Source organism: Triturus cristatus, chromosome 8 (genome assembly GCF_964204655.1).
Source record: "Triturus cristatus chromosome 8, aTriCri1.1, whole genome shotgun sequence".
Lineage (NCBI taxonomy): Eukaryota > Metazoa > Chordata > Amphibia > Caudata > Salamandridae > Triturus > Triturus cristatus.
In genome coordinates this window covers 579,150,696-579,439,053 of record NC_140591.1, presented here as the reverse complement: position 1 = coordinate 579,439,053, position 288,358 = coordinate 579,150,696, and the positions used below count along the sequence as shown (strand labels likewise).

The following is a 288,358-nucleotide window of genomic DNA, read 5'->3' as shown; positions in this document are numbered from 1 at the left end:
GAGGATGATGTGGAGTAGGTCATTCAAGACGTAATTTGTCTTGAAGTTTGTGCATGTCCACAAAATTGAGAGTTTGTTTGGCATTAAAATCTCCTTGCTGACGCCCTTCCTCTCTAGGGGGCATATATATCATAACACTAGGGGCCATATACAATCCAAGTGAGTCATGGAAGACCTAAGATAAACTGAGGAATGGGTCACAAAGCCATTTTGACAGGCACTATGTCATGTCTTTGGTGGTACGTTAAGGCAGTGCTTGTTAAAAACATATTTTACCACTGTATTATGAAAGCAGGATTTTGTAGGTGAAAATATGTGACACAAATCTTTGTGCATATTTGTTGTGTGACATCATTTGTGGTTGTGGTGTGTTCCGTTGCTGTAGTACTTGTGCTTTTGTGCTACATGATTGGAATGTAATTTTGTTGGGTTGTACTCTAGTACTTGTGCTCCGTTTTGTTTTGGTTGGATTTCGTGATGTGTCCTGTTATATTTTAATAGTGCTGTTATGTTGCTTCGTGTATCTAATTGTGTAAGGTTCTATCATCAAAAACTACTGCCATACTTGTGTAGTGTCTTGTGAGAGTTAACAGTGACAGAACCCATTTGGCTCCTGATAAACTCCGTAGAGCTATAACATAACGGATAGAGTGTATTGCTGTGAAGGTTGCTTTAGAATGTTGAGTTCACAGTTACACACAGATGACTAAAGATGTGTGATACCAATCTCCTTGTGTGGTGTAGTCATTTACGAATACTGCAACTGGGAAGATGCTACAAATGGCGACAATATAGGCGATAAGTAAACCGAAGATTAACTGTGCTTTCTCAGACAGGTTGCCGTGGTCTAAGCAAACTGTGAGTGAGTGCTATGTGCACCGTCGTCTCAGTACATAATCAATGTTGAATGTATGTGGAGTCAAAGTGCAGTTCCAGCCACGGTGAAGCAGTTGAAAATGAAAGCAATTACAGAGAATCTATACATCGTTAGTCGAGAACCTGTTGGTCATGAAGATACCATGCTACTACATAACATAGAGCTATACCTAGCATGGAGTGATAACGCTGCTATTACAAGTGTTGCCAGGCAGAGATCAACCCGGTGACAAATATGAAAAAGTTACAGCCAAGTGCAAGATAACGCTGTAATTGTAAGTGCTGCGAGGCAGAGATGGATCATGTGTAAGGAAGTGCACAGAGATGCCAGAAGTAAAGTAACCTAGATGCAATGGTTGCCTGCTTACGAGAAGTAATTAAATAAAGTCTACATAACCCAGAACTGGGCAAAGCAGAGCAAGGAGAAGTACCTGGGGTTGTGCTTACAGAGCTGTCCATACCTGAAGAGGTGAGCCACCAAAGTCACTGAGTGAGGCTCAGAGCAACTCCACAGTTCTTTGGAGAGTGAAAGTCAGTGAGGTCTTTGGAATAGCGGCAGGTTGTTGTTCCAATGGAGACCAAGAAGAAAATCATGTTTGCAGTTACCATCAAGGATGATCCTGAGGCCAGTATGTCACATGGTCTCAGAGAGAATGAGCTAGAAGCAGTGGTCGAAAGACCGCCACGTCCCGCCTCATTAAGTTCTACACTGGTCTACAACGCTGCTGTTTTCTTGAAACCACTATCACTATTCGATACCACCAAAAAGTAAAATATTGGCAACCGGTGGACTACATGGATAGAGACATTTGTAGATATCATTGATGCACTTGAAGATAATGAAGCAAAAAGATGATCAAATACCTCAAAAATCTGGCTGTTGATTTTGTAAAATAAGTCCTAAAGAAAATGCCATAAACATGAAGAAATCACATACGGTAAGAATAAAGAAACCATGAATCTCAAATTCAACCCAATGCCACATGTTTACTACAAAAGATATATTTTTAGTCAAGAATGACAGAAAGTTGGTGAAACCAACAATGAATGTGTAGACTGACTTGACAAACTCATCAAACACTGGAAGTTCAATGAATTCAGAGATGAAGAAGCCATACGTCCCAGGGTCATTGATGGATACTTGTCCGATTCATTCAGATGGTCAAATGTTGAGAGAAACTCTGAATCTAGAATGAGTGTTGATTGCTGCTAGATCTTAATGGCATGCAGATCGACAAGCTACTGATATGGAGTCCGGAGGTGCCCAGAATGAATTAATCATGAGTGTGAAAACAAGTCAAAGGAAAGACTGAAGAACACAAGGTGATGTCTACAAGTAAAAGGAAGTGATGTTTTAGATGTAGATTTTCCTTTCTACATGACAACAAATATCCCACAATTGGAGAGCTATGCAAGGGCTGTGGGAAGGAGAACGATGTCGTGAAGGTGTGCAAAGCAAAGGAAAATATAAGTGCAGCATGGCTTGAAGACAAAAGGTTCCAGAAGGAACATTCAACGCATACTCACAAGGCCCTGCAGAGATGCTAGGTAAGACAAATCAACACTGAATGAAGTCAATTGCCATCTAAATCATTGTCAAACAATTCTTCCATTTCAGTATCAAGTGAAAGTGAAGAAGATGGTTGTGTCATGTCGATATTTACTTCAGAAAAGTGTGAGCATGTTGGACTGGCCACCTGTGAAGAAAAAATGCCAGTCAAAGAAAAGTTTACATACCAAAGCACCAACGTCCTTCAAACACTGTCCGAAAATTACTCTGAAAGTAAATGGGAGTTTGATACCTTTCATCATCGACAGTGGTGTGTTGATAAACATTATGCCTGAGGAGAAATATAATGAATTGCATCCCTTACCACAACTTATGCAGTTGAAAACCAAAGTGCATATATGACCTGCATTGATACCCTGAAACACAAGAAAATGAAGGTACAATCACCGGACCATGTGATTCACAGGACAGCGTAAAGTACCTGTTTACTCAGCATTCCATGAACTACAACATGAATGCTCACCATGAATTAGTAAGTCAGTTCCCTTCGCAGTTTCGTGGTCTGGGAAAATTAAAACTATGAAAGTTAAGTTGCATAATAATGAGGACATCCGTCCTGTTGCTCAGAGACACAGACAAATTATTTTTCATTTACAAGATGCTGTTAAAAAAGATCTTGAAACGTTTCTTAAGCATGATATCATTGAGCATTTTACTGGTCCAATGCCATGGGTTTCTCCCATCTTGGTAGTGCTCAAAAAGGATAGGGAAGAGGCGGTACACATATGCGTTGACATGAGTCAGGCAAACAAGGCAATTGAATGAGAACGATATCCAGGTCCACACATTGCTGATATGATAACACAAGTAAATGGTGCAAACGTTTTCTCTTGCCTTGATTTGAATAAAGGTTATCATCAGTTGGAACTCAAAGAAAACTGCAGGAACATTTCAACCGTTTCTACACATGTTGGTCTGTATCGATGCAAAAAGCTAAGCTGCAGTGTCTCATCAGCTGCAGATCTTTTTCAAAACATCATTCAACGTATCACAGACCCTGTCATGAATGCATTCGATTATAGTGATGGCATATTGGTTTTCAGAACTACCCAAAAAGAACACATTAATTCTCTCACACAAGTATGTCTTTACTGACTGATGTTGGTTTGACTTTGAATGCAGATAAATGTGTGTTCCATAAGAGACAGTGAAAATTCTTTGACTCTATCTTTTCTGATGGAAGCATGACACCTGATGCTGCTAAAGTACAGGCGCTGTCAAATGCTCATTCCCCACAAGATCTTTCAATGGGGCATTCATTTCTTGGCATGGCCAGCTACTGTTCTAGATATATATGATACTTTGCCACAGTAAGTGCTCCATTGAGAAAGTTGTTGAAAAAGAATGCATAATTTCAATGGCCACATGAATGTGAGAACTGTTTTAACAAAAACAAACAAGACATTTAAAATGCTACTGAAATGGCTTATTACAATCTGAAACTTCATACGGAGGTTGTTGTTGATGCTAGCCCAGTTGGGTTAGGTGCTATTGCTGGAGCAGGGTTTCCTGTCAAAATCCGAACATCAGCTTATATTTTTATATGTCATAATTAAAATTATTAATGATTTATTACTAGATATTAATTTTGTCAAGCCTCTGACTAATCAACTTTACTAATGAAAGAATTACACGTGGGAATGCTTTTGTGTTGCTTTATTAATACGTGAACTAAGTTGGTGAGCAAATTAATTAAATATGTGTGACTAAAGTGCTATTTGTTATGTGTTTGCGCTTTGAAATTACATGCTTTAATGCTTCTTTGTGTCGCAGATGGCTAGATAATTACATACACATAAGGGTTTTAGTGGGAATTAACACTGTATAATCATTACGATGTGGTAACGTTGTTTGTGTTTCTTTTAATTAAGATGGTCCATTTTGGCCTACTAAAAGATGGCCGACAATTACAGCCCGTGTTTGAGTAGCTGAAATACGAAGAGAAGCCTCGCTGAATATGGTTGAAATCCTGACCTTGGCCTCTGTCTGTATTAAAAGTTTCCGTGAGGACAGCAGCTCCGGGCTTGACGCCAGTTGTCACCAGTTATCCTTGGGAGAGAATAAAAGCCACAATGAACTTTGATAAACTTGCGGTGGCTTCACTATGACTCCGGAAGAGCAGTCATCGATGTTAAATTTTTTAGTTTGTGCTTCCTTCTTCCGTGTTTTATTTTTGTGATTTTCGAGAGCGGAGGTTTTTCTAAATGTTGCGAGTCAACATCCTTTCCTGCTCGCTCTGCTCCACGGACAACAGACGTTTTAGAGTTTGTTTGTAACTTTTATATGTAAATTTTGGTATAAATATGACTAGACTAGAGAGGGTCCGTAGCGATTGAGCGATTGAGCTATTGAGGCCACTTCTTCCCGAACCTATGCTCGAGAGGATCGACGCTGATTGAGAGGACGGCGACTCGGGAGACTTTACTGAGAGACCTGTCCTGACCTAAATACGACATTTAGCTAGAATAGGTAACTATGAGAATAATGATATTGCTATTGATTGACTTTCATTTGAACTAATTTAGATAAAGTAATTTCTTGTTTGAATTACAGTGTCGGGTGGGTATTTCTTTGTCATTTATTGAGTTCTCAAATCATGACTCAAGACTAATCAATTAGGTTACATTGACCTCAGTTTAGATGCAGATTGATTTAGGAGTTCTCTCGTCTATTCAGTATGGATAGAGTACTAGAATGAATGTTAGTGTGATGGGCCCTAGCGTATGATGAGTGTATGTGTGTATGACTGTGGAATTACTCTGTCCGTGGAAGTAGGGAGAATTTATAAGCTCCGATCTGCAGCAGTTTCCTGGTAGCAGAGGATGGTTATTGTCGTCAGTGGATAAGTAATTTTTCCCTGATAGCAAAACCACTGATTAAATTGACTAAAAGTGAGGTGAGAGACCCATTGGAATTAAATGCAGAACAAATGGCAGCATTTGAGGAATTGAAGAGCAGAATGTGTGAAGCTCCTGCTTTAGGAAAGCCAGACTATGAGAAGGAGTTTGAATTGTACTGTAGTGAGAGAAATGGATGTGCACTTTCAGTGTTAATCCAGAAACATGGACGACTGAGAAGGCCAATTGCGTACTTCTCATCAACACTTGACCCCGTAGCTGTGGGTTTGCCAGGTTGTCTGAAAGCAGTAGCTGCTACATGCAGAAGCTTGGAACAGAGTGAGGGTATAATAATGGGATATCCTGTAAGGGTGTTCGTACCTCATGATGTGGCAATTCTTTTGACAAGAAGCAGAACTCAATATATGTCACATAGTCGGCTGACTAAATATGAGAAAATCATTCTGGGAGCATCAAATGTGACTCTTGAGAGATGCGTGAATGTGAATCCAGCGACACTGTTGCCAGATGCTGAAAATGTGAGTGTGAGAGATGATGTTGATCATGATTGTTTGGATGTGCTTGATTACTGTACAAAACCGAGACCAGACATAAGAGATCTGCCACTATCTGAGAGTGATCATGTGCTGTTTGTGGATGGATCATGTTTGAGAACTGAAGATGGTGTGCTTAGTGCAGCATATGCGGTGTGCAAGGTTTCAGAAGTTATGGAAGCTTCGTCTTTGAAAGGAGTGAGATCTGCTAAAGTGGCTGAATTGGTGGCGTTGACAAAGGCTTGCAAGATTGGGAAGAATTTGAGAGTGACTGTGATGACTGATAGTCAGTATGGATTTGGAGTGGTTCATGATTTTGGCCAACTTTGGCTACAGAGAGGTTTCTTGACGTCGAGTGGAACTCCCATAAAGAATGCTGAAGTGATTGGGAAGTTGCTTGAGGCGATACAGCTGCCTAAAGAATTAGCGGTTGTAAAATGTGCTGCTCATGGACAAGGAGATGATTTTGTTACCCTTGGTAATCGCTTTGCAAATAATATAGCACAGTATTGTGCAAAGAACAATCATTCGATTAACCGGGGAAGAGAAAGGGAAATGTCTTTTTGTTCTGTGATGTTTACTAATATCCTGGAAACATGGGATGAGGTGAAGCAGTTGCAGGATGAAGCAGGAGATGAGGAAATGAGAGATTGGATAAAGGCAGGTTGTGCTCCAAGAGAAAAAGATCATGTTTGGATCTATAGAGATGGAAGACCAGTCATGCCCAACTCCATGCTGTCAACAATGGCAAGAATGTATCATGGCCAGGGACACCTGGGGAGGGACGCTATGATTAGGTCCTTTAAACAAACCTGGTACAATGCAAAGTTCAGGCTGATTGCAGAGAGCATCTGTCAGAGATGTTTGATTTGTCAGCAATTCAATACTGGAAAGAAGACAGTGGTGAGCCTAGGAACAATAGGCAGAGAAGGAGGTCCTTTTACCAGAATGCAAATTGATTTCATTGAAATGCCACAGGTCAATAGATTGAGGTATGTTCTAGTGGTAGTCTGTTTGTTCTCAAGGTGGGTGGAAGCCTATCCGACTAGGAGAAATGATGGAATAACAGTGGCAAAGTTACTGTTGAGAGAGTTGATTCCTAGGTACGGATTCCCAGTGACAATTGAGTCAGACAGAGGGGGACACTTCTACAATGAGCTCATGGGTTTAATTTGTGAAGCATTGAGCATACAGCAGAAGCTACATTGTGCATACAGACCAGAGGCTTCTGGTGCTGTTGAACAGATGAATGGCACAATCAAAAACAGAATTGGTAAGATGTGTTTAGCCACTGGAATGAAATGGCCTGATGTCTTGCCTCTAGTGCTAATGGCTATTAGGTCTACTCCAGACAGAACTACAGGGTTGAGTCCCCATGAAATATTGATGGGACGAGCAATGAGACATGCATTCGTGCCTGTCAAAAAATTGATGACAATAACTGATGACATGATTTTGGATTACTGTAAAGGCCTGGCTGATGCAGTTCATTCTGTGTTTCACCAGGTTGGAGAAGACGCCACCACACTTGAAAAGAAGCAAGCCCATGATCTAAGTCCAGGGGACTGGGTGAGAATAAAAGTGCACAGAAGAAGGAATTGCTTGGTTCCAAGGTGGGGAAGGCCAAGACAAGTCATTCTGACTACGCCGACTGCTGTAAAGTGTGCTGGTGTCAAGAACTGGGTTCATGCAAGTCATACTCTGAGAGTTCCAAATCCAAAGGATGGGACTGGTAAGGAGTATTTTGAAGAGTCAGATTCCAGTGATGATGCAGACGCTGAAACAGTGAGAAGAAAAAAGAATCCTGAAAGGGGGGAAGGAGAGTTGGAAAGAGAGTCAGGTGATTCTTTTTTCTTACCAAGAGAGGCTTCAAGAGAAACATTGAGAGCCTCAGAGGAGAGTTCGGATTCTGTAAGAGTGCCTGAAGTTCCAACAAGCAGTGGTGAAAATAAAGGGGGAAAGAGAAAAGAAAAGAGCAATTCCACAGAGACTACACCTGAATCAGATGAAGAGATTGAAGATCTACCTGAGATTACTTCTGGAGAAGTAGGGTCAGAAAAAGATAGAGAGGGACAGATTGCGGAAGACCCCCGAGGAGGTGTAGGGAACATTCCTGATGAGCTAGGTGAAGGGACAAGTAGACAGCAAGAAGATTGCGTGTCGGAGACCCGAGGAGGGACAGTAGTAGGGAAATCTCAATCAGTGGAGAAGAAGTCTGTGGAAAAAGAGAAAATCGTTCATGAACCAGAGGCAAATGAGACAGAATCAGATGAGAGTGAGAATGGGAAAACAGAGGGTCGAGTTCTGAGAAAGAGAACTTGGATCGGAGAAAGAAACAACAGAGAAGTGAAACAGAAAAGGAGCGTAAAGGGAGATCTTTGGCCTAACAAGATAAAGAGGCTGAGGTACAGACTGACACGAGCGAATTCATCGAAAGCTGAACAGGTGAACGAAGTGTCAAGCCAAAATCAAGCAAAAGAAGAAGAACTAAAAGAACCAAAGGAACCGGAAGAGATCAAGAGAAGCAGAAAGCCCAACCAGAAGTATAGGTCACCGGAATGGACGTACATGGCACTGTCTGAAGAAGAAGAGGCAGAAAGTCAAGGAAATCCAGAGGGGACCTTGCGGGAAGTGGTTGAGGAGGAGAAAACTGTTGGAATCCTGAAAGTTATCTTGACTGACATTGGAGAAGAGTCAGATGCTCAGGATATTGAAGATCTGATACAGTTTGATGTTGCTGAAGAAGAAGTGAAAAGTGATGAAAATCCAAATTGAGTGAACTGAAGGAGTCACTTGGAGAAGAGTGAAAAGAAGAAAATCTAAAATTAGCTGATTGAAATAATCTAGTGTTCTAGAAATTCAGTAGTGGAGTAATAGAGGCTAAGTCAAAAGACACTGCCAAAGTAATAAAATGGCTAACACAGAAAATAATCAAAGTAAATGTACTTTCTTGAAAAGATGGTGTAGAATGTGCTGCTGCTGTACAGGATTATTAATGCTATTATGGAGTGTGCTTGCTTTATTAGTTACTTTTAGAGTTACAATAGACACTTTTGGGATACATACGGAGAATATGACTAACATAGGGAAGAGTTCACAGAAAGTAGTACCGACTAGAATTAGTAGTATATACATACATAAGGATAGATCAATTAATGATTTCTCTAGCAATGTTTTTTCAAAATTGTTGTACGAATACGTAAAGACAATGGAAGTAAGGGATTGCTACCTCTGTATGCAATTGCCCGCATCCGTTTCAGAGGGAGTTACTTATCATCATCTTCCAGCTACGTATGGGATTTCATGTAGTATCTTAAGTAGTGTTTTTTATTTGTTAGGGAAAATAGATTATGAGATGTCTAATAAGGATAACCTTTTTGGGCAATTGCCTATGAATAAGAAACTGAATCCAGCAAAAGAAGCTAACATTTTTGGTGAGATTTTTAGTGAGACAGAAGAATTAACATTAGATTACATTTTCAGAAACAATTTAACTTGTAGTTTGAAAGAAGAAGAAAAGGCTTTCCTAGATATGGTGGAGAAAAGGAGAGTGAACATGTATGAAAAGGCAGGAGATTATAAAATGAGTGAGACAATAAGGGACATTGAGATGGGAAAGGAGTTGAAGAGAGGGGCCAGTCCAACTTTGGCTTTAGATGCACCACAGAAGGGTAAACTATGCATTAGCAGAAGGAAATCCCAATATGATAGTTATTTTGTTGGGACTAGTGAGTGCCATGATACATACTTTATTGCAACAGGATGGGGATTCAAGGGAGGAGAAGATCCGGTTTTCCCGGGAGTGTATTATATTTGTGGGAATAAGGCTTATTACAGGTTGCCTGACCATTGGTATGGCACATGTTATGTTGGCCTGGTCTTTCCAAAGATTTTCCATATAGATAAAATAGAAGATGCAGAACAGATTAATCTACTAACACGCTTTAAGAGAGAAACTTGGTCAGAAATTGTGGGAGATATTTTTGGAGCGTTGATTCCAGCAGTGGGAATTTCATTAAATGCATATGGAATTCGGAAACTGTCGACAGTGGTGGATCGCTTATCGACAAGCACCGCTGGAGGGTTTCTTTTGGTAAATACGGAGATGGTTGCCTTACGCGCCATGTCTATGCAAAATCGACTTGCCCTTGATATTCTATTGGCCAAAGAGGGTGGAGTCTGTGGAATGCTGAAGGTTCAACACTGTTGCACTTACATTCCTGACGAAAGCAGAGATCTAAAAGTCTATATCAAAAACATGACTGATTTACATGAAGAATTAGTACCACTGGAAGCTGAAAGTATCTGGACTAAAATGGCTAATAAGATGATTGCTGTTAAGAACTTTATTGCTAAGATAGGTAGTACCATATTTGGTAAGATATTGTTTCCATTGACATGCGTGATTGTTGCTTTATTGATACTGAGATTAGGGTGTTTGTGTTGTAAAAACAGGGGAGGGAAAAGGAAAATAATAAGAGAAAATATTGAAAAGAAACAAAAGAGGTCAAAGAAAGACCCACAAGAAATAGAATTAGAAGAATTTAGGGAGAGTGTGTATCTGGAATCGAAGAGAGATGATGAAAGAGAGACCGGTGTGTAATGTTGTACAAAAAGACATTTGAATTTCTCCTAAGAAATGGGGACTAAATTTTTTTTTTGGGTTGGTTTTTGTGGTGATAATATATCACCAAAGGGGGGATTGCTGGAGCAGGGTTTTCTGTCAAAATCCGAACATCAGCTTATATTTTTTATATGTCATAATTAAAATTATTAATGATTTATTACTAGATATTAATTTTGTCAAGCCTCTGACTAATCAACTTTACTAATGAAAGAATTACACGTGGGAATGCATTTGTGTTGCTTTATTAATACGTGAACTAAGTTGGTGAGCAAATTAATTAAATATGTGTGACTAAAGTGCTATTTGTTATGTGTTTGCGCTTTGAAATAATATGCTTTAATGCTTCTTTATGTCGCAGATGGCTAGATAAATACATACACATAAGGGTTTTAGTGGGAATTAACACTGTATAATCATTACGATGTGGTAACGTTGTTTGTGTTTCTTTTAATTAAGATGGTCCATTTTGGCCTACTGAAAGATGGCCGACAATTACAGCCCGAGTTTGAGTAGCTGAAATACGAAGAGAGGCCTCACTGAATATGGTTGAAATCCTGACCTTGGTCTCTGTCTGTATTAAAAGTTTCCGTGAGGACAGCAGCTCCGGGCTTGACGCCAGTTGTCACCAGTTGTCCTTGGGAGAGAATAAAATCCACAATGAACTTTGATAAACTTGCGGTGGCTTCACTATGACTCCGGAAGAGCATTCATCGATGTTACATTTTTTAGTTTGTGCTTCCTTCTTCCGTGTTTTATTTTTGTGATTTTCGGGAGCGGAGGTTTTTCTAAATGTTGCGAGTCAACATCCTTTCCTGCTCGCTCTGCTCCACGGACAACGGACGTTTTAGAGTTTGTTTGTAACTTTTATATGTAAATTTTGGTATAAATATGACTAGACTAGAGAGGGTCCGTAGCGATTGAGCGATTGAGCGATTGAGCGATTGAGGCCACTTCTTCCCGAACCTATGCTCGAGAGGATCGACGCTGATTGAGAGGACGGCGACTCGGGAGACTTTACTGAGAGACCTGTCCTGACCTAAATACGACATTTAGCTAGAATAGGTAACTATGAGAATAATGATATTGCTATTGATTGACTTTCATTTGAACTAATTTAGATAAAGTAATTTCTTGTTTGAATTACAGTGTCGGGTGGTTATTTCTTTGTCATTTATTGAGTTCTCAAATCATGACTCAAGACTAATCAATTAGGTTACATTGACCTCAATTTAGATGCAGATTGATTTAGGAGTTCTCTCGTCTATTCAGTATGGATAGAGTACTAGAATGAATGTTAGTGTGATGGGCCCTAGCGTATGATGAGTGTATGTGTGTATGACTGTGGAATTACTCTGTCCGTGGAAGTAGGGAGAATTTATAAGCTCCGATCTGCAGCACTATCCTTGCACAGCACATCAGACATTCAAATGATCAAGGGCATATGCAAGTAGGAGTTTGTCACAACCAGAAAATTGCTCACTCACAACCTGAAAAAGAAAGTTTAGCGTGTATTCATGTACTGAAAGCCTTTTACACTGGTAACTGATCATCAAGCTTTACTAACAATATTTGGCAATTCAAAGGCCAAGATGGCTACTTGCATTGAACGTTGGGGACTATGGCTGCAAGAGTACAATTAGGACACTACATCATCCAGGAAAAGATCGGAACCATGCTGACTGCTTTTCCAGAGTTCCCATTCAAGGTCATGGCACTCCATCCAAGTCAGCTGAAGTTTATATTAATTTTATCGCAAAATCAAACACAGCAGCTCCCATTTTGTTAGCCCAGATTCTCACTGGCATGAGCCATGATAGTGACAAGCTAAAGCTGAATGATATAATTACACATCAGTTGTGGAAACATCACACTCGACCTCTCACCTGTAAGGGCGAGATTCAAAAACACAGAAATGTCAAAGATGAACTGTCCATAACTTAAGCTGGAGTTATATTGCGAGGGTCATTAATCTTGATTCCAGAGAGTCTGAGGCAGAAAATGATGGAAGTGACCACGAAGGACATAGGGGAATCGTTGCCACAAAACAAGCTCTCTGACATCGATTCTGGTTTCCATATCTCGACGAGTGGGTTGAGAAGGAATTAAAGGCCTGCCGTCTATGCAACTGTCTATGAACAAGAATTACTCAACACACCTTACATATGTCAGAACTCCTGAAGCATGCCTGGGAGAGAATAGTCATTGATTTTTTTGGGTCCACTCGATGATGAACATCACCTGATGATACTCACGATTTCCATTAATTGAGGATCTCTCATCCACCACTCAAGACCGAGTCATTGAGAGACTGGATGGCATCTTTTCCACATGGGGTGTTCCAGCAATACTAAAATCCAACAATGGCCTGCCTTTTAATAGTCAGGAGTTCAAAGACTACTTAGAGCATCTGAATATAAAGCATCAAAAGAACACTCGTCTGTGGCCACAGGCCAACAGATTGGTTGAAAGATTTATGAGCACACTAAAGAAAGCTGTGTAGTGTGCTACCCTTGAAAACCTCAATTAACAAACTATGTTAAACTCTTCACCTCACTCGACCATCGGTGAAAGTCCGAAGACATTGATGTTGGAGAGAGCAATGACAACCAAGATACCTCAGTAGACCAATCAGAGAGAAAGAGATGAGAATGCAACTTTTACGAGGGATTTGGTTGAGAAACAAAAGATGAAGACTTATGCTGTCCGAAGACGACATGCGAAAAACATTGTCTTCCAAAGAGGAGAGAGAGTGCTCTCACACCAGATGTGGAAAAGAAAATCTGATGCTCCTTTGATCCGAAACCTTTTCAAGTGGTGTCAACCAAAGCAGAATTGGGGACTGCCGAGCACCCTGGAAAGTCTATTACAAGAGATTCTTCTTACTTTTGGCATTTGATTAATTGTTCACGAGATCTCCATGGTGAAGGAGAGACTGATTCTGAAGAACCAGTGACTGCTGCTGGTTTTTCACCTTCACAGCAGCTCTTGGATCATGATGGTGGCAGGTCTCAACTTCACACAACACGTTCAGATTGAACAATTACAGCCCCAAAGAGATTCATCGAAGAGATTAAAATGTATATGTGTTTATATATTTTGTAAACTTGATAAGCTTTTGTTGAACAGATGGGTAGATGTACTGTCTTGTGATTTAACAATGACGGAACACTTATGGCCACTGAAAAACACTATAGAGCTATGACATAATGGATAGAATGTTATTAATGTGAAGGCTGCTTTAGAATATTGGGTTTGCAGCTACACGCAGACGGATAATGACATGTGATACCAAGGTCCGTGTGTGGTGTAGTCATTTACGGCTACCCTAGCTGGGAAGATGCTACAATTTGCAGTCAAAAGTGACATATGCATTGGAAGTTCCGGTGACAAGCAGCAATTTACCACTTTTTTAAGTGCCAAAATAGTGCTGTGATCTTCAACTGCTTAAGATACCAGTCAGCCCAAAACTATGGCAGAGACTGAGGGCTGGATCACCGTGCTATTTCATGTCTTTGGTGGTAAGTTAAGATAGTGCTTTTTCAAAACATCTAGATTCGGAAAGTAGTAATGTGTGACAAGAACAATTGTGCAAATTTGGTGTATGGTATTTTGTGGTGGTGGTGATTTTGTCTTTTTTGAAATGTGCACTGGTATGTTTTATTTATGTTGTAATGTTGCTTTATGCATCGTATTGTGTTGTGTTCTATTGTTACTTTAGATATGTCAACAAATGCTGCTATATTTCCAGCCAGAAGCATTGCATTGCATTAAAAGTTCCTATGACAAACAACCATTTACTAGTCTCCAAGGTGGTAAAATAGCACCGTAGCAGCTCTTCAGCTACTTAAGATACCAGTCAACTTAACTTAACTTAGGGGCATATTATCAAGCCAGGCGATAAAATTATCGCTGCTTTAGCGGCAGAAAACTGCCGCTAAAACGGCGAGAATGGGCTTGATAATATGCTCTATGGAATTCCAATTGAAGCCTATGTTAGATGTGAAGGACGTCTAACATGGGCTTCAATTGGAATTCCATAGAGCATATTATCAAGCCCATTATCGCCGTTTTAGCTGCAGTTTTCTGCCGCTAAAGCGGCGATAATTTTATCGCCTGGCTTGATAATATGCCCCTTAGCTCTCCTAGTAATCATGTTATGTGATATGGCCTGAGTCTTAACTTATCGCTTACAGTGCTCACTTTATGTGATATGAACCACAGTCTCTGCCACAGAGCACTACCTTAACTTACCACCAAAGACTTGAAATAGCGCCAGTCAAAGTTGTTTTGTGATCCAGCCTCTTAAGTGGTTAGAGGCGATGTGCAGGTGAAACTCCCTTTTCAGACTTGAAAGCTAACGGATCACCCCTAAACTTTGTGGGGTGTAGATGAAGGGGTTTCTCTACAAAGAAAAATTTTACCACCTGAAAACAAAACTGTGCATTTGCACAGCGGGCTGCCTTTTCACAACATACAGTTGTACACTTTGTACATTATGCATTGGGATAATAACAGATTTAAAGTTACTGCTGGCACAGCTTTCTATATGAGTACTATTGTTGAGTTTTATAAACAGGGTAAAATCCTAAGACTTTACCCTTGAGGAATAGTAAGTCTACCAGTGATGATTACGATTACCTCTGGAAATCAGGCCCTCATGGGATAAATTACGTTCTTCAAAGTCCTACAATGCATGTTTTGCAAAAGGTTTCGTTTATGCGTTTTAATAAAAGATTTAGGGGCATATTCACAAGGAACTTTCGCCTTGTGAACAGCACTTTATCGCAGCCAAAGTTGTGTTAAATTTATCGCCCCAATCACAAGCTGGTGTTAACAGCCCACAGCACCAGTTTACCCGCGATAGCAGCCGCAAAAACATCGCCACAGATCACCCCCGCAACTATCGCTAATGAGATGGAGAGTAGGCATTCCCGTGCAAAAAGCCACAACAACACCACTCCACAACATTCACAATGACCAGCCAGAACTGCGATAAGAACACAAAACAGGTGATAAGGTGCGTTAGCAGCAGAAAAATAACACCTGCTCTGACCTGGTGCAAAGGCGGACCACAGCCTGCACCACAAAAGGGAGCCCAGGCAACAGCCACATCGGAAGGGCAACAGATGCCATGGAGCCTCTGGTCATACGGCCCAGACACCCAAGAGGGTCACAACACCCACCGCCACCACCCCAGGACCCCAAAACCCACCCGGAACCACCCCCGGACCACCACAGAGGCTGCACTGACAAAGACAGCGGACCGCCAGGAAACGCACCAGCCTCACAGACCCAACACCTGACAATGTCATTGCCCACTACAGGCACAAAAGGACAACCATCGTACGCATCCTGCCCAACATTGCCCAACAGGCCGACGGCACCAACACAGCGTACAACCAACATCCCACCCCACACAAAGCTGCTGGCTGTGCTGCACCTGTTGGCCCCTGGTACCCCCCAACCAACACCCGCCAAAGTCGGAAGAGTCTCACAGCCAGCCACATCCAAGTCCCTCACACCTGTCCTGGACATCACCTTCAGACTGGTACCCCAGTCCCTATACGTCCAACACAATGCGAAGGATCCGCTGGAGACCAAGCAAGGACCATACGCCATAGCTGGATGCATGCACGTGTTGAGGGAAATCCACAGCACACATGTCCTACCTGTTCCCCCTGGTGACACAGCACACAATTACTGCAACAGACAGCACATGTCTCACATCAATGTGCATGCAACATCCGAAAACCGTGGAACCTCCACCAACGTCGCCTCTAAATACCCAGCCAGTGTCCATGATTCCTTCATCCTCTGACAGTCCATCAGCAACCAGCACTCCCAGGATGGCACCAAGAGAAATGCACAGCCCCGTGGCAAGTTCCAAATGAACACCCCACTCACCTAACTCCTCAACCATACAACTCACAACTCTGGCAATGCACACGTCACAAAATTAAAACCAACATGCAAAACAACATGCCCACCCACCAAACACAACAGAACAACTCACAATGGTAACCTGGGCAAGCCGTGAACATGAGCCATCAACGGCATGGCACCTCAGCCACACAATAGCCGAATGTGGGGAGAGGTGGCAACCAGGCATGTGTGAAGGATGCAGGAGAACCATGATTGGGAAAGTACACAATGCCAAGAGTGGCGGAGATGTGCTGGACAGACCGCAGTATGCAGAATACACCCATATCCATTTCGACATACACCTCTGGCATATGGAGTGTAGTGGACAGTGGACGCAACCATGTCACCCCAGCCAGTGGGGGAGTTCGTGGAAATGTTGCCAGTTATGTCCCCCGTAAGCGTGAGCGGAGTGGGATGGCCCAGCATACCCCAGGCCAGCATAGGGGTGTGAATAAAAAGCACAGAGCCCTGGGCGTGGTCCTCTTCCGAAAAGCCCAACGTCTCTGCCAGGGCAGAGCCTCTCACCAAGCCACGAGGCCGACGCAGTCCTCGTGAGCGGAGTTGCCTGCAATCCTGTGCGCCTGCCGTACCCCGGCACGCTGGACCCCGAACCCATCATGCCCACCACTGCGCAGCCAGGCCACACTGATCACCTTCCAACACCAGCGTGTGTCAAGGAGGGCCCACCACGTGCCTGAACAAACTCCAAGCCCGAGGCCCGTGACCTTGGCAGGCTCCTCAGACCATTACTGCCCTCACGACACAGGCCCGCTTTAATCCTTTCTCGTTGATGTACTCTACTGCCACCTCCTGCCTACACCACAGTCAAGTAGGTCACACATTTGGAACTGAGGCTTGATTACACCATGGCAGTGAACATTATTTAAGGCAGAGTTCATGTCACTTTACTCCCTTTGATCTGGTACCACCAAGTCTGTGCATAGCATTACAACCACACGTGTCTGTGGGCCTACGCGGACTGCTGCCCTCGGCCTACGCTGCTCACGAGTAGAGCACAGAATTGGAACTGAACATTGATTATTCAAAGGCAGCATACATATCATCGCACACAAAGTGAGGCGTAAGAGAATGATGTGTTGCAGTCCAGAGTGAATAGGATCATCGTTACAGAGGTGATCGTAAACTACCGACAACTGCCCTGATGTCACTAACTCTGTGCATCGTGAGCCAACGACAGGTGTGTGTGGTCTCCTGCTGACTACTGCCTTCGGCCCACACTATGGACAAGTAGGTCACACATTTGTAGCTGAATCTAGATCATACATTGTCCGTGTACGCACAAAAAGGAAGATTCTACTTCACTGTACTCCCTTTGGTCAGGTGGCAGCAACCATGTGCATAGCATCCCAACAACACGTGGCTGTGGGCCCTTGCTGACCGCTGCCCCCAGCCTACACTGCAGTCGAATAGGTCACACACAATTGTGAATTCAGCCTTGATTTATTCATGGCTCACTTGATGTCATTGTACAGGCCTCAACGCAGACTGCATCCCCTTTCAGCCCTGGTGCCACTATGTCTATTCCCCGAGACCCATGGACACTTTCTGGTTGGACTTTGGTGGCGACTGAGTCCATGGACTTGGGGTTGTCACCGCCATCATGGCGGTGATACTGACTTTGTGGCAAAAACGAGGCTGTGGCATTCCACCCATCCATTTGCTGCATCCAGACAGCTTCCACCCTCTGCATCATGCCCTGGAGGACACCTTCCACTGTCCCCCGCAACCCTCCGCAACATACACCTCAGACATTGATGAGGAGCCGCACAGGTCGCATTGCCCATCTGACTGCACCGCAAGTCACCGACCCGTGGCTGGGTGCCTGTGCCGGCCGCAGTGCATCCGGAGCCACTAACTCTGTGCTGGTCATGTCCAGGACCCCTTCTTCTGAGATATTGGATGGCCTCTGAGGCGATGGCCTCAGGGTAATCAGCACCATGTGTCTGTGGCCCTGTGCTATCCGCTGCCTCCGGCCTCAACTGCGGTCCACCAGGGCTCACACAACAAATCGAGTCCTGACCGGCCCGGATGTCGCATCACCGCAGGAGGCACACGCCAGCATCCGCCAGGACCACCTCCAACCGCCATCTGCCAGAGTCGAAATGGTGGTCCTGACAGACTTACAGAGTTGCTCACACCTGTCGTGGATGCCATCATCAGACTGATACCCTGCTAGTCACACCAGGTGCCACTGACTCAGAGCACCGCAAGCCATCGTCCGTTACTGATTGAGTTTTGTGCTGTGGAGAGGTTGCGCAGCAATGTCACTTCAAGCAGTGTGGGAGACCTGTGATGTTGATGAGGAAGATGATGCAGGTGTAACACACCCCACTTCATCTGCATCAGGAATATCTCGAAGGGACACAATCCAAGACTTTTTCTTCACATGAGCGCGCTCAGCTGTAGTGCCCCAACCTCAGTGCACTGCAACTCATTGACACTTCTGTTTTCTCATTGTGTGCCCTCTGGACTTTCTCAGGCTACCTCCATGATGCTCCGCAGTTGTCCCTGTGATGCTGGTGTTGTCTGTTTATGTATTCATTGTGTTAACTGTTTTATTTGTCACCAGCACCAACAACTCCCTGAGGGCTGGCTTGCACCCACCTCGCACACATCCAGCACAGGCGTCACTGTACATGTGGCCCTGCCAAAAAAAGGGGCCGGGCACACGTGCCCGTAGCCAGTTCAACATAATATCTGTGTGTGTCCCTGTGGTCTTGTTGTATGCATGAGGGCCCAGTGCCCTACGTAATTACATTGTGCTGTGTACAGCAGATGCAGGCATGTCACCACAGGCATCGGGATTGAGCTTGGACATGTAGCTTTGTCGTCACCCACTCAATTCGTAAGGGGAAAGGCCTGGGCCGTCGTACGCAGGGCCAACGTGGATGTGTGACTGATATGTGCGGGCCCCTCAGCATGGTTGTGTACTGGGAATGTGCATCTGCATGTGTCTCTTTGGCAGTGTGGGTCTCCTTTGTGGGGTGTAGGTGGTCCCTGAAGGGTAATAGACACCAACGTATGTGATCTAGTTAGCCTTCCATGGGTTCAGAGCCCACCCACACCTGTTAGCCCACCTCCTTTTGGCATGCTGACACATGGCTTTGGGGTGCAATGTGTGGGTGAGTGAAGTGTCGTGAGCCAGCTGTGCTTGCGGGTGCTTCCTGCTGTGTGGTCTGTTGCAGGCTCTGTGTTCTCCTCTAAGTAGCTTGGCTGCCTGGGTCCTGGTGGTGGGTTGAGTGGGATGTCCATGGGCTGTTGTAGGGTGTTGGTATTGAAGGTGGTGGTCCTCTCACAGATGCATTGTCTTCTGTGCTCTGCTGGAGGTGTTTTGTGCCCCTCTGCAATGTGAAGGGGAGATGCATGTTGACATTGTGTTGACATGTATGGTGGTGCATTGTTATGGTTTACATACAGACTGTATGACAATGTACATTGTGACTGTTTGGGAGGTGCTGAATACTGCTGCGGGACAGCGTACATTTGGACTACATGACGGATGTGAGGTTGTACGCGTACATTTCCATTTCACAGTTTCCTGCTCTGTCAGATGTAGTAGGCATGTTTTCTGTGCATGTGCGGAGCCAGTTTTGTCCTCTGTTCGGCTTTGCGCATTGTACCACATTGTCGTCAATGTGGGTGTACTGTTCTTGCAATGTGTGTGTGCTGCAGCGTGCCAAGGGGATGAGGGACATGATCCAGGGTAATAGTGGGTGTGCAGTGTGCTACACCTCGTTGTGCATGTGTGCCATTGTGCCTATCTCCCCCGATCCCCCCAGTCCCTGGTCGTTACTCACCCTGTTGATGTTGTGTCCCTACTCCCTACTCCTTGCACCGTCTCCACACTGATGACTGTGGCCTCGGTTTCCTCCAGCTCCTCCTGTGGCGCAGGACTTCCACCTCCTGTCGCCATTGCAGCCTTCCTGGGGGCAGCGGGTTTGTGCCTGGTTTAGGTTGTCACATCATGCCAGCGCCTCTTGGCCTCCTCGATTGGCCTCCTCGGCACTCCAACTGCATTCAAGGTGGTCTACTTGTGGGTCAGTTGCTGGAAGTGTTCTGTTACCTCCGTGATGCTGATCTGGTTTTGCTGCAGACTGCACCCCGTCTTCCTCTCCCTCTTCTCCTTGCCCGTCCCCGTTGTTCCTTGCTGGTGGTCTGTGGGGGTTGTGGGGTTCGTGTTGGCCTCTGCGCTGGATCAGGGTGCATCCATGTTGCTTCGTGCTTTGGCTTGTTTCTGGTGTGTTGTTTCTGTGGTTTTTATGGTGCATTTTCCCGCCAGACGTGTGGGATTTGCAAGCCTGTGGCTGGTTTTCGCTACTTTTTGTACCGTGATTGGCCTCTTCGCATGATTTTTTGCATTTGCATTTCGCATTTTTGCGGCGTGGCGTTGATTTTTGCACGGTCATTTGACGCGTTATCTGGTGGCTGTCGCCACGTTGTGAATACTTGGTTGGTGCGACGTAATTTTCCCGCGATAGGCTGTGATGTTGAGAGTTTCGTTAAGCTACTCTTGCGTTAGTTATTAAACGTTCTTGCGAATATACCTCTTAGTATTCTAACAACCATATGTTTCACTTATGCCTTTTTCCCTTCGTCTTCATCCACAAAGTTTTGGGAAATTCCTGATTTTTGACATCTCAGCGAAGATTACAAAGTTGATCTTTTCACTTTCGCTGAACAAAGTTATTTTCCTTGCACTTAGTGGTTCTGCATGTAAATTGTCACACTTGTGGTTGAAACAGTTTTGTGTTGAAACCAGAGACGCAGGTATTTTCAGCTCGTCTTTTGTCTTCCCTACAATTCTACACTGTGAAACTGAATCTAGACTAGCATGTTTTCACAAGTGGACAGTTGCTCTGAAACCCGATATTCAATTTCTTTCAAAGTTTACCATGAAGAAAAAAGGTTTGAGCAAAGATCATATATTTGCTTAATATGGTTTCCTCTCATTGTTTGAAACTGCCACTTGGATGTATGTGGATTTCTTTTTCTTACAAGTGTGTTTCATTTTCAAACTTTATTTTGGATATATTGTTTACAGGAATTGACATTTGAAAAACAGATTTTAAGAACTTTAATTCTAACAAACAACACAATTAATTATTTTTACCCACCACAGTAGTACTGAGAAGAATGGGCCAAGGGTGTAATATAGGCCCCTGCAGCACAACCATTCAAGGGGCCCCCAAGCAGTCCAAGGCTAATGAATATCTGTGAGAAATTGGAGTCTTGGGCCTTCATCATATTCTGCAGGCAGGCACCATCATTTTAAATATTGCCACAGGAATGGGCACTATATTTACTGCACTGTGCTTACTCCAGAGTACTAACGTCAATAGACTGTCCTACAGAAACCCATCAGTCACTTTTGAGTTTAAATCAGTTTATCACCTCTGGCAGTTCATGAAACAATCAGACCAGCGATTAAACCATGTTTAACTAGGTATGCCCGACCTAGTATATTCAAATTAACCACAAACTGGAAATAACCGTTTGTGAGAAAGAACAGGCCCCGCCCCTGAAAACAACTTAGTACCCTGAAGGGACCCTAATCCAACACCCGTAATCCACCCTCACTTACCTCTTTCATCTCAGCCCGGCGAACCGCTCCGACAGCTCATTCTCTGTAAAAAGAGGATGAAGAGGTTAACCCATACAAAGAAGAGCCTCTGACGGAAAAGGAAGGTGGGCCTACAGACGCTAGCAGCCAATCAAGGAGCAAGGAGGAGAATCAGGAAAAGACGACGGGACTGGAGGAGAAGGAAAGGGGGCAGCACCCGAAAGACGCCGGAAAAGAGAGCGTGGACCCAAATTGCATGAAAGGAGAAAAGGACCAGCCCCATCCTGGGGAGGACGTCGGAGGCACCAAGTGGGGAAATGAAGACAGGAGTTCATCTCCTGCTGCAGAGGAACAGAGGATGGTGCCTGAAGACGATGAGGTAACAGAAACCTGGAGCGAAGAGTGGTGGTCGCATTGGAAGTGTGATTCCCCTGCCGCAACTCAGGAAAGTTGCGGCCGGTACGTGATTGGAAAGGGAAGGGAGGCTTCAGGGGCAGTGTGGGGAAAGGTAAAGAAGGACAGGGAAGAACTGAGACAGGCGCGAATTAAGGGGCCAGGGAAAAACAATATCCCAACCACAGGAACAGTAGAGTTCAGAAAAGGCGTGTGCCTGTCTAGTGATTTGTAATTTTGGACCATTTCCAAAAGGCTTGGTTGCAATTGGTTACTGTCCCTTCTTTATCCCTCCTTATCCTCCTTTTTTTCCTCCCAGCAGCAGCACCTAACTTTGGCTATCCTCCCGCTTTTTATTTTGAGCCGTCGTTTACAGGGACTTTTTTTTTTATTCTTCCTTTGTAGTGTTAGCAGTAAATGTTTTGAAGAGAACGCATTCCGTGGGTAGAAACTCAACAGGGGGCAGAGAGGCCCAATATCTCACATTACAGACTGCAGAAAGCAGCATCCCGATTACAAACAATTCACAAGCTCATTATGTGCTCCAGGATTGTAGGAGTGACTGATCTGGCCCTTAAATGGATCCACTCCTTTTTGGATGACCGGTCATTTCAAGTGTTCCATGAAGACTGCATCTCTGACCCTCTGCCACTCCGATATGGGGTTCCTCAGGGATCATCCCTGTCCCCCACACTTTTTTAATGTGTACATGAGCCCTTTGGAAGGTGTTGTGGAGCCTTTTGGCATCCAGATCATTACATATGCTGACGATACGCAGCTGACTGTCTCCTGCAATCAGCTCTACAAAACTGCCCCGGAGTTGGCCATGTGTGTTGGAGAGATCTCAGCTTGGATGGAGGGCTCATTTTTTAAGCCTAACGGATCTAAAACGGAGCTGATGTTTCTGGGTAAACCTTCTGTACCCAATATAAGTCTATCCTGGCCAAGTTGCTTCGGCTCTCCCCCATCCCCCAAAGATTATATCAAGAGTCTTGATCTTAATCCTGATTTTAGGGAGTAAGTAAGGAAAGTTGCTGGTAGCTGCTTTGGACTGATGAGGTTGACACGGAAAATCATTCTTCTTCTCCCCTTCTCGGCAAGGAATGTGGTGGTCCAGTCTCTTACTCTTTCCAGGCTTGACTACACCAACGCCCTATACTTAGGAGCACCATGCTCCATGGGTAAGAAACTACAAACGGTACAGAACTGTGCGGCACCACAACTCCTGAATATTCCCAGCCGACAGTCAGCAGGGGCTGCCCATTCAGCAGAGAGTACAGTTTAAGGTCCTCTGCATTTCACATAAGGTACTGTTGGGTTCTGGCCCACCCATTATACGCTCCCTAATTTCCTCTTACCATCCTAAGAGAGTCCTGCGCTCAGGCAATAAACAGATGGCAGCTGTACCTAGAATTAAGAAAGCACGTACAGGGGGTCGCCTTTTTCATATAACACAGCAAGGCTATGGAACTCCCTCCCCTTTGACATTCAATGTGAAACCAACCATCTGGTCTTTCGGAAACGCAAAAAAACTTTTCTGTTTCCATAAATTGACACTTAGTTCATGAACATGGCCTCTAGCGCTGGGATGCCTTTGGTAACCATGCGCATTATAAATGTTTTACAAATACAATTGTGTGATAAAGCTGTATGTATTTCCATTCAGGTGGAATCCTGGAGCACGTAATGAGCTTGTGAATTGTTTGTGATCAGGATGCTGCATTCCTCACTCTGTAACATGAGCTCTTGGGTCTCTCAGCAATGCTTCCCACACACAGAGGCATGTTTGTGCGCCACTGTAAACATAAACAAGCATTTGCAATGCAATAGGTCTCGCATTTGCAAGAGTTTAAGCTATTTGCATGTTGGTTTTGAAAACAGATAAATAAAAGGCATTGTCATGTACAATGCCAATAGCTCATAATCTCGCAAATGGGAGACCTATTGCATTACAAATGCTTGTTCTTTGTGAGGATACCATCTCAAGTGACCTATAAGGAGTGAAAAGGCTGTTTGGAGGCTTTGTGGTGACTATATTTGTTTTTACCTTCTGCAAAGCCAGGGTTGATGCACACAAAGAATGACAAGGTTTCTTCCTCACCCCCACTTTCTTATATCTGTTCAATGATTTCTTCTCTCTCTGTAGCATGTATCCATTTGATGTGTTCTTTCCACACAACTACAATGCTTGAAAAAATGAAAGCAGGTGATTTTGGTGATACTACATCTATTGGAGCAGATTGAATAGAAGTGATCTGCACTTCCTGTGTGCCACTCTCTACACAAGCAATCACTGGTTCATCTTTCTCACTTCCAAGGCTTTTGGCAACCTTTCTTTTCCTTTTTCTCACATGACGGGGGTTGGGTGCCCAATCCATGTAATGATCATCTGATGAGGGCTTTGAGAAGATGAAAAAGATCTCTTTTTTTTTCCTCAAAGGGAATAGTGAAGAAAATATGTCCTGTGGAAGAGTATTCAAACCTTTCAGCTCAGAAGCAAGTACAACTACCTGCTCTGCTCCTACCTCCAGAAAATCAGGTGTAGCATCCTTTAATTGTTATTGAGTTTCTTGTGAATATTTGGCTTGCTGCTCAGAAAACTTAATTTTGGATTCTCTGATATTAGCCATGACTGCAGTCACTGCAACACTGAGAGACATCTGCTTCGGTTTTGGAAGAGGAACTATTGTTGATCTTTGGGACCATCCTCTTTACTTCTTTCTTGTATTGTAAGCCAGTAGCATGAGCAGTACCACTTTGTAGAGAGGTCTATAGGCTCTGGTGTCCACTGATTCACAGACTTATTTCTGTCTCAGTACTCTTTTGTCACTGTGCATCTGCAGGCAATACAAAATATGAAAGAAGAGAGTGAGACTTGTCAGTTCTTCTCAATGCAGTACAAGTCGTCAACACCACCACTGCATTGTGATATAAATTGAATAAATTAATAATAAAATAACAAGTGTCTCTCCAGGGCTAATGGCACCCCTATGGGATTCAGGGGACTGAGGCAGTCAAAACTAAGGGTGGGCGTAGTGGGCGTAGTGGGGCTACGTGAAGCAGCGCGTAGTGTGCCCAAATCTATGCACACTCGCGCGCTTCGCGTAGCCCCACTACGTGCCACCCGCCTCCCGCCCGCCCTCCTTTTAAATCATATTGGCAATGTAAAATAAATTAAAGTAAAGAGACTTACCTTAAGCGCGGCGTCTCCGGGGCTCTCTCTTCCTCGTTTCTAACTTCTTCTGACAAATAAGCATGCGCGGACGCCTGCGCATTTCTCGCAAGAAATGCGCATGCGCGGGCATCCGCGCATGCGCATTTGTCAGAAGAAGTTAGAAACGAGGAAGAGGGAGCCCCGGAGACGCCGCGCTTAAGGTAAGTCTCTTTACTTTAATTTATTTTACATTGCCGATATGATTTAAAAGGAGGGCGGGCGGGCGGGTGGCAGGCAGCTACGCTTCGCCCACGTAGTGTACGTAGCGCTGCCTGCTTCGCCTACTTTGGAAAGTGCGAAGCAGGCAGCGCTACGTACACTACGTGGGCGAAGCGTAGTGCTACGCCATGGGTTAGTCAAAACTAACTGGTGTCCTTCAAGGGTGCTCTGGGCCCTTTGGGAGCTGGAAGAGGCAGACCAAAAGTTGATTACTTACATCTATCTGGGACGAATGGGACTCATATGGGGCACGGGGAGGCAGAAACAATCAAATAAATTAATAAAAGAAATACAAGGTGCCCATCCAGGACCAATGAGGCCCCTATGGTAGCCAGGGACATGCAAAATACAATACATTATTTAAAGAAAACAGAGGTACCTCTCTGACCTATGGTACCCATGAAGAAGCTGGGGCTGGCACAAATTGAATAAATTAATACAAAATACCTGGTGTCTCTCCATGGCCAAAGGGGATGCAGGCAAAAATCAATTAAATATACTAAAAATATCAATAGTTTATTACTTGCTACTGCAAATAGTCACAAGCACCACAGAGATACCCGGACAAATAAATGACAAAAACTAATTTGGATTTTAAGGGATCATAGCAAAAGGATTTCAAAAGTGGAATAAAACAATTATTAATCAGAAACACACACTGGTTCCATAAATCGGTGTGCACCACATGGCCAGCAAAGGAGGAGGCATGGCAAACAAAGCTGAAATTGATGCCTAAGAGACATACATATACACACATACATGCAGGAACATACACGCAGACACACAAACACACATAGACATACTTGCTCCACAACAGTGTGGTCACCCACAGGGCCATCAAGGAAGGAGGAATGGAAAACAAATAAATGGTTGCCCTAGCCTGCCTTCATCTCCTTCCTCTTTCTCCAGCAATAAAACATGCAACATTGCAGTGAAAGAATTACACAAACAGATAGACGATATGTGATTGGGACCATCCGTGGTCCAATATACAGCATCATTAGAGAAGAAAAAATCATGTAAAAAATAGTCAACCAAGATAAAAGATATAATTACAGCATAGCACCATTTAAACAGTGATAAAACATTAAAATAAACTTTTAAAATGCGCCAAACGCAAACAGCATTTACAGCACGAGTACCTTTGAAAAATATCTTTAGAAATTATAGAAAACCAATTAATCAACCATCTCACACAAACATGCAAGTTGGTGGGTAAGCACATGAGAAGAAAAGAAAATGCCTGGCTGCATGGGCCTGGACTCATGGAACCACCCAGACCCTAGTCATCGAAAGCACATGCAGCCAAAAAATGATAAAGAACTAAATTTGCCATGAATACAAGGCCATCCAAAAGCCCCTAAAACTATTTAAAAAAACATCTAGCACAGCAGCAGTGAAAATATGAAAAATGCATTTTAAATGACATCCAAGGCTTACAACATAGTAGCCCCCAATGTGAAAACAATTTAGTACAATGACAAGCCTGAACACAATTCATAAAAAAAAAACAAAGGAAAAGGAGGAAATATATCTATATAACCCCAGGTCTCCACCATTTAAAAATGTCCATTATCCCTTACTCCAACATTAGACTGGCTGTTGACCCCCTCACTGAAATGCAGGCTATCCAGCAACAAACATGCAAACAAAATAAAAAAAGAGTGGTGCCTGGCAACACCAAACATTTTGTGAAGTACTGCACTGAACTAATTTGACTTTTCCAACAAACAGATTCCAAGGGTGGATGATGCAGAAGTGATTGCAGACAAGGGAAGTGTGGTGCTCGCCATCCAAAATTCAAACCCAAAATGACCAAGGACTGAACATAGCAAAAGAAGAAGTCTTCAGGACATGAGGAGGAATCTGATGCTGTATGTATAGTAGACTAACTCTCTATGGCACTCCTTTTATAAACCAAAAAAAGCATTTTGTGCTAAAAGAATTAACTGACTGGTCTGCTTAGGTAAAACAAAATAACTTAAAATGAATTTTCAAGTTTATTTTATCGATACCCTCATTAAAGGACTGCTTCTCACATTGGTCAGTTGGCGTTTTTCGAATGCATTGATTGCATTGTTCTGGGGCTCCCATGATAAAACATTTCCCCAAATGGACAGCTTGCTTACATGATGTTGCACAATGGCCTAATCTCAGGCATTACTTGTCATTTATGTAATGTGATAAGCCCAGCATTAAACCACATTACTTTGGCATAAAGAAAATGTTGCTGAAGAATAGTTAACATGGATTTGTGATTATGCAATTGCTGCTAAGGAGTGTGTATTACCAGCAAGTCAAAGTAACAAATCTGATTTCAATAAATTAAGTACCATTAGTTTTGGTAATACTAATCTCTGTATTTGCAGAACTACAAGATAGCTATATTATTATTGTTGTTGTTCTTATTACTATTGTAATTATTATCATCTGAATTTCCAGTAGGCTAGACAGACTCCATAAACTGAGTACCTATCCTAGTTTTGTTTTCTGTGGGCCTGGGCGGAGTTCGTGGAACTCTGTGAAGTGACCAAAAAACTCAGCCGTGCTACGCGGACTTCTGCAAGCAAAACCGGGTGTTTGTCCCGTGCTGGAAAAACAGCACGAACAACACCATGCACAGTGCAAGAGGGTGCTGCTTCTTTCTGTCAGTCGAGTAGATGTTCTACTTAAGCAGCAGCTTTGTCAACTTAAATGGAAGGTTTCTCATCGTAAGCAGTAGCGGCCATCCGCGACCGCCCGCAATGAGAAATCTCACCCGGAGCTGGTCTGGAGTAAGATTTTCTTTGCTTGTGCATGCCAACTTGCAGGGAATTTTTAGATCCACGACAATATTATTTTTAAAACAAGTCTCCAGCACTTGTTTTTTTATTGTGCTCCCTCCGTGGGCAATGTACTGGGGGGATTCATAATATTAATATGGGGGAGCCAGCCTCAATAACAAAGGAGAGGGTGGTCACTCACACCCCTGAGGCATTAATGGCCCTGGGGGGGCAGATCCCCCAGGGCTGGCACCTGGTGCAGGCAGAGAAACCTGTGTAAGCTCTCACTTGGCGGGAGCAATTTCAAAGCTCCCTACAAGCAAGAGCAAACACAAAGTCCACTCTCAGCTGGCAGTAGCTTTAGAAATTTTCCTGCCAGCTGGGTGCAGACTTCTGATCTGTTTCCCTGCCCACAGTGATGCAGGCATGGAAATAGATCTGAATATTTCTCCTGCTCACAGGGAACAGCATGATTAGCTTCTCCCTGTGCCAGTGAGCAATGCTGCTTCCTGCTGGATTTGGAAAGCTGCCTGGGGCTGTGGGGGCCGTGGGGCTCTTCCCATGACCCCCGTCATAGTTAATTCAGATAACTATAACTCGCGCGACCGCCCCTCTATCACAAGGATGATGTCATCAGTGATGTCAAGAGTGATGCAACTGACCATGTCATGAGTGATGTAATATGTGACGTCATGAGCAGAGGATTGCGGGCACGTGAGTTATAGTTATCTGAATTAACTATAACGGGGGAATTTCATTGGTTTTTTACGAGTGAAATATCCACCTAACTATAACATGTGTGAAACCTATGGTTTTTTTAAGTGAATATATATATATATATATTATCTACTGGCGGTCGCCAGTAGATAGTTATAGTTAGGACCGAGTTCCCATAGGAAATCTGAAAATTCTATTTTGAATAACTTTGGCGCCGGTTGACCTATCATCGTGAAATTTTCAAAACTAATGTGGCGCTCCGCTCAGCTCCTACCCTGAAAGTCTCTGGGTGATTCGTCAAGCGGAGGCTGAGAAAAAAGGGGGGTCCCAAAACGTGTTTTCCCCATGCATTTTCCCATAGGACCTTTAGTCGAAGGTACAGCCCGAACGGCTGAACAGAATTACTTGAAATTTGGCAAAGAGGTAGTTCTCAGGTCAGGCATGTGCCTTTTGCTTAAATGGTGTAAATCCGTTCAGTAGTTCCTGAGAAAATCAAAAGTAAAATCACATATATATCTGGGCGGAGCCTAACCACACATCTCATTGTGAGATCTGATTGGCTGTCAGCACTTCATCCAAGAAGTGTTGGCAGCCATCTTGGGACCAATATACATGATAGCACCTCATTAAAAAGCATTGCAGTTAATAGAAGGTTTTAAGACTTTAGTTACATTATAAATCATTTGTTGATGGTACCATACTCATTTTAGGAATTGTGGTGTGTCCTAAGGTGATTTTACCATGTGAAAAAGCCTTCTGCTGTGATATCATGAATCATGTTTGAGAGAAAGCTATTTTCTCATGCTTTTCCCACAGAGGTTTGGAAGGTGATCTATAAGCTAACTGAGAGCATATTTTCTGTAAATTCACATTATCTTTCTCAGTCATGTGGGAATGAAGTCTGACATTCTCAGTAAAACATGTACATCCAACAAGGGCAGAGACTGTCAGTTGATTCCTTTGTGTTCTACTGCAGCTTCCCAGAGTGTTCTAAAGAACAACTAGAGCGCTAACAGTCTTACTTATGATAAACGTATGGCACACCTGAAGCCATCTTGGTTGGAATAAAGTGGTAATTCTTAAAACATTTAATTTAAAAAGGAACAAAAGGAGGGGGTTCATTTTGCCATAGAAAGTATGATTAGTGCTGCAGAAAGAAAAATTAGGGCACATTTTGAGTGACTTCTCAAATCCTCTTCTATTTCATAAAAAAATTCTGACATGCAGACTGAAACATGCACTTTCAATACCAGCAGCAGACTTCCCTGGTGAGCAGTAGCTTTACTACAGTGATCTAATAAGCAACTAGAGTGCCAACATTCTGAATTTATGGCAAATTTGTGACACATCTGAATGTCTTCTTGATGGAATCAAAGTAAAAAACTGAAAGTATTTCCTACTGAGGAGACTGTAGTAAATGAGGAAATTAGGAAACATCATAACAAATAAGTCTCCCAAAATGGCCATCAGAGACAAAAGAGCCCAAATGTAGCCCAAATATCACCCAGATGTGGCCCAAGTATAGCCCAACGACAGAATGTCCCAGAGTGTTCTAACGAACAACTAGAGCACTAACAGTCTTACTTATGACAAAAGTATGGCACACCTGAAGCCATCTTGATTGGAATAAAGTGGTAACACTTAAAACATTTAATTTACAAAGGAACAAAATGAGGGGGTTCATTTTGCCATAGAAATTATGATTAGTTCTGCAGAAAGAAAAATTAGGGCACATTTTGACTTCTCAAATCCTCTTCTATTTCATAAACAAATTCTGACATGCAGACTGAAACATGCACTTTTAATACCAGCAGCAGACTTCCGTGGTGAGCAGTAGCTTTACTACAGTGATCTAATGAGCAACTATAGTGCTAACATTCAGAATTTATGGCAAATGTGTGACATATCTGAATACCTTCTTGATGGAATCAAAGTAATAAACTGAAAGCATTTCCTACTGAGGAGACTGCAGTAAATGAGGAAATGAGGAAACTTCATAACAAATAAATCTCCCAAGATGGCCACCAGACACAAAAGAGCCTAAATGCAGCACAAATATCACCCAGATGTAGCCCACATGTAGCCCAATGACAGAAGTGTACAAAACACTTATTTTTTGTGTATTTGCAGTTTTATATAGTGCAAACTTGTCAGGTATTGGAATGCTTTACATGAGCATTGGTTACATCACACAAGATCAAATTCATTTTGGTTGTAGACATGGGGAGATTAAGTCATTTGACCACAATCACAGAATGTTGAGCTGAAGCAGAAACTCCAACCTGGTTCCCCAGTTACAAAGTCTGCAGCTCTGGAAGTAACACCACATCCTCTCGCCAAGGTGCAACATTTAACCAAGTGGTCAACTGGATAAATAAACATAAATATTACAAATAATTTAAAAGTTCTTTGTCGCTATTTGAAAACTCAGAAAAAATGTCCTCATTTTAGTTTTTTAGAGCACTAACCATAATTTTGATGCAAATAAGACCCTCTCATATATGTAATTTCTAAGGGAAATACTCTAGGTATTACAGTTTTGATTACATCAAGATGACGTCAGGCGTTCCACACTTTTGTAATAAATATAGAATGTTAGCAATCTAGTTGTTCATTGGGATACCGTTGAGAGGCAGAGGCCAGGGTCACGGACTCTGAAAATTGAATGCAGGTAGGAGAGTGCAGAGGCAACAATTTGACCACACTGGGCAGGCAGGAAGGGCAGTGGCAGCACAACAGACTTTGGAGGGCAGTGGAAAGGGAGGCAGGGGCAACAAACCAACAATACAGGACTGGCAAGAGAGGCTGTGGCAATATAATAGACCATTGTGGGCAGAAGGAAGAGGCAGTGGTAGTACAACCATACATGCCAACAGACCCGTTTCAGCCAGGAAACGTCCAATGTTTTTAAGCTCAAGTGGGCTTTATTTGATCTGTCTCCTGTCTACAATCTCCTCTTTTTCAATGTAAATCAAAGGGGAAAATCAATACCCCAGTTCTTTTTCAAAATCTCCCTCTTACCAAGTTCAAAATGTTCGCAAGTATGGTACATTGAATCATGGTAGGCAGGAGGAACTGGGGTAGGGACATGGACTCGGATAACAGAGGACAGGAGGGACATGGAGAGGTGCACCAAACTGACCCTACAGGGCAGGCACCAGGGTTTGCAGCAGCACAATACACCACACAGCGCATGCGGGACGGGAGTGCAGCACAACAATCCATAGAAAGCAGTAGGGAGGGGACAGGACCATGCACATGGACAACAGAGAACAGATGGGAAAGAGGCAATTGTAGCTAGCTGACCATAATGGACAGACAGGAGAGAAAGCTGCAGCATAACAGACCATAAAGGGCAGGAGGGACGGATCAGGGGCATTACAATGGAACAGACAAGCCAGGAGGGAGGGAATAGGGGGTCTGCACATGGAAGCAGAGGGCTGGGGGCAAGGTGGCAGGGCAGGAGCAGCAAGATGACCATGGAGGTCAGGCAGGGTGGGCACTAGAAACAAGACACACCATGGAGAGCAACAATGAGACTATGGTGGCATACACACAGACCATGGAGGGAAGGTGGGAGGGGGTCAGGGGCAGACAGCTGACCACACAGGGAAGGTGGGAGGGGCCATGTCAGCACAGAAGACCATGCATGGCAAGCGGGAGGGTTAGTGGCAGCACAATGGCTATGATGGGCAAGAAGGAGGGTGCAGGGGCATGCACAAAGGACCATGGAGGATAGAAGGGAGGGTCAGGACCTGGGCACAGACAAGAGAGCTCAGGGGAAGTGGCCTCACAACAGACCGCGTGGGGTAGGCAGGAGGAGCAGTTGCAGCACAACAGATCAGGGAGGGCAGAAGGGTGTGGCAGTAAAATGGACCATGGAGGACAGGAGGAAGGGGATAGGGGCATGGCATGTGGACAGGCAGGGTGGAGGTGGCAGGGACAGGTTGCAGTCATCTGACAATGCAAGGCAGGTGGGAGGGGAGTGGCAGATCAACAGAACACTCAGAGTAGATAGGAGTGGCAGGTCCATGGAACATAGTGGGCAAAAAGGATGGAGTAGGGGCATGCACAAAGACATCGGAGGGCAGGGTGAAGGAGAATAGGGGCAGCAAGCTAAGCACAGAGGCTAAGCAGGAGGTCAATGATGGGCCATAGATTTGGGCAATGGAGGGCAGGAGGAGTGGACTGGTACATCATGCTAAATGGAGGGCAGTGGCAGCACATCAGACCATGCATGGCAGGAGGAAGGAGGCTAGTCCATGGATTCAAACAACAGAAGATAGGGAGGAGGTGGATGGGGCAGCAAGCTAACTGTTCAGAGAAGGTGGGTATTAGGAACTTTATTGTTCTTAAAATGTGTGTCTGTGCGAACTACTTAAAATATGAACAAGTATGCAGCATAATCTCACATTTATTCAGGAAGAAGAGGACGTTTGTGACTGTGACTCTGGGCTCACTTGGCAGAAACACCCTCTGACCCTCAACCCCCATCGCAAAGTGTAATGCCCGTGAAAAGGGTAGGTGGACGCAGTGTTATATAGAACATAGTCCTGAGAGCATGATTGAAAATGAAAACTAGATGTAGTATATGGTATAAACTATGCAACAAAAAGTGTGATATAAGATGAACCGGGCGTGAAATATAATATGCAATACATTGTGCGCAATGACAGATTCATTGGAGAGCGCGAGATAGCACAGGCACTAGCGCGTACTATGCGATATGCGCCTTGGAGTGTAATATGCACAGGGCAGTGTTGTGTAACATAACAAGTCTCTAAAGTTGTAATATAAAATATGTGCTGGGGAGTGTAACGTTGCATATGCACTGTGACAAAGATATGGATCCCATATTGTAATATGTATGGCATAGCTCTGTGCGTTATAACATACACATCGAGGAAGTCACGTTAGATGGGGCAATATAACCCGTGCGAAGGAAAGTGTGGCATGACATATTCACGGGGTGGTGTTACAGTGCACATGGGCTAGAGAGTGTCATAGCATACGCACTAGCTGGTGGAATACAACACAGAGGTGTGAGGCAATCGGCAGGCACTGGTGGGGGTAACACAGCATTGAGCTCAGCCAGGAGCACGCTGTGACTCTCAAGTGAGGTTCCTCTCCTTTCCAGAGAGTAAAATAAAAAGTATTACACATCCGGCGGTGGATGTGTTTTTTATTAACCGTGAGGGGGGTTTCTTGCATTGTTTGGTCGAATTTTTGTCGAATCCCCTTTGAATGGCTTGGTGTGCGTGTATATTAAATGTGCCCGTCAATAGCTACCCATGTTTGTATAAATAAACAACAAGGGTGTCTACTTGGAGAGTACCCACCGGCGGGGGCGCCGGGATTAGGCACGGTAGGGCGTTAGACACGTCAGAGCTTCACTAGTGGTGTAAATACATTCCATGTGGATTCATTCTATGCATAGTCGCCTTTTAATGAATATCACGCAAATCGTCATGGTGATAGGTACATACGGTTTGTCCAGCATGTCCTAGGTGTTTCTATAAATATATATATTTTTAAAATAATAAAAAACAAAGGCCGGCCCCGGGGGATGGGGTCCTCGGAGCCATAAGTGGCCTGAGGAGGGGGGAAACAAAGAAGATCTAGAATCATTCCACAATTGGCTCAACACACGCACAAGACCTAAAATTTACTAAAAGTGTAAGTAACATCCAAGTCAACTTTTTAGATGTTTGGGTAAAAAATAACGAAGGAGTTTTGGAAGTGAGTTTATTTACAAAACCCACAGATAGAAATACACTTTTGGCATATAGCTCAGGACATCCTCGGCATTTTAAGGATAATTTGCCATATGGGCAATTCCTTAGAATCCGTCGCAATTGTGCGAACAAAAGCGACTATTTTGACAATGCGGCCACCTTGCGGACCAAACTATGTAACAGAGGGTACCCCAAGAAATTAGTCAGGAATGCTCTTAAACGAGCATGGTTTACACCTCGTGAAACCCTACTAACACCAAGAAGCAAAGAAAAGAATGATCACCTTACCTGTGTGCTTACATATAACCCCAAAGCAAACAAAGTGAGGCAGATCATCCAAAGAAATTGGCGGTTGGTCGAGCACTTGGGGTTGGGCACACCGCTGTTTGCTTTCCAAAAAGGAAAGAATTTGAGAGAGTATTTGGTTAAGGCGTCTAGACCAACAATTCCTAAAAAGGACGTAAGAACCATGATGGGACGGCCACCAGTGCAGGGACACTTTAGATGTCAGAACTGTGTGGTGTGTCCTCAAACAAACAATTCCAAATTTACAACTATTGGTGATAAAAAACATGTCCAATTGGTTTTTTCAAACTGTAATTCAAAGAATGTGATTTATTCAATCGAATGTCCATGTAAAAAAACTTATATTGGCCAAACAACTCAAGCTATAAAATTACGCATTCAGCAACATAAATCACGTATTCGGTGTAAAACTCCTGGTGCCCCATTGGTCCAGCATCTTTTGGAACTCGGTCATGATGAGGATGAATTCAGGTGGACCGTCTTGGCAGTTATGCGTCCTTTGAATAAAGCCATTTTGCAAAATACCTTGAATCGCCAAGAGGCACGGTTGATTGAGAAATATCGTACAGCAATTGACGGTTTAAACGATAAGGATGAAATTTGGGCCTTGATACAGTAAGATCCCCAGAGATGAGGACTTAGCTTTACGTTTAGGGAGAGCAAAGACATTAGACTTGGTCAGAAAATACCCTGCATGTACAGGCACTGTGTATATATGTATATATGTGCATATTAATATGTGTTGTTAGATTGTGAGCCTTTATGTCTACAGGTTCTCCTCCTCTGTTTCTCCACATATCGGGTATAATGTTGGTGGTTTTGTTTGATTGATTTCATCTTGAATATTATTCATTTTCTTTATTTGTATTTTCTTGATTCTGTTTAGTTATTATTCTTATTTTCCCTTTCACATTTTTGTTATTTTAGTTAGATTTTGTTAGGCGTTTAGAGTACCATATAACAAGTATTAGATGTATACACTAAGGGAGAGAGGAGCGTACAAACCAGTTGGCCTGTATAAATACTTCATTCCAATATGGTCGATTTGCAACACCTCTACTTGTGGAGGTGTTTAGTCCCTCGTCACTCTCGACACCAGGAAATAAGGTACCGAGCCTGTGTCTTTGAATTCACTATCGGAGCAGGAGAGGGAGCACCGACATATGCGGAACAGATTTCGAAGAGAAGGGATAGACATAAGGTAAATGAGACGAGTAGACGTTAGTTAGCTTGTTATATCTGGACTTCGCTAGTATCTCTAAACTGATATTGTACCTCCGCGTTTGTGTTTCCTTCATGAATTAGCGCGCAAACCACGGCGGACGTATTTTCTTTAATGAGAACACGAGTAAGGGGCCAAGTGAAAATTCTATAAAGGTATGAAGTATGTAAACCTTGGTGGTACTGTGATCCTTTAACCTACACAGTGGTATATAGTTGAAATAATTATTATTTCTTGATATAGATGGTATAGGGGTGGATCCCCCAACGCCCCACTGCTTACGAGCGCGGTGTCCTCACGCTGAATACGCCGAGCGGAGAGATCTTTTGAAGGTTAGTCGAGATACATACCCTTTAGTAGGGATAGGTTCAAAGAGAGAATAATGATAGATCCCCTGAGAATAGTAGCTTTATTTCAAATGACACTGGAGGGCAGAATCTCCGGAAGTATTATATTTTTCTCTGAGATAAGAAGTGCCTTAAGATGCACACACATTTAGATGTGGAAAGTTTGAGAAATGAAGTTTATTTTGGACTTGCTCTGCACTAGATTCGGTGTTTCTCTCCCGGTGGTGGGACTTTTGGTCTGTTGATTATGTTTGGAGACAAGGACCTGTGTATATACTGACAAGTACAATAATGGTGTTTATGTAATTTATATGTTATTAGAGTATGTTTCTTATTATGTAGATTGCTGCTGTTTTTCTTGTCCTGAAGAGGCCAAAAGAAATTGATTGGCTGAAACGCGACCGCGTCGACAGTTATGTTGTACAGAGGGACCATAAAATAACTGAAATTCGTGTGGATCTAACAGTTTCGCATTGCTTTTGAACTTTTGGAGATATATATTCCCGTATGCAATGTATATGCCCTCTGGGTAGTCCACATTATTGAAAGGTGGTTCCACGATTGGAAATTATTTTTGTTAGACAGTAGCTTAGTTTTGTTATAATTTCAGAGGTGTTGTTTTGTAAATACATGTTTTTTATATATGCTCAGCGATAAAACGATGAAAAGGAATTGTGAATATATACACATATGAAAGGATAATTAAAGGTGTCCTTGATCAAAAAACATTGTTCTATTTTTTCCTCCTTACCACTTTTTCCTTAGATTGTGTTTTCCTTACCCAGGTAATGGGAGGGTAATTGATGGGTATACCCCTAGCTAACAGAACTGAGGAGGGGGGCAACGCAGCCCCCTCCTAAAGAATTTAAATTAAAAAAAGGCCATGACCCGGGGGTTGGGGTCCCCGGGGCCGATTAAGGCCTTGGGAGGGCCAAATTTATTTTTTTCAACCAAAAAATTAGCGTGCAGGCCCTGGGGGATGGGGTCCCCAGGGCCAGTAAATTAGAATAAGAAGGGGGGCCACACAGCCCTCCTTCTTAAAAAAATAAAATAAATAAAAGACCAGCATCGCGCTGCAGGCCACGCCCCCTCCTTGCAGCACTCTGCAAATGCACCCCCTGGCCAGTTGTAAGTTGGGGAATTAATTCCCCTTCAATCCTGAGGGTCCCTGAGGGCCAACTAGCCCAACAGGTATCTCCAGTGTGCGCCAGGGAGCTGCGTTGCAGATAGGTGTTCTGAGGCTACGCCCCTTTTTACACCTCTATGCAACGCAGCTCTGTGGCGCTTACTGGAGGTACCTAGTGGGCTAGTTTGACCCTAGGGTCCCTTAGGATTCAAGGGGACTTAATCTCTCAACTTAGAACGGTCACAGGGCACGTTTACACAGTGGTGAAGGGAGGGGACGGGGCCTGAGGTGACGTGTGCAAACACGCCCTGTGGTGCGTTTTAAGTTGGGGAAATAATTCCCCTTCAATCATGAGGGCCCCTGGGGGCTAACTAGCCCACCAGGTGCTTCCAGTAAGCGCCACTGAGCTGCGTTGCAGAGAGGTGGTCCAGGCCGTGCCACTTTTTACACCTCTCTGCAACGCAGCTCTGTGGCTCATACTGGAGGTACCTAGTGGGCTAGTTGGACCCTAGGGACCCTCAGGATTCAAATGAACTTAATCTCCCAACTAAAAACGGCCACAGGGCGTGTTTACACAGTGGTGAAGGGAGGGGACGTGGCCTGAGTTAACGTGTGCAAACAAGCCCTGTGACGCGTTTTAAGTTGGGTAAATAATTCCCCTTCAATCATGAGGGACCCTGGGGGCCAACTAGCCCACCAGGTGCTTCCAGTAAGCACCACTCTGCTGCGTTGCAGAGAGGTGGTCTAGGCCATGCCCCTTTTTACATCTCTCTGCAACGCAGCTCTGTGGCGCTTACTGGAGGTACCTAGTGGTCTAGTTGGACCCTAGGGACCCTCAGGATTCAAGGGGACTTAATCTCCCAACTTAAAATGGCCACAGGGCGTGTTTACACAGTGGGGAAGTGAGGGGACAGGGCCTGAGGTGACGTGTGCAAACACGCCCTGAGGCGCGTTTCAAGAGGTAGTTTTAATCCCCTGCCCTAATATATACTAGGGGCTTACAGAGGAGGTCATGCTGATCACAGGGGGACCCCAACGCATAGTGTTCCATAGTGTATGTAGGTGTTTTCACTGTATTCTGAGTGTCTTTTAACATAGCACTGGAACTAGGACTGTTTAGTCAGACTCAGTTACCACCAGTATCTGTCTGAAAAAGTTGAGGGTACAGGATGATTTTGCAACAAGGCTTCTTTCTGCTCTTCTGTTTGTTCTTTCTGCACGTTATCCTTCTTCCTGCACTTTTCTTCGTCTTTGAGGACTTCTGTTGCTTCTTTCTGCATTTCTTTTTTTCTTTCTGTGCGTTTTTTCTTCTTTCTTCACATGTCCTATCTCTGTAGGCATAGTTAGAAATTAGCATTTAAAAAACCTTTGAAATTCACTGAAAAAAACATAGGTTTCAGGCACGTTATAGTTGGGAATTAGCATTTAAAAAACCTTAGAAATTCAATGAAAAAACCATAGGTTTCAGGGGCGTTATAGTTAGCTGGACTTTTCACTCGTACAAAACCATTGAAATTCCCCCGTTATAGTTAGTTCAGCTAACTATAACTCGCGCGCCCACAATGCACTGCTGATGACGTCACATATTACATCACTCATGACATGGTCAGTGACATCACTCATGACATCACTGATGACATCTCAAATGACATCACTAATGACATCACTGATGACATCATCCTTGTGATAGAGTGGCAGACATCCTCTTCCCCTAATATAACCTTTGATACACACATTCAAAAATAGAAACTACAATGTTCAAAACAATGGACATAGCAATACCAGTTACAACAACCTATTCAGTAATTCTAAGATCCACATACACATCTACTCATTCACCAACAGTCCTATACAGTCACTCATACATGTACTCACTCATCATATGTACTCATACACCTGTACATCCTGTTACACAACGCCACTCATCCATAGAGTTACTCACACACATAGTCACTCATGCTAATAAAGAATCAAACATCCATTTACTTGCATATACAGTTATACACACACCACCACACTTACTTCTACAGAAACTTACACATACTTTGTCTTTTAAACAGTCTATCACTCACTAACACACCCATGCACACACTCATCCACCCATATAGTCCTGCACACATGCTGTCTTCAACACATACAAACAGTGAGTCACTCATTCATGCACCTATGCACTACGTAATACCCCCCACCGGACCTTACAGACACTCAGACACTCATACTGATACTCAAAAAACAAACTAATAACCTATATAGACACTCATGTTGCTACTCACCAACCCATGCAGCCACTTATACACAAAGTGAGAGACTGATACAGATATTTACACATTTAAACATTACTCACTAAGCCATGTATTCACTAAGATACACTTAATCAGTCAGTTATACAATCAATTTTTCAAAAACAAATCATCCATTTAGACACTTATATACCCATTTATTCTTCCATCGACCTTGAGATATACATATATAAAACATATGTAATTTTCAGAAAAACACACATTCACTGGATGATGTCATCAGTGATGTCATTTGAGATGTCATCAGTGATGTCATGAGTGATGTCACTGACCATGTCATGAGTGATGTAATATGTGACGCCATCAGCAGTGCATTGCGGGCGCGCGAGTTATAGTTAGCTGAACTAACTATAACGGGGGAATTTCAATGGTTTTGTACGAGTGAAAAGTCCAGCTAACTATAATGCCCCTGAAACCTATGGTTTTTTCAGTGAATATATATATATATATATATATATATATATATATATATATATATATATATATATATATGTAGGCTCACAGGTTACCCTCCAGGTTTGGGGAGCACTCTAGAAGCGACAATGCCATGTAGACTCGGCAGTCCTGAAGTTGCAGCCTTAACGCGTTTCGCTTTCTCGCTTTCTCAAAAGGCGGTTCTCTTCTTAACCCGGCTAAGCGCGTCCCATTCAAAATCGAGAAAGGCGACCTGCCGAAACGCGTCTGTTGTGCGCCCAGACATCCCGAAATAAATATACTATTCAAGAAAGCAAGATCCCTTCGGGATACCTTGGTACACAGTTATCACAATATTGTGGATTCCTAATCACCTTTTGGGGTACCCAATGGATTTTATCCTTGTGGTAAATGCAAGGCTTGTAAGAGAAGCAAAAGGGTCTTGTCGTATAGTGTCCCAGGCCTTACAGTACCCAAGAAAATAACGAAGTTTCTCACCTGTACCACTCCATATACGGTATACTGTCTGACATGTCAGTGTGGACTCCGATACATTGGGAGTACCATACATCCCGCCAAGATTCGGATTCTCGAGCATATGCGGGCAATTTCAAATGTAGATGAGTCTTACCCTGTTGCGCGACATTTTAATCGATGTCATAAACGGGATAGAGATCTACTGTCATACTTCTGCCTAGATCATGTACCCATTAACCCAAGGGGGGGGATAGGATTCAAAGACTTAGACGTCTTGAGTCACGTAATATTATTGATCTACAAAGTAAGAATCCGCAAGGTCTAAACAGCAGTGAGGAATTGGCTGTGCATTTGGGGGATTAATGAGTCAGTTATGCATATACATGTTTGTTCTTGTATATACATTATTTAAAGTCTGTATTTGGAGAAATGATTTTGCATTTATTCATCCATTGAATTACCATGAACACTGCACCTATCTGAATGTTGCGTTGTATATAATTATCAAGTGGCCGCTGCTTATCGCCATATGAATTTTGAATAATTTAACATTGCGCTATATTTTTTGCAATTGAAGTTATGCCCATTCAGGGCTCAATTATGGGTTATGACAATTATGAATTGTGATAATGAAAGTATTTCTTTACACATTTCGTTGTTATTAGGATTTTACACATGATATATGTATTTTTTACGGTGATTTGATATTCTTTGAATATTCAAAGATGGCGGGATTCCGGCACATAGATTGTGGGGATCTGCTGGATTAGTCCTTTCACTGTGTTGGTTGCACTTTGTTAGCGCGAAGAATGAATTTAAGGCAATGGCGATACCGGCGTTTCGTGCTAAAACATCGAGAAAGGCGACCTGCCGAAACGCGTCTGTTGTGCGCCCAGAGTTCCTGAAATAAATATACTATTGGAATTCTCCCCCGTGAGTGCTGTCTTCTGTGAAAAGGTACGATTACCGACTGACAGTTTGGAGCTGATATTGAAGGCGGGAGCACCCCCGCCGAGACTAGCACCGTTCATGTGTGCGCTGGACTGGTGCAACGAAGGAGCGAATATATATATATATATATATATATATATATATATATATATTTATTTTTTTCCCCACAAAGTGATCCAAACGATCCTGCGCGCTCAAACACGGGTGCTCTGCGTGGGGGCCGGATCCTGACCCAATTTCAATAATTTTTCACCAAATGACGCGGCACTCAGGAATTCTTGATTGTTGCGTATTCATTTTGAAAAATAGCACTCAGACCAACACGTTTCAGCCTTCCTGGCTTTGTTCACGGTCATTGAGCCCTCTTCAGTTTCTACTATGTTTTCCATATCTGCCCTAATGTGGCATTATGGGAAACGTCATTCATCTAGAAAAAATGCACTATTTTACATATATACAAGGGGATATTTACAGGCAACGTGTTATTATATACATAACAGTAATCGGCATTGTTTTTCAGCACTTTGAGTGTCGCGCAGCATTAATGACTATATATCTGAATAACCTTGAGATTTCTCATGGTATTGTTGGGTATAGTACCCATAGAATATTAAGCTCATTTTTTCCTTTTCTTTTCCTTTAGATATCCTTTATATATCCAGGTACAGTTTTTTTGCATAGTCATTATGTTGTTGTAAACCGGTATAGTACCCCAATATTACAGCCTTTAGTAGTCTACATATACGGTCTGTTGTTTTTAGTGACTCTGTAAGTTTGATTATGACACTCTTAATTATGATCAACACTTTACTTAGTCCAAATGTACATACAGTTCCTCGTCGTTGTTCATCCCTCTTGGAGTCTTTGTTTTCAGTCGGATAATGAACCTTGATTCTATTTGTCGGAGTTTTTTCATTCTATTTCTTTCACGTTCATTTTGTTCTACCATGTGGATTCCAAAATAGCTCATTGCTCTCCAGTCACTTTTTTGACAGGATGCCATGTGTTTAGCTGTTGCATAAGTCATGTCTTTGTTCTTGACTGCTCTAATATGTTCAAGAATCCGTTTTTTTAACATACATACAGTGCTCCCAATGTATTGCATCCCACATTTACACTCAATTATGTAAACAACATGTGTTGATGTACATAGGATTTTCTGTTCAATTTTAAAAACTTTGCCATTGGGTTCATTGAATGAATTTTTGTTCTGTTCTTAACGATTTTGCATGCCTTACACGCATTGCATCTTTTGAATCCTTTTTTTGGCTGCTTAGCCAACTTTCTTGTTCTTTTACTTTGAAGTGACTTGATATCAGAGCATCTCTGAGTGACCTTGTTCTCCTATATGTTACCATTGGTCTTTTTCCTAATGATTTTCCTATGTCTGGGTCCCCAGATATTAGATGCCAATATTTTTTGATCTTAGTCAGAATTTGGCTGCTCTCCTTGCTGTATGTTGTAACGAAACGTGGTATGGCATTTTTTTCCTGTGATTTGTTTTTTGATGTTAGTATTTCAGCTCTTATTTTTTTATCAATTCTTATCTTGCTTTTTTGTAGATTTCTCTCCTTATAACCTCTTGCTCTTCATCTGTTCATTGATTCTTGAATTGTGTCCTCTGCATCGTTTGGCTTTGAACAGTTACGCTACATGCGAGTAAATTCTCCATACGGGATACTTGTTATTAAGCTCGTTGGATGGAAACTTGTCCCGTGAAGAATACTGTTCGTAGCTGTCTTTTTGCGAAAGAGTGTAGAGTGAATCTGGTTCTCTTCGATGTAGATCTTTGTATCCAAGAAATCAATTTCCTTTTTACTTGTGGTACATGTAAAGGACAGGCCGATGTTGTTATTACATAACTTCGAGTAGTATTTATCGAAGCTCTGTGATGGTCCATTCCATATTAGAAATAAATCGTCTATGTATCGGACCCATAATATTATCCTATCCAGATCTTCTTGATTTTCAGAGTTTCAAGCCATCATTTTTTCCCACCATCCCATGGTTATATTTGCATAGTTCGGTGAAAAAGATATGCCGATGGCAGTACCACCCTGTTGTCTGCACATCTGTTTGTTAAAGAGAAACACATTATTAGTCAAACACATTTCAATCATTTGGAGGAGCATTTTTGTATGTTGTAATTCTGTGATGTTTTTTTTGTTTTAAGAAATATCCACATGCTTCTAATCCTACTTCATGTCTGATAGACGTGTAGAGGGATACCACGTTGATAGTAATTAGAAGATATTCTGCGCTCCAGATGATTCCATTAAGGATTCGAAGGAAGTCTCCCGTGTCTTGTATGTACAAACTCATTGATTTGGCAATTGGTGCCAAAAATTTGTCTACATACTGCGAGACATTTTCATATAATGATTCACAGGACGAGACTATTGGTCTCCCAGGTGGGTTGATTAAGGTCATATGAATTTTGGGTAAGAAATGTATTGTTGGGATCATTGGGAAGTCTCTTGAGAGAAACTTGAGTTCTTCTTCACTCAACAGACTTTTGTCATAACATTGTTGTAAATAGGTATTTAGTTCCACTGTCATTTTATTGATTGGATTAGTCTCTATTTTACAGTAGTTGTTAGCATCATTAAGTTGGCGTAGAGCTTCATTGACATAGTCTTTCGTGTCCATAAGAACAATGTTTCCCCCTTTATCGGCGGGTTTAATGGTGAGATTGTTGTTCTCCACTAGATTTCTTATAGCTTCCCTTTCCTTTGTTGTTAAATTTTCTTTTTGTTTGTTATTTCTTGTTTTTGGTATTTTTTCAAGCTCTTCTATGATGGCATCTGAGAATAAATCAAATGTATTTCCTGGTGAAAGAATAGGGTAATATCTTGACTTCCTTTTTAGACCACTGTCTACTCTCTTGTCTGTGTTTACATTAAGATGTTCCATTATTTGTGTTTCTGTCACCTCTCCGCCATTTTGATTGTACATTAAGTCAAACATGTTTTGAAGGTCCAGTATTTCTTCTATTGTCCACTCCGAGTCATTTTGTTCACTTGATGACATTATTTCTCCTGAATTTATTGTTGGCTTATTTGCGTATATTTGAGCTAATTTCAATTTCCGGACATATTTATATAGGTCAATCCTGACCTGGGTGTAATTAAAGTGATTTTCTGGACAAAAATATAATCCTTTATTTAGTAATGATCTTTTATCTTTGGTAAGTACATGATGTGACAGATTCACAATTAAATTCTCTATTTTCGATTTCTTAATGAGTAGTGTCTTTTTTCTTTTTGCTCTTCTTGTTTTTCTTGTCCTTGGCTTTGCACATTGTTCTTTATTCCTCTCCCTCGTCCTCGATTTGGCATCCTTCCGCGACCCCCTCCTCTGGTCAATGTCTTGTCCAGATTCATGAGTCGCATCTCTTCTAAAAAATTCCTAGGAGCCATTTCTCCTGTGACGCTGGATGGTTCACCATCACTTATATCTGACTCACTGGTGCTTGCATGAGTTCCTATTTGCTGTTGAGTTGGAAAGTTATTTTTTAATGTGTCAAAACATCTGGCGAACGTTAGTATCCTGCCTTGTGCATAGTCTTGTTCATATATATATTACCTACTGGCGGTCGCCAGTAGGTCGTTATAGTTAGGACCAAGTTTCCATAGGAGGAACATTTTTTGTTTTGCTTATAACTTTGGCGTCGTTTGAGGAATCTTCATGATATGTTCCAAATTAATTCTTTGTTCATATCAGCTCCTATGTTGAAAGTTTGGGGGTGATTTGTCAAGGGGGGGCCGAGAAAAAAGGGGGGTCCCAAAACATGTTTTCTCCATGTTCATTTCCATAGGAAACCTTAGACAAGGCTAATGCTCGAATGGGTGAACGGAATTACCCCAAATTTGGCAGGGAGAAGGGTCTTGGTCTAGAAAGCATGCTTTTGTTTATTTGGTGTAAATCCGTTCAGTAGTTTTGGAGAAATATCTATATTTGGGAATTCTGCCTTCTGATTGGCTGAGGCGTTACGAGCACGAGCTTGCTGCTTATTGGCTGTGAGCAGTGCGAGCGGTTGCAACTAGGAAGTGTTGGCAGCCATTTTGTGATTCTGTTGAAGTGAGTCAGGGAAAAAAGGGCAAAAAGAGTAGGAAAGAGGAGGGTAGGAGTGCTGTGAGGTCTGTGGGGTGGTTAGGGTGTGCTACACAGGGAGTGTGAAGCGATGTATTCACCCCTACCGGTGTGAAAGTGCTATTTTGCCCAGAGTGAGATGGTGCTGAGGTGAGGTGCCAGTACACTCGGGGATGAAACCGTGAGCTGATTGCTGTAAACTGATGTGCTCTGGGCGCTGTAGGATACTGGCCGCTGTAGCATAGCTGTGCAAGTGGTGTTAGTATGGGTTTAGAGTATAGCGGTGTGAGCTCCGTGGGGTGGTTAGGGTGTGCTATACAGGGAGTGTGAAGTGAAGTATTCACCCCTAGTGGTGTGAAAGTGCTGTTTTGACCAGAGTGAGACGCTGCTGAGGTAAGGTGCCAGTAGACTCGGGGATGAAACCGTGAGCTGATTGCTGTAAACTGATGTGCTCTGGGCTCTGTAGCATACTGGCCGCTGTAGCATAGCTGTGCAAGTGTTGTTAGTATGGGTTTAGACTATAGCCGGAGTAGAAAGCAAACTACTCACCCCTACCGGTCTGAAGACTCGAATGGAGTGCTTTAGCAAGCAGGAATAAAGAAATAATCGTGAAGAATATGATGCAGAATGTTGCAAAGCCACAGAAGACAAATAGTGAAATCAGGTGTGTTTAAGAAAGTGGCTGCGTGGGATAAAGCAATGGAGTCTGCAAGTTATATAAAAAGTGTCTTTATTTAAGTGCCATAAATGGACCCACTGGTGCAAGACCTAAGGCATCCAGCTGAGGCAAACTCCAACCGCTTCTGCTGTATTCAAAGCTAAGCTTCTGCATCAGTCAGTTCCACATTACATGTTAGAGTTCCATGTGACATAAACAATACCTATTAGACATGAATGACTGTAAATTGTAGAATGAAAACAAAGGTAAGATACGATTAGCACACTTTGCTAACCAGTTCCTAAATAATGCTGTGTTTTTTGATCTTGATCGCCAGTTCGTGAGCAGAGGCTAAGGATGAGCTACTTTGTGTGAAAGGGCTTCATGGATAAGAGGCAGGCAGAGAGACATGTGTATCCACTCAGAACAGGGGTACCCCAATTTGGAATATAGGGAGAGCAGTAGGGGAAAAAAGTCAATAACTCAAACAAAAATAAAGCTCTACCTTTTCATATATAGGTGGATCAAATAAATCTCACTGGTATGTCACCCATATTTGGTTGTCAGCAGCCACATCATTTGGAAGAGAGCACACAAACAAATTGAATTTGAGGTTGAAGATAATGTTTTTTATCTTTATTATTTTAGTACAATAGTTCAATTAGTGAATCTACAAATAACTCATGTACTAGGGATAAAGGAAACAACAAATTTTTTTTGGAAGTGATATATACAAAAAATCAGGGTGGGCCCCCATAGGGGAATTGAATGAGTATATATACAATTAAATAGCAATCATTTTATCAAACAATCCATACATTCATACACAGTCAGTCAAAAACATAAAGCATACATTTACTCTTCATTAAAATGTTAGTGAATATACGGAGGAGCAACCTCCTCACAGTATTGAGGTGTCTAAAGTGTTTAGACACCACTAGATCATATAGAGGGATACGCCAGATCGAACAAAAGGACACGCCGACGCGCGTTTCGGTGCAATCACCCACTCATCAGGGTGCCATCTTCTTCAAGGCGTTTTCTCTAATTACAGGGGGCCCAATTTGAAATTCAGCAGAACCTCGTAAAGGGTAAAGCATCTATCGCGAGGAAGGTGATGGATGGATCCACTTAAAATAAGTGTCCTTTCACAATGTGCGGTGGAGTCTATAGTCAGTGAATCTTCAGGACTGATGAAAGTGCCCCAATATCTGTGGGTGGAGACGGTTAACTCCGTAGAAAGCTTGAGAGCTAGTGATTAGTAGCACGGTATTCAAGAAGCCACTGAATGCACGGTGCAATGAATCTTCAGGACTGATGAAAATGCCCCAATGTCTGTGAGTGGGGACGGTTAGCTCCGTTGATAGCTTGAAAGCTTGTAATTGGTAGTACGGTATTCAAGAAGCAACTGACTACATAGTCGTATCACAACGAGTTGAATGGGCAATAAATCCCGGGAGCAGCCGCTCAAGTGGAGATAAGGATAATTGTCGGAGCGGTGAGGTTAAACTTTAGGTTAGATTCCTGATGTCTCAAGCCGACGTGGGGCAGAAGAAACGAGGTTCCGGGTGAGTGGTTACCGTAACAGGTAGACATGTGTACAAAGATTAGATATGGTTTGAAAATGGATGTCGGGTTTAGGCTAATTTAGCAAGTAAATAGTGTATTTGCATAGGCATACATCATCCATCCCTGGTTAGTGTGGAGACGTAAGGGCCAATAATGAAAACAGATTTCAAATGCCTAAGTATACTTAGAAAGTTATTATATGAAAATAGTTCAATTGAAGTGTATTAAAAAATTTAATAGGAAAAAGTCAAAAAAGTTGGAAAAAATCAATCCAAGAATAAAGTGAATTTCTTACAAGTCTTGGAGATTGCAGTCCGGAAGTTCTTCAGCAGCTTGAGATGCGTAATGTTCCAAGAGGCGATTATTGCCATTGTGAGAAAAGCGAAGCGATCCAATTCATATCCTCGAAGGGGCAGTAATGTTCCTCGAATGTTGGAGCGGCAATTTGAATTGGCAGGCAACCTGCGATGTTGTCAAAGGTTGCACATTGCAGGAGATCTTTCGCGGCTGCACAAAAATCCCATTCCGCCAGGATACCTTTTTGCGTTGCATCCACCATTGCTCCACTGCCCGAACAATCAAGTTCATGGTTTTCAAGATACTCCATTACCTGCTGGAGATCGGGAGCGTTTGCTGCGATGTTGGCAAGGCATAGATCCATTCGCCAGTCGATTGGGCAAGCTTTGCAATAAAAAGATGGTTGCACGGAGAATGTATATGTGTACATAAATGTCATGTTGTAGCTGGCACCGATAATAGATAGAGGCAGGCAGACGAAAAGTTGTTCCATTTCTTCACGGTATTGATGCAGCTTCGCGTAGAGGCGTATTCTGTCGGACATGCTTCTTACCACAGGGAGCGTAGCCATTTTTAACAAGCTAAAATAGTAGAAGGATGGCCGCAAGCAGAACGAGAATTAGGGGCACTGTTGCTGTTATTCCAGAGATGATTGAATGAATGAAGTCTGGTATTAGACTTAAAACAGTTTGAAAGTGTGTTGAAGGCCGGAGGAGACAATGTTAAAAAAGTGTGCCTGACCTTAAATGTCAGATGTGTTGAAAATTGTGTAAAAATTCACAAAGTGTATTGGGAGGTTTGTATTTAAAAGGGAGTGTATTTTACTTGAAGTTCATGCTATCATTCTGCAGTCGATAAATTACTTTTGGAGAAGTGAGGGACACTTCTGTTTGAAACAAAAGCACTTTCAGTTTGCTACGTTTAATAAAATCTGTTTTCAAAGTAGGTATTGAAGGCCAAGTTGAACTTTGGGGGTTACTTTGTGTGGGTGGGAATAGAGATTGCCAGAGGAAGTTATCCGGTTTGAAACAGTAAGGACATACGGTATGTCAGCTCACATTGCGTAGCAGTCCATGTTATTAAGAACCAGATAACTGCCGTTAGAAAGCTGTGTGAATGTTGGTCTGATTGTGGGAGTTGGCGTGCTTTTAAGAAAGCACGTAAGATTGGGGGCTGTAAGCTTAGAAGCGTTGTGCAGTTGGATATTCTAGCATAGTAATGAATGATTGCCATTGTGGTCCCACTTTTCACCTGTGAGAAAACTTTGGTATCCTCTTTAGGACAGCGATATGTAAATGGGAGAAACCACTGCTCGTGAATAAACGCGCTACCTTATATAATCGCATACAACATGACAAACAACATGTACACCTAGCATACACAATGACACTATGTACTGTGGGAACGGTGGCTAGCCATGTACACAAACCAAACATGGCATGGCACCTCTGCCACACAATGCAGAATACGGGGAGAGATGGGAGCAAAGTATGTGCGAAGGTGGCAAGTGATTCTCGATTATAAAAGTATATAATGCAAAATGTTGAGGGGATGTGCGTATGCAGAGCACAGACATGTACATGTCAACATACACTGATGGTCTATTGAGTGAAGTCGACAGTGAACGCAACCATGATAGTACAGTCAGTAGGGAAGATTACGAAAACATAGCGCGTACGTGCCCCCTCCCCCCCAAATCTTTAGCGTAGTGGGCTGGCTCGGCATACGCAAGGCTAGCGTAGGGGTATGAATAAAAGGCATGTTTGTCTGGGTGTGGTTCTCTTCCGGAATGGTGAACATGTCTCTCAGGTCTGCGCAGCTTACACCGCCACGAGGCTGCCGCTGTGAGTGAAGGTGGCTGCGGGAATAATGCTCTCAGCCTGCTGCTACCCAGAAACCGTCATGGCCGCTTCGACACACATATGTCCCATAGTTCACCTTTCGACACCATCGTATGTGAAAGAGGGCCCATTACGTGCCGGTGGAAGCTCCTGGGCCGAGGTCTGCGAGCTGGGAAGGCTCCTGAGATCAACGCTGGCTACCGCGACACAGGCAGACAGCGCCCAGCCTGAGGCCCAGCACCGTGGAGTACTCTGTATACTACTAACACAGTAGTCCAACAGGTACCAACAGTGGAATGGTGTCTTGATCCCAGAATGGACGATGTCTGATATTACCTGCTGCTTGGTCTTCACAGAACATCCTCCGTTGAGGTGCATCAGACTCTGTGCTTCTGTAGCTAATTGGGCACATGATCATTAGGCTTGGCTGACTGCAGTCGGTGGAGTACACCGCTGTACAGCAGGTCCGAACAGTGAAACGGGGTCTTGATCCCAGAATGGACGATGTTAGAACTGCATCTGAGAGTGCAGATGAAGGTACTCCCTTCGACCAGGTGTAACCAACTCTAGGTCCCAACAGTGGAACGGTGTCCTGATCCCAGAATGAACGATGTCCGATATTACCTGCTGCTTGTGTGTTTTCGCAGAAGTCCCTCCGTTGACGTACATCAGACTCTGTGCTTCCGTAGCTAAGTGTTGCACATGATCATTGGGCTAGGCTGACTGCAGTCGCTGGAGTACACCACGGTACAGCAGGTCTGAAGAGTGAAACGGGGTCTTGATCCCACAATGTATGATGTTAGAACTGCATCTGAGAGTGGAGATGAAGGTACTCCCTTCAAACAGGTGCAACCAACTCTACGTCCCAACAGTGGAACGGTGTGTTGATCCCAAAATGGACGATGTACGATATTACGTGCTGCTTGGTTTTCAGAGAACTCCCTCCGTTGAGGTGCATCAGACTCTGTGCTTCCGTAGCTAAGTGCTGCACATGATTATTGGGGTTGGGTGACTGCAGTCGGTGGAGTACACCGCGGTACAGCAGGTCCGAACAGTGGAATGGGGTCTTGATCCCACAATGGACGATGTTAGAGCTGTATCTGAGAGTGGAGATGAAGGTACTCCCTGCGACCAGGTGCAAGCAACTCTAGGTCCCAACAGTGGAACGGTGTCTTGATCCCAGAATGGACGATGTCTGATATTACTTGCTGCTTGGTTTTGACAGAACTCCCTCCGTTGAGGTGCATCAGACTCTGTGCTTCCGTAGCTAACTGCTGCACATGATTATTGGGCTTTGCTGACTGTAGTCGGTGGAGTACACCATGGTACAGCAGGTCGGAACAGTGAAACGGGGTCTTGATTCTGTGATTGAGGATGTCAGAAGTTAAAGTTTGTGATGATTTGTGTGTACCCCCTCCGATAAGGTGCAACCAACTGCATGCTTCCGAATCCAACGGCACATGGCTGTGAGGCGTTAATGACCACTGCCTCTGGCCTACAATGCGGTCAGCAGGGCTCACAAATCAGATCGAGTGGTGATTGTTTAATTACAGAATCCAGTAGGCAACTAACTACAACATCTATTGGAATATAGACAATAGCCTTTAGTATACTTGCTTGAAGAAGTTTTTTAAGATGACTTATAGGTCTAGTACAATGACCAAATTCTTCTAGGTAGTGTTAAAGAACACTTAATAACAGTGTACACAGTGTACAGCAGAGATCGCAATTCGAATTGTTTTGATTTATTTTTTGCAGAGTTTTGTGTAATTTATGTTGTTGTATTTTGTGAAGAGGAAGTGAGAAAAAGTATTCATGGAAGACTGTGCTCACTACTGCCTTCAATTTACACTGCAGACAGCAGTGTTCATGATTCAGATTGAATCGCTATTGGAGATGACGTAGTCCTGTAGGCAAAAGACATTGCTCCAGTGCGCTATGTCCGCACCACGCATACGCATCATCACAGCACACGGTTTTTGTTGCTTCGCGTATGGCAAACTGGGCAGCTCAAGTCAACACCACGTGGTTGTGGGCCCTTGCTGACCGCTCTGTAGCCTATACTGCAGACAGCAGTGTTTACAATTCTGATCGAGTCGCTATTGCAGATGATGTAGTGTTGTAGGCAACAGACATTGCTCCGGTACGCTGTGTCCGCCCCACGCATACGCATCATCACAGGGTCCGAACACTTTTTTTTTTACTTCGGTAACGGCAAACAGGACAGCTCAAGTCAACACCACGTGGCTGTGGGCCCTTGCTGACCGCTCTCTGGCCTACACTGCAGACAGCAGTGTTTACAATTCAGATCGAGCCGCTATTGCAAATGATGTAGTGTTGTAGGCAACAGTCATTGCTCCTAGTACGGCCCGCCCGCAGCACGCTTCATCGCTGGCTGTGCACATGCTGAATGCTTTTGATGTGCCTATCTAAGTGCACTAGACCTGATGGACCCTTTATGATACAATCTTTTTGTGTATTATTTCAGATCTACTGCCTGTATCTTAGTATACTACAAGTTATGGTTCTTTTACGATAGAATCTTTTCTGTATTATTTCACATCTAGTGTCCCTACCTTACTGCAGCACAAACTATTGACCCTTTTATTATTGAATCTCTGTGTGTGATCCAATGATTACTTTTGTAGTTGATGCTAGGAGCAACCATTTCCTGAGGGCTGGTTTACACTCACCTCACACGCATCCAGCACAGACGTCACTGGATATGTGACCCTGGTAATAAAAAGGAGTCGAGCGCACTTGCCCGTACCCACTTCCACTATTTATCTGTGTCTGAGTGTTCATTATCTATGCATGATACTGCCCCTGGGCCGTACCACATTACATTGTGCTGTGGACAGCGTATGCAACCATGTTACCTCTGGCAGTGGGGAAAAGTTCTGTTATGTAGCTTTGAGATGCATGGCTATCACAGGTGGAAGGCTACTATACAGAGCATGAATATTGATGAAGATGATGGTTGCATGTTGTGTGTTGTGTCAGATTTGTGTACATAGCAAAATGTTTTCACAAAAGCTCTGTAAGCAGTAGACGAGTCTCTCATCAAATGCTGTAGAGAGAATGGGTAAAAGGGGTGGGGTCCTCCAACTGTTACAATGGGAAATGTTATGAACCAATCAAATGGTTTTCTTTAAGGTCATATGGCAATCGCACACCGAGTGCGTAAGGGGGCCACACCCGACGCGATTATGAGAAAATATTACCATAATATAAATTTATTACAGTTAGAAATATAAAAATGTTTTAAATATTTTAGATTATCGCTTGATCTCATATACACTTTAAATTTATTTAGATATAGTTTTGAGACGGAAAAAAATGAGGGACTGGCGCTCCAGGCGCGACTCCATACGTCTATGACGTAACACAGGGCCTGGCAGCATGCACTCGTTGCATACGTAACGCACAACGGGTGTGACCCCATACATACATGATGTAAGGCACGGCTTGGTACTGCGTACCCGTCGCATACCAAAGTAGCAGCTGGCGCGACCACATACATATATGATGTTACGCGGGATGCGGTGCCACGAACCCGTCGGATACGAAATGCGCATCCTTTACGAGTTTAGCAATATGGCAGATAGGATTTGCATGCTGATGGAGCTTGGTACACTACCGGTACGGGACTTCAGTTTTCTCCCAAAAAAAAAACGATGTACATACTTTTTTTTGAAGATATAAAACATTACATACTTTTCAAATTTAAAAAAAAGGATAATAGAGTTCCAAAATCTTACAAAAACAATAGAAACAATATAGGTTTTATAAATAATAAAATATGAAATTAACATTTAAAAAACCTTTGAAATTCACCGAAAAAAAACCATAGGTTTTACAGACGTTATAGTTAGGAATTAGCATTTAAAAAACCTTTGAAATTCACTGAAAAAACCATAGGTTTCAGGGATGTTATAGTTAGTTGGACATTTGACTCATAAAAAACCAGAGAAATTCGCCCGTTATAGTTAGTTGAGCTAACTATAACTTGCGCGCGCAATGCACTGGTGATGACGTCACCTATTACATCACTCATGACATGGTCAGTGACATCACTGATGACATCACTGATGACATCTCAATTGACGTCATCACCAGTGCATTGCGGGCGCGTGAGTTATAGTTAGCTCATCTAACTAGAACAGGCGAATTTCTCTGGTTTTATATAAGTCAAATGTCCAACTAACTATAATGTCCCTGAAACCTATGGTTTTTTACGTGAATTTCAAAGGTTTTTTAAATGCTAATTCCTAACTATAACGTAGGTAAAACCTATGGTTTTTTCAGTGAATATATATATATATATACATATATATATATATATACGTATATATATATATATATATATATATATATATATATATATATATATATATATATATATATATCTTACCTACTGGCGGTCGCCAGTAGGTAGATATAGTTAGGACCAAGTTTCCATAGGAAGAGCATTTTTTGTTTTGCTTATAACTTTAGTGTCGTTCGATGAATCTTCATGAAATTTTCCAAACTAATTCCTTATTCATATCAGCTCCTATGTTGGAAGTTTGGGGGTGATTCGTCAAGGGGGGGGCCAAGAAAAAATGGGGTCTCAAAACGTGTTTTCTCCATGCAATTTCCATAGGAATATTTAGACAAGGCTACAGGTTGAACGGTTGAACGGAATTACCCCAAATTTGGCAGGGAGAAGGGACTTGGTCTAGAAAGCACACTTTTGTTTATTTGGTATAAATTTGTTCAGTAGTTTTGGAGAGATTTCAAAATTTACAGATATCGATATTTGGGAATTCTGCCATCGAATTGCCGTTACGAGCACGAGCTTGCTGCTTATTGGCTGCGAGCTGTTGCATCTAGGAAGTGTTGGCAGCCATTTTGTGATTCTGTTGAAACGAGTAAAGGGAAAAAAGGGCAAAAAGAGTAGGAACCAGGAGGATAGGAGCACCGTAACCTCTGTGGGGGAGTGCAAAGCGAAGTACTCAATCCTACCGGTCTGAAAGTGCGGTGTTGCTCAGAGTGACATGGTGCTGAGATGAGATACTGCTACACTCGGGTATGAAACAGAGAGTCTAAATCGGGAGCTCATTGCTATAAAGTGATGTGCTCTGGTCTTTGTAGCATACCTGTGCTGTAGTGTAGTTCCTATATCACTGATAGGCTCTGCACATTGAAATAACATACTCTATAGATTTGGCATAGGCCTAAGGTCAGTATGTCTCTCTCGAGTATATTAAACTTAATTACTTGTGTGTGCTAGCTAACTCAGAGGTCACTAGAAACTTCTTGAATATACAAGAAGGGCTTAGTCTCTGACAACTGCATAAACATGACAACTTTGTTTCCCTTTAGAATCGGAACAGTCTCAGAATCGTGGAAACAATAGATAACAGTTTCACTCAGTCAATCGTGCATGCTTTGTTTCTAAAGAGTTGCACAGAAATAGAGAGACGGGCATTTCAATAAAAGGATTTATTGAACAGTCTTATTTCTCATGCAAGAGATATGAATTGCTACAATCGTAAGACAGACTGCGATGTACAATATGTACGAGTTTAGCAGTAAGATAAAATAACACTGCAATAGCATGGTTTGTAGCTATGACATATATTAATCAAAATACATACATAAATAACATAATGCTAAAATGTGATACTCATCTAATGCTTCTAAATTATTCTACCCCAGTATACCTAACCTGAGTGCAGTACGAGGTTTGAAGTAGGTGCTGTTTCTAAAGTATAGCTAGCTATATTTTAGTTTAGCCAAGAGTTGCCAAAAGTTTCTCTAAGTTCTAGTCAGCTCAATACCTGAGAGTGAGAGAGGTTGGAATCTCTTTTCTGGACTTGATAGTCTAACCCCCTGCAAGGGAAGTGTTAGAAATGGGATTTCTGGTTGGCTGAGGCTTGCGCCAAAGCCAGGCAGAAACCACCAATCTAGTCAGGGCTGGGGAGTTACATGCCAAAGATAACCCCTGCTCACCCCCTTGGTAGCTTGGCACGAGCAGTCAGGCTTATCCCGGAGGCAATGTGTAAAGCGTTTGCGCGCGCACCCAGCAACAACACCCAAGGCCCACCACAAAGGAAACTCCACACAAGGTATTATATAAAAATAGCCTTTGTATTATACCAAAACACATTAGATAAAAACACACACTTTACAATGTGCCAACAGGCACGGGCAGAATTTACAATGGATTATATGTACAGGGGACAGGGCCACATGGACCACTGTCAGGAATTAGCACTTTTAGAACTTAGCACTTAGAACATAGGATATAAAATTACTGTAGCGCAAAATAATACATGTAGCACACAACCAGTAACTACTGGTAACAGGTAAGTACCACCTACGCAACCCCAACCACCTTAGGAAAATATTGCGCAGGGAACCAGGACCTCACTAGCACCACCTGTACTAGGAGAAAACAACCACCTAAGTATTACAATACCTGTAGGGGTATAAGCACATTACACATGACGCATAAAAGCACATTCAGAGGTGTAAACACAAGGCACATGACGCATAAAACACATTCAGAGGTGAAAACACAAGGCACATGACGCATAAAAACACACTCAGAGGTGCAGGTTTAGGAACAATAGCGCAAAACTCACATTAGCCACCACTTGTGGCAGTCCCTAGGCCAACTGGCCTTGTTGGGGCTAGGACGCCCTGTCCAGCAGAGTCAGGGGCCTAAACGAAGCAGCTGCCCACGAAGTGCTGGGCAGCTGTAAAACAATGAGGGGGCCAATGCTGGAGCCTTGCAGGCTCTGTCCCACTGACTGTCCCCTGGGCCCCTCTGGGCTCTAAACAAGAAGAAATGCCCCCCTAGAGCCTCCGTGGCTCTGTAGAAACAATGCCCGGCGTGGGAGCCTCGTGGGCTCTGGACCCCATGTGGGGGCAACGTTGGAGCGGCCCGCTGCCTTCTGGGGCCGCTCTTACCATAAAGAAAAATGCCCCTTCACAGTTGGAGCCCTCTCGTGGCTCTTTACCTAGCACAGTGCGGAGGAGAGGCCAGCGGGGACACCCCCCACTTACCGGACTGATGCGCGGCTCCTCCGGTTGGGTCTTCTCTCTCCTTGAAGACCTGCAGGGCTCCCTCCACACACGGGGGCCCTGCGCGGGGAGCCGCCATCCTCACTCTCCCGGTCGTCTTCTTCGGAGCAGACGTGCTCTTCACCCGGGCCCCCTCCTGGGACCCAGGACTTTCTCCCTGGAGCGCGGGGAGGCGGGGTAGGCTCCCGTCCTCCTCCGTACGTCCCGGCGTGGGGTAGGCTCCCGCCCGGGTTTTCGATGATCTCCCCTCAGGGAAGCGCGGGGTAGGCTCCCGCCTTCCTCTTTCCTGTTCCGTTGTCCCAGAGGCCCGGCCCGCCTGACTTCCTGGTCGGGTGCCGGAGGGGCGATTCGGAGCGATTCGCGGGCAAATGCCGGGTGGGCACCGGCGCTTTTAAAAGGCAATAAATCGAGGAGGGCACTCGATAGGGGCGGCCATGTCCCTGGCAGGGTGGGCACCTGCCAGGGGACTTTAGGATCGGCCAAGAATGGGGCAAACGCCGGGTGGGCACCGGCTTTCAGAAATAAAGCACTCCGAGCGCTAAAGGCAAATAAAAGTGCTTCCAGGCGCTTAGGGATACAAATAAAGCGCTCCCAGCGCTTAGGGGAGAATATACAAAGTCCAGCAAGGTTCTCCCCTGCATACAGCAAGGCAGGGGGGGAGCAAGGCTGGACCCAGAGCCAGCTCACTGGGCCTCCAGGCAGGGAGGTAGTCCAAGTGGCAGTCCTCTGGTCCAGCAGCAGCAGCAGCCCCCCTCAGACAGGATCCGGGAAGAGAACAACATCTGTGGGGACACAGCCCCATTTTTATACATCTTTTCCCTTTGTCTCAAGGTGCAGGGAAGGGGCGAACCAGTTACAACTGGTTCCTGAGCACTTTGTTTTGCTCAGCCCCTCTCCCTATTCAGAGAGCAGGCCAGTGTCATCAGTTGCACCACAGGGGGCGGAGCCAGCATTGTGTGGGGAAAGCCCAGCCCTATTCAGGTCCTAGGTGTACTCCTCCCACCCATCTGGCTGCTGATCTCCCCATTCACCACTGGGCGACTCCTCCTGACTGGGGATTCCCTAGCCCGTCACATGACCTCAGTCAGCCAATCACGCGACAGGCAGTCTCTACACATTTATGCCAGCATCCAGAAGTGGCACTTCCATACTAGCTACATGCACGCCGCACACATCATCGCGCAGCATTTCATCACACGAATCTGTACATACCAGACTCGACCCTGCACATCCCACGCATCAGGAACTACCAAGGACACATACATTCCCCATGCATTCCTATGGGAGGCCAGGCCTATCTCACCACATGCACTCAGAGTGCGCACGCATTTTACTCTGGGACACAGGGAAAGTGCGCAGAAACCAAAAATCACTACCACCAGGTCACCAGTAAAAGCAAAAAAACAGTTTAGGGGTGAACCTGCCAGAAGGGCCAAGTCCAACAGGAAGTCAGAGAGCACTGGAGCTGGATTCTCTGCGAGGAGGATGGCAGTGTCAGGTCAGTGCATCAGGCTGGAACTCGATCTCCTTCAGAACTTGCTGTGGCAAACCGCGTAGTCTGGGTTGGATCGAATCCTCCGGGAACCGCAATTTGCCAGAGCAAGTGCTGGTATATTTATACCTTGAAGGTGTCTAGGAATGCCAGTATTGACGTAAAAGTCAAGCAGGGGAACATCATGAATGAACCCCTAAGGAATAGATGTTCATGCATACTTAATGAGTTCTTGGAGAAATCAATATTCAAGTTGAGGGAAATTCCTAAAGGCTTAAGGGTCAGGTTTTCCAAGAATTCTTTGTGACTTGGATGGACGGATGTAGGTGGCCATGCCTGTATTTGGTTTGTAAGGACAATGTCTAAATAAGGGCCGGATTTTTATGTCCAAATAAGGGCAATGTGAATTGTACCTCTATAAGGGCATAAATTGGGAAACCTATATACGGAATCTAAATCTGGACACAACAGTGCAAGTAGTGTTATTAGCCATTTATACCATACAGGGAGTGGGAAGCGAACTATTGACCCCTACCGTGAGTTTCTACTATACCAGAAGTGGCATGCGAAGTACCCATGCCTACCGGTGTGAAGACTCGGGGATCAAACCGAGCTGATTGCTGTAAAGTGATGGGCTCTGGGCGCTGTAGCATATTGGCCGCTGTAGTGTAACTGTGTAAGTTGTGTTAGTATGCATTTATACTATACTGGGAGTGGGAAGCATACTACTCACCCCTACTGGTCTGAAGACTCGGGGATTAAACCGTGAGCCTAAAACGTGAGCCCATTGCTGTAAAGTGATGTACTCTGGGCGCTGTAGCATACCTGTGGAACTAGTGTTAGTTTGTGTTTAGGCAATAAAAGGAGTGGGAAGCGAACTACTCACCCCTGCCGGTCTCAAGACTCGTGGATGTAACCATGAGCTCATTGCTGTAAAGTCATGTGCTCTGTGTAGTATTCCAATGTAAGTCATAGTAGAATGTTAGTATGTAATGCTACTAGAATGTAAGTATGTAATGTTAGAATGTAGGGATGTCATGAGGGGAATCTTGGGGAGTTTGTAGACAGTGCTGGAGAAGATGCTTGCCTTGCTGTCTGCTCCTGTTGGTGGCTGTTTAAGCTGTCTTCTTTTCCTGTAATAAATCTACTTATCGGATCCACTGCTGTCTGCCTCTTCACTACATAAATTTGGCGAGGAGAAGGTAAATAGGCAGCCGTCACCAATATTTCGAGCTTCCTTGCATTCTGCTGAAGACCCGTTTTCTTCGTGAAGCTGTTTCTACTCATCCCAGGGTTATCGGCTCATCGAACTATGTGATCTTACCTCTGGTAGGATTTATATTTTTTGATTTTGGGCTTCCTCTGCCTCTTCACTAGACTCTGGTCACTGTATTACATGTGTGCAAGTAGTGTTAGTATGCGTTTATACTAATTCTGTAGTTATGCAGTAACCAATGCATCATGGCCCTATGGAGCGCCACCTCCCAGGCGCAGTTCATACAATGTCCCGGGGTGTGCATCCGCGGGACATTTATGTTTGCTATTACAGGGCGGGAGCATGGCTTCCACCCTGTGAAAACAATTAAGCGGGGTCTCACCCGTTCATTTAAATGAGCCCCCTGGTGGGTAATGTTCCTTGGCCAATCCTATTATTATATTGCGGGGTCTCTGCAGCACTCGGGACCTTAATATCACATGTAAATTTGGTTCGGGAGGGCACAGAGACGTTTCGCAGCCTAGAGGATCGCCACATCCCCGGGTATTTTTTACTAATTGTTCGGGGGGCTTAGAGGCCAACTCAAGTCCGGGGATTGGCAACCTCTGGGGCATTACTTAAATATGCAGGGTGGGCCTCGCCAGTCCTTGAAGCCTCGGTGGCCCTAGGCAGTGCCTTATTGGTTCTGTAATCACGCGGGCAGTACTCATGGTGTTATAAAGTGATACACTCATAGAACCCTTGCAGTTGTAGAATTACCCAGGCTTCATTTATGTAATAGTCTGTTGGTTTATATTTGGTAGGTGCACCGCAAAATTACAAATGTTTTCCCTCAAAACCTCCTTTCAACCGCCGATTTTCACAATAAACTACAGACAAGTGTTGTCAGAAAAAGAAGACCAATACACTCACTTATTTATTGGTAAAAAAATAACCTTTATTAAAACAACACAAATAAATGGAAACGCAACTTTATTCGAAGAAACATCAGTATAACATGAAATAAGTGGGTGGGACTCCTCCAGAAGCAGCGTATAAAACCTGCAAGACAAAAAAGAAACATAAGTATGTATGCTATGTCCAAGAGAAAAAGAAAGGTAATCAGAATGAAAGGGAGAAAGTGAGAATGGGACAGAGAGCAAGTGGGTGGAAGGGAGAAGGGGAGGGAGAGTCAAAAGAACAGAGGGAGAAGGAGACAGAGCGTCAGCCTACTGCCCCCAGCCCTCACTGTTCACCTTCTGTCACCCGTGTGTCTGGGATGCTGGGGTCCACGAGAAAGAGTGCGGTCCAGCAAGTTCTTAATATGAAACAGAGATATGAATGAGGCCAGAGATTACATTATTATCTACGGCAACATTGCTTGCCTGCACTTGTGCACCCAGGCTGCTGCACCTCAGCCCTGTCCCCAGCACTGTCCTCAATTGCAGCTCCTGCGCACCGAGGCTTCACTGCTCACCTGCCACCACCGGTGTTTCCAACGATGTGCCTGTGCAAGCTCCGACTCCGGGGTGCCTCTCTCAGGGTGGCACAGCAGGTCTCCGGTCTAGGACGGTGTCTTGATACCACGATGGAAGGCGTCAGAATGCCCAGGGCCTCATCACGGGCTGAGCACCTGTGCGAGCATTTTGGTGCAACTAACTCAGTGTCTGAAAAGGGAGAAATAATATAATGCTGGAAACGTCTTGAGGTAAATGAAGGTTTATTTCAAGCTTAATAGAGAACACCAGTTGAGTGCATCCTTCCTTCTTGAAGTACGATCTACCAACTGTTAGTGGTAATCGTGGTTCAAAGAGGAGTTGGAGTGTATGAGAATACACAAGATTAAATAATAATATGTTATGCCAACATTCACATATAAAGGAACAGAGCGCATGCTAGAAGCATAATGTGCGCATGTAATGCAGTGGCGGAAGCCTGTGTGCATGTACACTTAGTAATCAGCTCACTACAGTGCCCCAAAAGCCAATGCCACGTGTCTGTAGTGCTCACTACGCCACTGGAGTCAAGCTATCCTGGCTGATGACGGCTGATAGCCAGAAACCGGTCCTAGGATGCTTGATTCCGGTCCAGGGAAGACATGGCTTGGCAGTTCGGGCTGGACTGTTCCCATGAGGCACAGGGTCAAGACTGATTTGCATATGGCCATGTCTAAACTGGGGTGGTGTAGTGGGCAAAAGAACGATGGATTTAAACCAGATCTCTTGACTGGGGGAGAATGTCTGCATTGTCAGCATTCCGTCCATCAATTGTTTGTTGTAACACGTGTCTGTAGGGCAGCGCTGCCCGCTGCCTCAGGCCTACAGTACGGTCAAGCAGGTCCTTATAATGAGACAGAGATGTGACTGAATGAGGTCAGAGATCACATCATTACGCATGGCAACATCGCTTGTTTGCACCTGCGCACCCAGGCTGATGCACCCCACCCCTCCTGTAGCACCACGCTCAATTGCAGCCCCTGTGCACCCAGTCCCCACTGCTCACCTGCTGTCATTGTTGTGTGTCCAAACACGACGGCCAGCAGGGTTCACAATTCAAATGGAGTTTTGATTGCGAGGACGGTGTACACCTCATGGATCCCTTTTTTTTATTGAGCATTGTGATATGCGAGGTGGATGCGACCATATCACCTGAGGCAATGTGGAAGAACTGGGACATGTGGCGTCATCGTTATCCTATTTATACGTACACAAAGTGAGCTGGGCTTGTGTACGCCAGGCCAGTGTAGGGGTGTGAATAATGATTCCGGGGACCTTGGCGTTGTTCAGTTCCTGCCTGGCCAGGAAGTGTACTTATGTGTGTGTCCCTGTTGCAGTTTTGACGTCGCACTATCCGCAATTTACATTAATGTAGCATGTACCGGGAGGGCGGCAACTATCGGTAATTAGATGCTGTCTGAAAACAGTGAATGGCCAACATCACATGTCGTTGTCAAGCTTGTGGATATGCGGAGACATGCATGTCAATGGTGTGCGGTATTATTGAAAGTGTTGCTAGCGCGAAGCGCACACATGTGAATGTGTTCGGATGGATGGAGGATCAGTAATGAGGGTACGTCATACACAGTGATAACGCTCATTACAGTCAAGCAATGCATTTCAAACATGAATCTGAAAGTCTCACATATGACACACTACTATACTGGTAAAGACTGACAACAGAGCATACTGCAACACAAATATACACATTACTCTTTACTGTTTGTCACGTGATCTAGGACCTGAGGGTCCCTGGGGGCCTCAGGATTGAAGAGGAATTAATTCCCCAACTTAAAATGCGCCACAGGGCGTGTTTGCAGACATGTCATCTCAGGCCCCGACCCCTTCCTTCACCATTGTGCAAACGCGCCCCCTGGCGAGTTGTAAGTTGGGGAATTAATTCCCCTTCAATACTGAGGGTCCCTGAGGGCCAAAAAGCCCACCAGGTACCTTGAGTATGCGCCAGGGAGCTGCGTTGCAGAAAGGTGTTCAGAGGCCACGCCCCTTTTTACACCTCTCTGCAACGCAGCTCTGTGGCGCTTACTGGAGGTACCTAGTTGGCTAGTTTGACCCTCGTGACCCTCAGGATTCAAGGGGACTTAATTTCCCATCTTAAAACTGCCACAGGGCGTGTTTACACAGTGGGGAAGGGAGGGGACGGGGCCTGAGGTGACGTATGCAAACACGCCCTGTGGTGGGTTTTAAGTTGGGGAAATAATTCCCCTTCAATCCTGAGGGCCCATGGGGGCCAACTAGCCCACCAGGTGCTTCCAGTAAGCGCCACTGCACTGCGTTGCAGAGAGGTGGTCCAGGCCGTGCCACTTTTTACACCTCTCTGCAACGGCGCTTACTGGAGGTACCTAGTGGGCTAGTTTGACCACAGGGACTCTTAGGATTCAAGGGGACTTAATCTCCCAACTTAAAACGGCCACAGGGCATGTTACACACATGTCACCTCAGGCCCCCCCTCCCTTCACCGGTGTGCAAACGTGCCCTGTGGTGCATTTTAAGAGGTAGTTTTAATCCCCCTGCCCTATTGTGTACTACGGTCTTACAGAGGAGGCCATGATAATCACAAGGGTACCGCAACGCATAGTGTTCCCTAGTTTTATTTAGGTGTTTTCACTGTATTCTAAGTGTCTTTTAACATAGCACTGGCTCTAGGCCTGGTTACTCAGAGTCAGTTACTACCATTACCCGTCTGAACAAGTTGTGGACACAGGATGATTTTGCAATAAGGCCTCTTTCTGCTCCTCTGTTGGTTCTTTCTGCACATGTCTTGCTTCTTCCTGCACTTTTTTCACCTTTGTGGACTTCTGTTGCTTCTTTCTGCATTTCTTTTGCTTCTTTCTGCGCGTTTTTTCTTCTTTCTTCACATGTCCTACCTCTGTAGGCATAGTTAGAAACTAGCATTTAAGAAACCTTTGAAATTCACTTAAAAAATCATAGGTTTCAGGCACATTATAGTTAGAAATTAGCATTTAAAAAATCTTTGAAATTCACTGAAAAAACCATAGGGAATGTTGTAGTTAGTTGGACATTTCACTTGTACAAAACCAGAGAAATTCCCTCGTTATAGTTAGTTCAGCTAACTATAACTCACGCCCCCGCAATGCACTGCTGATGATGTCACATATTACATCACTCATGACATGGTCAGTGACATCACTGATGACATCACTGATGACATCATAACGTGCCTGAAACCTATGTTTTTTTCAGTAATATATATATATATATATATATATATATATATATATATATATATATATATATATATATATATATATATATTATCTACTGGCGGTCGCCAGTAGATAGTTATAGTTAGGACCGTGTTTCCATAGGAAATCCGCAACATTCTATTTGGAATAACTTTGGCGCCCATTGACCCTCGCGAAATTTTCAAAATAGGTGGGGCGCTCCGCTCCGCTCCTTCCCTGAAAGTCTCGGGGGGATTCGTCAAGCGGGGGCTGAGAAAAAGGGGGGGTCCCAAAACGCGTTTTCCCCATGCATTTTTCCATAGGACCTTTAGTCCAAGCTACAGCCCGAACGGCTGAACAGAATTACTTGAAATTTGGCAGAGAGGTAGTCTTCAGGTCAGGGATGTGCCTTTTGCAGGTCTGGTGTAAATCTGTTCAGTATTTCCTGAGAAAATAGCATTTAAAAGCACATATATATCTATAGGCGCGCTCCGTGCGCGTACGGTAAAACTTACCGTACGCGCACGCTGCCGTGCGCGAGCGCGATTCTGATTGGTTGTTAGATCTTAGTAAACATTCGAATCGGTCGAAACCAGGAAGTGTCAGCCGCCATTTTGTCTCTTGCAGTCTGAGGGGGTGAAAAACAAAGATGGAGAACGTGAAAAGGGGGCATGGTAGACAGTTCCTGACCCCCTAGCCTTTGTCAGGGGGTCCCAGAAGGACCCCCAAGGGCCAAAATTTCCTTTAATTTTTTAGTGAAAAATCGCGGAGTATGCGTAGCATGCGCGTACGGTAGAAACGGAAAAATTCCGCGAACTGCGTAACGTGGGCGCGCGGTGAACGAAGCGCACCGTGCGCATACGGTACGTGCACGGTGAAAAACCTTAAAAAAATAAATAAAAAATACATAACTTAGCATTTAAAAAACCGTACAAATTCACTGAAAAAACCATAGGTTTCACACACCTTATAGTTAGGAATTAGCATTTAAAAACCTTGCAAATTCACTTAAAAAACCATAGGTTTCACACATGTTATAGTTAGCTGGACATTTCACTCGTGAAAAACCATTGAAATTCCCCCGTTATAGTTAGTGCAGGCAACTATAACTCACGCGACCGCAATCCTCTGCTGATGACGTCAGATATTACATCACTGATGACATATGTGTCTTTCTGAAAAAAAAATATTTGTAATATATGTATAGCTAAAAATTAATGGAAGAAGACATGGGTAAATAAGTGTCTAAATACAGTGATGTAATATCTGACGTCATCAGCAGAGGATTGCGGTCGCGTGAGTTATAGTTGCCTGCACTAACTATAACGGGGGAATTTCAATGGTTTTTCACGAGTGAATTGCCCAGCTAACTATAACATGTGTGAAACCTATGGTTTTTTAAGTGAATTTGCAAGGTTTTTTAAATGCGAATTCCTAACTATAACGTGTGTGAAACCTATGGTTTTTTCAGTGAATATATATATATATATTCAGGGCCACATGCATCAACCAGAAAACTGCTCGCAAACGGGCAGATTAGCAGAATCTGCCCCTTTGCGACCTGTATTTTTGCATTTGGGATACATCATCCCAAGTGCAAAAATCACTATTTAAAGAATCTCTAAATAGCGGTTCCTTAAATTGCGATTGCATTTTAGGAATCCCAAATTGAGATTCCTTAAATACAATGCATGAAAGTTTAAAAATTAGCGATTTCGCTAATAGGGGGAGCAAATTACCATGAAGTTGAACTTCATGGTAATTTGCAAAAACTTTGAAAAATGCACTAAAGTGCATTTTTCAAAGTTCCATTTTACACACACACATGCCCTTGGGGCATGTGTGTGTGCAAGATGTATTCATATGCAGATTTCAGGGGTGCAACAGGGTGTCTTTTTGACGCCCTGGCACCCTTGAAATAGCATTAGCAATTTGCTATTCTCTAATTGAGATTAGCAAATTGAGAAAGTCCTCCCATTCATTCCTATGGGCCTCTAGGCCCATAGGAATCAATGGGGAGGTATTCCTTAATTGCGACTCGCAATTTGCGAGTAGCAATTAAGGAATGTTTAGAAATCGCAATTTTGTAAGCGATTTCTACATGCATAGCCTTTTGCTATTCCTTATTAGCGAATCCTTATTTTTCGCTATTAAGGAATCGCAAATGGCATTGTTGATACATGTGCCAGTTAATGTTCAATTAATGCTATAAACTTTCCTTTAAGGCTTCTGTTAATCCTATGACTTACTGCATTACTGATGTGTTGTAAGGGTGAGTGGAATTCATAAGTAAGACCACTCCCTCTTCATTTTCAACTCTGCTTGGCCAGAACCTCTTTCCTGAGTTGTGGCTTAGGAGGGAAATTCAAGTGAGAATCTGGAGCTGTCCAATACTGAGATACAATAAAAAGGTATTGTACATGGTTGCTACTGATTAATCCTTGTGGCTTTAAATCAGGATATTGCTCTGCTTTACAGAGCTACTTTAGTACTTTCACAAAGGAAATTATCAGTCAGTCAAAGCTTTTATTTCGGTAAAATACCATAAAAAGACATAAATACATATATACATTTAAACATGATTAAATAACATTGTGTGGAGTGTAATCCATTAAAACACTAAAATAGTTTCATAAAACATACACAATGAAAAAAACGTGATCTTTTCCACCAAAACAGATTATTAAAAAATTGATCCAGGGCCAAAGATATACACGTTACACCTCAAAGTACTGTGATACTAAAATCAGGAGAGATGAGTGGCGGAAGACATAAATTTGGACCTTGTAGACCACATTGCGAGAAGAAATTTGGCCATTGCAAACACTATCAATGGAGTAGTATCATATTTCAAAATTCTGAACACCTCCTTGTGGTCCCTGAGACCCCTAGACTTGCATAACTGGACGATCCACTTTTTTCTTGCAATAGTATATAAAGGGCAAAAGAGAACAACATGCAGCTCTGTTTCACAGGTAGCAGTACATAGAGGACACGAGCTAGCGGGATCCGCAACGATGGACTATCTATGTGTGAGATCCCTCAGCGGAAGCGAGCCGTGTCTGAACTGGATGTAGAGTTTCTTTGCCAAAGGTGGTTGGATAACGTCCAGAAAAACTTCAAACTGGGGACTACACTTAGTATCCAAAAAGGTGTCAGTAAGCCTACCCAGGGAGGAGTGGAATAAAATTCCCTTCCTATAAGATTTCAATACCTCCCGCAATGAATTCTTCGAGAGTGCACGGCAGGTCTCTTCCGGGGCGGACCAAAGGTTCCCCATCCCAATTAGGTTGCTGAGGTTCTTTATGTAGGCAAGCCAAGGGATCTTATCCGATTTTCCCCTTGCCAAAATATCACCAAGATCATACCTATAGCTTGCCAGCTCGGGCGTTGACCAAAGACGCCTCCAGAACTGAAGAGGACGGTTCAGGGCAATCTCTTCTATGGGAACCAGACCCAAATCCCATCTCAAAGGAGTTAGTGGGGTGCTGGCAGGTAGTTTCAGCAATCTCCTAATAAAGGAGTTCTCAATAGATGAGAGGGAAGCGGGGGTGGAATATCCCCATAATTCAGCGCCATAAAGCGCTCCTCCTCTGGCTTGAGATTTATAGATTTCCATAGGGGGGCCCAAAGGTTTAAAAGAGGTGTTGTTAAACACCTTCAAGATACCCCCCACTGATTGAGCTAATCTCAAGTTTGCCTTCGCCAGATGGGACCCCCAATTCATTTTATCATTAAGGGTCACCCCCAAGTACTCAAAAGTGGTAACCCTATCCAACTCAACATCTTCCAATTTAGGATGGGGGCAATTAAATGAATTAGAACCAAAAACCATAAATTTGGTTTTGGAAAGGTTCAGTTCCAGATCCCTGATTTTACAAAAGGAGCAGAAGGCCTCTAGTGTACGCTGGATGCCCATGTAAGATTGGGATAACAAGAGCGTATCATCAGCGAACATTAGGGCTGGGACCTTACGCCCCGCCAGTACAGGGGAGTCCAGGTTGGTGCGCAGAAGATACTCAATCAACCCATTGATGAAAAGGGAGAAGAGGGTGGGGGCCAGGACGCAGCCCTGCCTCACACCCTTCTCAACCGGAAATGGCCCAGAGATTTCCCCACATCTCCCATATCTCACCCTTGCATAGGTGCCTAAGTGGAGGCGTTTGAATAGGTGGCAAAGGTAGGGGGGAGCACCCATCTCTAGCAAAAGGGCCCAAAGTTTTTCCCTTCGGACCATATCAAAAGCGGACCGAAGGTCCACAAAAATCAAATACAAATTACCAGCACCCATGCTGACTGACTTCCAATAGATCAAAAGTAATCTAAAAAGTTGATCGATAGTAGAAACCTTAGCTCGGAACCCCGCCTGAAGAGAGGTTAGAATTTGTTGATCCTCCATCCAGAACTGCAATCTGGATAGGAAATTAACTATATGACACAGGAAGTGCTTTGCAAACTAAAATTTGGGGGACAGAGTACACCATCAAAAAGTGTCAGATGTCACATCTGGAGTCATATTATGAATACAGCTCACTTTCCCTGTTTGCGCCATGGTGACTACACCCACCTGCAAAGGGGCCACCTTTCTCCACTCCAAAGGGCTACCTTTAGGAGATGCACTTAAAGTGATCCACTTTTTTGTGGTGCACTTTCAGTGACCTCCTAAGGGTATGCTTGCCTCTGTGCTGGCATCCATAATACGGTGCAAGCGCAGAGGCCAAGTGACTCCCTCATTTGCATGAGGCCATGCCCCCATGCAAATGAAGGAATGCTTCTTATGATAGAACCGGTGCAATACGTGTGCCAGCACTATCAGTAATACAGAAGGGTCCACAAAAGCATCTGCATCTCCCTCTGTAATACCATTGTGCCCCTGGGGCACACAGTGCGGGAGCACATGCCCATTGCACCACCGGGGCACAATCTATAATACAGGCCCTGCTGTATTTACATTGTCACTTTCTATAACGCACTTGTAATACGGTGGACAGGACATATGACACATTTTTGATGGCGTTCCCTGTTTGTCAAACTCCAAAGAGGGCCCTATGTTCCTTTTGTGCATTATTTGAGTGTCAGACAAGGAGATTCCATGTTGGCTACTGAATTTGATATTCTATCCTCTAATGTGAATGGCCCCAATGTTAAGTGGGATGTTTGGGCTGGAACTTATTCTGGCAACTGAAAGGTTTTTGAAGGAACCACTGCTTTGCTATAAACCTACATATTATCAGCAGATCTCTGCTAAGATTCTCTACAGGAAGTACTATGTTGGATATGGGCCCCTATTGCTTATTGGAAAGATAGACTTGAAAATGATTAAAATAATGACATTTTCTTTTTTGATTGGGGGCAATTGGTTAGCTTATCATCAGTTCAGGGTCTAATTATGTATTTTTTTGGTAATTTTTTTATGAAACTGTATAACGAAATGTATTATAAAATGTAACTCTTGATGATGATGAATAAAAAAAGAAGTACTATGTTTATTACTAAAGTCCCACCCTACACAGTGCATACAGTAACATTGGATTTTTCCATGTAGACACCTCAGATCCCATGTCATGGTACAATAGTTAGGATGGAGTAAATGTGTTTACTCTTGCTCGAATCACTGGATCCTGAGGAACACTGTATTACTGCTTTTTTGATGCATCGTTTCAAAATAAAGGTCATATAGAGCTATCCATGGATTTTTCTTTAATATTCTCTACTGGTTAGTCTTAGAGAAGCTGTATTCCATGAACCCTTGCAAGAAACGTCTAGAGAGAACAGTCAGTGTAGACACACCAGTGTCAAGAAAGATTTACCAAAGGCAAAAACGGTGCTAAAAATACCTTCAGGGTTTTCAACAAGTTGCATGTCCTGCATACAGGGGCGGCTCCTCCGTAATTGCAGAGGAGCGTCACCCCAGCGCCAGCAAATGATAAATAAAATAATAATGATATAATGTTATTTTATTTATACTGCCTGAGCTGCGCATAAGTGCCTGTGTCGGTTTGGCCTGCAGTCTTAGGTCGACCGAAGTAATGCACACGTATGTGTACCAAACCCTTCTGTGTTACACAGCCAGGTTGGGGAAATTCCACAGGCTCCAATGCACTGTTGAGAGGCAAATGAGGCCGCTCAGACCAATCCTGACACTGCACTCATAGCATGAGAACAGCGTCTGGATTGGCTGGAGAGCCTGTGCCTTGAGGGCCAATCCCATTGCGGTCCGACGAGAGGAGCAGCGAGGCGGCCGGTAGGGTCAGCAGGAGTGAAGCAGCAGGTAAGTCTTTTTAGGTCTCGCCTGAGACAGCGCTTTAGCGCTGCTCTGGCGAGACTTATAGTAAGCGAGTTTTGGAAGTGCAAACGAGTGCTTTCAGGCCTCCAAATACAGTGCATGTGCGCCGGGCGCGCGCACCATTTGGCAGCCTGAAAGCACTCGTTTTCTTTCACTTTCGCAGCGCACGGCCGCTTTGATGTTTAATCGCGATCGCGATCACTTTCACATTCGCGCCCGCACGGACGCTTCCCTTCCTCCCTCCATGAATGCCTCTCCTTTACTCATTGAGTCTTATACCAGTGCTGAAATCCCAGATAATTATAATTTTCATTGAAAACCCCAGGCATTGAAGTAACTAGGCTGACAATTTACCGCTCCTAGTTTTGTGGGTATTAATCCCCTTACATATTATTTTGTTTTGTCCCCCTGTAGCTCTGTTCGCGGTGTACAGTGTAATGACCAGGAAGTCATCTTATCAGCAGAGTGCGAATCGAACTGCAGTCACGTAACAAACTGAACACACAGTGCAAGTAAAACGACACGGGTAGACAGACCCCTGCCCGCCGCACACTATTAAGCAGTCAAAGCCCTCCCTGAGCACCAAGGACGTGAGCAGCAGACGCAGACCACATTGGACTGTCCCACCAGTGCTGAAATCCCAGATAATTATAATTTTCATTGAAAACCCCAGGCATTGAAGTAACTAGGCTGACAATTTACCCCTCCTAGTTTTGTGGGTATTAATCCCCTTACATATTATATTGTTTTGTCCCCCTGTAGCTCTGTTCGCGGTGTACAGTGTAATGACCAGGAAGTCATCTTATCAGCAGAGTGCGAATCGAACTGCAGTCGCGTAACAAACTGAACACACAGTGCAAGTAAAACGACACTCGGTAGACAGACCCCTGCCCGCCGCACACTATTAAGCAGTCAAAGCCCTCCCTGAGCACCAAGGACGTGAGCAGCAGAAGCAGACCACATTGGACTGTCCCACCAGCCGGGTTTAGCAGTCATACAAACATCCGAACATTACCCGTGCCCTCATCCATGCCTTGCAGACTGGCCAGCTGGAGTCTGCCCCGCAGTGATCGCAGTCACCACCCACCAACACTTCCCTTCCCCTCCCCTCAAGAACCCAAGACGATAGCCAGGAACGAGGCGACCAATCACTCTCGGGTCCGTAAATACCAAAAGAAAATTCGCCCATCGTTGCTGGCTCTATATTACGAGGCCGTGCCTGTCTACTGACAGTGTACTGTCTGAGAGCGCCTTGGACGAAACCGCTGAAATATTCAATCAGGGATTCAGCATTGTGTCTACTGCGCAAGGATTGGCTGAGGTGCCGAAAAATGCGCCAACCATATGTCCCCGTGCACATTTCCAGCTTCTCCCACTAGTAGAAAGTGTTCAACCTTAGGATTGGTTGTGAGGTTACCAAAGTATGGAGGTCTGATGTATTTTTATTTTATTTCACGGCATATTTCACACAATTAGAGCCTTTCCTTCTTACGCCCCTGCTGCTTCCTTTCCTCTCACTCGTGTCTCCTCCTGTCTTTCCTCTCTGTGCAGCGTTCACCCCTTCCTCGCCTTTCATTTATTCCTTCCTGTTCCTCCAGTTCCCCCTCCCATTTCTCATCCTTCTGCCATCTTCTTTATCTCCCCTTTCTCTCTTCCCCCTCCATTCCTCCTCTTCCCAATCGTCTGTTCTCCACCTCTTCTCCTTTTCTTTGTCCCCGTGTCTATTTTCCTTTATTACTCCCTCCCCTCTCTTCTCTTGCTCCTTGTCCCGCCTTAGCTCCCCGTTATATCCCCCTCGTTATATCCCCCTCCTTCCTTATCTCTCTCCTTCCTTTTCTCCCCTTCAATATTCATCCTTCCCTCCATTTCCTTCATTCCTCTCGCCTTTCCTCCTTTATTCTCCCCGTGTTCTTCCTTCTTTACTTTTCCTCCACCCCATGTTATCCACATTTCCATGCGGGTGTTTGGGGGGGGGGGGACACACTGTTAGACATATGCCTTTCGATCCTTGGCGCGTCATCCTTGCCTCCCCCCCCCCTCCTCTCTGGTTACCTCTTCCGGTTTCACATCCTAATGTGACTCTTTTGAAAGTCTGGCCCTGATAAGGGAGGCGCCCAAGTCCCCAGTTCCTTCCAGCCCTTGGAAGGGCCGCTTATAGTAACCCCAATAAACACGTGGGTGCTCTAAAGATTTGTGTGTGAGATTTGTCACCTCTGAGGAGGCCCAGGCTTTAAGTGTCGGCCTCTAAGTCAGTCATTTAATAGTAAGCATTAGCAGAGCCAAGGGTTCTGGCTTCAATGTGCTAAAGTATGTAAACATCCTTTCCATACGACTGTGTTGGCACCTTAAAGTCAGACTTATCGGATTTGCCAATGCACGTTTATCAGTGTATGGCGCTCTCCTGCTGGAAAAGAGCTAATCTGAACTCAAATATTACAAAAGTGAGAAATCAAATTAAAAAAAATTCCTTTATACAATGCATGCATGGCAAAGAATTTAATGTGTGTCGATTTAGTGCACTTCTGAGATGTGCAATATTCCAACGTGCATTGAATGCAAGCACTCCATAGGAGGCTGGAAAACACCAAACAACCACTCAGAGAGGAGAGAGACATCCTTGGTCCTCTGGCCGGAGCCATAGTGCACTGTTTGTATGTTTGAAAGAAGTGGCACTAATAGGACTGGCAGACAGCTGTGCTGACAAGCCAAACCAAAAAGCATTTGCAATGCATTAGGTCTCGCAGTTGTTAAGAGTTTGAGCCATTGGCACTGTAAATGGCAATGCCTTTTATTTATGTGTGGGTTTTTAAAACATAAATAAAAGGCATTGTCATTTACAATGCCAATAGCTCAAACTCTTATAATTATTTCTACCCCTTTCCTGCCCGCAGCCACCCTACCACTCTAGGCCACCACTGCTTGCATAGTGTCGAATAAAAAACATCTAAACATCACCTTAACATTTAATGCAAAAAGCTTCCTGTCCACAATCCAGGTGAAAATGTGTAACAGGTCGGCCCAGGGCCCCTGCTTTTCCCTGCTCCCTACACATTGGATCTGATCGAGTGTGCACTTTCTACTTCAATTGTGCCATCCTCTTTGATTGACCCTCGTTCCCTCTTGCATTAGGATAGAGGAGTTGTAGATACTTTTGACAGGTCCTTCCATTACTGCAACTCTTTAAGACTATTTACCTACATTTAATTATTCTAGGTGGAATAAGCATGTCACAGGAACAGTAAGTTGCTTACTCCACTTGTGTTATTTTTATTGTAATTCTTTAGCTGGAACAAAGGCGCTGTAAATGTACCCCTCTTGACATTGTTTATTTTAGTAAAGCTCTTTTGAACCGCATTCTCTGCCTAAAGTTTCTGCTCATACCAGTTAAAGAAAAGCTTTTATTGTTGTCTCATAATGACAAATAAAGTGTCATTATAAGAATTGTTTCTCTTTCAGGCTGAATGTCACAGTCTGATAGAAAACTAACATGGCAGGCACTCCATTCACATACCACTCATATTTCCCCGTCTCTCAATCCACCTTCCCCAAACCCTCACCAATTAACGTCACATCCAATGACTTTAAACAGAATACACTTTGGGCCTTATTATCAAGAACGGGTGTAACATTATCGCCGCTTTAGCGGCAGGAAACTGCCGCTGAAGCAGCAATATGGGGCTTGATAATATGCCCTTGAGAATTCCAATGGAAGCCCAGGTTCTGGTGTAAAGGACCACAAACCTGGGCTCCTATTGGAATTCTCGAGGGCATATTATCAAGCCCCTTATCGCCGCTTTAGCGGCAGTTTCCTGCCGCTAAAGCAGCGATAATGTTATCGCCATTCTTGATAATATGGCCCCTTGTTGTTTGATTTGGTCATCCTTAAGCATTTTATGTTTCAGGTTTTTGCAGTTCTCATTAGACACCCCTAAGAAGTCTTTCTGTGAAGAGAACTCAGATCTGCCAGGAGCAATGATCGGGCTATTGCTCACCCAACTGAAATAACTATTTTATAAAGAGTTATTTAAGTTTTATTGCATAAAACAGATCTAAACGATAGGGGGAAAGCATTGCCAGGAAGAACACAGTTTATATGTTCTTCACGATAAAATCCATTTGTATGGATTGCAGAAAAAAAGATGAAATAGCCCGTTTAAATTGAAAAGACATTTACATTACTGAAGCAAACAACATTCCTTTCTGCTGCACCCAGACTAGCTATCAACTGGCTCTCTAGGAAATAAACATTGACTTACATAGCTCTACTAATGGCTGGTGGGCTGATTTGTCCAACCAGGATTATAATATAGGCTGTCTACCAACCCAAAAGGTTGGCATCCCAATGCAGACCCAAAAGATCTGCACTGGGATGGTTACTACCCCCCTGCTTGGTCTTAATACTTCACTGAAATGTCCCTGACATTTTTGCTTTCAGTCTCTCTTCCCAACTGCATTGCTTAGGGAACTCTTTCATGCATGCACTGGAATTAAACATTGCACATTACAATATAATTATAAGAATGGGATGATGCAGTAACACTGACAGCACAATGAACTCTTTTGTATGTAATGAATCAAATGGCAGCTGATGTGTATTTATGACCAATATTTGTTTGAAACTGAATGTCTGGATTAACTTGTTCATAAATGTTCATATGCAACCCGGAAAGGTTGCCGTGGTATTTCAGCTTTACCCTTAGTATTAATAAACTATTTCAACATTTGTATGATTTGCCAAAAAAAACTGAAGGCAGCCCTTTGTTTTTATAATAATTCTTTAATTGCCGATCGTTATGATGCAACATTTCATCTATGTGTAGGCCATTGTGTGATATGCTGAACTGTGTTTATTTACAGTATTCAATTAAAGGCATTTGCCTTTTGAGAAAAACTAAATGCCACCTTTCATCCCATCATGAGTTTGTTTTGATAATCTTGTTAGGAAATCAAACGCATGGGGTGGCACATTTTATTTTGGAAAGCTTTCGAATGTGGCATTTTGATTCCATTTCATTTCCCCACTGCCTTTCCAAATGAGATGAGTAACTCACCTGTTGATTTCCTCGATTAAGAATGTTCTAATGTTATTGTATCTGCAAAAAGTCGGACTATGAGTGTATTGAATCGAATCAACCAATGTTCATAGGTTTTTTGCAGTTAAATATATTATCAAAATACTTTATTTGGAATTGACCTGCATGAATTAATATGGAAATTACACATACTTTGCACTTAACAAATTGTAAAATTCTGCTGTGTACAGCATTGTACAGCGTTGCTCCTTGTGGAACCAGGTATGGAATCAACAGTTTGTATGGTGTTATCGGAGGTTCTTACAATGCTTATGAACTGAGTTTAGTCCACGTGGGCTGTGCGGGCCTTTCGTTGGCCACACTGAGGGGTCGCTGCAGAACTCCCAACAGGGCCACGGCCAAGCCTCGTGTAACCCCATGGGTAAATAGTCTAATGGGCGGGTATAATATTCTTCGTCTGGCTTCAGGTTTATGGGGGCACATAGAAGGTTCCTGGGGGGCTAGCCTCATTGAACTCCGGATGTCTCGAGTGTTTGGATCCACTTTGGTGGTGTGATGCTCCACAGATGTTCTTGGTGATGATGCACCTGTATGACGGACATGATAATTTTCTTTCGGTTGGGCAAACAGGTGGCGTTCGGTGACCTCGTGGAGTGAGGAGGACTGGAGGAACTTCGTGCCCACTTACGGTTGTCTTCTGGCAGGTGCACTTGCTAGATGTGGTGCCATCGATGCCCAGCAGCTGGTGACAGGTAAGTAGATGGTCGCACTGTGAAGCGTGGAGCCTGGACACAGATTGCGTTTACTAGGGGCTTACTGTTGGTCCTCCCGCAAAACTGTCTCCGGTGACATCTCTGAACCCCGGTGGCTGGCTTGTGCTGATGCACACCTTCTCCAGTGCTGGCACGAGTCCTCTGTCCTGTTGGTCTTCTCCTTCTCCTACTTGCGCACCTGTAGTGGTTGTTTGCCCTGTGGCGTTGTGCCTCTCTCCTTTCCTCCTTCGCGCAGTGGTGTCATGCCATGGTCTTCTCCTTCTTCCAACGAGGTTCGTCACTCGGATGTGGCGTCCTGCCATATGTCTCATGTTTGCACCACATGGACATCTCGCTGGTCGTGTACGGTTCTTGGGATGATCTTTACTTTGCTGCTGAATTTGTGCTTGCGCCTTGAGCTTGCGCCGTTGTGGTGCCTGCACCTGCTTCCATGCAGGCATGCTTGGCAGGGTTGGTCACTTTGCGTGATGTACTTCTTCCTTGCTGTAGGAATGTGGCATCTGGCCACGTGTCGCCTGAGCACAAGTTGCAGTGGCAGCTGACCATGTGGAGTGTGTGACTCTCCTCTTGCCTGTCTTGGGCCGCCGGTGACTCTGTCTTGAGGCAGTGTGAGGGAGGACTGTGCTGTCCTTTGGCCCACTGTGGGGCTTCACTGGTGCTGATGTGGTGGAGATATGGAGGTTCTCCGTGTTGCCTTCCGCTTTGCTTCTTTACTGGGGAGCAATGTCTCTATTCTGGGCACTCTCTTACGGCACCTGGTGTGCCCGTTCTGTAGCTTGCGGTGCAGCACGCGTCTTTCTTGCATCTTCCTGGGGCTTGGCTGCCCTCGGTCTTATTGCCTTCTCTGGACCTTGTTTGGTCACTTCTCTTGGCAGAGGTAGATTTGCACTTCCCAGGGGGTTTTACTTTGGCTGGTGGTCACCGTCTCCCCTTCCAAATGATAGGCAGTCCACAGGGGCAGGGCAGTCTCTACTTTCCTTATAGTTGGTGTGGCTGCGGAGCTCGCACAGCTTTGGGCTTCTTGGTGCTCCTTGTCAGGGTTAGCAGTCTATTCCTTTGGAGCTGTGGCCTGTGTCTGGGGTGTAGAGTGACTGCCTCGTGGTGCTGCATCCACTTCCCGTGGTGCAGGGTGTATGGGTACAGTTCACTTTCTGCAGTACCACACACCATCTCTAGGTGGCACTGCAGGTGGTTTCAGGATGCTGTTACAGTTGATGCTGCCAGCTTGCATATGTTGGAGAGGCGGGGGTGTGGTTGTAGGGCACGCCGTATTCACGGTAATGGCCACTTGGGCCTCAATGTAACAGTGTTCTCTCATGGACCTCCTCAGAGGAGCAGCGGTGCTGCTGGCTTTTGGGTGCTGGGCGCTCCTTCACATACAGCCTGCGGCATTTCACATGGGCCTCCATGTTCTGATTGCTGCTTTCGTTCTCCGGGTGCAGTGCAGGCATGCGACCATTAGGTGGCGTTGCACTCGGGCCTGCTCTCTTAAGGCCACATCAGTCTCTCTGAAGTTGCAGCTCACCCTCCGTCGCAGGGCAGAGCAGGTGAGAGTAAGGCACTGGGGTACTCTTCAGTTACACTGCTCGGTGCTCTGGAGGGTCGCGGTAGCTTGTCCTGTTTGTTGCAGGCCTTGGGGGTGCTGGAGGGGCTGGTGTCGGGCTCTGTGCTGTGCTGGCAAGGTGGCGCTGCTTATTTGCAGGTAGAGGCTGCCACTGATGTGGCGTTGGTGGATGCGGTCTATACTGATGACCGCCAGGTGGCACTGGCATCGATGCTGGAGGCTGCAGCAGCTTTCCCTGAAGCCTGGGCCTCGCGTTGCAGGTACTGTATATGTTGGACCCTCACCTTCAAAGTCTATGCAGTGGCCCTGATGCCGTGTATCCTCTCGCCCACACGGGCATCACTGGAGCAGCTGCAGAGAGTCAAGCGAAGGCTCGGCAGACGCGACCTTCTGCTAATTGCCCGCACCAGGGTAAGTGTTATTCCTTGCTGATGATGGCTGCACTGGCACGCGTTCAGTGTAGGGGCAGCCTGTTTGAGTCTGGTAGACAGACCTCTGGCTTATTGCATGCTGGACTGCTGATGGAAGCCTTTATTTGTCGCGGCTTACTCTCCCTGGCTGTAGTCCGTGCTGGGATGGCAGACGCAGGCATGGGATGGTCACTCGATGCAGGAACGGCGGGGCGACTCATCTATTTCACAAATCTGCTCTGATTGAGGCCTCAGCTGGCGGCCGGGGTACCTCCTGTCCCTTCGCCTGGCTGGTGCTGTATTCTCTCTTGTTTTAGATGCTGGCACTGAGGTTCAGACTCCTTGCCCTGCATGGCTGTTTTTGGTGCAAGAGTGAGGGTCCACTTCTCACGGTGCGGGTCACTTCTCTTGCGCTGGGTCAGTAGTGCATAGGCACCTCAAGCATTGAGGACCCACGGTTTGAGCTGCGGCACTTTATCCTCTCCAGCTGTCTGTCCCAAGGGCCGTTCGGCAGGCGGGGGCTGCAGGGCATGCAGGTGGGGTTTACGGAACATAGCGGGTGGACACCGGCATGTCCACTCTCCGGGAGGCTTTACTCTTACCCTGCGTCAATTACTGTTATGCCGGCAGTAGGTTCGGGGGTGCCTTAAGACCTGGCTACTCTTCTCCCCACCAGGAACATCTGTCAGTGCACATGTGGGGGCGACCTAGTCGTCGCCATTGTGGTGTCTTTGGCCCTAGGCCACATGCTGGGCTGAATAACCACACGGACACCGAAGTATGGTACTGTGACTGGCCCAGGGCACGTGTGCCCGGCCCCTTTTATTTGCAGGGTCACTTGACCGGTGATGCATGTGATGGGTGGGTGTGCAGTGTGGGGTGCAATCAGAGGTGGAACACTAGAACATGTCCAGCAGGACACTACAGTGATTGTGCCCTGGTCTGAGTATACATCTATCTCCTTGGCTGACTAAAACCTCTGTACTCCATATCGTGAGCGCCGTTTATGTAAATGAGTGCACAAGCTGCCATTTTTTCATAGCAAAGGGTAGAACTATGTTGTGAGGTAACAGCTTCTTTGTTTTTCAGCAACCGTATTCAGAACTTTATCCCTTATTGACAAAATTTGAAATATGGCAAATACAACACAGCCTTTGAAGGACAAGACTGGTGAGATGTTAGATGCTGGTAGAAAATAGAAGCTCTTTGCAACTAATAATTGCAGTTCATTGATAATTCTGGAGCATCATCAGTACAGGAGCAGTGTTTTCCTCTATGGAAATAGTGGATAAAGACATTGGCGATCAAAAATGGCAACCCTACGTACATGGCAAATAACCACTTTAGATGATCAGCAACAAACCAAAAGCCAGTATGTTGTCAGATTGGTGCTGAGAAAATGCAACATCTAAAAGACCAGCCATCTAGGCTTTTTCCATCTGCACACTTATGATGTAAAAGGCATCCCTAGCAACTTCAGAAGAGCTCCTATGCTACTGCAATTCAGAAAACATTGAAAACCCCATGTCTTCAAAGAAAAGAACCTGCCTCCTTGTAACCATTCACAATCAAATCGCTAGGTATGTCAATCAATCAGGCGTTTGTTAAGCACTACTACTTACCCGTAAGGGTCTCAAGGTGCTGGGGGGTGGGGTGTCACAGGTTCCAGTCCATCAAGGAGGGGGTCTGTCGAAGAGCCAGCTTTTGAGGTTTCTTGCAAAGATGGGGAGCGATGTTATCTGTCTGAGGTGGAGCAGAAGGTCGTTCCAGGCTCTGGCCGCGTGGAAGGAGAAGGAGCGACCTCCCGATCTGGTCTTTCTGGTGAGGGGGACCACGTCGTGGGAGAGCTGGGGTGATTGTAGGGTCCTTTGGGGTGCGTGGAATTTGAGTCGGCTGTTCAGGTATGCTGGTCCGGTGTCATGGAGGGCCTTGTGAGCGTGGGTTAGTGTCTTGAAGGTGACTCTAGCTTCTATGGGGAGCCAGTGGAGTGTGCGCAGGTGCTGGAAGATGTGACAGTTTCTTGGCAGGTTGAGGACCAGTCTTGCGGGGGCGTTTTGGATGTTCTGTAGCTTGCGGGTGAGGTTTTTGTTTATTCAGGCATAGAGTGCGTTGCCATAGTCGAGCCTGCTGGTGACCAGGGCGTGAGTGACGGTCTATCTGTGTTCGAGGGGGATCCATTTGAAGGTCTTATGTAGGATGCGGAGGGTGTGGAAGCAAAAGGACGAGACGGAGTTGATCTGGCGGTCTATTTTAAACTCTGAGTCCAAGATGATTCCCAGGTTGCATGCATGGTCCGTGGGGGTGGGCATGCTTCTGAGTGCGGGGGCCACCAGGTGTCGTTCCAGGCATCGGGGTTTGGGTCAATGATGAGTACTTCCGTTTTGTTGGCGTTTAGTTGTAGGGAGCTGTTTTTCATCCATTTGGCGACGGCTTCCATGACTTCTCGAAAGTTGTGTCTGGCGGTGTTGGGTTAGTTGGATAGGGAGAGGATGAGTTGGGTGTCGTCTGCATATGACACAATGTTGAGTCCGTAGGTTCTGACGATGGGGGCGAGCGGAGCCATGTAGACGTTGAAGAGCGTAGGGCTGAGGGTATGTCAGTGCTTCATTGCATTCCAGCTAGGGTCACATTACACAGATAGCTCAACATGTATAGATATAAAGGCCAGTGTGGTTATGGGACTCAAGTCTTTGACCATGGTATCAAACATAGATCCCTGGAGTGGATGCATTAGTCATCTGGGCCATAAGACACAATATTTCGGTTAATGGCATAACTGAAGCATCTTTCTACATCTCAATTTGTTCTTGACCAACTCATTTCTGAGAAAAGGGCATTTGTGTGCTATTATTTAAAAGATATTTATTCTAAATTGATATCTTAAAATGGAAATGATAGTTTAACCATGACACACTCTACAAACATTGAATGGATGATAAATGGGGTCTAAATTATGTTTATATAGCTTCCAAAATTCAATATTTATAATGAGAAGAGCAAATATTCCAATGTATACATCTTCGATTTGACTTTTCTTCTGCACCATGGTTTTTATTGAGTTTCTTCTGTTCTTAGGGCCCAGGATATTCATAGGTTATGCTGTGTTCCCAGATCACAATTCTCCAGTTACAGATATCCCAAATTCCTGTAACAAAAGTGACATCCATGGAGTGTACAATATCAGGATTGACCACACATAGAGATATATCTCGATCAATATACAATAATGTTATCTAGTCAGGCCATAATTTTCAGTGATATGAATATCTTGGATCACATTCAACCGAACACTTGCTGCCAGAGCTTAATTGATAACAAGGATGCTGTTTGATTCAAACATTTGGTTGAAGAACCAACTCAAGAAGTTTCACATTGTCTTGACTTCCTTTTCAAAAAGGTTACATGTCTCCATTTTCTTGATATCCTGCAGGCATTATGGTTGTACCATTATTTATTTAGAATCACTGCAGATAAATCACCACTCATGGGACCTAACACCGATCTCAGCTTGTGCTTCCAGCCCCTTTGACGCAATCTAAATAGGTAGTGATTTTTTCTTGCTTCTTCACTATGCATAATAATAGTAAGAATAATGAATGAAATTAAATGGTAGTAAGAAGAAGAAGATGAAAAGGAATAAAGAGAAGAAGATGAAAAGGAAGAAGGAGAAGAAGATGAAATGGAAGGAAGAGAAGAAGAGGAAGAAGGAGAAACAGAAGAAGGAGAAGAAGAGGAAGAAGGAGAAACAGAAGAAGAAGGAGAAATAGAAGAAGAAGGAGAAACAGAAGAAGAAGAAGGAGAAACAGAAAAAGAAGAAGGCGAAACAGAAGAAGGAGAAACAGAAGAAGAAGAAGGAGAAACAGAACAAGAACAAGAACAAAAATAACAAGAAGAAGAAGAAGAAGGAGAAGAAGAAGCAGAAGAAGAAGGAGAAGAGAAAAATGCACAACTGACAGGTTTGGAGCCAGATTGACGAAGAGTTCGCACAATCCATTGCAGCAGCTAAAGTTGCTATGCTACATTATGTGAATGGGAGAGAGCAGAACCCATCCTCGTCGCCAATGTGAAAAGGTAAGTTCTCCAAGAAATCTTCTGGAGCAGTTGTCGTAGTTAAAATAGTAAGTTTATTGAAGAGATCAACTGCTCACACCATTCAAGTGGCGCTAGGCAACATACCAACATTCTAGAATCGGAGCTGCAAACTCCACAACAACATTCACCACACACGTCTACTAAGAATAGTTCTGCTCTCTCCCTGGGCTGCTGCTTTTTTTTGCAACCATGTGCCAACACAATCACCCTTGCGCTATAGTTCAAGGGTGTCTGTGTTGTGGTCAGTAAAGTTTTTAATGCAGTGAGGGTTGTCTTTCAGTACAAAAACTAGGCTTTATAGAATTTTCCTCTTTTTATGTGTGCTGTAGAATGCAGCACATGTACAAAGAGAAAAAAACGAGGAGAAATGAAAACATTTCCCCTTGTTACGCCTGCCTCAGGGAGGCGCAGAACTTTGTAGCAAATCCCTGTCTACAATTCTTTGTAGAGAGGCATTTGTGTTATCACCCATGGGATGGTAGTCACAGGGAGGCACAGGGTTTTGGTGCAAATCCCTGCCTTCAATTCTTTGTAGATAGGCACCTGTGTCAAAGCCACCACCCATGGAATACGCTCCTGATGCAAAGTAATGCAAGACAGTGTATTATGCTGCATTGCATTTCTTTGGGTTACAATCCAAAGCAAATCTCAATTTGCGTTGGGTTGCATATCCCATCAGTAGACTTTGCTTCAGGTCTACATTAAAAAAGTAATACACACCTGATGCATAGTCTTTGAAAATGTGGGGCTTGAGGTTTAAGAAACATCCCTAGCCCAACATCCACACCTATGAATATGTTTTTAATTTATTACAAGAATGAGGCGGCATTTTTGGGTGATGGCATATTTGTTTCTTTTCTTTTATATTTTAATTTCTTGTACCTGCAATAAATAATAAAACAAAAAAATAACAATTGCACCAGCTTGCCAAGGCAAGATCTATTGGCTTTACCGATGTCTGTTTTCACTGGCAGAATAATGGAACTTATTGTTCCTGCAGTGGATGTCTATATCAAGGTGTGCCCCTCGATAGAGGTTCCACTTGAAATAGCATGTGCAACAGGACCATGTTCATCATTATTTCTGGCGGCACATCCAGGGCCGGACTGGCCGTAGCAGGCATCGGGCGTTTCCCCGCTGGGCCGGAAAGGTGGGGGCCAGTTTTAGACCATTGGGGGCCATTTTTGTTACTGGGGGCCGGTTTTACAGCATTGCTGCAATATTGGCCCCCTGTAACAAAAGAGCAGCAGCAGTGTTTCCCACCAGTGTTTACTAGTGGTGGCTGATTTTGCAGCAGTGCTGCCATATCAGACCCCTGTAACGAAAGCGGAGCAGCAGTGACCCCCACCCTTCGCCAGTCTGACGTAATTGCCAGGGCTGGTTTGGTTCCTAGTCCGGCCCTGGTCACATCTTTGCCAAACATTCCTTTTTCAATGGAGTTAAGGGGACCGCAGCACCACCCCTACAAGCCGGATATATAATTGGTTCAGATGATTGTTCGAGGCTCTCCTAATCACAAATACAACCTCTCCTATCATCCCCAAAGCACATTTTCTGGTATGGCAGCTGCTTAATCTTCTAATTCTTTGAGTACTTTTTAACAGGGCTCCCCATTTCAGTTTGGCATCAGCCCTAAGAAGAGGCTTTTTTCCAAACATAAATGATGCCTTGTGAGAAGCACTTTGCAGTTCGCTGGTGCTGCTCCTGGAAGAGCACCAGTTATTAAACCATGGTCTACTTTTAATGAAGAATATAGAGGTTATAGTGATAAGCTTTCCACAATATTGTTTGTAACACCTTCAGCGTTCAGGCTTCAGCGTTTTTAATGCTATGTTAAGAAAATTACCTTCGCGGGAAAATAGTTACTTTTTCTTGTTTTATCACCAAACACGTGGAAAAGGAAATGCCCTCAGCTGGACACTGCAATAAGAATACAGATTAGTTGATTTATTAATTACACGAACACCTTTGCCAATATCAGCATTTCAGTTTAATTATTCAACAAACTGTGAGTAGACCTTTTTTAAAGGTGGATGCCTAATGTGCTGTAACATAATTATGCACACTATATTTTCCTCAAAAGTGTAGTAATCTAGTTTAAATGCTTATTGTGTGATTCTATTATAACAATAGTCAGGTCATGGGCATTTGTACAAGGCATCCGTTGGCTTACATTAAATATTTTCAATTATTTAATCAATTCCCTAAATAGTACATTTAAAATTCTGTATATACAGATTTCCAAAAATATACCTAAAAATCTATAATTTCACCACTAAAGACGAGAAGGAGTATTTACATAATAAGATACCATACACGCTTTTTTCTCTACTCAACGTTTTTTATATAGTATTGTTAAATAAACACACATCTCAGCATTTTAATCAAACATTGTGCTCAAACATGAAGGTTCTAAACGTATGGTTCTCTTGTATCTGTTTTCATTTGCATGAGACATGTTCGTAGATTGAACATTTTATTTAAATATTTGTATTGTATTGTATTGTAATTGCATTTATATGGCACTTACTACCCCTGACGAGGCGCCAAAGCACTTTTTTGGCACGTAGCAAGCTTCTCCGAACCCTTAAAGGATCAGTGGTGAACTAGTCAAGTGAAATACGAAAGAAATTTGAGTGGTGGATATGTTAGTCAGTTTTCGGATTGAGAGGGATAGCGGAGGGATAGAAGAGGGAAATAGGTTTGCATTTATAAAGCACTTGCTTCCCCCGATGAGGTGTTGAAGCTCTTTTTCGGCGAGTAGCACGCTACTCAGGAAACCATAAAGGATTAGTGGTGAATTAGTAGAGTGAAATATGAAAGTAATTTGAGTGGTGGATATGTTAGTCAGTTATTTGGATTTAGAAGGAAGAGGGAAGGGTCTACATTTTTTTTTCTGAGTTTATTAGATGTAGGAGGGGGTTTGGGATGAGTAAAGGGGAGGTGGAGGGGAGTTAGTATATGGAAATATGACATTAATTTGAGTGGTGGACATGTTATTCTGTGTTTTGTATTGAAAAGGAAGAGTGGAGGGATAGAAGAGGGAGGGAGGGAGGGATAGAAGAGGAAAGGTTTTAGAATCTTTTTTTTTAGTTCTTAGCAGTAAGAGGGGGTTTGGGATGAGTAAAAGGAAGGTGGAGGGTGAAGAGTCAGAGTTAAGGGTTTAGAAAGGCTTGTTTGGGAGATCTGAATAGTAAAAGAGGTATGAGATGATGCAAGGAGGGGTAGAGCAGAGAAGAGTCTAGAAGGGCTTATTTTTGGGATCTTAGTAGTGGTATGGGGTTTGGGGTGAATGGGGTTTGGGGTGAATTAAAGTATACTTTAATTAGAAGAATAATAATAAATATATAGATACATAAGTACATGGAAGGTATATATATATATATATATAATATATAATAGATGCATAAGAAAGGTAGTATATGTAGATTTAAGAGGCATTTAATAAACTCCGGCTTTCAAGTGTTGCTGTACTTTAAATTGATTAATTTCTACTTTTATTTTTTATTAATTCAGTAGTAAAGCAATTGTGGATAAATAGTTATGATAAAAGATTTACTTAATTATGTAGTCACTTATATACATATTAAAAGACAGAGTAATGTCTCTATCAGTAATATGTACATTTGTTAAGCAGAACTAACAAATATCTATATTTAAAAAAAAATGTTATACATATTTATAGAAAGCAATACACATATATACGTATATATCTATACATATACACATCTATATTCCAAATAAATGCTTATAAACAGAGTGATATGCTGTATATTTCTGTTTGCGTATGGTGGTCATGTGGTGAAGAGCCAATTCTTGAGGAGTTTTCTGAAGATAAGGTGATTATCTATGGATCTTATGTTGGGGGTAAAGAGTTCCATATTTTGGCTGCTTGAACATGGAATAATGTGCCACCCATGTTTTTTTTGTGTGCGTTGGTATTTTGAGGCGAGGTGCCACTCTAGAGCGGAGGTTCCTTTGTTGAATGTGTTTGGTGATTTTATTTCTGATGAAGAGAAGTCCTGTTCCATGTATCGCTTTGTGGGTGATACAAAGCAGCTTGAACATGGATCTTCTGGCAACCGGTAACCAATGCAGAGATTTCATGGCAGGGGAGATGTGGTCATGTAGGTTTATATGTAAGAGTAGTCTGGCAGCCGAGTTCTGAATCCATTGTACTCTTTTCATAGTTGTTAAAGGTGACCTGTGGTTGAGGCTATTGGCGTAATCGAGTTTGGACAGAACAAGAGAGATGGTAGCCTGGACCTTGTGCTGAAATCCCAGATGGGGGAAGATTTGTTGCAGAGTTTTTATAGTAACAAAGTTTGATCTTGCTAGTTTGTCCACTTGGACGTTCATTGATAGCCTGGAGTCCATAGTCATTCTGAGGTTTCTTACTTCCTTCGATACTTTAGACAGTGTTCCCAGATCATCAGGTCATCATTTTTCCAATCGCCACTCGTGAGTATTTCTGTTTTCGAAGCATTCAATTTGAGATTGCTCCACGTCATCCATTGATCCACGGCTCTGTTACAACAGAAAATTGGCGACTTTCCAATGTCTTTTGGATATTCCAGTTGAAGCAGTATTTGCGTATCATTTGCATAGTTATAGCACATGAGGTGAAACTGATTGATTAGTGCCGGTAATGCCTTTAAGTAGATGTTGAAAGCATGGGCAAGATGATGGAGCCTTGAGGGACCCCTGCTTTTGTAAAGTATGATTTGGACAAGAAAGGGGGGGTATGGATGACATTAGTTCTGTGTCGCAGTTAGGATGTGATCAAGTCTAGAGCAGTTCCCTGCATGCTGGCTTCGTAGAGTCTTTGTATCATAGTGTCATGATCGGCCATGTGAAAGGCAGGGGGCATGGCTTAGAGCCCACAGTGGATGGCAGCGCACGGGCAAAGCTCCTCAGCGCGGTGCGAACAGACTGCGTTTAGCCATCAGTACCAGAGATTTGACGAGGCATTTTCGGCGGCGGATGCCATCCTAACGAGGAAGGAGTCCTCCAATGTCTCTTACGTGGCTCTGAAACCTGTATTTTTGCACTTTAAGCTCCAGTTCGGAACGAAGATAGTTGGGGCCCCTGTTTTGAATATGTTGTCCGAGACCATGCAACCACAGAATTCTGCATCACAGACTTGGGTAGGCTGGCTTATTTATATATCGCACTAATTATGGAGCACTTACTGTGTTTTCTGGCACTTTGAGAGCTTCAACTGTGGTGACCTCGTATTAATATAGAACGCTTGGAAGAAATTACTCTTTCCACCTCAGGGAGTTCTCTTCAGTAGCTGCCATTTTGTTTTCTGGACAATCTCGGAAATTTTGCAGTTTATGACAGGAAATAGGGGTGCTCCTGTTTCAAGTACATTGACTTTTTTTCCTATTGGAAAGTCACCTCAATATCATATTTGCTTAACATATGACAGATTATTCATGCAGAACTAGTGTATAAGGTAAAATATACAGAGCTCTTTAATACAAGATAGTTTTTATTTTTGAAGTCGTTATATGCTCCTACTTTCTCGAGGCCTTTTTGAGTACTCCTCATCCTATGGGAAGATTGAAAAAGTTTGGGCCACCTGCATCGCGCTCTGCACTATCTTTTATCAAAAATTCTAAGATTTTTACTGAGTTCGCTAAAATGGAAGACTCCTTGGTATCCCTGTCTAAATGTTCTTCTCCTCCAAGCTCTATCCCTCAGGCAACAGGGAAAGCAACCACAAAATGCTTGAAGAAAGACCCTCCATCCCCACCAAAACCTTCCTCTCCTGTATCCTTGGATTTATTGTTGGAGGAGATACGCGCTCTTTGCCCTTTTATAGAGGATACAAGCAACAAATTGCAGTTTTTCGCAGACAATTGGTCTAAAATGATGAACGTCTCAATATAGTAGAACAAATTGTTAAAGTCAGCGTTCTGCATAGACAGGTTTCTTCACTTCAAAAACAAGTCGAGGACCACGAAAACCGAAACAGAAGAAATAATCTTAACATTTATGGCTTACGTGAAGGTATGGAGGGTTCTGAACCCCTCGTTTTCTTCAAATCCTTTCTTCCTAATCTGCTACATCTACTGGAAGATACTGTGCTCAACATCCAACGTGCCCCCAGATTAGGACGACAACCGGCTGGAACATCAAACTCACAAAGACCAAGAGGAGTTGCCCTGTACTTCCTTGAATATACTGATTTGTTAAAAGTTCTCACTGCTGCCAAGTCAATTCAATGCATTGTGTGGTCAGGATCTACCTTATTTTTCTCTCAAGACTACACCAAACTACTGCAAATAGACGTAAGGAATTCCTTAATATGAGACCGGATTACGCACGTTGGGGGCCCGATATGAACGTTTTCACCCTTGCCTCTTCAAAGTTACTTACAAGAACAGAACCACAACATACGAAGATCCAGTCAAGCTGCAGAGCTTTATTAACTCATGTAAAACAGAATCCATGCATTTCTCTGGAGCTTCGACTTTCCAGACTATTTAACGCAATTGCGTTCCTATTGTAACATATCTTTTCTGTATTACCATGCTAATTCTTTGATAAACAGTTTAATAGTTTTGAATTGTTGTTATGATATCCGTTTCCAGCACTTCATTACAATTCCATAATATTGTTAGTTTTTCTTCTCCCATGTAGATTTGTCGTAGTTTGTGCCCACCCTGTCTCCTCGTCACACATGTTGCAGTCCCTTCCCACTGTTGTTTGGTTAAACCTGGGTGTGTCATCCGTTCCCTGTGGCTTCACCTTCCCTCACCCTTTTTATGGTTGTTTTAGGTATATCTCTCTATTCCTATTCTCATATCTTTCCTCTACTTTCCTTTTTTCATATCTTTTTCATTTTCTCTGCTTTCTGTCTCTCTCCTTTTCATATTTCATCTCTTTCTTTTCTATAGGCCTTCTGTTCCACAATGGTCTCTTCATTCACTTTTTTCATTTCTCACGTACTGTATGGTTAATTCATTGTATTGTTGGACTATTTCATGGTTTGTTGTGTATTAATTTATGGTTTGCCCAAAGTGGTGTCTCCTGTTCTCTTTTCTGTTATCTTCATGTCTCTCAAAATAGTTTCTTGGAACGTCAGAGGTTTGAACTCTCCCAACAAAATACAGTGGGTTTTAACGCACTTGGCCAAATTAGAGGCTGATGTAGCTCTTATACAAGAGTCTCATCTTACAGCAAAAGAATCTTTAAAGTTGAGGAGTGGTTGGGTGGGAGAGGTTTCTTTTTCACCAGGAGATGGTAAGCGCAATGGAGTAGCGACACTTTGTCATAAATCGCTCTGTGTTAAATTACTTTCTCAAAGTTCTGATGATGAAGGAAGATGGCTTCATACTAAATTGATGATTTGGAAATCTCCGATTTCTTTATTCAACATTTATGCTCCTACCATTAGGGATCCCTCTGTTTGGCCATCCCTTGCTTATCATGTCTCACAATGCATTGATGATAACTTTATCCTCGCTGGTGATTGTAACCAAATTATCGATCCACTTTATCGATCGCAACTCAATGGTTTCTTTTGTTCCCCATAAAAAACACAACATTTTCACTCAAACGATTCAGCAATACAAGCTTATCGATGCCTGGAGACTCTGCAACCCTACCACAAGTGAGTAAACTTACTACTCTCCTATTCACCATACTCAATCATGAATAGACTATTTTATTATATCCCATAACATCTCCCCGTCCTTAAGAGATGCAGATTTTGGATCTATTCTAATATCTGATCATGCTCCAATCTCTATTCAATTACACATTTTGCAAAAACCTAATATCCCCAGGAAATGGTGTTTCAATAATGCTCTGCTCCTAGATTCAAAGTTTACTATCTCCTTTGTTTCCTTCTTTAACGTATATTTTTTGTTTAACCAAACAAATACCTTACCTTTTTCTGTTATTTGGGATGCTTTCAAGGCAGCTGCTAGGGACTTCATTGTTGGCTTTGTTTCTAAAAAACGCAAAACTTTGCGTAAAATAACCAAAGACCTCTTAATTGAAATAAAGCGATTGGAGCATTCATAATACACTTCCATATCAAAAGATTGTTTAACTGAACTTATAAATGCCAAGTTTCAATTTAACCAAGAATCGACAAACAATGCATCAACCTATTTATTAAAATTTACTGCAAAGTTTTACAGTGGTCAAAACAAAGTGGGGAAAACATTATCTAACTATTTGAAAGTGAAAAATAATAAGCTCAACATAGAGTAAATGTTTGATGAACAACAATCGTTGTAGTTTAAACATGTTGACATTTTGAACAAATTTCTTACCTTTTACAAAACACTATATACATCAGATAATTCTCCTTGAGAAATCCACATTTCTCAGTTTCTTTCTGATATTCAACAGTCCCCTGATACTCAAATTGATCTCACCACCTTAGAATCTGATCTAACACAAAAAGAACTCTTGGCTGCCCTATAGACACTCAAAAAAGATGAGGCTCCATGACCAGACGGCTTTCATGTTGAATTTGTTTTGCATTTTGGGCAGTTGCTCTTACCCAAATTGCATGACCTCTTAAACTCTTTTTTAAACTCTGTCAGATCCTCAAGTTCTTTGCAGATGCCCTAATTTGCCTTATCCCTAAAGAGGGGAAAGGCCTACGATGCTGTAAAAATTACACACCTATTTTGTTAGTAAATATAGATTATTCATTTTTTCTAAAGCCTTGGCCATACGTTTAGATTCCCATCTATCACAATTGTTAGGTGCAGAACAATCTAGCTTTGTTAAAGGATGTCTCATCACAGACAACACTTGGTTATTTTTTGACATATTATCCAAATCCTCTCATTTACCTTATTCGTTGGCAGCAAGAGCCTTAGGTGTGGAAAAAGCATTTGATCGAGTTGAGTGGCCCTATCATTTTCAAACACTCAAATGGTTTGGTTGTTTGCCCTAAAATGATCTCGCTAATTTCCATTCTTTACTCACAACCATGGGCAGCCGTATGTGCAAATGGCAACATCTCCTCATACTTCAATTTAAGTAGAGGTGTCCGTCAAGGCTACCCACTATCTCCCTTCCTCTTTAAATTAGCCTTAGAACATTTTTAATTGACAATACGTTAAAACCAGGATATACATGGATTTGATTACAGGAAGCAACAAATCAAATTAGCAGCATACACCTATGACATACTATTATTTATTTCACAAACCTTATCCTCTATTCCTGCCTTTCTACAAGAAGTAGAATCCTTCGCTTCTGTGTCTGGATATAAACTAAACAAAGATAAATGTGAAATAATGCCTTTAACTAAGTATACTTTCAAAGAGGATTTTGTTGGTTCCAATTTTGCCTTGAATCCTAGTCACATAAAATATCTAGGTTTATACTTCACAACCTCCATCCCAACAACAATCTCTTTGTCTATAAACAAATGTATACAAAGAGTTTCCACATTGACTTCTAAATGGCACCCCTTATACTTATCTTGGTGGGGAAGTCTGGACACTATTAAGATGATGTTAACCCTCGTAATACTCTGTGCCATTTCTAACATCCCAGTGCCCATCTCTTTAAAATAGTACAAGAAGATAAACTCAGTGCTATCTTCATTTGTTTGGAATAATAAATATATCAAAGTTATCAAAACCAAAATCAGAGGGTGGCGTCAATTTTCCTGACATTCTGACCTATCAGAAATAGTTTTTACTCCGCCAATCTTCAAGATGGCTTTCTGAATCTCTGTTAGAATGTCCCTTATGGGTGAAACTCAAACATTCTTTTCTCTACCCTTTCTCATTTCAAGAGTATTTATCCTTTACTTGTAGACCTCAATCTTTATCGACCCATATTATTAAATACACTTGTAAAAGTTTGGAGTCTCACGCCCTGACACGCCAGACAAATTTAGATTCATTTCTTAAATCCACAATTGGCATAACAAGATGGTATTGACACGAGGCAAACCTTTTTACTGCAAGTCTTGGATCCATCAACTTTTTATACATGATGAAGTTATGCCTTTTTTGCAAGCTAGTGAACTCTTTGAACTTCCCAATTCCTTCCAGTCTAAATGCAAACTTCTACAGCAAACCCTCCAGATCTCATACGCTCAACTTTTATCCCTCAATACTAATATTTCCCCTCCTGTGAAGGGATTTCATGATCTTCTTCGCATCTATCCTAAGGCCTCTGTTATATATACATATTTGCACACATTGCATCATGTTAGAGAAAAAACTAAAGTAGAACTCTCCTGGGAGCAGGATTTAGAGGTGTGTTGGTCCATATCCTTATGGAACAAAATATGGACTAAAATTAGGAAATTCTCTAGAGCAGCAAACAACACACAAACACTTTTTTTTTATCTATAACACACTCCTGTTGAGCCCGGTAATCTTAAGTAAAAGACACACTGGTCTCACCAATACTTGCTGGACATGCAACTACCCAATTGCTGATTTATTTGACCTACTTTTCACTTGCCCGCTTGTTCACAAATTTTGGAAGAGCATCTGGTCTCAGATTAATTTAATTTTTGGTTCTAGAATCCCTTTATCTAACACACATACTTTTTTAGAGAGTTTAGCTCCAATAGGGGTCAACTCTAATAGCAATACAAAGATTATAGATCTTTTACTGGCAGTTGCTTTTCAGCAAATAACCAAAAACAGGAAGGATTTCTCCAAGTTATTTTATCAAGCTTGGTGGTATGCCTTCTGGGCGCATTTGTGTTGTTTGAATTGTCAGTAATGTGTAAAATTGTTAGGTATTGTGTACAGTGTTAATGTCTGATGAATTTATGAGTTCTTGAATGTATGTATTTTGTTCTTTTGATGTTTATTGATTGTTTTATGTGGATACATGTGCCATAATTAAGTGATTTTTCTCCCTTTGGCTATTGGGGCTCCTTAGTCTAGGATGAACTTTTAGAAAATTGTGTATGGATGAAATGAAATAAATGTGATTTGTAATATATTTATATAAAACAAAATTCAAATCAAAATTACAAAGGTCTATCTGTGTTTGATAATAAAAATATATATATGGACAGAAATGTTGTTAATTCTCTCTGTGGGATATCACTGTAGGATGTGATTATTGCATTAGGGGTTTAGTGTTGTATAATAGGTGCCTTTTGTATAATCACAGACTAGATACAGCCTTTGTATACCCTATTCATATGGCCTCGAAGCACCTGCATTTGTGGGCACCTGTTACGTCGTTCATAGATGCAAGCGCCAAGCGCTCGTTTTCCCTAACCCCTGCTCAACAAGACATTTCCCAACCTCCCTGACAGTCCACATCTTAATTACACATTACCTTGTTCATATTGATATCATTAATAAGTTTTTGTGTGTGTTTTTTTATGATATGTATCACTTTGCGGTATACACCATTGTAACCCTTCTTTTGTGCTTTTTGACTTATCTTTTCATCTTATTTTATTCTTCAAACCATGTTAATTAATTTAATATTTACTCCATAGAACTTTGTTATATACTTTGACCTAATATTCTACAATTATCCATTGTTTTGACTATATTATGTCCCTTTATCCTAACATTTTCCTTTTTAATAAACTTACTTTTTAACTTAAACCATGTCAAAGGCAGCTGAGAGGTCCAAGAGAAGCAGCGCAGCAACCCCTTTGCGGTCAACTGCATTCTTCAGGTCATCCCAAAACGCAAATTAAATTCTGGTGACCCTCACTGAGGGGAGAAATCACTCCCACGGCTGCAGGATCACTTGGTGACCTTTGAGGATGAGGATTTGTACTACCATCAGCTAATTTTACACGAATTTTCAGCAAATCACATTTAGGTGTAAACTATTTCTACCTCCATTTATGTTTTAAAGACTTTACATAAACCCTCTTGAAGAATGAAAATATATTTTCCTTTTAAACCTGATATTGGCACTAAAATTAAATTATCTAGGTATACTCTACATACTTTAAAGTTCAAACAATGATTGTATAAAGGCTATTTGCCTTAACCTTCATGTTTAAAGTGAATAGTTCAATCTGTTCATCGAATAGCAAACCATGTTCTAAAGATCCTAACAATACTTTATATTTCCATAGAGAATTACAATATAAACATGGACTTTTTGTATAGTTTTCAAGTTTTACTACTGCTACCATGTAGGCCAATTGCATGTGCCCCATTTCAAATAAAAATGTTATAATACATTTGTAAATTTGAGAAAACAGTTCAACATTCTAACTGTTGAAATATGTTTTATTAAAACCAGTAACAGTTTAATTCAGACCCTGTATCCAAACACTGCCAAAACCAAACCATTTGCAATTACAGGTGGTTTGGGTGGGACAGAGATTGTGCACAGGTTGTGGCTTTCAGTCAGTTATAGTGTCCAGCCACATCCCACACATGTAAAAAAAAAGGATTCCAATCAAAAGTGTGCACAGCGGGCTGTGTGAGCATGGCCTGGTCCAGCCCTAATTTCATCTAATCCAGCTATGCAAAGCCTTTGAACTCGCACAGGGTGCATATGGTCAGGAAACCCACCCAGCTCCATCACATGCATATCAGCTATACCCAATATTAGACCATATGTGGGCAACTTGGGTGCAGAACAAAGCCTTTGGTCACAACCCCATCAAACAGTCAAACCAGCAGGGATTGAGGGTGAGGGTGAGGGTGAGGGTATGTGACCAGATGTGGGTGAAAACTGTATGTAAGTCCAGGTCCTGGACCCAGCCACTGTTTCATCAAACCTGTTATGCATGGCCCTAGACCTGGCACATTGCTTTAAGGTAACCAAATTTGACCTACATTCAGGCCAAAGGCCCTTTCTCTATTTCAGTGACACCAGCTGAGTTATACATCAGGCCATGCACTTTGGGCTCTGAGTACAGGGCCTTAACATTTTTTGCAGTGGTGTCAGAGCAGGACCTGTACTAAGTTGCTCATCTCACCTAATCAGCTGTACATGGCCTTAGACCAAGTGTGGTTGGCTGTCTGTGTAGGACCTGGCCTTTGGACAGACAGGAACTAATGAGTTAATAGTGCAGAGCAAAGAAAGGGAATGAAAGTATGTACTTTTGAGGACTGATAGGCAAAGAGGGAAAATTGAAATAGAATAGATGCTGCTTAGAGGGCAATACACAAGTGAATAGGGATAGCTTATACCCCAAGAGAAAGAGAAATGGAGAGTAATAAAACCGGCTGGTAGCTCTGATTAATTAGGTGAGAGGGGCAGAGAAGAAAAGTAATTAGAACAAGAACATTTTAGTGAAAAATGGCAGATGTGTAAATCCAGCATCCAAGATGCAGGGAAATGGATAGTCGAGTTATCAAGCAAGAAACTACAGTATTGATATGAGTTTTAACTGAGCTCCCACAAGGGCCAAACCGCTGGGCTTCTAGGAGATAAAGACAAAATCTATCAGGGATCGCTGGCTCACCTTGTTAAGTTGGTTCAAGCAGAAAGACTTCTGGCATGAAGCATATAATCAAACTTACATAATAAACAATACTGTTAAAAAATTAAAAATACACATCCTAGACAAATATAAATTGGATGCAGGAATCAAATGTTAGAGCAAAACAAAACTAAAATGTTCTTATAATTAATTGGAAACAAAAAACTCAAATTTGGTCTACAGGATGTAGTGTATTGGGGTTTAGGCAGCTTTTGTAGATTACTTTAGGTCTTAGCTAGGCAAAAGCTGGCTGTTTGTCTTGGTCAAAAGATTTACCTCCAGATATGGAAACTTTTTCAGAGGTCTTCAGGTGTTAAATGCAGCAACCAAGGTGGTCTCCACGTAGTTATTTCCCTTTGTTGAACAGTCCAACTCTAGATGTACATTTTCTTCAGAAAGCATGAAAAATGCTAAAAACCTGTCAATGTAATATCTTCATTGGTTAGGTTTCACACCTTCTCCTAGTCCTCTAAAAATATTTCCCAACTTTCAAAAAATTCCAGCAGCACTATTTTCTTGATGAGCAAATCTTCAGGTCACGTTCCTCCGCCCTCTCCAGAGGATTGGCTGCAATACCCCCCGCCCCGCCACAGAAAGGAAGCTCCACAGGAGCAAGAAGGAAAAATGGCCAGTTGTAAATAGTCTATCAGTTTTCATACAAGAAAACAGTACTATTGTAGTGGGAAAGAGGTCAAGGATGGATCAGCTAATTTCATTCAGAGCTGTTTACTAGCAACAATAGTAAAATTTGATTCAGTACTCTTTATAATTTTGCTGGGTCACCCAGTGGAAAAATTGGGGAAAAAACAATATTCTTTGGGGGTTCGTCTTCTTTCCGAATAGTAGTACAGTTAGTGAGTGTTGGTCGATGATTTCTCTTTTAAGAGAAAGTACTGAGGGTGTTCAGGAAAAGCAGACCATTTAAGCAACTGAATGAGCGCATTAGTGGATGAATGAATGAAGCCACTCAAACCAAGGTGACTCAGAGAAGTGTTATTAGCTAGACCAGTGAAGGAAGGGACATGCATTCCATACAACCCAGTCTCTCTGGTTTCAGAGTCTCGTCCCCTCATGCCTCCTGTCCCTTTTCTTTCCTGCATCCCCATGAGAACAACACTTAACTGAAACCTTGATCCAGGCTCAGGGTTGTGGAAATGGAAGACAATGCAATCAGTCCTGCTTAGCAACTAGGTGTGCCAGGGAGGTTTGTTAACATCATCCCTGTGTTTTGCTGAATTTCGAAAGGCTCTTCACCCTTGCTGGAAAAAGTTCACTCTATATTTTAAGGAGCAAATCTTTTTCCTTCATTCGTTCATGTGGTACCTTCACCTTTTTACAAATGGGAAAGTTTATTGACTTTCAAATGGAAACTGGATATTTTTTGCACCTTTACAGATGCTCTATGCATTTTCTACTGGTCTTTAATCTCACCACTAGACCAATCCTTTGTCAACATTTCTTCTTACCTAATAATGCTATCTATAAGGGGAGTTAACTCCAGGTTATCAATAAAAGCATTCTGAAACGCAATAGAGTCCCATGTCAGGCCAGCTGCGCCATTAGTCTCATATCTGTCTATGCATAGTATACCTACTCTGTTTCACAAGTGTGGTATCAGATGTCAATATTTCATCCAATACTTCAGCCTAACTGCTACTTCACAAGGTAAAGCTAGGTAAGTAGGTTTTGAGGCAAGAATTATAATTACGTACCTATCTTGGGGTTATGGGTGTAGGCCATGCACTATTATTCTACGTCATTATCAACATTGGTATAATGTCCTATAACTATCTCCACACACGCTTTCGATCTAACAACTTGGTGAACAACCAGCAAAGACCCAGTGATACTGACCAAGTGCTGCAAAATTGACAGCTGTTAATCCACATGACCAGGCCACTGCCTACTCACCCACCAATAAATGCTTTTGTCAATTTCCTGAGGTAGGTAGATTTCACATCGAAGCCTTGGGCTTGGAATAAGCCAACTGCTTTCTCCTGACCCTGTCCAGACATAGTCTGTCCCCGTTCAGTTCATCCACACTCAGAAAACACGTTTCATTGGTAAAAAAAACAATCAATGACAAACAGTCAGGCACAGTGTCTAAAACACCTCCTTCTCCATCTTCATGTATCCCTCACAGATGATCTATAGTTGAGGGATGCATCCGGTGAGATCAGTAGTGTATGTGTATGGTAAGTCACTCTTTAGCTCCCAATGGGGACGTTGTAACATAATGTCTCAGCCTAAGGACAATAATTGTTCTTAGAAAAACACCACCCTCTCAGGTTTAATACTGAAGCAGCAGTCACATGAGCTAAACCAGTTTATCTTTCATCGTGAACTAAAGTTGACCAATTTTCTAGCTGCCTTCCTTCCTTCTGTGTCTGCCAAATGCTTTTGAATTCTCTTTCAAATTATCTGCCACCCATCTACATGAATATGTCATCATCTTAGAAAGTTTTTACTTACATATAGGAAGATTTCAATCAGATCGCTTTCGGCAAGAGGCATAAGGGAATGCAGTGGGATGACTTGAGGTTGGATATGAAGGGATAGAGTTGGTGGTTAGTTCTGTGAGCAGGAGAGAATGGTGCTGTAGTAGGTAGTTTCTTATTTTGTTAATAAAGAAGTTGTTGATTATGATTGGTTTCTGAAAACTGAAAAAAAGGTTATGATGGGGATGTGAGTGGGTTTGCCTAAAGATTGAAATACTCATACATTTTGGCCTGCTGAATGGAGAATGTTCAGGCAGAGCATTTGGTTTTGAGGACTAGGATATCTTCAGCTGGTGTTTACGTGCATCAGATCCTTTCTTCACTTTAGATTGGATGGTATGTTTTAGCTATTCTGTATAAGGATGTTTAGGAATGTGAATAGCAGTGTTGGCTGGCTTGTAGAGGTGGTGGTGGGGCAAAAATAAATGTACTTTCCTTCGCAGCACGATGTGCTTCACCCTTGGGTGTCTTCCAGGAAGCTCACAGCATGAGAGCAGTACCAGGATTGGACAGAGCAGGCTCCAAGGAGAACTGGAGGTCTGCGCTTTCTCTAACCCAGCTGTCTAAGACAGTTAGGTTAGAGAACTATAAAATGTGCATGTCTGGCTGGCCAGCCCAAGACGGCCGGCCAAAGAGACATGCGGATTTTAAAGTGCACAGCTCCCAGGTTGCTGAAACTTAAAATGGTAATAAAAAAACTTGATCACCATTTTATTTTTCAGCTCTGGGGCTTGTGGGGTGACGTTTCTCTGCTCAAATGGAGAAGCCGCCCCTAGTGAGTAGGAAGAGTTAAGCAAAGTGACCTTTCCAGTAAGAAATTAAATGGAGTTGTGGTGCTCAGTATATGCAGCAAGATAGCGTTTTTCTTTTTTTACACTCAGGCCTAGATTTATAAGATTTTGATTCAGGGTTGCATCACTTCTTTAGTGCAACCCACACACAAAATCTATTTTGGTATTTACAAAGCCACATAAGGCTCCATATTTTATAGCTTTGCATGACTTTGTGAAGACAAGAAATTAAGGCACCACATCACATTCCTTGTGTTTCCTTGCATCAAGGAAGCATTAAATGGATGAAGCATGGGTGTTACTCTGCATTCCCCATGTATTTTGACCCCAAACCATATTTACTATAGTCAGTAAACATGGGTTTGATACGAAATGGTGCACCCCCCTGAGGCTGGAATAATTAAGTGAAACCCACTATGCAGGCATCCTTGGATGCTGGTATTGGCATTGACAATAACCAAGTTCAGTTACTGTGGAGGCTGTGGTAAAGGGGTTATTGACTTTATTCTCCAGTCTACTTGTGTATAGATCAGTTTCTTCCTAGGCCTACCAATCACACAATCCTTAAAAGTTCAATTTGAACGAAATGAACATATTTATTTTGATTTTGTTTAATTTATGGAGTTTTATATAGCGCTGACCTGACCCGGGGGTATTGGAGCGCTTTACAACAGTGTTTCACAATAGTTACATAGTAGAGTAGTCTTAAAAAAATAAAATTCGGCAGTCCAAGAGTGCTGAGACTTCTTGAGGTAGTGGTTGAGTCCTGAAGTAGCCTCGTTGAATGCTTTATTGAGGTAGTCCGAGGTCTTGAGGCAGCTTAATTATTTGTACACTTGTCTTGAAGCGGGTTGAGGTGGATCTGAGCGATGTAGAGTCAGAGAGCATCGGCTTCAGGGATAGCGTGCGGGCGGCAGCTATCCATTTAGGAGGGAGCGGTTGAGGGGGAGTGCTTTTAGGTGTGTTTTTTAACTTTGTAAAGGACGGGATAGTTCTGATATCTGCTGGGATGGAGTTCCAGATTTTTGGAGCGTTTCCAGCAAATGACCTCGCGGCAGTTTTGTGTTTGCATGTTCTCAAGGGGATGAAAATGAGGGGGTTCGAGCTCCTGAGGTTTGTTGTCTGCCCGGCCCTCTTGAGTTTGGCGGCCAGATAGTCCAGTTTTCCAGTGTGAAGGGCTTTATGCGTGAGGCAGGCCGTTCTGAAGTTAGCTCGCTGTTTGACTGGGAGTCATTTTAGTTCTCTTAGTGCTGGTGAAATGTAGTTGTATTTTCTGATTCCGCTGACCATTCTGGCTGCTGCGTTGAGGGTTGTTTTGAGGGGAGCCAGGTGGGATATTGTGGTGCCGGTTAAGGTTGCGTTGTCATAGTCGAGTCTGGATAGCACCAGTGATTGGGTGGCTTGTTTGAGGTCTTTAGTAGGGATGAATGGTTTAATATTGTAGAGAAGCTTTAGGTTGAGGAACGCAGTATTTGCAGAGTTTTTGATTTGGTTGGTCATGTCCAGTTTAGGGTCTAGGGTGATTCCTAGGGATTTTACAGAGTTAGCCAGGGTGAGATTGCCTTTTAGAGCATCCATAGCTTTAAGCCATTCATCGATTTGTGGGTTCTCTTCTTTGTTGAAGATGAGGAGGATCTCCGTTTTGTCCTGGTTAGGTTTAAGGTGATTTAGGGACAGCCAATGTTGAATTTCTTTTAGGGTGTTGTTGGGGGAGTAAGTTTCCAGATAGATCTGGGTGTCATCGGCGTATAGGTGGAAGGGGATATTTGCCTTTTTAAGTATGGTGGTGAGGGGTTCCATGTATATGTGGTGAGAGCACTGAGCCTTGGGGCACACCTCTGTCACCTCACTACGTTTTGGGCCCTTGCCTGTCGCGGGAACTTGGGCCTCCCACATAAGTGAGGCACCATTTTTACTGGGAGACCCAGGGGAACGCTGGGAGGTGGGAAATTTGAGTGAGCCCGGTGATGCCACAACTTTCCCACACAAAAATGTGTAAAAAAGTGATTTTTTCAGCTAAAATTGAGGTTTGCAGGGGATTCTGGGTAAGGAAACGTTGGGGGATCCACGCAAGCCATACCTCCCTGGAAGCCCCCGGGTGTCTAGTTTTCAGAAATGTATGGGTTTGGTAGGTTTCCCTAGATGGCCGCCGAGCACCGGGCCAAAAACCCAGGTGACCCCCCTTGCAAAACCTGGTGGTTTTGAGATAGGCAATTTTTGATGTCACCTCACTACGTTCAGCTAAAATTGAGGTTTGCAGGGGATTCTGGGTAAGGAAACTTTGGGGGATCCACGCAAGCTATACCTCCCTGGAAGCCCCCGGGTGTCTAGTTATCAGAAATATATGGGTTTGGTAGGTTTCCCTAGACGGCCGCCGAGCACCGGGCCAAAAACCCAAGTGACCCCCCTTGCAAAACCAGGTGGTTTGAGATAGGCAATTTTGATGTTACCTCACTACGTTTTGCGCCGTTTCCTGTCGTGGGCACTAGGCCGACCCACACAAGTGAGGTACCATTTTTCTCGTAACACTTTGGGGAACGCGGGGTGGGTGGAAATTGGTGGATCCACGCAGATTCCGGAACTTTCCACCACAGAAATGTGGGGAAAATTTGTTTTTTTGACAACTTTTTAGGTTTGCAAGGGATTCTGGGTAACAGACCCTGGTGGGAGGCAGTCAAGTCACCCCATCCTGGATTCCCCTGGGTGTCTAGTTTTAAAAAATGTATAGGTTTGCTACGTTTCCCAAGGTGCCCGCAGAGCTAGGGTTCAAAAACTACAGCTAGTCATTTTGCCAAAAAAGGGTCATTTTTCACTGCGAAAATGAGGTGTGACCATGATGCGTTTTGCGACGTTTCCTGTCGCGGGCACTAGGCCGAACCACACAAGTGAGGTACCGTTTTTCTCATAAGACTTTGGGGAATGTGGGGTGGGTGGAAATTTGTGGATCCACGCAGATTCCGGAACTTTCCACCACAGAAATGTGGGGAAAATGTGGGTTTTTTTACAATTTTTTAGGTTTGCAAGGGGTTCTGGGTAACAGACCCTGGTGGGAGGCAGTCAAGTCACCCCATCCTGGATTCCCCTGGGTGTCTAGTTTAAAAAAATGTATAGGTTTGCTATGTTTCCCAAGGTGCCCACAGAGCTAGGGTTCAAAAACTACAGCTAGTCATTTTGACAAAAAAGGGTCATTTTTCACTGCGAAACTGAGGTGTGACCACGATGCGTTTTGCGACGTTTCCTGTCGCGGGCACTAGGCCGACCCACACAAGTGAGGTACCGTTTTTGTCAAAAGACTTTGGGGAACGCGGGGTGCATGAAAATTTGTGAATCCACGCAGATTCCGGAACTTTCCACCACAGAAATGTGGGGAAAATTGGCTTTTTTGACAATTGTTTAGGTTTGCAAGGGATTCTGGGACACAGACCCTGGTGGGGGGCAGTCAAGTCACCCCATCCTGGATTCCCCTGGGTGTCTGGTTTTCAAAAATGTATAGGTTTGCTAGGTTTCCCAAGGTGCCCGCAGAGCTAGGGTTCAAAAACTACAGCTAGTCATTTTGCCAAAAAAGGGTCATTTTTCACTGCGAAAATGAGGTGTGACCATGATGCGTTTTGCGACGTTTCCTGTCGCGGGCACTAGGCCGAACCACACAAGTGAGGTACCGTTTTTCTCGTAAGACTTTGGGGAACGTGGGGTGGGTGGAAATTTGTGGATCCACGCAGATTCCGGAACTTTCCACCACAGAAATGTGGGGAAAATGTGGGTTTTTTTACAATTTTTTAGGTTTGCAAGGGATTCTGGGTAACAGACCCTGGTGGGAGGCAGTCAAGTCAACCACTTCTGGATTCCCCTGGGTGTCTAGTTTAAAAAAATGTATAGGTTTGCTAGGTTTCCCAAGGTGCCCACAGAGCGAGGGTTCAAAAACTACAGCTAGTCATTTTGACAAAAAAGGGTCATTTTTCACTGCGAAACTGAGGTGTGACCACGATGCGTTTTGCGACGTTTCCTGTTGCGGGCACTAGGCCGACCCACACAAGTGAGGTACCGTTTTTCTCGAAAGAATTTGGGGAACGCAGGGTGCATGAAAATTTGTGAATCCACGCAGATTCCGGAACTTTCCACCACAGAAATGTGGGGAAAATGGGCTTTTTTGACAATTGTTTAGGTTTGCAAGGGATTCTGGGTAACAGACCCTGGTGGGAGGCAGTCAAGTCACCCCATCCTGGATTCCCCTGGGTGTCTAGTTTTCAAACATGTATAGGTTTGCTAGGTTTCCCAAGGTGCCTGCAGAGCTAGGGTTAAAAAACTACAGCTAGTCATTTTGCCAAAAAAGGGTCATTTTTCACTGCGAAATTGAGGTGTGACCACGATGCGTTTTGCGACGTTTCCTGCCGCGGGCACTAGGCCGAACCACACAAGTGAGATACCGTTTTTCTCATAAGACTTTGGGGAACGTGGGGTGGGTGGAAATTTGTGGATCCACACAGATTCCGGAACTTTCCACCACAGAAATGTGAGGAAAATGTGTTTTTTTTGACAATTTTTTTGGTTTGCAAGGGATTCTAGGTAACAGACCCTGGTGGGAGGCATTCAAGTCACCCCATCCTGGATTCCCCTGCGTGTCTATTTTTCAAAAATGTATAGGTTTGCTAGGTTTCCCAAGGTGCCCGCAGAGCTAGGGTTAAAAAACTACAGCTAGTCATTTTGCCAAAAAAGGTTCATTTTTCACTGCGAAATTGAGGTGTGACCACGATGCGTTTTGCGACGTTTCCTGTTGCGGGCACTAGGCCGAACCACACAAGTGAGGTACCGTTTTTTTTGTAAGACTTTGGGGAACGCAGGGTGGGGGGAAATTTGTGGATCCACGCAGATTCCGGAACTTTCCACCACAGAAATGTGGGGAAAATGTGTTTTTTTTGACAATTTTGTAGGTTTGCAAGGGATTCTGGGTAACAGACCCTGGTGGGAGGCAGTCAAGTCACCCCATCCTGGATTCCCCTGGGTGTCTAGTTTTCAAAAATGTATAGGTTTGCTAGGTTTCACAAGGTGCCCGCAGAGCTAGGGTTCAAAAACTACAGCTAGTCGTTTTGCCAAAAAAGGGTAATTTTTCACTGCGAAATTGAGGTGTGACCACGATGCGTTTTGCGCCATTTCCTGTCGCGGGCACTAGGCCGACCCACACAAGTGAGTTACCGTTTTTCTCGTAAGACTTAGGGGAACGCGGGGTGGGTGGGAATTGTGGATCCACGCAGATTCCGGAACTTTCCACGACAGAAATGTGGGGAAAATGTGTTTTTTTTGACAATTTTTTAGGTTTGCAAGGGATTCTGTGTAACAGACCCTGGTGGAAGGCAGTCAAGTCAACCCATCCTGGATTCCCCTGGGTGTCTAGTTTTCAAAAATGTATAGGTTTGCTAGGTTTCCCAAGGTGCCCGCAGAGCTAGGGTTAAAAAACTAGAGCTAGGCACTTTGCCAAAAAAGGGTAAATTTTCACTGCGATATTGAGTTGTGACCATGTTGCGTTTTGCGCCGTTTCCTGTCGCGGGCACTATGCCCACCCACACAAGTAAGGTACCATTTTTATCGGGAGACTTAGGGTAATTCAGATTTGTAAAAGAACTGTTATTATCTATTGACTTTTGATGCATTTCTGCCTTCCAAATGAAAGACATTGTGTAAAAAATAAGTCATTCTGAAAAATGACTGATAATTCTCATGCTAGTATGAGTATTCCCAATTTCAGAAATGTGCAAATATCTACTGTTTCTAAACTCTATATTTTGTTCCCATTTCAGAAATACATAGGTGTCTTTCATACCGATTTTTCCATGTAAACATTTTTACTGAATAATGAATATATACCCGGTACATAATAAAAAACCATTGCAAGTTGCTGCTCAGTTTTTGGCTCTGGGCTCGTCGGGTTCTTGGTGAACCTACAAGTCCTATATATCCCCACAACCAGTAATGTCCAGCGGATGCAACGGTATATTGCTTTCAAAGAGCTGTCATAATTAGAAGAAGTTACAGGGGAAAACGTTGACACAAAAGGTTATTTTTTTCAACTAATTTTCAATTTATCCTATATTTAACTGTTTGTTTCTATAAAAAAACCTTGATGGATCTACACAAATGACCCCTTGCTGAATTCAGAATTTTGTCTTCTTCTCGAAAATGTATAGCTTTCCAGGATCCATTATTGCTTTTGTACCCATTTCTGCCATTAACTGGAAGGAGGTTGAAAGCACAATAAATAGCAAAAATAGGCTATGTCCCAGAAAAATGCCAAAACTGTGTAAAAACTTTTGGGTTTCTGACAAAATTCTGGTATCCCAGAAAAGCTGGAAAAATGGTGATTTCAACCCCACAAACCCTTTTTTGATAACATTTGCAGGGAAAAATCCAGATACTTTCATTTGCAGCCCGTTTTTCCAATTTTTCCAAAAAAACCCACAATTTTGCTGTATTTTGGCTCATTTCTGTGACCCCTCCAGGGGAATCCACAAACCCTGAGTACCTTTAGAATCCCCATGATGTTGGAAGAAAAGGACGCAAATTTGGCGTGGATACCTAATGTGGTCAAAAATTTACAGGGGCCTAAGCGCGCACTACCCCAAATAGCCAAAAAAAGGCTTGGCACAGGAGGGGGAGAAGGCCTGGCAGCGAAGGGGTTAATGGCTTGTGGTTCAAAGCTCTCATTTCTCCACTGGGCAGTAGGAGCCTTTAAGGTATACTTTGGCAGACTTCCAGCCGTCGGTCGGAGTCTCTTTAGAAGGCCAATCTAGTGATTTACGAGATCTGGCAGGGAAAGGTGTCCGTTCGGCAGTGGTTGGCCTTCTAAAGAGACTCCAACCGACAGGTGGAAGTCTGCCAAAGGATACCATTAAGGCTCCTACCGCCCAGTGGAAAACTGAGAGCTTTGAACCACAAGCCACTACCTGAATGAGAAGCCCTTCACTATTGTAGACATACTCAAGAATCTACATTTTGTCTGCCTACCCCCTCTCCTGTCCTGAAGAAGACCCATCTTGACGCACTTCACAATATTGCGCAACTCTCAGGGTCAAAACGTCGACGCACCACATATGTCTGCACAACGCTCATGATCACAGTTTAAATTATTCATGGATCTTGCAGCTCATGTGCAACAATTATAAGGACAAACAGAAATGATTTCCCCCTTCCCATTTTGCACGTTTAATTGTCTTGTATATAGTATACTGTCTATGTCACCAATCACCACATGTCACGTTTTTCACCACAGTCACCTATTTCTTCTGCAATTGAATTTGTAAATTGTGACAGCCGTGAATAGTTGACATTTTATCCTGAATACAGCATTGATTTGCAATTCATTAAAAGGCATTCCCGAACTTTATTTTGTTTCAAGAGACACATCTCCATGGGAATCGGTGTAAGGCACTGGGCAGATTCAGCTACACTCTGTTGGCACATTCAGGCTACTCGTCCGGCTCCAGGGGAGTTGGAATATTGTATAAAGCAACCTTCCCTTTTATCCATCGAAAGTCATGGACCGATTTGTGGCAATAAGTGGCCAGTGGTAGGGACGGACGCTGAACCTCTGCTCCGTATATGCCCCACTGGGTCTCCAAACCCTTACACTCAACACATTGGACCCATTGCTACTAGAATTTCCAGAAGGCCAACTGATAGTTGGGGTAGACATGAATGACATTGTCACAGTAGAGATAGACGTCCAAAGGGGAACAACGACGGGACGGAGGTTGGGTCCATTTACCGACTTCCTCCTGACAATGAATTTAAGTGATATGTGGTGACACAAACAACCCTTCACTAGACAATACACACACATGTCGGTGGCCCATGAGAGCCTCTCCAGGATATATTATCTCATCACACAGGCCCAGGGTTTGGGAGACTTTCACAAAGCCACGCACATAGCTCGTGGGGTGTCAGATCATTCGCCAGTGGAGGTCATCCTTGAAGGCCCACAAAAATATCACATCTTGCCCCCGATATTTGACCCCTGGTGCCTCAAAGATGCAATATTCAAATCTGCCATTAGGAAAGGGGCCGAACATTTCTTTATAGACACCATAGGGTCGGTGGACTCCAAGATAACACTTTGGGAAGCATTAAAAGTAGTGATAAGGGGCCAGGCTCAGGCCCAAATAGGGTCATTGAAATAAGAAAAGAGGCTGCAGTACCTTGCCCTGGAGACCACCATTCTGCTCTAGAGACCCGGGTGGTGGAGGGAGGAGTGATGGCAAAATTTAGGATTGTGACAGAAGGAGCTGTGTGATTTGCTAAAGAACAGTGCCAGAACGCAGGCGCTAGCCACCTAATACAGACTAAATGAAGTGGGGGGAAAAGCCAGCAAACTATTGGTGTGGTTAAACAAGAAGCAGAAGAAAGACAAATGGGGCCCAGGCATAGTGAACAGCATAGGCCGCAGACAAGACATGGGCAAAGACATTGCAGACGCGTTCACCACGTATTATGAGTTACTGTATACCTTCACATCCGGTAAGACAGATATGGACTGTACAAAGTTTCTAAGGGACATAAAATGGCTGCATTTGTCCACAGAGGATAGAGATATGTTAGAGAGGGACCTGACGTGGAAGAAATTAAAACCGCAAAACGCACTGCAATCAGGGAATGTGGTGGGATCAAATGGTCTGCCAGTAGAGCTATTCAAATGCATGCTCAACAAAACAGCAGAACACCTTCTCAATATGTACACTGAGGCCAGGGAGGAGAGTGCTCTCCCCAGGACCAGAGGACGGTTATGATCCTGGTAATCCCCAAGGAAGGTAAATCTCTGCTGGAGTGTGGGTCTTTCAGACAGATATCCTTTCAATAGTGTGGAGTGGAACTATCCTTTTCGCCGTTCTGTTCCACCCGGGCTTTGGGCCGAATTTTATCTGATGGATAAGACTTCTCTACCTCCAAACACTGGCAAGGGTGTGGGTTAAAGCTACAGTGTTCCAGGAGTTCTAGCTCCAGAAAGGGGCTAGGCAGGGATGCCCTCTGTCCCCGATGTTATTTGCCCTGGTCCTAGAGCCACTGGTGCGGCAGGACCCCCTGATATGGGGCATTCTGACAGGAGAGGAATGGGACGAAGGCATATCCCTATATGCAGACAATATTATGTTGTACGTTACAAGACCAAGGCAGTCCATTGATAGAATATTGCAGATATTCTGTATCTACAGGGACTACTCCGGATACCGCATTAATTGGGATAAATCTCTGCTGTTACCGCTGGTGGGTGTTGTTCCCAAACTCATGTTGTGATGCAGGTCTTCTAATATCTAGGGATATATGTGGCTAGGAACCCCCAGGAGTTCTATCAATGGAATGCAGAAGTGCAGCTGGTCAGATTCCATGGGGATGTCAAACGCTGGTGGACACTGCACTCCCGGTAATCGGTCATGCAGCCCTATTTAGGATGATCAAGCTGACACGTATGCTCTATAATCTACAAAACACACCCTATGAAATCCCCAAGTCCTTTTTTCAGAGAGTGGAAACCAAGCTATGGTCGCTGCTCTGGAATGGGGGTGCTCCACGCATAGCCATACACAAGTTACAAAGGGGGGTCTCCGAGGGGGGTCTAGCAGTACCTGATATTAGAGCTTATTACTGGGCCTCCCAACTAGTCAATGTGAATGACTGCGTATTCAGTGATAGAACAGAACCAGCATACAGAGTGGACAGGGTGGCTATGGGATCTGGGGGGTACCTCCTATTATTGTATGAGAAGGGATCAGTTCAGAGCCTGCTGACACACACACAGGCAGTGGCGAGAGTGCGGCGGGCAGTGAAAAAATTCCTGGGTTGGGAAGGCAAATTAACAAAAATGACCCCACTCTGGGACAGCGATCAGCTGCGAAGGGTGGATCAGCTGTCTAGCTTCAGTAAATGGAAATTGCTGGGTCTGGACAGACTCTGAGATGTGTGGAGAGGGCATGTATACATTACGTTTGACAACCTGCAACACAAATATGAAATGGGACAAGGGGAGTGGCTGAAATACCTACAACTGGGCCACGCCCTGAAGAGCCATATATGTGACGGGGAAGACCTGGAGGAGGCGTCTCCACTAGAGGATTGGCTGCTGACTGACCCCTTGACTAAAAAAGCAATATCGTTAATATATAAGAATATAATTAACAACTTCACTGACCCCCTGGGAGCGTTAGAGACAAAATGGGAAAGTGATTTAGGGAAACTAGAGTACGAAGAATTGACAGAGGTCATACAGGGCCTGAGGGAGGTGTGATACGTTCCAGATTCCAACTTATCCAACTTAAGGTCCTTCACTGGGTATATTATGCTAAGACAGTGCTACACTGGCTGGGATGAGCCGAGATGGGCTGTGCCAGAGAGGTTGTGGGCAGGAGGGGATGTTCTACCATCTGCTATGGTACTGCCCGGTGATAAAATCATATTGGCTCAAAATAGGTAGAATCATGGCCACGGTGGTAGGAGCTGGGGTCCCGGTCGAACCCAAGTGGTTCCTGTTGCTGATCTCAGGTGAGGAGGTCTGGCCTAGACACATAAGACTCTGGCTGACATTGGCAGCAGTAATAGCAAAACTCAACATGGCAAAAAGTTGGGGAGCGGCCGCCCCACAACAATGTCGGACGGGAAAACAGACTTAGAGTGGTGTTGGCAGTCAGAACACACAATATATCTAATTAGAGGTTGCCCAAGGAAATGGGAGAAGATTTGGGGGTTCTGGCAGGCCTACCGGGGTCTGTAGGGGGAGGGCGGTTCAAGCATGAATGTGGCTCCATCACGCTATGCTCTCATTTTTCATCTGTAACACTCCAAGAGAATGTGATGGTACAATTTGACAATCAGTACTGAATTGTGTACTTGACATGTTGTATTCCGAGCACTTTGCAATAAAAAGAGTTGTATAAAAAAATTAAATGCTGAAAATTAATGCATTAGTAAAATCAGGTGAAGAACCACAATGATCGCCTTATGACAAAATACCCACACCCCACTCAGCACAAATATAAAGATATTCAAATTGTGATACAAATGTCCACCGGTGTAGAACTGGAAATTAGGATCAACGTGTCTGTCACCAGTGAAATTCAAACATAGGTTCCACTGTGAACAGCAAGGTAGGATGTGTAAAAATGAAGAGACGCGCCGGTCCGCAAATAATAGCTAAATACTACAGGCAATTGAATGAAAAGTCATGCCTGCCACTGAAATAAAACAATCTTGTGCAGACACAAGGAAATGAGAAGCAAGGCATGCCTGTTGCCACAAATTAACCTTGGCTATAGAACAGGCAAGTGAATGACCAGGCGTGCCTGTTGCCGCAATTTTAAAACTATCAGCTGTGCTGAAGGCACGCCAATAATGCTTGAACTTTGTGCAGACTACAGGCAAATGGAAAACAAGGTGTGCCTGCCTTCGTGGTTATAACAGGCAATTGAAGGACCAGGTGTACCCACTGCTGCAATATTAAATTTAACAGCTGTATACAGGCTGAAGTAGGCGTGCCTGTCAATGAACATATTCTGACAAGCTCTTTGCCCAAAGTATGGCTCTGACCGTCCAGACGTCATGTGTTGGGTGCACAGTGATGCCGCTCCAAGACCTTTGCTGCCCACACAACAGAGAAGTAGCTGCAGAGAAGGTGAACAATGGGGCTCCCTCAAACACCACCTACACTGGTAGGAGCCAACAGTAAGTAGAATGGCCATGCCAGCAGCACTTCTGTGGCTCTGACAGCCCTTAATGCTGCCTGTGGAGTCAGCTCACGCTTTGGCCTGGTCCCCCCAACTGCCACACAGACAGGCAAAACCCAACAATAGATCTGGGCCCACAGATATGCTGCACTTGCCTGAAAATAGTCCCGCTCTGCTCCGCACCACGGCGGTGGTAAATAAGTGCCTAACTGTGCACTTGCCTGAGAGTGAATACAAATCGACAAATGGTCGTACAGGTGCTATTCAGGGCTCAAACTGGCTTAAGCCACTCATCGCCAAAAGAGTGTTGCATAGAACAGTACGAACCAGGAAGGCTATCCAGAACTCTGTGGTTTAATTTGAGACACAACAGCAGACGATCACCCTGGCAGCTCATCTCTGGCAGAATAATTATCTGCCCCAGAATGCACCATCAGGATTGTCTTAGCAACATTCTAATACAAGGTTCCATTACAAATGGAACTACAGTAAGCCCACAACAACCTGTCTCAAAGTTAAGCCTGACTGCTCATCAGCCAAGCTACCAATGGCTGAGCAAGAAATAATTTATTGAGACTCGACTGGACTATATTTATGATTGTGGTGTTATTACTGGATGTAGGAACATTCCTGCACTTACCAGTAAACCACCTTCCAACAAGTAGTCACCTCCATAGATAGAAATTATTTGTGTTCTTCTGACCTCATGCTATTTTATGCTCCCATTTCCCTTCCCCGCATGGTTTTCTAAAATTTACAAGAGGTATTACCCAGTGCTGCCGCTGCAATCATAGCCGAGCATATCAAGATAACACATTTGGGCATAGTTGATGTTAAGTTTGAAACTAGGGTTCTCCTAGTGCCACTCACTTCCAGCAGCCTTTTGTGAGTATTGAGTAAGTCTATGGATGGGATTTTCCCTTTCCAGATGTCTGTAAGGAGTTTCCCTTTCTTTAAATGTGGCTAACTTAGCAGGCATACTAAATGTATTACATCCTCAACACGGAGCCTTTGGCACCAATGGTTTCATACTAGTGATTATATGTGAACTTTAGAGTTTAACTTATTAAGGGCCAGATGTACAACTGTTTTTTGCGGTCGCAAAAGGAAAATCGGGCCGTTTGCGACTGCAAAAAATTGTCCTGAAATGTGCAAAGGCTATTTTGCGAGTAGGTGATTAGGGGCGTCCCTTCCTAATAGCGACTCACAATGGAATGTACCATTGTTTTGCAACTGCATTTGCGGCCACAAAACACTCGCAGTTTACCACCTACCTACTTCAAGTAGGTGTTAAGCCACTCGCATACGGGAAGGGGTCCACAGGGGACCCCTTCCCCTTTGTGAATGGATGAGAAAATATTTTTCAACAGCAGGCAGTTGTCCCAGGGACCACGACCTGCCCTTAAAAAACAAGCATGTAAAATGCAATAGGTCTCGCCTTTGATTAAGTTAAAGCCATTTGCTTTGCTAATGGTATTGTATAGCAAAGCAAATGGCTTTATCCTAATGAAAGGCGAGACCTATTGCATTTTGATTAATGCTTGTTGTTCCTCCGGTGGCAATGGCGGAAAGGTTACTCTGCGCCTCATCCCGGTGTCCTCTGAGAACGGCTTCTCGCAGAGCTCGGCTCAGTAAGTGTTCAGTCCCTCCGGCGCCCACGCTGCTCTTCAGCTCTTCAGCAGTCAGGAGCACAACTGATGCTGAACGAGCTAGCAGCCGCCTTTCATGTCAGCAAATATCAGTAGATGCAAGGACAGGGAGGGGGAGGGAAGGGTCTTCTGGGTTAAGAGGTCTGGGGATCGTGAGGGAGGACAGTCAGTGAGAGCAGGATGCTTTAGCCTTCAAGTCTGTAAGGCGCCACAGCCAAACGTCTGAACATGAATAGCGCTACGAAGTGTCCCCCATGACAAGTCAGCGCCTTACAACATAAATAAGGAAAATACTAGTGGTCATGAGAAGTGCAGCTGTGCCCCCTTTCCGCTGCCCCTCCCTACCCGACACAACAAGCGCTGAAACTTAAAAAAAAAATATATATATATATAGTGCTCGCGGTCCTGAAAATGAAAGCGGACCGCACATGTAACTTACCAAAAATAACAAATATAGTGCTCGCGGTCCCGAAAATGAAAGCGGACCATGCATATAACTTACCAAAAATAATCTAATATAGTGCTTAGTTTAAAAAAATAACAAATGTATTGCTTGCGGTCCCGAAAATAAAAGCGGACCGCGCATGTAACTTCCAAAAAATAACAGATATAGGGCCTCATGTAGGTAGCTAAATACCGGTAACGGCCGAAATTCGGTAAATATCCTGTTACCGACCGGTATTTAGTTATTTGAGATGTAGGAGGCATAATTCAGGATTCGGTAAATTACCGAATCGGTAAATACCGAATCCTGAATGTAGGGAGCACTCTAAAGAGTGCAAATTAGTATTAAGAATTCGTTATTTACCACCAAATACAGGTTGGTGATAAATAACGAATACCTTGCAAAAAGCAATATTTTGCAGATGTAAGAGTGCCATGTGACAGACATACATGCCCTTAGGGCATGTATGTGCGCCACATGTGCACACATGCAAGAATCAGGGGTGCAACAGGGTGTCAATGTGACACCCTGCCACCCTTGTATATGCTCCCCCCATTGCCGAATCGGTATTTACCGAATCGGTAATGGTGACTGGCTTCCCATTGATTCCTATGGGCCTCCAGGCCCATAGAAATCAATGGGAAGGTATGCCCCATTACCGAATCGGTAAATACCGATTCATAATTACCGAATTTTTCCGATTCGGTAAAATTTACCGAATTATTACCTACATCACATTTACCGATTCATAAATACCGAATCGGTAAAATTCGGTATTTATGAATCGGTAAATGTGATGCTACCTACATATGGCCCATAGTGCTTACCGAGTAATTGATGGAGGCCGTGTCCCTCCGCAAGTAAAAGATCCAATCCCGGTGGGCGTGGCCTAAAGCGGACAAGGTGGCAACCAGGAAGGACTAAAAACCCTCTAGTGCAATAACCGAAGTATGATTAGCATAATTAATGACGAGAAATGACACACGCCAATGAAACTTGCAAGCGGAGCGGACACACGACTTCTGGAACCGTATTGATTCCAAGAAGCCCTCGCATGCGAGGGCAACGCATGCGCGCTGCTAATGCCAGGCAGGACCTAAGTAATGAGAAATGTTTCATTTTTCTTCTTTAAATGCATCCCATTTTCTTGTAAGGAAAACGGGGAGCAAAAAAAAAGAAAAACAGTCACAGACATGGTGGTCTGCTGACCCCAGCAGGCCACCATCTCTGGGAGTACTAGCCATTCCTAGTGGGGTCGCAAATTGCACCTGCCTCATGAGTATTAATAAAGCATGCAATTTGCGACCCCATTTGGAATCACAAACAGTGTCTGAGACATTGTTGTATATTCAAATTTGTGAGTCTCAAATTGCGAGTCACAAAACGACACAATTTGTGAGTCGCAAATTGTTAGTGTTTTACATATGGCCCTAAATCCTCTATGTGCGCTTATTAAACAGAAAAATTAGGCCAAACTATGTGAAGACTGCGTGAGGTGTTGGTAAATGTCAGTGCTGCCATGAAAGTTGCACTGCAAACACAACCTCACTGACCTACAAGAACCAGAGTGGTAGCACTCTGGATGCCAAATTTCATTGGCACCATGAATGCCACAACACCTTATGCATGGCTTTTGCCTTTTTAACAATCATCTGAGAGGCTTGTCTTAAAACACAAATCCTGCCATCATCCATCCATTGGTAAGTGCCAGGAAGTCATACTTAGCATTTGATGGAAGCTTCCTGTTCCCTGTTTGCATTTTCAAAAGCCTTCATTGCCATCAAGGCACAGTCAAGAAAGAGGAGGGTAGAACAACAGCAGGAACCAGAACTCAGACGACGCTCGAATTTGTGGCATGTCTTCCGTTCCAACAACAAGTGAGGTGCACCTTTTCATGGTTCCTCATTTGAGTGAATGACGTGTAAAGAGTAAGGGCCATATGTAGGTGGGCTAATACCGGTCGGTAACGGCTGAAAATCGGTAAATTTTCCGTTACCGACCGGTATTTAGCCCTTTGAGATGTAGGAGGCTGGATTGAAGGATTCGGTAATTTACCGATTCGGTATTTTAAGAAATCGGTAAAATACTGAATCGGTAAATTACCGAATCCTTAAATCCTATGTAGGGAGCACTCAAGTGAGTGCATTTTTGGTTTAAGGATTCGTTATTTACCACCAACTACAAGTTGATGGTAAATACCGAATACCTTTTCAAAAGCAATTTTGCGCTTTTTTAAAAGTGCCATGTGGCAGACATACATGCCCTTAGGGCATGTATGTGCGCCACATGTGCACACATGCGCGATTCAATGGTGCAACAGGGTGTCAATGTGACACCCTGCCACCCTTGAATATTCTCCCCCTATTATCGATTCGGTATTTACCGAATCGGTAATAGTGAATGGCTTCCCATTCATTCCTATGGGCCTCCAGGCCCATAGGAATGAATGGGAAGGTATGCCTTATTACCGATTCGGTAATAACGAATATTACCGAATCCGTAAAATTTACCGATTTTTTACCTACATTCTATTTACCGATTCTTAAATACCGAATCGGTAAAATTCAGTATTTAGGAATCGGTAAATAGAAATTACCTACATATGGCCCTTAGTGAATAATATAAAACACTGACAGTTCTTGGATGAAAAATGGCATTAAAAACCTCCCAGGAGTAGAAACGTAGAATCTGCAACAGACAAAGGGTTCAAGGAATGGGAAGAAAGGGATTAGATCAGGAAGAGTAACAGGGTGGGGGCCGGTTTTAGGCCCCTGGGGGCCGTTTTTGTTACAAGGCCGATTTTGCCGCATAGCTGCAAAAGCGACTCTGTAACAAAATCGGCCAAAAACCGGCCCTGGCAAAGAGGTCGGTGGCACCCCCAAACCCCCAGCGGGCCGGACGAGCACTTTGCCAGGGCCGGTTTTCGTTCCCAGTCCGGCCCTGCTAAGAACGTGGAACTGTCAAAGAACTCCATCTGTGTTGCGACACAGTATGTGTCACAAAATGGCTCAGTTAAAATGATCCATGCGTGAACAGTTGTGCCATGTTGGAATGGTCTATTGCAAAGAACACCTTGAGATCATCCACCTTGAATTGGGACAGGAAGTGACCTAACCCGACCTGATGAAGTGATTCCCATAAAAGGATTCAAGAAACTTCCTGCTCCATTTTGCTAAAAGGAGCTGCTGCACCCGAAGAGCTTGGCCACAGACTGAGGTAATGTGGACACCAGACTAAAAGATAAGCAGCACACAGCAGGAATGAAAAATTTGCGCGGTGGTCTCACTGCTTGCCATGGCACAACACTACTTCATATTTACAAATTCTGCAATGGTTTGTTAAAAGCAGATGTCATCATAATCGTGTTAGCAATGAGAGAATATTTTATATATCAACATTTAGAAACCGAAGACTAACATGGATGTTCTGATCTAGTTCCAATGCACCTTTTTAACTTTTCAAATATCATCTATTGTTACTGATTTTTCGGGCTCCAGAAGAACACAGTGCTTAGAAACGATTGATAATGGCGACTTGGTTTTTCAGCGAAGAATCTAGCGCCTGTCATACTGAGGAAGTCTTGCATGAGCCTTCCACAACCTCTGCACGTGGATAATGATTTTCAGTACTTAACTGGAAAGTGATTACTCTCTGAACTTGTTAATTTTCTGATTGATGCATTTGATTGACATATTACTGTTTCTTACACCACAAGGTCCACATTATCAACATTAAATTAACTTTGAGTTGGTTTATTGAACAGGTCAATGCACTCATTAGCTCAGTGCCTGCTTACAAAATCTACAATTCCCTAAACACAAACCATCCCCTAGATATAGATAGACATTGTGAGCTTCTGTGCAGATATCTGCCCAGCACACAGTCAATGAACAATAAACAATGGAATCCCCATCTGTCATGGTTCTTGCTCATCCACTGCAGAGAGGCGCTGTCTTTGACATTACCCACCTTGTGGTGGTCCTCCAGTGTCCTGTGAAACCCTGTGGTACAAGTGGCTTATGTGAACACCAGATAGTCAGACCCAGATAAAACAGCTTGACTGTCTAGATGTTCACACCAGCCTTCCTTTGGACCAAGATCGGCCAATGAAGGGGTCCTATTGTCTGCTAAACACAACCCTGTATGTGGGAGAACCAGATGATCCCTGCATATTAATGTGGGTCTTAGTCACCTGCAGGGTGCACTAAACATCTGTTCCCTAGAATCTGGCACTCATTCGAAGTGCCGCTCATTTGTGTGCTTGCCCATGTGCATGCTTTTGTAAGAGGGAGCATGTCTAAATACAAAGGAGAATCCTTCTTTCTGTGGAGATATCCAATAATGTGTGAATGTGCACTCCCTGTGGGCATACATATGACTTTAGCGAACGGGCCAGGAGCTGTGCAATGATTTCCGGCTCTAGAGGCTATATACGATTTTGCCTGATTGAATATTCCCCATACACTAACAATTGATTGGAAGAGGCACTGTAACACCCTCTTTAATCCCAAACTGCACCCACCTCAGGACATAAAAGACCATCTGCCACGAAAGCAGGCGCCGCCATACATGCCTGCTCAATGAACGTATGTTTCTCTGTCCTTGAGCACAAGATGCATTCATTTTACTTTGGACCTTCTAAGGTCATATACTAGCTTGGACAGCACACAAAGTGACCGATGGGGAGGGGGGAATAATCTTAGCCACCAATACCTACTCTGGGCTGCATTCCAGTCCATTGTATTGAGCTCATCTGTGCCAAACAGGGAGACATATGAAAACCAGTCTAGGCCCCACTGCCCAAGAGACAGTGTACACCTAACCTCCCGGCCCGCTCCTCACTGAACAAGAGCACGTGCAACACCAGACCAGTTTCCGCCTTGTTGGGGCTCATAAGTGAGTCACATCTTGAGGCTTGTGGCAGGATGAGTGCTGGACCTACTTTAAGGTGCACCTCTCCCATACAAGAAGGCTCCTTTATCAAGCACAAACATCAATGATGGAATGCTTGAATTATTCTCAGTCACATATAAATAAACTGGATTGCATTACAATCCACTCTATTTCATTTTATCTGTGCAGTTACACACACGGACCATTCATATGCAAGTAAGTCTTGGTCCAATTTCAAAAATAACGTCTAAACATGACTGTCAGGCCAGACTCACTCTCATAAAACATCATGAAACAAAATGTTATCCGTTTTGTGATTCATTCAGATTTTTTAATTGCGAGTACTACAAGCAATGTACGAGTTCACCTTTTTGCAGACCTTGAAAATAAATATTGAAAATTAAAGCATAGCTTGCGCATTAAAACCTGACCAACATGTGACCACATAACCCTCAGGTTATGAATCAAATGGCTAAAAAACTGTTAAAAGTGTTATCCATGAAAAATACCATTCTGATCTCGATTTCCAAAAGATAAAACGTCACGTTTGTGGTCGATGGCGATAAATAGAAAATATTATTCCACTGACAAATTAAACAAATTGTTCTCAGCAGTGACTGGATTGTGCAGAGTCATGCGTACAGTTTCTCAACAGTGTGTATTTCTGTCTCCGGCTGTCTATGAGTCATAATTAACACATTACACATAGGAGCGAAGAGACACCACATGAATTATAAATAATTCTAGTCCGGGATAATCTGTAAAAATATGCTACGCCAAGCATAATCAACGAATTCACAAATATATACAAATTAGCGATACGTTTTTAGTTGCAAATGTGTAGAGCTGAAGGAGTTAATTGTAATATTATGCTTCAAAGCCTCTAGAGTCGCAAATTATTATCTATATAATATTAATGAAAATCACAATCCAAATTTCCTGTGGGAGGAATGTTATGGTCTGGCAGCCGACTCTGCTAAGCAGTTTTGAGATATTCAAACTGAATTGTACATAAAATTTAACTATATATGTAATTACAGTAAATAATGTTTTATCAATTTATAGTTATTAAAGATTCCCTCAAGATTTGAAGGTTCAGTCAGTGAGCACATCTTCTCATCATGCCACAGCGATTATACTATAGTCATAAAGTGTACGCAGTAGGTAAAACCTAAAGTAATTTTAATAATATTGTACTCTTATGGGAGCCACTCTGACAACTGTATTTGAAAATACATTAGCAACTGCTGAATTTTAGTACTATTATGAATGTATCTGTGCACATATTGGAAATGCTTATATTACAGAGGCGCAATAATGCCCCTGGAGTTAAAGTTGATTCATCATTTTGTACGAAACCTCGTTTTTGCGCTGCGAATAACTTTGACTCCTTTCTCAACATTTTTCGCCAAGCTTGCTGAAAAGGTCATTTAGAAGTCAAGACTGGAAATTGCCAAATTTGGGTGTGTCCCCTAAATACCGTAACAACAGTATCAAAGGGACAGAATAAAGAAACAAGAAAATATCAACAGCTAAGTAAATCTATATTTTTTATACCTAACTCCACATATATGCATCTAGGCATTGCATATATCTTCAAAAGGATGTCATTTTGTAGTTAGGGATAGTAATTGTATACTTCCCTTAGTGCATTTAACTTTTCTGTGCTCAATATTAGTATGCCCCAGTGTTGCTGGTGTCGATAGTCAGTAGTAGAATTTGGAGAAGATTAATGAAACAGATCAAAGTTACAGAGGGGTCCCAAAACATGCCATTTTGCAAATAACATGGGTGTTCCATAGTAAAGTGTCTCCATCCATAATACTGTAAGTGATAATCGAAAGGCCGTTGACCTTTAAAGGCATGGCGTCTTATAAGTTATTTTTTGCCTGTTCTTGATTTGTTGAATTTTTGTTTACCTATTTAGGAGATACAAGAAATATTGTGACTGCCCAGTGCATAGGTTTGTGCTCGCCCTAAATATTACAGATAACAATTTGGCGGAAAACATCCTCAACTACGACTTTCCAGAGTCATGCAAGCTGAACAACAACTTGCACGAACAACGACTTAGCCTTACCAACACATGTGCATGGTTAAGGCTAAGTCGGTCTAGTGTTTGTGCAGGGCGGAGTTCAGAGGAGCATCGGACAGGAACAGGTAAGAGGGGTTCGGGGGTGGAGGAGAGGTATATGTTAGGTTTTTGGGGGTGAGAGGGGTTTGGGGGGTTTGTGTTAGTTTTTAGGGGGTAAGAGGGGTTTGATTTAGTTTTTAGGGAGTGTGAGGGGTTTGTGATAGTTTTTAAGGGGTGGGAGTGGGTTTGTGTTAGTTTTTAGGGGGGGGAGAGGTTTGGGTTAGTTTTTAGGGGCTGGGGGTTTGTGTTAGTTTTTAGGGGTGGGGGTTTGTGTTAGTTTTTAGTGGGTGGGAGGGGTTAATGGTAGAGACTAAGAGGTTGGGGGGGTTTGTGTACATTTTTAGGGGGTGGGATGTGGAGGGTACGGGGTAGTTTTTAGGGAGTGAGAGGGGTTCGGTTTAGTTTTAGAGGGGCGTTTACCATGCATTCCTTTACCAGGAAAATTTGTGGTAAAAGGAATGCGTGGTAAAAAAAAATCATGGTTGAGACGCGGTCATACTAGAGACCGCGTTGTTTAGGGAGTCGTTGTTGAGGAATTCGTTGTTCCAACATACAACCCAATTTGGCAACACAGGAAAATACAAAAAAAAGCACACACACACCTTTAGGCGTATGCAGATTGGGCACTCATAAACCCCACACTCCGAAGTTGGGAAAAAAAAGCCATCATCCCCCAATGTCCAGAAACAGTGGGAGAAAAAGAAAACACTATTAGCACAGTGGCACAGCCTTTGGAGAATAACGCATAGGTGGAGGGCTATTGACCCTGCCAACTTGCTCAGGTCAATCTCCAGGTATTATGACAGGCCGGGGAGGGATCAAAAAGGAACAAAGGCATTTTTTTCCATTCCTCCTTAACCTGGTGAGGACCAGGGGATTACAAATAAACCCCCAATCTGAGAAGGGTGGAGTATAACAAAAAAGACAAGCAGCTAGAGAGGAGTCATTGGCCTTGACACACCTTTTAAAAGAAATCCACCCTTCTTGCCCAAAGGGAGGTCGTTACTGTTCAGACATTCCCAAGTCAAGAAGGTTAATTGTTACCCAGCTCCCCCTCAGCATGGCTGAAGAACAGGGTAAATGAAAATAGGACACTAGGGCAGTTATACTGTGTGCTTTGTCCCTCTCTTATATAGCGCAAGTGTGTGGTGGGATTTGTCTGTTTCCTGCTGTCTAGCTCAAGCTGGGAAGGTAGGGTGCTTGGTAGCCCCACCCCTAACACATTGACCAAGTGTGAAGAAATTGCTAGAAAACCTTTCCCGTGCAGCAAACTGGGTGACTTCCTAAAGCTTCTGCGCCTCTGCATTGCCCAAGTGAAAGGGATATTGTGTTTACTTCCCATCTTGCATAAGAGAAGGGGTGTACCTTTGCTCTTTAACCCCTGCCTTGTCTAAGTAGGACAGTAGTCCAAATTGAAAGGGCTAAGGTAGGCTGTCAATAAATGAAAATCAAACACACAAAGGACAAAAAAATGGGTATCTAAAGACCCATCCAACGTCACCCTCAAAAACACAGAACACACATAAAGGACGTGCTCAACTCAAGAGTAGTGTTAAGCAACTAGAGGTCTCTTGGAATATAATTCTTAAAGGACGAAAACCCTCACCCACCCTTATGTGGTATGCTTCATCATCGGTTACACCACTGTGACCTGGATGGTGTTGGTGAGAGTGCACTGCAAAAGTAAGAGAACCATGAAAAACAGTGATTTAAAAATGCCTTTCTTTTTCTCACCAACACCATCCAGCTCACATTTGTGTAACCTCTGCAATAGTAGGCTAAGTGGGTCCTCTTAAGTTTTATGAGAGAGTTGTAGAACACTCCACAACCACATTTGTCAGTGGTGACAGGAGGGAAAATGTGTGTGGGTAAAAAATATTAACATTTTCCGCAGATGTACAAGAATGTTGGGGGTTTAGAAAATGGTGGTGGGAAGGGGTTTTTAATATCCCCCTAAGCTGGCCAATTGTATCAGGTGATTTTGCAATTTAAAGCCTCTGCTTTGAGGGCGATGGGGGTACTACATTCTAGCGGCCAGAGCCAGCCAACAACTGCCCTGTGGCACTGTGCACATATACAAACAAAGGCAGCAGAACAGCTAACAACTGTAATAGCCATGCTTCACTGTCAGACAAATTATGGGAAGGAAGGCTTGACAGCTGACATCTGTCATGCTGCAATTTTTTGCAACTGAAGAGAGAACAATGGTCAGCTGATCTGTGGCCCTTCAATAGCCTTCCTCCACATTGGACAAGACTGTGGGCTTCTATTCAGCTGCCCTTTTCACTTGGAGATGACGTAGGACTAAACTACACCCCTACTCTTAGAAAAACAGGGGATTTTGGATCGTACCCAAAAATAGGTACCCGTAGTAGGGGTCTAACAGGCACTCCTTTCTTTCATGCCCACATGGTGGGACTTTAAAGCAAGGTGGGAGTAAACACTTAAGCAATGCAGAAGAGAAGGAGGCTAACAAGCACACCCTGCCTTTGAGCAAAGAAGGGGTTGTTCTGGCAATTCCCCCAAATGACACTTTCAACTCTTGAGCAGAGTGGGGGTTAAAAAACAATTCTCATCATTTGGGCACTGAACAGGAGGATACTGGCAAGGCAGGGATGTGGGACCAAGGCTGCAGGGCAGTTCAATTGTCTTTTTGACATGTGTGTATTTGTGACCAGGGAAGTATGATAGGTTTGAATTTTCACAGCTCTTCTTCACCAACCATCAACCAGTGGGACTTGAGACTCTGATCTACTCCAGTCAGTTATTTCAATCATGTGATGCCTCACAGACTAGAGAACCCTATGGAGCCACCCAATTAACGAGGGAATGTGTGAACCTCAGAGGTCTACAGAACTCCCTCTCCTCCATCCTGATCAATGCCAGATCTTTAAAGAAGAATATAATTCACATACATGACATACTGTCAGCTCAAAATCTGATATTTTCAACATAGAAACTCAGTTGTGACAAGATACTGCACTGCTCCTACATGAAACCATTCCCAAGATTTGCCAAAACTCTAATCCAAAGACAATTGATCAAACAAGTGGTGAGGAATTGTGATGGCTTACAAAATACCTTTACTAACTACCAGCATAAAAGAAAACACAACATTTCAGTCTGTGTACCCACTTGTACATTGTTCACATAACCCAACTTTCTCTGCCTTCGTTATGATTGTCTACCAACCACTACTACACAACAATGCTTTTCCAGATGCGCGCCTCGATTCTATTTCGTACATCATAATTGGTGATGCAAATTTATGCATCTTGGATCACCTCAAGATATAGTTAGAAAAGCAAGAACAGCACCACATCTCATTGTTCATTTCTAATCTTGAAGATCTTGAATCCATCGAGTCGCTATAGCAGCTCATTCTGCTGGTCATACTCTTTGATCCAAACAAAAAGTGATTGATCTCTATGACAGGAAACACACATGCCATCTGTAGTGATTATCAGTACTTCCAATTTCAAACTAGTCATCTCACTCCTCAATACTGGCCTTGAACACAACTACAGTTACCAGCTCATGCTAAAATCTCACAATAGACTCATTTGGGTACAACTGTCTGACAACTGGCTGCTGCAACTACGATGGCTGTCACTCAGTACCACAATGCTCTCAGAGATTTTGAGAGAGTCTAATAAAACTGACACATCATGGGAAGGTTGGCATGCACATCTGGATGTAAAATTATAAAACAATAACTATAATCCTCGAAAAGCAGTGGAGATGAACACAGCATCAATCTGAAAATTTCAACTACATATATAATACAATATACATAAAGCAACCATCAAGAAAACTCATCATTCATTTTATACACATTGTGCCAAAGACATAGATCTTCAAAATAATCTACAAACTCCATAATCCTGACTGCAACTCAAACTACCATAGTAAGTGGTTTGTAATCAACTGGATGTTCACTTTACTGAACAACCTAAATACTTGGAAATGTGCTTTCATTTACAAACAATATATGTCACCACTTACAAGCAGAATCGTCTGCCCCATTAGACATACTTTCTAGAAAAGAAACAGTTTAGCTAATCAAGTCTATATCTGGTGCTAGATCAGCAACTAATAGATCCCTAACAAATTCAAATTATCCTCCTAGCATCATTTGCTGTCAAACCGACCTGAGCAATCATTAACTCATCCCTTTGAATCAGATAGGTTCCCAACATCCAAACACTTTCTATAATAATGTCAGCACTTAAGATGCAACTACTTCATCAGTCTGATTCCCTTAATGAAAACTGCCTCCACTCTTACATACTAACATCTTTCTGTCTCATAAGTGGAATTAAATATGCATTAAGCTCAATTTGGCATGACCTCAAGATTGCAGTAGGATCTAACAGCATTACAGCACTTCACCTTCTATATATCATCAGCTTTTGACACCATTTTCCACCACCTACTTTCAGAATTACCTGCCACCACTAAGCCTATGACACTCAGATCATCTTACACCTGGAGCAACTATCAGAAATGGGCATGTCAGGAATCAGCCATTTCTTATAGGTTATTGGCAGTTGAATGCTACAGAGTCACCGGAATGTCAATGCCTTGAAAATGGAGATCCTAACTTCTGAATATGACCCCTCCATACTATGACTTCAGGTAGTCGGACAACCCCCACAGAAGTAGGCAACCTAGGTGTGAATATGGACTTCAGCCTCTCATTACAACATCGAATTAAACAAGTGACCATCGGTTCATTCTTCCATGGAGAATGGTAAATAGGATTTACCTTCACCTTGACCTCTCTCACAAGGGGGCTCATTACAATGGCGGAACGATCACCGCCGTTGGGCCGGCGGTGGCGATCGTTCTGCCATCGCAATGAGATTTACCCACCGTCATATTAGGATGGCAGTGGGTATCACGGCGGACACAAGGCCGTTCTGCCGCTGGCAATCGTAACGATTGCCTGGCGGGCGGAAAAGGGCCACTTTTATGGTGACGGTGCCTGTCAGGCACCATTCGCCATATTAGGATGTGGGACAATTAAGCCCTTTCCATGGCGGCAATGCCGCCATGAAAATGCTGGTGGGGATTGGTTTTGGGGGTCCGTTGCGGGCCCCCCTTGTGTCTGGGGGAGGTGGGTGCACATGGGGGGTACCTATAGTACACCCCTACATTTCACTGCACCAAGTGGCAGGCACCGTGTGGTGCCTGCCATGTGGTGCAGTGAAATGCCAGACATGCGATTTTAATTTGTCAGCAGCATCCACCGCAATGTTAAATAGCAGATTGCGACCCCCATGGTGGCGGTCGCATCCTAATTCGCGGTGCGGGACCGCCGCATGTCTGGGGGCTGGTCCCAAAACCGCGGGGATAGTGGGCGGACTGAGGTCCGCCCGCCATCCTAATGAGCCCCAAGCTTCTGGCCTTGAGAGCTTTGGTCTTGTCATGCCTTGTTTTGAGCTCTCATAAATTGTAATCAGAAAATTACAATAGATCCTGAATACCTCAGCTAGACTAGTACTAACTGTAAGCTGATGCACCCACATCGCTCCTGCCCTTAACAGCCCGCAAATGACTCCATAGAACCAGAAGAATCTCATTCAAAGCTCTGCCTCTTTCTAAGGGCAATCACAGAACAGGATTCATCTTTTTGCATGCAAAACTGAGGCATTTCTTCCAAGGGGGGAGCTTAGATCCAGAATATCTCCGCTCTTTATCACCCATTTGAAAACAAACTTAATTTGGCAGACAATCATTCTCTGTACAGTTATACAAGCTATGATAAAAATAAGGATAATCCCTACAATGACTACAATTTAGGAAGGCAATGGTGGACTTCAATTGTTTTGAAAATCATAGTACTAACTGGACACAACCTACAAGAAATAATAGTCTCCATATGCAACTTAGAACCATATTGCTAACATTCTTTCATTACATTATTCACTGTGATGCGACATGCTTGCTACAACATGAGTGGTGCACGCTTCCAATCCTCAGACACAACACCAAAGCATGTCTTCTGTATTGAACACCTCAACCCACACCCTAGTAACCATGCATAGACACTTACAAGGTACCCTGAAAGCACTTTAGACTTTGCAAGAGGTAGGAATGTGCTTAGTATATGGCAACACAAAATAATACAGTCAAGAAAGTGAGGGTGAAGGACAGCCAGGTGAAGTCACTTATATCCCACTGCCCTGGTCACAATGTACTAACTCTTTCACCCTTGCCTTTCTGATGGTAAGAATGGTGACTGCTCACAGCTGTTCAACTGCATTGTACACCGTAGTTCTGTTGTATTGTTCACAAAGCAACACCACTGTCCTTTGAAAAGAAGGCTAACAACCACCACCACTATTATGCAATGTGGGGTTGGTACTTAAGCAGTCAACCTCTCAACATGTAACCTCCTGCACTAGAGCAATGCAAAGAGTGGGGGAATTATCCACACTATCCCAGTCCTTGGGTAACAAAAGGTTAGGGAGGTACTCAAATAATGGAATTCAGGCAAGGTGGGGGAGAAGGCCCCTAATCCTCCTGATCTTCCATTGACCGTGGATAAGGCATGAGGAAGCTTAAAAAGACAAGAACCCTTGCGCAAGCAGACAGGGAATTACATATTACCCCGAAACATGGAACTAGGAGTGGGGGTTTACAAACACTAGCTCTGACTTTGAGCAAGGTGAGGATAGGGGAAGAATCAACCCCTGCCTTTAGGACAAAAGGGCGCTACAAGGAATAAATATACCCGTTTGTTTGCAGAGAGAGACTGTACACTTCTCTAGCTGTTCAGCAATGTGATGTAGGAAAATAATCAACACCCTGCACTGGGACAGGTGGGAGATAAAACCACTAAATCCCCAACCAACAATCGAGTCTTTGGAAAGGTGGGGTAAGGCTGGGCTTAAGAGCACAAGGCAGGAAAATAAGTAGCCCCACACTTTTGTGCAAGGTGTGGATATATTACTGCACATTTCCCCCACCATACACAAAGAAAAAATAGGGAAATAATCAACACCAGGGCCTTTGGTCATGGGGAACTAAAAGATTAATCTGGCAGTGCATATGTAATTTTGAACAAGGCACAATGCCAGCTGGCAACTCTCCTATGCTTTGGTCACCTGCGAAAACATGACGTGGAAGGAGGGCTTGAACAATTAACAGCTTCCCTGATACCACTTTCACAACCATCATTTTCCAACCTCCCACTGGTGCTGTTGACCCAGGTTTCTTTCTGGATCCCCTCTTGGTGTCCACAAGAATTGGGTACTCTCCCCACACCTGTTAGGAAAGCTTGGAATTTGGGAGTCATAATTGATGACAAGCTCGCCTATTTAGATCACATCAGCTCTGTCATTTCTTCCTCCTTCTACTTGTTAAGGATCATAAAAAGATCTGTCCTTATATCTCGCCTGCCCTACAGGAAACTCTAGTCACTTCTCTTATGCGTTTAAATAGACTATTACAATGGTCTGTATATTAATACTCATCAACACCTAATAAATAAATTGCAAACCCTACAAAATGCTGCAGTGCAATTGCTGTTGAGGATACCTACATTTCACTCTGTTTCAAGAGCCATTAGGAAACTGCACTGGTTACCAGTTAGACAAGAAATCACCTTTAAACCCCACTGCATCTCTTATAAAGTGCTGCATTATTTTGGCCCAGACTTTGATGAAAATAATTTTCATTGATACACCCCACGTAGGACACTATGCTCCAAGATGGCCAAATGTGCAGTGGTCCTCAGGAGTAAACAAGTATCATGGGGAGACAGACGCTTTTTGGTCAGTGCGGCCAAAGCTTGGAATTCTCTATCCCTTTACATCAGAGCCATGCCAAATCTTCTAGCCTTCAGGAAAGCCTTGAAAACCTGGTTGTTTTACACATAATTGAAGTTCTCTTCCCACTGTTTAGCAAAGCTAGCGTTAAGACACCTTTGGGTATTCGAGTGCTCTAGAAGTTTCTGTAACATTATGTTTTAAATGTGCATCTATTTTGCTGATCTTGCGAAACTATAGGGAAACACAAAAAAATATTCTGTTACATTTGTAGGATAGATCATGTATAATTTGTTACTTTGTGGATTTGGTATCACTCTGTTATCCATTCTATATTTTGATATGAGGGTACACTGTTATGCAACCACAAAGGCAGCAGTAATTCAGATACTTCACAACACAGAAGATGAGGGGTCGGAGGAAATGGCCCACTTCGACCTCCTGATACACAACTCTACACACACTTAGAAATGGGCCTATACAAAGTATGTCGCTATTTGTAGAGGAAAGTTGACAAGACACATATGTTGTAAAAACTGCCCTCACCCACAGAAATCTGTGGGATGCATCATAATAGGGCTGCTAACACACCTCCCCGCAAGACAACGACAGAGGTGGAACAAAAGGGAGGGGAAGACAAAACAAACATAAAGAAAAACTATGCAGGATCAAACGAATAAGTGCAGAGAATGTGATGTTAAAACTGACATCGGGATCTCCTAATGACCCTGTATTAGTGGACTCCCTCATCAGATTAAAAAGGTTTTAAACAACCAGTGGATGGTGGTAAGTTGGGCTATTACGAACCCACTACCCCTCCACTCTGCAAACTGTTGACATGTTTCAGCCGGCTACTGCATTGTCCCCGGCTTTCATCAGGACTAAAAGAGTAGATCACTAGAACACTCTCCCTACCTCCTAACTTGTGGGGTAGAGCCTGTGTGAATGCTCAGGTCATTTGGGTTGCATAACTTATTCTAAGAGAATTTCCAGCAAGCAATGAGAAAGTTGAACAAATAAACATACAAACATCTACTATTTTAGCCCTGATGAAAGCTGAGGACAATGCATACATATGTGTCTCGTCAACTTTCCTCTACAAATAGCAACATACTTAGTATAGCCCATTTCTATGTGTGTGTAGAGTTGTGTATCAGAAAGTCAAAGTAGAGCATTTCCTCCTACCCCTCATCTTCTGTGTTGTGAAGTGTTTGGCGTGGCCGCTGAGCCGCATGGGTATTTTTTTTTTTTAAATAGTTGGGATCTCGGTATATCTAAAAAATAGCAGACTGTCCTGGAACTAAGCATTGCTACAGGATGGTTTCAAGATCCGCCAAGAACTGGCAAGTTTCTTTCGTAACATTAGGCTGAGAGTCTTTTTCGGAGGGAGACCAGAGACAGAAACATTTGAACAGGCGGTTATCCAAAAAGTGAGACCTTGGCTAGAAAAGGCTAGAAAAGAAAAAGAATCTCAGCAGACAGGAGAAGGAAACTTTGGAACAATTGAGGAACAACCCAGACATCATGATAAAACCAGCAGACAAGAGCTATAGTTATCCAGACAAAAGGAACCTATGAAGCAGAGTGCCTGAGATTTATCTTGGATGCAAGGAATTACAGTGCTCTTAGACGAGACCCGACCCCAGACATCAAGAAGGAAATAGCTTCTGTGGTTGAGGAAGGGTTTAACAATGACTGGATAACAGAAAAGGAAGGGAAATTCCTGTGCCAAGAAGACCCTGTTATTCCGTATTTTTATACTCTTCCAAAAGACTGCCACCAGGGAGGCCAATCGTATCTGGGATTGGTTCAATACTCGAACCACTGTCCCAGTTCTGAGACTTCTTTTTAAAACCTCTGGTTCAGAACAGGTTGGCCTACCTGAAAGACACCACTGATGTCCTCAACTCACTGAAGAACCTCACATTTGATCCCAATTAAGAGTTCTTGGTGGGATTAGACATTGAGTCTCTTTACACAAGCATACCCCAGAGGGAAACTCTATGGGTGGTAGAAGAAATCCTATTTGACCAAGAATAGCCATTCTGTACCCTGAGGCCATTTATCGTACACCTTGCGGAAATTATACTCACTAAGAACATTTTTGAATTCCAAGGCACCCAGTACCTCCAGACCCATGGGCATCCTTGGGTAGTACTTTTGCTCCAAGCTTGGCGGGACTCTACGTGGCTGCTTTTGAAGACCAATTCATCTTCGCCCCCACGAGCACCTCGAGTGGGAATATCAAAGTATGGAAGCGTTTTATCGATGATGTGCTCCTGATTTGGGAGGGAGACACCCAGTGTATTACTGATTAGACTGGCTCAACAACCAAAATCCCCTCCTGCAGTTCACATTAACAATAACGACGGAGTGTCTGCCCTTCTGGATCAGGAAATTTTCTCAGGGGAGGGTAAACTACAAACACGGGTGTTCAACAAACCAACAGACAGGAACAGCCTCCTGCTATTTGACAGTTTTCACCCTAAGTCATTGAGGGGCAACCTTCCGGTGGGCCAATTCTTACACCTCTGCAGAAATTGCTCCAACATACTGGACTTTAAGGAGGAAGCTTACTGCCTAGCGGGGAAACTATGGAACAGGAAATACCCGCAAAGAACAATCAAACGGACACAGAAGAGGGCACTCAACTGTAATCATGAGGCCCTGTTGGAGAAAGTGGAAAAACCGCCCACGAACAAGGCTATCTGTGTTACAACCTTTAACACCGCCTCCAACAGCATGAAACGGATTATATTGCTAAACTGGAGGATCCTGAAATCCAATGGCTTACACCTGGAGAAACCACTCTTTTCCTTCAAATGAAGCCAGAATGTAAGGGACCTGCTTGTACACACCAGAACGGACCTATGGGAACAATAGGAGAACCTGTGGTAACTTCACCCAGCGACCGGACATACAAGGTGTGAAGCATGTGATGTTTGTCATTTAGCCGCTAACAAGAAAAGCATTGACATTGGGCTCACTTACCCATGGGAACAACGCAGGCATACCAATTGTAATACCAACAATGTAATTTATATGATTAGTTGCCCGTGAGGCCTTGTCTACATTGGGATGCCAACACGCAAAGTCAAAATAAGAATTATGGAACACAGATCCACAATCAGGTGCCAGAAAACAACAACATGCCTGACCACACACTACAAGGAGAAAAAACACTTGATCAATGATTTGTTCTGGACAGTGTTGGATAAACCTAATATCCCTCCTACTGCCCATAACACTGAAAATGCCCTGTTCCTATGGGAACAGAAATGGATCTATAGAGTACGTAGCCACATCACTAGTTTCAACGATAATGTACCGTGGAATGCACTTAACAACCTATGTTCAACCGCGGGGGTGATAACGCGTTGATAAAAAATGCACCGGTAGGGATGTGACTTGATCCCTGACACCCAGATGGACTCCTGGATCCTAAACTACACTGGACCTTCTCTCCCACTCGCACTATGCAGTTTTGTGGAATGCCTGGTGACATCCCTATCACCATTACAACCCTGATCCTCCTTGGATGCTGTTTCCACATACACATAATGAGAGTACTCCTGTGGAGTCCTGCCTTTTTAGACAACATTGGTCTGTAAGTAGTGAGGGAGGTAGGCTGACTTGCCAGGCACCACCTAGTCAGCCCTGAGGACACCTAGCCAGGGTGTTTGTGCATTCTTACATACTGAAAAACGATACCGCACACGCCCACACTATAAACACACCTTAAGATTGTGGCACGGGTCGGCAGTCTAGTTGTTTTCACGTTGCCGGCACTCCTTTACCCAGGCGCACCACTTGTGGGATTACATGGAGGGATGGAAAGCTGTTGATAACCGGGCTGCGGGGCACTGCTCTCAGTACCTATGCGGAGCTGAGAGGGACGAGATGTCAGTGACGAGCTCACCTTGACGTAGTAAGTAGAGGGCACCAGGGGGAAAACCAGGAAAGGTCCTGGCGAGTGTGTCGATGGCCCGCTCAAGCTCCGAACATGAATAAGGGGCCATTTTTAACACTAAGACCCACCAGGGCAACATGCGATCACGATAAGCAGTTGCTCTAGCAAATTGAATCCGATGAAGTTGAGCACAGAGCCTGGGGCAAAATCTAGCACTCCTGAGCAGGCCTGCATACTGCTAATTTGTTACCTAATCAACAATTTTTATAATTATAATTTTCTTCAATACAGAGTGTGACAACAGGGAGCCGTCCTGCCTCCCCCGCCAGCTCGAACACTATTATCTATGAAACTCGGTAAGGTACACCAGTGCGTGCCTATGATGGTCACTAAGTAATGATGACCCTATGTGTTGTTATTTATAAAGGAGCAACATTATAACGTTTATACAGGACAATTGGTCCGTCATACCGGTGAAGGGGTACATTTTACTATAGCATAAACCAGGTCGCACAACAAGTTAAGAGGGATTAGACCATTTTTTGTCGCTTTATAAATGTTTTTATTATTTGTTTCACGAAGGGCACTGTAGTTTGTATGTTTATTTGTGCAACTTTCTCATTGCTTTCAGGAAATTCTCTTGGAGTAAGTTACGCAACTCAAATGACCTGAGCATTCACACAGGCTGTTACTTTGCTCTACCCCACAAGGTAGGAGGTAGGAGGTAGGGAGAGTGTTCTAGGGATCTACTCTTTTAGTCCTGATGAAAGCCGGGGACAATGCAGTAGCCGGCTGAAACATGTTGACAGTTTGCAGAGTGGAGGGGTAGTGGGTTCATCATAGCCCAACATACCACCATCCGCTGGTTGTTTAAAACCTTTTAATCTGACGAAGGAGTCCACTAATACAGGGCATCCACTAATAAAGGGTAATTAGGAGATCCCGATGTCAGTTTTAAAATCACATTCTCTGCACTTATTTGTTTGATTCTGCATAGTTTTTCTTTATGTTTATTTTGTCTCCCCCTCCCTATTGCTCCACCTCTGTCGTTGGCTTGCCCAGAGGTGTGTTAGCAGCCCCATGATGTAGCATGCCAAAGATTTCTGTGGGTGAGGGCAATTTTTACAACATATGTGTCTTGTCAACTTTCCTCTACAAGTAGCGACATACTTTGTATAGCCCCATTTCTATGTGCGTGTAAAATAATTTGATTTGATTTGATTTGTAATTTGTAAAGTGCATCTCTTGCCCGAGGGTGTCTTGGTGCTATAGAAACGATTGTAACTGCAGAGCTGATATGAGTTATGGCCTTTGCCCAGATGACTCCTGTCCTGGGAGAAGAGCCATATATTCAGGGCCTTTCTGAAAACGAGTAGGGAGGGGGCGGTTTTTAGTGTCAGTGGCAGGCCGTTCCAGAGGACAGCTGTCTTCCTGAAAAAGCTCTTCCCTCCCCAGGTAGTCCTCTTAAAAGGAGGGATTGTCAGGTTCATAGCAGAGCCTAAGCGAAGAGTCCTCCCTGGGATGTACCATTTGAGCTTCTCCTTAAAACGGACTGGCCACAGTCCATGCAATGATTTGTATGCCAGGTCTGACACACTGTCTGACTGGTAGCCAGTGGAGTTTCTGGATGGCTCCCCTGGCTCAGGTTGCAGAAATGTTCAATCTTTTTAACAAGCCTCAAGGAGCAGAATGAGGCAGATGTAGTTTTATTCACTTGGTCTTTCAGCTTCATCTCTTTGTCTAGAAGGAACCCAAGATATTTTACTTTGTTAATTTGTTTGGGAAGGAGGCCCAGCTCAGAGGGCCACCACTCCGGCATCCAGAAGGAAGGACTATTGGCAAAAATAATGACCTCCGTTTTGGTGGAATTTAATTTAAGACAGTTGTTATCCATCCATCTGCTTACATTGCTCATGCAGGTTCTAAAAACAGAGCCCGAGTTATTGTCAGGTTTTGCTAATGACACCACGACTTGAGTGTCGTCTGCCAATAGTCTGAGTGAAAAATGGTAAACTGAATTTGTAGTTCTAGTTCTTGTTCGGGCATGAACAAATCCTTAATTCCAACTATAGGCGCTCTAAAATCAGGTAACATAAAACTCCAAAACTTCTAAAATGTGACTGAATTATATCATACCCCACTGAAGCCATTTTAATTCGGCTCTGAAAAGACTTCAAACAACATTCTATGCTCAGAGGAAGGAGAAGAGATCATGCATATGTTTAGTATGTGTTAAGTTGTTTATGAGCTTTGTCTTGAGACTTTTCTAGAGCAATGGCCTGATTGTGAATTGTGTGATAATGGTTTCTGAAATGCATGCTGAATCCAGAAGATAATACTCTGGTGGAATATTCTCCACCACAGGAGTTGTTGGATGATATGGCTCTGGTGTATTTTTCTTTGACTTTAACAGTCCCACCAGAAATTGAGGGATCCTCTATTCAAACCATTTTTAAATATGGCCCCAAGCTTGATTTGTCAAGTTACTACGTTCTCACTAACATTATTTATTTTTATACAGTTCAGCTCAAAACATTTCCAAATTCCTTATTGCCATTTCGTGTAATTGTGTGTATATGACTTGATTAGGGATTGCCAGATTTGTTTGAAAGGAAGGCACCATTCCATAATCACTAGTGTATTCCTAAGCTTCTCAAAAAATATTCTTTCCAAATATATATTGTAGGGATAGACTTATTTCAGCAGTGAAACACAGCCATAAAAGCATATTACAAAGATAAAATACATTATTAAAAAACTCATCGCATGATTACATTAATAAAACAGATCTCATAATGACAAGTAGGATAAATATAGTCAATAAAAACCACAATCAAAAGCCTCCATCAAACAAATTAAGAAAAATAAAACCTGCCATGGAGCAATGTGCCCCACTGTCATAGAATAAACAGATCAAGCTGGCAGGATCAGGCTATTAAAACAAAATCTGTTTTCTGCTGGTAATAGCACACTTTAAGAAGGAACAAATAGAAACACAAAGTGTAGGAAAATCCAAGCCTTACAAATAGAGCAAAGCCTCAGCACATCTTCTCATATCACAAGCTTGAATTATGGGTCTTAAAAACCTCTTAGAGAGTATCCGATAATATTTACAAAAGTAAGTAAAGTGAAGCAAACTATGGGGTGAAGAGTTATCACAGGGACAGATTTAAATCTTATTGAGGTCTAAGTGGCCCAAAGGAAAACTAAGATGCCACCTTATAATTACAAGTCTAAATCTAGTTAGAACAACTCTGTCCCAGGATAGATATAGCTCCATATAGGGGGTGGACTGTAGAGGCTCTTACTCTCTAACTGAAGTTTTGGCTGATTCCTTCACCCCTCTAAGCCTCATTTTTCTGGCGAAAAAAAGCTTTTTTTACCCAGGTTGTATGAGCCTTAGTCATGACATAGGAGGAAGAGAAGAGTATTGGTTTCCCTGTCCTGGATAGTCAATTCCTACTTACCATAGTGTAACCAGGGTATAGCCAGGCCACTGTTGCAGGCTAGACAGTTGGAAATCACCTTCTATTAAAATCTGCTTGCGAATTTGTCCATATATTACACCATAACACCAGGGGGGTGAGTTTATCACGGTCCTCAACATACTCAATCTCCAACTCCTGATGGACAATGTATGAGGCGCTAGCTGGGTCTACACTTAAAATACATTGCAAGACCCTATTTTCTTCTGTATGGAGAGCAAGAGTGTTAGAGAAACCCCAAATACCAGCCAAATAGGTATTGAGGCATGAGGCTAAGTTATAGCCTGCAGTATTGGAAAACCTTTAAGAGGTTTTGTATCCAGATTAGGAGCAACAGGATGACCCTGCAGGAACACACTCTTTGTCTTTAAGGATTTGGGGCCAAAAAACATAGTAAAAGTTTTGGAATGATTTGTAGCTCACCCCAAAGAATCCATGAAGTTAATGAACATCTAAAAAAGGGTATTGAGGCTCTTATGTGTTCGCCCAAACAAAACAGTGTCATCCGCATAAAGTAACTCTGGGGCTTTTTTCTTACCCACACAGGGTACATCAGTGTTACAGGTAGATAACACAGCCTCGAGGCCGTTGATGTACAGTAGGAATAAAATAGGGGCCAATACGCACTGTTGGAGAACACCCTTCACCAGCGTAAAACTGCTGGTGCATTGCGTAGCAGGGCCATCACTTACAGATGCGGAGAGATCAAACTGCAGGAGCCGCAAAAATTGAATGAGCCCTGGATCCATCCCCATACCCTCCAGCAAGGTCCACAGTTGAGATCTTACCACACTGTTGAAGGTGCTTGACAGATCTATAAAGGCTAGGTGAAGGGAGCCGAGCTTTGCAATGGTATATTTGCTAATCAGCAAATGCAAATCTAGGCTTTGTATGGATAGTTTTTCCTATGGCTATGTATTATTGATTTCTCTTCACACTGCTGCTTGATAGTATGTCTGAAAACTTTGTTAACAGAGTTTCTTATTGCATTAATCAAATTCACGTATTCTACAGACAAGCAACACAGTTTTGCTCATATTTTCCATTTTTGTTTTCAGTAGTTTATAATTTGATTACATTTAACTTGCATGCTGATCACATCGAAAAAGACTTTAAAAAGAGACCCTCCGGTTGAACAATTTGTCGGCTTGCTACATCGCTACACAATCAAATTTAGTGGAATTTTTACAAAAATAAATTAAATGATTTAAAAAATTGTAAGAGAGGGGGGCGTGGCTAACTGCCGACGGGAATGGCCGCTCGGTAGTTTTTCTCCGTAGCGCCACTCCCGCAACATCCGAGTAAATATCGCCCAGGCCGGCCTGATCACTGCCCTGAAGCTGGGAGTCTGCTGTCCGGCGACCCGTGGAGCCCCGGTGTAATTTTGGGGCCAATCGGCATCGGCGATCTGACTGTGCCCTGTGGACCCGAAGAGCGCAGACCCCCTGGCCGGCAGAAGTGCTAAGAAACGCGGCCGACGCGTAACGCGAGGCCGGGGACGCAGCCTGGTCCGGCGTGGGGGGTGGCGAGCGAAAGTGAGCTTGTGCTGAGACTGCGCCGAGGCACGGCCTGCCTGGACGGTGGTGTGCCCCCTACAGGAAGAACACGCAAGGCTCGTGCGAGCGGGGGAGAGCCCTGGGCCATAACGAGCTGAGCTGGTGGGCGACTGATGACGGGACGTCGGCTGCAGAAGGAGTGGAGGTGAGCGGCGGCCTAGGGGGGAGCCTGGCAGCCTAAAGAAGTAACTATTGTGCCCCAGTGCAGCGGAGGTGATAATCAAGTCAAGAGGCTACCCAGCTGGAGGTGATTGGATGCTGGCAGTGGAGGGGACTTGACTGAGCTGGCGAATTGGCGGCTGGGGTGGCGATAGCAGGCTGTAACCATGGGCGGAGCGCTGGCAGCGAAGGGCCACGGAGAGGCCTCCAGTGGAGAGGGGTATTGAGGATCCGAGCCTCTGTGGCCCACCGAGACACTGATTCAAAGCAGAGGAGGGGGTGACACTTCAGATACTGATTCCCTGACGGCAGGCGGAGGCCCAGCGGAGGAGGCCGAGGGCTGCGTTCTGCCACGGCGATTGGATCCACGGCCTGAAGATTTGTGGGCTAGTGAACAGTGGTGAAAGGGTACGGATTGATTGGTCGGAGTTGTCAGATAGACTGGGGCCGGCGTGGGATTGGACCTGCCAAGGCACCTGGTACACTGAGGCGGTGGGGCGGCGCTCAACTGCCAACTGGGAAGGACGCAGCCGCGGAGAAGGCTAAACCCGAGGGCCGGCTGCTGGCGTCTGCCAGATCTCGCCCCAAGCAAGGCACCCCCTGTGAAAACCGACAGGCTGAGTGGGGGCTCTCGCTGCAGGCGGCGGGGATTAGCGGGGGTGCCCAGTCTACCGGAGGGGGAGTCGGAGAATGGGAAAAGATGGCGACTGGTAGGACAAACCGGACGGCGACCCAGTCGAAATTGGATAAATTTGCATGGCAGAAGCACCAGACCGAGGACAAAACGGTGGCCAAGGCACCGGATGACGCCAAGGAGCCCTCGAATAGGGAGCTGCTGGAGGCAATCATGGTGGTAAGGACCTCCCTGGAGGGGAGCATTGACACAGTAGCCACGGAGGTGACACTGATCCGCGAGAACATGAAGAAGCTGACGGAGAGAATGGGGATGGTCGAGAGTACAACTAAAGACCTAGTCGCGGATACAACCAGGCTTCAACAGCAGGTCAAGGTGCTCAGCTCCTCCCACGAGGCAATGGCCCTGCAGCTGGATGACTACGAAGGGCGTATGCGCAGGAATAACGTCCGCATCTTTGGGGTACCGGAGAGAGCGGAAGGGCAGGCGGCGGACCTGTTTGTCGAGGACTTGATCCTTAAACAGATACAACCAAGGGGCCTTTCCAACTGTTTCACAATAGAGAGGGCTCACCGAGTGCCTGGAGGCCGTCTGAAGCCGGGGGCACCCCCAAGACCACTGCTGGCGAGGGTGTTCAATTTCCGTGATCGTGATGTGATACTGCAGACGGCGCGTGCGGCCCCGCCACTCACCATTGAGAACAATCGAATCATGTTTTTCCCGGACTTTACACTGAGGGTGCAGAGGCAGCGTAGTGGCTTCCTGGACGTGAAGCGGGCACTACGAGAGCAGGAAATAAAATATGCTATGATGTTCCCTGCTAAGCTGCGGGTGGAAGCAAACGGAAAATCCTGGTTCTTTACCTGGCCGGAGGAGGCCTGGGAATGGCTGGAGGGATGGAGTAAGGTGGAAAAGAAGACTCACAAGATGCCCTCGGGGGCGGACAGCGATGGGGACTGGCGCCAGCATAGGCGTTCGCGAGAACACTCTGGCACGGATTTGCAGGAGCCGACGGGAGGGCGCTAGCCAGGCGCCGGGTGAGACATTCTGGTTTTGCTGCTTACCCGGGGGACCGTGGGACTCTGGGGAATATGCCACTGTAATAACGCAGCACTAAGATCACGGGACCTGGATTCATGGGGCGGGGGAGGAGCTGGACTGGTGCTGGCACTCCAGGGCCTAAAGTGTCATAGCCGTTTCGGAGCTGCTCCTTTGCTCACATTATGATGAACGATATGCCACTGAGGGAAGTGGTCATCTGGGGGGCCTGAGTGGCTCGGGGCTGGACTGGGTCAGAGACGGGTATACCAGTGATTGCTATGGGGGTCCTATGAAGGGAGGGTACCGGACCCATAACGATGGAACAAGAGGCCGGGGCGGGGATCGGGCGGAGGGGGTCGAGACACGTTGGGTAGGTGCATGACAGGATAGGGAGTGGGGTTACTTGCATCCCCGAGAACTGTTAATGGGGGGGCGACGGGCACTCTGCAAGTTCGGGGTGGCAGGCAGTTTTGGATCCGCAATGCAGGGAAGCAGGGAGGGGGGGTTGTTCTTAAGGCTAAAGTTTCAGATGAGTTCAATTGGGAGGGAGGGCGGTGTGGGGAGTTGCATGTTGGCAATATTTTGTATTAGTGCAGACCGACGCGGACTGTTGGGGCGTAATGTTCAGGTGACAGCAGACAAGATTTGGTGCCTCAAAGCTACCATGGAGTATCCTGAGAGTAAGCAACTCTCTCCACTGGGGGGGCCTGGGTGTCAATGGCCCCTGCCGCTAGCCGACCAGTTACGACAAGAACCCCATGACAACGAGGAAAGGGCTTAGGCTAGTCGCATGGAATGTCAACGAGTTAGGAGACAAGATTAAGCGGGGAGTGGTGTCGCAGTACGTTCATCGCCAGGGTCTAGATGTGGTGCTCCTGCAGGAGACCCATCTGCAGGGAAACTCATGTAGGGTCCTGGATCGAAAAGGGTACCGAATGTTAGCGCACTCTGGCTTCACGTCTGGATCTAGGGGGGTTGGGATACTCCTGCGGAAGAATTGTCCATATGTGCTCCATAAGACCTGGACAGACCAGTTAGGGCGATACGTTGCTTGCACAGGTATTTGGGAGGGGATGGTACTTAACGTGGTCTCAGTCTACGCACCTCCTGGCCTTCAACCGGGGACGCTGTCAGACGTGGCCACTTTGCTTTTAAGTCTTCCTATGGGCACACTAGTGATGGGGGGTGATTTTAATTGGACGATGGACGGACTGGTGGATAGATCCCCCCTAGACCGGACTCAGCACAATGGTCCCCTCTGCGTGACTTTGTGGAGGCCCTGGGATTGGTGGATGTCTGGCGTTGGGCGCATATCAGTGACACACACTTTACGTTTCAGTCTGGGGTTCACGGGAGTCAATCAAGAATAGATTACTTGTTTACACATGCACAACATATCCATGAGTTTTCAGACTCCCGTTGCCTGGCACAGGGGATTTCAGACCATTCCCCCGTATTTGCAACCCTGGGTATGAGGCGTCCACCGCAACCGGGCCTAATAAGGATTCCACCCTGGGCATTAAAGGTCTCTCACATTAGGGACACTTTGAGGACGGACATGAAACACTATTTTGCAGAAAACACTGATTCGGTAACATTACGATAACACTATGGGGGGTATTTGGGGCGGTCATCAAGGGTAGAGCACTGTCAGTGATTGCTGGATACAGGGCGGAACGCCGTAGAAGAGAACTGGAATTGGAAACCGATATTCTGCGACTCGAAGAGGTGAACTCCCGTGATCCGAAAGCGGACACTCAACACTCACTCAATATAAAACGACATGACTATAAACAGTTGCTGCTGGAGGAGGCAGGTGGGAGAATACTGGCCAGCCGACATCGCATTTATGAACAAGGGGAACGCACTGGAAAGTTATTAGCATGGTTGGAACGGAGAGAGCAGGCAGCACGATGGGTGCGCGCAATCAAGGGGACGGAGTGTACCCTGATTACTGACCCGCGGGAGATCGCCGAGACGTTGGCTCAGCACTACAAAACAATCTATGAGGCCCCAACCGCCTCTTATGTGGCGTGGCCGGCAAATCTTTTAGCAACTATTGAGGTGGGGGGGCTATCCGAGCAAGATGGCTTAGCACTTAAGGCGGAGTTGAACGCTGAGGAAGTACATAAGGCCATACAAGACGTTCGATCTGGAAAAGCGGCGGGCCCCAACGGTGTCCCGATCGAGTTGCTTAAGCCAATGGCCTCCACACTAGCACCTCACCTTCTTAACCTGCACAACGAAAGCCGCGAGCGCGCCCTTCGGCCAGACGACATACGTGAGGCGGCAATAGTAGTAATGCATAAGCCTGGCAAGCCAGCGGACGAGTGTCAGTCATATAGACCTATCTCTCTTATCGCAATCGAGGCAAAGATATTGGCCAAGTTATTGGCGAATCGACTGCTCCCCTACTTACCAGAATTGATCCACCCGGACCAGTCTGGGTTCATGCCGGGACGTAATACAGCACGTAATTTGAGTAGGGTTAACGGAGTCATAGGCCGAGTGCAGACCCTGGAGGAGGAGGCGGTGCTGCTGGCACTTGACGCACAAATGGCGTTTGACACGGTGGCATGGGAGTACATGTTTGCAGTCTTAGACCGAATGGGCTTTGGCCCTAAATTCCAGGGATGGGTCCGGTTGCTATATTCGCAGCTCAGAGCCCATGTCGTGGTAAATAACTATCGCTCTACCACTGTCCCCCTCAGCCGAGGCATGAGACAGGGCTGCCTGCTGTCGCCCCTGCTATTCGCCCTGGTCCTCGAGCCATTGGCGGTGTGGATAAGGGGGGACCCAGAGATTAGAGGCTTGAGATGGACGGAAGACCAAAAGGACCGGATATCGTTATATGCTGACGATATCTTGCTATATCTAGCCTCTCCAGCCCACTCATTGCGGCGCGTCCTCCATATATTCCATATTTTTGGGGCGCACTCTGGGTATCAAATTAACTGGACTAAATCCCAGATGTACTCCCTGTGGGGAAACCCCCCACGAAGCCCCCGAGGCTACGATATCCCGGTGGAATCCCAAGGTTTTCTTTACTTGGGGATATTTATCACTACTAATACCACCCTGTTTGCCGAGAAGAATCTCCAGGGGGTATTAAGGCAGTTTCAAACAGATGTAGTACATTGGAAATCTCTTCCACTAACATTGTTGGGCCGGGCGTGCTTATACAAAATGCTGGCCCTGCCGCGCTTTCTTTATGCGTTACAGAATACGCCCAATCCGATCCCAAACTCCTATTTTTCTCAGATTGAGATGGTATTGAGAGATTTGCTGTGGGACAATAAACCGCCCCGCATAGCGATGACAAAGTTAACAATGGGGTGGTATGATGGGGGCATTGGATTGCCGGACCTGCGCCTTTATTATCAGGCCACACAACTGGTGGCCATTAACAGCTGGGTGTTTGGGAGGCACGACGATCCGAGCTTCCGTACAGATCACTGGTTGATGGGGACAGGTGGCTATAGCAGAGCTCTTTACACCAATCATAAGAAACTGAGACTTACTGGCCCGACGGCGCGCATGGTGGAGGTGTGGCATGGAGTACAGAAGCGGATGGGTTGGAGGGGCCGCTTGACGAGGGCCACCCCCCTGTGGGAGCCAGATATTCTGGGGAGAATGAGTACATCGGCGGGATTTGACAAGTGGGAACTGATAGGAATTTCCAGAGTAAGCGACCTATGGGCAAAAAGGCAAAATGGTAACATTCCAGGAGCTTCAGGCCAGATACCACTTGGCTTCTTCAGAGGGGTTTCAATACCTGCAAATAAGCCATGCCATAGAATCGGCCCGCACTAAAGATGCGCCCATTCTGGACTCTTCCCCCTTGGAGGACAGGCTCCTGTTAGACCCTATGAACCGAAAGGACATATCACTCACATGACGTAAATTAATCAACAATCGGGTCGACCCGACGTCGAAACTTAGGAGGGCCTGGGAAGGGGACCTAGGGGACTTGGCCGAGGAGGACTGGCGGGAGGCATTATCATCACCCAGGGAAGTGGCTATCCCAATGCATCTTCGCCGGGTGTAGTTAAAAATCCTACACCGTGTATACTTTGATGCTACTCTATTGCATAAACTTAATAGGTGACCCGACTCACTCTGCCTTCGACAATGCTCTCAGACCGGAACATTCCTGCATATTTTGTGGGAATGTCCCCACATACAGAGTTATTGGACTAATGTCACCAGGCAAATGGTTAGGACATGTGGCAAAGCTATACACCCGACACCCGCGATGTGCCTTCTCAATGTCTGGGTAGCGACGGACCTTACACAAATTGAGCAAGAGTGGGTCACATTGGGGTGGTTTCTGGCTAAGAGGAATATTGCCCAACGGTGGGGAATTGACAGCATACCGTATCTAAGGGAGTGGGCTAAAGACATGGATCATGCCATGCTCGCTGAGAAATCGGTATTCAAAGGGAGGAGATGCCCACGTAAATGGGACCACAAGTGGGGAAAATGGAATAAATATAGAGGGGATATATGTGTCTCACCGACGATAGAGCTGCGAAGGGAGAGACAGGGGGCACAGGTGGGATGAGTGCAGAAGCATTCACAAAGGGCAAGAAGCGACCAGAATGTCGAGTGATACGGCGACTCCTGGTTCGAAGACATGCAGGGGTTTATTGGTGGGGGAGGCTGGTGGCAGGTAAATTTAAGTATCCAGGACTAATGTGTGCTAGAGGTGCATTGAGGGAGTGTGGAAATGGTAGGAACTAACGTATCTATATTGATTATGTAATTGTTTCTGCTGCTGTCTTTGTTTTCAATAAAAAATGTTTCAAATAAAAATGTAAGAGAGAATTCAATGTGTGCTTAAACATGGAGTGAGTGTGAATCATGTCAAAAGGAAATTCTTGGTAACTGCTTTTGAGTGTTTAAAGCTACACGGCGGCTATTTCCTTAAGGCTGTACATGATACTTGGCTGCCATATTTACATGTCCATATGACTATATGTAACATTTATTTAGTAGTGTAGCTCTGTCTGTGATGTGCAGAACAATAAATGTATGGCCGATTTTGTAACCTTCTTTCTGAAAGCCCTCCCAGATTTTATGTGAGGATGATCCTTCTTCTACATACTCCTGGATTTGCCATTGCAGGACGTTGCAAAAAAATCTGGCATTATTATGTTACTCTGCTTTCATATGACTCCTATTCACCAATTGCATAACTCTTTGCCCTTTTCCATGTAGATGTATGTGTCTGCATTTGTATGTTTATCCACAGAGAGGCATCCTTGGGGTGTCTGTGGACACAGGATCCCTAATATCATAAGAGAGATGTTGGGCAGGATGCTGGGTTTGAACTGAGGTTCCATTTAAAGAGTTGGTACACTGTAACATGCTTGTCAAACCAATGTGAATGTGAGGTGTAATGTGTTGTCCCTGATGGGTTGGGGTGTGGGTTCATAAGGACCATCTGCTTTGGAACAGATAGGACAGTACTTTTCAGTGTGTTAGTGGAGTGTTTCTATAAGAGAGGGTGGGGGTATATTTGACAAAAAGCAATCTTGATAGGGTATATGTTGATTTGTGCATGTGTGTTGGTGATGTGATTAATCCTACATCAAAGTTGTTGATTTTTTTTGTCCAGGTCGATCCAAAAAGGTAAATCTCGCCCTAGGTGGCATTTGTGCCAGACAGAGCTGTTCTGTTCATCTACCTCACACAGTGTTCTATTAACACTCAGATCTAACAGCTAAGCAGAGGGGTTTATGATAGCTGATCAGCTGCTTTATACTGTATTCCTTCTTGTGACAGTGCTGCATGAAGTGATATTTTAAAGTCCCTTCTCAGAGCCTGTTATATGAAATAGCTACATCCAGTGGGCTCTGGTGAACTGATCAACAAGAGTCTAAAATGTTTACTGCCCTGCTTATTTCAATAGTTCATTTATATATGTAAGATGAGGCAGGCATTGAAGAATACATGTTTTAAAAAGCAATAGAATCATACACAAGAAATGGTTTAAAGATATGATGGTTACATAAAGAAAGCTTATTAGTACATGTTTGATGGATGGTCGAAGGCATACTCCGAGACAGTATATGACAAATATTTAAGATGTTTATTTGCATACCATAACATAACATAAGGTATTTCCTATAGGGTTCCAGATCTTGAGCTGTATTACATAAAGTGCCACGGGGGTGCAACGAGCTTTTGCTCCCGCTTTGTGTGCCCTCGGGACACTTTGGTACTACAGAAGGGGCCGCAGACGCTTGTGAGGCCACTTCTATAATACCGATAGCGAGGGGCATTCCTTCATTTGTGTGGGGGTGTGCCCCATGCAAATGAGGGAATCCCGTTGCCTCTTTGTTCGCGCCATATTACAGAAGCGGGCGCAGAGGCAAAGAAGCCCTCTGGAGGCGCACTGACAGTGCACGAAAATTAAAAGGTGGTACACTGTCAATGAGCCCCCTGACGGGGAAAGGGGGTCCAATGGACTCCCCAGACATCCCCTTGCAGGTGGGTGCAGTCAATGACTGTACCCGCCTGCAAGGGGATCCCTAACCCCCTTCAAAAGTGCAGGCGGGTTGCCACCTGCACTGTGAAAACACAGAGAAGCTGCAAAGCAACCGCTCTATTTTTCACAGCAATGCGCTGCCTCAAGTGCAGCACGAGTTCGCGGCTGCCCTAGTGCCAGGGCATTCATGATAATAGGGCTCATTTTCAATTGAATCAAATAGGTTGTCATGTGCAGATTGTTCTAGATGAAAGAAGAGATCCTTAATACAAAAGGGAGTGGTGGCCCTTTCTTGGGTTTGGAGGGAGTCTAAAGAATTGATGGAAAAAGAAAGAAGTTAGGAGATGGAAGTTAGCTAATTAAATGGAGCATGCATGTGACGTGACGAGTAGCAGTTTGAGAGCGATAATGGTGGGCTACCATAAATTGTACTAAATACTTTTGTGAGTTACATGAACCACATCCTTTGTTTGGCAGAAAAAAATCATCCATGATGTCCAAGGAACAGAATGCAAATTGGTGGAGTGAATAAAAGGGGATGCAAGAGTCAACCCTGGACATCACTAATGAGATAGAAGAGAAATAAAAAACATACGGAAATAGACATTCTTGCACAACTTCTCTGATGTCTAGATATGAGAATTGCTATCATGGATTAGTAGTTAACCACGGTCAGTGACGTGAAACGGTGAAGGAGAATTAATAGATTTGGAAGAATCGCAGTACATCTCCACTTCAATAAAAATCATCGTAAACCAAGTTGATGCAAAAGTATTTCCTGATTCACTGTTGTTTTTGCAACTGGCACATGTTTTGCTCTTGCGTATCAGCTGATGAGGTGTGTCAATGCAAGAGTCAATGTTGCAATCAAGAATCGTCCTGTGTCAATTCTAGACAGAAGAATAATCATCGTGGTATTGGTTACTCTGTGCGAAATGCTTAAACTTTTAAAGAAAAAGTAATTTTATATGTTTTTAAACAGATAAATATATAATGGTGATAAAAGTTTTAAGTCGTATGACTTGAAATTTGACAGATCATCTGACGTGATCGTATGACTTAAAACGTGATGGATCAACACACACTATTTGACCAATTTAGCAAATATAACTTTTCCCATAATCAGAAGTCAACATCGACCCACTCATTAAAGGGAACACGTTCTCCTTCATGGCACTCTAAACCAACTTTCAAGAAGGTGTCCACAATCAACTAGATTCTAGTCAGTGTAACAATAGCATCCAGTTGGAAGACTATGGAGTCAATGACAGAAGCGAAAGAGACCACAGGCTTCTGCATGCCACCTTGCAATTAGTAAAACACACAAGATGATGGACGGAATGTTGCACAATGGCAAAACACTCACCCCCAGTCACAGATCTGGGTTTAATCCATCGTTATTTTGCTCACCACACCACCCCAGTTCAGACATGGCCATATGCAAATCAGTCTTGACCCTGTGTCTCATGGGAACAGTCCAGCCCGAACTGCCAAGCCATGTCTTCCCTCGACCGGAATCAAGCATCCTAGGACCGGTTTCTGGCTATCAGCCATCATCAGCCAGGATAGCTTGACTCCAGTGGCGTAGCGAGCACGGGACCCACGTCTGGGCATACCCTTCCCACATAGGGTGAACAGCAAAACACACAAGATGATGGACGGAATGTTGCAGAATGGCAAAACACTCACCCCCAGTCACAGATCTGGGTTTAATGCATCGTTATTTTGCTCACCACACCACCCCAGTTCAGACATGGCCATATGCAAATCAGTCTTGACCCTGTGCCTCATGGGAACAGTCCAGCCCGAACTGCCAAGCCATGTCTTCCCTGGACCGGAATCAAGCATCCTAGGACCGGTTTCTGGCTATCAGCCGTCATCAGCCAGGATAGCTTGACTCCAGTGGCGTAGTGAGCACGGGACCCACGTCTGGGCATACCCTTCCCACATAGGGTGAACAGCAAAACACACAAGATGATGGACGGAATGTTTCACAATGGCAAACCACTCACCCCCAGTCACAGATCTGGGTTTAATCCATCGTTATTTTGCTCACCACACCGCCCCAGTTCAGACATGGCCATATGCAAATCAGTCTTGACCCTGTGCCTCATGGGAACAGTCCAGCCCGAACTGCCAAGCCATGTCTTCCCTGGACCGGAATCAAGCATCCTAGGACCGGTTTCTGGCTATCAGCCGTCATCAGCCAGGATAGCTTGACTCCAGTGGCGTAGTGAGCACGGGACCCACGTCTGGGCATACCCTTCCCACATAGGGTGAACAGCAAAACACACAAGATGATGGACGGAATGTTGCACAATGGCAAAACACTCACCCCCAGTCGCAGATCTGGGTTTAATCCATCGTTATTTTGCTCACCACACCACCCCAGTTCAGACATGGCCATATGCAAATCAGTCTTGACCCTGTGCCTCATGGGAACAGTCCAGCCCGAACTGCCAAGCCATGTCTTCCCTGGACCGGAATCAAGCATCCTAGGACCGGTTTCTGGCTATCAGCCGTCATCAGCCAGGATAGCTTGACTCCAGTGGCATAGTGAGCACGGGACCCACGTCTGGGCATAACCTTCCTACATAGGGTGAACAGCAAAACACACAAGATGATGGACGGAATGTTGCACAATGGCAAAACACTCACCCCCAGTCACAGATCTGGGTTTAATCCATCGTTATTTTGCTCACCACACCACCCCAGTTCAGACATGGCCATATGCAAATCAGTCTTGACCCTGTGCCTCATGGGAACAGTCCAGCCCGAACTGCCAAGCCATGTCTTCCCTGGACCGGAATCAAGCATCCTAGGACCGGTTTCTGGCTATCAGCCGTCATCAGCCAGGATAGCTTGACTCCAGTGGCGTAGTGAGCACGGGACCCACGTCTGGGCATACCCTTCCCACATAGGGTGAACAGCAAAACACACAAGATGATGGACGGAATGTTGCACAATGGCAAAACACTCACCCCCAGTCACAGATCTGGGTTTAATCCACAGGGTCAAGACTGATTTGCATATGGATGGGTTCAAACTGGAATGGCATGGTGAGCAAAAAACCGATGGATTTAGGCCCAGATCTCTGTACTGGGATAAATGTATGACATTGTTCTGCATTCTGTCCATCAATTGTTGTTTTTACCTTGCAATTAGTAGTTCATAGACCAACCCCACTCCAGGTGATAGGTGGACCCACGGGAGAAGAGCAGCATAAGGTTCTCTAAAGAATTAAATGGTCAGCCAGGCTTGGAGACTACTTGTGTGAGTGGGTGGAAAAGAGTAACAACCTCAGTAGTAAGCCACTGGGAAGCCCTTATTGCAGACCTACAACAGAATTTGGAGAAGCCTCAACGCAAGACCCGAGAATTAGTTTAGAAACGATATCTCAAGCGCTCTGCCATCTGAAGGATTTAATTTACTACAAATGCATCCTACGCAGGGCACTGGAAGCCAAGAAAGGAGGTGGCAAATCTCTTGATGGGCGCACCATTGCGGCCATAAGGCAGCATATGAAAAGAAAGTATGGGAGAGCAAAAGGAAGTACTTTGAAAGGGAATGGCTTAAAGTGTTTTCTTAGCTGACGGAAAAGAACCATTCCAGGCGGTGGAGGTACATCAACCAGCTTGATAACCAAGGAGTGACAAAGGAGAATGGGGGTCCCCGAAAACTACTTGATAAGGTATGTCAAATATCTGTATTCGAAAGATTCATCAGATGAGGGGTCCACCATATTAAGTTGCCCGGAAGCAGTCTGCGCCCTTTCCCAAGGTATTTTAAGCACAGACAGCAAAGTAATTAAGAACATCAATAAAATGAGGAGCGATGGAGCACCAGGGCCAAACAGGATCCCCGCCCTAGTATTGAAATCTGCAAAGGCATTCTGGCCTCCAAACTTGACCCCACTTTTCAATTACGTTTTCATGACAGCAATGACGCCGCACTCCTGGAGAGGATCCATTCTATAGCCTATCCGCAAAAAAGGCAACTGATCTAAACCAGCAAACTACAGGCTTGTTGCCTTGCTCGATTTAGAAGCTAAAGCTTATGCCCAAATCCTCTTGAAGGAGCTGAAGTTATGACTAAAAGAAAAAGGAATCCTTCCATTTTTTCGGTCTAGATTGATATATCTTTCTAAACAAGCAGTCAAGAAAAAGCAACCACCCTTGTTCTGCTGTTTCATAGATTACAGCACCGTATTTAATAGGGTGGACCGCAGCAGACTATGGGAAAAATTCACCACCGGGGGGATCCCGTCTAAGATCCTGAAGACAATTACATCTTTAATCAAAGAACGTGTTCAGGTCAAAACAAGCACTACCACAGTGACATCAAGAGTCGCCAAAAATAATGGGCTCAAACAGGGCTGCATTTGGCCCCCCTACATTTCAATCTTTATTCGGTAGATCTGGGGTCCGCCCTACAAGGTGCTAGCTTGGTCACTCCAAGGTTGGGTAGGGAGACACTCCCCATCTTACAATATGCAGATGACGCAGCGATAATGGGCCATACTAGGGTGGGCCTCTAGAGAGCCCGCAATGCTCTCCACTGCTACAACTAAGATAACCATCTGCTGGTCAACCAGAGCAAAACCAAGACAGTTGTGTTTGGGAAATATCTACACAAAAGACAAGCCCACTGCCAATTGGGAGAACATTAAATAGGGACAACAACCAACAACTACCTTGGGGTCTGGTTTTCGAAGAGAGTAAAACTGGCCACCCACCTAAAACACTTCAGTGCAAAGGCAGACCATGTCATCCACATATTGAAGTGATTGAGCCAATGCCTGATAAGCCCAACTGCTGAGCCAGTGCTGACAGTCTGAAAGCAAAATTGATACCGGTCATCAACTATGGGCACCTTGCTTTCCTAGGCACCCAGAATAGATTCATAATAGCGCCACAGGCCAAAGAATATAAATCAATGCTGTTAGTTCCGGGGCATGTAAGAAAAGCAAGGCTAAGGCTGGAGCTGGGACACGGCAGGCCAGTTTGGCATTACAGGGGAACCTAATCAAGCTCTTAATTAGGGTGTTGAGAGCCCCAGAAGATACACTCAAACACCAAGTGAGAATCATTTTGGAGGAGGAGGCCTCCCCCTGGCACTCCTCGCTGGGGCAAGCAATTGGCAACTTAAATATTGATGCAGAAACCCTTCACTTCCCGTCATCCCATTATCTGCCTGGAAAAATGTGGTGAAGAGGCAGGTATTGGTGATTTCATCCGAAAAGGTCTCGGCAACCCTTCACCTCAGACTCATTACCGAGGCACTGGATATGTCATATACCTTGGGGAATGCTTAAACCTTTTCTATGAGATGCACTGTCAGCTCAGGCCCACAGGAAAATACTCTACATGAGACTCACCATGCTAAGAATTACATATTTCAATCCAGCTTGGGCATGTAAGGGAGAAGCAGTCTTGTGCAGGCTTTGCTCATACCACAAGTAATCCTGGTTGCACCAGCTGTGTTGCTGGCCCACACTGGCCGAAGATCGCTGTTTTTTGCTCTGCCCCATTTTTTGGGCTAAGGTTGTGAGGACTTGCAGGGAGGCCTCGGACTTGTGCTTTACTAAAACAAAGTCTTGTGATCTAGCTTGAGTGGCGAAGTATACACATTTAATTAGATTAGTACTCAAAGAGTCACCACAGATTAATTAAGTCCCCCGACAGACTAAGAAACAGCGCATTTTGACTTGCATGTTACACTGTAACCTTCAGGCTAATAAGGAGCTGTCAGGAACTAACCCAAGTCCATTGATAGGCTAACATATGCATGTTTAACTTGCACAACGCTCTTTAACCTCTCTAAGGTGGAAGTAGTGCACTTTTCCATTACGTGCAGGAGAGTGCACAGTAAGGGCCACCCACCAGCAGTATAAGTATACCAGATTTTGACACCTCAAGTCTACTGGCTCGCACTAGTTGAGCAGCTATGGTTTAACACCAGGTCTGACGGGATTGTACATTGCACTTTAAAATGTAACTTTACTATTTATCGAACCAAGTGGTTGTGAAGTAGGTTTTATCATGAGTAGGAGAAATGCATAGATACCCATATCCAGCAACCAATCTAATTACTGGATCATTACATTTTAATCTAAATATGGATTTTATGATAGGACATCTTTTATGTAGGGCCACACATCACATTCTGATGCTCCTTTTCACCTGCAAGTGTATTTTATTATGACTTGGGAGCATATGTGAACCGCGGGACCCAGAAGTTCTGGGATCTGAAGGAATGGCGGGGGCAAACATCAACGCATATTTTACTGTAATGATTTTAATTAATCGAAGGTTTAATAAACTTTGCTTACTTGCAAACCGCTATTAGGAAGGGACGTTCTTAACATGCCCCTTCCTAATACTGTTTTGCCAACCCATTTTGCGATTCAGTAATAGGTTACCGAATTGTAAAATAAGGTTTGGTATATAAAAAAGGCGTGTTTCTCGTCACACACAACCCTGTGCGAGCTGGAAAAAGTTTTGTACATCTGGCCCCATGTTCAGCAGGCCTACATGGGTCCCTGTAGCCGGCCTGTACTCCATTGTGGTCAGCTTGAGCTTGTGACTTTGTCCCTGTCCTGGCGTGACCAGATATCCACAGTTGGTGCTTTGTGGCACTATTTTCACTAAAATCTTTTAAACTGAATGTCTCTGGGTCTAATAATTAGATTTGAGTTTTTTAGTCTTCTTACCAGGTTTGGGATCCTATTTGTGTGGTGTTTTCACTTTATTACTGTCTGAAATGTTGCCCAAATACATTGGACATTGCCTCTAAGTTAAGCCTGGCTTTTCTGTGCCAAGCTACCAGAGGGTTGAGCGCAGGTTAATTTGGGGTGGCTTGTGCCTCACCCTGACAAAGGTTGTGTTTGCTGCTTGACAGGGCTCACAACTGAGTCAACCAAGAACCCAATTTCTCACACCATCACTTTGCACAGATGGCCTCTAACATTGTTCTCAGTATATGCCTACTTCACCATTCTGTCTCTCTGTGGCTCTGACCCTGATCTCAAAACCTTGGCCCTGTTCTAGCCTGATAAGAGTTGCAAACGTAGTGGTGTCGCTTTAACTTTGAACTCAAAGAAATTGATTCTGTGGGCTTAGATCGCTGCCTACGTTTTGTTCGCTGACACTGTGGACACTGCCCACACCACCTTCCTTTATATATAGGAAGTCTGTTAATGATTTTTTCTTTGTATGTTTGACTAGAATGGAGTCTTTTGATGATCAACTATGTCCGATAAACTGGCGTTGCCACAGATAAACGAAAAGCAAAGCGCGTCATATAGCTAACCTATAAAACAAATTGAAGCAATAACTCATTCTGCAAGCACTCCAATGAAAAACTTATTAAATAAAATCATTCTTTTATTTCACATTTTTATGAATAAACCAAACGGTATATTTTTGTGAAAGGGGAATGAAACCAAAATATGAACATAACATGGGCATTTTCTTTAGATAGTTTATTTTGTTTTAATTTGCATGCGTAACTCTCACAAACGCTTCATTTTCTAACAGCAATTGCTTTTCAGCCCAGACAGTCTGGAAAAGTATGTATTTACAACTGAGGCAAAGAACTATCAAAACACGCCCTCGAGCATGTTTTCAAATTAATCAGCCAAACTATGTGGAAATTAATTCTTTGCTTTCCCACAGCAACACTGACTCTATTCTTTTATGTCATTGCGAAATCCAATTTTTCAATTATAGGTTTAGTAAACTGCTGAGCTTTAAACTATAAAAGGCAATTGTCAGTGTTTCCCAATATGTGACTAAAGTGGAAAGCAGAGCATGTCTTATCAAAAAACAAACAAAAGAGTTTCTATGATGAGAATTGTTCTCCTTGAATAAATAATCGGAAGAAACGTCATTAATTTCCTATCATCACATAGTCTCAGCTCTGTTTAAAAGGACCTGTTGTACCACATGTACTGTCAATTATTCGTCTGAAATAATACCCTAGGTTGTCGTTGTTATAGTATCCAGCAGCTGTCTAAGAACTGCAGTACTCTGGCTGAGAGATGTGCGCCTTTGAATAGACAAAGAGCGTAGGCTCCAGAGCAGACAAGTGAATCAAATGTTTAAAAATAATCACCGAATGTAAGTTTTATATATTTTAATAACATATATCCTTTGTCCACTGGTGTGAAAGTCTCATCATGATTATATCTATATGTCATCATGATTTTGAGTGAGTCTGTGCGCATATGTGTGTGCGCGTGTTTCTGTGTATGTGTGCGTGTGTGTGTATGTTTGTGTGCCAGAGCACACGCTCAGTGTGTCTTGAGTTAAAGTTACCCAGACCTTCCGCCTTGTGAAATGTCATTGTATGAGGGGACGGGCTTTTGCAGGGGTTGTGTGGAGAATAGCCTGAGGAACTTTAACTCACCACTTCCCACACCCCAAAAAACCCAAAGCTTCTGAGGCTGCCACTACTGTTCTGGTGAGGGTTCACATCCCGTAATGCACATGGAAAGCACCGAGCCTCCAAGCAATCAGCTGTCTGCAGGTGTTTCCAGTGTATTGCTTGCATACCTGTAATATCAGATTTTGACCTTTTGACGTGTAGAGGGAGCCGATTTCTTGTGACACACTGTGGCACAGAGTGAGTTAGAAGGTCTGGTTACTGCATGTGTACCAGTGTCTATCTACCTGTGCACTGTGAAATTAAGAGTGTTGCTATGAGTGCATTGTGATTTGAGCATTCATGATGCACATGCATCAGTGTTACCCGGCCACTACTTGCATTTAAGTATTTCTTCACCTGCCTTTGCTCCTCCTGTACCCAGTGTCATTGCCTCTGTCTCAGTGAGCAAGCTGATTCATTGATGGAATTCCCTTTTAGAGCAAGTGTTGGGTTAAGAGTGAGAAGGGAGATACCAAGTTGTCTAGTGAGGGGGGGTCCGTCCAGTCTCTAACATCTCCAAAACACGAATTACAAAGGCAGGTACCCTTAGCTAATGTGGATCCGTGCTTAGACATCAGGCTGAGGATGCTGTCAGTATCCAGGTTAAAAAGGGGATAGGGGTCAAGTCTAATGACACAATTTGACCCTGTAGCCAAAGGTTGGACTTAAAGCAATGCTGAAAATCCATTTAGTGGGTAAGCAAGATCCACTAGCAGAGAAAGCTACAGCTAGTCATGTGAGCCTAGTTAATTTCACCATGCTAGCTGGAGATACAATTTGAGGTGAAGCTGGTAATTCTGTAAATAGGAAACAAGCATAAGGAACCTAGGCCCACATGCATCAACCTACTTTGCGACCAGAAACATAGCGAATCGGTAAAAAATGCTGTTTCTGATCGCAAAATAGCCAGTTCTGATGCATGAAGCAAATCGGCACAAAATAGTATTTATCGCAATAGTAGCGCTTCATAAAATACAGAGTCGGTAATACCGATTCTGTATTTTAGGAAGCGCAATTAGGAAATCGCAAAATGGGATGCATCTAGTTTTCGCAAATACAGAACGAGCCAAAAATCGCTATTTGCATTCCTTAAACTAGAAGAAATCAAAGTTAGACCCTATACTGCAGCGACACAGGACACCTGCCATACCCACCCATGTGCAGGTCCTGTGTTCCCTGCATCTCCTAGCTTCAGGGATCTTCCAGGGAGTAATTACAGCAGCTGGAGGGGTCTCCCAAAGTGCCATATCGCCCTTTTATAACAGTTTCCTAAATGCCATGTTGCAGAGGATACACCACCACATCAGGTTCCCCACGACACCACAGGAATTGATGCAAACCACATTAGATTTTTATCAGGTAGCACAGTTCCCACATGTGATTGGTTGTATTGATGGGACGCATGTACCCATATGTCCCCCTGCAGTGAATGAGTATATCAGCGACGGCCCGTGTAGGGCGTTTTACCGGGGCTGTGACGTGGCGCAGAGGAGGGGCAGGGTGGGGGGTTGCAAAATGCGGCATACGGCCGATTACAGGTAAGTTACGCAAAACATTAATAAAACGAATTTTGTTGCGCGCGCTGCATTGCCAAATGCGATGCAGCGCGCGCAACGAAATTCGTTTTATTAATATTTTGCATAACTTACCTGTAATCGGCCGTATGCCGCATTTTGCAACCCCCCACCTTGCCCCTCCTCTGTGCCACGTCACCGCCCCGGTAAACCGCCCTACACGGGCCGTCGCTGGAGTATATCTACCGCAGCCGGAAATCTTACCATTCACTCAACATACAGGTAACATGCAACTCCAAAACACTAATCACTGACATAGTGGCAAGTTACCCTGGCAGTGCACATGACGCCTACATCTTCCGGCACAGTGGTATACACAGACATCAACTTGCGGTGGAATTAGGAGAAGGTTATCTTCTGGGTAAATCTATGTAATACTGTATTTCAAAACTGTTCGCCATGGTGACACATAGCAGTGACTAATGTATGTTCATCTCTCACATCCTGTAAGTGATAGCGCATACCCTGTGAGGTCTTACATACTCACCCCATACCTGAATCCTGCCACACAAAGGGAGCGATGTTACAATTGTCTGCACATTGCGACGCGCAATGTGATAGAAAGGACATTTGGGGTACTGAAATCACGATTCCGCATCCTACACAAGACCGGTGGGGCATCACAGTATAGTCCGGAGAAATGCTGTAAGATTGTGGCAACGTGTGCTATGTTGCACAACATAGCTACTAATAGAGGCATACCCTTGGTGGACTCTGACAGCGAGCCAGAACAGGACATACAGCCGACACAACCACCCCATTCAGCAGGCGGACCAAATGCAGCAGAGGGCAGACAAAGAAGAGCAGAAATCACGCAACATTACTCCTAAGGTGAGTAAGCACATGACAACACAGTATTTGCTTAACGGTTTATTGTGACAGTTGTGTGGTTGTGTTAATGCACACATACCATGTACAGACAATTACTTTCCATTGCCTTGGGACTGCAACTACAATGTGAATAAGTTACGCATATCTGGTTACCTCACCAGATTGTTTGAATGTCCAAAAGTCTAACTCTTCCTTTGACGCCCTCCTGTGGCCCTTGTAGTAGGCACAGCTACATCTGACATGGTGCCTTCTGTGCCTGCCTGAGTCCTGCTACTGTGCCTCCTGCTTTGTACCACAGGCTCCAGTAGGGTGCTAAGGCTGGAGGCCTCCTCACTGTACCCCTCTCCATGCACGAGGTTCCCACTGGCTGCTGCTGTCTGTAGCCCTTCCACGGCAGTGGTGACCTGGAATAGGCCCCTGGCCACATCCCCACAGCAGTGGGTCATCTCAACCTGCATGCCGACTGCACGCCTTTAAAGCTGAGCTGTTGTAGTGCTCAGCCTGTTGATGGCCCTGGTGTATCCGCGCATGCGCCCCATAGAATGGTGTTGCCTCCTGGCATTAGAGACATGCTGAGCCTGGATGACCCTGCACATCTGTTCAATGGCTGTTGCTACACGGTCAAGGTTCTCACCGTGTGACCTTAGCCCCTCAACGACTGCAGTTGTCTGCTCCTTCATGCAGTCGCGTATACCACCCATTGTGTGACCATTGTTCCCAGTTGCTCCTGCATAATACGCATGCTCTTTTGTTGCAGGCGCTGGTCCCTCAGCATCTTGGACTACAACGCACTGCAGGCAGCTTCACCGCCGTCCCCAGCAGACCTCAGAAATGCACTTGGCCTTCGCCTGCGGAACGAACTGTGATGTTGCTGGATTGTTCCCTCTGGTGGTGGGGGTGGTGGTGTATGGGCAGTGCCCTGTGGGTGCGCTCCTGTTTGGGTGTCCTCCTCACTATCCAAATCGGGCAGTGGTTGGACTCATCTCCTGCGATGAGTGGGAACAGGTAGGGGCGAGGATGCTGGCATTTCTTGCTCTTCATCTCGCTGTTCTGTATGTCCCTCAGAATCATGGACGTCTGCCACGTCACTCTCCTGTGCTGCACCTGTGAGGGAAACAGTGCAAGATCATTTTTTTAGAAAAATTAAATATAACTTTTTTTGCACGTTTGTGTCATTGCGCTTACAGAGGTCTAATAAATTGACTTCTGTGATGTAGAAAATCTACTGTTGTCACTGCCTTGCTGTTCTCTAATGCAGTTGAGCTGTGCTACTCCCTCCATGCTTTGCCATTACATTTGTATGCATACAATTCCCACAATGCATTAGGGGGTTGCAAGTAAGAGGTGGACAGGACTCATGTCTGCTACACTACACAGGGTATGCATTTGTGGCAGTTTGGGTTAAATTTCTATGGGAATATGTTTGGTTGTGCTCTTACCTTGGGAGGTCCCCGCATGTCCTGAGGTGTCAATCTGCGTGATCCCGACAACTGCCTCTGGCTGCAGAGTAGATTCCACCAAGTCGTCCAGTCGGGTGTTTGCAGACTGAGTGGATGTTCCCCCTCCTGTTTGTCTTGCAGCGGCCAGCCTTTGATCCACTCTCTCTTTTGCCCGGCTGTGAAGGTCATACCATCTCTTCTGTAGGTTGTTGATGTCACGGTGTGTTACCTCACAGAATTGACCCTGGCTTGTATCCCAAGCCAGGTCTTCCTCTTCACTGACTCAGCAACATGCAGGGATACTTTCCCAAACAGCTGGTCATGTTTTTGGACAACCTCCTCAGTGAGTATTTCCAGTTCCCTCTCACTGAATGTAATCTTCCTCTTCCTGCCTTCTGCTTTTTGCTGTTTATTTCCTGTGTCCATGGGGTTTGTTTGTCTCAACTTCTGCAGAAAAAAGTGTTTTACAGGCTGAGCACCAACAGTCTTCCTCCTCCTCAGTCTCTCCTTGTGCACAGGTGTTTGGAATCTGAGAATCACTTCCTGCTTGTGATGTCATCTTCATGAGACGATTAACGCTTTCGCAATTACCGATTCTGTAATTGCGAATTCGCAAATACAGATTCGGTAAATAAGTAATCTGTAAATATTTTACCGATTTTTAAGGAATCGCAAATATTTACCGATTTGTTTGGTGCAATCTGTTTAACGAATCAGTAATAGCGATTCCTTATTTCTCTCTATTTTTGAATCGCTAAATCTTTATTTGATGCATGTGGGCCCTACAGTCCTAAGTGCAGTATAAGGATATGCTTCAAGTCAATGACAGAAAATTAAATAAATATAGTTGGCCTTGTTATCTTCCTTTATGCTCCAACCATCTCTAGCCCCAAATTCCCTAACCTTATGACTGCTCTCATATAGTTCTGCTTTTGCTGATTTCAATTGTATTCCTGTTTTGAAATAACCATTCACCTTTCTCATGGCTAAATCATTATTACCTACAACTGTATAGATTGTTTAGATAGAGAAAGCACATGCCAACCAGTGTTTCAAATTAATTATTTTAACTCGTAACTTGACATTTTGCTCAATTTGTGAAGGACACTGATGGCCCTCTCTTGTGGGACTAGATTTTGCTATATCACCTATAAACTAAATATACAAATGAGCATGCATGAGGCCAGTAGTCTGGCTTTAATGTATTAATCACTAGGTCAAGTCTTAACTTGACAATGTAGATACTTGATGACCCATTTGAGGCAGCAGCACAAAGGCGAATTCCTATGACTGATGCTAGATGTTCTGGTTGAGGCAAAATGATACGTGTGTATTTGCAAGGAACATAAACATAAAATATGGTTCTACTGGAGGAGGATAAAAAAATACAGCCTGTGGCTATTGATGATGAGAGAAATTCAGGTTGTCTATAGAGGTGGGTGTTGCATGTGTTGCAGTGGTAGCGCAGTAGAAATCTTATCCTCAACCTTACACTCTTTACTACTCTAACCGTACTGGGCCCTTCACGATTAGACAATCTGCAGCGCTTCCATTCACCACAGAGGTAATGATCATTTGATAAATCTTTCTATGCCGATAGGAGGGGTGGAAATTAGGGTGACTAAACTCCAAGTTAGCTGTGCATGAGGACCATTAATTGACAGCCAACTCACAAATTCAAAATCAGATTTAGGTCCACCACTCTCAAAAACATGCTGCAGAAATAAAGAATGGCAACTGGAATACCCAACCTCCTGAAGAAGATAAGCTGGACTAGAATAATGTAGACCAAAAGTTTTGCAACTGCCACACTGAACAAGAGTCTAAGTACTTGATGTTCTGTCAAAGCTTGCTGATTCTCCCTACAATGCACAGTAGCACAGTTTAAAAGGAAAACTAACAAGACTCAAATAGACTCAGATCGTGATTTAGTTTAATTTGGTTATTGTAGCAAAAGGCAATCTTTTAAGAATTTCAGTTAAAAATATCACAGCTTTGATTAAAAGGCCAAATATTAAGGTAAGACTTTTCCGATGGTTACCATAGAATCAGTTTGCAGAGTTTACAACATCCGACTACCATTAAGGGAAGAAGAATAGTCTGTTCACCTAACAGCCCAAATCCTATGAGGAAAGGCGAAAGGCTCAGATTAAAAGTCCATTAAGGGCGAGTCCATTAGCACAGAGCAAAAGAAATTGAAAATAAAATAGTACGGCAAAGAAGGTATCAGCCCATATGCAATCGACTTTACCATCAGCAAGACAGTCCAAATGCAAAAGATAGTTCAAAAATCGATCAGCATAGTTTCCTCCCGCTGAGGAAGAAAAGTATAGTGTCTCATTAAGAAGCAAAAATCAATAGCGTCTGTGTTGCTCTTCCTATGGGGTTTCTTTTATTTAAAAAAATTAAGATAGTCCCAGTGAGGTGGCATCACCCCACCATTTAAAGACTTTCACATGTCCGTATTCACATAATGTCACTTAGGACACTTGAAACAGTGAAATGGTTTCCCATGCTGATCATGAGAAACTAGAGATTGAGGGCCCGATTCACAGAACTAACTTAAGACTAAATCTTACTTATGGTATTCACAGAATGCACTTACTACTTTTGGTATTCACAGAATGCACTTACTACTTTTGGTATTCACAGAATGGATTTACGACAACTAACTTTACGTCTGCACTCAGGCCGGAATTCCCGCACCAGGAGCAGGAATTCCACTACTGAGCCGAAATCTCCACTCCCGGGCCGGAATCTCCCAGCTTCCGGGCCGGAATTCCAGATTTTGTGCCGGAATACCTCCATTTTGGCCTGATGAACGTTACAAGTGCCTACCATCCCCCATCACGCTCCAGCTGAAGTCGATTAACACTAACTGCAAGTCCAGCACCACAAAACATATAAAAGCAGCACACATTGAAGGAACAGGTTTGGCCACAGAGAGTTCATGTTTGCAATCGCTGTACAACGCCAGAGGAAAATGGAACAAATGAGGAGGAAGCAGAACTTTACAACTAAGGAGATCACCATGCTTGTGGAGTACATAGTGAGGAACCACAAACGCCTCTATGGTCTTCCACCTTACTGTACCAGTGGCACACAGAAGGCCGCTCTATGGCAGGAATTAGCCACTGCTGTCACAGCATTGGGGGAGGAGAGGAGCACAGTCCAGGACATCAAGAAGAAGTGGCAGGATGAAAAGAAGAGGGTGAAGGACAAGTACTCCAGGATCGAATTGAACAGGATCCTCCCTGCCCCACACTCTGGACCCTGCCTCCGTCTCACCCCACTAGAGGAGGATATCCTCACCACAATCCACCCCCACATGGTCATGGTCTGCCTGTGAGTGATGTCCGCAACGTGGTACCAGGTAAATGGGATGACAAGAAAAAGTGTATGAAAAGATTGTCTGTGTTGCCCTGCCATTGTGAGTAAGGAAGTTGTCCAAAGTGTATATAAAAATATAGTCAGTCAGAGACTCATGTTTTAACCTCTGTATGTTGCACCACAATCCCAGAATCCTTTCTATTAGAAATGGCAAATCCCTCTCCCACTATTGAAAACATGGGCACATTACTGCTGCCATTTATACCTAACCCTGCTAAGTAGCAATTGACAAAGTGCCCTTTCCACTCATCCAGATGTGGCTGAGTCAGTCAAAAACGTAAGGGGTTGCGACGCATATGAAAATCAACTGACAAATAAATTGGGAAAATACAAGGGGGCAAATTTAAAAGGACTGGCGCATCCCTGCATATTAGCAGGGATGCGCCAGTACCGATGCGACACACAATTCTACCCTTGCGCCACCACGGATTCGTTGCATTTACAATGCGGCGCACCGTGGTGCAGGGATAGACAGATGTGTGTTGCATCTGATGGCATAAGGGCGTCGCTTTGCTGGAGTCGTGACGCAACTCCAACAATGTTCATGGACCACCCATACCTGACGTGCTGCGCCACTCCTTACATCTGCTTCAAGCAGGCGTAAGGTTTCGTCACATTGGCCTCTGAAAAGTGACTCAGTGAAATCTTGTAGATTTCACTGCGTCACTTTTACGAGGCATTTCCCAAAGGAACGCCCACCCTGCTTACATTAAACCTGACGCAGGTTTAATGTTGCGCAGGGCTTTACAACGTGACTCATCTCCCTAGATACATCACGTTGTAAATAAATCGCAACGTGGCGCATGGTTTTGCCGTCGCTGTGTCACAGAAGTGACGCAACGGCGGTGTAAATGTTTTGCAAGGGGCTTGTAAATCTGCCACAAATTGTCCCAGAAGTAACTCACTCTGTGCCAGCCAAAATCACAAAGCAGAAGGTGAGGGAATCCTCAGATCAAAATATGTCATTCACATATTCCACTGTTCATTTCCCACCCTGTCACGCCATAACATCCCCAACGCCCCACTGCTCCTACCTGCCCCGTCTGCGGCAGTACTTCACAACACTGTTAGCATGCAGAAGATATGGGAAAATGCCTGACAAGTTCCACATGTACATTTCCCAATTTGTTACTTTTTCTCTTCTCACCTGACACATTCAGCCAGAGCACAGACAACCGCAGTAGCAGAGGTCCCTGCATCTTCTGGGAGGGAACAACATCATCCAGAGCAAGGCATACCACCCTCACAAACTGGTAAGTCAAACTGGTCAGGAGATAGTCAAAATGCATACAGTGTCAGGAGACAACAGAGGGACATATAGTGCCCGAATATGAAAGGTAACCAGAGATGAAAATCTAGCTTAACAACTATTGGAGTTGTCAATGGTCATTCACCTTTAGCAAATGACATATGTGAATAGCGAAAGACAAAATATATGTCTTGGCTCATCATACCTTTGTAATTGGGGTACATAACATGTATTCCACCAACAGTCCCAGACCTGGGAACTCAATCCTGGAATCGAGTGCCACAACAAGTCAAAAGGGTGTCCCACTATATTGTAATAGTTTCTGTACACCTAATCAAGAAATCCAATGTTAACAAATATGACGATGAACAAGAAGGGGGATACCATTGTCAGTAGTATTGACAATGCATCCACTGTCCAACCTAGAGTGTTTTCACTATACATGAAATCGTCCAGTCCACCCAGCTGGTCATGTACTTCTTACATTGGATGGCTTGTTTGTTGGCCATCAACAAAACACGATAGTGTACCTTACTTCAGGATTCATAGTCATGTCATTTGATATACGTCGCTTCTAGGTAGTGGGCCCATTATAAGTTATATAAGGGATCACTCATGATATTAAGTGCTACACACTTCTGCAATTGTGGTGCCCGCACCTTCTTGTGCTTATCCGTTGGGCCTGAAATTGAGTGCATCACATGTGGCAACAGAAATATAAAAGTTGCAAACACACTTATCATTGTAGGTACAATGAGGTCCCCCAGAATCAAAGACACACACTGACTTCTGCTACAAGGTTGGCTGTGACATCTGGTCAGGGACCACACACTGGGCCGGTGCTGGGCCATGGTAAGTAAACCCAAGAAGAATGTACCTGAATGCTCATTAAATGTGCCTTTAATCTCCACCATATGTTGTATGTGTTGTACAGCACTGGTGTCCTGCATCACAATATGCTCACATATGGCATTTAACCACATACCAGATCAAACCTTGGTGGTTAATGAAAGGATGACACAAAATGTATGCCAAATGAGAGCAGAATGGACATAAAATAGTACAATGTGTCATATGAAGTGTCCAAAACACAACTGGCTTGCAATTCAATGATATGAAAACTCCCTAGCAAAATATCTATGGTAAAATCATATTAAAATTGGTATGGATGAGTCCCACACTGATGCCAGTTGTGTACCTTTGAGATGGGTGTATGGGCTGCTAAGGTGAATCTTCATGCAGTTACATTTTCAAATCACTTGGCTGAAAAGCAACACGCTAATCTAGTGCAAGCGGAAAGCATCAAAGCTCCTCAACTTAGCCGCAATGTTGGATCATAACCAAATGTTGCATTCTGCTTGCCTCCTCTTCTTCTGTATTCACATATATAGGTGAGTCGTTGACGTATGAGGTTAGGATGCCTTCTGTTCAAGACACCATCCATTGTCAGCTAAGTACTACCATGATGTTGGAAATAGGGTACGCAAACAGAGGAAACTCAAAGGATTGGCAAAATAAATCTGTGTTCTCTCATTCAGAAATGAGCTTTGTGACTTCATGGGTAGGGAATCACAAATGCCCAACATTATGTAACTGACTATTGCACATCTCACACATAAACTCCTTTTGACTTGTCAACAGGCAACATTAAACTCATGAAACCTGTTAGTCTTAATGGTGAAGGTGAAATCAGTGTAATGCGGAGGAGTCCTGGTCATTTATCCCCTTCCTTGAAATATCAGTAACCTTCTCATACAAGTTTGTCTATTGATGTGTCATCTTATTGATGTCAGTGCTTCGTGGAGGTAACAGCTGGCAACTGCTGCATGTGAGCAGGGGCCCACATGTAAAGTCCATGAGGTAAAAATGCGCACATTGTCCTGGATTATCCGGTCAATGGTTATTGAGAATGACATGTTAGCTCATAGCTACCATCTGTTGTAAAGAAATACGGACATGTATGTCTCATCACAGCTGCTGACAGGATGACACCAGTGCAGCGTACACCATTCCGGGAAATGCATGACATCCTGGCTGCAGCAGTGAAACCCTCTCGCACCTGTCCATCAGGTAATTGTGGCATCAAGTGTGTCACTAGCTTAGTTTACTAAGCCATGACAGAGATCAAGATCCCCTTCTGTATGGAATCAGCAGTTGTTGTTTACAAAGTGACATACATATTATGAGTGTCACATATGCCTGTTTGTCAATTAGTAATGCAGATCATTGAGAATGTTGTCACTTCCCTCTACAGCTGCTGGATCGGGGACAGCTATGTCAACGACATCTATGAGGAGCCATGTTCAGCAGTTGACATCAGGGGAGATCGCGAAGGGACAGGAAGTTGTGGCTGGAGCTGGTGAGTTTGCTTTATAATGTACATCTCCGTTTAACACCTCAGTGCTATGGTATGAGCTGTCATTTGTGGTGGTGCCCTAACCAGGTCACATGATCCTCATCTGTTGATGCTAAGTATAGTTAATCCAACCCTTGTGTTGCACCACATGCAATACCAGGTCAATTACTAATACGGTTGCAACCTCTGTGTTCCAGGGGATGATGAGGATGACAGACCTACAACCAGTGTTGGCCGACGGGCAATCAGAGGGGAAAATCCACTGATCCTCCAGGCAGTTATGTCGGCAGCAAGTAATGCGTAAGAGGAGGAGGAAGCTCCTGAGGACGAAGACTTGGAAGATGATGGTACCTATATGTCCATCCACTCCGGGGATGACAATTCGGATGCCATGGACAGCAATCTTACCACATTGCCAAAATCATTCAGGGCATCACATCCTCCACCCAGCAACGTTCGTCAGCCTCCTCCAAAATAAACCATTGCCTGTCCCCAGCATAGAGCTAACCAGCCACAGCTCTCACGCATCCCAACACAGACATCACTCCCTCACAGCCCTCACATCCGGGACCGACATGGTGGTTCCCCTACATGCTCTTCCCTATACAGTGTATCCCCGGCATCCTCTCCACCATTTGGGGAAGTACCAAACCTGTTGTGGTGCAGGTATCCCCTGGTCACCATTCTCCTGCCCACAGGCTTCCACCTGCCACCACCCCCCTGCTGTACGACCTGCTGGTCCCATCCATGGCTGACACCTGCAGAGAGGGTCTGCACCTGGCTATGATGGCCAGTGGGAGCAGGACTTCATCCAACAGCAGACAGATATGAGGCAGGACATTCATGCCACAGGGGCTTCCCTGTGAGACATGTCTGAGTCCCCGCTGGACATGGTCCATTTCCCTGAGGTGGTGGACAGACTGAGCCATGTTTTGGATAAGATGGATAGAACTTGGCAGGACATGTCCAGGAATATGAGAGACATGATATCCATCCAAAGGGAAGAGAGTGCAAGACACCATGCCTTGCCCATGAAGTTGATGGAGGGCATGCTGAAAGTGATCCAAAGTCTCCCTTCACGGTAGTGCAGGGAGGGGAGCCATCATATCTGCCTGCAGGACAGCACATCCACACACCTGTACCACAAACTGCACAAGACCACAGCAAAGGTACACATCCACACCAGTGCCCTGAAGAGGCACTCCTACCACCTGCACAACCACCACCAACCCCTGTACAGGCACTCCCACCACCTTCACAACCACCACCAACCCCTGCACAGGCACTCCCACCACCTGCACAACCACCACCACCCCCTGAATGGGCACTCCCACCACCTGCACAACCACCACCAACCCCTGTATAGGCACTCCCACCACCTGCACAACCACTACCAACCCCTGTACAGGCACTCCCACCACCTGCACAACCAGCCCTCGTCCAGGCACAAACACCAACTGTACATACACCATCTGCCCCTGCACATGTAGATCACCCTGTGCAGGCACATGGACAACACCCACCTACACGTAGGCAACAAGCCAGACCTGATCCCTCACAGCGATCATCACCTCTCAAATTGCGATGTCGCAAGCACGACGCCATTAACAACATCCCAAAAACAAATTAACCACTGTGAATATGTGTAAAGAAAAAGTAAAGATCTTCCAAAGTAAGTGTATCATGTCCTGTATAACGATGTAGGTGGCCTAGAGATGTGAGGAGGTATGTGTGTGTGTGACATAGTTACAAGTGTAACCCATCATTGCAACAAGCCAAAATGTGCATAGCAGATGACTCACCCAATTTGTGTCCATTTTCTGTACTAGACATTCACAATGAAGTCAAACAAGTTAAAGTAAGTAGGATTCTTCAAGGATATTTATGGATAATTAGAAGAGCAACCATCCGTTTGGAAGGGAGAAAGGAAAACAAATGAAGATCTTAATGCAGATGGAGAAGGGACCTTAGATTGGGGTGGGCAACAAAAATATAACACGTCAGGGAGCGTCAGGGAAACCAGTCTATTTACAAGGGGAAAAGAAAATATTTGTCCACAAAGGTGATTCAGTCAAAAAGTCAAGTGTCCTTCTGGTCATCCTCTTCTACCACAATGTCCAGATTCTCCGAGTCTGAAGCAGGTACACGGCTGGCCGGTGAAGGAACAGGCACCACATGGGTTCGGGACACACGAGGAGTACAGGGGGAAACAGTGTGGGCCAATGGATGGGGGAAACATTGACGGTGGTATGGGAAGGAAGTTGGAAAACAGACGATATGGCTGTGGCCATGGAATTGACACTGGTAGTGAGGGTGGCCAGAGCTCGGACAATCTCCTCTCGCATCATGCATATCTCTAGACACAACTGCAGCGTGATGCGGGCGGACATGTCTGACTGACCCTCAAATATCCACTTAAAGTCCTCTGGGACAACCACAGGAGGAACAACACAGGGAGGGGCCTGGGTGGGCCAGGAGGAATGTGGTGCCTCAGGTCCAGAGCCAACGTTGTGGTCAAGCTGGCAGCTACGATGAGGGGGACTGGTTGCAGGGGATGCATCTGGAGTCCCCAATGGAATGGGGGCTGCTAGAGGTAGGGAGGGGCTGATAGGAGGCCCAGGGTGGGTATTGGCCAGCCACAGGGACACCGCAACAGAACTCACAGGTGAGTAGTCTGTGGGGGAGTAGCTCTCCACCACCCCCTGGCCAGAGGTATCGGGTTCTCCCCCCCACTTCAATGTCCACAGCCTCCACCCAGGCCATAGCACCAGAGTTGTGCTCCTGGTCAGTCCAGGTGGGCGCAATCCCCTTGCCACCAGATGTTGAGGGTCCCTCCTCATCCTCTTCGTCCTCACTGGTAGAAAGAGGTCATAGCCGCTGGCGCACTGGTGTCCTCCCTCTCCGAACCTGGTCCTGCTGTTCTGCCATTTGGCCAGCTGTGACACTGAAATGTGAACAAAATCATGATGTAGTGGTTGTTTTATTCAGGACGAGACACATACGTAGATGAGCCAAGGTCAGACTTTGTTTTCCTCTGATCACACTATACAGTTGTCAGAGTTTATGAGCTTACATGACGTGTATGTTCACTGTCATCTCTTGAATTGAATCTGATATGGACATCTCAAGTGATTATTTGTGGCTTACACAACTGTATTGGCCAACCCTCAACTTTGGCCTTCTGGTGATCTGTGTGTCCTGTCACTACTACATGTGCAGGTTCCAAAACCAAAGAACAAAGGGCAACCCCTAGTCACGCAATACGGGTAGAGAGGCAGGGGAAATTGAAGCCAAGCAAGAAACAACAGAATATACTCTTCCCCTATAATTGACAAACGTACAGTGTATCATATATCTAAATACAGAAAGAATGACACTCAAGTAGGATAAAGATAATGTGGCATACAAACACATAAAGTCACCCTAGAGAAGAATGCAAAAATGGAGAGACACGAAACAGTCAATATAACAAATATATTTTTTCCTTTTTTTAAATATAAATTTATTTCATTTGTTAATGTCACTTTTTTATAATACATAGATAAAATGTGTTGGATTCTTCCACCAAAATAATCACAGTAAATAAATCATGTAATACATTGGTACAAAAATGAAAATATTCAACAGCACACAATATATACTAGAAATTTGTACAGGGAGGGATATGACACAAAATGAAAGAAATAACAGGTTCCCAACCAGGGGAGAGAGAAGAAGGAATGTTTTTGATCAAACATACATACACTCAAATACAAACAGCTCACATTCGTACAACATTACATAATTCATTCAACAAAAGACCAAAGACACTCATGGGCCCAATCCAAAAGGATGGAATGGATGATCCCAGGGTACTTTGATGGTTGATCGAGATAAATGTAGAAACACTTATCTAAAGTATACAGATATAATCAATGCGAGTAAGAAAGGCCCAATAAACAACGCCGATGCGCGTTTCGGTGAGACAACTCCTAATCAGTAGTACCACCTTCTTCAGGGCGTAACAGACAGACCCCCACAGGCTGGGACCTGTTGAAATAAGATAAAATAAAATAAAATAAACTGAAGAAATGAATCAGGTGTATGCATGAAAAAAAAGAAAGAAAGAACGAACTTCTCCTCACGAACACAATGCACAATGCATGCCACATAGCAACAAACAAGGAATAAATGAACTCCAACTTGAGTGCCAAAACCTTAAAATGAATAACTACACTTTTCTTTTTAGTACTATTTGATTCAAACGTAGATAAACAAATACACAGGCACTAAGAACAACCATAGAGAGAATTAAGAACAGGAAGAGGAAAAAATGAAAAGAGAGAGAAAATGAATCAAACAACACATAACTATACTTTATACAGAGAATATACAAACAAACAAACAAACAAAAAGACAACAAAGCGCAGGAAGGTACACAGATAAAGGCTTACCTGCGTTAAGATCACGAGAAAAAAGAAGAAAAATTCCTTGCGGAAATATTCTAGATCAAATTCCTCCAGTTCCAAGCCAAAGAAAAACAAAAAACAAATTTGATACCTAAGACAAAATAGAGAAATAAAAGAAATGAGCGCCAGCTACTCAATATCCACAAAGGTGGGTCAGGAGATGCTACTCGTTTTTTTATTGTTTTTTGAAAAAACCTTTATTATTTGCAGTTGCTTCATCGTACAATGTACAGTCACCGTCCACGCGGCGAATCAGTTAAACAAAGCGTACGTTTCCTGATGGTGGGACACAGCCATTCAGCCGATGCATATTGTCAGCAACAGAGGACGGCGCTGTGGTCCAGCCCACTCCGCGGCTATGCCGGTGGCTATCTAGGCCCTGCTCTGGAGTCTTACAGGACATCGCTAGTACCCCAAAATGTAAAGGCCTCCGGGCAGCCTAGCGTCAGCGTCGTGCTCATAGTGTAGGCTGAAGGGCAACAAGGATGCTGTGGTATAGCTCACTGCAACATATATGACAACGTGTAGGCCCGGCGAGTCTGGTGTGCAGCTTCGTAGCCCAGGGTTATGAGTGTACTACGTGGTGCGTACCCGTCCCTCCAGCGCCGCGCCTCCCAAGCCGCCAAGTACCGGCCTACACCCGGCATGGCACATAGTGCGCCCAAAGCAAGAGTTTGCCGCGCTTCCCGGTCGTGTCCGTCCCAGCCGGGGAGTGCGTGCCTGCAATACTTTGTCATCTGTAAGCGGGGGTGCACCAGGGAGGGCAGCTCCCCGGGGGTGCCGCGCAATGCATCCATCGTTTGTTATCTGCGGTGAAATAAGGATTCGATCTGAGAACTTAACCTATATATAAACTATTCCCCATGTACGTGTGGCAATAGGGGGGCGTCAAGGTTAGGGTCATAAACTCAGGTAGGGTCAAGAGGAAGGGGAGAGGAGGGGAGGGAGGAGGAGATCATTCTGCGATAGAGCAGGGGGGCCATCATCCGCCAAGCGGAGCACAGTGGGACCGCGCAGTGTGCACGGGGAGCCGCAGGCCGGGGGGGGGGGGGAAGTGGGCCGTCGAGAGGGCAATAGTCCCAGTGCTGCCGCCATCCCACTAGTAGGGGAGTGATAAGCTCCAGAGATTCATGTTATCCCTTGGTCCTGGCAGGCCCTCTGAAACGCTGCGAGGAGGTTATCCCAAAGCTGGGCGATGGGGAACTTCCGGAGCCCTGCAGTCTCCTCACGAAGAAGCACTGTGCTCTCCGCCTGCACCCAATTGGTAAAGGAGGCCCTCCAATGTCGGATGTGTGGGGGGGCGGTCGCCTTCCAGTGCTTGGTGAGCAAGCGTTTGGCCGTTATAAGTCCCATGTCCCAAAAGCGCGCCTGTGCTTTGTTGTCTTTTGTGCACCTATAGAGCCCTAGTAGGCATGCTTCCCTTGTGCGCAGGAGTTGTCCGTCAGCGCCGCGCACGAGTAGTGTTAGTACGTCGTCCCAGTACGGCTGCACAGCAGGGCAGTGCCAGAGCATGTGTAAGAGGTCCGCTCCCGGCAGCAAGCATCGCTGGCAGGTCGCATCTGTCCGCGCAAAGTACCTCTTAATTTTGTCAGGCGTGAGGTATGCGCGCTGCAGTATGTAGTATTGTATAATTTTAAATCGGGGATTGCGCGGGACGTTGGTCGGGCCGGCCAGTATCAGCGCCCATTCCTTATCTGTCCAGTCCCTTACCCTATCTGCCGCCCAGCGTTCCCTTAGTGTTAATGTGGATGGTTGCGAGTGTGCCTGTAGTGCCTGTGCCAGCCAGTGCACAATGTGTGCGCCATTCCCCATTACATGTAGGTATTGTATGAAGGTATGCATCGGAGGCTCCGCTGCCATATCGCCCCAGGAAGCAGTGAGCGTGTGTAAAAGGGAGGCGTGTAGGAGGAACTGTCCCGCCGGTAGGGTCGTGTCTTCAGCCAGGTTGGCGAACGTGAGCAGTTCGCCCTCTGCATATAGATCACTCAGCGTGTCCACCCCCGCTTGTTCCCAGCTAGCCAAGTGGGCCTCCGCGAGCGGCCCCGTCGGGCCAGGCATGCCCAAGAGCGGTAAGCTCTGGGCGTATGGCGTAGTTGCGCGTGTGAGACGTAGGCACCTCAGGAAACATCTGCGCGCCACTGCCAAGTAGATCTGGGAAGGGCAGGTTGTGCGGGTTATCGGGTGGAACAGCGTATTGATTTGCGTGCGTGACCAGGCAGCCGCGTGCGAGGCAGTGTCCTCAAGTTGCTTGCCGCTCAGCCATCCCGCCACCCACTGCATTTGTGCCGCGAGATAGTACAATTCCAGATTAGGGACTGCCAACCCCCCGGAATCCGTGGGCATGTATAACTTAACCAGCGCCACTCGCGGTCTCCCCTTGTTCCAGATGAGGCTACGCAGCATCACCTCTAATTCACGGAATAGCTTGGCGGGAACATACAGAGGCATATTCGCGAAATAGTAGAGTAGGCGAGGCAGCACAATCATTTTGGTCAGTGCCACACGGCTGGGCACGTTAAGGGGCAAAGTGTTCCAGAAGCCAATTTGTGCTCGGACAGAAGCAATCGCTCGACAGAGGTTACCCTCCAGAATATCAGCCGGGGTTCTGTAGATCCGAATCCCTAGATAGCGGAAGGTGGTGGGGTGCCATTGCAGTCTGTCTCCTCCCAGCCGGATGTCGCATTCAGGCGTGTCCGGGCTAAAGGGATATGCCCCCGACTTGGCCCAATTGACTCTCAGACCCGACATTCTCTCAAAGGTGCGAAATATGTCAGTGAGGGAGGCGGGGATGGCAGTTATGTCCCTGACGTATAGTAGCAAATCATCCGCATACAGCGACACCGCATGTATACCATCCGCCAACGGGATTCCCCACTCCATCCCGTGCGTCCTGAGAATCGCAGCCAGCGGCTCCATGGCCAGCGAGAACAGCAATGGTGACAGTGGGCAGCCCTGGCGGGTGCCCCTGCGGACTCGGATGGCAGCTGAGAGGAGGCGGCCCGTACGGACTCGGACTGTCGGTTTGGCATAGAGCAGGTCTATCATGGTCCGATATCCCCCCCCCAGTTGATACTTCTCTGTAACCGCCCGCAGGTACGGCCATTCAACTGAATCGAAAGCTTTCTCCAGATCCAGTATCAGGCATCCCGCTCTCGGCCACTGTTGCGTAGCGTATTCCTGTACTCGGAAGAGGCGGCGTATGTTGTGGGAAGTGTGGCGTGTGGGGACAAATCCGTTTTGGTCTCGGTGCACCAGGGTGGGCACATGGGGGGCCAGTCTCCTAGCCAATGAGAAGCCAGGATTTTATAATCCGTATTCAGTAGCGCCAGTGGGCGGTAAGAGCCCACCCGCGTGCTATCCTTGCCCGGTTTTAGAATAGAGACTAGCATGGCTTCATGTAACGTAGGGGGCAGAGCGGCATCTTCCGCTGCCGCGTTGTACATTCTCAGCAGTTCCGGGACGAGAATGTCCGAGCCGGCCTTGTACAGCTCCGCCGGTAGCCCATCCGGGCCCGGCGTTTTGCCATTGGACAAATTGCAGATGGCTTCCCGGAGCTCGTCTGGCTCCAGTGGGGCGCCCAGCTCGTCCTGTTGCGCAATAGTTAGTTGCGGCAGTGGCAGAGGGGAGAGGTAGTCGGCTATATCAGGATGGGGGACTGTTAAGCGGGAGCAATACAACTCGTCATAGTGGGCAGTGAAGGCATCGTGGACACCAAGTTGTGTGTATATCAGCTCCCCCCCCCCGCCCGCACGGCCGTCACCGGGGTCGAGCGGGTTTCTTGAGAGATCAGCCACGCTAAGAGTTTGCCAGGTCTGTCGCCAAGGTGGTGCGTCCTTGCCGAGTGCGCGGCATAATTGACGTTTCGGAGGCGCTCCAAGAGGCGTGCATGTTCCGCGCGGGCCTCGTGTAGCGGGTCCTCGTCACCGTCCATAGCCCCCTCCTCCCGCGTCAGTAGGTCTGCCTCTAGCCTAGTTAGGTCCCTCTCCAATTGGTGCCTCACGTGTCCCTGTGCATGTAAGCAGTGCCCCCGGAGCACTACATTGAAGGCGTCCCACTCCACCTGTGGAGTAGATGCCGTGCCAACATTTTCCTCAAAGTATTGCGCGGCGCGTGTAAGCAAGTTATCTACTCTATCTAAAGCCGCGTCCAGCAACAGCGCAGGTTGCAGGCGCCATGTGGGTACAGGAGGGTGCGGGCGTGCCCAGGCTATGGACATGAAGTGTGGGTTGTGGTCTGAGTGCGTGCGGCCCATGTATTGTGCGTCCGTCACGTGGGGTAGAAGGGCAGCAGATGCCATGAATCGGTCCAGTCGGACATGTAAGTCGTGAGCGCCAGAGTAGTAGGAATAGGTCCGTGTCCCCGGGTTGCGCAATCGCCAGACATCGTGTAGATCCCATTGTGTGGCCCATTCTAGTAGTGCTTTCATGGCTCCCCGTGTAGGGGCGTTAGCGGGGGTGGGAAGGAGCGATCCAGTGCTGTATTTAGAGTGCAATTATAGTCGCCCCCTATTATCCATGAGGTTGCATGCCAAGGTGCCATGGTCGCTGAGAGCCGCGCCAGGAAGCTTCCCTGTTCGACATTGGTGGAATAGAGGGATACTAGCGTGAGAAGCTGGCCATCTAGCCTGCCCTGCGCAGCCGTATATCTGCCCTCCCGATCTACTACTACTTCCGTGGTTTCCCAAGGAGTCCCAGGGCGGATCCATATCAGTGTTCCGCGAGTGTAGGAGGAATACTCCGTTGCATACAGCTGCCCTCGCCACCTACGGCGCAGCGCCCGCACCTCGGCTCCGTTCAAATGAGTTTCCTGGAGTAGCGCTATGCTGATTTTATGTCGCTTTAGGTATGAGTATATATGATAATGTCTGGCCGGTGTGTGCATTCCCCGGACGTTCCAGGTGCATAACTGTACACTAGCCATAGCAGTCGCGTGTATGCGCGCCTCCTCCCTCCCCCCAAGGCGCGGCCCCCAGCTCAAGGGTCCCCCAGCTCCAGCAGCCCGCTCCCACCGTGCATTCGTGATAAGTGTCGCGTGTGCAGTGCCATGATCTCCAACAAGGTAGAGGGGTAAGGAAAAAGGGGAATACATAAAGCCTTACCATGGCAACAAGTTCCAAAATACCAAAAGGTCAGCCGCACAACAGGTCGCCGTCCAAACACTCAAGTGAGCTTGCAAACTATACAGTCTAAGGGGGTGCTTGTGGTTTATAGTCTAACAGTAATCAAAAAACAGTGTAGTCGTGGAGGGTCCCACCTTCTCTCCCGGGTGTAGTATGCAAGCTTCCGCTGGCCGGCGGACGTCTAGTGTCTATTGTTCAATGCCGTGGCAGTCGTGCGCCCATATGTCAGCCAAGTGCGGGTAAAAGTACCAAGGGGGGGGCGGGTCCCCCTTCAGGAGATGCTACTCATGAAGCAATAGCTGAATTTATCCTAACAACTCTGCTGGCAAAGGCGATGTAGATAAATATATCAGAAAAAATTACCTAGATTCCACGGGGGCTAAACATTGCGGGAATACATCGACCAGCTAGATATAAACAGGAAACCGATTAGGTTCTGTCCCTATTTCTCCCATTTCTATTTTCGGTTCAAACAACGAGGAATGAATCCAAAAGCAGCTCTCGTAGAACCTGAAACCAGAAAGCACCTGAAGTGGAAATGTTGGAGTAGGTAGAAAGCACTGCAAGCCCCTAAATAAAAAACGTAATGTTATTCAAAAACGGGAAGCGAGACTCACAAAATATAAAATATAATGTGAAACTCAAGCAGTCCATAAAGGATGGCTGCAAATTCACTACCAAACGACATGCTAATACACTGCGGAGATTCCAATTCAAAGGCCTATGGTAATAATGGGAGTAGAGGTAAACGCCTGATAGAGAAAAATCAGCTCACCTGGGTCCAGATAACCTTCCCGCGAGTGCACTCCAAAAGGCAAACAATATCAGGATCAAAGAGGCGTTTTCAAAGTAGCAAGACCATAGAGGTCAAATCACTAAAGAAATATAAAGAAGAAAGGGGAAAAACTAAAATAAGATGACACCCAGAACGCCAAACTGATACATAGAAAAACAAATATTACAAGCATAAGGTAGATGCAGAGGGCCGTACTCGAGCCTCCCGAAATGACCTTGATGATTAGGTCCGGCGTCAAGACTCGATCAGCCAAGGTCCAAATAACACGAATCTCACGAGGATGGTCGCAGGGGAAACCATGTCGGAGAGCAAAATTTAAATCCTCCAGACAAGACCCTCCCAGGTCGTTAGCAAATCAACACGGGGGGCGAGGCAGATTAGACCAATCAAAAAGGCCAAAATATATAAACCAATAGAAAAGCCTGTACATGGACCAAACAGGGAAAAGGGAGAAATCTATTGGTGTAACAAGACCAAGCGTGTACAAATGGATCCAAAAGATGACGTTGAAACATATAACTAATGAAAGGTCGAAAAATATAACTAACGAGGAACAGCTAAACGAAGGACCAAAATAGCGGTCCTAAAAGTATGACAAAGCCAAGGCAGAAAAGAGTAAAAGAAGCTCCAAAAGGCCAATAGCAGATACAATGTACTATTAAAAAAAGAAAAAGAAAAAAAAAAAAAGAAAAAACATTCACAAAAACTACTAAGTCAGAGAAAAACGATACCAGTAAAGAGCAGAAATAGAAAAGATGAAAAAAAGGGAAAAAAACAAATTAAATAAAAAGTCATCAGCTGATGAGTTCAAGGACAGTGTATGAAACAAAGCAACAGAGCAAGCAAAAAGGTCCTATAGGATAGCATTTTCCCATGGAAGGGATTCATTAAGGCCTCTGTTCTTCGTGTCAAGGACAAAGATCCAAAAAACTTCGCGTTTTTTATGCAGGTTATCCAGATTCATGCCTTTTTGAGACTGTATTTTTTCCAAAATAGTCCACCGTAGATCTTCCTCTTTGTGGTCCTTTTCCGCCCAGTGGCCCACCAAAGGAGCAGCATGCTTGAGCCGTCTGATATTAGATTTATGCTCACCAATGCGAACTCTAACCTCTCTCGAGGTTTCGCCGACATAGGTCAGTGAACAGGGACATTGGATCGCATAGACACAGTTGGGTGTCCTGCAGTTGGTCATCTCTTTGAGGACAGCAGTGAAACCATTTACACAAAAAGAAATGTCAACTATGGCATTAGCACAAGCATGGCATGTGCCACACTTGTGATTGCCCCTCACCGGGGAGGCTCCTTCGATCGACTTTTGTAGCCATGTTTTCTGGTCAGAAACCTTAGCTTTAACCAGAAGATTCCTAAGGTTCTTATTCCTGCGGAAAGCAAAAAGTGGTTTGGGCAGAGCCAATGATTGTTCGCCCAGGTTCAAAAGATGCCACTCAGAATTAACGATCTGTCTGATCTTGTTGTTGAAAGGAGAATGTTTAGTGACACAGACAAGTTTGTCCATAGATTCCTGGCATTTACTTTGAAACATGGAGTCTCGGTTGTAGAAACGTGCCCTTTTCATGGCGTTCCTGACCAGCCTCGGAGGGTATCCTCTATCGATGAATTTCTGTTTCATAGTTTCTGCATTGCGGAGGTAATCCTTGATGGAGGTACAGTTTCTGCGTAAACGCAGAAACTGACTGAAAGGAATCCCATCCTTCTGGCTCCTAGGGTGGAAGCTTTCGAAATGAAGATGGGTGTTTCTGGCAGTCGGTTTTGTGTAGAGGGACACCATAAGCTTAGATTCATGGTGTTCCACCCAAACATCAAGGAATTCAAGCTTAGTAGTACTGAAATGGGCAGTGAACCTGATGTTACAGTCAGCCGCATTAAGCCATTCAATATACTCCTTTAAGGAGTCCTGGTCGCCAGCCCAAATGAAAAAGACATCATCAATGTATCGCGACCAATGTCGCACATTCTCAAAAAATGGTGCGACCTCATTGAAGATGTTAGATTTCTCATAGTCGCCCATATATAGGCAGGCAATGCTCGGTGCGCAGGCTGCCCCAAGCTAACACCTTGCACTTGTTGATACAACTGCCCATCAAACTCAAAGAAGTTCTCTTCCAAAACAATCTCCAAGCTTTTGATCATAAAGGTCTTATTTGATAATGATAGATCAGACTCGATGATGTTGCTAACTACTCTGCCTGCCTCTGTCTGGGGAATATTAGAATACAAAGATTCAACATCTACACCGACATGGTGGTTCCCCTACACGCTCTTCCCTATACAGTGTATCCCCGGCATCCTCTCCACCATTTGGGGAAGTACCAACCCTGTTGTGGTGCAGGTATCCCCTGGTCACCATTCTCCTGCCCACAGGCTTCCACCTGCCACCACCCCCCTGCTGTAGGACCTGCTGGTCCCATCCATGGCTGACACCTGCAGAGAGGGTCTGCACCTGGCTATGATGGCCAGTGGGAGCAGGACTTCGTCCAACAGCATACAGATATGAGGCAGGACATTCATGCCACAGGAGCTTCCCTGTGAGACATGTCTGAGTCCCCGCTGGACATGGTCCATTTCCCTGAGGTGGTGGACAGACTGAGCCATGTTTTGGATAAGATGGATAGAACATGGCAGGACATGTCCAGGAATATGAGAGACATGATATCCATCCAAAGGGAAGAGAGTGCAAGACACCATGCCTTGCCCATGAAGTTGATGGAGGGCATGCTGAAAGTGATCCAAAGTCTCCCTTCACGGTAGTGCAGGGAGGGGAGCCATCATATCTGCCTGCAGGACAGCACATCCACACACCTGTACCACAAACTGCACAGGACCACAGCAAAGGTACACATCCACACCGGTGCCCTGAAGAGGCACTCCTACCACCTGCACAACCACCACCAACCCCTGTACAGGCACTCCCACCACCTGCACAACCACCACCAACCCCTGCACAGGCACTCCCACCACCTGCACAACCACCACCAACCCCTGTATAGGCACTCCCACCACCTGCACAACCACTACCAACCCCTGTACAGGCACTCCCACCACCTGCACAACCAGCCCTTGTCCAGGCACAAACACCAACTGTACATACACCATCTGCCCCAGCACATGTAGATCACCCTGTGCAGGCACATGGACAACACCCACCTACACGTAGGCAACAAGCCAGACCTGATCCCTCACAGCGATCATCACCTCTCAAATTGCGATGTCGCAAGCACGACGCCATTAACAACATCCCAAAAACAAATTGACCACTGTGAATATGTGTAAAGAAAAAGTAAAGACCTTCCAAAGTAAATGTATCATGTCCTCTATAACGATGTAGGTGGCCTAGAGATGTGAGGAGGTATGTGTGTGTGTGACATAGTTACAAGTGTAACCCATCATTGCAACAAGCCAAAATGTGCATAGCAGATGACTCACCAAATTTGTGTCCATTTTCTGTACCAGACATTCACAATGAAGTCAAACAAGTTTAAGTAAGTAGGATTCTTCAAGGATATTTATGGATAATTAGAAGAACAACCATCCGTTTGGAAGGGAGAAAGGAAAACAAATGAAGATCTTAATGCAGATGGAGAAGGGACCTTAGATTGGGGTGGGCAACAAAAATATAACACGTCAGGGAGCGTCAGGGAAACCAGTCTATTTACAAGGGGAAAAGAAAATATTTGTCCACAAAGGTGATTCAGTCAAAAAGTCAAGTGTCCTTCTGGTCATCCTCTTCTACCACAATGTCCAGATTCTCCGAGTCTGAAGCAGGTACACGGCTGGCCGGTGAAGGAACAGGCACCACATGGGTTCGGGACACACGAGGAGTACAGGGGGAAACAGTGTGGGCCAATGGATGGGGGAAACATTGACGGTGGTATGGGAAGGAAGTTGGAAAACAGACGATATGGCTGTGGCCATTGAATTGACACTGGTAGTGAGGGTGGCCAGAGCTCGGACAATCTCCTCTCGCATCATGCATATCTCTAGACACAACTGCAGCGTGATGCGGGCGGACATGTCTGACTGACCCTCAAATATCCACCTAAAGTCCTCTGGGACAACCACAGGAGGAACAACACAGGGAGGGGCCTGGGTGGGCCAGGAGGAATGTGGTGCCTCAGGTCCAGAGCCAACGTTGTGGTCAAGCTGGCAGCTACGATGAGGGGGACTGGTTGCAGGGGATGCAGCTGGAGTCCCCAATGGAATGGGGGCTGCTAGACGTAGGGAGGGGCTGATAGTAGGCCCAGGTTGGGTATTGGCCAGCCACAGGGACACCTCAACAGAACTCACAGGTGAGTAGTCTGTGGGGGAGTAGCTCTCCACCACCCCCTGGCAAGAGGTATCGGGTTCTCCCCCCACTTCAATGTCCACAGCCTCCACCCGGGCCATAGCACCAGAGTTGTGCTCCTGGTCAGTCCAGGTGGGCGCAATCCCCTTGCCACCAGATGTTGAGGGTCCCTCCTCATCCTCTTCGTCCTCACTGGTAGAAAGAGGTCATAGCCGCTGGCGCACTGATGTCCTCCCTCTCCGAACCTGGTCCTGCTGTTCTGCCATTTGGCCAGCTGTGACACTGAAATGTGAACAAAATCATGATGTAGTGGTTGTTTTATTCAGGACGAGACACATACGTAGATGAGCCAAGGTCAGACTTTGTTTTCCTCTGATCACACTATACAGTTGTCAGAGTTTATGAGCTTACATGACGTGTATGTTCACTGTCATCTCTTGAATTGAATCTGATATGGACATCTCAAGTGATTATTTGTGGCTTACACAACTGTATTGGCCAACCCTCAACTTTGGCATTCTGGTGATCTGTGTGTCCTGTCACTACTACATGTGCAGGTTCCAAAACCAGTCCACCAAAGGACATCAGAGAGAGTCCAGATTTAATTGAAATTGGCAAGTGAAATGGAGTCGCAGCTCTTTTACGTCTGGACAAATGTCATCTGCTGTGTAGCATTGTAAAGGACAAGACAAATGCCGGATGTGGGTCACACATCCACATAGGGTCTGGGCTATTTGTTTTGCTACATTGTGAGTCTAGCCTTTTGATGTCCCCTCACAAAAGCTGACAATCCAATGCCACATATTGGCTTTGGTGACTGATAAGGTATTGCAGTACACCGGTGACCAGTAGTGGGTCGTTGTGACAGCTACCTGTACATGTGAAATGGCATACAAGCCACTGAGGGTAAGACGTGTGTCAGTGGACGCACTTGGCAAATTTAGAAACACTGGCGTTTTCAGACCGTAACCTCCGAAATTGACCCGGAACACATTATTTCATACAGTAAATGATATACAGGAAGTGGGAGACAGGAAATACATCACAGGAAATTGTTGGCAGCCATTTTGTATTCATCCTGATCCATCCACAATCACTAATCAAATCCACTGCCATCCTGCTGTTCTGTTGTGGAAAAACCTGAAAATACAGTGCAGGTGAGAACTATAAACATGTAACAAAAGGGGGAACAGACCATTTAATGACATTTTTGCACGGACGGGGGGCTGACACAACATTAAACCAAAGTTTTGTTTTCTCCTACTTTGCATTATGGTACATGTAGTCCATATTGAGTGCTCATTACAAAAGTTGTGTGCTGTGTTAGGGAAAATTGGGGTGAAGCAGTGCTGTATATCACAGACACATGGTGCCTGATTCACCGATGACATAATCACTCATGTTGTGGGCCCATCATTTGTGGGGGAGTCAAATCTGTTGAGGGCACAGGGCTGAGAATGCAATGGCTATGCCCTTTTGTGATTAAGTGACCCATCCTCATAAGGTCCAGGTAGGTCTCTCAGAACATGTATCGTTTTTAATCTGCGTGTGAGTGTCACAGAGAAGTCCACTTTTAGGGACATCCACTACACTGATCGCTGACATGGGCATATGACCTGAGGCACACTCAACCTTTTGACTAATGTCAACAGCTGTGATTTACATACAGTTAGTGTGGCTTGTAAAGTAGTCTGAGGATGGAATTTATTAACACAGTCGTGTATATCCAAGATTCATCATTGATACCAGACTGCAAACCACATTTTGTCCATTATACTACTGGCTGCTCATGTGAAAAATGTGGCAACGAGCTGATCATGGACTTGCATACCCTGACCTTGGTTATGTGCAATGGCCCGGTTTCCCAGATTCAGAGCAAGCCGAGGTTCCAGAGGTATGTGTAAGCCATGCGTTAAAGCAATGTTGTGCAAAACACAACAGGCTAATATGATCTTGCACACGACTTCAGGGGAGTACAGCAGCACACCCCCTGTACGGTCAAGACATCTGAATCGAGACTTCAATAGACCAAAAGTGCGCTCTATGATAGCTCTAGTCCGTATGTGTGCCCTATTGTACCTATGCTGAGGTATAGTATTTGCATGCCTGTAAGGGGTGAGGAGTTGTGGGGAGAGTGCATACCCAGAGTCGCCTGAGGAGGGAAGAAAGGGCAGTTGGTTGCATTTCCATCTTTGATTTGCAGAGGACATGATCTATACTTTAGTATATGCAGTGTCTGCTGAGACCATGTATGTCACTTTAAGATTCTTATTGTACAATGGTTAATGTTAGGTGGCATACAGACATTTCAATAACACATATCCCTCATTTTTAGTGCCTGGTACTTACTCAGTAGCCACATGTTGCCAAATTCTCATGCAGCCATCTCCCGGGCAAGAGGTGACATGCAGAATACGAAGCTGTAATGGGTACAGCCTGAGAATCTCCCACTGGCATCACAGACAGCTTGCACATTGATGGAATACCATAGGTGTCTGTTGGAGAAGATGTGTGCAATGCGGCGGGGTTAGCTTAAGGGCCACATGGGTACAATCAATTGCACCCAGCACATGTGGGAAGTGAGCAATGAGATAGAAATCTTGTGCTGTCCTTTGTCTCCTGGCCAGTGTATGGGGCATTTGCATGTGGTTGTGGGCTCTAGCAGTGATGCATCTCAGTACCTGATGCAGGCACCGCGACTGGCTTGAGACCCGTTGAATGACCCAGTGGCAAAGAAATGGAAAGCAGAAAGGATCTTGAGATTTGCTGGTATGGCATGGGAGCAGCAGGTCACAGAGTCAAGTTCCTGCTCCCACTCACATACCATTTCCAAGATGACTTATGGAGGGAAACGGTACCTGGCCTGACATCTTGGCTGGACATTCCAAATAGGTTGACCCTCTGTCTGAGGATCCTTTCTGCTCTCCTCCTCCTCCTCAAGTAGTTTTGCCGCATGGCAAGGGGCAGAGCAACAAACACATTCAGCAACATGTTGAAAGGGTTTGTGTGTGTCTGCTCTGCATTCATACATGCTGCAGGGCTGGGATTGGCTGCTGTGTGTCAGCTGATGCATGGTGGGGGATGGTAGGCACTTGGACAGGTTTTTAACCTTGAGGAAAATGATCAACGGCCACAGTGCGTGTAGTAGGGTTCGGAATTGGAGATTCCGGCCTGAGATCGGAGATTCCGGCCCGGGGGTGGAGATTCCGGCTCGGGAGCGGAAATTCAGCTTCGAGTGCGGAAATTCCGGCCCGAGTGCGGACGTAAAGTTAGTAGTTGTAAATCCATTCTGTGAAAACCAAAAGTAGTAAGTGTATTCTGTGAATACCAAAAGTAGTTAGTGCCTTCTGTGAATACCAAAAGTAGTAAGTACGTTCTGTGAATACCAAAAGGGTAGTAAGTTTAGGATTTTGTCTTAAGTTAGTTCTGTGAATCGGGCCCTGAGTGTCCACATAGGCCTAGTATCAGTAAAAAAAGTTACAAAGTAATTATTTAAAGTAACAGCTGCAATCCTGTTCCCACATGAATAATTCACTGAGAACACTGAAGAAACATTCAGGAATGCCAGGATGTACACATGTACAGGACAGATAAAGCAACAATTCACTAGCTGTGAGGAAGCCCATTGCATTAGGCCAGGGGAAAGGTCAACATTAGAAAAGTCATTTAAAAAGCCTTTAATTTGGCACTACACATTAATATGAAACTTTAAATCAAGAGCAAATGTAATGAAATAAAATCAATTCAAATAAGGAATATGCAGAACATTCACCAAGTATTATTACATGGAAATAGGTAGCATTAGAAACACCCTACTAACACAATTTCACAAAGTTGATATAAATATATAATTCTCTGAATTCATACTACAAAATCATTTTTAGCCTTTCAAAAACCATGTGTTCTCTAGTATCAATATGTAAAGTTTCAGGTTAGTAGGTAGTTTCTACACAAATTTGCACCGATTTTTCTAAATGATGCACTCTAGCAATAGACATTGAAAGCACTAGGCCACTGTATTAATAGCATATTCTCATCAATAAACGTTAATACACAAGAGTCATTAGAAATTCATTAATACTACTCCTTTATATGTATCAGTAATATTTTGTATGTATGTTTTCTTCATTTCACATTTTATTGCACGCTTTTATGGTTTTCTACTGCTCTTGTCTGTATTTTATGTGTCACTGTCTCTAACATGTGAAAAGTATATTTCAGCTTTTCATGTCTTTAGTTTGCAAATGTGCTGTGTAATATGATTTCTAAAATCGCGCTACATCATATGCAAGTCTTTTACTGAACATTTGCAGACCCACAACTCTCTGTATAGTATCTGCATTCTCAAGCAATTATTTTTCAGTCTTGTGGGAAAAATACATTCTGTCATGGTATTAAGTACTGGGAAAGATTTGGAGGTTTTCGTGGCATTTTTGTGGAAATGCATGTTGCATGAAGACTCCCTTACTACAAAAGTAATCTTAATTTTCATATTGATATCCATCTATATATTATATGAAAGGAAAAATAGGTCTGTTTCAGAATGCTCACTTTCAAAGGGAGAGCACACATGTAAAATATGTTTTTTGTGGAACAAGATTTCTTTTGTGTGGACAAAGTGATCACATAGTTGAACTTCTGTGTGGCACAGGGAATAGATGTTTGCAGAGATCATGAAAGCTTAAATAGAGCCAGGTTTGTCAAGAGGGCATACAGTGCAGACAAGCCCTTGGCAAAATATCTACAGACCCATAACTCTCCGTGCTATATCTGTGTAAAGAAACATGCTTTTTGCAGGTTACCCATTCCACACACACACACACTTTTTGCTCCCATATGAATTACTGGCAGCTGGTTTTGCAACTTTGAGAATGCACTGGGGCCTGCTACCCAGACTTCAGGGCCAGTGTTCTGATCGATTATAAAAGAAATGTTGAATTGGATGTCCCCAGCTGGCAAGCTATGACTTATTTGTAAGACCCTAGTATATGGTACCTAAGGAACCAAGGGAATGTAAGGCAGAGTGTCCCTCCAGGGCTGCAGCACTGGCAGTGTTTAAACAGCTAGTTCAACTTTGCCATTTAAACTAATGGCAAAGCCACAACTTCCCTTAATAATATATGTAAGTCTCCCCGAAGGAAGGCCTATAGAGCCCTATTGCAGGGAACTGTATATTATTGAGCAAGACATATAGATGTATATATGTCTTAGCAGCAAAGCCCTTCAAGTTGTCGTTTTTCTGAGGGAAAGTTAGTAGTTCAATTGACTCACCCTTCCAGTAGGCAAGCCTATTCGACCCCTATCCCCCCTGGACCGATAAATCAAAAAGCGTATATTAGCTAAATGGTACTGATTTGGGATCCCTTGAAGCAGATTATTGACTTTCATACCCTACTCCTTCTAGGGTTAATCTGCATAAAACACCTGACCTATTGCCTTTTGCTACTTTTAATCGTCTCTATTAGGGCCTCACGGTAGAGGGGGCACAGGGGGGGTTGTGGAGGGGGGAAGAGGGTGGGTGGGAGGGCACGGGTGGGGAGCAGTGGGTAAAAAATAAAAAAAATGAACCTCTTCTCACATTAAGTACAAGCTCTGGGAGCCTTCGGTCGGGGGATTGGGTACAATGCAATGGCCTTAAACCGCAACACGGGGGGTAGAAGGATCATCTTCACCTCCTGGAATGTCAATGGATTAAGGTGCCCTCACAGACAAAGGCTGATTTTAAAGCACCTTGAACTTTCTTCAGCCCAGGTCTGCATCTTACAAGAGACCCACCTGAGTCAAACGGAAAGTTCCCTTCTTTTTTCCAGGGTCCCCTTGATAGACTGCTTTTGTATTTCTCAGCAGTCATCCCACAACAGAGGGGTGGCAATTTTGGTGAAAAAAGGCATACATTGTTCTATAAAAAACTGCTTGACAGATACAACTGGGAGGTGGGTAGCGGCAAACCTGATGGTTGATAATACCAACTTAACCTGTGTATCGTATTATGGCCCAAATACAGATGACCCAACATATATTGGTAAACTTCAGTCAATTTTAACATTGGCAACACCCCCGTTTGTTATCGGAGGTGACTTTAATCTTCTTCTTGACCCGATTAGGGATAGATCTAACCTGAGCTATTATATTGGCACTCCAAAATCTCGTCGAGCACTTATTAATATGCTACAGGATTTAGACTTGGCAGATGTTTGGAGGGCTAAGAAAGGAGATTTACAGGAATTCACGTTTTATAGCAAAAAGTACGGTCACTCCTCCCGGATTGACTATGTATTGACAGATACACCATCCCTTAATGACATCGAGGATATATTAGTCAAGCCTAGCCATCTTTCAGATCAGGCGCCAATTCAGTTTGTCTACAGAGCTAAGGGGTCGGCACCACAGTCAATGTGGACATTAAATAGAGCTAAGTTGTCTGACCCCGAGATTATTGAGGCCGTTAAGCTTCCCTCCACTGACTTTTCTGAGTTAAATAGGGGATCTACGTCAATGGATTTTATATGGGACGCCTACAAGGCCAACCTGAGAGGCAGTCTGCATAGCCTCATCTGTTTTAAAAATAGATCTGAAGTTAGTGCTCTAAAATCTATTGAGGAGAAAATAAGTCAGTGGGAGAGGGAAAGGAACAGATTACCTCTTGGGGACTTAGAACATCTACCGCAAGTTTTAAAAGATCTAGAAGACGTAGGACGGGAGTACAGAGGTAAGCTAGAAGCCAAGTGCAGAGCACAGTGGCACGCAAGGAACATGCAGAATTTTGAGTACGGGGAGGAAGCAGGGGCTCTTCTTGCTTGGAAATCCAGAATAGATAGAGCAAAAAATAATATCAATAGATTGATAATAAACACCACGGGGGTGATTTCAAGTAAATTTGAAGATCTGCAATCTTGCCTACTTTCCCTTTTTTCAGATCTATACAAAGAATACCTGGAGCCCTCCCCCTGCTCAGTTCAAGCCTGGTTAAGTACTAAGTCTCTTCCCTCTATTACAGAGGCATGCAGAAACAGATTAGAGGCCCCGATTACCATGGAAGAGATAAGTACGCAAATTAACAAATGTAAGAACAAAAAGGCTGCCGGTTTGGACTCACTTCCAAATGAAGTATATAAACTTCTGGCGGAAGAACTGACTCCCGCCCTGGCTTCTTTGTTTAACTCTGTGTATAGTCCCGCTGGTAAGGTCCCGGAGTCCTGGAAAGAGGCAACGATAGTCTTGATTCCTAAACCTGGTAAAGACCCTCTAAGAGCTGATTCATATAGACCAATCTCCCTGCTGAATGACGACTATAAGATCTTCATGGGCATATTGGCAGGGAGATTGGCAAAGGTGGTCCCCAAGTTGATTCATCCAGACCAAAAGGGTTTTGTGGAAGGCAGGCAGATCCAAGAGCAAACTCAGTTAATGATAGGCAATATCGATCTGGCCATTACAAGATCTGATCCTCTGGCTATAATAGCCTTGGATGCGGCCAAAGCTTTCGACAGGGTCTGCTGGGTCTATTTATGGGAGGTACTGGCAGTACTAGGGTTTGGCCCAATATTTATTCAAACCCTGAGAAATTGCTATCAAGGCGCATCTGCCCGTATCCTTTTGAATGGGATACTCACCTCAAGTTTCAACATCCAGAGAGGGACCCGGCAGGGATGCCCGATTTCCCCACTCTTGTTCAATATGTATATTGAACCATTAGCTCAAGCCATCAGACTAGATAATGACATCTACCCCTTTAAATCTCAACTTTATAGCTGCAAATTAGCTCTATATGCTGATGACTTGACAGTATACACAAGTAATCCTGGAGTGGCTCTTTCACGTCTAGAGTTAATTACGGAGGAATTTGGGGCTCTGTCGGGCTACTTGGTAAACAAATCCAAGAGGTGATGGGCTGGAATGTTGATCAATGGGGAGGAGCCGACTCTTTAGAACTAAGATACTTGGGTATCTATATAGTTAAAGATCTGGCAAGCGTCCCCCTCGTAAATTTATCCAGGGTAACCAAGGAAATTGATCGCCTTTTTTCTAGGTGGAGGAACCTCCCTCTGACCATATACGGGAAAGTTAATCTGGTGAAGATGATCATTCTCCCTAAGCTCTCATATGTCTTTTCTGCAATCCCTCTCTCCTTTCCACAAAATTTAATAAGTAAAATCCAGAGTAGGATTTGGGAGTTTCATCTGGGGCGAGAAGGGTACCAGATTATCTTGGAAAAAGTTGAGGCGTAGACTTTCCAAAGGGGGTTTGGCACTTCCGGATATAAGCCGGTATGCAGTGGCTTTCCAGTTTAAAGCTATCCGTATGCTACTGATGAGACCTGAAGAATCGGCGTGGGGGAGACTGCTGGGTGAAATGGCAAGAGCGGAAGGAGGGGGAGGAAGTGAAGAGGCCTTTTTATATAAATTTGGCGCCCCAAAGTACTTCAAAAAAAGTTCGCCTAAAGGTTCTAAGGGCTGCCCTAGTTATTTGGCATAAAGTTAGAACTACATGGGGGATAGGGTATTATTCACACTATGCGCCCATTGGGATTCCCCCGGGACACCTCAGTATTTAAAGGACGGACTGGCTTTAACCATTAGGAGGGCTAGAATTATAATCTGGTCGGAATTGGTAGACTCAGAGGGGATTCTCCCCTGGGAGGTTTTGAGGTCCAGGATTGGCACCGGTTTCTCCAGGTTTAAATTCCTACAGCTGGCTTCATGGTTTGAGGCAGAGAAAGAGCAAGTCGGAGGAAATTGGGAGATAGAAAGGCTGTGTCACTCCGCCCTGATTATAAAAAAAGAGATATCGGTGTGGTACAACCTAGCCCTAGAAGCTGTAGACCCTAAGACCCCCCTTTCGACTAAAATATGGGAGCAGTCACACTTTGAGCCGACAATAGAAGCATCGTTTGAGCCATCATTGAAGCTGCTGTATAAATATATTAAATCTGCGGCTTTAAAAAAGAATGACTTCTTTGTCATCAATAGGCTCTATTATACCCCAGCAAAAATCGCGAAATTTGCCCCAGCGCCAACCCCAAAATGCCAAAGGTGTAAGCTTCCTCTAGCTAATGACTTCCACATATTTTTCGAGTGCCCAGAAATAAAGACCTTCTGGAAGGAAATCGGAGTCATCCTCAAAGATGTGTTTAAATCTAACATTGAGGTTAATATGTCACTGATCTTCTTTGGAGATGATGGCTCATTTTGCGTAAAGGCGTCACAACAGCAAAGAGGCCTATTGTTATACTTGGTTCTGCTTGCACGTAGAGAAATATGTAAGAGATGGAAGGACCCTCAACCACCTAATAGAGAAGACTGGCTTAAGGTCACCTTTGCTATGGCTCATCTGGAATATGGTGGAGTAGAGGAAAAATCTACCAGTCTGTGGCATCCTCTTATGAGTAGGGGACACAACCTACGATTAAATACTCTGGCCCAATGATTACACCAGATACCCATACTAAACAAGGGTCTGGTCGACCAAGGGAAACATATGTGGTAAGCCGGGTGCGTCCTTCCCCACAGATCGCTTAAGCGGCTTCATAAGATCCACAGGTGTTTACTGGTGAGATGAGGACAAAAAAAAAAGAAACAAAAAAAAAGTAGTTCAACTTACCGGCTTAACTTCTTAATGGGACTACCTAACTGGGTACTGTAAGATATCAAATTATTTGTGGCATTAAGTCTGACTTAATGGCCAAGTCATAAGTTATGTCACTATTAAAGTTCAGAAACTTTAGGAAAGTTGCCACTCTGTGCCCTAGCTTGTCCACACAGGTTCTGGCACACAGACAGTTTCTGCCCATCTGGGAAGACTTGTGAATGACTCCCAGGCTTACTATCTAAGGTAGTTGCTGCAGAGTGCAATGTGACCTCTTATCCCAGGATGGCCACTCTGGAAGTTAGCCAAAAAGGCAAGCTTCAAAGGGAAATCTGCCTTTGAAGAGCCGATGGAGATAACACTCCCAAGTAGGCTACCTTTTGTTCATGCAGACAAGTTGGAGACAAGGACAGAGAGGGAAAGCACATACCCAAACCAGTTTTCCCATGGGTGTGTAACACTTCTTAGGTAGCCAAACCTCTGGGGTGGGCTACCAAGCTCTTCACTGTCGAAAGAAGGTCCGGACATCTGAAGAATAGTAAGAATATTACACTCTAGGATTACCAAGTGCCACACATCACTGGATCTTTGTCACCCAAGAGGAGGGGACTTGCTAGCTCAATGGCTAGTGACTGTGTTGTCTACTCAGGGCACTTTCCCAGGATAAAATAGGCACGCCTGGCGCCATGGACCTTAGTATATGAGGAAAATGCATTATTTAATGGTACTAAGCATTAGGAAACATATTCAACATTTGGTGCCTTGTTTTGCTAGAAGAGTATGATGCACAAAACCTCCTCTAATACAGAAAAAGTATAATCTTTCATAGTTCAAATCCATTGCATATTATTATGACTCATGAAATAAGAACATGCTTATGGTCCAGAATACTGGTGTGTGCGGTGGAGAAGGGCCCACAAATCTAAAAGATGACTGACATCTTGAGTTATATAGAACATGACAACCCTCCTAGAATAGACTTTTCTTTACCATCAATGGAAAGCCCCATTGTAAGATGACAGCTTTTTATTTCTGTAACTCATGTGAGTAATTAGGGTTTTACCTACTAAATACCCACAAGGTTTTTTGATTTTGAATTTCATGATTTTTGGATTGTATGTCTAAGTTTTCATTGGGGAGTAAAGCCTTAGTAAACAAAATTAAGATTAATGTATCACTCAGCTAAAGCTGGCATTGTCAATGTTGAATCAACAATCCATTCCTTAATATACGCTCTTCTCAAAGAGTAGGCTTAGAATGTGTTTCTTTAAGTCTCGCTTACAGAGTCTTAGCCTTCGGTTAGAAAACAAACCAATGGTATCCAATATAGACTTAGAGTGTTATTTGTGTCTTCCCTTGCTCATGGTTCAATATCTGAATTGTCTATCTCAGTTCCCTGCTCCTGATTCGATGGCTTTCCTCCCTATTCTTGGATTACTTCAGTCTCACCTTGTTTTAACTGGATGTGTTGTGTTCTTATAGTGTTTAAATCAGAACCTTACATTGCAGTGCATAAGGGACTACTTTCTGTCTCAGATGTCATCAAAGCCAGATTCAAGAATACTTATTGTTGGTCAATGGATGTGATGTAAGACTGGGTAAAAATATGTATTTATTTTCTCTTTACTAAGCCACTTGCTCTCTTTATAAATTATTAGTCCCCAATTTCCTCTTGCCTCTCAAGCCACCTGGCTCTTGCATTGCTGCTCCCCCCAAGTGTTTCAGCGGGCATCCATCTTCAAATAGTTTTCAAACCATTCCAAGATGGCTGTCTGTGTGCGTATGCATGTGCATCTATGGCAGATTTTTTGTAATTCTTTTGTTTTAAGAAAAAATGTAAAAATGACTGTTGTGCATGGAATGCATCTATGGCAGTCGTCTTAAAATGTTTTTTCTTTTGTCTTAACAAAACAGTCAAAGCTCATCAACATTATTGCATGTGAAGGTACAATGAACACCTTTCAATGTTTTTTTAAAATAAAATAAAATTCTAAATTTGCTTCTGTGTATGCAAGCACACGCATATTTAGCAGCCATTGTCAGATGTGTGTGCGTGCATGGTGGCCATCTGGGGAACACAACATTTGCAAATTCACTAGGTGTCACAGGCAAGACAAACTGACTTTGGCAATACTTGCTTTATTATAAATTCTCAAACCTGTTCCACTGCTGAAGAAGCACACTTGATGCATGATTTGTATCAAGGTAAACATATATAGCAGTGGGCTAATGCATTATTTCTTTATGTACAATGAAATGTCAATATTAAATCACAGTTGATTCAAGTATGATTACCAGGAATGGAAGTGTCTTTAATTAACAATACAGGTCAAAATGACTCTTCAAATCTTTTGCTATTTAAATGAAACATAGAATTATCAATTCAGAGATGATTAAACAGCCAACTGCAGAGGAGTAGGTCTCAGCATCTGCAAAGGCACATCTAATTTCCTTTGTTTTGATGCACCTGGGTACCCGTAAAGCCATTCAACCACATGCATCTATGATTCTTGGACTTCTTAACCTCCTGATTTCTCAACTTCAGTGACACCCTCATTTGCCCTCTGTAATCCACTTTTAAATGTGACTGTGGCTTTGCTAACGGGACACTGCCACTGGTCCTGTCACAAGAAGATGTACTGACCTGTTATAGCCTGGCTTTCAAAGTTTGATGTATCTGCATAGGCTGAGAACCAAACCTTATACAATGTGTGTCTTTCCCTCTCTTTGTCTTTCGCAAACACATATACCCCTCAAACATATTCACAGACATGAATGTATGTAAACATACATATACACACATTCACACAATACTGTTTTCACAATACACTGCTTAGACAATCAACCATTAATAACATTAAAATGCCTCTGTTTATTTTTTCTATGTAATAGGCCTCTCCATATACCAAGACAAAATTCATACTGGCTAACATTGGAGACCATATATGTAACCACCTTCTTATAGCTTCTTCTTGGAATGCCTGCAATTGTGGGAGCTACTGATTACTGTATGGCTGCAAACATTTTAGCTTTTCAAAGCCGTTGGTGGGCTCAGGTGATGGGTACAGATGGTGATACTAGGGCAGCTTTGGTAGCATCTTACTAATAAAATGTGATTATGGTTAGGTGGCTTCAGGTGTGGATTCCACTGAGACTACTCAAAATCCTGTGAACACCCCTCCCTTCCCATGTATCTTTCTGTTTTATCAACAACACAATGCTTTTAAAAAGTTGCTTAAATTGTCAGAAGCTCTCCGAATTGCTGACCATTGAACCAATATACTGTTATGACTTTACCACAAACTGATATCAAATAACCCTGCCCCACCACAAATGTCCCCCCTCCACACAGACAGTCTAGCAATCAACCACATTCTTGCTATGCTCCCTCAAATCACAGCTTTCCGGTGCTGCAGTAGCTGACCAATAGGAATAGCTCACCTACTCCAAATGATGTAAGCTCCCTGTCAGCAGCTCACTCTACTACAATTCAAACTCACACAATACACTAGAGACCAACTTACTAGCAGTCACCCAAGAGAACTGCTGCCTCCAAACACCAACTCAATCTCTAAATCCACCCTGTTGAAGCACCAAAATTGCAAATCAGATTGTAGCTCCCTAATTTTCTCACTGCAGCGTTGAGAATCAGATTACCTGTACAAATGCCCACAAATTCCTTCTTGTCCATTGTCCATCAAGCTTCCTTGTCTTCACTGCCTCAGACCTCACAAGTGCTTCATTCACATTTCTTGTCTTGTTCTTGAATCAAAGGAAGTCTCTGCCTCCAGTTTTCTTAAGGATGTAGAAATATTTAATCTCAAACCTTTAAATAAAAGCCTCACATACTGGTCAGAACACCTTCTAAATATCATTTTTGATTCACCTTCTATAAATTGTTGTACGAATCAAACAATCTCCTTATCATGTCAAAAACTCAGAAAGTTAAACCCAAGAAGACCTCTGCTATAATGCCATAGTGCCGAAGACAGCCCTAGTGCTCCTGTCTTCTTCCACTTTCATTTAATATCAGACATGGGCATGGATACTGGCAATGATGTAATTAGAGTTTTATCAAACTTCAACCAGAGTAGGACAAATGTACAGCATACAATTGCATTGGTTAGGATAATAAAAAAATCTATGAATAGCCATGTTCGAAATAATCCAGAGTTCACACTGAATCTTTTTACTCCTAACGTGGAAACTCAGAAGGCTGAAAGATGTTTAAGACTGAAACTGAGATGTTGAAGACAGGAAAACAACCACCTGTTTGCTCCCCAATTTTAAACATCAGATACATATAGAAAAACAAAACTATTATGTGTCACACATACTACATGTCCCTAATAAGAAGAAAGATGCTTAGAATGTGTGAAGATTTTCCTGCTCCTACAGCCTTAAATATATCCAACTGTAACTCAGACTAATTATAGGACTATTTGTCTAAATTGTTTATGCCAAACAAAGAGATCATCAGATTTCACATTCATTTAAAAGTAAAACAAGAAGACAATGTATTAGGAATAACTCTCTATCACATCCCTCTAATAGGCTCAAGAGTTGAATTAGATACACACCAATGAGAATATTTATATTAAGCCAACTACTAGCCTGACAGGTTGTCAGGATCCCCTTTGCCCGCTTTAATATTCCTCAAAGGCAGTATCCTCGTTGGAGAAAATCGAATCCAGGTTGGAGAGCTGTTTTGCGTGTTATTCTGCATGAACTGAAGCATTCGGTAAAAAATGACGGATTCCCGACCGCCCTCACTTCCTAGTTGAGGTTGCGGTCTAGTTGTTTTGATGAAGAGTTTTTGAAGCGTTTATTGCGCATGCGCGAGAATCGCGCTGCGCACTTCAACCAAAGAGAAATCCTGTCAGGAGCGTTTCCTTACGCTCCGTAATTTTAACTGAGGAGAATCTTGTTTCCCGTCTGTGGGCCTCAACTTTTGTATTAAGGGAAGTCTATAAGGCTATTGCTTGTTTTCATTCCTTGAATATTTATTAATCCAGGTACGAATTTCTTCAGCAGGAGGGAATTCGTCAGCGCTTCAGTGTCGGAGCATTGGTTGCCGAGAGTCACAGAGTATGGTGAAAAAGAGAAGTCCGTAAGCATTTTAAGGCTTTCGAGGAAGCTGCTTCTGTGAAGAGAAGCGCTTTAAACTCAAGTAAGCGTATTTTGAGCAGTGCTTTTGAAGTGAAAGAACTGCAGTATTCTTCCACATTTTGTGTGAGAAAAGTTTGTTATTTCTCCTTTTGGATTTTGGCAGTCTGGAGATTTCCTAGAATCTCTATATGAGGTAAAAAGGAGATTAATTTGCAGACACTGAGAGACTTCTAGTCTCGGCACAGGAGTGTCAAGTAGTGTTATTTCTTGAAGAGACATTTTGCGCAATTCAGTTAAAATAAAACAAGAACAGTTCACAAAGACCAGAAAGAGTAACACCATAAGGAAGAATATAAGAGAACGACTTAAAAGACTATATACATAAAAACTGACTAAGAACCAAGCTATTGTAAATAAGAAAAGGTTAAAAAACTGCGCACAGGTCTTTCCAAGGGTTCTTCCGATTAATTAGATGAAACAATAGATATAGGCAAAACATTTAGGAAAGGAGCAATTCCTTAATAAGATGCAGGTAATGATTATATTGAAAAGAGATTACAGAATTAGCGCTGAAGTGTAAATAGGAGATGTGAATGTTTTACTTCTCTTGCAGGTATCTTCTCTTCTGCCCTCGTGAAGCATAGGAGAGCAATCTTAAGAGAAGAACCAGTGTCTGGAAGCAGTCTCTCTTGTTTTGTCTTTCACTTCCCCTTTCCCCCAAGCTGAAGTTAGAGGCAGCAGCTCAGTCTCTGTCTCTGGCATCGGTTGGAAGGATATGGGGCATAGTCATCTGCTTCCGAGGGGATCGCCTTCAAAAGTAAAGAGTGTCTGACAGATTGAAGTGCCCACCTCTTCATTGAGGATTGCAGATCCCCTCCCGGGCAGAATAACGGAAGGTTTTGATTTAACGTCTTTGACAACAATTTTGAGCAATATGCAGGAACAATTAAATACTGCATTAATAGAGAACGAATCTTTGAGGGAGGAAGTTAGAGGGTCTAGTAAAGAGTCCATCCAAACAAGACACAAATTAGATGAGTTGGTAGCATCAGGGTCAGTTTTCAAAGCACCTCAACCATTGTCTAGTAATTCATCTGCAGCGGATATTTCCACTCAAGTTATTCATGCTATTTTGCCAATTATTCCTTTGGCGCCTCCAGAAAGGTTTGGTGGAGATCCTCAATGAGCACAAATATTTTTAACACAGTGTTCCTTACACTTTTTGTGTCGTCCTGTGATTTTTGCTGAGGATCAATCGAAGGTGGCATTAATTCTGTCGTATCTGAATGGTGATGCAGCAGCCTGGTCAATGTCTCTGGTCACCAAAAATGATCCAGTTTTGTACAATTTTGAGAACTTCAAGATTGAATTTTTAAGAATATTTGATAGACGATCTGCTTCTCGGGCGACTGACAATGAGTTACTTGAACTCAAACAAGGAACTAGAGATCTAGTAGGAGATTTAGCCCAATTTAACAAATTAATTGTGGAAACAAATTGGCTGGAGGAAAAAAGAGCTGCCATTTTTTATCGAGGATGAAAGGACGAGCTTAAAAATGCCTTGGCTCAAATTCCTCGTAGACCCACAGAAGTTTCAGAGCTAATTGATTTGGTGCTACAAATAGATCACAGATTAAGTGAACGTCGTAATGAGAGGAGAAAAGATTTTCGGCCTCCGCCTCCTCGTTTTGACCGGGTAAAATCTGAAGGTCATAAAACCACAGAGAGTGTTTCTACAGAAGAACCAATGCAAATTGGTTCAGTCCGAGGCCCATTGACAAAAGAGGAAAAAGAGCGTAGAAGAAACGCTCAGCTATGTTTGTATTGTGGATCAGCTGGGCATTTTGTGAGAGAATGCCCCAAGAAGCCTAAATTCTCTCAGCAGGGAAAAGGTCTGCTTCACCCGTAGAAGGAGTTACACAGGTGGAAGCAATTGTCAAGACAACTCCAGAGATCCAACAGATAGTAAACACCTTGCAATCTGCTGCACCTCATTTAGTGGTCTCCTTCACAGTAAGATTTCGTAGTATTGAAATAAGGAAGGTCTCCGTGATGATAGATTCTGGGGCCACCGGAAACTTCTTTGATATCAAGTATGCACAGCTGATTGGAATAAAATTTGTTGAAAAGCAGTTCTTGGAGGCAGTGCGAGCTGTGGACGGAACTAATCTGTCTTCTGGGCCTATCATCCATGAGACTGAGTGGCTACAGTTAACGGGATTAAATGGTCACACTGAACAAATAACATTCAATCTAATTGATGCCCCCCAGTTCCAGTTAATTTTGGGTCTCCCTTGGTTAACTGAACATAACCCACGTATAGATTGGAGTAGGAGAACAGTAGTCATGGATTCCCCTTTTGTGTTGAGAATTGTTTTAAGGAAAGAACTGAATCAACTCAAGGTTCTCCGGTTCGAAATTTGGTACTCCATCATCCTGTTCAGATTTGTGCAGGGGAAACCAAGGAAATTCCGTTGGAATATCAGGATTTATCTTCAGTATTTGACAAAAAAGAAGCTGAAAAACTCCCACCTCATCGCCCTTACGACTGTAAAATAGAAATAGAGCCGGGAGCGGTTCTTCCTTGTAGTAGAATATATGCTCTCACAGAAAAGGAGAATCGAGTTTTTAAAGGCCTATCTAGATCAGTATCTAGCTAATGGATTCATCCGTCCTTCCCAGTCTCCAGTTTCATCCCCCCTATTTTTCATTCCTAAGAAGGATGGTGATCTGCGTGCTTGCATAGACTATCGAGCACTAAATCAAGTAACAGTCAAGAATCGTTATCCACTTCCTTTGATCTCTGTGCTGTTAGATCAAGTCAAAGAAGCCAAAGTGTATACTAAGTTGGATTTGCGTGGAGCTTATCATTTGATCAGAGTGGCTCCTGGAGATGAGTTTAAGACAGCATTTCGAACTTGTTATGGTTTATTTGAGTACCAAGTAATGCCGTATGGGTTGTGCAATGCTCCAGCTGCCTTCCAGCATTTTGTGAATGACGTTCTAGGAGAGTTTTTGGATAGAGTGGCGGTTGTCTACATAGACGACATTTTGATTTTTTCAAAAGACATAAGTGAGCATGTGCTGCATGTAAGAGCTATTCTCATGAAGTTGCTTGAGAATCATCTTTACGTTAAGTTGGAAAAATGTGCATTTCATGATGAAAGAGTTGAATTTCTGGGATTTGTGCTTTCTCCCGAAGGAGTCAGCATGGATACTACTAAGGTGAAGGCTGTGCAAGATTGGCCGCCTCCCACAAATGTGAAAGAGATTCAAAGTTTTCTTGAGTTTTCAAACTTCTATAGGAGATTCATTCCAGATTTCTCTCACAAGGTGACCCCCATTACTTGTCTTTTAAAGAAGGGAGTGAAGTTCCTTTGGAGCTCTGAGGCTGAAGAGGCTTTTCGATTTTTGAAGGAATCTTTTACTCGGGCTCCGGTCCTTTTGCACCCAAGAACTGAAGATCCATTCTATGTCGAAGCAGATGCCTCAGATGTTGCAGTTGGAGGAATTTTATCACAACGTCATCCGAACACTGGTCAGTTGCATCCGGTGGCTTATTATTCCAGGAAATTGACCCCGCCAGAGTGTAATTATCCAATTGCAGATAAAGAGTTGTTAGCTGTCAAAAGTGCATTTTTGGAATGGCGACATTATTTGTTGGGGGCCAAACACAAAGTCACAGTGTTTACAGACCATCGAAATTTGCAGTTCCTCAAGTCTGCTCGCACATTAACAGCCAGACAATTGCGTTGGTCGTTGTTTTTTGCCGATTTAAATTTTGTAATCACTTTTCGCCCTGGAGCAAGTAACGCTAGAGCAGATGCACTCTCCAGAATCAATTCAAACTCCCAAGAAAGAGTTCAAGAGTTCCAACCTATCATACCAGAGGATAAGATATCTGTAGCGAGTTATTCAGACCTTTCAGCTGCGATTCAAGAGGCAATGACTAGTCAAGAGATGATTCAATAGGCTCAAGAAGAGAAGGGCAGAGAAATCAAGAAAGGTATACCTTATTTAGGCAATCGTCTATTTCTTCCCACAAAGACACTTCAAGAAAAAGCTTTGCAGATTTGCCATGATGATTTGCTTGCAGGTCACAAAGGAATTCGTAAAATCACAGAATTAGTGGAAAGAAATCTTTGGTGGCCGGGAATGAGACCTCAGATAAGACAGTTCGTCTCCACTTGTGATCGATGCATTAGGGGAAAATCAGTCCGAATGGCCCCACAAGGGTTATTAATGCCAATGCCCGCTCCACCGTATCCTTGGCATACAGTTTCCATGGATCTGATTGTTGATCTCCCCCCAAGTCAAGGATGTAATACCATTCTAGTAATGGAAGATGTTTTTTCCAAGACGGCACATTTTGTTCCACGCAAAAGAATTCCAAAAGCACCTCAATTGGCTCAGCTGTTTTCCCAGCACATTGTAAGGTTACATGGAATTCCAAAAGTTTTGATTTCAGACCGTGGCTCCCAATTTATTTCACACTTTTGGAGAGCCTTCACAAAAAAGTTAGGAATAGGTTCTCGGTATTCCACTAGTTTTCATCCAGAGACAGATGGCCAGGCAGAGGGTTAACCAAGAATTGGAGCAGTATCTTCGACTTTATCTACTAGATCAAAAGGCAGAGTGGTCAGAGTTAGTGTGGGCAGCAGAGTTCGCTTATAATCAGCCGCGGCCCGTGGAGGGAGTTCCGTGGGGCAGTAAGGCTGGGTGGGGGAGGGGCAGGGTGGGGTTTTCTAAAAACCCGAATATGGATAATTGCAGGTAAGTAAACAATTAAATAAATAAAACAAATTTCGTAGCGCGTGCTGCATTGCATTTTGCGATGCAGCGTGCGCTACGAAATTTGAAAATTCCTCCTATCATCAATCCAGACTATCATACCTTTCTAAAACCCCACTTGGACTATAGAAATTCTGTATACTTGAAACTGCCTGATAAATTATTTCAGCATAACCCGTTTGTCCAGAATGTGGCAGCCATACTTGTAACTAGATCATGACATTGAAATCATAGTACCCCTATTATGAAGACCCGCCATAGGATTCATATCAGGAAAATAATCATTTTCAACTTTCCCAATCCATTTAGTCACAGTTTACAAATTGAGAGCAATAACCTGACGCATGTGATGGATGTCAGTCTGCTACACCTTTAAATTCATAAATCCTCCAAACAAAATGTCTAAGGAATTGTTTAGGACATCTTATTATGGATCTCCAACACATTTTATACACAACCAATTCCAAACTGAACCTTCATTTCTACTCTACATAATTAATTCAATGTGCAGATATATTTTCTGACAACATTGAGGTATCAAGCAAAGCAAGAACCGATGAGGATAGAAGCTCACATTTACATTCAACAACATTAAGGGCTTCTAAAATTGCTTTAGCTTTTTTGACAATGAAACTGTTATTTATTAAATATTGAGGACCTAAAGGAATTTGACTGTGATTGCCAAAACTGCGGCCGGTCCAGGACTAGGGGGAAGGAAGATGGCGGGCTAACGCCGCCACGTCTCGCAGCTCAGTAAAGCTCCCGGCTGGCTATCCTGACACTGGCACGGCGATGTGAGGGACAAGACGAACAGTAAACAGAAGGTTTATTCACACGAACTACCACCGAGGTTGCTGTCTCCTGTACGCTGATCTGGATTCCATCATAGATGCTGCATAGACGCTGCAGATGCTCGGACCTGGCTGCAGTCTCTAGCGGCACTGGCGGACATCGAGGAGGGTCTGCTGGCGAGTCTGCTGGTTGACTAGCTCCCGCTACTCTGCGGATCGGGGGTCTACTGATCGCGCCTTCCTGAATGAGAGACACTGCTAAGAGGGATATGGCGCCACCGAAAAACGTAGCAAAATGGGCCCGTGCTAACCGGATAACGGGGTTACAAGCCCTCCTACATGGAGAGGACAACTTGAAGAGTGGAGCTAAAGCTGCTCCAAAAAGAACCAGTAGACCTGCATTGCGACTCCTAGAAGCGGGTAAGGCGGTTGAGCTGATTTCGGAGGGAGATCTCCGCGTTCAAACAGCGGATGCTATTGTATTTGCATCGCTACTTTGTAACGCGACTTCTAAAGAAATTTTGGAGACTGATCCTGAGTGCAAGCTTTCGCCTGAGGTTTCTGTGGAGAGTGTAGAAGAGGAGCCTGAAGTTGGGAGCGAGTTGCTTGCAGGGCTGGATCAGGGGGCGAGCACGGACTTGGGAGACCTGCGGGACTTGGAAGACTCTTTGGTTATCCAGGAGGAGGACATTACAGCAACAGAAATGCCTGCTTTGAGGAGCAGCGGCACTGAGGGGGACGGACAGCTGATCAATGGGGAGATTAGTGGAGAAAGCCCCTGTAGTATTTCCCAAAGCTGTGGTGCGTTTAGTCCTGGGTCCAAGGGTACCCAAATGAGTCAAGACAACGCCTCTGGTCAATCTGAGGTGAGTGCCAAATTAAAAACAAAGAATAAATACTTAAATACACCTGGTGCGGCGGGGGAGGTTGCAACTTCAAAGAGGATTCATGAGGTCTCACAAAAATCCCCTAATACTTTAGCGGAGAACCAAATAAGAATAATAGGGGGAAAAACCTTCAAATTACTAAACCCCGTAAGAAATCTATTGATCCGCAAGGAGGTAGCTGGCATAATAACTTTGGAGCTCGCCAAGGAGGAGGTTTAGAGAACAGTCCACTCAGGAAATGGGTTCAGGCAAAGGGAGAGGCCAAGGCACTGATTTCTCCCCTGTCTGGCTCTGGTTCTGGCTTGGTAAGGGGTCAAGATACGGGAAGTACAGCCAGTAATGAAAATAATGAGGTTAGTGGGGAGCAAGAGATATCCCCGACCTATCCCCTCATTAATTCTCCAGGGAACTCTGTTCAGAGCAGTCTAGACAGCTTGTCCGGACCCAGTGAGGAACTAGTTGATAAAACACAGACAGCTTCACTGCGGGATGAGTGCGAGATGGAGAGAGAACAGCTTACAGCAAAGGAACCCTCACTGGCAGTAATATTGCAGGCCTTGCAAGAACAACAGCGTGAAGCTCAGGACCACCATGCGCAGGTTAGGACGGACTATCTTAGCATCAAGATATCACTGTATGAAGTGACTGGCACGGTGGCTAGCATCACAAAGGATGTGACTGAGCTACAAAGTAGGGTAGCAGAGACAGAGGAGTCAGTCACTTCTATGGCGCAAACTATCCAGTCACATGATCAACAGCTCCAGGTTTGTCAAGCTAAAATTAAGGACTTGTGAAACAGGCAAAGGTGGAATAACCTAAGACTATTTGGGGTACCAGAGGGTAAGGAGGATGCAGATCCCCGAGCATTTGTGGTCCGACTACTTCAAAAGGCTGTTCCGGATCTATCGGACTGGGATTGTGATTGCCAAATTCAAAGAGCACACAGGCTCCCCATAACTAATCAGAGGTCCGATGCCTGGTACCCTCGCCCCATCTTGATTTTTTGGGGGAATTTTTTGCTGAGACAAGCCTTGCCATTTAAGGCTCGCCCTAATTCACCATAACAGTAGATTCTTTATCAATATTTTTCAGGTCTGATCTTAGCCGAGCTACTATGGAAAAAAGATGGAAAATGAGACAACTCATTGACCCACTTAAAGCGACAGGGGCTCAAGTGTTTCTGCAGGAACCTGCCAGATTGAAAATTATTAAAGATGGAAAGCCACTGTTTTTTGTTTTGTATTTGGAGGCTAAACTGGCACTTCCTAAATGGCAGATGGCTTGAACATTTGGTATGAACATTCGACGGGACTGCTTGACTTATGCTGAATCCCACAAATGTGCATTTTTGTAAAACAATGTTGACACTTTGCCTTTGTGCCTCGGTTAAAGTGCCTGGGGAAGAATAGATTAGAGTTATATAGAGACTGGTCCTGGATGGCCGGGGGGGGGGTAGTAAGGGTTTAAGTCCGCTCATATCCCTTTTTTTCTTTTTTTATGGTTGCGAGGGGCCAGCTGGGGCTGGGCTTTGCGTGGCGCTGAGACATAAGCTGCCACATTCAGCGGCAGCTGTTGGGGGTGGGTGATTCCTTCTTTAGGAATCAGAGAGGGGATGGGTAGGTTGGGTTTGAGAGGGGGAAAGGGTATTCTTGGGAGGGAGCAGAATATAAAAAAGGAAAAAGTCAAAAAGAAGGTTTGCAGTTTTATTTTAGGTGATGGGAATTCAGAGACTATTATTACTTTTGTTTTGAGGTTTGGTAATTTAATTAAACGGGTATGGCATTGATTAGGTGTTTATCTTGGAATGTGTCTGGGCTGAATAGGGGGCCTAAAAGACAACTAGTACGAGAGTAGCTCAGGGCATAAAAACTTAATTTAGTACTTTTAACAGAAACACATTTAGCATATAAAGACCGGGGTTTTCTCGACCAGCTGGGATTTCATAATATAATATGTACCTCTCAAAATGTATCAATCAGAGGGATTGCCATCTTAGTGTCTAAAACATTAGACTGCCAAGTCCACAAAGTGCTAGCAGATTAAAGAGGGAGATGGGCCATTGCTCAAATTGAGATTAATACTGTGAGATATGTTTTTTGTGTTTTATATGGTCCCAATGTTGATGATCCGCCAATATTTAATGATATCTGTTTGGAATTTGTGGGATGGCAGGGAGTGTTGTTTCTGATGGGAGATTTTAATTGTGTTATTAATTATGGTGCAGATTCTACTAGTCGACCACTTGCCCTAAGAATGACAAAGGTGAGAGCTTCTATTTTAGAATTAAGGTGATTACACTCATTGCAGGATGCATGGCGTTTTTTGTATCCAACTACGCCGGGATATACGTACTATTCTGCACCACATCGACAACACTCTAGGATTGACATGGCCTGGGTCTCAGATGCTATCTTGATGGGGGCAGACATGGAGATCTGTTCCAGGATCACATCTGACCATAACCCCATCATTTTTTCTTTCCGGGCTAACTCCACTACTAAAGCTGCTCGCTTATTTACCTTTCCACGGTATTTGGTAACAGATTCTGAGGGGTTTTTTTTTTTTTTTTTTTTAATTTGGAATATCTTACAGCTAATATAGGGTCTGCCCCACTCTGGGTTGTATGGGATGCTATGAAAGCATGTATTAGGGGAGTCACTCAGCAGTTCGTCCACCAACAGAATAGCGAACGGGAGAGACAAACTAAGGATGCTTAGCAAAAGCTTATCAGCTGTGAGCTTCAGCATGCCGAGGCCGTTCGCGTACAAAGGCTAGATCAAGATTCCCTGTCTGTTTGTCTTCTGGAGCAGAGGGCAGTGATAAATAGGGCTTTAAAAGAAAAAGTAGTGGCTTGTTTACCAAGCAGAAGACATTAAAATATGAATATGGAGACAGGATAGGGAAAGTCTCCTGGCCCCAGTGCTTCGGGATGTAATCTCTCAGGTTGGGATCACAGGACGAGTTCCGGATTCATGTAATATGGCTAATATAATCTTTTTTAAAAACATAAACCTCCAGAGGAACGGGCTTTGTATCGCCCAATCTCTTTAATAAATGCAGACGCTAAGATATTGGCCACCTGGTTAGCTCCAATGATGGCCAGCCTGGTTTCTCCCCAGCAGCATGGGTTTATTCATGGGAGAGATACTACTGCCCATGTTAACACGGCCATATCAGCTTTTGACACTGCGGAGAAGTTAAAAACTGAACTGGGCATGGACTTATTAGATGCAGAAAAGGCGTTCGACTGGGTGGCCTGGGAATATCTCTGGGCAACACTTATTGCATTTGGGGTTAAGGAAAAGTTTCGGAAACTGGTCAAGGCTATGTATCACAATCCTATGGCTAGGCTACAATATTCAAATGTTCAAACCATCTCTTTTTCCATCCGGTGTGGTACAAGGCAGGGCTGTCTCCTCTCCCCTCTTTTATTTGCTCTTTATATAGAGCCGTTTATTCGGGTACTGCTGGCTAATAATTTGATTTGCCCGCTGAATATTGGATAGCGCCCCTCAACCTTACGGCATATGCCGATGATATAGCCATTTTTCCAGAAAAGCCAAGGGAGGCTATAGAAAATATTAATGGAGAGGCAAAGCGATTTGGATGCTTTTCCGGCTATAAGTTGAATAGCAACAAAACTCAAGTCCTTCTTAATTTCCAGGCGGAAGTCTCGATTAAAGGGGCCTGCCCGAGGGTTACCTATCTCGGGGTACAAATTTCGTCTAAAATTTAGCTCATACATTCACTAAATTATGTTTCTTTATTAACCACAGTTACAAAACAACTGAAGCTGTGGCACAAGCTTCCATTAAGCATCTTAGACAGATGTAATGTTATTAAAATGAAGATACTTCCCAAGTTTCTTTATCTTTTTAGGTCCATCCAACTATGAATCCCTAATGTGTTTTTTAAGAAGCTAGATGGGGTTTTGAGCAGCTTCATATGGGGCTATAAGAAGTCAAGACGCGCTATTGGATTGATGAAGCACCCTTATAATCAGGGTGGCTTAGACATCTCTGATTTTAAACTATATTTTTGGGCCGCTTTTGTGGGCCGCCTATGCAGTCTCTTGAACCCCGAGCAAACGGACTTCTGGCATAGGTTGGTTCTTGTGGGGGAGAGCCAGATGTTTTTATATCGAATTATTGACCCTAACTATTTTAAACGTGTACGGTTCAAGACTATTAGATACTGTGTACATATTTGGAAGGGCATTAAAATTGGACTTTCTTTATCTCTCATACACAGAAGACTTCCTCTTTGGGTAACTCAATACTGCCCGGAATATTTCAGGATGGTACGGCTTGCCAGTGGGTTAGGTATGGGGTGCATTCTCTAGGACAACTATATGATTGTAATGGTTTTAAGACATTCGAGAATCTCCAGCTGATGTTTGATATCCCTCAATGCTTGTTTTTTAAATATTTACAGGTGAGGGATTATTTTGTTAGAAACTTAGCAGTTTGGAGTATCTCTGGGTAAGATATGTGGGAGTGTATGTACGTTCAGACCCGGCAGGCCACCATCAGCAAGGCATATCAAATTCTTTGCCAGAGCAGGGCAGAAGGTTGTGAGAAATTGGCTTCCAAGTGGAGTGAGATTCTTGGGGAAAATATTGCTATTGAGAATATGAAGATAGCTTTGGATACTATTTCCCGCTCCGTACATTCTGTGAATTTACGGTTGCAGCAATTTTGGACGCTCTGCTTACTCTATTATACCCCAGAAAGGATTGCCAAATGGTCTCAAAGTGGGGCTGGATGGGGAGGGATTCATGGAGGGACATGTCAGAACTGCCCTAAATGTGGGCTATATGTGGCTGGCATTGTCCATATGTTTGTTATGTGTCCTGCCTTAAAATTGTTCTGGGATAAGATATTAGTAGCAATTAAATGTAGACTTGGCGGGGACCTTACGCTTTCGATAACCGAAAAGATGTTAGGTTACAAGGCAGATTGTGATCGGAATAGGCCTATATCGACAATTATGCTGGTTGCTGCCCGGTTGGTAATAGCTAGAACCTGGATCTCTCCTAATCCCCCTACCGAGATGGAATGGTGGCTAATTCTTAAAGAAACTGGGGAAAGGGAAAAAGCGCTGGCTAAAGTAAGGTGCATTCAGGCTCTGCGAAAGTATGGGTCCATATGGAGCTGTTTAGAAGAGACATAAAACACATGGTAAAAGTTTGTTGATTGCCCTATGGATATATGCATGTCAAATATTTCAGGAGAGCTCCCATCGCTTTGTTTTTCTTTTGCTCTGTTTTTGTTTTTTACTATATCTTTTTCTTTTTGTTGATTGTATGACTGTACTTCTTTTTGACAATAAAAATATTTAAAAAAAAAAAAAAAGATTGTCAAAACTGCAGTAAAACAATCTTTCCCAGGTTGTAGCATCATCCCTAGGCATGTCAGATGTTTTGTGGGTCAGCAAACCCATGCCACCTGACACCATCTGCTAGTATCAGAAATATGACATTCTTCCTCATCAATAACTAGATCAAGCTTGCTTTAAATTTTTTAAATAAATGTTGTAACACGAGGCCCTGAAAAATGTAAGCGCCTGTGGAATAATAATATTTCTGATCCCCCATTCAAATGAGCATAAGAAACAATCAACAGCAACTACACAGGCCTATGACAAACATATGACCCTGCCAAAATGATGCACCCAATGACAGGGTACACAAAGTTATTTTTCCCAAATCAATGGAAATAGTCAAAAAATCCCGAAAAATGTCTTCCAATGGTGTAATAACTGAACAAATCATCAATAATCTTAGCAAAACTCTGTGGTGCGATATCTCTATTTATCATGTCAAACCTCTAACCCCTAATTAATTAAGGAGAGTCTGTAGGCAGGAAAGGGAGAATCCTGAAATATAACAATGTCAAGCCCATTATGAAAACCTAAAGAACAAGGGGGCAGATTTAGGAGCCCCTTGCGCCTCATTTATGCCGCCGTTGCGTCACTTTTGTGACGCAGCGGCGACGCAAATCCTGCGCCAAGCTGCGGGGTAGTTACAACGTGACGCATCTGGCAGATGCGTGACGTTGTAAAGCCCTGCGCCACATGTAGGCGTTCTGGAGCAGGGGGAGCGTTCCGGCGCAGGAACGCCTCCTAAAAGTGGCTGAGTGAAATCTACAAGATTTCACTCAGTCACTTTTAAGGCCATGCTGCGTCAAAACCCTGCGCCTGATTGAAGCAGGCGTAAGGATTGATGCAGCATGTAAGGGATAGGGCACCCCCGAGCCTTGCTGGAGCTGCGTCACGCTTGCGACGCAACTCCAGCAATGCGCCGCCTTTCCGACAGGAGATGCGTCACGCATCTGCCCATCCGAGTGCCACGGTGCGCCGCATTGTAAATGAGGCGCATAAATGGTGGCGCACGGGTTGGCAGATGCGTCGCAACTCTTCTGGCGCATCTCTGCTGATGAGCAGAGATGCGCCAGACGTCATAAATCTGCCCCAAGGTTTTCCAGGTCTCTGTATTTGTAGGTTTATTCAAATGGCATGTGCCTTTAACAAATTAAATAGGCACAGCACACCTGGCAATTAAGCAAATTTATAATAATAAATCATCTTAAATGCAAAAAGGACCTTGGATATGCCCTCTCTAAGCACAATCAGAAAAGTCCAATAAGAAAGTCTGGAATTAAAATGTACGGCTCTTTCCCAAAAAGCTCAACTTTTATAATGTTTTGCACAAAGCACATTCCTTCCCAGGAAGCAAGAGATAAGTTACATTTGCACAGAAGGATAGAGACCTTGGTTCTGCAAAGCAGATGATTTGTGATCATTTCATGAGAAAAAAAAAACCACCTGAATGTTTGCAGATAGTGTACAAAAAATAAAGCATACACTTTTCTGAAATCTGCCAAGTATTCTTGGTAATAAGCCTAGTTATGCCAACTAAGCCAAATCTATATTGAGCAATATGTTCTAATAAAATATTTTACTTCTAACATCAGATGATTAACAAGCATACTTCCATACCGGAGCCACTTTGCCAGTTATTAACCTCAGGCACAGCAATGCAACATCCATTATACATTAAAAAGAGTACTGACTGCAACATCTATGCCCTCCTGGATACTGTCACACAACCAAACAAAAGCACAACAGGCTTCCCCCATAGTGCCCTGATAACATTTCTGACAGCAAACCACCTAGAAGCATTGTGTTTTCCAAAAATGCTCAGGACAGAACTTTGTTAATGAGATTTAGTAAAATTCAAATTCCTTGAAATGCTGATATAACTCACCCTTGTGTTCCACTAAAATTCCACCCTCTGTCATTACCTCTGATCCTCTGAGAAGCATGACCAGATAGGACCTACACACAACTACGTCTCAAATTCACAGGGTATTTCACATCTTGTTCCTTAAAATCAGTCCTCAATCATATCACCAAACACAGCCAGTGGTTGGTTCCAGCACATGTAACATTTTCCAACACAGTAATGCCACAGAGCATTTGTAAAAGAAAATATTGTCAGGTTATCCTGGAAACACTGAGCTCTCTATAAAAGCATTATTAAAATAAAACAAAGGATTAAGCTTAAATGTAAATGGCCAACATGTCAGAACATGCAACAAAGAACAACATTGAACTTCATTGCAATTGTAAATAGAAAATCAAATGGGAATGATAGTGCAACAGGACACAAGGACTCCAACCAAATTGTGTTTCAACCACAACTAGCTAGAAGACTGAAATAAAAAGCCTTCTAGTGCCTTTGCACTATTCCCAGAGCTTGCAAGCATTATCTGTCCAACAACATTGCTGTCTCTCACAATGAGGATATACACCCTACACTACAGCGTGTTTGCTGTCCTCAAGGTGGAATTATACATTACATGTAAATTCTCTGTATTCAATATCTTGTGCGTGAACATGTTTGGCTGCAAGCATACATTTCAGGCTGAAAATTCTTGAAATTATGCCTGTTAGGTAGTCACAAAAGGATACATTGCAGCTACGAATCAGTAACCAAAATTAAAATGTGCATTGCACCAAGGTGCTGGCTTTTAACAAAGCATAATTGTGCCCTCCATACAGAGGAAATAGAGATGCCTAAAAAAGTCACATGACTGTCCCAGTGTGATATCAAGAAAACATACTGGCACAACTTTCCAGGTGTAGTACTGGAAAGGCTTGTTAAATAGGAAGAACTATACATTTACATCCATGAGTATGAGTACATTTAAGGGTACAGATCTAGGATTATCATTGCAAATCACCCTACTATAATTGTAAATCTATCTTTCTATGTATGTCTTCTCTATTTGCTCCATACATTGATCTATGGATAAGAACTAAATCAATATATGTTATCTGTCACAGCACATCTGTTGAAAGGGTTCCAAATCTTTACACAAATGGTAGATCTCCAGGGATAACTTATTCTGCAAAAAAATATATTTCCCTCTTCCTTGTATCTGCCATGCAAGGAAAGTGCCTGATGTCACCCTGTTGCCAGGTTACCCTATTAATTTGAATACCTCAGCTATACCACAATGGATGTTTCACATGTTCTGTCCTCTACCCCTCCTTTACACAGGTCTCTAACATGCATAATGAGTAATGACCTGGTTCACAATATATACAACTTCATATTAAAATATAATTAACCTAGACTTGAAGAAGTAGGTAATACTGACTGCTATATGAAAACAACTGTGTCAAAAGCAAAAGAAATACAAATAGCATATCACACATAACTTGTTGAGTGGTGCAACATGGGTCTGCTAACCCAGGAAGAATTTTCATTTCTAAAAAACGACAATCCCAGGCTGCCTGTGTTCAATCTTATACTCAAAGTACACAAAGATTTACAGAAACCCCCAGGACACCCTATCATCACGGACTAGAAAACACCCCAAAATATGTGTTCTACTTCTTGCATGACTATGTTAAGGGAATACCCTTGTATATACAGGACACAGGGTTCTCTTGAAGTATGTTTTTGATATCCACTGGAAGGACTGCTAGGTCCTGATTTATACAAATGTATCTTTGTTATCCACCAGTATTCAGCATGCTGATGGATTGTGGACAATGCAGTACTTCTTGAATGCTAGACCCCTTACACTGTTCCAAACACACAGATATGTTATTAAATATAGCCAAGTATTGCCTGGAGAACAAGTGTTTCCTATTTCAGAATGAGGTATACAGGAGGGCTGGTGGGAGGAGCAAGTGCTGTAAGTGGAACACCAAGACTCAGGGAACGAGAACAAAGTTCTATGGACTCATTTCATAGATTATCTTTTTGTGATCTAGAGGGGGATTCAACACAGTGCTAGATAATCTGTCACTAAGATCAATCATAATAATCTCAACCTAGAGTTTACTAGCCTTATAAGTAAAACAGAATTGGTATTTCTGGACCTTAAGGTGTATAGAAAAAAATCACTGCTTAGAAACTAAAATCTATCGCAACCCCACACCAGGTAATACGGTCCTGCATGCCAGCAATTTCCACCCCACAAATTTAAAGATGAGTATACCCTATGGGAGGCACTACAGGCACACCAGAACTACAGCGAAGACCACAAATGTGATGTTCCTACTGATGAGTTGGCAGTCAGATTCAGGGAGAGAGGATATTCCAGAGATGTTGTGAATATGTTTATATATAAAATCAAGCACATGAAAAGGGAAACAGTTATGTTAAAAAAACATGTGTTAGACCTGGTACCATTAGCATGAGTCTCCCTTCCATTTTTTCAGATTGCCTCCTCTGTGTTTGATATGTTTTGCTGGTTTAGATGCTTTGGGCATTGTGCCACTGCTATTCAGTGAAAACAGCAACAATATCTCAACTGGTGTAATTTAAAGAAGACAGTTAGGAATGCATGTGCAAAACATTACAAGAAAGAAGGGGAGACTCTCAGTAGGTTTTCTTTGAAAAATATGCACATAGGCATCATATATTTAACAAACAGTAGTGACAAGGGTAAGGCAAAAAAAGGGAAATGGAAATTAAAGGGGGACAAATTACAGTTGTAACAGCACTGCAAGCAAAACAAATTTGCGTGAACAACCCAAATTGTACTTGGTGCTCAAGTGTGTTCGTGACACAACGGTGTGGCGACGCAAGTGACAATGTGAAGTCAGCTAGGAACGGCGCAAGGTGAAGTGAAGTGAAAAAATGTACAGTGAAATCAAAGGTTCTGGTCAAAAGTACGCAATTTTTGATAATTAATAGACTGTTATTCAGAGAACCATATGAAGAACGCGCCATCAATTGCGCAGATAGGTCAACGGTGTTTCGATCCAGTTTACTTTGGATCATCATCAGTACCGGGTTGGCATTATAGAGGCGGTGCTGGGAATGCAGGAAGGCTGTGTGAGGGTATGTATCGGCGTATCCGAGGGACAGAATTCGCGAATCCCTGGGAAGGAGGGGAAGCCTGTCTAGTTCTGTGTATCGGCGTTTCCAATGGACGAATTATTTATCCATCTGAGTCAATTGGCAATGATTCGAAAACAGGAGCCGCGTCCAGGAGAGCATCGGAAGGGAAACCTGAGTGAACGGATAGGGGTCTAGTTAATAGAGTAACAGTCTTTGGCGAGAGGTGTCTGAATCTGCCGGTCTCCGCCGCGGTCGAGTGCTATTCAATGCCATAGTGCAAGTGCTCCCTATGTTGAATTGATGTATTGATTAGTGACTCCATGATTGGGTTATTTGATTTACTTGTCAGACCCTAGTACAGTGCACCATGTGTTCCCAGGGCTTGTAAATCAAATGATGCTGGTGGGCTTGCAGCACTGGTTGTGCCACCCACAGAAGCAGCTTGTAAAGTGTGTCTCAGGCCTGCCATTGCAGAGCCTGTGTGCAGTCTCTGACTGCCATGTTGACTGGCCAAGTGCACCCACTTACCATTCCCTAAACCTTCCCTTTTCTTCATATCAGACACCCCTATGGTAGGCCCAAGGGCAGGGTGCATTGTAAGTATAAGGTAGGACATGTCCTGGTGTGTGTGGCATGTCCTAATAGTGAATTACAGCCATTTTCGTTTTTCACTATTGCAAGGCTACCTGTTCCCCATAGGTCAGAATGGGCAGTTTGATTATTACATCTTATAATCCTAACTCAGGGAACTAGGTAGATATTCGAGTTTCGTATGCCTGAACTCAGAATGATAAAATACATCTTTTAGTGAAGTAGGTTTTAACATTCTGTGTTTGAAAATACCACTTTTAGAAAGTAGGTATTTTCTTGCTTAACTGTCCAAGCTTGCCTCTGCTAGGTTGTGCATTGTGTGTCTGGTTCTGTGAGTGACAGGGGCTGGGGGATTCCAGGAGACAGGGTGAGTCAGCACAGGGCTGAATAGAGAGATCTGCATGTAGATGGGTGGGAGGGGCTGCACCTGGGACCTGAATAGGGCTGTGCCTTCCCTCCACAATGCTGGCTCCACCTCCTGTGGTGCGTCTGATGTCCATGGCCTACCCTGTGAAAGAAAAGAAGGAGTCTTGTCAACAAAGTGCTCCAGGACGGACCAGAACTGGTTTGGACTAGGCAAAGGTCTCTCTGCCTTCAGAGAACAAAGAGAAAAGTAGTATAAATATGGGGACCCAGGCCCCAAGACTTTAGATCACTTCTGGAACAACAAGACAAACCTCTGCCAAGGAGAAGAACCAAAGGAAGCTGTAGGAGTTGTACTGCCCCCCTGCCAGTGTGCTGTGGTGCTGGGTTGGCCTACAATGGTGTCTTCAGTGCCAAGGAGAGGAGAAGGAACTTTCAAAGGACTTTCATCATCTTGCAGAATATTATTCCAAGGTCTTGAACTTGTGCTTGCCTCCTGCTGAAGTCTCAGGGAGAAAAGACTTCACCCCCAGCTCCCCTCTGAATTTCCTTGCTGGGAATTCTATTTGCAGAGGCCTGCGTGTCTCTGGGAGCTGGAAGCACGACGCAGCGAGAAGAATAGTGTCACTGCCGCAGCTGTAGTCGTCGCATCGCCGGAGAAGCGTGCCGCCGCCGCATCTCCCCAGAAGCATGTCTTCATCACAGTTGTCTACTGTCGCATCCCGGGGAAGTGTGTCGCCACCGTGAGGGTCGCCGGCGTATCACCGGAGAAACATGTCTCAGGGCCTGTCGTGGCTCCAAGTACAGAGTCACCGCAAGGCTGCCAGGGCGTGCACGCATCATCTCAACATCGTCGAATCAAGGGCGCCATCTGATCGCATAGAGGCACCATCTTGCCGCATCGCAACCGGGCTACAGCACGAGAATCTACGCATCACCTCCTCTCCGGTAAGGATCAAGACGCATCCCCTACTCTGCGCAAGCATTGAGACGCGACGCATCATCTCCCCCGAAGCAAGGAACCGATGCATCTCCAACATTGCGAGCCCTTGGTTTATTTTGCGTTACGCATCCAGGTACTTTTGTGAGAACTGTGTCGCTTTTACCATCAACTTGAACTAAGTTAATTCTACCATCTTTAAGTCAATTTTGAGTAGAGTATTGTGGATTTTTGTCGTTTGTGGTCTTGTGTTAAGTCTATATAAAGAATACTTATTTTTATAAAACCTGTGTGGTGTCCATCTGTAGTGTTTTCACTGTATTACTGTATGTGTTCACAAATGCTTAACACACTGCCCCTGAGATAAGCCTGTCTGCTTGTGCCAAGCTACCAAGGGGGGTGCACAGTGGTTATCCAGTAGTGTAATCCCCTTTCCCTGACTTAGAAGCAAGGGTCCCTATTTGGTCAAATGTGCCTACATCTGCCAACTAGAGACCCCCAGTTCTAACAACATGATTTAACAACATACACCACCCATGAGTATAGATTCAATAAACAGTTTAGTACTGAAAATGATTCCATCAGGAGAGTACAAAATAAGCATACGCATCTGGGGAGAAATTATCCTGCCATATATCTGACACTTCTTATTAAGCTAAGCTGCACACTTAAACAAGAATGCTCGATGAGGGATGAATTGGGAGGTAGCACCTTACCAGAGCCCATTAAGAGTAACTGGCTGAATAGTAGCTGAGGGTTCTGGAAGTGTAGCAAGTGCAGTACCTATGATTATGGGATAAACAAAACACACTACAAGAATCTACACATGAAAAACTTACTATGCTGTCTACACCCTGGAGTGCCCTTGTGGGATGCGCTACATGAGCAACATGAAACATCAGGTACCCAAGTGTATACTACAGCACCTCAGGGCCATAAATCACCAAGATAAAACTTACTTGGCGGTCAAGAATTTTGCGGAGGCACATGGCAAGAGGGTCAGAGATCTGCAGTACTTTGTCATTGTGCATTATGACACAGACCCCAGTCAGTACTGTTTATCAGTCATAATGAACTTAAATGTATTTTGTTAGTCAGTAGATTAGAGGAACCCATAATGGTGACACCATTAGAGGGTAAGGTAGATGTGTCTTTTAGTTCTGCAACTGGTACTCAGATATGCAAGATTCAGACGGTTGGATTGAGACCACTAGGGCAACACTTTATTTGCAGCTTAGCGAATATGAAAACAACAGTACATTTAGTTTATGTGTGTACCTTTATTGAAGAGGATTCCCAGCAGCAATTAGTTTGAATTAGTCTAATTTTATGGGCACTTTGCCCACTTGTGCTCAATTTTGTGCGGTTTACAATGCAAAACCTTTTCGCCATAGAATGTATAGATTATCATCAGTACTGTATTAGTGTGAACACCAATACATGATCCCTAACTCTTAGAATTACACTGGAGACACTGTATGTATATATATATATTATTTTTTGTAATTTATTTTTTACTGATAAAACCAGCGTTCACAGGGTAAATATATAAACTAGAAGGTGAAGGATCAGAAAACACAGCAGCCAGCCAGGGCACAAACCTGGATCCCAAAGGATACAATGAGTCACAAAGAAATAAAATATCCAAGAAAGAAGTGACTCAAACAGATAAATTCACAAAAGAACAAAAATATATTTCTAATAAGTTTCAGCGTCTGCCTTCCTCAGATAGTACAAGAGGGTTTGCTCAGTGGCAGCACAAATGATACAGCTGAATTTTCAAAAAGCATCATGAGTGAAGATTTCATTTGGAATGTGAAATCAATGCAGTCCTGAGAGCTCTTGAGATATGCAGTAATCAGTCATGTCAGTGATGTTAAGTCCATCTGGATGCAGTGATTTTAAACGGTACATCCAGACGTTTTCTGTGGAGTTCAGTAGTTCTTCATGTAAGACATGTTCCACAGGGAAAACCTCCAAATCTGATAATAAATTATCCACAAGGTGAAAATGATTGGCTACAGGCTGATCATGTTTCTTATCAATTATTTTCGATTGTGGTTTCTGTATCGTGTGTGGAGGTCATTCACTGTTTGGCCTACATATTGTTTTTTACAGCTTTGGCATAGGCACTGAATCACATAATGTATGTTGAGCAACATGTAAGATGCTGTCTTATTCCATAGGTTCCTCTCGTAACAGAATTAGTTACTGATAATGTTAGTAAAAGGTATTCACACGTGATGCACCTTTTAGAGTCACAACAAGGAACCTGAGCATTTGTTTCAACTTGCTTGAGTTCATCTCTCACAATAAGAGATTAAGAGATCGTAAATGTGGAGCTCTGCGGTAAGCAATGACTGGTGGCTTTGGAAAACCTTTTGCAATTTTTCACAAGTGGACAGTAAGGGAAATGTTTTTTGCATTATATTTATGTAGTTGTGAGCTGATGGATGATAGTAAACCACAAATGGAGTTCTGTCACTTTTGTTACTGCTGATGGTATTTATTCCAAATAAGTTCTTCCCTGGGTAACTGCAAAGATTTGTCAATTTGTTGCTGTATGATATGTAAAGGATAGCCTCGCCTTTTAATTAATGTAGCAAGCTCCTGTAGATGGTCTTTACAGGTGCCCTCATTGCTGCAGATGCATCTTATTCTGAGTGCTTGGCTGTGGGTGATGCTGAGCTTAGTGTGGTGAGGGTGACATGAAGTCCAGTTTAGATTTAGATGAACATCTGTAGGCTTGTGGTGCAGATCAGTTGTAATTTTCTGTTCATGAATGGTGAGAAACACATCCAGAAAAGGGAGATGATGCTTCTGTTTAGTATTGCTGCTGGTACATTTTGATGGTAGGATGGATATTGTTGATATAAGCTGCATATTGTTCCAATGTTCTACTTCCTGCATTCCATATTATAAATATGTCATCAATGTATCATATCCATACCAGTGGTTTGGTGCTAGAAGTAGCAAGTATACAGTTTTCCCATGTAGATATTTGAATAGGATGGAGCCATCCGAGTGCCCATGGAAGTCCCTTGTATCTGCAGATAGTGTTTACCATTGAAGGTAAAATTGTTGACTCTCAAAGTCGGTAGGCACATTTGTTGATGGCTTTTTCACAGTTCTTTTCTTAAGAGCTTCCGATAATGCCATAAGCACATCCGCATTTGGTATATTGGTATATAACGATGTCATATCAAATGTAGCCAGAAGAGTATTATCATGAAATATGTAGGTTTGGTTTAATTTTTCAATAATCTGAAGGAAGTGACTGGTATATTTACCAAATGATGGAAGTTCCTGTACCCTGGAGGTTCCTAGAGGTGCAGGTCGACAAATAAAGATAGTCTCTCATTAGCTGTGTCATTGCCAGAGATTATGGGACAGTTAGGATTGTTCATTTTGGGAATTTTGAGAAGCAAATAAAATCTCCCAGGTCTTGGTTTGGGATGAACAAGTATATCTGCTGTTGTTTCATCGATGAGGTTTAAGCTCCTGTACCTTACAACTAGGTTTTAAATTTCTTTGTTCAAGTCTTCTGTAAAGGCTGCCACAATATTTTCTTTCAATGTTGAGGCATATGTTATTTTCAGGTCTGCAGATCCTACTCATGAGAAGCAAATCTAAAATGATCAGCAGGAGAGAAGGGCCCCTCGGCCAAAAGGTTTTGCTTACTTTTTCAATTTTCAGATTCAAACATAACTGCAGATCCTCAATGGTTCAGCTATCATTATTTTTTTCTTAAATGTAACCCCTTTGTAGCCAAACCAAGCTGCTCTTTAATCACTAATTTCTTAAAAACTACTGAACAGATGCATACCAAACTAACTAAAGAACAATCCTTGTTTAAAGTTCCTACTTTGTGGCAAGTTTGGTGTAACTGTGTTGTTTTTCTGTATCTGAGAGCAAAACGTGGAAGTAATTAATATGAGAAAACACACTTTTGGCAATCCCATTTTTCTTTGCCTATGCTCTACAGATCGGCCTAAAACATTCCACTAAGGGTTGGAAAGTTTCTTTTAGATTAGCCAAATTGTGCAAAATTTATTAAGAACACAAAAAATGCCTTTCCTATGAAAATTCTGACCATAACTATGCTACATATGTATGTCAACATATATATGTAGGGGATACACAAAGGGTAACATGGTGATTGTTTTACCAGTTGCAGATGCTGCTGCAGTTGCCACATAATTCTGGAATCTGAGCACCACTGTGATCTCCACAGGTAGGTTAAGACAGCATTTTAGTTAATTGTCCTAGAAACTGCAATAATTCAGCTTCCAGTGCAGCTACTTTCTAGATGGTGAAATTCTTAGAAATGGAAATATTAAGTACTGAAAATGGACTTGAAGTAGATTGCCCATGGTTGTGCCATGTATTCAGTATGGTAGCACAGATGTACGTTTCAGAGGACATAACCTCTCATTGCAGCTTAAGAGCTGCATACAGATGAAAGATTAAGATTTTGACCAAACCAGCTGTGTCTTCATTGACACTGAAATATGTTTTTCCCATATTTCTAAATTGATCTGCAGCAAGTGCAAGAACAGGAAGGCTTTTCTCATGGTATACTTTTTTTGCTGACGTTCCACATTAAAACCAAGAAAAGCACAACCATTTGGATCAGGGACTCTAATAACCCCCTGTTTGTCAACCTCCATCATCACGGCACTTGCAGTTTGCAAACTCCTCTTTGTAGCACATAATCATAGATCTGTATTGCTCCAACTGGAGCAGCATATACAAGGCAGAACTCCAATTGATTGAGATCTCCTGTATCGGTACTTTTAAAGGGATTCTACTAGTAAGTTGAATTATCCTCAACCTCTTCTGGGATTTGAAGAAATTACTGCAATTAGTAAATCTTGTGACAGCTGACCAGTAGGTTTTGAAATACTTCTTTTTGAGCGGGTGCTTAACAATTAGATTGATGCAATAAGCTGACTGTAGCATCCTCCCTCTGATAAGGCTCTGACAGTATTACTGTAACTGCCAATTGTAACCAAACTGATGCTTAGACCTCTGGATTGAAGCCATTTGTAGACTTTGCTATTTAATTGTTCCAGAAATGTGGCAGCTGTTACCTTTCTCCATGGCGAACATTTCAACTATTGCATGCCAATGAGTGTCTCAAAGAGATCAGTGATGGTGGCACCAGCAGCATGCTTTTTCTTTATCCCATTGAAGAAGACTCAGGGTTCACTTACACCCTTGTATTCTGTAGCTTGACAACTTGTCCACATGTCTGTAGTGAGATGGATGCACTGCACAGCACTTACATTCATTTAACCACCACCAGTTCCACCATTTGGTGGTGCTGCTGTGGCATAGTGAGAGCCCAAAAATATGTCCTGCTTGGAACCTTCCGTTTTGGACAAAGGACTGCCACAAATTCCAGAAACCATTCTCTTCCACCCAAAAAAGAATGGCAAAACCTATCCACTAACATTTCGTCCACTTTCACTTTGTATATATGGACCTGATTATGAGCTCACTGATCTGAAGTATTATTGTTGAACATAGCCTTGATAGTTGTTATATTTTATTTTTTGTGATAATCCCATCTCAAGTGATCTCTGTGGAGGTGGGTTGCTTGGACACTTTGAGGTGATAATTTTACCTTCCCAAGCCTTGTGCCAAGTTGTGGTTTCTTCTAGTAATGAGTACAAATTACAAGTGACAGGGCTTCTTCTTATGACAATGATATCTTCTTCATCATTAGTCCCTCCTTGTATCTCTTCAACTTCTTCTATCAAGAGTGATCTTTGCCACAGATGTCATCAGTGATTTCATCAATGATGTCCTTTAGCATGTCATGAGTGGTGTAATACGTGAGGGCCACATGGGGAGGGGGCATAACCTATAGTTAGCTTACTGAACTACAAGTGACCCACTGTGCCCTCACGGCCGGTCACTCCTTACCTCTGCTCTGCTCCGCTGACGACGACGCCTGCTACCTGCCACTGCCTGCTGCCTGCCGCCGCCCGCTGCCTGCTGCCGCTGCCGCTGCCTCTCTCCCTCAGGTGGGGGTCAACTCCTGCTCCCCGCCGGACGCGTAGCTTCTTTTGGCGCCTTTTCCCGCCACCGCTGCCCCTGGTGAGTCGCTTCTCCCGCCGCTGACCCCAGACCCGCCTTCCCTCGCCTCCCATTGGTCGCCCAGCCTCCCGCCTCCCAGCCAACCCAGCCAACCCTCCCACACGGCTACCTACTTATGATGCCCCCTCAGCGACCGCGCAGCGGACGCGCGCAGCGGGAGCGCCGACTGAGCGCCGAAGGTGCGCCAAAGGTAAGCCCGTCTGCGCCCGTCCGCGCCTGGACCGCGCCCAGCGCCAGAGCCCCTGGCCCCCGCGCCCGCCAACCCCCCCGCAGGACCTACGATGCCGCCACACTCATCGCACTCAAAACCGCCCGAGCACCCGGGTGCTACCGAGCGTCCCCGCGACGCACCCATGGACCCTTCGCCTGCCGATCCTGCAACTTCTCCTGCCTCCAAACAAGCACCACGCCCACCAAGACGGACAACAGCAACCACCTCAAGTGCATCCTGCTCAACACCCGCTCCGTCCACAGACACGCCGTGGAACTCTGGAACCTCCTCGACCCAGCATCTCCAGACATCGCCTTCCTCACAGAAACCTGGATGAACGACTCTTCAGCCCCCGACATCGCCATAGCCATCCCGGACGGCTACAAGATCATCAGGAAGGATCGCGTCAACCAGACCGGAGGGGGCATCGCCATCGTACACAAGAGCACCATTCGCATCTCGACTGACTCCATCGACGTATTCAACGCCGCCGAATACCTGCACTTCCAGATCCACACCGACCCCAAGACTACCCTCAGAGGCACCCTCGTCTACAGACCCCCGGGACCACGCGCACAATTCTGCAAGGACATCGCAGACTTCATCAGCCCTCACGCCCTCCCCTCCGCCGACTACATCCTCCTCGGGGACCTCAACTTCCACCTGGAGAACAACAATGACTGCAACACCACCGCCCTGCTGGATAACCTCGCCAACCTCGGACTTCAGCAACTGGTCAACACCCCCACCCACTACGCCGGCCACACGCTCGACCCACTCTTCTCGTCCAGCAAGCACGTCACCTTCAGCCACTCCACCGGACTTCACTGGACTGACCACAGCTGCGTCCACTTCAGCTTCAGAAAGAACACGGTCCACCATCACCCGAAGCAGGCTCCCCACAGAAACTGGAGCAAGATCACCGCCGACCAGCTCGCCACCTCCCTCAGCCAGAGCCCACCTGTCAGGACTACGGACCCTAACACAGCTGCCCTCGACCTCACGCAGTGGCTGACCTCCTGTGCCGACGACCTCGCCCCACTGAAGAACCCCCCCACCAGGCCCAGAAGCAAGAAGGCCCCCTGGTTCACCGACAAACTTAAGGACTCCAAGAAGGCCTGCCGCACCCTCGAGAAGGCCTGGCTCCTCAACAAGACCGCCGACAACAAAACAGCACTCAAACTCGCCACTCGCAGACATCACCAGCTCATCCGCACCACCAAGAAGACATCTCTGAGGGAACGACTGGACAAGAACGCCCATGACAGCAAGGAGCTCTTCAACATCGTCAAGGAGTTCTCCAACCCCAGCACCGGCAACAACGACATCACTCCCTCACAGGACCTCTGCGACTCCCTCGCCTCGTACTTCCACCGCAAGATCGCCGACATCCACAACAGCTTCGACATTTCACCCCCGCACCCATCGGTCGAACCTTCGCACCCCGCCGCCACCCTCCAGACATGGACCGAGGTGACCCCCGAAGACACGTCTTGCATGATGAACACCATCCACTCCGGATCTCCGACCGACCCGTGCCCCCATCATGTCTTCAACAAGGCAGCCTCTACCATCGCACCCCACCTCCGAGACATCATCAACACCTCCTTCAACACAGCAACCTTCCCGGAGAGCTGGAAGCACGCCGAACTCAGCGCTCTGCTGAGGAAACCAACAGCGGACCCGACCGACCTCAAGAACTTCCGCCCCATCTCGCTCCTTCCTTTCCCTGCCAAAGTCATCGAGAAGGTCGTCAACAAGCAACTGGCAGCCTTCCTCGAGGCGAACGGATCCCTCGACCCATCACAGTCCGGATTCAGAGCCAACCACAGCACCGAGACCACCCTCATCGCAGCCACCGACGACATCCGAGCCCTGCTCGACAACGGCGAAACAGCGGCACTCATCCTCCTAGACCTCTCCGCAGCATTTGACACTGTCTGCCACCGCACACTAGTCCAACGCCTCAACGACACCGGCATCCAAGGGAAGGCTCTGGAATGGATCACCTCATACCTCTCCGGCAGAACACAGAGAGTACGCCTCCCTCCGTTCCGCTCCGAGGCCACCGAAGTCATCTGCGGCGTCCCGCAAGGATCGTCGCTCAGCCCCACTCTCTTCAACATCTACATGAAACCCCTCGCTGCCATCGCACGCCAACACAACCTCAACATCATTTCCTACGCCGACGACACCCAGCTGATTCTCTCCCTCTCCAGAGACCCCGACACCGCCAAAGCCAGCCTGCACGAAGGGATGACAGACGTCGCTGAATGGATGAACATCAGCCGCCTGAAACTGAACACAGACAAGACAGAAGTCCTCATCCTGGGACCATCACCCTCCGCATGGGACGACTCCTGGTGGCCTCCGGCACTAGGCACCGCACCCGAACCGACGGACCACGCACGCAACTTGGGCGTCATACTGGACTCCTCCCTATCGATGACCAGACAAGTCAACGCCGTCTCCTCAGCTTGCTTCCACAACCTCCGCATGCTCCGAAAGATCTTCCGATGGATCCCGACCGAGACCAGGAAGACGGTCACCCAGGCTCTCGTCACCAGCAGACTAGACTACGGAAACACCCTCTACGCCGGTACTACAGCCAAGCTTCAGAAAAGACTTCAGCGTATCCAGAACGCCTCCGCCCGACTCATCCTGGACGTCCCCCGACGCAGCCACATCTCGTGCCACCTGAGAGACCTGCACTGGCTCCCTGTCAACAAGAGGATCACGTTCAGACTCCTCACCCACGCACACAAGTCCCTCCACGACCTAGGCCCAGGGTACCTCAACAGCCGCCTCACCTTCTACACGCCCACCCGCCAGCTACGTTCCGCTAACCTCGCCCTCGCCGTCGTCCCTCGCATCCAGAGAGCCACCGCCGGAGGAAGGTCTTTCTCCTACCTGGCAGCTAAGACTTGGAACTCCCTACCCGTCCACCTGCGGAGGACCCAGGACCACCAGGCCTTCAGGAAGCAGCTCAAGACCTGGCTGTTCGAACAGTAGCAGCCCCCTTTCCCCAAGCGCCTTGAGACCCTTACGGGTGAGTAGTGCGCGATATAAGTTCCATGATTGATTGATTGAACTGATGAATTTAAGTATATTTTCAGTTTTGAAACATTATTTTCTGCATGAGTTTGTTACCTAACTATAATGTCACTTAGACCTTTTTTAAGTAAAACCTTGAGTTTTTCTAATGTGAGCTAATGATTTTCAAGGCCTACTAACCTTTGTTTTTTTGTGAAGAAATACAGCGTAAACAACAGGTGGTCCTGGACAAGCTGAATACAGAGGTTCTTGATTTCTCAACTTGGAGCTCTGAGCAACTGCCTCTTCTGAAATGCAGGCTTGCAGGGTGGGTCAGATGACATATAGCTACACAACCGAGGGTCTCGGGCTGGAGGACCTGCAGTTGACACATACTGGCATCCTGAAAAGCCTTGTGCCAACTCACAACACCATGACACCAACTCAAGGTGCTGGACTGTGACGCAACAGAATTTGCATCACTTAGCACTAAACACAGATAATAAGTGGGGGTCACACGAAATGTAAGATTCTCGTTTGCAAACATTGAGCAAAGTAGCAGAGAGATAACATGGCTTGGATAGATACACACACAGTTGACCCAGTATATCCTCAGCGGGAATAGCGAGGGCGCTATGCTACTACTACACAGAACTGTACACCTCAGTCCTGCTCTCTACCGGGAACATACAGCCTTACCTAGATACAGCCACGCCATTGTGCCTCACTACACAACAGATGCACTAGACAAGGAAATCACTGTAGCAGAGGTAATAACCAGTATCTCCCACCTCTGCATAAGGAAATTCCCTGGCCCAGATGGGTATACAACAGCTTTCTACAAGCTCTTTTCCTTACAGCTCACCCCTCTACTGACTAAGCTCTATGACACATTTTAACACACAAGATCACTCACTCCACAGTCATACATAATCTGGGGTAGAACCCTGCCATCCGTGCCTCCTATCCCCCAATCTCCTTACTTAATATAGATGCAAAGATCTTTACAGCACCTTAGCCAGGAGTTTGGGCACTTACATGTAGTACCTGGTAGACACTGACCAAACAGGATTTGTCCCCGAAAGAGGATGCCCTGATAACACAAAACACATGCTCCACATTATCAACAATGCTACACACACCAAAGTCCCAACTGTCCTTATCTATAGATGCAGAGAAGGTCCATCCTAAAGGAAGTTCCCTATAAGACTGGACTAGGCCAAGATTCCAGAAATGGGTGTTGAGTGGCTACACACACCCACAGGCTATGGTATGGATAAATGGTGCAACATCAGGCCTCATCCAGATACAGAGGGCATGTTCAGAGCTGCTCCTGACCCTGCTACTCTTTGCCCTCTACATGGAGCCCCTCGCAGAGACCATTCGCCAAAATGCTCAGATTGGTGGGGTGACTTTTGGCAAAACAGAGCCCAAAAAAACTCTCTCTGCAGCTGATGTCCTTCTGACACTTACTAACCCAAGGACTACACTCCCTACCCTGTTGCATAAGCTGGAGGCTTTCGGCCTAGTGCCAGAGTTTAAACATGCACAAATCACAGATACTGGGCATCAATGTGCCCAAGGAGTGGAGGGACACCCTGCAAGATCCCCGGCCCTTCTCCTGGGCACAACGGTACATACAACTTTGTCCCACAATAGAACATACGGTCGAACAGAACTACTCGGAACTCCTCCACATGGCTTGAAGGGATCTCAAGAACTGGCCGATGAGGCAGCTTCTCATACATGGAATGCATAGCAGACATTAAGATGACCATCCAGCCAAAAATACTGTACATGGTACAGGCACTTCCTCTGCAGTCACTCCAGGGCACACGGCCTGTTCTAAAGAAGCTGAAAGAGAGTTTTCTCTGAAGGGGAAAGAAAACATAGACTCCTAGGCAATACCAAAATGCTGCGCCAGAGGACAGATAGCTGGGGATACCCTGGCTTAAGCATTGTTTAATAGCTACCCAACTTAGATACACTGTAGAATGCCATCACACAGCCTCTGAGAAACACTGGTGCTTCATGGACCAGTCCATAGCCAGAATGAATGTATGGAAAATTCCAAGGCTACCCAAGAAACACAGCCAGCCAAACTTTAGTACATGCAGTACATGCAGACCATCAGTCAAACTCCAGTTCACACACAAAAGCTTTCCCAGGTATCTAGTGGTGTTATGCCTCCGTTGGGGACAGATGAGCATAAAAATATCACTGATATGGCTAAAATGTGTGCCTAAAAAATTGGGAGCGACCCTTGACTATAAGGCTGCTCCCTAACATGAGCATTAGAAAATCCCTGATGCCTAGTGGGCTTTCTGCCCCCACCCGGGTGGGCAGATTGGGTGCAATAACCACCATCTGCCCCCTGGGGGGCAGAAAGACTGTGCCCGTTTTTGGAGGGATGCCCATTCTGGGCAGCCCCACTCCTACATAATGCAAAAATTGTCCCTGGTGTCCAGTGGGCTTTCTGCTTCTTCAGGGTAGCAGATCTGGGGCTGTTGCCCATATATGCCCCCGCAGGGGGTAAAAGACTGTGCCCATTTGTTTGGGGGTGGGGGCATTGCCATGCCCCTTCAGGGCAACCTCCATCCATACACAAAGAAATAAAAAAGTTCCTGGTGCCTAGTGGGCTTTCTGCCCCCCGATCAGGGGCTATTGCCACAATATGCCTCCGGGGGCCAGAAAGACTGTGCCCATATTTTGGGGGTCTGGGGGCTTTGGCATGCCCATTATGTGCAGCCCCACCCCTTTTCATATAAAGAAAAATCCCTGGTGTCTAGTGGGCCTTCTGCCCCCCATGGGAGGCAGATTAGGGGTAATAACCCCAATCTGCCCCTGGGGGGAAGAAAGACTGTCCATTTTGTGTTGGGTGTTGGGGGCATTGGCATGCCCTTTGTGGGAAGCCCCCACCCCTCTTTTATAAAAAAAAAACAATAATCTCTGGTGCCTAGTGGGTTTTCTGCCTCCCTGGGTGGCAGATCTAAGGTAATAACATCTATCTGCTCCTGGGGGGAAGAAAGACAGTCCCTTTTGTTTTTGAGGGGTTGGGGGCACTGGCATTCTCATATTGGTCAGACCCACCCCTATGTATTTTTTCAAAATAATGTATGGTTCCTAGTGTGCTCTCTCCCTCCCTAAGGGGGAGAGATCAGGGGTTATTGCCAAACGAGTTAATTTGTTGGAGCATCAAATAATTACAAATATTAAGACATAAAATGTATATAATTTAAATAGCCATCTACTGATCTCAAATAAGGTTTAATCTGGCATTATTAAGCCCACCTAGAAAAACATCTCAAAAACACCTCAAGAGTAGGGGTGGGAGATATATTCTGCTCTGCTGATGGGATTAGCAGATATCTGGCCACTCTGCATTACGCTTGTAACACAGAGTCCCAGACAAATTCTGCCAACTGTCATGTGGTGGAGTTTTTCCTCACAGGTGGCTCCAAAGTGGTAAGATGGCAAGCCTGATCAAGAATTGGCATTCCCTAGCATGATTTTCGGTCACTAGGAGGGCACCCCGTAAGATATCTCACAGGTGGTCATGACGGTTAGTATTCAGACGGCTGCCACTCGAGTAGAAAATCTACTCGAGCAGCAGCAAAATCAATTCTAGAACCTGTGCCCACTTGTGCTGATTATTCAGTGTAGAATAAGCCCCTGCCGCTAAATCACAGTGCGAGCAGTGCGACGTGCCCATTTGCACCTACTGAGGAAATCTGTAGATTCTCACGGAGATTTTTGTAACTCTGCGGAATTACGTGAGTGAAACTCCGCAAGTTTAACCCAGGCCTACTCAAGACTGACCCGCACTCTCCCTCTTAACAACTCCAATGGAATACAAATCCCCAGGCAACAGCCATTAATGCAAGAATGATTATAAAGGCTATGCATGACTCTCCCCAACCCATATCTCAGCCTATGCGTATGACTATTAGCTCCCTAGTTCTACCCTCCAACACAGGTGCAACTCAAATCTTTCTATCTAGTCATGTAAAAGAAATCCCCGCTAATGAGACCCTCTCCCCCATTCAACAACCTCTCGCTCCTACAACCTCCCAGATATAAACCTTTCAGTAATGATCAACCTGTAGGCATTGTCAGATAGTCACGCATGTGTTGGTTGGCAACAAATATCTGTGTGGATGGAAATCCTGTAAATGGGAGAGACCCTAAGCAACAATGAATCTCACCAAGAAGATGTACTAAGGTTGATGGGGATACAGACCTCTGTCTTGGATTAGATTTAAAAAGTCATCCAAGACAAGAGAAAGTTGAACCAGGAACATCTTCCTTTGTCGATAGAGGAGGATGCAAAGTGAGTTGTTTTGGCCATGCAGAAAGTACAGGCTATCTCACATAGATGCCTATGTCAATCTGCAGGGCCATTCATATAGCTCAGTAAACTGAGGCACAAAAGGAGCCTTGAAGGCTTTCACCTCCCACGAACCCTGCAAATAACGCAGCTGCACATCTCCACAAAGATGTCTTCTATTCCTCAAATACATTCTCAAACTCCAGTGGACCCAGAAATAATAAGCCAGACACTTGGATGACCACACCATGGGATTGGACCTCAACCTCCAAAGCCATGAATCCTTTACCCAGCCCCTCACTGGCTTACCCTTGCACAAAACACCACAACTTTTATACCCACCCATCACAAACCTCAAGATGTATTACAGCATTTTTGTGAGCCTTTCTAAATGAACATAAATGTAATTATCCATCCACTGGTGTATTTCATTACCTAGTCATAGAAGATGTTTGTGTGAGAATAATGTTACTCTGTTACACTGCATAGTCTGTTTTCATTGATGCATTTCCTTAATACAATAGAGTTGCATACACCAAGAGTAGAAATAGACCCAAGACAGTTTTGAAAATACTTTTGTTCATAAACAATTATCATTGAAAATAATTATTTTGAATTAGCAATTAAGAAGAGTAACACCCTTTGGTAAGGGAGAAAAATATAGACTCTGAGTCTAGGTAGGAAATTCATATAGGATGAGGCTGTGCAATGGAAAAATACAAGTTAGGAACATCGGGGAACACATTTTTTTAAACAGTTTAATTGTGGACCTACCAACAAATGTTTAAAAAGTCCACAAAATGTGTCCAAATCATAGTGTTAAAGTCCCAAACATTAGTTAACATGCAAATGAAAAGTTAAAAGTCTAACCAAAATCTAAAGTCAGTAGCCTCCAGTAGACCAGATATCACCTGAGTTACTGAACACACTGGGTTAGGTCTAGACATAGCAGGGACAGATGTAACACAAGTCACAGCAACAGAGAGTGGGTAGGGATCACTTACCAGTCACAAAGATATTCCTGAGGTCCAGGAGGTAAGGAGCCTGGAAAGTTCATGTTACTGTTCAGTTTGCAGCGCTCAGGTTGCCCTCAACTCAGCAAGAATCTCTTTGACATCCTAAGAGAGCACCTGCTGACCAGCAAATACAGCTTCCTGGAAAGCAGTGACATTAACAGACTTTGATGTTGGAGAGGTGACACATGAGTGCTCCGCTATGCCTGGGGTAAATTTAAGCCCAGGCATCATTTTTGTTATGCTGGTATAATCATATGTATTTTGCATTACAGATGTGTCACTTAATGACTAAGATTACACTATTAGGTTTTCCCTATTTGTAGGAACCTCTGCACTAGAAGATATGAGCAGGCATATAAAACTCTCCAAACAGACCTGGCACCCCATTTGGTTTTTGCTGACTCCAGATTTCTACTCTCTGCATGGTTGAGAAGGAAAAGACAGACCAATGTAGCAATTTTAAAGGACATTGATCCCTGAGTTCTTATCAAAATGTGGCAAATGTTAAACAATTAACTTGGCAGAAGAGTAGGCACCTTCTTTCTTTCTTTTAGAAATGTTTGCATGTATCTTTTTATCTTTGTTATTAACCTTGTTATTTATTGTTTCATGTATCTCTGTCATGGTAATTTACTGAAATACAGAGTATGAAACGGCTATTAGGTTTGACCTGAGAGGCCAGTCCCTCTCCATACCATACTGTACTCACCTGTCAGCCTGGCAAGCAGTCTGAACAGAGAGCCAGGTCCTCCTCACACTATATTGCACATGCCTGTCACCCTGGGAAACAATCTCACTTGTTAGGCCAGTACCTCACCACACTCTACTGCTCACACCTGTCACCATGGGAAGCAGTCTGACCAGAGATGGAAGTCCTTCTCTACCCTCTAGTACACTTGTCTGTTACCCTAGGGAGATTTGGAAAGACCAGTCCCGCTCCATAACCTACTGAACACAGCTGTTGCTCTGGAAAGTGGTCTGCCCAGACAAACCAGTGACTCTTTATATACTAAGGCAAATACGTGTTGGCCTGGAAAGCAGTCAGACCAAAGAGGCCAGTCCTTTGACATCCCGTACTGCCTGCTCATTACAGTGAGAAGCAGTCTGGCTGGAGAGAGCAGTCCCTTGCCACACCATACTCTATGCATCTGTTGTACTGGGAAGTGGTGTGAACAACTATGCATACTCATTACCCTTGGAAGTGGTGTGAGTGCAGAGGCCAGCTACTCACCACACTCTACTATGCAAAGCTGTTGCTCTGGAAAACAGTGCACATGGAGAAACCACTGTATTGCCACATCCTGTGCAGAGAGGCCAGTCCCTCCACACAGCCTATTGTGCATACCGTTTACCATGGGAAGCTGTCTGTACCCATAGACCAGTCTATCCCTACACTCTACAATGTATGACTGTTGCTCTTGGAGGAGCTCTGTATTGAGAGGCTAGCCCTTGCCACACTCTACTATACACATAATAGGGATATTGGGAAGTTTTATTTTTTCCCTGCAATTGTGGAATTGGGCTTGGAGGACTTATGTGGGTACTAGATAAATACCCATAAATGTGGTTACTTACCTGCTCACGCATGCACAGAAGTAACATTTACTTTTGTTTTTAAATTTAAATTTAAAATTGGTATGATTGGGAGGTATGGTGGCTCTGAGAAGAGCTGTTTTCTTAATAGTGTGTTGAGCATACTTAGATGTATAACTGGATGCCTTCCTTGATGTCATTAAAGCAGATCCTATTCCGTTTTGCGGTGAAATGCACTCCATCTGGACGGTACAGACCTGGCATGTCAAAATGGATGTTATTATGGTATATAGAGCCCATCTCATGCTCACTAAGAAATGCCACAATTACTTTTTGAAATCTACCCATGATTTCTCTGTCTTTGAACAAAACTGGTTTGACACTGCCATTTCTGCTTTGGACATATGCAATTTACAAAGGCAGTGTGATGGAAGAGAGACATCAACTGCTTTAAGATCTCTTTTATTTGCATTTTGGCTCCAGTCCATCTGACTGTACCCAAGTCTTTGTCACCACAGTGCACAATCATGAGGTCTGGGAGCTCACCATTCAAAATACTTTTCACCATAGGTAACAGTTGTCACCATTTCATACCGCTGTGGCCAATGCAAGTAATGTCCACTTCAGAAAATCCTAGATTCCTGTCAATTCCACAATTCTTGGCACACTTTTTAGCACAGAAGATGAAGCTGCAATCCTGATCTGAACCATAATACAATATGCTAGTGCCAGTCACAAGAGGAGTCATCAGCATAATGAGTCATGTTCTGGAAGGACATGCAGTTAGTATTGAAAAACAATTGTGTGAAATGTATAGCTCTAATTGGTTTCTATTAGTGAGGCTGAATAGTAGGTTAAGTTGTGAGTAAATGATGATTGTATTGTAAGTTCTTATTGAATAATTTGGTGGTTTATGCTATTGATTTGTAGTCTGTAGGAGAACAGGAGCATTGGCAATGGAAGTTATTGTACACTAGCTTTTAGTTTGTGAACTCCTGACCTGTTTCTCTCTTTGGAAGTTGCTGTAATTTGGTTGCATAGGCAACTCTTCCACAGGACTAGGAGAGGGGGATGTTTATGTCCATTTTTTTACTGACGTTTTCTATGATGCTGAATATGTGGACTGCTGATGCCCCATATGCAAAGGGTAAGCCCAGACATGGGTTAACATGCTAACTGTGCCACTGGATTCAAGCTATTCCTGGCTGATGAACCCTTATTAGGGTGAACTCATTCCTAGCTTGCTTGTCTTCCAGTGCATGGAGGACCTGGCTTGGTAGTTTGGGCTGGACTCTTTCTAATGGAGCAGGGTCAAGAATGATTTGCATATGGTTGGGTGCAAACTAAGATGGCATAGTGGGTGAAAAACAATGGATTGGGAAGAGGACCGAGCATTTGCCAATGGCTGAGATCGATACACACATTCCATTCATCACCTTGTTGCTGCTAATGAATTTGAGCATTAACGTTTTTAAATTGGGGAACATAACTAATATTCTGTGTGGGGTGAAGTACACATTTAAATTCTACACAATTAGAATATACCATTTTACCGGTAGAAAATGACTTTTGTTATTGGTATTTGTATTTTTATTTTCTTAAACATCCTTTCTGAAGAAAAGTGTTTTGCATCCCTGAGAACTTCTGCAGAACACACACAGGAGTTCATAGCAAGCAACTCATAATGAAGCTTGCTATTTGGGTTCCTGGTAACGGAGCTACATAAAAGTATGTAACCTAACGAGGGGTGATGTAACTTTAAAAAGAGGATTCTTTGGTGTCTGTACATTCTCCCGACAGATAAAAGGGAGTATGGGTATTGTTGTGCCAATCTGGTTTCATAATAGTGTTGGGATACTACTCAGGTCACCCATTACAGGACATATGTAGTCAATGTATCATAGGTCCGAGGAATTTGCTGTTTCTAGATGGCTACACAGAGATGAAAGTAAGGTTAACCAATGGCTGACATTCCCAAAATATTTCTTTTTGAAAAGATGCAATGAGATTGCCTACTAGGGTTGATGCTTAACATGATTATATCTGTTGCATAACCATTGCTAGCTGACATTGTCTCTGGTGCAGTGCGTGTGAATGAGATGAAGTCTGTTCATCCTTTTTTTCGTTTAAATATACTTTATGGAAAAGAAAAATGTACAATGATACATACTATTAAAAGAATGATAAGAATATTATACAATAAAAGAAGGAGATAATATGGTATGCATATTATTCACTAAAGCATAAGCAAGAAAAGTAAGAGTTGAAGTAAGGAAGAAAGAAGAAGTAAGCAAAAAGAGGAAACTTTTCTCTGAATTAAATTAGATAAGCAATGAAGATAAGAAAAATATGAAATAATACATGTCAACTTGAGTAACAGTTACATAAGTTATAAGCATTGAACAATATTACAATATGAAATAACATACAATAAGTAACATAATTCAACAATGCATATTCAAGGAGGTTAAGCAACTTATTCAGCAACAATATCAGTTAACTTGCTTAGAGAACTAGACATGTTAAGGGATGTCATTAAGGGCAACCATAAGTGCTCTCTCTTAAATGCTAGTGAAAGAGGATAAACACATGCTCTGTCCAACCTGTGATGAAAACATACAGCATACCTCCATGCTTTGTAATTAACATTTTAATTATTTTTCTAATGTGTAGTAATTTGATGGAAGGCTACAGTGAGCAGGAGGTCTAATAGCTTGGGTGTGTAAGGGCAACTTTCCCACTCAGGAGCCCATGGAAGTGCCTGAGATTTGCAGGTACAGCTGTGTCTCGAATTGGAAGAAGTTCTCCTTCATGGCCATTTTAGCACACTTCATTATGAATGGGATCGGTGTGATTGTATCATGTGGTTGTTTAGTTAGTAGTAACTCCACTACCTCCAGAGTTTGGTCCTGAAGTATACAAGTATACGACTCCACACCGAATGAGACCAGATAGTTTGTTTGGGGGTCGAAAACCATACCGTCCAGCAGACAAAGCACATTAGTTGTTTCTTTGAGATACGTTGGCATTTGGCTCACCAGTGGACGGAGAAAGAAATCGATGAATTGTGACAGTGGCTCAAGGGCCGACCCTATCCCGGAGCTGATTGGTCTCCCGGGTGGGGGCCTCTGTGGCTTATGTATTTTCGGTAATACATAGAAGTAGGAACTCGGCCTCTTGTTGCGTTATCCAGCTGTTGTCAAATGCTTCTTTGGTTAAGATAGAGATGGTTTCCGTAATCCTCTCTGTGGGGTCATGCTCCAAACGTCGGTAGGCAACTTAAGTTGTCTGAGACATTCAGTCCTGTAGGTGTCTGTATCTAGTATTACAGTTGCTCCACCCTTGTCGGCAGCTTTGATGGTGATAGTTTTATCTGTGGTCAGGGAGCGTAGAGCTATCAGCTCTTTTTTCGGGATGTTGTTAAAGGTCCTTGGTGGCGTAGAGAGTCCTGTGGACAGGTCTTTGAGGATGGCCTTCTCGAACGGTCGCGAAGGCCGAACTTAATGACAACAATGCCTACCGACGTTTGGAGCATGACCCCACGGAGAGGATTACGGAAACCATCTCTATCTTAACCAAAGAAGCATTTGACAATGGCTGGATAACGCAACGAGAGGCCATTCTTGTCGCATTTACGCTCTATCTCAAAATCCCTCCCTTGGGATCTCTTGTATATTTATACCACATACCTCTTGTTGACAGGTTTTGGTGCACGTACCACATGGCTAATATGCCGGGACAGATGTAGTGAATTTCGCAACCAACAGTGGTGAGTCACACGTCACTTTTTGATAACACATTGATCTAGTATGTATTTGTGTCAATACTCGGGAGGTTTTTAACTGTATGTCTGACTCATGCTATAGTTACACAGTATATGCATTTTGGTGATAATATGCCTTTTATCTCCAATATAGGTTGTATGCAGTACTTACTGAACAGTTGAATACACTGGTTCAGTGTTATACTCTTAATCTATTCACGTGTTTTTAATTTTTTTCACGTTAAACTTGCACCCAATTATTGCAGTAGCTCAACAACTGACCCTGAAGAAGCCTGTGACACTAACATAGGTCTTTCTGGCTGAAACATGTTGGTCTAGTGATCTACACATTTGTCTTTAATGTCGGCACTTGTGTTATCAGCCATTCTCTGTTTTTAATCCTGACACCGGGTAGTCGAATAAAGTCATAGCATAGCTAACACTGTAGCCAGTTTTAAACCTTTCACTTTACAGCATTGCACTTTTAAACACACGCCAGTCTCACATAGGGTTTATGACACCCTGCCTGACTCGATAAAAACATCCCTGAGCTCCTCCTTCGAAGAGAAGGGGTTGTAGCCAACGCAAAGACCATATCTTTCGCGTGAGGAGGCACTCCTATAATGAAGCATGACACCTCTGGTGTGTGAGGGGAACCGTCCTGAAAAGGGACACCCCCCACTCTGTATGGCAAAGCACATTCAGACAGCTATAAAACCTCCTTTTATCTTGGACCCGTGGCTCATTTTGTGTGACAGTGGAATAACATATGCATCAAATCAAGATGCAGCTATTGACATGACTAGCAGTTATCAGGAGTTATAACTTTCCACTACAATAGTGACATAGGGGTCAGTAATAAAAAAGTCTATCATAAATAAAATATAATGTTTGTATCATATTAGCTGATCTAGATGCTTTTTGTAATTTCCGCAAAATGATATCCCAAAAATGGACAGACCAATTAACGTGTATGTCCTGTTAACTTTGAAGTTCAGGAGCAGAGTTGACTCTAACATCAGAGAAACCCATTTATCTTTTATATACACAAGAAGCTTTAGAATGATTGTGTAGCAAAGAAAGTACATTTGTTTCATGTATACAGGAAGTATTATCTTTGTGTAATGTGAGATTGGAATTAAGGAGTAATTGTGCTAATAATGTATAATTACGCTCAAAGTAATTAGGCAATTCATGGGATGTCTGTGCTAAATGGAATAATATAATTGTTAAATAGTAGTTGCTGAATCCACTTGAGTCCTTCCAAAATATAGTTCTGTTATTTATTTTAAGATTTGTATTATGCCATAAGGACAAGGCTAAAAAATTTGATTTGGGTAAGGGTTCAGGAAAATGGATGGGTCGTAAAAGTGGGTATGAATGTGCCAGAGATGGAATGTTTAGAAGGGATAATTTAGTCGATATAGATAGAAATTCCTTAAAAGAAAAAGGTAAAGTAAAAGACTTTTCAATATTAAACCATAATGGTTTAGGAAAAGAAGAATCACATGTAAACCAATGAGCTGATTGTTTAAGGCAAAAAGCATCATGGAATTTTTGAAAATTGGGAAAATGAATACCACCATTATGTTTGGATTATTTCAGACGGCATAAAGATTATCTAGCTGATTCGTTGTTCCATAAAAATTTGATAGAATATACTTTTTTGAAAAATAAATAAGGAATTAGAGTTGGGATCAAAGAAATACTATACATCCGTCAAGGAGAAAGCATAATTTTAATAGAGCTTAATATTCCCCACCAACACAAAAATAAAGGATTCCAGGAGGAGCATTGATTTCCTAGCTCTTGCAAGCTGTCTTCAAAATGTATCCTAATAGTATCTTTAATAGAACTTGTAAACCATATTTTAGTTAGTTTCCTTGCAAAAATGAGGTCTAAAATCATCTTTGATGTAGAACTTAAAGAGTAGTAATATCTCAGATTTGTAAGAATATGATCTGAATCTTGATACATTTGTGTAATTCTTAAATTGTTTTTGAAATCCCAGAATAGATGTAGATGGATTGGAGAGATAAAGAAGAATATCATCCACATATACTGATAATTTCAATTGTTCTTTATTATATGAGAAGCCAGCAATTTCATTTTCTGTCTAATCTTAGTTAAAAAGGGTTCCAAAGTGAGGATAAATAATAATGGTGATACAGGACAACCTTGTTGTACACCTATTTTCAGCAACACATTTTCTGATAAAACAACATTGGCTAAAGTAGCTCCTTTAGAGGAATAATATCAAAATGTTAAAAGATTTAAGATTTCTGGCTCAATGCCAAACCCTTTTAGAGTTTCAAACATAAAACGCAAGTCCACTCAGCATCTATTGTAAAAGGCACAAGAGCTTGATTTAATTTGGGTCCCCTACTTAATACATCAAATAAACATTATCAGAGGAGAATCAACCATAAATAAAACTAACTTGCTCTAGGCCAATATATTTACGTAGAAAATATCTATGAGCAAAGACTTTATAGTCAAAATTAACCAATGATATGGGTCGTAAGTTACTGCATAGTTATTGATCACAGTTCACTTTAGTAATGAGACAAATTATTGCCTTCTGAAAGGTTCTAGGCATACCATGGATACTAGGAAAACACTGCAAAAGTTTAAGAAGCCAGCGTAATAAGTGACTTAAGAAACTGGCATAAAATTCAGAAGTGAAACCATCAGGATCCAGTGTTTTGCAAAGTTTTAATTTAGAGACTCCAATGGCAAACTCTTTGAGAGATATATCTGTTTCTAAATGGGAAATGTCAACATCCTCAGTGTTGGGCTGAGGAGTAGAATTTAAGAATACATTAATGATAGAGAGGATCTGTTCAGGTGTATAAAGAGATGTATAGAAGATAACAAATTCATTTAAAATATCTTCATCTTTGGATAGTGTTTGATTAATAAAGGTATAAGGAAAATCTATGTTTTAATTTTGAGGTAATTTACTATGAGTTTGCTGGTTTTATTTTGACCACCATAATACCTAGCATGTTGAAGAAGTAAGGAAAATTAAGCATGATCTGAAGAAATTTAATTTTAAGCAAATTTTACTTTGATGAGACCAATAAGTGTGGTCTGGGAATGTCACTTGTAATACTTAGATGCCAATGTTTTAATTTCTTTAATGTGACCGTAGCTTTTTAATGAGAGAGTTTTTTTTTACTTATTCCATAATGAAACCTGGTCTGGTCAGAAATAAAAATACAAACAGTCTCAGCCTGTAGGAGATCTTTAGGTAATGATTTACCCGCAAGGATATAATCAATTCATGATTGAGTATGGTGAGATGGAAAGTAAAATGTATATTCTTGTGTAGTGTGATTAGCAGAGCTCCATGTGTCACTAAGAGATTTTTGAGAAAAGGTAAAAAAGAAGGACTTATGCATTCAATTAGCCATTAATTTATCTTTAGATTGTCTATCTACAATGGGTTCACACACTCGATTCACATCACCACCCAAAATAAAGTATTCTCCATTAAAGTTCAATCACTACTTGGTGATTGCAGGCCAAAAGTAATTATTAACCAATGTGGGTCCATATACATTAAAAATTGTAGGTGGGATTTAATCAATCAGTAATTCAACAGCAATCCATCTGCCTTTAGTATCATTAGATTGTGAGACAAGTGTAAGGTCAAGTGCTTATTAAGAAGAATGACTGCTCTACTCTTTTTCTTCTGTGCAGGAGAAAACATTTCTGACCAACCCAAGATCGCTTAAGTTGTATTGCTTCTGTTTCAGTTAAGTGTGTTTCTTGTAAAAGAGCAATTTCAGCATGGAGAGTAGCAAGATGGGAGAGAACTTTTTGGGCCTTATTTAGATCTTGGCAGGACTACCATTGCCACTACATGGCGGAGTATCCAAGTACTCTGTTGACCTGGCGGAATCCCACCCGCCCAATTTAGATTTATGTAGGCTAAGTCTCCGCCCGCGATGGCAAAGTGTTTACCGTCACGTACGCAGCTCACCACTGCCGATGCCGCTTACTTCTCTTCTATCAAATAGTACTCCCTCGCCATCAGGGTGGCGGGGTTGCACCAAGCCTATTTACATTTCAAGCTCTGCTGGTGATCTGTGCTGGTGATGTTCTAGCAGCGGTATGCCAAAGGAGTGATTCTGTTGTGGGACGCGGTCAGCATTGGAGTATTCCTGTGGCTTTTGAACAAATGCTAGCATCACACACCTGATATGAGTTGGCTAACTGTTTTCATCTGCATACCACACTAAAACCACACTTAATTTCAGACCATGATCCTTTGCCATTCCAGCACACAGAACTTTGTACCTGAGCACTTTTTCACTGAAATCAGGTTTTTTTCTTTAGTAGCTCTCTGTTTCTTGTTCATTTACTCCTTTTTCTTTCTTATCTTGTGGGTTAATTGATTCAATTAAGTTTATTATCTAAGCATAGCAGAGAAGAGAAATCACTGTTCTATTGTAGTGGAGCCACAACTGTTTGGAGCCCAAGTCCAAAATGCAATCATATCTCAGAAAAGAAAAATGTGGGCCGGAAAAGTTGACCGAGTGAATGCTGTAGCAAACAACCAGTGCACACAGGAAGAAATTAGGAAGAGGTGGAACGACCTTCGGGGGAGAATGTGTTCCCTGGCCACCAAGCGGCACCTGGAGGCCTAGAGGTCGGGTGGTGGTTCTCCCAAGCCCCCATTACAACTCTTTCCCTTGGAGGAGAAGGTCCTGAGATCCTATAACCTAAAGGCTTGACCGGAATCCCTGGTGGAGTGGAAACTGGTAAGTAATACTGTGCTGTGCATCACTAAACGTAAATGTCCTGTTTGCTTTGAAGTTAGCCGTTGCTAATTTGTTTTGCAATTTATTTTACAAACAAAACCTAAATATATCAGTAACATCTTGTTTGGCTTGTTTGTCTGAAAGTATTGCTTAATATGTAAGAGAACAGATTTCAATCTCCATTACTTTTCACATGATGTTATGTTGCTTTTAAGTGTTTGTACACCAGAAAACTAAAATGTGTTTCATATAGTAAATGTGTGTTCTCTTTTTACTGCAGAGTTTCACTAAGAATTTTCAAGTGACAATTTTGCAAGTGTTGTGAATGTATCATTGAAATAACTACAACTAACATGATGTCTTGTTTCTGTTTTGTGAAAATCATATTGCAATGTAATTATGCACATTCTCCCTGTTCAATAATTTCTTCACATATGGTAAAGTGTCATTTATTTATCAATCTCTATTTAATGCTCTCTTTTGAAAAGTGTATGTGTTGAAGGTTTGTATGCTGTCCTATTCTTGTCATGTGTAATTGAATTCATGTAATTAGTGCACAAATTCAAGTTTGTTGAGCTAAACCTTTTAAGGTAGGTACATTTGTATGCTGAATATAAGTGTTATATGTGAGAACTTTACTCTGTACTGTTAATATGATGACTAATGCTAAGCATCCTAGCAAGTTGTTAAATTGTCTGATTTTAGCCTGCTATGCCTTGGAATGGTTAATGTCACATTTCTCCTCTCTAATGTGTTGTGTTGTCTTGAATAGTTGCCACATTGTATGTATAGTTAGCAAATGTTTTTTTACATTACAGGACAGCTTCTAACCGTTTGAAAGTTATGTTGTATGAAATATAAACTGTTAGTGTAAATAATTACAATGCCATTGAAAGGTATTATCATGATATTGATTTCCTCTTCCCTTTTAGATTTCTTCATTTTTTGCTTTAAACTCACTCTATGTGTAATCCACACTTTTACAATGTATCCATTTTATGACATTCCTAATAGTTCTAACAGCCAGAGCACATGGTCAAACATCTGGCACTGAGAAAACCTCCACTCCAACCCAGAATCAAGCCTCAAGAGATGAATCCACCCCTGAAAGTGCAAATGAAGAGGAGTAGCCGGTGCAACTAGTCTGCCTGTGCAGACTGATCCAGGTAGTCTCACTCATCCCACAGCTATACCTCCCACCCCAGCTGTTACAACACCTCAGCTCATGGTTATCTCCACTTCCTGTGTTGAAACTAACACCATGCCAATCTTGTGCCCCCAATCCTGGTTGCTGTCGAGACACCACCACCTACAGTCCAGACAGGAACCAGTGGGATGGAGCGCACTGGGTCAAGGTCACAGAGTAGTGGGGATAGGTGTCATGTGAGGGAACCTGTGGGCCAGCAACGTGAGGCCACTGTGTTAATTGTCACCCAGGCCACCATCAATCAAGTCTTGGGATCCATCCATCAGTCTCAACCGCAATACTTCTCGGGTCTATGAAAAATATTTATTATTGAAAATGTGTCTCACGATAGACCTCCTCTAGGGAGCAATCCCTTTAAGGATGAATGCCCTCACCCACCATAGGTGGCATGCTTCATCATATGGGCTTCTCCTCCCAGTGAGAAATCCTAGTCTCACTGAGGGCTACAACCACTTCACTGTGAGGTAGGAGCTCGGGGATGTTTTCATGAATGTCCTAAGATGTTAAGGATGCTAAAATCCCATATGTGGATTCTAGGTGTTGTGAGGGTGCAGCGCTGGAAAGGATTATGGTGATAATTGTGAATCTAAAACTACCTAGTGTGAACAAAAAATGATGTATTGGCTTGTCCAAACTGGCAGGGTTAAAAAGCAGTGCAAAGCTGTATATATTAAACTGCTACGTTGGTAAGGTCAGTCGACATGTTTCAGCCTTATTGGTCTGCAAAAAGTGTCCAGGCTTTCATCAGGACCATGAAAAATAAACAATGCCGCTGCATATGTGACAAAAAATAATAATAACCAATACAAGTACAGTGATATCAAACCAGCAATCCAAATGATTATGTTCGATGCTACTGGAACTTATCTGTAAAAGTGAGACACAAAAACACAATGCAAAAAGTCAAGTTGCATTGCAATCTGAATTTGTCAATGTTCAGACGACATGAATTAGACACATAAACAAAGTTTGAACGGTGGTAGGGAAAAGTTTCCGCGCTGAGAGGTGAAAAAGTCACATTCACAATATCTCCATCAAATGCCACTGCTTCAGGTTACCTTACAACGACCACCTCACGTTATAAATGTGGGAGACCCACCATAACAAAGTACAATAATAGGTAATCCGAGCACAGGCAAGAAAGTCCTAACAAAAGTGAAGTCCAGATGCCAGTCTTGATCAGATTCTTCTCAGTTTATTTCATGCTTTGTTTGTCCAATAATATGTTCATGTTTCAAGCAAGTCTTCGAACCACACTGGATGCCAACACATGTTTCGTCCAACTGACAGTAAGTCATGGACTTCCTCAGGCCTAAAGACAAGATGAAATGCTAACATTAAGTGCCATTCTAGTCTCAAACTTTACTATTATGTAAGTAGTGATAGGGTATCCTGTGCACCACACAAAAGAAATATATAGAAAATAAAGAGAACGAAAATAGTGAGAGTAGAGCAACCTTATGCATTGTTACTAAGAGGTAACACACACAGTGAGCACGCTCCACCAGGTGTAAAGGCAGATAGAATAGCCAGAAGTGTAGATCAATCAAACATGTACATTAGTATTTTGGAAGAGCCAGTTATACCAAAGAGAAGATATTTAAAAGAAAAATACACACCGATCTCGTGAGAAACGATCGAAGCTCAAACTTCACACTATACCCCAAATGAAGGTACAGGGTGATAAATAATGAATCCACCGGTATACCCATGCGCCTGAATAGAATAATGTCTTAGATGGCTGACACTTACCAATGTAACACAATCTTATTCCAAATTCAAAGAATGCAGAAATATAATTCCAACTCCTGCATGAAAAAACAACATCAAGTTCAGTCTAAGGTCCTAAAGTGTCCTATTTAGCACAATAAAAAGCCAAGTGGTAAAATAATCATCAATCTCGATCTTCATCACCATATTTGAGAGATCAATCAAAGTAATAAGAGTGTTCTGGAGTATATATATACCCATCATAACTTGTTCTATTACTTTATAAGGCAGAAGCTATAGCACATATTGCATAATATCCAATAACGAAAAAATTCTCTTTATTTTCTATATATTTCTTTTGTGTAGTGCACAGGATACCCTATCACTACTTACATAATAGTAAAGTTTGAGACTAGAATGGCACTTAATGTTAGCATTTCATCTTGTCTTTAGCCCTGAGGAAGTCCATGACTTACTGTCAGTTGGACGAAACACGTGTTGGCATCCAGTGTGGTTCGAAGAATTGCTTGAAATATGAACATATTATTGGACAAACAAAGCTTGAAATAAACTGAGAAGAATCTGATTAAGACTGGCATCTGGACTTCAATTTTGTTAGGACTTTCTTGCCTGTGCTCGGATTACCTATTATTGTACTGAGTTAGACACATGTCTCAGAAGTACTCTCATAGTACCCGTTTCTGTATTACTTACCCAAAACGATGGATAAGTGGGCCTGCCTCTACCTGATAACAACTCATGGAAAGGGGCCCGCTCTACAAACAAAGGGGGGAGGGAGAGGGGGGAGAATCATGTGTCACTCATTCATTATATGTGGCGTGAACACATGTCTAGATGAAAAACAACAACAGTAGGTGTAGGTGATGCACCCTTCGGTGAAGGAGACCAGAATTCCTCTAATACATTTCTTTAAGGAAATTGTGATGAAAGTACCACGTGTACTGAATACAACTCGCCAACAAATGCTCATTAGATAGAAATCACTCTTAAACAAGGTTGTGAATCTGCACGTTTTAGTGTATAAAACAAACATTTCTAAAACAAATGGTACACTACAATTAATATGAATGTGCCTTATAGTTAATGATGCCCAAATTCTCTTTACTACAGCGTATATCAAAAACAGTCTGTGTACATTTAATAGAGCAAGCTAGCGATAAATTTGTATAAATATTTTGACCTCAGCTACTTCGCTGAACAGTGCCCTAGCTGTAATGGCACCCTACCGCTCTAACATGTAGTATAGATTGCTATAGAGATATATCACTTGAAATAGATGTGAGCCCCGTGTTGATGTAAAACAAACCAATTGCCATAAGATTGTCGTAAGTTTAAATGTTGCAAAACAAGTTGCAAAAAAACTTTCATCACCACTTAATAGCTTTCAATGACATATTTTAACAGAGTCTAGATACTCCTCGACTCTTTGCTGCTGTTTATTTTACGAAAGAAAGCTTACCGCAATAATGCAAGCTGTTACAATAGATAGAACTCTGTCTTTGTAGTGCTGTTAAAGTTAGGGATGGTCACGACAGATAGTAACCCCTGCCAAAATGCCCTGCTTACCTCTCCGTCTGTACCCCGCTGTGGTACATGAGCTGCAACCGGAGGCACTGGCGGGAGGTTTGGGGCGCTTTTAAATACAAGAGTGCACGCCCAGTCCATTTCACTCAAAAGACCCCAAGGTGTCTATAGTGTTTGCCCTTTCCTCGAGCACGCATGTGCAAGAAGTAGTGGCTACCCAATGCGCATATGCAAGCAGAATAACTGCTGTCTGGTCAGAGTCAAATAGTGTGCATGCGCGGTGGAAAGGATTTCAATCTTCGTGCATGTGCAATTGTGATATTTGTCTGAATGCACTCACAGTGTCACATATTTGAATCTATAACTGTGAATAAAGTGCAAACACTCTTTATATTAGATATGCCAACAAGTGTCTATTTTGGTAAAAGATATATCTCATGTAATGGTGTAAAAGGCATAAATACCATAGTCGCTTCCACTCCTATGATTTTTATAACGCAGTATCCATACATGACAGCCTGTATTCATTTCTGTGGTATGGAAACAAAAACCGCACCATACACATGTTAGTGACATTTGACGTCAGAGGGTTATGCTATCTTCATAAGGAGACATATATGGTGTATTATGTGTCACTTGCCTTAATTCATAGTCACAGGGATAGCCACGGAATCTCCTCATTTAATCCTGTGGGATCTGTCTTCAATCTATGGACCCAGCTTTGTTCCCTGCAGAACAGAAATCTAGATATATCCATAATATGAGGTGGAATGAACGGATGTTCAAGGACCGTCCAGCATAAATCATTCGCTTGGTGGTTCATATCCAAGAAGTGATTGGTCATTTTTGTAGACCTCTTCTTACACCGTATCGTGCTTTTGTGTTCCAATATTCTTGTTTTTATCTTACGTGCGGTCATCCCCACGTAGCGCATTCCGCACGGACAGGTGATCAGGTAAATAACCTTTTCACTGTTACAGTGGGTGTGTTTAAGCAGGGACCAAGGCTTGTCAGTGCCTATGTCCACTTCTGTTGTATGCGATGTTTGTGGGCAGGCTGCACAACCCCCACACAGGAGATGTCCTTTAACGGAGGAAGCCCCCACAAAGGTTCCTGGTCCGAGGGTTTAGATTTATTCAGGGGCCTCGTATGTACCACTTTGTCTTTTATGTTTGTGCTCCTTTTGGAGGCAAATAAGGGAGGAGGTTTAGGTACTCTCCCAATGTTCAAGCTCTTCCAATGTTTTAGTATGCTCCTTTTGATTTGATTCGAATGGCTGCAAAACGTGTTAACGCAGGTAAGTATGGATTCCAAATGTTTAGGTGGGGCCACTTCAATCAGTGACCCCCTGTTATTGTTGGCAGCTCTTTTACGTGAGCTGCGAATAGTTTTTTTCGGATATTTCTTCTCTTTCAGGTGGGTACACAGGATGTTAGCATGTTCATTGCATTTCTCCATGGTAGAACAATTTCTTCTTATTCTTAGAAATTGCCCGAAGGGCAGGTTCTCACGAAGGGCTTTCAGATGATAGCTATCAAATGATAGCAATGAATTCTGTGCCATATGTTTTTTATAAAGTTCAGTACTGAGTCTGTCGTCTTCTGGGTAAATCCGAATGTACAAAAAGGGCAAGTTAATGTTCAAAAATTCAAATGTGAATTTCAGAAAGTTGTTTCTAGTGTTAAGCCACTAATGGAACGATGTGATGGTATCCGGGGTGCCACGCCAGCTCACAACACATCGTCTATGTAGCGTTTCCAAATTCTTATGTATTTTTCAAATGGATTTCTATCTTGTACGACGATGGTTTGTTCGAAGTGGTGTACATAAAGATTAGCAAGACTAGGGGCAAAAATACTGCCCATCGAAGTTCCCGATGTTTGCAGATAGAAGTCATCTTTGGATTTAAAGAAGTTTTCCTTCATTGCTAGGCGCACACATGACATAATGAAATGAACCGGAGTGATGCTGTCCAAGGTGTTTGCATTCAATATTGACTCAACTGTGGCCAATGTTACGTCCTGGGGTATCGAAGTGTATAGGGACTCAACATCAAAGGAGACCAGATAGTCCTGCTCCGGATCAAAAGTAATCTGGTCTAAGATCCATAAAAGATCTTTAGTGTCCTGTATAAAAGTCGGGATTTTCAGCACGAATGGGTGTAGAAAAAAGTCAACGAAAGTTGAAAGAGGCTCAAGTAAAGACCCAATTCCCGAAATGATGGGTCTACCAGGAGGTGGCAATATTCCCTTATGTACTTTAGGAAGTACATAGAAGTATGATGTTATGGGATGGGATGTAACCCGAAAGGCTGCTTCATGGTCAGTTATCCAGCCTTCCTCTTTTGCTTCATCCGCCATTGTTTTAATCTCAGTAGAGCTGTTTCGTAGCGTCTTTAAACTCCTCCCTTGGACCCTCTCTTCCTTTTTTGTGCTTCATCTATCCATCAGTCCCAAGACATTTCGGGCCAGGTCCTTACAGAGCACTGGGAGATGAAGCACTTGCAGAGAGCACTCACTGTTCAGATGGAAAATCACAATTCCAATAGGAGGTCCCTGATTGGGATGATGTCTGACATTTGAACTATATTTGCAGGGCTTTTCCAGCACCATTGTCCCCTTTCTGTGGTCCAACAACATCTGAGCCAACTACATCTGTCTCTGAAAGGAAAGCACTGCCACAAGAATAAACACCTGCAACCAACTCAGTCCCTGCAACCGTGGATTCACCATCCCCCACAGGAACACACATTCACCTGGACCACAAGGAGCGGATGGCAAGACCACCACCACTAAGAGATGGAGAACCTAAATTCCTCCAGTATATGACTACCATTCACTCTGTGGACAATTTTCTGAACACATATGCTCTTCTGATGTCAATTGTATTTTGGGCATTGGACGTTAAAGAATTTTGTCTCTTCGATAATGGTTTTATTCACCATGACTGACTTTTCCTTCTTGTGTTTGCTTTTTGGTTTTCATCCTGTTTTAGTTTTTTGGGATTTGTTTAATAAAAAGCAAGACTAACAAATTCAAAGACTGATTTTGTAGTCTTTTTCTGTATTTATACTGTTTCTTCCTTCCATCATACACTTTAAAATGTAAACAATCAAATGATGGTTTTTTTAACCCCTTCAGCGTGGCGCGCACTACCGCGCTGTGCTGAAGGTTCTATTGCGCGGGCGGGGCCATGATGGAGCATTTCCATCATACGCACAGCGCAACCGATGCGCATGACGGAACCGCTCCGTCATGCGCATTGAAGGGGTTAATGAATGAATTGCAAGTAGGTAATGTTTCTTATAACTTTCCAGCATGACCACAAAATACAAACACCAAGAACTCATCAACCAGTGTTTCATTATATTTTATTAAGATTGATCTATCAAATGTTTCTAAAACATAACAAACCATACACACAAAAACACCCAGTGCCATTTTTACATTTCCAGTTCCATACCGTGCCACCATGGAAGAAGGGGATATGATCAAAACAATCAGATTCAATATGCAATTGGAGCCAGATAGTCTGCCTCACAATAGGAATTGCACAAAACAACACCAATAGTCATAAATCCTGCCAGTGCTCAATTTGGTGGCCACAGGATCGTTCCAATACACTGTTGCAGTATCTGGGGTGATGTCACAACCTACTTTAAGTGGTGTGCTACAAGAAAATATTTCTACAATGATGAGTAGCATCAAAAGCTTCATACACTAATTACAAAATATGTATTTTACCATTGTGAAGGGAGATGAGTATGCTTTGGGTCAACTAACATGTGGTTAGAGCAAATAAAGCAGCACATATTGGCTTGGCACCAACATTCAACAGAAAACAAGTCTAATGCAATTTTACAAACTTCCATTCCAACACTGTGCAAGTTGTTGCAGTACAAGATATGTATACCCAAAGTCTGTGTGTGTCTTCTACAGGATCAGCCCATGTTCACTTTGTACTTTGCAATAGCAGGATATAACTTGAAATGTCACAACTTTGAAATGTCCAAATGACGATGACATGGTGAAGGGCGCTAAAACAGAGAAAAACAAAAAGGTTTATTAAATTAGAATACAAAATGGACACATTACAAATGAATATATTTGAGGACACATTTTCTAAGAACAATCAAAATGAAGTATGCAAATTAACACAGTAGTCAATGTGTCAAGACTCTGATTGACAAACATCTCTGCCCTAGTTGTCACTATACTTGACCTTTTTTAAAAATGTCCAGCGCAGACTTTTAACCTCATCACATTAAAAGTTAGGTTAACATTTCATAAAATAAAATGTCATGATATACTTACTCTCATGTGAAGAAGTTGTCCATGAGGTCTTGAAGTACAATAATTCCTTCCTCTTTACCACTATCACCTTCATTTAGTTCAATATCCTCATCCAGTGGCTCTTCATGGTCTTCTTCATCTGCAATGTATGTGATGTTCCTTCGCAGGGTAATGTTGTTTAACATGCAGCATACCATGGTGATGTGCACACCTTATCAAGCGAGTAGAGGAGGGTTCCACAAGTCTTGTTGAAACATCAAAATCTGGCCTTTAGGATCCCAAAAGCCCGCTCCACTGGCCTCTATGTTCTTTTAGTGGGCCTCATTGTAGCGGACTTTCCCTGGCATTGTTGGATTCCTCAGTGGAGCTAACAACTAAGGTTGGTTAGGATAAGCAAAGTCTCCTATATGGGATGAAAAATAAATTAGCAAAGAAGTGTAACACAATTTTAGATCTTTACACTTTACAATAACCAAATAATATGAAGGTAGAAAGTACTTATCAACAAGCCCTCTCAAGTCCAAGTTGTGGTATTTGCAGGGGTATGCTGCTATTCTGTAGTACAAAGGAACCATGGGTTGATCCAGGAAAATGCAAACACAACCTACAAATCTGGTAAGCAGACAACCAGCTAATTGATTAAATGGAAGTTCTTTCAATAGTGGTACACTCATTCTCTTGCTTGTGGTGGCAACTCAGGCACTGTGTGTGCCAACAGTTGCTCCAACCACATGTGGTAGGTAGCCTGAAGCATAAAAAATCCCTCTTCACATTGGAAAAATCCTGGTTTGTAGGAAACTGAATGAATCTATTGATGTGTCTCATCATCGAAGAAAGAACTTCTTGTACCATTCAACTTAAAGCTGTTTGTGACATTCTACCAGATATTGCCATAGTGTATTGGAATGATCCTGTGGCCACAAAATGGAGTACTGCCATTATTTTGAATATTGGTGGGATTGATGTGGGATTCAATTTGTGAGGCAGAAGATCTGGCTGCAGTTGATGACATAAATCAAGAATTGTTTGCCTATTCAATCTGAATTTTTTGATAATATTCCTTTCTTCAATGGTGGCAATGTCTGGAGATGGTCGGAACACTTGAGGCTGTCATCTTCTCACTCTTACTGGGTTCAAATGTCTGCATTGAAAAATACAAAATTGTTGTAAATGTTTGCTAACATAGTTTCAAATTAAACCACACTTTATATCTTGTTTTCAATACACATACATTTTTAATACATAATTATACACAATCTTTTTATGTTCAGTGTACATTGTTTTTTAATTCATATTTATTATTTGTGTAAATTATGAATTTTTAAAATGTGTAAATTATGCATAGGTAATGTATTATTTACATCTTATTATTTTTTTAAACGATTATGTAAAAATACCGTCAACTGCGGTTTAAACACCACTACGAGATTCTTGCTTCTAACCACATTAAGGCACTACATTACACTTATTTGTGCAAACAAATGAAAATCCATAGCATTTTTGACATGTAAACAAAGTAGCCACTAGTGATGCACCTAACAGTCACAAACACAATATTCCACAATCTAAAATGCTGGCCGCCTGACCTCGCTATCAGGACATTTGGAATTAGTTGACCGCATCAGAAGTTGACCGCCTAGTGGGTGTGAAACTCCACAACGGACCCAGCCATAGGTTAACGTGTATGAAAGCAACATACGACAGCCAATGGATTTGTCTGTCACCATCAACGATCGCATATGTTGTGTACATGTACTTGGTGTTTCAAAACAAGTTCAGTTGCCTCCAAACCGTGCAACCAACAAGACCTCCTCAACATTTGCTGCTGTTTCTGCCTTCTGGGAGCCACAAAGCCAGGAAGAGCAGGTGACAGGGCCTGAGCCTTCTCACCAGAGAAGCTGGAGTTGCTGGCAACTGTGGTTCTGTCCCTGTATAGCCAGCTCTATGGATCACCAGAGGAACAGGTACATGTTTAAAATGTATTTGTAAATCTGGCTGACTGTAACTAAGTGAAGTGTCATTTATTTTTGACATGACATAAAACAATGATGGTGTGGATTTTTAGGCACATTGTGATTATAGAAAATAACGACAATAGTATGCATTGTGTTTTGGAGCCCTATATTTTCTTTGGTGTATATTTTGTGATATATCTTTATGTTTGTATGATTTTCACATCATGTAAAAATAGAAAACGCAATATGTTCTATTTACTACCGTACATAGGAATAATTCTTTACATACCAAATGAAAATGATGTTTGCTACGTGTATTATCCCACATATCACTCAGCCTAGATCAGGTGTCTCCAACCAGTCATTTGGGAGCTACCATCAGCTTCAAAATACCTTCAGAATAGCTCACAGCTTGAGTTATTTTTCAAATGAACACAAGGTCATATTTTCATTTCAAAGTTAAGGGAAGGTTGTGTTCATGTGGCATCATGACGGCGTGGTTCCGTCATGCTGTGGCCGCTCCGCCCACGCGGCACTGATTCCCCGCCTGTGCAGGCGAAATAACGAGTGGGAGGAGTCGTGATGGAACCACGCTGTTATGAGCACAGCTCGCCCGTGACTCATGACGGCGTGGTTCCGTCACGAGCATGGCGGCGCCGCACTCACCCTGCACCCCCCCCAGTGCCGCGGCGGAATTCACGCCGCGACGAAGGAGTTAATAGATGGTGCTTTGAATCGAGAAGTTGTCACACACACACAGAGATATCTCCTGCTGCCATGCCCCCATTAATGCAAAAGCAAATATAAAGTGCAAAGTCTAAACAAATTCAGCCAGTGACAATATGAAGGGGAAACACACCACCTCAAGTAAGGCTCTAAACCAGTAGTTGAAACTGTGGCAAAGTTTTCAATTGATTGTTTGGCCTGAGCAACGGACAAACGTTTATTCATACAATGCTCTACTAACAGTTCTTTAATGAGTAGTTTGTGATTGAGGCCAATTGTTTGGGGGAATTTACAAAGGTTGATGAGGCCCAATCTGTCAAAGGTGGCCTTTAAATACCTTAGTCATTGTATTTGATCTACCCCATCTAGTGACTTGCAGTCTGAGATACAAGCTGTAATCAGCCAATATAACAAGGGGAACCCCTGCAGAGTGGATGTAGGTAGAGATTCAGGGGAAAATGCAGAATAAATATGAAAAAGAGTGTCTCTACTTATAAATTTCAAAACGTACAATGTATCGTCTTATTAGTATGTCAACACTTGGACTAAGACAACAAACAGAAAAGATCAGAAAAGTACATTCAGCACATTGTCAAAGACACATTTATAAATGTTTTATTTTTAGCTCTAGTCAATTTCAAAAGGATAAATTCAATACATTGGCTTATCTGCAATAAATACAAAAGGCATCAAATAACAATTTACATACATAAAAGGTCCCAGACACACTCAAGCATACACAGGCTCACAAACTCATACCGGTATCATTCCCCATCGTAAACACTAAACTCACACATCAACATATGAAGAGGTATAAATGACCCAAAGAATATTCAATGGATAAACAATATTCAATATATAAACAAAATCATATAAATATTCAAAGCTGTATTGGATAAAAACGTGTTCAAATTTGAGGAGTTAGAACTTGGGTGGGCCTCATGCAGGTAGAGACACTCTTTTTCATTTTTCATACAAGCTGTAATCAGACCAGCCTCCGGTGATGACCATATTTTAACCCACAAGTCACAAAGAAAACATTTTTCTTTCATTTATTTGTATCCATACAGGTCAACACCCAACAGGAAAAAATGGTGGAAGGCCAAGAAGGTGCAGACCCTGGGGGTCTAGAAGCAGTACAGCATTCACTTTAGTAAGAGGTGGGGGGACCTATAACGTTGGACCAAGGAGTAATCTGAAGTCCAGCTCAGCAATTCCTCCCAATGTGGAAAGTGTGTGCGCAGCAACCTGACCCCCCTAATGGCCTGTATGCTTGCGGGTACCTAGCCGGACGTTGATAGGCAATTGGGAGCCCAACAGCATCATTAAGGGCGTAAGTTCTAGTGTGAGTTCTACATATTAAACAACAAATTTACATGAGTTTTTTAATGTTATAACGAACAGTTGTACCAAAATGGCCACTAGTCTTTATTGTGTCAGGTGTGATGCTCCTTCACTATTGTGAATGATGCAAGGTTAACCCTGTTACAGGTGACATAGCATAAAATGCACTTATGATACAGTGAATGTTCCAAACATCACATTGGTCAGTTGTTTTAATACACAATCAAGAGTGAGCAAGTGAGTGAAAATGTGCACAATAGGGAAAGTACTGGATTCCAAGGGGGGGGGTAACATTTACTATTCCCACTGCAGTCAGTGCAACAGTAGGAAAAGTGATGGAATACAGAGGGGTAAAATGTACTATTCCCACTCCAGTAAGTGCAACATTAGCAACAGAATAATTAACTTTAATAAAATACAATTATTTCAAAAACATACTAAATAACACAAATTGTAAATATGTAAATATAAAAAATCTGAACGTTTTTAAAATAAAATTAAATATTTATCACAATGTTTAATACAATCAATCAGGGTTTTTTAAAGCTCGCTACTCAGCCGTGAGGTTCCTCCTGTATATGTGCAGGGTCGGAGAGTGTCTGATGTTCACTAGGAGCTGGTTCCAGATCTTGGCTGTGATATAGGAGAAGGCTCTTCAGCCTGCTCGGCTTCTGCGGATGCGGGGGATCTCCGCCAAGGCGAGGTCGACGGATCGGAGGTTTCTCTTGGGTACGTGGAAGGAGACTCTCTCATTGAGGTATTTGGGACCGATGTTGTGGAGGGATTTGTAGGTGTGGGTGAGCAGTTTGAAGGTGACTCTCTTCTCGAAAGGGGAACCAGTGGAGGTCTCGTAGGTGTTGGGTCATGTATTCGTGTCTTGGTGTCCCGAGGAACAGCCTGGCTGCGGTGTTCTGGATGGTTTGCAGCTTGTGTAGAAGAGTTCTGTTGATTCCAGCGTAGAGGATGTTACCGTAGTCCAGCCTGCTGGTGATGAACACGTGGGTGACAGTCCTCTTGCATTCCTGGGGAGTCCATTTTAAGGTCTTGCGGAGGGTGCAAAGGCAGTTGAAACTGGTGGAGGTGACAGAGTTTATTTGGTGGGTCATGGTGAAGGATGAGTCGAGGATGATGCTGAGGCTCCGTAAGTGGTCGGCAGGGGTGGGTGGGATACCGAGGGCGGAAGGCCAGCAGGTGTTGTCCCAGGTGGAGGTGGAGGGTAAAAGGATGAGGACTTCCGTCTTCTCCGAGTTAAGCTTCAGGCAGCTATCCTTCATTCAGGCTGCGATGTACTTAATTTCTTCCTGGAAGCAGAGTCTGTTGTCTTCGGGGTTCTTTGCGAGGGAGAGGATGAGCTGGGTGTCGTCGGCGTAGGATACTATGCTGAGCCCATGCTGTCTGACGATGGTGGTGAGGGGGGCCATGTAGATGTTGAAAAGTGAGGGCTGAGCGATGATTCTTGGGGTACTCTGCAGTTGATCTCGGTGGGTTTGGAGAGGAAGGAGGTCAGTCTTATCCTCTGGGTTCTGCCGGAGAGAAAGGATTGGATCCAGTTGAGGGCGGTTCCTTGTATCCCAGAGTCATGAAGTCTGGCTGCAAGAGTGCGATGTGAGACGGTGTCGAAGGCTGCGGAGAAGTCTAGTAGGATGAGGGCCGCAGTGTGTCCCTGGTCGAATAGCATGCAGATGTGTGGTTGCTGTGGAATCCCGACTGGGAGGCATCTGGGATGGCGTTCTCTTCGATGAAGGTGGTCAGCTGGATGTTCACGAGTCTCTCGGTGACTTTGGCCATGAAGGGGAGGAGAGAGATGGGTCGGTAGTTTTTCAGGTCGGTCGGGTCGGCGGTGGGTTTCTTGAGGATGGGCTTCACCTCTGCCCACTTCCAGTCGTCTGGGAAGGTGCCAGATTATAGGGAAGCGTTGATGGTCTGCCCTAGTTCGGGTGCGATGGAAGCGGTTGCCCTGTGGTAGATGTGCGGTGGGTAGGGGTCCATGGGGGCTCCCAAGTGGACTTTCTTCATGGTCGCTGTGATGTGTTCGATGGAGCCGATGTTCCAGGTCATGACGGCTGGCTTGTCAACAACGGTGGGGGGGTGTGGTCCAGCAGCTGTTCGCTGAAGTTGTCGCAGAGGGTCTTGATCTTCAGATGGAAGTAGGAGCTGAGCTTGTTGCAGAGTTCCTGGGAAGATGTGATGTCCGTGGCTTCGCTGGGGGTTTGGCAAAATGCTGTATGACTTTGAACAGTTCTTTGGCGTTGGTTGCGTTGGTGTGGATTTGGTTCCGGGTGAAGGTCTGTTTGGTGTCTCTTATGCACTGGTGGTATTCCTTCCGCGGATTTCTGGTTTTGCCATGCTTTCTCGAGGCGTCTGCAGGAGCGCCTGGCTTCTTGTAGTTCTGTGGTGAATCATGCGGCCTTCAGGGGGCGCAGTTTGGCAGAGTGGAGGGTGCAAGCTTGTCGGCACAGCAAGAGATCCAGCAGTAAAGTTCTTTGGCTGCAGAGTTGACGTCGGTCGTGGCACAGGGGGGGTCCAGGAGGAGGGTGGTGTTGAGGTGTTCCTCTGTGATCTTGCTCCAGTTACTTCGTGGCGGGCACGGGCGGGATTGGGTGGTGTGGAGGTGTTGAAGGTGAAGTGTACGCAGTGGTGGTCAGTCGAGGGGGGTTGGGTGGTGTGGCTGAAGTGGATGTTTGTCCCTCCTGCGAAGATGGGGTCGAGGGTCTGTCCTGCTCTGTGAGTGGGATTGTTGAAGAGCTGCTTCAGTCCAAGGTTGGTGAGGTTTTTGAGGAGGGTGGTGGAATCAAGGTTATTGCGGTTGTCGAAGGGGAAGTTCAGGACCCCGAGTAGGATGTAGTCCGTGGAGGCGTGGGGTGCGACGAGCTCAGCGATGGTAAATGCAGACTGAGTGCGAAGTCCTGGGGTTTGTAGGCGAGGGTGCCGCGTAGCGAGGTCCTGGGGCTGGTCTGGATCTGGAAGTGGAGGTGTTCCGTGTTGGAGTGGGGGTAGCTCGTGCTGGAGGTGGAGAGTCGGAGATGGTCTTGTGTGTGATGGCGAGTCCTCCTCCAGGGCAGTGGGGGCAGTCTTTTCTCTGGATCTTGTAGCCGTCGTGGATGGTGATGGCGATGGCGAGGCCAGAGGCGGCGTTGGTCCAGTTTTCCGTGAAGAAGGCTACGTCGGGCAAGAGGGTGTCGATCAGGTGCCAGAACTCTATGGCGTGTCTGTGTAGGGAGCATACATTGAGGAGGATGCATGTCAGGGCTTTGGTGGTGCGTTCATCAGGGGGGTCTTTGGTGGTCAAGGGGGTGTTGTCAATGGTGAAGTTCGGTGAGGATCCTTGGCAGTTGGTGAGTCTTCCGGGGATGAGTGCATGGAGGGTGGTGGAGTCATATTGGCGGGGTCCTGGAGATCCAGGACCCCGCCGCTGGCCGTGGTCGAGTCGCGGACGGGCACAGATGGGTTTGCCTTAGGTGAACCTTTGGCTGCGTAGCGGCCGCCATAAAATAGGGGAGGGGGAGGGACGGAGGTGGGAAGGAGCATCAGCAGGGGGGAGGGGCTCCAGGGGCAGCAGTGGCGGGCGAGGGAGACTATCGAGGGCACAAGGGGAACCCTGGGTACACACAAGGTGGAGGGGGCAGAAAAGAGAAAAGCAGCAGCAGTGAAAACGGAGCAACAACACAGTAAAACAAGAAATTACAGCGGGAGCAGAATTACCAGTGGCAGAGAGGCACTGTCATGTCTCGGGCAGGAGCCAAGTCGCAGCAGCCTTGAACCCCTCGATGGAGGAGGCAGGGGCTGAAAGGCAGTGACGATGGCACAGAGCTGCGGGGGAAGTGTGTGCTGGTGACCAATACGTATCATAAATTACTACAATGTTAATTACATTTAAAAAGCACAACACAATTAACACATACAATAATAGATAGTATAATTATAAAACATTATTTAATTATTTTTAAGCCTATTACATAAGTATCTTTCTACCCTATATTTTGACAAAGTACGCAACACACATATAAAATAAATTCTTTAAATTATATTATTTACACGTTACATAATAAAATATTTATTACAATCTTAATAATAATTAATGATTACTAAAATCACTTAATCTGCCCGTGCCTAACAAAAATGAATGTGTGTCCTCATGCACCGAAACTGGTACTATGTAAAGAGCTCTGATACCCGATACCGGGTCAAGTTCACATTATATAAAACTCCATAAAAAAAAAGAATTATATATAGATATATATATTCACTGAAAAAAACATAGGTTTCAGGCACGTTATAGTTAGGAATTAGCATTTAAAACACCTTAGAAATTCACTGAAAAAAACAGAGGTTTCAGGGGCGTTATAGTTAGCTGGACTTTTCACTCGTACAAAACCATTGAAATTCCCCTGTTATAGTTAGTTCAGCTAACTATAACTCGCGCGCCCGCAAAGCACTGCTGATGACGTCACATATTACATCACTCATGACAAGGTCAGTGACATCACTCATGACATCACTGATGACATCTCAAATGACATCACTGATGACATCATCCAGTGAATGTGTGTTTTTCTGAAAATTACATATATTTTATATATGTATATCTCAAGGCCGATGAAAGAATAAATGGGTATATAAGTGTCTAAATGGATGATTTGTTTTTGAAAAATTGATTGTATAACTGACTGATTAAGTGTATCTTAGTGAACACATGGCTTAGTGAGTAATGTTTAAATATGTAAATATCTGTATCAGTCTCTCACATTGTGTATAAGTGGCTGCATGGGTTGGTGAGTAGCTACATGAGTGTCTATATAGGTTATTAGTTGGTTTTTTGAGTATCAGTATGAGTGTCTGAGTGTCTGTATGGTTCGGTGGGGGGTATTACGTAGTGCATAGGTGCATGAATGAGTGACTCACTGTTTGTATGTGTTGAAGACAGCATGTGTGCAGGACTGTATGGGTGGATGAGTTTGTGCATGGGTGTGTTAGTGAGTGAATGACTGTCTCAATAGTGTCTTTATGAGAAACTACATATGTTTTAAACTAGTATATGTGACTATTGGTGTATATAAGTGAGTATATGTGAGAGTGAGAGATTGGAAGAGTTCCTGTATGAATAAGTATATGTTTCTATAAGTGATAATTTAAAAGACTAAGTATGTGCAAGTTTCTGTAGAAGTAAGTTTGGTGGTGTGTGTATAACTGTATATGCAAGTAAATGGATGTTTGATTCTTTATTAGCATGAGTGACTATGTGTGTGAGTAACTCTATGGATGAGTGGCGTTGTGTAACAGGATGTATAGGTGTATGAGTACATATGATGAGTGAGTACATGTATGAGTGACTGTATAGGACTGTTGGTGAATGAGTGGATGTGTCTGTGGATCTTAGAATTACTGAATAGGTTGTTGTAACTGGTATTGGTATGTCCATTGTTTTGAAATTTTTAGTTTCTATTTTTGAATGTGTGTATCAAAGGTTATATTAGGGGGAGAGGAGGTCTGCCACTCTATCACAAGGATGATGTCATCAGTGATGTCATTTGAGATGTCATCAGTGATGTCATGAGTGATGTCACTGACCATGTCATGAGTGATGTAATATGTGATGTTATCTGCAGTGCATTGCAGGCGCGCGAGTTATAGTTAGCTGAACTAACTATAACGGGGGAATTTCAGTGATTTTGTACGAGAGAAAAGTCCAGCTAACTATAACGTGCCTGAAACCTATGGTTTTTACAGTGAAAAAATTGGAAAAAAAAATGTATTTGCGTAATTAATTAAAATTGTTACAAAGTTTGCAATAAAAACAAAAATAAAATTACAGGTGAATAAGAACCTTCTCTTTTTTTTTTTTTTTTTTATTTTTATAAAACTGACGATGAAAATGATTACTCTTTGCTTTTGCAAAAGGTACTTCTACTGTCCAAAGGTTAAGAAGTCCTCAGTGGCCCCCCGTCTGTTAGGCCCTCATGTTCAATTAATATTAGGCATTTTTTTACTTCTTCCAGGAATTTGACTCCACGGCAAGCCAAGATTATGGAGGAGCCACTGAGCCAACATGTGACTGCCTGTCTGCAGGATCGAATGTTTAACACATTCAGGATAGGTTTCAATAAAAATCGTCTCTGGTTTAACAGGGCCGGGCATGTACAGAAGAGATGGACCAAAGTTTCTGTATGATACCCGCAGAGGCGGCATTGTTTCATCTGGTGCAGCTGTTTCCAAGGTGGTAGTAGGTCTTTTGAGACATGCATCCCCATCCGATAAGTCATAAATACTTTTTTAAGATGACCATTGAAGTGGGATGCTAAATAAGGCAATGGTTTTCAAGATGTAAAAGAGTTCATGATAGTCCACCCGTGCCGACGTTTTACCAGTGTCTCTTTGTGCTCCATAAATGATTTCCTTTTTGCCGCCACGTTGGCTAGTTTACTTAACGTAGCCTTGTCTGACCCTGATTTCCAGACTGATTCCAACTCCAGCTTTTCCACACAGTATTTCAGATATTGTCCCCAAATAGATGTCTTTTCAGATTCCCCTCGTTTTTTTATTTCCTCCCAGCTTAGCCAATCCAATGTTTCTATGTGTGCAGTTCGAAGTATTACAAAGTTTCATGAAGCTGCTCATACTCCGGTACTTCTGATTTTGTAGACCAAATTCAAGCCTGACTTGTGCGGCTGAGGCAGATTTAGGCAGATTGAAGACCGCTTTATAAATTTTGGTCTGTAGGTTGTTTAAAAAATCGGCCTCCTTCCCACACCATGTGACCAAGCCATACGATAAGGTCGGCATTATCTGTGCTACCATGACTTTTAATTGGTGACTATAATTTGGACAGTCCATTTTACCTTTTAGGGAGCGGTGGGCAAAAATAAGGGATTGTGCCTTTGTTTTTATTGCTGTTTTATGATCATTGTATTTTCCTCCTTTTGTTATTGTTACTCCCAAGTACTTATAATTCTCTTGTTCTTTCACTGTAATTCCTTGTGCCGTCCATTTGTATTTTAATTTGTTCGGGTCAACCAGCCGGACCACTTTTGTTTTTTCTTTATTCAGTTCCAAGCTTTCCCTTTCTAAGTACGATGTTAATTTGTTGATGTTTCTTTGTAAACCGATTGGGGTTTTACTCAGGAAGACTATGTCATCAGCGTATTGTAAATAATGAATTGGGTTGTTTACCAAGTGGGGAGGATGACTGTCTACTGATTCAATCGCAATTGTGAGGTCTGCAAGAAAGAGATTAAAAAGAGTGGGGGCTGGAAGACAGCCTTGTTTTAGACCCTGGTGTGTTTGAATACTCCCTGTTGTACTACCTCCGTTTCCCAGTTTCACCTTTGTCCACGTATTTTGGTATAAGGCTTTGATGGCTATTAAGAGCTGGTGTGGCAGCCCCCAGCTCTCCAACTTGCTCCATAGGCGCTCTCTGTTTACTCGGTCGAAAGCGGACTTAATATCGATAAAACAAGCATACAGTCTAGTACCTTTTCCTATGGCTTGATCTATTTGAATTGCCAGACAGGTTAGGTTCGTTGTTGTTCCCATTCCTTGCCTAAATCCTGTTTGAAATTTTGGAATGATCTTTGTTTCTAAGATCCAAGCTTGTAGTTTTGCTAAGATGCAAGAGGCATACAGTTTAGCCTCTACGTCTATTAGGGATATCAGTCTATAGTTCGAGGGGTTTCGATGGTCACCGCGCTTAAAAATGGGATGGATGATGCTCCCTTTCCAGGACACGGGTAGCTCTACAAGTTTGTATATTTGATTAAACAAAGGTGTTAAAATCTCTGACCACAGGTCCGGGTCATGCTTAAAGATTGCGTTTGGCAGCCCGTTGGGTCCTGCTGCCCCCTCTGTCTTTAATTTTAAGATTATCGTTCTTAGTTCTTTTTTGCTGGTTAAATCATCTAATTCTGTTAACCCGTTCTCCAGGTTTTCCTGCACGAATTCCCCGTTTTTGGTTTTATTCTCTCCTTTTAATTCCTCCATGTAGTCCTTCTCTGCCCCAAAGTTGTTGTCGTGACCTGTCTCCGTTTTGCTATATAGAGTTTGCACGTGTCTGATCCAGATGTCTGCTCCGACCCCGGCTTCCTGTTGAAGTTTAAACCCTTGATTAAGGACATTTATGATACCCCAAAAATCCCGGCTATTCGGATTTTTTCCCGAAATTAACAACTTATGCCAAATGGATTCTTTGTATGTATATTTTGGGGCTGCCAGTGCCTTCCTGTAATTACTCCTTGCTCTCCTCAGTTTAGATATATTTGCCGCAGTTCCCGATGTTTTTTGAATTGCCAGGGCCCGGATCTCCTTAGCCACTTTTCTTTTTTTTGCTCTGAGATCCATATTGAACCACGGCTCCTTTTTGTTATAAAAGATTCTGTGGTTCCCTGAACTTGCTGGGAACTTACGTTGCAAGACCTGAATCGTTTGTTCCCAATTGGATACTCGGTCCTCCTCCTTTTGGGTTCCAAAGTTAGCCATCTGTTCTTTGACTGAGGCCGTGATTTTACCCAGACCCTCACCGCGCCATTTTAATTTTTTCAGATTACACTTTGATGCGTGTTGCAATAGAGAGGTCATTGTTGGCGCCAAACTTGGTGCAGAATTCATACTTATAATTTGAGGAAGATGGTCACTTTCAGCTCGATGTTCTATACCAAACGCTTCGATGCTTGGGATTAACTCATCACTTACTATGGTATAATCAATTATTGAGTGAACACTGCCACATAAATATGTGGCGGCTGCCGGCCTGTCCCCCTTAAGATTCCCGTTTAGCATTTAGTATTGATAGGCCGTGGTCATTAAGGCTAGATACTAATTGTTTCCCTACCTTGTTTGATTTTATCATCACCTTTGCCTTGTTTTGGTTGATAAGGACATTATTGAAATCACCGGAGATTACAAGTGGGTATTGTGCATAAGTCCTTTGCAAGAACTTAATAAGTGATAACAAGGTCACGTGTTTTTCTTTTTGTGACTGTCTGTCGGGATGGATATAGACATTAAGAATTATCAATTTCCAAGGTTCCGTGCCCAGTGACTGGTTTTCGAATATTCTGATCACTTGGACCCACTTTAAGCCCACGTCAATCTCCTCAGATGCCCAATTGAACTTAAGGGTTACATATGTCGAGAGTCCACCGCGAGGGTGACCGTACGTGGAGAGTCTAATTCTGGCTCCCTCAGCCTTGCTGCGGTGTTTATTTACATAAAGGGGGTAGGCTCCTCTGACCCCAAAAGTTGTTGCCGCACCCACGGCACCGTAGGCCAAGGCTGCTCTGAGCCCTGGAGCAAGCCGCTGCTACGGCAACGCTGCAGAATCTTCGCGGAACCGGCTGCGGCCGTTCCCTGCTCCCACAGCAGATCGAAAAAACTTAAAACGCGCGTATGACAGGACGTGAGAGAAACTTTCAAGAGCGGGGGCGATAGCAGGAGAGGGGGCCGGTCACAAGCCGGTCACAAAACAGACCCGGCCAGTATCTCCGCCACGGCCTCCAGGATCCACTCTCCTCAGCTCCTCAGCTCCTCCGCTCCTCAGCTCGATACGCTCTGTGCTCAATGAAGGATCCTCCGCTCGATACCAAAGGTTTTTTTAATGCTAATTTCTAACTATGCCTACAGAGATAGGAGATGTGAAGAAAGAAGAAAAAACGCACAGAAAGAAAAAAAAGAAATGCAGAAAGAAGCAACAGAAGTCATCAAAGACGAAGAAAAGTGCAGGAAGAAGGATAACGTGCAGAAAGAACAAACAGAAGAGTAGAAAGAAGCATTGTTGCAAAATCATCCTGTACCCTCAACTTTTTCAGACTGATACTGGTGGTAACTGAGTCTGACTAACCAGTCCTAGAGCCAGTGCTATGTTAAAAGACACTCAGAATACAGTGAAAACACCTACATACACCAGGGAACACTATGCGTTGGGGGTCCCCCTGTGATTAGCATGACCTCCTCTGTAAGCCCCCAGTATATAATGGGCAGAGGATTAAAACTACCTCTTAAAATGTGCCACAGGGCGTGTTTGCACACATCACCTCAGGCCCCGTCCCCTCCCTTCCCCACTGTGTAAACACGCCATGTGGCCATTTTAAGTTGGGAGATTAAGTCCCCTTGAATCCTGAGGGTCCCTAGGGTCCAACTAGACCACTAAGTACCTCTAGTAAGCGCCACAGAGCTGCGTTGCAGAGAGATGTAAAAAGTGGCATGCCTGGACCACCTCTCTGCAACGCAGCTCAGTGGCGCTTACTGGAAGCACCTGGTGGGCTAGTTAGCCCCCAGGGGCCCTCAGGATTGAAGGGGAATTATTTCCCCAACTTAAAACGCGCCATAGAGCGTGTTTGCACACGTCACCTCAGGCCCCGTCCCCTCCCTTCCCCACTGTGTAAACACGCCCTGTGGCCGTTTTCAGTTGGGAGATTAAGTCCCCTTGAATCCTGAGGGTCCCTAGGGGCAAAATAGCCCACAAGGTACGTCCAGTAAGCGCCATTGCAGAGAGGTGTAAAAAGGGGCACTGCCTGCACAACCTCTCTGCAACGCAGAGCAGTGGCGCTTACTAGAAGCACCTGGTGGTATCAATATCTTACTTTACATTTCTAAAAACTTTTGAAATTCATTGAAAATGGCTTGGGAAGGGGGACCGTGTGCCCCATCACTTTCAAACAAGACATCAGTAGATAGGGTCGCCAGGACATAAAGTGGTTTGGAGAGGTTGGCGTTGCTTATGGGTTGGATACAGGGCCAACCCCATGCCACGTATGACTGAAGGACATGCACAGCATGGAGTTGGCTGCTGTTCCATAGAAAGAGTGTTTTCTGGTTTGCTATTAGCTTTGGCTCTGCTCGACAGATCTTCACAAAGTTTGCCCCGAAAAAAAGTTCTTCCACCTCAACTCCTTCCTGGAAAGTTATAGGGCAATCCGTCAAGCGGGGGCAGAGAAGAGAGGGTGTCCCAAATCGCAAAATCCCCATTCACTTTCCATAGAAATTTTTAAGATGGGCTACAGCAATACCTGTTGAATGGAATAACACTAAATTCGTCAGGAAGCTAGATCTTGGTCCAGAGACTGTGCTTTTTGACATTTGGTGTAAATCCATTCAGGGGTTTTTGAGAAACTTAGGGTAAAAAATTATTGTATATATAGGCAGTTCAGTTCATGAGACTCTTGAGAGACTCTCGCAGGACTGCCAATTTAAAAACAGAGTTTTCTGATTGGTGCAAGGCGCTTTATTTCCCAGGAGCCCTTTCACTCCCCTGGCATTAATAGTCCTGCAAAAGCAAGCACTCTGATTGGCTGTCAGCAACATGAGAAAAATGTTGCTGGCAGCCATTACAGGACTCAAGTGCTTAGCCCACTGTCCTGAAGTTATAAAAAAATAAAGATATATTGGAGCAAACTAAGGATACACTGACCCCCTAGGCCCCATTGGGGGGCCAGAGGGACCCCCTGAGGCAAAAAAAGAAAAATACATTGGCAGAAAATACTGCAATCCCTCAAGACTCTCATGGGATTGAAGAAAGAATTGTGGCCGGGCTCCAATGATAAACTATATGCCCCTGAGAGCACACCCCTGGGTTGTATTGAAAATGGAAGGGGGTGGCGTACACATTGACACCCATTACGTAGAGCCAGGATGTAAAAAATTAGATAGACAAGTAATATGGTACTTACCCGCCACTATATAAACTAAACTTGAAAATTCACACAAAAAAAAACAACGGTTAAAGGGAAATTATAGTAGGTGAAAAATTCAATTAAACATACTGTTTAAATGAACAAAAAAACTGAAATTCACCAGTTATAGTTATCTCATGTAACCATAACTCATGCCCTTATTTATGCACTGCTTCTACTCTCACATATTACATCACTAATGTCATGTTGAATGACTGCATTGATAACATCCCTGAGGACATTTGGAATTACATCCTTGATGACAACACTGTGCAAAGCAGAGACACGAGTTATAATTACTTTAGGGTGTGAATTGTGTGGGTGTGCAGCGCAGCAAGGTCACTTGCTGAGCTGCACTGCGCGACTTTTTCATAAATAGGTCCCTTAGGGCTACCCTTGAATCACCTTGACATGCCTGGAGTGAGGGAAAAAGGATATCCTGAGTATCCTGTCTTGAGATGCAGAGCACGTTGAGCGCAGTTGCATTCCATACATACCTTTGCTGCATGCTCTTGCAATATGCCAGGGACACCATCCATGTCTTATGTATCTTGCCTCACCAAAACTGTAAAGTTACACTTCCGGTGCACTTGCGTAGCTCCCACAAATACTTCCCTTTTAGGTGACTCGGGTTGTACTGCTAATTCTCCTGGGTGGGCTACTTTTGTTTCTCCTGTGTTTGTGGCTAGTTGGATGTGCTTTATACATAATAAGTGTAGAGAATGGATTTGAGACATACAAAATAAAATTGTAGGTAGTCCAATTTACGATATATTTACACCGGTAATAGATTAAACAAGTACTATTTACTAGGCCACTGAACCATATACTTAAATTGGTTCATAGCAGTCTCAAACATGGATATTCTGCTACATCATGCGGAATAAACACATCTGTCTCTTGCGCAATGAACCTTTAACTATAACTGTGTAGCCCCATGGGGGGTGATGCCTGCACCTAGTCACCATTGTTAATAATCCTTGGAATGGCCAGGCAAACAAGCTCACTGTGACAAGTCAAATAAGCCTTTGATTTCACCTCTTGGCTTCTTGAAGCTCAACACTGCACCGATTCAGGAAGGACCTCATGACCTGGCTCTTCGAATGACCCCAACGTAGCTGCTCACACCCACCCCCGGCGCCTTGAGACCCTCACAGGGAGTAGTGCGCTTCAAAAAAAACATGATTGATTGATTGATTGAAGCATGCTCTTTGGTTACATCTGAGGGTTGGCTTAATGTGTCCAGCTGCTGCGGACTGGTCAACTGTCTAACAGAGATCTCTGTATTACCAAAACAAACGAGTTGACCTATTCACTGGGATTGTCCATCCAGCAGACTTTAACTAAGGCACTGAATTATCTTGGTAAAAAACACACCTTCAGGCTCAACTAATCGATTCAGAAAGAAATAATAATCTCCACACGGATTCAGTTGAACTTCTTCTGTTCTACTCAAATCTTTGACACTTTGGAGGTCTCGGTCGTATTTTATGGTTGTAAACCTGGGATACGACGGAAGTCCTATAAATAAATGATACGAGTTGGCGCTGGTTACAGCTGCCCAACAGAGGGCGCTCTTGCGTAAAAACGATATCTAGCTGGAGGCGGTAGCCTCTAGGAAACGGCTGGTGTCCTAGTAACCAGAACCATTATGTGCGTTAGCTAATGTGTCATTTATGGGGTCACCAAGGGGCAATCCACATTCGACTCCGAGTTGGGTGAGTTCGAATGTTTGCTCTCTGGATAACGCGCATAGAAGTTCTTGCACTGCAAGCGGATAGGGGGTGTACGCTCAGGCTGAAGACGGTATAAGCTCATTGATGATGAATGCTCAGTTGCAGAGGTGCTAACTGTTGACGGAACACCCTGCAGTTTCACAGGGGCACACGACTTCCACGGTCTGTGTGCATGGGGAAAAAACAAGCATTGGCTGCCGGTCTTTTAGCTTTGTCAATGACTGTTTTGTCATGGTTTTTGTAAATCTTTATTGCTACGGGATCTGACAGACCATCGCCAATATCAAAATAAATTACTAAAAGCAAAAATGTTTTTTTTTGTTTAAAAACGCACATTGCCGTAGTAGTCCTTGACAATTAAGTTACTTATTTTGCGTGTGGATATGCCCCTTTTTAAAAACTTTATATGGAATAATGACATCACTCACAGTGATGCTGCCCGATGACTGCAGTGGGCGGACCCCCTGCCACATGATCTATTTTGATGCGAGATGAAGAAAAATGTGTTGACAGCACGATTGAGTAATGCATGAAGAGGTATGGCTGAAAGTCCCCATAAGTATATTTGCACATATACTTTTAGTAACATGAATTCGAAAGGTCTTGGCAAATACCAGACCTAAAAAAAATCCGAATATTTAAAGGCAGGGTGTTCAAGGTAGTGAACGCTTGTAAATAGGGAAAACGAGCACATCTGCTTTCCTCGCCACAATGGTAAACCTTCCAGAAGGGACACCTTAAATAAAAGTTAAAGTAGGGAGCAAAATGAATAATAATACACTTTGCTCTTTAAAAATGCCCCGTTGACGAAATTAAACATATTTAGTAGTGAATAAAATGGAACTGTGGGATTATACAAAATATGACTGGATTATGCTCGTTTTAATCACTTCTGTTACAAAATGCAGCTCGTGCCAGCCACGCGAGGAGCATCTTGTATGAATATGGACCAAATAAGTCAATGAGGCACATCCAGTTTAGTGGGGTAGATAATGATTGTGGCCCCAAACTTCTGTAGACTAGAAGTCCTCTTAGGGATGCCACGCACGTCCTTCCATAAAAGAACTGGTCGATTAAGGTGTTTATTGTGCCGTTCCTGTCATTTTAGGGCGTGCATGACATTTTAAATGTCTGTAGTAGTGTCACTTGGTGGGGGGGGGGGGTGATGAAAGTCGAAATATTCTCTCAGTGTATCTTTTCGACCTCAACCTAATCACTCCCTTGTTTAAGATAATGAAAAAATGTCAGTTAGGGTTTGTTCATTCTTAGTAACAGCTCTCATGTGTATCAATGTTATACCACCCTCTTCAAAAAGTAACTGCAATATTCAGAATATTGCAAACGTACTCCGGGCTGTGCTACGCGGATCGCCTCTGCTCGGAAATATAACTGTTGTACCTCGCCTCGCTGTACAATTAAAATGTTCAGGGTGAGGCGGTTCTTTCATTAACATCTGTCAAGAACTGCAGGGGGGGGGGGCAGAAGAGGGCGGGGACTTTAATTAGGACATCGTACATTCTTCAATGTATACGTAGCGCGCAGAGCTAATGATTCTAGGCGCGGTATTTAGCAGATAGTACTAATATCCATTTCCAATGTATGCCTCTCTGTAACATGAAAGGCTGGATTGATTTTTATCGTATTTGTAATTGTTGTGATATGTAGATCACGTCAAACAAACGTGCAGCGAGCGCCCCTCGCTTTAAACAGCTGGCAAGGGAACATTGGGGTCCCAGTGGGTATAGAGACAAAAGCGCGTGTTTTTTCTGCAGAGAGTTTCTCCCAAAAGCCAATCATGCGATATAAGGTTTATTACGAAATGTGACTGTCAGGGAATGAAGCTAGTAGGGTGAGTTCAGCCTCCCGGCTGCTGCCATCCTAGAGCTCAGTGACTGACCGATGTCGTTGGCCTCTGAAGGAGTGTCCCCCTGCTTCCGACCTTTGATGGACTGCGACATGTTACAAAAGACAGTATGTGTCAGGGTTCCATTTATAACAGTTTCCCTTTAAACAATACCTACTGACTGGGTTTAAAAGATGGAAAAAAGTGTTGAAAAACGCAGGAGTTATTTCCAGTGAGTCACCCTGCACCGTTGTGATTTTCTGAATGTGTGTCTGGTCGTTTCACGAGCAGCACACAGTAAGAACGAGCGCACCGTGGAAGTCCGCTATAAAATGTCCATTTGATAAAGTGCCTGTCAGTCGCTTTCTGCGCCAGACTTTGCCGTCGTACCTTAATCTCATATGTATGTTCGCCGAGTTCGCCCTGCTTTAAAGGTTTCCGGAAGAGGCATTGATTTTACTTTCATTAACCAAGCTTTGTTATGTTATTTTAAGTCCTTTGGCTGTGGTGGAAATTTGGAACACCTCTACTGACTGATCCGTCCCTCCTCCATCATACTATATGTCACGCGCTGCATTTTAGTATTGGATATTTCATGCACTAACTTTATGTGTGTTGGGAATAACAATAATAACGATGATATATTCACAACCACAATATCTTGCCTCTCAATCCAATTGACAACTCAGACTGCCTCCGCATCCATTTACACAAGAACTTGAACTCATTAGTGTTTCCTGCTCGCCTTTCAATCAGCGTCGGCCACCGTACCGGAAGCCATGCCGAGCCTTTAGGGAGCCTGTGACTTTGCAGCCTCCTATATTTAACCCCCACCCCGCCCCCCCCCCCTGCACACTGTAAATGCTGCACTGGCAGTAAGCACCGCAGCAGCGCTCACCGGGCGAGTTATCAATTGTGCAGCAGGTGCAGTGGTCACGAGGGCTGTAAAGGGCCACTGCACTCCTATTATGTTTTCCATTTTCAGCACTCAGCGTGGGGCTGTGGGACATTTCCATGCTGACATTTATGTCCACGGGTTTCTTGCTGCCAGGATTCACAGGTCCATTCTAGTGTAGTCCAGTTACCCCTTTTTTTCTTGGAATTCTGGTGCTTCTAGTCATTCTACTGGTGCGAAGTGAACTATAAGTCCCAGAATTCCAAGGAAAGCCCATGTCTAGTTCAACTAGTTGCACATGGACCTGGGAAAGTTTGCAGCTATGCTGCTGTTCACGATACATCTGCCCCTCAGTCTGACAGAGCAACCTTTTACCCCAAGTGTTTATTAAAAAAATGCTCGCTGGTCAGGAAGGTGTTGGATTTTAACATTTGACAAATTTGGTTAACGTATATAAAACCACAACGATTATATACAATGCATACACACGTTTAATATTTACAAATATATGTATTCACAATTGATGCATATATGTTTTTCATAATTTCAGGCACATCAATAAGAAAAGACGATTTCTTTGTTAATTTGATTCTTTTAAATGCTATAAGATGATTGATGGTTGTTCTAGTGAAAATTTATTTTCACTTTAAGTCAGCACTTGCACAATTTTAAAATAATACAACGGACTATTTTAAAACAACGCTTGCCAATTAACAAAAGTATAGGGATGGAGTGAAACGAGAGCAATATATGATTAAAGCTCGCGTGGAGAGCGGAGTGTTCCATGGCGCGAAGTGAGGGCTTCATCACTCAGGTGGTGGCAGACAGGAAAGGGCTGTGCACTTCACATGTTGCGTGTGAGCTGCTGTGAGGAAGCGAAAAGAGCGCATCTTTGCTCCCACATGCTTCATGGTCCGGGACCGTGCGCCAATGGCATGGGGGTGACGTGGGAGAGGGCTCTTGATTTACCAACTCCTGCAGCGCGATAGCACAATGAGAGAAGAGAGGGCGGAGAGAGCGCACAAGGCAAGGGACGCCTGCACCTTAGTAGGTGTTCTGCGTTACACACCAACCTCTCGGGCCAACCCCGTATGGCGGTCCGTGGGGTGTTGGGGTACAGAAAGGCTGGGCAGGGACCTCTGCTCTACCATCTCCTGAACCCACGGGTCCTAGGACCGAATGGGGCGGGACAGTGCAAGGTGGTGCAAGAGCCCATTCACCCCATTTCCTGAACCTCTAAGTCCGCGACGGAAGTTCGGGGGCTGAGTAGTGACACCAGCACTCCCTTCTCATCAGCGACGGGCTCTCGGGCGCAGATGTGCGTCCACACCCTGAACCCCGGGCCCTCAGGACAGTCAAGAGGGGAGTTGTAAACAGCACCTGCTCCATCTTCTGAACGCTGGGCTTTCTGGTGGGGGAGTAAAGGATGCCTGCACTTTCATCTCGTGGAGATTGGGCTTCCCATGGCAGTCTGGTGGGGGAGGGGTGAGCGAGAAACCTGTACTTCCATTCTTCCGTTTCCTGGAGCCCAGGTCTGGGGGTGGGGCGGCGTTTCATCACCATAAGTGCCATGCATTCCTCTGCGCTCCCAAGTCCGAAGAAGAATGTACTGAGCAAAACACAGAGGGGGAAGTAAAGAGTGCCACGCAGCCGCTGGCCATTCACCATGCGAGCCACGCACTACCACGACGTGATATAAACACGTCATGCCCGATCCTGCTATTGGCTGCACCCAGTTCCTGTCATTTATGCCGTTATTGACTTTTTATGAGTATGGTGTCTAAAAACTAGCTAAAGAAATCACCCAAACTACCCGTCTGTCGGGGAGAACAGTACTCTTTTTTTTTTTTTTTACAAGAACACTCCCAATTAAAAATATTATCAACTCTGGGACAGGGTTTTTGTCCGAGGTGGGAATTATTGGGCCGAGAGGTATTGTTATCAAACACCTTCTTAATTTGAAGCTTCTCCTTTTAAAATCAATCAGGATGTTCTTTTAAAAACAGATCCACTTTCCCACTATCGTGGAATAAGCAACATTTGTCATAGCTAGCACATCTAAGCAATTTCCCATCACAATAAATTAATTCACAGTATATCGTTAACCATTTCGGAAACGTGTTTTATTATTACGTCTTTAAACATATATTTGTTTCCCACGGTGAGGATGCATTGCCTTTCGTGGTATTATGGGAACAGTCACTGGTTTAGAATTTGAGTATTGTACTGTATTGTAATTGCATTTATATAGCGCTTACTACCCCTGAGGAGGCGTCAAAGCGCTTTTTTGGCAAGTAGCAGACTACTCAGGAACCCATAAAGGATTAGTGTTGAATTAGGATAGTGAAATATGAAAGTGATTTAAGTGGTGGATAGGTTAGTCAATTATTTCGATTCAGAAGGATCGCGGAAGGCTTGAAGAGGGAAAAAAGCCCAGGGCTATACCTCAGATTGCCACCCCTGGGGAGGGGGGGGGGGGGGGGAGGGGTTGCTGGGGAAAAAGGACAGCAAGCACTTGAAAGAGGACCGAGAAACACGTAGTATCGCTGTTAATAGTTACCTCGATCATGCAAGTTACATGCACAGACATGACACGGTCCAAGGCTACACAGTTGAATACACCGGTGATTGGCAGTGACTGGCATTACAAAAGAGAACACACAGACTGCATGATCTATCTGGGGACTCAGAAAATCCGCATGTGACATCCATCAGAGAGCTGCGTGAACAATTACCTGGTAATCCCCTAAGCACAATGCAAACATGCACATACATGACACTGTTCAGGGATCCATCATCTACAGCTGACATTAAATGACCATTCATCATGGTCCACCCATTAAAGCAGTGCACTTTGTGATCTGCATGGTACATGTTCTTTGCAGCAGGCATATTAATCCTCTGTGCTACCTTTCCAGGAGTCAACCCTTCCACTAGACAAAATTCGGATCTCTCTCCAGGAAGAACATTACTCACCGAAGTTATCATGACATTTTTATTGTTTCTGAAAATTGCTGGAGGCCAGGAAGGTGGCATCAAGTTTTTTTTAAACCACAATATACTTGCAAACACTACGCACCCACCCGAAATAGGTACCGAGTGCGGTCACACCGTTTGCACCGCCCTAACCTGCTCAAGGTTCATGTGACCTCAGTGACAGAGTCACAGTGACTGGATCACTGTTGCTCTAGGGTGTGCTGCTTCGTAGGCCTGCCCGCAAGACTGGAGATGAACTTCAGTATGGATTGTGGTGGACAGGTCTTCAAGGTTAACTCACAATTGACACCACTAGGGTACACCTGCTTGTGATAAGACATCAAGCCTTCTAAGGTCTAGTGGGGCCTTGCAAGGTCTAGCATGGGAATATGCTCCCTCAGTAGAGTGGTCTGGTGGACTGGTCATGAAGGCTGAACCCAGTTCCCCAGTTCCAAATTCAACAGCTCTGGCCATAGTGCCACATCCTCTCCCCCACTGAACACCATACTGCCCCACTGAGAGAAACTCTCACTGCCTTCAGCTACAACCTAATTGTGCCCGCTATAAACACTTGGTTGTGGCTCAATTCAAATTATGCACTTGATAAGAGTAATATGCTGCCTAAAAAAAAAAAGTAAAAGCAAACACTCATTGGGAATGCAAGATTAAGTAAAGCATGTGAAATGTAAGCAGAAACAACATGGTTACCTTAATGATCTCTCACTCACTATTCAGAAATCAGCGAGTGGTTTTACCTGAAAAGTTAAGGACATGACTACAGGGCCCTGAAGGGAACCGTTTCAATGTCCATTGCTTATATCCTTAATAAACGTAAGCAGTATGGTTTAAAAAGACCACATCCATAAACAGAGCCATGGTACACATTTTGTTTTCCAATCCATCCATCAAGCAGGAATGGGGCACTTCCCCACCTGGGGACAACAATGCTGTTCAAAGAAAGACGAGAAAACAAAAGTAGCGCTTCACTGCAAAGTCTGTAAAGTGAGGCTGATGTGTTTGGATGTGAATACAACCAATCTGGCCACTTTGCAACCACTCTGTCTTGCTTTATTTAGTTATGTATTTATTTTTCATATTTAAAACCTTCTATTTCTCTCCATCCCGCTGCACTTTGGAATAGAAAAATGTCAGAAAAAGGGCATTTCCCGCAAGAGTGTTTTTCTTTTTTGGATCCATTTCACAGGGAAGCAACTAAATGAAAGAAGGAAAGAGGTTGTGAACCGTTTCTTCAAGTTACGGTTTTCAATAAATGAGGAGCAAGACAGAAAGAGAGGGAATAATAGGAAGGGGGGGGGCAGCTACCAGTACAAAAAAGAAGAGGACATGGCCCGAGTCCTATTCCCTCTCTGCCCGTCCCCGAACGTCCAGGAAAGCAAGCCGAGCCTTATCTGAATGCCTTTGTCCGCCCCCAAAATAGTGCCACCTGGGGCGGACCACCCCCACTGCCCCCCCTAGCTACGCCACTGGAAAAAAGGTTTTTTATTTATATACTGCTTGTTACCCCTGATGAGGTGTTGAAGCGCTTTTTATTTTGGGGCGAGTAGCACGCTACTCCAGAAACCCATAAAGGATCAATGGTGAATTAGTATAGTGAAATATGAAAGTACTTTTGAGTGGTGGATATTAGTCAGTTATTTGGAGTGAGAAGAATAAGGGAGTGATAGAAGAGGGAAAAAAAGGTTTGCATTTATATAGCGCTTATACCCCTGATGGGGTGTTGAAGTGCTTTTTGGGCGAGTAGCACCCTACTCCGGAACCCATAAAGGATTAGTGTTAAAAATTAGTATAGTGAAATATGAAAGTAATTTGAGTGGTGGATATGTTATTCAGTTATTTGGATAGAGAAGGGTAGCGGCAGGATAAAAGAGGTAGAAGAGGTTTGCATTTATATAGCTCTTGGTACCCCTGATGGGGTTTTGAAGCGCTTTTTTGGCTAGTAGCACGCTACTCCAGAACCTATAAGGATTAGTGTTGAATTAGTATAGTGAAATATGAAAGAAATTTGAGTGGTGGATATGTTAGTCAGTTATTTGGATTGAGAAGGGTTGGGGAGGGATAGAAAAGGGAAAAAGGTTTGCATTTATGTATCGCAATTATATAGTGAGTACATTAGTCAATTCAATAGATTTTATTCTAATACTATTTAAGCAAACACCTAATTACATGAATATATCATGAGCTCATGGCACCGTACCTTTTTGTTATTTCAACTCTTCAATCAATTTGTACAGCAAAAAAACTAATACTGTATATACAGGCTATAGTATAGGTCCTTTATGGAGTGTCACCCTCCCCAAACTTCTTGAATGAAGGAAATACGCAGAGGTTTATTTATTTTAAACAGAAAACAAATTTGTACATTTTAGGTTGAGTGAGGCATGTTCCACAAATTGTGTCAATTTACAATTAATCTTCCTCCACTGGGCGTTTCTAGGTCTGTGTTCAGATCGCTTCGGCTCTTAGCAGTGACTCATGTCACCAGTACCGAGGTGCACAGAGTGGAGCCTGGCTCTGTTCCCTTCAGCTGTTCAAAGTTGGGCAGGACCCAAGTCATGTAAGGATTTAAAAGCTATACACAGGGCTTTAAAGTTTTTTTTTTTTTTTTTTTTTTAAGTTTTCAAAACCTTTATTGTTTCATCAAAGTGTACACTGCTATTTAGCCAACAACCCGGAGGCAGGCAGCTAATGCTCGTGGCGTCACGCCATCAGCGCGAATCAATGACATACACTGTCGAATTATGTGCATGGAGCAGTACAGTGATCAAAACAACAAAAACAAACAACAACCTTGCCATGTGGCATCAGGAGCGTGGTGCATACAGCTCACCAGTCGGTGTCAAACAGGAAAAGGAAATATTGCAATCGTCGGCTTAACAATACCTAGATGGGGACCACATATCACGCAACACAGTCCAGAAGCCCAAAAGACCCTCATTCTCTGCATCGGCACCCAGATAAAGCAGCGCCGGAAGGAAACACGAATCGCCACCCAGGCTATGCAAACGGCACAGGCATCGCCCCCGCGGCCAGTTAGGAGCGAAGCGCAGCGCCCACACACCACAATCTCCCCTGTCGTATCATTCACTCAGGCCACCCGCCTCTGAGTCTTTGTGCTGATGTTCACGAGCCCAGCTCACAAACGGATCCCAAATATCCCTGGGCCGGGATGCAGCCGGCATCAATTCCCAGAAGGTAGCGAGCTGCGTACAACCATACGTTACATCCGCCAACCAACCCTTCACCGTGGGCACCCCCCGCCGTCCCCAGTGGACAGCCACCCGCCTCTTGGCGAACAATAAAAGCAAAGCATGCAACTTGCGCGACTGCGGCGGGGTGTCCCTAACATAACCCAGCAGCCCAATCAAGGGGGAGGGAACCTCCTCTCTACCTACAATCTGGTTTACCAAGAGGAAAATCTGAGACCAATATCTGTCCAGTTTGGGGCAGGACCATGCGATATGCAAAAAGGAAGCAGCGGCAGAGCCGCACCGCCAACAGTCATCCGTCTCCCGAAGACCCATCCTTTTCAGGCTGATGGGTGTCCTGTAGAAGCGATGTAGATATTTAAAGTGTATGAGGCGCAAATTGTAATTCGGCGACAGCTCGGTTAGCTGCCCGCAACAGAACTCCCACTGTTCCTCCGACACCTCAGGTTGGAGCTCCCTGTTCCAATGTAGCAGAGTGTTCGGCGCCGCAGCCGGAGCCACGTCCTGCATATGGCGATATATACGAGTGACCAATTTACGGGGAGACGGGGAGCCCACCACCGTCTCCAAAGCCCGGAAGACAGGCGGATTGGCAGGGAACTCCCCTGACAGCGCCCGACACGCCGCACGGAGTTTGTGATATAGGAATAGCTCGGAGAAGGGCACCATCTCCCCGTGCCCCGACTCCGGGGGAGGCATGAACCTGCCATCAGGAAACAGGTCAGCAAGTGTACGAAGACGCAATCTCTCAGCAAGGCGTCCGGCTATCCCATCAGCAGCACAGGGCAGCAGCGGGTTACGTAGCAGCGGGAGCGAGGGGGCATAGAGCAGCGGAACTTGTGCTCTCCTACGCAGCTCCTCCCACACCCATCGCAATAGTTCCGCCGTATCCACGTCTACCCCCGGGCGGCGAGCCCTGGCACAGATCGTGACCCCCAGCGGAAGGGGCGCCACCGCATCCCGCTCCACCGCCACATGGGGCTGAAAGGGAGTGGGGTGGGACCAGAAATGCAGGAACTGTGCCTGAGCACAGAGAGCATACAGCTTCATGTCCGGGGCCCCCAACCCTCCCCTTCGCAGGGGCAGCGTCAGCGTTTCCCATGCCACCCTGGCCTGCCCACCAGCCCATACCAACTCCACCAGAGAGGACCGTAAAGTTGCAAAGAAATGTGCTGTAAGTGGCACAGGTATATTAGCAAATAGATAAAGGAACTTGGGTAGCACTATCATTTTTGTTAGCGCAATCCGCCCAGTCAACGACAGGGGCAAAGAAGCCCACAGTTTCACCTTTTCTCTGAGCCACATCACTGCCCTACCGAAGTTGAGGTTCCAGATTTCCTGGGTGTTCCGGCTAATCCAAATTCCCAAATATTTGACCCCCTCCGCCTCCCAACGCAGTGGGTACTCAGAGGTTACCTCCGTGGTGCTGTCCGTGAGGGGAAAGAGCACCGACTTAGACCAATTGATGGAGATGCCAGCGAGGCCCTCAAAACGGACGAATTCCCGCAAAATGGGATCAAGGTTGTCTGCGGGATTGATGAGGTAAAGGGTTACATCGTCCGCATACAGCGAGATCAAGAGACTTCTGGAGCTGAAACCTATGCCTCTGGCCGTGTGGTGTTGACGGATCCTGGCTGCCAGCGGCTCCATAGCTATGGCAAATAGCAGTGGGGAGAGGGGGCACCCCTGCCTAGTCCCTCGCGACACTCCGAAAGGGTCAGACACCAGGCCGTTCACCCGCACTCTGGTGGAGGGCATGGTGTACAACAATCGAATCTTCCGAAGTAATAGCGCACTGAACCCCATCCTCTCCAGTATTCGGAATAAGTATGGCCATTCAAGGGAGTCAAAGGCCTTCGTGGCGTCCAAGAACACCACCGTGCCCTTTACCTCGGGATGTAGATAATGCAGTGCAGCAAATATCGTGCGCAAATTGTGGGAGGTCGCTCTACCTGGTATAAATCCTGATTGATCCGGCAGGGCAATCATCGGCAGCATCGGCTGCACCCGGTTCGCGAGCAGCTTAGCCAGGATCTTTACATCCACATTAATCAGAGATAGAGGCCGGTAGGAGTGTAGGTCGTCTGCGGGCTTATCCGGTTTCAACAAGGTGATGATCAGCGCTTCGCGCATGGTAGCCGGCAAGATTCCAGTATCTAGCGCCTCCTCGTACACTGCCAGCAGCCGGGGCGCTAGTTCATCCGCATACGCCTTGTAGAAGGCCGTCGTAAGGCCATCCGGCCCCGGTGCCTTATCGGGCGGCAAGCTCCTGATGACCTGCGCCACGTCCCCAGCATCTATCAGGAGATCCATATACTCTCTGTGCTTATTATTAAACCACGCTAGTGCAATGGAATCCAGGAAGGACGTGAGCCCCTCCGGACTCCCTTGTTGGGTGGAAGTATATAGTCTGGAGTAGAACTCCGAGAATGCACCTACAATCTCCCCCTTGGTGTGAAGTAGTTCGCCCTCAGCCGTGCGCAGCTCATGTATATACAATGCGGGTCGCGTCGGCCTGGTCATACTAGCCAATACCTTCCCCGGTCTCCCACCCTCGCCATATCGGCGAGCTTCCGCGTATTTCCCTAGGAATTTAACTTCTCGCATCGCCTCCTCGTCGTACGCCAGCAATTTAGTTTTCAGCAGCCCAGCCACCTCCGGACCCTCCCCCGTAAAGAAAGTGCACTCGAGCTGTTTTATGTCAGCCTCCAGCGCGGCCAGGGTGCCCCGTATGGTCTTTAGCACGCCCGCTTGGCGAGCTATACACTGGCCTCTAATGACGACCTTAAAGGCCTCCCATAGGGTCGCCACCGTAGTCACCGATCCCACATTGCGCTCAAAATATTCGGTAACATCTGTACGTATCTCTTCCCTGAAGGCCTCATCTAGCAATGCGTGGGGCGGGAGTCGCCACGAAAACGCCGGGCGGGATTCGCCCGGGAGCAGCAGCTTCAGCATGCATGGCGCGTGATCGGAGAGCGAACGGGGCATGTGTTCTACCTGCGACGTCCACAACGCTACGTCTCGTGACACCAGCCAGAAGTCAAGGCGTGACCACGCTCCCCCATGGGCCGATATACAGGTGCCCTCACGCAAACCGCCATGCCGACCACGCCACACATCTACCAATGCACCATCCATCATAATCACACGCAGCGCGGAGCTCGCCATCGGATTCAGCGTGCGTGCAGCCCCCTGCCTATCCTCTCTGTCAGATTAAACAAAACCATTTAAAATAGGGTCCAAGGGATATATATTTTTTAAAGACCCACACCTGATTTTATCCCCAGCACCAACTGAATGTATAACACACGAAACACAGGGGGTCTAACAGCCAAATTTGAGAGGCTACACTGTCGATACTGAGTCAACAAGATCTCAAAATATCTTTATCGCACACACATAACGTATTAATAAAGATAAAGAAGGAAAAAAGGCTAACACTACATGCATAGATGAGACCGGTACATCATCGATTATTCGTAAAATGGCTGATTAATCCACAACAGATTGTAAAGGGTTTCCATCAAATTAGACTCAATGATCAGTCCTATCATTTGGCCAAACCCATGTGCAAATGAGGCTGGTCCCCTGATCAGTGGGACACTCAGCTCCGCACCTTATTGTTGTATCAGGATTTGGTCCACCAAATACACAAACCGTCCATGATGACTGATCTTTTGATGGTAAAGTAAGAAGAAATAGTGCAACGAACAAAAAATTGATTTAAAATAGGATGGAATGTCCTCCTTCTAAATACTTTATTCTACGGACTGGACACGCCTCCTAATTAAAAAATAGAACAGTGCAAAAGAAGACAGTGACAATTATCTGTCTACATAAGGGCCAACATGTTTCTGCCTAACGGGTATTTAATCCCTTGGCATTCGTCAGGGCCTCTGCTCGTATAATAGTTGCACTCCTAATAGTGAAATATAGAATTCACCACCATCACCAAAAACAAATTATAATAAAACTGGTTTGAAACGGTACAACCTGTAACAACCATGGACATTAACCCTCCGATTCACAATGATTACTGTGAATTCTGTGAAGGAAAACGTTATATTCTTAGTACTGTATTCGATGCATCAGTCTCATGTGCATAGTGTGTCACCAAACCAACCAATAATGTGTGTCCGAAAATTAATTTCTATGCTTACCCTTTGTGGTAGGGCAATAGACCTCACCTCACCTGGACACTGCTCAGGTACTAAGAGGCCCCGCACTACAAAGATATAGGGAAAACAAAAGAATGTGGCAAAGTACTATAAAGAATTTTTTTTGCTTTATACCCTGCCTATGATCATTCCTATAACCAAATGCCCTGTATCTAGAGGCAAAACATGTGAGGTAGATAAACACCCCAAACTCAGTGTACTAAGCCTCAAAATGACCCAGAAACTCGACTAAGACACCAAACTTTAAGGAAGATTAAAACTCCCTTGTATGCTCATTCAGGAATTTTACAACATACTGATCTACAAAACCTGTAATTTGCTAAAGTTTACAACATAGTATAGCTAAAAATATTCTAAAAATATTCTGTGGTAGCTGCTCACCTTTCCGTCGGTACCTCAAGCTCCCATCTGAGACTTGGGGGAGGCACCGATCTGTAGGAGATGCTTGTATAAATAGTCTAGTGAGGGTTTGTTAGTGAAGTATCCCTCCACCTTTAGGATGTATACTAGATAGTGGCGATCTTATCATGTGTCCCTTCAATTGGTATATATTAATGGCAAGGACACTATTATCAGACATTTATTGTGAAGTAAGCCTTATTGGTCTTTATTTTCAAAAGAAAACTAAGGGCACTACTTTACGCTCGAAATCTCGCGAGATCTCGCGAGAGGAAGTGCTCAGAACTACCATATGATGTCATATCGGCCATCTTTGTAGTTCCTAACACTATTATCTGGTAATCATTAAACAGTCATTATTCCTCACGTGCATATGATGTTAGAATGCCCCCAGTGTTGTGAGTCACTGCCTATTTTTCTCCATAATAAGCCTGCTTGAGCTTGTTTTCTTAGGAACAAGAGCGCACTACTTAGCGCTCGAAATCACGCGGGAAGATGCGCTCAGAACTACTCGATGACAACATATCGGCCATCTTTGTAGTTCTGAAGGCTCCAACCTGTATATCATAGAATCACGATTGACCATGTGTTGTTTTTGAAAAAGTACCAGTCATTGGGCAATGACAGCTGCCCAATGATGTCATTTCGGACATCTTTGTAGTGCAATGACTGCAACCTATTGGTTCGTGATATTCCAATGTTGTTTTTGGGAACATAAATGCTCTAGGTAGTAAGCCAAGAGTGGCCTCAGAGTGTATTCAATGGGCATAACTATGCAGATGCACCAAAATCTTAAAATGTGGGAACCATCCTAATGGTTGTGCATAGCTATATGTCACCCTCCAGTGTATGTCAGAAAACTCCCATAATCAAACCTATTTGTGATATTATGAGAAGAGTGTGAGCAAAGTAATTCAGGCATGAATCAATATGTACAACATGTTTATATAGACCCACCCTATTACAGTCACTATATCCCAGTTATTACTCACTAGTGCCAAGGCTACAGGGAGGTCCAAGGAATATCATCATTTAATCCTTCTGTATCTGTCCGAAGTTTATAAATCCATTTTTGCTCTTTTCTAAAAAGGTAACCCGACACATCACTTATGTGACTGGGTATATATGGCTTCTCCAGGACAGTCCATTGGAAATCCGTTTCTAGATGTGCATGCTCCAGGAAATGTCTCGTAAGTTTAGTGTTGTTTTTCTTGCAACGAAAAGAACTCTTGTGTTCCAACATCCTGGTGCGGACTTTGCGGGTCGTCATACCCACATATCGTGTGGAGCAAGGACATGTCAGCATATAAATCAGATTGGTACTATTGCAATTACTATAGTTACTCTGCAACCAAGGTCTCGTGGTGCCTATATCTATCTCCTTCGTATGTTTGGTCTGAGGGCAGACTGAGCAAATGCCGCAAGGGTGATGCCCGACAGCTGGTGGAAGGTTCCACAGTGTTCCACCAAGTTTCCTAGGGAGCTCTTTTGGGCGTGTGTGAACAAGTCGATCCCGAATGCTGCTTGCCCTTTTGAACGCAAACAAGGGTTGCGCAATTTTCTCTCTCCCATGGTTCAGAAGGCGCCAGTGTCTTTTGACAATCTTCTGGATGGCATTGCTTCTAGTATTGAAGGGGCTCACGAAAGTGAGTCTAGTCAGAGGTGGTTTAGGGATTGGAGCTTCCAGGAGGGCCTCCCTATTGTTGTTAACTGCTCTCTTTTTTGATCTTTTTATGAGTGAATTAGGATAGTGTCTGTCCCGTAATTGTCCACAAAGAGTCCTAGCATGCACCTCAAAGTCCTCTCTATTGGAGCAGTTCCTGTGAACCCGTAGGAACTGGCCATATGGTAGATTCTGGCGCAGGGACTTCGGGTGATAGCTCTCGTAAAGGAGAAGTGAGTTCCGCGCCATAGGTTTCTTGTACAGTTCACTCTGCAATCCTGCAGTAGTGACATAGATCGACAGATCTAGGAATGCAATTCTTTCCTTATTTGTTTCCATGGTGAATTTAAGAAACTGGTTTCTACTGTTTAGCCATTGGTGGAATTCATTAACGGAATCCACCGTGCCTCTCCACACCACCAACATGTCGTCAATATAATGCTTCCACCACCTAATAGAGGTGTGGAAGGGGTTGGTGGGTGTCAGTACGTGTTGTTGTTCGAACTGGTGCACGTATAAATTCGCCAGACTCGGCGCGAAAATGCTGCCCATACTCGTACCCGAGATCTGGAGAAACAGCTTGTCCTCACACTTGAAAAAAATCATTTTCATGGCTATAGTTGCCAAAGCCATTATAAATGGTACAGGGGTGATAGTTTCACATATACTATCTGTTAGACCTGGCACCTTGGCGTGAGTTTCCCTTCCACTTTTTGATGGTGTGCCTCGATTGTTTTGCTGGTGTTGTCCGCTCAGGGCACTGCGCCACGGCTAATCCGTGCCGCAGTGCAAGTGCTCCCTAGGTAAAGTGTACCTGTGATTGATGTTCCTGATTGGTTTATTGGATTCACTGTCAGTCCCCAGTAAAGTGCACCAGGGGTGCCAGGGCTCGTGAATGCCAATGCTGCTGGTGGGCTTGCAGCGCTGGTTGCGCCACCCACGGAAGCGGCCTTGTAAAGTGTGTCTAGGGCCTGCCACCGCAGACCCTGTGCGCGGTCCGGGACCGTCGCGCTGACTGCGCAAGTGCCCCCACTTGCCAGTCCCTAAAACCTTCCCTTACCTACATATTAGCCACCCCTCTGGTAGGCCCAAGGGCAGGGTGCATTGTAGGCATAAGGTAGGACATGCCCGGATGTGTGTGGCATGTCTTAGTAGTGAATTACCGCCATTTTCGTTCTTCACTATTGAAGGCTACCTACTCTCCATAGGCCAGAATGGGCTGCTGGAGTCACTACACGCTGTGACCCCAGTGGACTCAGAGAGCATGGTAGAGTGTCAAGTTTGGTATGCCTGAACTCAGAATAATAAAATACTTCTTGTAGTCAAGTTTATTTTAATATCCTGGGTTTGTAAATACTACTTTTAGAAAGTTAGTATTTACTGACCTGACCATCTCAGTCCGCCTCTGCTGTGTGTGTGTGTTCTGCCTAGCAACAGTAAGGAGCAGGGTGGGGGGATCCCCAGAGACAGGTTGGCTGCCAGGTGGTGGGTAGAGAGATTACACCTGGATGGGTGGGAGGAGTACACCTTGACTCTTGAATAGGCCTGTGCTCTGCCACCACAAAGCCGGCGCCACCCCCTGTGGGGCGGCTGATGTCTCTGCCCTGCTGCTGAAAGGAAAGAGCAGAGCCACAATAACAAAGTGCTCCAGAACTGGACTGAGCCAGGCCTAGGCCCCCTGGCGCTCAAGAACAAAAGAATCATGGTATAAAAGTAGGAGCCTGGCTCCTAAGAAATCAGAATCCTGTTTACCACAAAGAACCTCTGCCCGACTAGAAGGAGAAGAAGACGCCGGAGGAGCTGGCCTGCTGCTTGCCTTGCTGAGAGAGGAGAGGAAGAGACTTACTGAAAAGACTTTGCTACTTTGTGCTTGAACATTCTCCAAGGGCTTGATCTGAGCTTGCCCCCTGAACTGAACCCCAGGAACAGTGGGTTCTCTGTGCTTCTTGCTCGTCCTCCAATTCGAGCCGTGTGTGCATCCCGCTGGAAAAGAGACTGCGCCCCTCATCGCCCCTCCTAGGGCCGTGACACTCAGAAGCTCGCCTGCCTCCAACCCGTGAGAGCCCCGCTCCGTCCCGAGCCGCTCTCTGTCCCCGGGCCAGGCCGCCTGCATCCCTGTCACCGCCTGCTACTGGAGCGCGCTGACCGCGCTATCACCCCTCCTGCCGGAAGCCGTCCGACGACTGTGATCTACGCCGGGTCACCCAGCTGCACTGACTGTGCCCTGTGGCCCCGCTTCGCTATCCTCGGACATCTCAGGCCGCGCCGCCCCCGCTGTGGAGACCCTCCTGCACCGCCGGGCTAAAGGGTCGTGGGCCGCGCCTGCCTACTTGCCCACACCTGCTGATTGAGGACCCAAGAACACTTCCGAAGCTGAGAGTCGCCCCGACCTGTGCCGACTCTCCTAATCACGAAAGAAGTCCAGTATCGGGCTCGGGGCCCGCAACGCCTTATTTCCCCGTTCGCAGGAACCGATCTCTGTGAGTACTGGAACTACGAGTAAAGAGACTACGAAGTATCCATTTGAAGCAACGAACCAAGAACATTTGCCTGCTGTATAACCTGGTGGCCTAGCGAAAGCGTTATTGGTCTTGTGATAAATCTGCTGAGATATATATATCCTATTTTTACATAAAGAATCGTATTTTTATATATATCCAAGCCTGGTGTCCGTTTCTGGGGGGATTAATGTATTTACTGTGTGTACAATTGTAAGTGCTTAACCAACAACGCCTGAGGAATCGCCTTGGCTGCTCACGCCACGCACCTAGAGGGTGAGCAAGGGTCATTCGCGAGGGGTTATCCTGCGCCCTGACGTGGAGGAGAGGGTTCCTGCTTGACACAAGGGCAACCTTGCGCCAACCAGAGATCCCCGACTCTAACATTGTTGGCAGCGGTTGGGATTTCGGATTTGCACTTGTAATTTGCATACAGTGAATTATTAATCACCAGATAGTGAGAGCAGACCAAATAACGCAGCCACAGGTTTGTAGTTGTTGAACTTTGTTGAGACATCTGCCATTACTGCAACCATGCCTGGCTCACACTCCGCTGGGAGAGCACTCTCTGTGATTTCTGGAATCGATGAGGTGGATTGGGAGAGACTGGAAGGCTACTCGATGGAGCAATTGAAAGGCTACAGTGTAAAATTCCGAGTCCCCCATGCTGGATTCAAGAGGAGAACCCAGTACGCCAAGGCACTGAGAGCCTGGAAGGAGTCACGAGACCCACGGAATGCGGGGGACATCGTTCCGCCCGACAACCTTGAGGAGCCCAGCAGAGTCCGGTCGCCAGAGGAGCTGGCAGACAGGGCAGCAGACAGGGCGCATGCAATGGAGATGGCAAAGTTGGCAGGACAGATGGAAATGGAAAAGCAGAAGTTGGCCCTGGAGGCACAACAACGCCAAATGGATCATGATATCAGATTGAAGGAGTTGGAGCTGAAGGCGAAAAGTTTGGACACCGCTCCTTCTGGTGGCAGCACTCCACCAGCGCAGGTAGAGTCCAAGGTGTACATCCCCAAAGATGTAGTAAAGGAGTATTTTAGAAAGGATGACATAGGGCAGTGGTTTAGGGCCTACGAGGTGGCCATGTCCTCACACCGGGTCCCTGAGAAAGACTGGGGAGCGGGGTTGTGGGGAAGGTTCCTTGCTGAAGGGCGTGACACACTGTTAGATTTACCCTTAGACGTCCAGACCTCATACCCCCATATGAAGGAAGCTTTAATGACCAGGTATGGGTTAACTCCGGAGCTATATAGACAGCGGTTCAGGGAGACGAAGAAGATCCCTGAGAGTACGTATGTGGAGTATGTGACCTTTTTCTGCAGAGCGCTGGATGGTTGGGTGAAGGGTAGCAAAGTGAATGATTATCAAGGGCTGCTTGATTTAATTGCATGGGAGCACTTGTCCAGTCAATGTTTTCCTGAGCTACGCCAGCACCTGATTGATAGCAAGCTGTCCAACCCGAGGAAGCTTGCTGAGGAGGCGGACCGCTGGCTCAGCACCAGGGTCCACAAGGGTCAAGTGGGAGACTCCGCCAAAGGTGGGCAGGGTCCCCAGCAGAAGAGTGGGGGGGACAAGGGTAAGCAGAAGGGGTTCCAAAAAGGCCCCCAAAGTAATTCCCAAGGGAACCAGCAGAAGGGTTCTCAGCCTCCCCCAACCCCGCAGCAGAACGGGGCCCCGACAGGTAGACCTGTTCCAAAGGGGCCCTTCAATTGTTATAGGTGTGGTGACCCGGGTCACATTGCCTCTGATCCTAAGTGTCGCCTGTTTGGTAAGACCGCACCCACTGGTGCTCCACCCCGGCAAGTAGCTAGTATTAACTTTGGGGAGGAAGTAGCAGTCCAGGAGGGTGGGGGTCCCGGGCAGATGACCCTAGTCTCGCTAGGAGACAGTGAGATGGTCCCTGTAACCTACCTGCCCTCTAACACTAAGAAATATGGGCAGGTGGTGACCATCAATGGAAGGAAGGTGGAGGCTCTTAGAGATACAGGAGCCAGCGTGACCTCGGTGAGGCAACACCTGGTGTCTCAAGAGCAGATTGTACCCAATGCCTACTGTAGGGTTGTCAATGCTGACAACGTAGAGAGTCGTTGTCCAATGGCTCAAGTTCCCTTTGAGTGGGGGGAGGTCTCTGGTACTCTACAAGTCGCTGTGAGAACTGACATGCCTGTAGATTGTCTGCTAGGGAACGACCTGGAGAGTTCCCCTTGGGAAAAGGTGGAGAAGACCACGCATCTGAGGATGGTGGGTCTACCCGACTGGGCGTGCGTGACCACCCGGTCCATGGCAGCCAGTAGGGGTGTTGAGAGGGTCCTGGAGCCTGAGGGAGAGGTCCAGGAACCGGCCTTAGGGAGAAGGCGCAGGAGGCGCGGGAAACCGGCCCCCGAAGTTCCCACGGCCCAGGAGGAAGTAGACCCTGAGGGGGATGCTCTGGAGCCTACCGGGGAACAGATTGCCGAACTGGGAGATCTGCCTGAGCTGACCCATTGGCAGCAAGAAGGAGGTCCCTCCAGGGAGGAATTCTGCAGGGAGCAGAAAGAATGCCCTTCTCTCGTGGGTATGCGGCAACAGGCTGCAGACCAGGCCAATGGTGTTCAGGCCAAAACACATTACGTGTACTGGGAGAGTGACCTCCTGTATTCCGAGCCTAAGGCTGCTGAACCTGGGTCAGCCCGTGTGCTGGTGGTACCCCAGAAGTTCAGAACCTTCCTACTGGGGCTGGCTCATGATGTGCCGTTAGCAGGACATTTGGGGATGGACAAGACCTATGACAGGCTTGTCACCCACTTTTACTGGCCCCAAATGCATAAGAATTCCGATTCCTACTGCAGAACCTGTCAGACTTGCCAGGCAAGTGGTAAGAGCGGAGGGAAGCATAAGGCTCCTCTGCAACCTTTCCCTGTGGTCGGTACGCCATTCCAACGAGTGGGTATTGATATTGTGGGGCCTCTGGATCCCAAGACAGCCCTGGGCAACAGGTTCATCCTGGTCTTGGTGGACCATGCCACCCGGTACCCTGAAGCCATCCCTCTGAGGACAGTGACGGCCCCCGTGGTGGGACGGGCACTGATGGGAATTTTCTCCCGAGTGGGATTCCCTCTAGAGGTGGTGAGCGACAGGGGGACCAATTTCATATCCACATATATGAAATCCCTGTGGAAGGAGTGTGGGGTAACGTACAAGTTCACCACTCCTTACCATCCCCAAGGAAATGGGTTGGTTGAGAGATTCAACCGAACCCTCAAAGGCATGATCATGGGCCTGGACGGTCCGATGAGGCGTAAGTGGGACGTCCTCTTGCCATGCCTGCTCTTCGCTTACCGAGAGGTGCCACAGAAGTCTCTAGGGTTCAGCCCCTTTGAGCTTCTGTATGGTCACCCGGTAAGAGGACCTCTGAGTTTGGTAAAGGAAGGCTGGGAGCAATCTCCCAGGAAACCTCCCCAGAATGTATATAGTTACATGCTGGCCTTCCGAAACCAGACTCGGCGTTTCAGGCAACTTGCTGAGGCAAATCTGGAAGCCAGCCAGGAGGAGATGAAGCGGTGGTACGACCGGAATGCCACTCTGGTAGAGCTTCAACCTGGACAAAAGGTGTGGGTCTTGGCCCCAGTGGAGCCTTGTGCACTTCAGGATAAGTGGACAGGTCCATTTGAGGTTGTGGAGCGCAAAAGTCCTATCACCTACTTGGTGGACATGCAGACTCCCAGGAACCCTTTGAGGGTCCTACATGTTAACCGCCTTAAGCCCCACTTAGAGAGGACCGAAGTGGGCATGCTGCTGGCCACTGATGATGGAAGGGAAGAGGAGACCGAGCCTCTTCCTGACCTCTTAGTGGCCTCTGAGAAAGATGGGTCAGTGGATGGGGTTAACCTCTCACCCACCCTGACGCCCGAACAACAGGAAGACTGCCGCCACTTGCTGGGACAATTTTCCGACCGATTCTCCCTGGTTCCTGGTGTCACAGAGTGGTGCGTCCATGATGTGGACACAGGAGACAGCTTACCTGTGAAGCACAAGGCTTACAGGGTAACTGACAGGGTCAGAGCTTGCATTAAGGAGGAGGTCTCCAAAATGCTTGCGCTAGGGGTGGTTGAGTCCTCCAGCAGTCCTTGGTCCAGCCCCGTGGTCTTGGTCCCAAAGGCTGCTGCGCCGGGAGCCACACCTGAACTCCGGTTCTGTGTGGACTACAGAGGACTCAATTCAGTCACGAAGACTGACGCGCACCCCATCCCCAGAGCTGATGAGCTCATTGATCGGCTGGGAGCTGCCCGGTTCCTCAGTACGTTTGATTTAACGTCTGGGTACTGGCAGATCGCCTTGACCGATGGGGCCAAAGAGAGGTCCGCATTCTCTACACCAGATGGGCACTTCCAGTTCCGAGTCATGCCATTTGGGATGAAGAATGCCCCTGCCACCTTCCAGAGGTTGGTCAACCAGGTACTGGTTGGGCTGGATGCGTTCAGTGCCGCCTACCTAGATGACATCGCAGTGTTCAGTGCCACCTGGCCTGAACACCTGCGCCACCTCTGGGAAGTGTTGATGGCGCTGCGCCGAGCAGGCCTCACGATCAAGGCAAGCAAGTGCCAGATCGGGCAGGGTTCCGTGGTGTACTTGGGACACCAAGTGGGGAGTGGCAAGGTGGCACCCTTGCAACCCAAAATTGAAACCATCCTGGCTTGGGAACCCCCCAAGACGCAGACCGCAGTGAGGGCCTTCCTGGGGCTCACTGGGTACTACAGGAGGTTTGTCAAGGGCTATGGAACGATCGTTGCCCCCTTGACAGAGCTGACTTCGAAGAAGCAGCCCAGGAACGTGATTTGGACTGACACCTGTCAGAAAGCTTTCGACACCCTGAAGACTGCCATGTGCACGGCGCCCGTGCTCTTGGCCCCTGACTTTTCCAAGGAATTCCTAGTCCAGACAGACGCTTCAGAGCATGGTGTAGGGGCTGTTCTCTCACAGATGACTGAGGAGGGCTGGGACCAACCCGTAGCCTTCATCAGTAGGAGGTTACTTCCACGGGAAAGTAGGTGGAGTGCAATTGAGCGAGAAGCATTTGCTGTGGTCTGGGCGCTGAAGAAGCTAAGACCCTACTTGTTTGGGTCTCACTTCCGGGTTCAGACGGACCACAGGCCCCTCAGATGGTTGATGCAAATGAGGGGTGAAAACCCGAAGCTGTTGAGGTGGTCCATCTCCCTACAGGGTATGGACTTTACGGTGGAACACCGTCCTGGTACAGATCACGCCAACGCTGACGGTCTGTCCAGGTATTTCCGCCTTAGTGACGAGGAACCCCCTGGGCAAGGGTAGTTCTCCCCACATTTCAGCTGGAGGGGACACGTGTTAGACCTGGCACCTTGGCGTGAGTTTCCCTTCCACTTTTTGATGGTGTGCCTCGATTGTTTTGCTGGTGTTGTCCGCTCAGGGCACTGCGCCACGGCTAATCCGTGCCGCAGTGCAAGTGCTCCCTAGGTAAAGTGTACCTGTGATTGATGTTCCTGATTGGTTTATTGGATTCACTGTCAGTCCCCAGTAAAGTGCACCAGGGGTGCCAGGGCTCGTGAATGCCAATGCTGCTGGTGGGCTTGCAGCGCTGGTTGCGCCACCCACGGAAGCGGCCTTGTAAAGTGTGTCTAGGGCCTGCCACCGCAGACCCTGTGCGCGGTCCGGGACCGTCGCGCTGACTGCGCAAGTGCCCCCACTTGCCAGTCCCTAAAACCTTCCCTTACCTACATATTAGCCACCCCTCTGGTAGGCCCAAGGGCAGGGTGCATTGTAGGCATAAGGTAGGACATGCCCGGATGTGTGTGGCATGTCTTAGTAGTGAATTACCGCCATTTTCGTTCTTCACTATTGAAGGCTACCTACTCTCCATAGGCCAGAATGGGCTGCTGGAGTCACTACACGCTGTGACCCCAGTGGACTCAGAGAGCATGGTAGAGTGTCAAGTTTGGTATGCCTGAACTCAGAATAATAAAATACTTCTTGTAGTCAAGTTTATTTTAATATCCTGGGTTTGTAAATACTACTTTTAGAAAGTTAGTATTTACTGACCTGACCATCTCAGTCCGCCTCTGCTGTGTGTGTGTGTTCTGCCTAGCAACAGTAAGGAGCAGGGTGGGGGGATCCCCAGAGACAGGTTGGCTGCCAGGTGGTGGGTAGAGAGATTACACCTGGATGGGTGGGAGGAGTACACCTTGACTCTTGAATAGGCCTGTGCTCTGCCACCACAAAGCCGGCGCCACCCCCTGTGGGGCGGCTGATGTCTCTGCCCTGCTGCTGAAAGGAAAGAGCAGAGCCACAATAACAAAGTGCTCCAGAACTGGACTGAGCCAGGCCTAGGCCCCCTGGCGCTCAAGAACAAAAGAATCATGGTATAAAAGTAGGAGCCTGGCTCCTAAGAAATCAGAATCCTGTTTACCACAAAGAACCTCTGCCCGACTAGAAGGAGAAGAAGACGCCGGAGGAGCTGGCCTGCTGCTTGCCTTGCTGAGAGAGGAGAGGAAGAGACTTACTGAAAAGACTTTGCTACTTTGTGCTTGAACATTCTCCAAGGGCTTGATCTGAGCTTGCCCC

The 288,358-nt window shown here is 44.4% G+C and overlaps 2 long non-coding RNA genes across 2 annotated transcripts; both read right to left on the bottom strand.

Moving 5' to 3' along the window:
• Positions 1-82,042: 82,042 nt before the first annotated feature.
• LOC146802438 (uncharacterized) lies at positions 82,043-242,542 on the bottom strand. The gene is made up of 5 exons (XR_014967392.1): positions 242,424-242,542; positions 227,843-227,992; positions 91,129-91,191; positions 85,072-85,145; positions 82,043-82,278 (listed from the first exon to the last, which is right to left on the bottom strand). It is a non-coding gene; the product is annotated as an uncharacterized LOC146802438 (long non-coding RNA).
• Positions 242,543-245,734: 3,192 nt separating this feature from the next.
• On the bottom strand, positions 245,735-277,642 carry LOC146802437 (uncharacterized). Its single transcript, XR_014967391.1, has 5 exons — positions 277,598-277,642; positions 277,199-277,263; positions 247,172-247,814; positions 246,695-247,076; positions 245,735-246,417 (listed from the first exon to the last, which is right to left on the bottom strand). It is a non-coding gene; the product is annotated as an uncharacterized LOC146802437 (long non-coding RNA).
• Between the last annotated feature and the right edge of the window lie 10,716 nt (positions 277,643-288,358).